The sequence below is a fragment of the Giraffa tippelskirchi genome, chromosome 6, assembly GCF_054371585.1.
Source record: "Giraffa tippelskirchi isolate mGirTip1 chromosome 6, T2T-mGirTip1v1.2.pri, whole genome shotgun sequence".
In the NCBI taxonomy this organism is placed as follows: Eukaryota; Metazoa; Chordata; class Mammalia; order Artiodactyla; family Giraffidae; genus Giraffa; species Giraffa tippelskirchi.
This window is the reverse complement of record NC_137280.1, coordinates 51,519,362-51,736,266: the sequence shown is the minus strand read 5'-3', so window position 1 is coordinate 51,736,266 and position 216,905 is coordinate 51,519,362. Positions and strand designations below refer to the sequence as shown.

General features: G+C 42.0%; 1 protein-coding gene, 3 long non-coding RNA genes and 1 pseudogene across 6 annotated transcripts; 3 read left to right on the top strand and 2 right to left on the bottom strand.

Annotated features, from left to right (window-relative positions):
- Window positions 1-47,507: 47,507 nt before the first annotated feature.
- On the bottom strand, window positions 47,508-101,624 carry LOC145511319 (uncharacterized). The gene is made up of 5 exons (XR_014057794.1): window positions 101,569-101,624; window positions 91,227-91,353; window positions 74,021-74,093; window positions 58,967-59,240; window positions 47,508-47,966 (listed from the first exon to the last, which is right to left on the bottom strand). It is a non-coding gene; the product is annotated as an uncharacterized LOC145511319 (long non-coding RNA).
- Window positions 95,614-98,326, top strand: LOC145509313 (elongation factor 2 pseudogene; annotated as a pseudogene). The gene has a single exon (XR_014055995.1). The product of XR_014055995.1 is annotated as an elongation factor 2 pseudogene (transcript).
- A 3,242-nt stretch (window positions 101,625-104,866) lies between the features above and the next one.
- RAB2A (RAB2A, member RAS oncogene family) lies at window positions 104,867-169,435 on the top strand. 2 transcript variants are annotated; one of them, XM_081504340.1, is made up of 8 exons: window positions 104,867-105,174; window positions 131,083-131,154; window positions 139,568-139,635; window positions 145,879-145,961; window positions 146,390-146,482; window positions 151,871-151,982; window positions 166,032-166,100; window positions 168,109-169,435. In XM_081504340.1, exons 1-8 carry the CDS (start codon window positions 105,129-105,131, stop codon window positions 168,202-168,204), a joined length of 639 nt encoding a protein of 212 aa, XP_081360466.1. In that variant the 5' UTR covers window positions 104,867-105,128; the 3' UTR covers window positions 168,205-169,435. The 2 variants fall into 2 exon arrangements, with proteins under 2 accessions (XP_081360466.1, XP_081360467.1); XM_081504341.1 differs by lacking the exon at window positions 166,032-166,100.
- On the bottom strand, window positions 112,858-120,231 carry LOC145511318 (uncharacterized). The gene is made up of 3 exons (XR_014057793.1): window positions 120,053-120,231; window positions 118,312-118,360; window positions 112,858-113,241 (listed from the first exon to the last, which is right to left on the bottom strand). It is a non-coding gene; the product is annotated as an uncharacterized LOC145511318 (long non-coding RNA).
- A 24,953-nt stretch (window positions 169,436-194,388) lies between the features above and the next one.
- LOC145511316 (uncharacterized) lies at window positions 194,389-216,633 on the top strand. The gene is made up of 3 exons (XR_014057791.1): window positions 194,389-194,504; window positions 213,583-215,630; window positions 216,310-216,633. It is a non-coding gene; the product is annotated as an uncharacterized LOC145511316 (long non-coding RNA).
- The last annotated feature ends 272 nt before the right edge of the window (window positions 216,634-216,905 follow it).

Here is a 216,905-nt window from a genome sequence, read left to right as displayed (position 1 = left end):
AACTAGGCACAATAAAAGTTTTCTGGGTGAGAAGGAGAATGCTGTTGCTCTCTACCATCTGATTTGTTCAGACCTCAAAAAGAAATTTTGATCTAACATATAAACCATGGGTAATGTTCTACTGGATCTAATTCAGTTCACATTCACATTATAGGAAGCAGTGATAATTTCTTTTCTTTTTTTTCTTTTTTTAGGGATAACATCTTCATTGCTAAATGTAAGATCCAGTGGTTGGGACTCCATGCTCCCAATACAGAGGGTATGGGTTCAATCGCTAGTCAGAGAACTAAGATCCCCCATGCTGCAGTGTGCAGCCAAAAATAAAATAAAATAAAAAATAAATAAATATATTAAATATAAGCAATACATATTCTGTCCTAAGAAATGATCATCAACTCCCCTAGGTAGAAAGACTGATGTAGTGGTGAGGGTGATGGTGGTTTCTCTAAACATAGTGGCCACCAGTTCGCCAATGACATTGGAGAAGGAAATGGCAACCCGTCCCAATATTCTTGCCTGGGAAATCCCATGGACAGAGAAACCTGGTGGGCTACAGTCCATGGGGTTGCAAAAGAGCCAGACATGACTGAGTGACTAAACCACCACACAATCATACACAGATGGCACAATGGCTGTCTTTCCAGCAGATGAAAATAGATTCACACAGCTGCAGATAGAGATCTTCTGTTGTAAGTGATTCTATTTCATCACTATGAAGAACTTATCCAAATGGAGCTATACTCTGCAGCAACTACACCTGCAAAAGTTACTTTATTTTCAAGTATTCCAAGCTCTAGACGAGTATATTTTGGGAATTTCTCCAGTGAAAGGAGAAGTGGCAGATTCCAAGTGTAAGGCATTGAAAAGTCGTGAGCACTCGCATTGTTGTGCAGCAGAAACCAACACAACATCAAAAAGCAATGATCCTCCAATTAAAAGTTGAAAAAAAAATGCCATGATCACATTACAGTGGTTATTAGAGACAGGGTCAAGTATACATCCTAAGTCAGGATGGTCTGGAACTTGCTATGGGGAAAAAATGACAGCTTTTTGACACTTATGACAGCTACCAAACAGAGACACTGGCACACACAATCTGGTTCTAGCTTACCCGTATCCTTCTGCTATCAATACTTGAAAGATTTAAGAGGTAATGATTTTTATTCCAAAACATTTGTCCTTGAAGTTTATCCCTGTCCACCATACCACTAATGTTTGCTAGCATGCAGGAAATCCAGCTAAGGGGTAAAATAGTTTTGGATGCTAATCAATATTTACACTGCCACTGGATAGAGTCTTTCAAAGGCCTCAAAAATGTGCATACTGTTGACCTACCAATTTCATTTCTAACAATTTTTCCAAAGAAAATAACTAGAGATTTGTGCAAGGACTGAGCTACAAGGATTCTCATTGTTGAATCGTTTTATACTATTAAAAAAAAATAAGCAAACCACCTGAATATACAGCTATATAAAATCTGAAAAATAACTTGTGGTGTAAAATATTTTGCTATCATTTAATAGTAATAACGATCTCTAAATGAATAGGAAAATATTTATAGAGTCATATTCATGGAAAAAGCTTGGAATGCAACATTTTGTACTGTGTAAACTGTGAGAAAAAACTGAAGGGACACACAACCCAACTCTAAGAGGAATTATATGTGAGTGATAGAATTAGCAACTGCCTTGTATGGTCTTCTCTCTGCTTTTCTGTATTTTCTAAATAATCTACAATAAATATGTATTAGTTTTACATTCAGAAAAAAGTAACTTCCAGAACAATAAATTTGGGAGCACAAGTGTCATTGTGGGAAGTTCTGAGCTCTTTGAGAGCAAAGGTTTGCAGATTAAGGTGTGTGTTAACTTGTATTAGGTTAAGCCGAAATGCTTGCTGTTGCAACTTTTGTGTTCACAAATGATAATGCTTCAACTGCCTTAAATGGTTGAAGACAGATACGTTTTTTCAGGAAGTTTTGGATGAGCATTTAATGTGGCTGAAGGGTTGAAGCAAACAGCCAAGGGATAAAATGCCAGCCAAGAAGTTGTGTGTAGACAATAACACTTTCCTGCAGGTGTTGTACTCAGAAATCCTGGGCATGAGAACATGCGTGCATGCTAAGTCACTTCAGTCATGTCCACCTCTTTGCGAACCTATGGACTGTAGCCTGCCAGGCTCCTCTGTCCATGGGATTTCCCAGGAAAGAATAGTGGAGTGGGTTGCCATTCCTCCTCCAGGGGATCTTCCTGACCCAGGGATGGAACCCATGTCTCTTGCATCTCCTGCATTGGCAGGCATATTTTTTACCACTGAGCCAGCTGGGAAGCCCCAAAACAGGACTACGTAGACCCTAAAAAAGGGCATTTATTTGGTGTGAGGCTGAGACTGTACTTTCAGGGATCATTTCTCCAGTTTGTTACAGTGTGAAGCTGAAACAAGAGGGCAGAGTGTGGCCTTGTTGTACCTTGCCTAGAAACAGGGGCATCAAGCAGCTCAAATTTTTCCCTGCTCTGCACAGGTGTGTGTCCACGAATGACCACAAAAGTTCGGCGAGCATCCCTATGGGGTTACAAGTTAAGCAAGTGAGTGAATTTGCAAAAATAGAAGCTTTAAATTATAAAGATCAGTGGTGGTAATAGTACCTATTTCTGCAAGTTGTTATAGAGATTCGTGAAATAATTCAAGTCAAGCATTTGATTCAGCAAGTGGCACATATATGGGCTCCCCAGGTGACGCTAGTGGTAAAGAACCTGCCTGCCAATGCAGGGGATGTAAGAGACAAGAGCTCGATCAATGGGTCGGGAAGATCCCCTGGAGTAGGGTATGGCAACCCACTCCAGTATTCTTGTCTGGGAAATCCCATGGACAGAGGAGAGTGGCAGGCTACAGTCCATAGTGTCACAAAGAGTCAGACATGACTGAAGAGACTTGGCATGCACGCCTGTGGCACATATATACCAAATATGTGTTGCGGAAAAGAACCTGCTTTTGTGAATATTTGAAGCCCCTGTTAAGTTTAGGTATATAACGATACTCATATACTCCAAATAAATACCCTAGAAAGAGGATTACAAAAACAACCTAATGTTAACACAACCTGATAAACTGGTACAGTTTTTCACCATGATTTTTTTTCAGATGAACTTAAACACTTCAAACCATCTGTATATTTTCTGTAGCAGGTTTGTTGAATTATTAGCAAGACCTTTGGGAGACCTGGGCAGGGGGGTACAAATAAAATGTTGTTATAAACACTACCAGGATAGAGGTAATTTACCCTTACTTAGAAGCAAATAGTGCTGTTTCCTCAATAAAATATTAATAAGACTCAGTAAAGAATGCTTCAGTGTACTTTTTTTAACGTTAAGAACTACCTTGTTTGGCATCTATTTTTGCTTAGTTGTGATAGTAAACACAAGGGATCCTCTTTATGGGGCACCAAAATCCCTGCCAGAAAGTAAATATTGAACGATTATGTAAGGAGCTGTAAACACAATTTCCCGAGAGATTTTCTAGGAAGACATTTACCCGCCTGAGCCAAATGGATTGAGATGATTAAAACCTAACCTTCCTTCCAAATGGGACAAGGTGAGCATTTTCTCCTAAATCATTCTTCATAACTCTCTGCAGCATTTGAAACCTCTCCTTCTCCTTAAAGTTTGGGGTCCAAAACTTTGCCAAACTGTTGTTATTGTAGTTATCAAAGATATATGTGAAGCTTTAGCTACCTTGTCTACAACATCTTTCCCAAGTGTCTCAACTCCCAAGCTCACCCTTCCTGTTATTGTTTGTTGTTGCTGTTCAGTCGCTCAGTCATGTCCAACTCTTTGCGACCCCATGGACTGCAGCACACCAGTATTCCCTGTCCTTCACTATCTCCCAGAGTTTGCTCAAATTCTTGTTCTTTGAGTTAATGATGCCATCCAATCATCTCATCCTTTGTCACTCCCTTCTCCTCCTGCCCTCAATCTTTCCCAGCAGCAGGGTCTTTTCCAATGAGTCAGCCCTTTGCATTAGGTGGCCAAAGTATTGGAGCTTCAGCTCCAGCATCAGTCCTTCCAATGAATATTCAGGGTTGGTTTCCTTTAGGATTGACTGGTTTGATCTCCATGCTGTCCAAGGGCCTCTCAAGAGTCTTGTCCAGCCCCACAATTTTAAAGCATCAGTTCTTTGGCACTCAGCCTTCTTGATGGTCCAACTCTCACATCCATACGTGTGACACATGACTACTGGAAAAACCATAGCTTTGACTATATGGACCTTTGTTAGCAAAGTGGTGTCTCTGCTTTTTAATACACTGTCTAGGTTTGTCATAGCTTTTCTTCTAAGGAACAAGCCATTTAATTTCATGGCTGCAGTCCGTCTGCAGTGATTTTGGAACCCAAGAAAATAAAATCTGTCATTGCTTCTACTTTCCCTCTTCTATTTGCCATGAAGTGATGGCACCAGATGCTGTGATCTTAGTTTTTTGAATGTAGAGTTTTAAGCCAGCTTTTTCACTCTCCTCTTTCACTTTCGTCAAGAGGCTTTTTAATTCCTCTTCGCTTTCTGCCATTAGAGTGGTATCATCTGCATATCTAATGTTTCAGGGACCCAGTAAATAATTCAGGGGAAATCTGCAGTTCCCTGGCTGATGTTGGACCTGTGGTTCACTGAGCAGTTATTCTTTGAGACAGACTTAATGCAGACGGCATTGGGAAGAAAATGATGGGGGAATAGAGACAAGTTTCTGTAATGTTGATAAAATCTGTGCACCAAAGGGCATGAAGGATAAGACAAAAGGAGGGTTGGAGGAAATTCCCTGGTGGTCCAGTGGTTAAGATGGCTTGATTTCATTGCCAAAGGTGCAGGTTTGATCCCTGGTTGCGGAACTAAGGTCCCTTAAGCCACATGACACAGTCAAGTAGTTTAAAAAAATAAAAAGGAAAACAAGCTTCAGTCAAGAAATGATTAAAGTATGGGGGTGGAGTAAATATCACACATGGCACTTCAGGCTCTGAGCTGCCAAATGACTCAATGGACAGCAGAGCCCATTGCTTAAACACCAAGTCCGAAACTGCCTACTGCTGTTCAATACTAAAGGTTCAACCTACTATCACAAAATCTGGACAGTTTATCTGAGGTTTCTTTTTGGCTAGAATTCTGAGAAGCCAAAAATAGTTTAAAATAAATAGCCCATCAGCCCAAAGTTGAGAGTTTTGATGTATATACTGGAATCATAATAGCCAGAAAAACTGGAAAGAAACTCAACGATTTCCCAATAAATCAAAATTGCATAGAGTATTAACAAAACCATTTCAACTGTTTTTGAAAACTGTGACCCAACGAGAAAAAATAACTTTCTCCAATGTCACATACAAAATGTTGTATGTTGCATATGCAAAGAGCCGACTCATGAGAAAAACTCTGATGCTGGGAAAGATTGAGGGCAGGAGAAGGGGGTGACAGAGGATGAGATGACTGGATGGCATCACTGACTCAATGCACATGAGTCTGAGCAAACTCTGAGAGATGGTGAAGGACAGGGAAGCCTGCCATGCTGCAGTCCATGGGGTCACAAATACTCGGATATGACTTAGCCACTGAAAAACAACAAATGCACATTTTAATTTTCCCAACAACCCAATGCGATAAATATTAATATCCCATTTTAGAGGCCCCAGAAGAGTTGAATAAACTTACCCAAGTTCACAGAACTGCTAAGTGTGGGAGTTTGAATTCAGATCTACAATTAGCCACCTCTAATGTTTGAATTAGTAACTACTATGCTATAATGTCTCCCAAATAATTAATTACAGAACAAGTATTTTAATCAGAGGAAAGATAAGTTTACAACAAAATTAGGATTTTGTGTATGGAAAAGGTGAAGCATTTAGGGAACATTTCTCTTTTCTACACAGTTACACAAAGGAGCTCTGTGGCCTTGATGGGCTAACGCTATGAGGTTTGCCAAGGTCAAGGCCCACCCAGGATATCCCAGACATGAGATGAATCAGAGAGATAAGGAAGGTGGAGGGGAAGAAATTCATTACTCAGTAGATTTCATCATTGCCTTCCTAAAACTAACACCCAAAGTTTAAAGCAGTAAAAGCTTTAAAAAGAGGACGCAGAAAGTTCAGGCCTCTAGTAACAAGACTCCACTGGCTTGTTACTAGAAATGACAGAGGCAAAGCAGCTTAGAGATAACAATATTGTCTGATATTGTGTGTTGTTATGGTGTCTGAGGTTGTGTCCGTTATTGTTATTGTTGTTTGGTTGTTTTTCTCATCATTTTTAAAACTCTACATGTGATGAGAAAAGTGATTAACTGTAGACAAAAGAGAACTCATCAATTTCTATTTTTAAAATATTGCTTCTATCCCAAATGAGGTTTTGGTACAATTCTTTGAAGAGTACTGTGAATGCCCTTGAGAAGCATAAATCAGAGGAAGCAGATGTTTTTGTCAACCCCTGAATGTCTGAATTCCAACAATGAAAAATTTGGATATGAATTCAAAGGGAGTCTATAATGTTGAGAGAAAATAATTCTTCAGTAATGCAGGAGAACCCTGAAAACCTATTTCCCAGAGGATTTATCTCCCTTTTGATGCAAGGTTAAATAAGAAGTTGATCAAATTCTATGACTCAGGACACTGAAAATGAAAAAATTCACACTGGACAGTTCTCCCCATTTCCTTCTAAACTAAATAAACTACTCTTTTGGGTACAATGATTTTTTTTTTTAGTTCTAGAATTTTTTAAAAACCATAGTTGTATATAGTAAAAGCAAAGACATTAGGCAATTCTCTCTTTTCCATGTTGGTTTGATGAGTTTTAAATCTTTTTATTTTCAGTCACTGTTCTGAATTTAGACATTTCATCCAACTTAACTAGATTGCAAATTCTCCAAGATGCAAGAGTAGAAAAATAGTAAATTTTGCCCCTGACTCAAAATCCTTTTTGAAAAGTGATCTTAAGAATACTGAATCATTTGCTAAGTAGAAATGAAATACGATAGCTTCCATTGGCTGCAAAATGTGGTATACTGCTGGAAAATGAAAGTATAATTGACTTGACTCTTGCATTCACTTGAAAATACTGCAGACAGCCTATTTCAATTCTCCATTACCCCATCTCAAGGCTAAATCAATATGATATCTTCATTTTAATGCTAAGTACAGAAAAGTTTGGTGAGGGAGGACCTATTTATTTGAGTGTTTGGACAAAGGAACAAAGAGAAATTGCCCTTCCCCTAATCTCCTTATGGGCTTCTATGGTGGCTCAGGCAATAAGAATCCACCTGCAATGCAGGATACCTGAGTCCGTTCAGTGGGTTGGGAAGACCGCCTGGAGAAAGGAATGGCTACCCACTCCAGTAATCTTGCCTGGAGAATTCCAGGAACAGAGGAGCCAGGTGGGCTACAGTCCATGGGGTCACAAAGAGTAAGACGCAGCTGAGTGACTAACCACACAATCTCCTCGATACTGGTCTTCAAATGGAAGTTTCATGACCTGAGTTTTCTTCCTTGGTACAAAAAGGACTGAAAGTATGTGAGAAGTTACAGTTATTTGTTCTCTCTTCTGGAGTTTGTACCTGACCAGGGAGGCATAGTTTCTTGGCTTGTGTTTTGGGGGAAGTTTTAGCACCTAACTGGATCTCAATATGCAAGAAAGAAGCCCCAGCTCCTGGCTGCTCTTATAAGTCTTTTCACAGTGTATGACCCCCCATCTCTGCCACACTCAAACCCTTGTCCATCAGAGAAAGACGAGATTTCTAGTCCGCTGGTCTTTGTCCCCTAAGGCAGAAAGCTTTCCAGTACATTTGGGAAGAAAAGATTTGGCAGTAGTGGAAATCAAAATATTTCTTTAGCCAGTACAGAAGTATCTGTAATCCATTATATCCTTCTAAGCCAAAGCACACTTGCTTAGCAAGCCCTGTGTTTCTCTTTCTCTTTGTGGAGGAGAAAATACAATATTTTACACCGGAAAAGTTCCATCCACAGTCTGACAATTGCTGTATCTTTTTCTTCCCAGCTCCAAGCTTATATAATTATTAAAGAATCTCTACATCTATTTGTCTCTAATATTTGCAAGCTACGTCACGATCCCCTAGTTATTTTATTAATCAATGTATAACTCAAGGTACAGCTTTAATGTGCCCAAGACTTTTGTATTTATAACACCATATAAAGTTTCTCTTAAGTCTACTAGCTTTTATTTGTCTCCAAGAGACAGCCATCATGTTTATTTCTTATTAATGCAAGCACACCAACGTAAGAAATGAGGTATATTAACCAGAATGCTTCTTATTATCCCCAAATGGAGAGGGAAGTGTGAAGGTTTTCAGTACCATAATAAGAAGGCATAGGGATTTCCCTGGCAGTCCAGAGTTAAGATTTCACTCTTCGAATGCAGGGGGCCTGGCTTCAATCCCTGGTCAGGGAACTAAGATCTCACATGTTGCACGGCATGGCCAATAAATAAATAAATAAGCTAGTGTAAACTTATGTAAAGATTGCCCCTTTAATCTACACTGAGTCTTGTGCCAAAGGCAAATAAACCATGCTCGGTTGAGACCACACTATCCACAATAGTTGATACGTGAAAGCAGGGAGAGTTGAAGTAGGGATAAATTTTAGAATAAAATGTGGGAACGGATGGGGAATATGTAAGCAATGCCATTTGTCACCAGTATGTTGTCAACCTTGCGGGAAAGTCAACAACGTGATACTTTCCAAGTCACACTTGGAATTTGGACATCTCTCCATTTGACTGAGAATGAATATGCCTTTTTGAACCATTGATTTCTTAAATGACATTGAACAGCCCATTCTTCTCTCTATGGCTGCTTGGGAAAACTTTTGCTAACTACTTCTTCCGTTCACAAACTGACAGTTCAACAATACGTGTTGAAAGCTCTGTGAGAAATCAAGACCACATTGTTCTTGGTCCCTTATTTCTGCCCCTGTCTTATCTCTTCCCTGGCTCATCACTTCTCTTTTTCTTTTGATTGCCCTGTTCTGGTCAATCATGCAGAGACTCTCTGTTTTATGCTTTAATCCATGTCCATACGTTAATCCTATTTCTGAAAATTAAATAAGTCAATGAAAGAAGAAAAATCACAACCTGAATAGTACAGAGATCCAAACGAGGAAAAGAAGTGACTAAAACATGGAGTCACTTTTAGGAATTTTCTTTTGCTAATCTAATTCTGAGAGGAAAATTAGTTCACCTTTATGTGTCTCATTTGTCCACTTGTAAAAAAAAAAAACCTCATTGTATTTATGTGTATCTCTGTTTTTAGAGTCATAGTAGACAGAATCCTGTACCTAGTGTACACCACTGACAGTGAAAATATCTTGGGGGAGGGGAGGGACAGGAGCCTTATTCTCCCATTTAAGAGATGAGCAGACTAAGGTGATACAGGTCATGATTCTGCCAGGGTCACTTCTTCTGATTATACATCCCAGGTTCTCCTCACTACACTACACAGCCCCTAAGGAGTGGTTATTCATCACCAATTTCCTTGTGTTACTAAAGAACCAGTATCTACTTTTAAACACAATTGGTTATGGAGAAATGCATGAAGATTGGCCTTGGCATCTGAAGTAAAGACAAGGGGTTGGTAGCTGACTTAGCTCAGGCTGCTGTAACAAAATACCATAGATCAGGTGACATAAACATTTAACAGACGTTTATTTTCTCACGGCTCTGGAGGATGGGTAGTCCAAGGTCAAGGTCTGGCAGTGTTCAGTTCCAGGTGGGAGCTCTCTTCCTAACTGTCACAGTTTGTCAAATTTCTCAGTAATTCCATCTGTCACAAAACATTTCTGTAGGCTCAGGATTAAATCCAAGATCATGAGTTGCATTTAGTTGTCAACTCTTTAGAGTCCTGCAAGTTACAACACTCTTATCTTTCTTTGCCCTCTTTGGACTTAGTGTTTTTTGGTGAGTGAAAAAGATAGTTATTTTGCCTAATATTGCTTAATTTTGATTAATATGATGAAGAATTTATTTTTAATTAACAACAGAAAGAAACTTTAAACTACTATAAATTAATTAGCACTCCATATCCTGTATCTCAAGGAGAAAGAAGAAGAAAGAACATTCTTATGAAAGAAGGAAGGTGAAAGAAAATGAAATGAATAAGACAAGTTTCAAAACAAGAGAAATTACATTCCTATAGCCACTTTATTTAAATCATAAAAATCTCATAAATATTGAATCCTAGGTAAAATTCAGTAGAAATAACCAGTTGTTGTTGAGTCACTAAGTCATGTCCAACTCTTTGCAACCCTGTGGACTATAGCCCACTGGGCTCCTCTGTCCATGGGATTCTCCGGGCAAGAATACTGGAGTGTGTAGCCATTTCCTTCTCCAGGGGATCTTACCAACCCAGGGATCGAATCTTGAATTGCAGGAAGATTTTTTACCACTGAGCCTTTGTAAACCAGTATCTACATATAAATAGGTCACTCTAGTAATAGTTTGATATATCCAAGTATCTAAGGTCTCTTTCAGGCTTGAAATTCTGGCTTCATCTTTGTACTTTGCATAGCCTGAGGCTTTTGTAAAACCAAACTATAGATGTCTGTCACCCCCTTTCCCCATAAAAAGGTTTTTATCCAATTAGAGCCCATCATTTTTCCTTCTTCATTATCTGCTTTCTAGCTGGTAGTCTTAGCAGTTTAACTATTGGACATCTCAGTTATTTCATGACTGTAGTGTCTTTCTGTTATCACTTCTTTTGCAAATTCTCAGTAAGTATAATTCAGTCAACAAGTAAACTCTTCCATGAAAACATTTGACATTCATATTCGTAAGCATTATTTGGGGGAGGAAATTTTCCATTTTATAATGATAGCATCATACTACAAATTTCTCAGAACTGTACACACAAAATCTAGGAATGTATTTGCAGTGGTAACCTCATCAAGGTTAATATTTTATTATTTCTAAAAATTATGCAGTGATTTGATCAACATGGCAACAATGCATTAGGCTTCTATTTCTTCCATGAATCCAGTAACTTGTGATGCATTACTCTCTAGTTCAGTTCACCAAGATTTTGCAAAAGTGTTTAAAGTACTAGCTCTGAATCAGATGGAGCTTTCATAAGTCAGAAAAATATGTTAATTAACCTAAAGGATATATAGGTTAATTCTTTTGGATTTCACTTGTAACTCGTGTATATTTTCTTTTTTCTATATAGATTTATCACGCAGCTCCATATGCCAAAGAGATGGAATAATATAGTAGGCGAGAATTTTTAACATAGTTTTATTCAACACTCTCATTTGGAAGGCAATTGACAAGGGTGCAAAGAAACTAAGCCTCCAGGATTCCTGACATCGGGTCTACCATTATGCACAAAGGGACTTGCAGTATTCATGAAAATGACGTCTTACGTGAAAGAAAAAAGAAAAAAAAACACTGGCACAGACTCTGTTCTGTATATCCTTGACACAACACAGGAACATCCTCTATTTGGGAAGGCGTTATGAATGTAGTTTGGGGAAAACTAAGACCACAGCCTATTATTAATACTCATCACAGTCAGACCAACCTTTTCACAGGTGTGATAATCTTCTATAGCCTCAGTGTTAACTATTTAACAAGTATTTCATGAATATTCATTTGAAGGAGGAGGAGGGGACGACAGAGGAGAGATGGTTGGGTGGCATCACTGATTCAATGGACATGAGTTTGAGCAAACTCCAGGAGAGAGTGAAAGACAGGGAAGCCTAGCATGCTGCAGCCCATGGGGTTGCAAAGAGTCAGACATGACTGAGCAACTCAACAACATTCAACATTCATTTGAAGGGACAGCAAGTGACTAGCCTGACCAGTAGGTCCCCATGTCTCCATCCAGCTCTGCAATATTTGAGACCACTTCATATACCAGGGAGCAAAAATAGAATTGTGATGTAACTTTACCCAGCCATTTAATAAATTCCCATCAAACCTTCTTCCATAGATTTGAGTCACATAAACAAGTGTAATGAATTTTTTTTTAATTTTCGGAGAATTTTAAAGGCATGGAAAAGGAGTGGGAAGCAAAACAGATTAGGGACATAAATATAACAGAACAACTGATGGGTTTTGTCTTTGCTGATCTGGTGTTAATAGACTACTTCTTTTTGTGTCCTATGGACATGATATATGAGGAAAGCAAAGTCATAATTTACATAAAGTAAGAGTGACATCAACATTGTGGTGGCATAAGATGCCCTTTATTTCTCCCCTCCCAACAATAACAGAAGTTCAGCGTTCATCCATGAATAAAGGTACCTTGGAGGGAGTTGTTGGATCCAGCACCATATACCAAAGGACCCAGGAGAAATCTCACCCAACTGTGCATCAGGTCATAGGTAAATAGACCTTGATCCTGACTGTAGATCCTGCAGTGACTCATCAGCCCTCTGGTCTGTGGTTCAGGATCAAAAAGATAAGAGTTTGGATACATTAGAGTGGGCAGTTAGTAAAGATTGGAGGATATGGCTGCTATTCCAAATGTGAAGACAGCCATGTAATATTCAAGGATGAAAAAATCAAGCTCACATGATATCATCAAAGGATCATAATAATCCTCCTGTCCACCTGCCAATGCAGGAGACATGGGTTCAGTCCCTGGGTTGGGAAGATCCCCTGGAGAAGGGAATGGCAACCCACTCCAGTATTCTTGGCTGGAAAATCCCATGGACAGAGGAGTCTGGCGGGCTACAGTCCATGGGGTCACAAAGAGTCGGACACGACTGAGTGACTAAACAACCACCACCGCTCCGTAGCTCCATGTAATATAGTTACAATAATTTGTTAATGTATATACAGTATTAAAAGAGATGAATTGTGACATCAAAAACACAAAAAGGTGGATATAGAAGGGTAGAGGTTTTGTGTGCAAAATTAAGTTGTTATCAGTGTAAAATATAATTATGTCTATAAGATATTTCAGATAAATCTCATGGTAAAAATAAATCAAAAAACCTATAGCAGATTCACAAAAGATAAAAAGAGGAGATCCAAGAATACCACTATGGAAAATCATCAATACACAAAGGAAAGCAGCAAGAGTAAAAGAAAAGAATTACAAAACAGTCAGAAAATAATAAGACAGCAATAGTTAGTCCTTCCCTATCAGTAATAGATTACTTCATATGAGCACTCAGCCAAGTCCTTTCACGTTTGTGATCTTATTTAATCCTCATAATTATTTAAAGAAATAAAATTTCTAGTCTAGAGGCAAATCATTGCACTAACTGGTGCAGAGTTTAGGATTTAGGGGTAAGAGAAGGATGAAAGATGAAAAACATGGGCCCTTATGTACCTTTGCACTGGTGATCTATTTATTGGTACATGAAGAGTTCACTTAAAACTCAGTGACTTAAGGAACTTCCCTAGTCCAGTCTCTAGGACTCCATGTGTTTCCAATGTATGAGGCCCAGATTGGATCCCTGGTCAAGGAACTAGATCCCACATGCCGAACTAAAAAGATCTCACGTGTAGCAATACAGACCCAGCGCAGCCAAATAAATAAATAAAAAGAGCACGTTTCATAAGTGCATATATTAAAAAGAACACAGTGACTTAATAATAATAATCATTTATCATCTTGCACATTGTCTGAGCATCCAGAAATCAGGCAAGACAGAGGGGAGGACAAGCTTATTTCTCCCCCCATGCCTGAGACCTAAGATGGAAGGCGTGAAGGCTAGGGACTGAAATCATCCGAAGATTACTTCATGCAGGTCTAGTACTGATGCTGGCCATTGGTCACAGATCAAGAAGCATCCTAGGCTTCCTTATGAACCTAGCTCTGGGTTCTGAGGTTAAGATCAGGGCTGGGGTGGAGGCAGTTGTCTCCTTTCTATGACCAAACCTCAGAAGTCACATGGGATCCCTTCAACCACACTCCATAGGGGCAGTTGGGACAGTTTGTGACAGTCCTAAATCTATCTTGACTCAAGAAGAGGGAATATAGCCTCCAGTAGTCCCATCTCTTGGTGGGAGAAACATCAATCATATTGTAAGAGGAACAGTGGAAAGGGATGGAATACACAATAGCAGTCCCCATTGGGAAATGCAGCTTTCCATAACCTTACATGCATGTTTGCTAAGTCACTTCAGTCTTGTCTGACTCTGTGTGACCCTATGGACTGTAGCCAGGAGCCCGCCAGGCTCCTCTGTCCAAGGAATTCTCGAGACAAGAATACTGGAGTGAGTTGCCATACCCTCCTCCAGAGGATCTTCCTGACCCAGGGATAGAATCCACATCTGTTACGTCTCCAGCATTGACAGATGGGTTCTTTACCACTAGCGCCTCCTGGGAAGCCCTCCCATAATCTTACACTCCAGCAAACATCTTAGCTTAAAACTCAGCATTCAAAAATCTAAGATCATGGCATCCAATCCCATCACTTCATGGCAAATAAATGGGGAAACAATGGAAACAGTGATAAACTTTATTTTCTTGGGCTCCAAAATCACTGCAGGTGGTGACTGTAGCCATGAAAATAAAAGACGCTTGCTCCTTGGAAAAAAAGCTATCACAAACCTAGACAGCATATTAAAAAGCAGAGACATAACTTCACTGACAAAGGTCCATATAGACAAAGTTGTGATTTTTCCAGGAGTCATGTATGGATGTGAGAGCTGGACCATAAAGAAAGCTGAGCACCAAAGAATTGATGCTTTGGAACTGTGGTATTGGAAAAGACTCTTGAGAGTCCCTTAGTCAGCAAGGAGATCAAACCAGTCAATTCTAAAGGAAATCACTCCTGAATATTCATTGGAAGGACTGATGCTGAAGCTGAAACTCCAATACTTTGACCACCTGATGCAAAGAGCCAACTCATTAGAAAGACCTGATGCTGGGAAAGATTGAAGGCAGGAGAAGGGGATGACAGAGGATGAGATGGTTGGATGGCATCACTGACTCGATGGACATGAGTTTGAATAAATTCCAGGAGATGATGAAGGACAGGGAAGCCTGTTGTGCTGCAGTCCATGGGGTCACAGAGTCAGACACGACTGAGTGACTGAACAACAACAAAACATCAAGTCCTTGATTTGGCTGACCCCAGGAAACATGTCTCCAGTCAGGATTCCATAGGTAAGCAGAGGAAGGAAGGATCTGAGATTGTTTCTGACTAGGGATCAAGACAGGCTTCAAAGAGGAAGCAGTATTTGAGTTTTATCTTGATTGGGCAGAATTTCAATTTATGTATTCCCCTTGCCTTCTTGGTATATGGAGGGTAGAATGCCAAGTGGAGGATGAAATGGACAATTCTACTTCCAAAGGCAGGTAACTCACCGTGATCTTTAGAGAGGAGATGAGGACTTCCTCAGTGGCACACTTCCACCAGCACTCTTTCTTCTTTCACTGTCCTGTTCCCTCTAATGTTGCTGGGAGCTTGCAGTGTTACAGAAGTCTAGAACCAACCATACTTTCCCAGCTTCCCTTCAGTCTCTAACAGCTAACAGGACCCTGGAACACACATCATTAGGGAATCTGGGGACCAAGCTAGAACCATTTTATATTACTAAGGAGAAAAAATTATGTAAAGCACATTGAATGTAATGAAACAGTCTATACATCATTGACTTGCTATTTTTTAACGTTTTAGTCTATATTGGAGTATAACTGATTAACAATGTTGTGATGGTTTCAGGTAGGCAGCAAAGGGACTCAGCCACTATATAGATGTGTATCCATTCTCACCCAAACTCTCCTCCCACCCAGGCTGCCGCATAACATTGATCAGAGTTCCCTGTGCTATACGTATGTCCTTGTTGGTTATCTATTTTAAATATAGCAGTGTGAACATGTCCATCCCAAACTCCCTAACTCTCCCTTCCTCCATCCCTTACCCCACCCCTTCCCTGTAACTATAAGTTTATTCCCTATTTCTCTAAGCCTGTAAGTTTGTTTCCGTTTTCTAAATAAGTTCATTTGCATCATTTCTTTTTAGATTTCACATATAAGGATACCTATGATATTTCTCTTTCTCTGTCTATGAGTTGTCATTTTTTAATTTCAAAGAAACCAGATTTCTTTGTGAATTCAAGTATTCAAAATATATAAAAGTAACTATTTGTATAATTTCTGTTTTATTTCATTCTTTCCCCTTCTTTATCTCTTCATCTCCATGTGATTCCAAAGGAAACAGAGATCAAAAGGTTTTACTTATTGATAAGGAAATGCATGAAAAATCTAAATGAGATTTACAGTAATTAATAATTGGACCAAAGAAACTAGGAATGTCAAAGTCATGATTATGATTTTTTAAATCCCATCAATTATTCTGTCTCCAAGCAAGTGAAACTTTCAACGCACTAGGGCATTGCTTTTTTTTTAGTCTCTCCAAGTCTTACATTTATTACAAAACAACCTAGTAAAGTAGGATATGCCCCAGATTTACACATCAGCTGTTCAGCAAGAAAATGTTCACTGTTTTTATGTGCATACACATACAAAATAACCGATTTTGGGGACAAATTGCAAATTCCAGGCCTCATCTCTGAGAATGAAAAATTGACCATAATTCAGCTGTGGTTTCTTTTAGCATATATATGATTAGCTAATAACCTTAGGGTTGCCTTAAAGTGGATCATCGAATACCTTTGCTGTCAAGGACTTTGTAAATTTAGTTCTAATTGAGGATCAAGTCTTAGTTATTTAAAAGCGTAGTGATTTCAGGAGGTTAAGAACTTCATAGGGTGAAGACATTAATTTTGCAGATTGGAAAATATTTTTTAACACAGAAATAAAGTGGCCCTAAACTCCCATTTCTCCCTTCTAAAGCTCTTTAGAACCGGGTCTGAGATAAAATTCAAATACAATGAAATTTAAATAAACCAGCTCATCAGGTTTAAGCAGATTCAGAGACCTCAGCACTGTGAGAAAAACCCTAGACAGTCTGCTCTGTTTTCTCCCTTCTGCTTAGAAGCAGTGTTCTGTGATTCATATCAAGATTTAAAAGCACAGACTTATTTCTAGGTGTGATCTAAGAAGTTGAAGAAAACCACATATTTATTCATATGGTGATATCTAGGCTTAAAAACCACACTATCAAAGGAAAATAAGAATTTTTAATAAAACTAGTAGATAAAAATTTCAGACTATGAGAAGTATGAGTTGAACCACCAACAGCAACAAGATCCACTTGATATCTAAACTCATTTGGAAAAATGAAAATGGGACATACGTGCCCTGAGAACAGGGAATTCAAATTCACCAAGAGCAACTCCCAAAGCATAGCAACAAAGCTGTCAGTGGATTCTGCAAATTCTCGTTCACAAGTGAGAGAAGTGCACATGGGACATTCTCCAGGACAGAACATATATTAAGCCATAAATAAGCATCAATACGCTTTGTTGTTGTTCAGTTGTTCGGTCATGTCCAATTCTTTGTGATCCCATGGACTGTAACCTGCCAGGTTCCTCTGTCCATAGGGTTCTCCAAGCAAGAATACTGGAGCAGGTTGTCATTTCCTTCTCCAGGGGGTTTTCCTGACCCAGGGATCAAACCCAAATCTCCTGCCTTGGCAGGTGGATTATTTACCACCGAGCCATCAGGGAAGTAATATGTTTTAAGGGATTGAGATTATATAATGTGTTTCCCCTGTTCACAATGGAGTGAAGTAAGAAATTAAAAGTGAAAAAAAATTGCAAATTTACAAATATTTGGAAAGTAAACAACATCCTACTAAATAATGAATAGATCAAAGGAAAAATCAAAAGAAAAATTAGAAAATACTTGGAGACAAATGAAAATGAAGATTACGTACTACAGCTTATGGAATGTAGCTAAATACTTAGAGGGAAATTCACAGCTGCATACACCTACCTTAAAAGAAAAAGAAAGATTTTTAAAACCACAAACTAGACTTTCACCTTAAGTCACTAAAGAGAGAAGAGAAAATCGGGCACAAAGCGGAAGATACAAAACAATAAGGATTAGGTGCTGAAATTAATAACATAAAAAGTAGAAAAACAATAAAGGAAAATCAGCAAATCCAAATGTTGGGTTTTTTTTTTTCCTTTTTTTTTTTTTTTATAAATTTATTTATTTTAGTTGGGGGCTAATTACTTTACAATATTGTAATAGTTTTTGCCATACATTGACATGAATCAGCCATGGGTTTACATGTGTTCCCCTTCCTGGACCCCCCACCCACCTCCCTCCCCATCCCATCCTTCTGGATCATCCCATTGCCCTGGCCCTGAGCCCTTGTCACATGCATCGAACATGGAATGGTGTTCTGTTTCACATATGATAATATACATGTTTCAATGCTATTCTCCCAGAACGTCCCACCCTCACCTTCTCCCTCAGAGTCCATAAAATTGTTCCATGCATCTGTGTCTCTTATTCTGTCTCGCATATAGGGTTATCGTTACCATCTTTCAAATTCCATATATATGCATTAGTATACTGTATTGTTGTTTTTCTTTCTGGCTTACTTCACTCTGTATAATGGGCTCCAGTTTCATCCATCTCAGTAGAACCGATTCAAATGTATTTTTTTTAATGGCTGAGTAATATTCCATTGTGTGTATGTACCACAGCTTCCTTATCCATTCGTCTGCTGATGGACATCTAGGTTGCTTCCACGTCCTGGCTATTGTAAACAGTGCTGCGATGAACATTGGGGTACACGCGTCTCTTTCAATTCTGGTTTCCTCGGTGTATATGCCCAGCAGTGGGATTGCTGGGTCATATGGCAGTTCTATTCCCAGTTTTTTAAGGAATCTCCACACTGTTCTCCATAGTGGCTGTACTAGTTTGTTTTTTTAAGATTGAAACATTACCAAAACTTCAGTTAGATTAATTGAGAAAGAAAACTCAAAGTATTCAGATCATAAAATGAAAGAAGGAAATTACTACCAATATTACATGAATAAAAAGAGTTAGAAAAGAATACTATGAACAATTGTACAACAAATTAGATAACTTAGATGAGATGGATGTATTCCAAGAAAAACAAAAACTATCAAAACTGACTCAAAAGGAACAGAAAATCTGAATAGACCTGTAAGAAGTAAAGAGATTGAATTAATCAAAAAGTAATCAAAAAAAAAAACCTTCCCACAATAAAAGCTCAAGACCAGAAGGCTTCACTGATGACTCTATCAAAGGTTTGAAGATGAATTAATACCAATTTTTCACAAAAACTTCCTAAACATAAAAGAGGGGAAAAGGAACCCTTCTCAACTCATTTTTGTCTATCATCCATCTGATAAGGAACTTTTTTGAGAAAACATAAAACTCTTAGTGTAACTGAAAGTGGGGTCCAGCTGTTCACCACTCAAAAGACAATGAAGAGGCCAGGTTGGTGGAAAGGAAAGTTTCCTTTACTTTGGATGCTGGCAACTGGGGAAGCATAGGGGGACTCCTATCCTGTCTAAAAGCCGACTCCCCCTGCCCTGACAATCAGTGGGCAAGAGCTTTTATAGACAGAGGGATGAGGCTACATGTAGAAACAGCACAGTCAGCTCTGACAATCATCTTGAAATTGATCACTTTTGGTCTGACCAGCATCATCTTGATTGTTTGAGGTACAGTTAATCTTCAGTTCCAGGGTTGATTTGTCCCATTTTCTTGAGGCCAGTTCTCCGAATTGTGTTTGCTAAAGTCATGGCTACAATCTGGTCATCAAGTAGTTAACTTCACCTGGTGAGGGTTTCAGTGTCTATAAGGCAGTTCATGGAATATAGCTCATAATATTATCTGTAGCCCTTGAGGAGGAACTAAAAGTCCTTGACTATGTTTCATGACTGAACTATTATTATTTAGTTTCATTGGACTGTTTTTCTTTGTTTTTGCATTTTCTCATTTTTCTGATTAAACATCAGTTCGGTTCAGTTCAGTCGCTCAGTTGTATCCGACTCTTTGTGACCCCATGGACGGCAGTACTCCAGGCTTCCCTGTCCATCGTCAACTCCTGGAGCTTGCTCACACTCATGTCCATCAAGTCAGTGATGCCATCCAACCATCTCATCCTCTGTTGTCCCCTTCTCCTGCCTTCAATCTTTCCCAGCATCAGGGTCTTTTCCAATGAGTCAGCTCCTCGCATCAGATGGCCAAAGTATTGGAGCTTCAGCTTCAGCATCAGTCCTTCCAATGAATATTCAGGACTGATTTCCTTTAGGATTGACTGGCTTGATCTCCCTGCTGTCCAAGGGACTCTCAAGAGTCTTCTCCAACACCACTGTTCAAAAGCATCAATTCTTTATGGTCAACTTTCTTTATGGTCCAACTCTCACATCCATACATGACTACTGGAAAAACTATAACTTTGACTATACGACCTTTCACTAATGTCTCTGCTTTTTAATATATTGTCTAGTTGGTCATAGCTTTTCTTCCAAGGAGCAAGAGTCTTTTAATTTCATGGCCACAGTCACCATCTGCAGTGATTTTGAACCCAAGAAAATTAAGTCTGTCACTGTTTCCGTTGTTTCCCTATCTATTTGCCGTGAAGTGATGAGACCAGATGCCATGATCTTAGTTTTCTGAATGTTGAGTTTTAAGACAGCTTTTTCACTCTCCTCTTTTACTTTCAAGAGACTCTTTAGTTTCTCTTCGCTTTCTGCCACAAGGGTGGTGTCATCTGTGTATCTGAGGTTATTGATATTTCTCCCTGCAATTTTGATTCCAGCTAGTGCTTCATCCAGTCAGGCATTTCACATGATATACTCTGCATATAAGTTAAATAAATATGCTGACAGTTTACAGCCTTGAGGTATTCCTTTCCTTATTTGGAACCAGTCTGTTGTTCAATGTCCAGTTCTAACTGTTGCTTCTTGACCTGCATACAGATTTCTCAGGAGGCAGGTGAGGTGGTCTGGTATTCCCATCTCTTTAAGAATTTTCTGCAGTTTGTTGTGATCCACACAGTCAAAGGCTTTGGTGTAGTCAATGAAGTACAAACATATTCTTTGCTTAAAGTTTTTCCACAGACAAAAGGCAGGTAGAGAGAGCGGATGGCAAAGACTAGACGGTTCTGCTCCATTTCAATGGAATTCTATAATAAAAAGGCCAATAACCTAATTTTTACAAAATATATTTATTTATTTATTCATTTGGCAGCCTTGGGTCTTAATTGCTCTGAGGCTTGTGGGATCTTAATTCCCCAACCAGGGATTGGACCTGAGATCCCTGAATTGCAAGGCAGATTCTTAACCACTGGACCACCAGGGAAGTCCCTAACCTAATTTTAAAATGGAAAAAGTTTCCGAAATAACATTTCTCAAAAGAAGATACACACACAGTCAATAAGCAGCTGAAAAGATGCTCAACATCACTAGTCATAAGAGAAATGCAAATCAAAAACTAAATTAGATACCACCTCACACCTATTGGGCTTCCCTGGTGGCTCAGACAGTAAAGAATCCTCCCACCAATGCAGGAGACCTGGGTTCAACCCCTGGATCAGGAAGATCCCCTGGAGAAGGGAATGGCAACCCACTCTAGTATCCTTGCCTGGAAAATTCCAGGGACAGAGGAGTCTGGAGAGCTATACAGTCCATGGGATCACAAAGAATTGGACACAACTGACTGACTTTCACTTCACTTCACACCTATAGGGATGGCTATGATGAAAAGGGTGACAAGTATTGACAAGGATGTAGAGAAACTGGAATCCTCAAACATTACTGGTGAGAATGTAAAATGGTTCAGGTGTTTGGGAAATATCAACCAGTTTAGGAGCTGCTCAAAATGCTAAACACAGAGTTACCATATGACCTGGCAATTCTACTCCTGGTATATACTCAAGAGAAATGAAAACCTATATCCACGTAAAAACTTATACACAAATATTCATAGCAGCATTATTCCTAATAGACAAAAAGTAGTCACAACTCCAAAATGTCCGTCACTTAACGAATGGAGAAGTGAAATGGAACATTTTTCTGATTGGTTGGTGGTGAAGTAATAGGGAGTCAGTTATCAACTTGCTGGATCCAACCAGTCTGAGGTCTCCGTGCTTGTGGGCAGCATACCGTTAAGGTCTTCCACCTGATGGGGTTTCAGTATCAGCAAAACAGCTCAAAAATAGTGTTGTGACCCCTTTGAGGGGGACCAGGACCTGCCGCAAGGCTGCTCTATTATTTCTTGGTTGTTCCTCCCTTGTCTCTGCATCCCCTCCTTTCCCTAATTAACAACTATTAAACCAGCTCCTTTGAACTCAGGGAAGGTCCTGGAAGCTGAATGAAGCCTATTTCCTGTAATCAAGAAATGGGAGATACAGAAACTTTAGTGCCCAGGAACCTCCCCCACCCACAGTCCTGCTGGGTATCAGTCAGAATTCATTAGCATAGGACTTCTAATCTCCTCAGTTCTTGTGTGTTTCTTAAAGCACAGTGACAAAGATTTCAGGTTCTATTCTTTCTCCCAGGGTTAGACCGCCTCCCCATCCCCTGGGTCTTCTGTCCCAAACCGTCACAATTCACACTTTCCTCTAGGACACACTTGCTTTCATATTCCCTCCCAGACATAAACAATCTGATAGGCTAGTCCCCATGTATTGGTAGAGACAGCTGAACCTCACTGTTTTGCCTTCAGACTTCTAGATCTTTAATGAAAGCCTCCTGAAAATGAAAAAGGAGTCTTAGGGACTCATTCTTAGAGATGTGTTGAAATCTTGGCAGTGCAATCTTTACAGCAGGAGTTTCCCCTCTAAATTCATCCTGAAGAATTGCTTACCTCATTTGTATGTCACTTTTGTCTCCTTAGACCAGCCCCACTTTCTGTTTACAATCAAGTTGTCCTAATAGTGCATCTTTGTGCATGCGTGGTTGTGTCTGACTCTTTGCGATCCCATAAATGGTAGCCCACCAGGCTCCTCTGTCCATGGCATTTTCCAGGGAAGAATACTGGAGTGGGTTGCCATTTCCTCCTTCAGGGGGTCTTCCTGACCCAGGGATTGGAACCTGCATTTCTTGCATCTCCTGCATTGGCAGGTGGATTCTTTTACCACTGAGCCACCTGGGAAGCCCAGAGTCATGACCTCCAAATTCCTGACTCATTCATCCATCTGTGATTCTAGCACTTCCGTTAGAAAGCCCTCGCCTCCAGTTATTTCTGGAAGGTGTTTGTTTTCGTTTTAACTGAGGACAGAGGATGGCTAGTATCCAGTCTGCTATCACCCTGAAACTGTCATCTTATTGTCCCTCAGCTCTCATCTCCTTTAGTGAGAACTCTGGTCTGCTGCCCACCCAGCTGCTGAAAGCCCTGCCCACTGCCACAAATCCTGAAGTTACTTCCTGCCTCTGGAATTGCATCCTGTGGACATTTTAATAGGTTCTAACCACCCGCTCCCAAAGTAATTAGTTCTGTGCTATTTCTTTATTTGTGCCATAACTAGTTCCAAAGGATTTAAAGTCCAAAAGTGCATACACTGAATTGAGAAAATAAGTAGGAACTGAATTTATAGAAACTTAATAGCAGAAAGATAAAAGCTTAATAGTAGAAAGATAAAAAATAAAGCTATAGATAAAATAGGGCTTGAAATTGTATGCACTTGCTTGAGGTGGCCCCAAAATTTGAGATTTCTAGCAGTCACTGTAAATAGGGAATCCTAAAGCAAAACTGATTTAACTTTCAGTATCTGAAATCTGAGCAAAATGTCTCCTGTGGTAGGTCTTTACAAAGAAGTTTCTCTTTGGGGCCTTCCCTGGTGGTCCAGTGGCTCAGACTCCATGCTCCCAATGCAAGAGGCCTGGATTGGATCCCTGGTCAGGGAGCTATAACCCACATTGTTGCAGAAGAGGGACCTCTTCCAGGGCCCAAAACTGCACTCTTATCTAACACTCGGAAATGAATTATCTGAGGAGACACATGTGCTGACAAAGCAAGAGATTTTATTGGGAAAGGGCGCCAGGGCAGAAAGCAGTAGGGTAAGGGAACCCAGGAGAACAGCTCTGCCATGTAGCTCACAGTCTTGGGTTTTATGGTGATGGGATTGGTTTCCCGGTTGTCTTTAGCCAATCATTCTGATTCAGAGTCCTTCCTTGTGGTACACACCTTGTTCAGCCAAGATGGATGCCAGAGAGAAGAATTCTAGGAGGTGGTCGGACATGTGGTGTCTCCTTTTGACCTTTCCTGAACTCTTCCGGTTGATGGTGGCTTATTAGTTCCGTATTCCTTACCAGGACCTCCTGTGGTAAAACAACTCATGCAAATAGTTACTATGGTGCCTGGCCAGGGTGGGCAGTTTCAGTCAGTGTGCTTCCCCTAGCAACACGATGCAACTAAGGGTTTGAATGCCACAAGTAAGATCGAAGAACTTGACTGCTGCTACAAAGACTCAACTCAGCCAAATAAATAAATTAAATAAATAATTTTTTAAAGAGGTTTTTCTTTAACTTAACAAAAGAATTGCAGTTTGATTAAACTCTGAGAGATAGTGAAGGACAGGGAAGCCTGGTGTGCTGCAGTCCATGGGGTCGCAAAGAGTCGGACACGACTGAGTGACTCAACAACAACAACTAATGCAAGAAAATACAAAAGGCATTTATAATATTCCTTCAAGGTGTATCTATGGCATGTCATATAAAGTGGATTCCACAAATTAATGTCAATGCATTAAACTACAAAAGCATTGTAGTTTAGGTTTGATACAGAAATAAAATCGAGAGTATCTAGAAAATGGGTTGTGCAATTTTCAGGCACATGTCTGCGTCAGAGTGCCCTGGGGTCAGAGGAAACCTTCTTGCCAGTTCTTAAAAGTGCAAGAGTTCCCTATTGCCATGTGGAAATCAACACGGTATTTCTATAGTCAGATGAGAGAGGGGTAAAGTTATAAAAGCTGAAAAACTTAAAAATAGTCTTATGCAGAGTAGAAAGCCACCTCTCCTTTAATGAGGGGACTGAGGGCATAGGGAATGACATGAACGAGATTTTCTACTCCAGTACACGGAAAAATGAGCAGCTGAGTCTAAAAGCTCTGTTATTTAGAACATGGAAACAATCATCTTTGTACGGAAAATTATTTACCAAAATCTCAGGGAAAAAAAAACCCTGGACTTCCATGGTGGTCCAGTGGTTAAAACTCCTCTCTTCCACTGCAGGGGCCAAAGTTTGCATCCCTGGTTACAGAACTAAGATCCTGCATGCCTCACAACCCAGCCAAAAAAAACACAGAAAACCCAGCAAAACAGAAACCTTCATTGAAGCCCCATTTGAGACCCAACTTTAAGTAGTATAACTATTCACTGAAACTCCCAAGATAAGGGACTGAATCGGCCCCAGCATGACTGACTGGATGGCCCTGCTTTATGGGGTTGTTCACTCTTGGTCAATTGTACATTGGGGGTTTCTATTATAACTTTCAAGTTTTCAGTTTCTGAAGTGCTTCTTTCTGGAAACACTTGCAAAGGAAGACTTTCCAGGTGTCAATTAAGGTCACTCTGTTCATTGAACTCAAACATGTGATCATTAACAAGAAAATGCTTCTATTTATTTTCAGGGACTCGAAATGTGAGTTGTATTGTCTCTTTCAATTTAGGGCTTCCCAGGTAGCTCAGAATTTGCCTGCAATGCAGGAGACCCAGGTTCCATCCTTGGGTCGCAAAGATCCCGTGGAGAAGGGAATGGCAACCCACTCCAGTATTCTTGCCTGCAGAATTCCGTAGACAGAGGAGCCAGGCGGGCTACAGTCCATGGGGGCACAAAGAATTGGACATGACTGAGAGACCAACATATGCAATTTAGGTATGTTCAACTAAAAGGTAACCATTGTACTTCTATCTAATCTTTTTTAAAAATGTAGACCCCTTCCAAATCCATTGAAAAATCAGTACTCTTTTTTAAAAGAAGCACATTAACAATTAAATGTAAAAATTTCACCTTAAAAGTACTCTCACATGATAAATCCCACTAGAAGGTATTGGTCAGATATTGTGCTTTGACTCTAAGTTTAGGAAAATGAAAGCACAGACTAGCTCCGAGGAGTAACAGTTTTGTTTATTCATTTATTTATACCAGTTTCAGCAGACAGGAATGTATTTCCTTAAAAACAATCAAGAACAAAACCACCAAAAAAAGATCCCAAAAGCATTGAAAGCACAGTGACAAAATAAAAAATAAAAAGGTGAATCAGAGAGCAAATTTAAAGGTTACTATTGTTGCTATAATGTGTGTTTACAAGATGAAGCAATGCTGAAAATGTGCATGAAGTCTGGACAAGTCGTCAACACTTCATATGTCGTAAAGTCATTTTAGATCAAGACATTCAGAACCATAACTTTCGATTCATAGACCGTAGTTAAGAATCCGTGATGGTAAGAGAGATACCAACATCAGCCATCACGGCCAGAATCCAAACTGATGTTTAAAACCCAAGACTCTCACACCTCTTGCTTTGATTCATCCCATGTTGGAGAAAAATAAATGTCGAGAGGGTAGAAGACCTTTCAACTAGATAGAATGCTGTGTTAAAATGAGAATTAAGGGAATTTGATTCTGACACAACCCCCATCAAATCCCAAACCTCGTATTGCTGATAGAGATCAGAGGGAAAAGCAAAAAAGGTTGAATCTACACTTGTGGGCCAGTAAAAATTCTATCACAAGTGTTATAGAGAGAACAGCCGACGTTTGGGATGTATGGGGAACGTGATTGAAATACCAAATGAAAGTCTGCAGTATTAAACTGGTATTTCCAGCAGGTCTGTAAGCAACCAAAAAGCAGGGTGAAAACTCACTGTTAGGGAAACTTTGCCCCTATCAGCAGCATATCCCAACCTGAAGGCTCACATTTATTAAATGGAAGTATATGATTAAACATACCTGGAGCAGGCAAGGTCCTGACAGCCAAGGCCCATTGTTTTCATGTAGACCTTAGTGACCATGAAAAGGATAATCATCAAACTGAGGTAGTTCAGTTCAGTTCAGTCGCTCGGTCGTGTCTGACTCTTTGTGACCCCATGAACCACAGCACACCAGGCCTCCCTGTCCATCACCAACTCCCGGAGTTTACCCAAACTCATGTCCATCGAGTCAGTGATGCCATCCAACCATCTCATCCTCTGTTGTCCCCTTCTCCGCCTGCCCTCAATCTTACACAGCATCAGGGTCTTTTCAAATGAGTCAGCTCTTCGCATCAGGTGGCCAAAGTATTGGAGTTTCAGCTTCAACATCAGTCCTTCCAATGAACACCCAGGACTGATCTCATTTAGGATGGACTGGTTGGATCTCCTTGCAGTCCAAGGGACTCTCAAGAGTCTTCTCCAACACCACAGTTCAAAAGCATCAATTCTTCGGCACTCAGCTTTCTTTATAGTCCAACTCTCACAATCATACATGACCACTGGGAAAACCATAGCCTTGACTAGACGGACCTTTGTTGGCAAAGTAATGTCTCTGCTTTTTAATATGCTATCCAGGTTGGTCATAACTTTTCTTCCAAGGAGTAAGCGTCTTTTAATTTCATGGCTGCAATCACCATCTGCAGTGATCCTGGAGCCCAAAAAATAAAGTCAGCCACAGTTTCCACTGTTTCCCCATCTATTTGCCATGAAGTGATGGGACCAGATGCTATGATCTTAGTTTTCTGAATGTCGAGCTTTAAGCCAACTTTTTCACTCTCCTCTTTCACTTTCATCAAGAGGCTCTTTAGTTCTTCTTCACTTTCTGCCATAAGGGTGGTGTCATCCGCATATCTGAGGTTATTGATATTTCTCCCAGCAGTCTTGATTCTGGCTTGTGCTTCATCCAGCACAGTGTTTCTCATGATATACTCTGCATATAAATGAAATAAGCAGGGTGACAATATACAGCCTTGATGTACTCCTTTTCCTATTTGGAACCAGTCTGTTGTTCCATGTCCAGTTCTAACTGTTGCTTCCTGACCTGCATGCAGGTTTCTCAAGAGGCAGGTCAGGTAGTCTGGTATTCCCATTTCTTTCAGAATTTTCCACAGTTTATTGTGATCCACACAGTCGAAGGCCTTGGCATAGTCAATAAAGCAGAAACTTAGGTAACATGAACTTAAAACAGATTGTGAACTTTATGAATCACTTTGCAAGCTCAATCACAGTCTTTTTTTTTTCTTTTAATTTATTTAGCTGCACTGGTCCTTAGTTTCAGCATTGTGGGATCCAGTTCCCTGACCAGGGATCAAACCCAGGCCCTCTGGATTAGGAGCACAGAGTCTTAACCACTGGACTACCAGGGAAGTCCCACTTAACCACACTCCTTGTTAATGGGTTCTTAGGTCTTGTTTTTAAAATGCTTCAAGAGGGTTTTAAAACCATTCCATTTTGTTAATACTGGTAACTTCCAAGCAATAGCAAGTTCACTTATATAGATTGCTTGGTGACCCTTTTGGGTACTAAAATCATGTCAAGGTTGAACAGATGTCCTGGAGAAAACTTTCAGGATTTCTCATAGTAGCATGATTCCAAATAACTCACCAAAAGAGAGAAATAGTGGCCAGGGTTCCTTGTGGAACTATTCACTTAACACTCAGCAGACATTACTGCACAGCTAAGCATGTGTTAAGCCCTGGAATTCTAACCTGCCCTCAATGACTCAAAAGCTAGTTCAGAGATAGAAACAGACCACATATAATGACAATTACAAAATAGCATTGCCTGCTTCTTGTAATCAACCCAAGCACTTCTCTTATGACCAAGTTTAGAGAACAAACGCAGTTAAATAGGGATGTCCTAGAAATGAAATACAGAAATAGACTTAACACAGTTTCTGTAAATAAAACTGAGGACATTAGGAGCAGCATACTGAATCTGGAGAATCCTAGGAAAAACATGAAAATCCATGCTTCCGCCCTTTGAACAACCCAACTGCCAAGCAGAACCATACAAGACTCAGAGATTGTGTTAAGGGCTCAGGCCTTTGCTGTCCAATGTCAATTGTGTTCAAAATGCACTTGAAATGCCGCCAATTGAGAAAATTGAGGTATAATTGAAATGTAAAATGTATACTGATTTCAAAGACAATATGGGAGAAAGAATGTGTATCATCTCATTAATAATTTCTTTATGCTGATTACATGATAAAATAACATTTTTGATATATCAATTAAACAAAATATATCATTCAAAATAATTTCACATGCTTCTTTTTATTTTTTTAACATGGCCACTAAAAAATGTGTTAGTTACATATATAGTTCACATTATATGTTTTTTCTGGAGAGCACTAGCTTAGACTCTTAAGTTTAAGGCATTATCCTTAATCTTCCTTAGTCATAAATTTAGGACACAACATACACTCTTGAGGGTTTCCCTGGTGGCTCAGACAGTAAAGAATCTACCTGCAATGCAGGAGATCTGGGTTCCATGCCTGGGTTGGGAAGATCCCCTGGCGAAGAGAAGAGCAACCCACTCCAGTATTCTTGCCTGCAGGATTCCATGGATAGAGGAGCCTGGCAGGCTACAGTCCATGGGGTCACAAAGAGTCGAATACAACTGAACAACTAACACTTTAGATTCTTGAACTAGAGAAAACTGAGTTCAGATCCACATATTAGCTAGGTGATCTTTGGCTAGTTACCTAACCTTCCTAATCACTTTCTATTTACCAGGTACTATTTTAATTAGTGGGCTTCCCTGGTGGCTCTGACGGTAAACAATTCACCTGCAGTGCAGGAGACCTGGGTTCAATCCCTGGGTCGGGAAGATTCCCTGGAGGAGGGCATGGCAATCCACGCCAGTATTCTTGCCTGGAGAATTCCCATGGATAGAGGAACCTGGCAGGTTACAGTCCATAGGGTCACAAAGAATCAGACATGACTGAGCAACTAAGTACAGTACAGCACATTTTAATTAGTACCTGCTTTTAGATACTAATTGCTTTTAGGACTTGCTTTTAGAATGAAGTTCACAGAAGTAACTTGTTCAACACAAGTCCTTGGTATATTTTAGTAAATAATTTTCAAAACCATCTCAGCTAGTCAATGATCCTTCTTTTTTTTTAAGGTGGAATGTAGGATCTTAGTTCCTCGACCAGGTATCCAACCTGTGCACTCTGCATTGGCAGCATAGAGTTTAATCCACTGGACCGAGAGGGAAGTCCCAATGATCCTGTCTTTTACTTCACTATTAGCCATCACTTCCAAGAATCTCATGATCTAAATCAACCTGGGATCTGTACATAAGAAGGGGCATTTTCCACTCCTATTTGGATTCTTGTTTCCATCCTTCTCTATCTGAGGGAGTCCTACTCAGCCTTCAAGACCTAGCTCAGGGGGCTTTCCTAGTGGTCTAGTGGTTAAGACTCTGCATATCTACTGCCTGGGGCACAGATTCCAACCATTGTTGGGGAGGTCCCACATGCCATGTGATGCGGCCAGAAAAAAGGCTCAAGGATGTATTGTACAACACAGCAAAGATAGCCACTATTTTGAAATAGCTGTAAATAGAAAGTAACTTTTAAAACTGTATGAAAAATAAACATTTTTAAAAAGAAAGAAAGAAGCTTTCCAGCTGGACACAGGGCATCTGGAACACCCCATCACCATCCACCCATGTGCTGGAATTCATGTGGGTTTATAAAAACTCTGAGTTTGTTACAGTCCATATCAGTGTCTTCCCTACGTTCTTTATCTTTCTGATCAAAAAAGATAGAGAATATATAACCTTGAATATTCACTGGAAGGACTGATGCTGAAACTGAAGCTCCAATATTTCAGCCACCTGATGGGAAGAACCAACTCATTGGGAAAAACACCTTGATGCTGGGAAAGATTGATGGCAAAAGAAGTGGGTGTTTGAGCATGAGATGGTTAGGTAGCATCACTGACTCAATGGACTTGAATTTGAGCAAACTCTGGGAGATAGTGGAGGACAGGGGAGCCTGGTGTGCTGCAGTCCATGGGGTCTCAAGGATTCAGACACAATTTAGCAACTGAAAGACAACAATTCAATATTTAAGGCTGATCTGCACTCTTTTTCCCAATATAATGATTAAACTATCCCAAGAAGAAGTCAAAGGAGAAGAAGAAGACAAAGTCATGGGAATCTCATAGGTTAAAAGGAGTTTCATAATGTACTTCATCCCCAAGTAGAAAGAAGTCTGCACTACTTAACCGTTGTATGGTTTGCAGAGTGAAAAAGTTTCCATTTTTACTGTTTCTCTTTGTATTGAATTCCAACCTAGTTTGTAATCTGCTGCAGTGGAATAATACGCCTTCTGTGTGTTTTCTTTCTATTCGTTGCAGCTATGTTTCTACTGTTATCTTATGCAAGTAGTTAACACGCTGATTTAGTTTGTCCTGACAGCCTGGGGCAATGGTAATAAGGGTACTAATTTTCAAGTCAAACAAATACATGGACCTTTTGAAAATGCATCACACTAGACTTCCTTCTTTTCAGATTCCCCCGAAGTCAGATAATAGGAATTCTGGAGACCTTACACTCCTGGCCAAAAAAAAAAAGATTTCATAGCCAACAGTGATCTACATAAATCCGCTAAGACCATTCACCTCAGTCAGCTAATTTTTCTCAGGACACTTCTAACAAGATGACTGTGTTCATGGCATATTTCTACTAGTAAGGCTAAAAAAAGTGACCCTGAAAAATACGTCGACCAGAGTTCTCTGCCACCTGATCACAAGGGGAGAGTGTTGTCACATTCATGAAATGCCTTTGATCTTAGCTGAGACTAAGCTGCTGAGCCAGCTAGACATCAGGATTCAGAAAATCCACAATGCACAACAAATCTTAAACTCACAACGGTCCTAATTAAGGACCAGTAAGTTAAATTGAGTATTTAGAGCCAATTTTTTTTTAATAAAGAACATTTGTTCGGAGCGATGCTGCCAACAGGAACTTACCCGCTGTGCGGTCTCCCTTTCACAACTGCCCAAGTAAACCCCGGCCAAAGTCTTGTCATCCATTCCAGAACCTCACTGGGGACACGGCATGAAACAAGCATCAGTCTGAATTACATGATCGTTTGTAAATAGCACTTCCTTAATTACCATCAAGAATTTACAAGAGGGACTTCCCTGGTGGTCCAGTGGCTAAGACTTGGAGCTCCCAATGCAGGTGGCCCAGGTTGGATCCCACATGCTGTAACTAAGAGTTCGAATGTCATAACTAAAGGTCCCATGTTCTGCAAACAAAGATAGAAGGTCTCAAATACAAAACTAAGATTTGGCACACTCAAATAAATAAATATTTTTTTTAAAGAATTTGCAAAAAAAATTAATAATAATGGCTAACCAGATGCGGCCGAGGAAAAAACATACCACTTTTCCTGCAAAAATTGGCACCTAGAATATTCAAAGGAACATTATGCAAGAGTCAGCTGACCTGAATTCTCATCAGTTTTGTTGTTAATTCTGTTGTTTGTTCTTGTACAAGTCAGCTGACCTTTGTGATCCCTCTATTCTCTCATCTTTTAAATAAAGAGCGTGTGCTAATGATCTCGTTTTACTTTCCAGCTCCAACATTCTAATTTTACCTCTAAATCATGTAAAGTAATACACTGTCTCTACATAAGCTAATCTTGTTAAACTGATTCCAATAGAATTTTAGTTGACTTGATTAAGTAGGTTAAACATCCCCAAATTAGGAGCTCAGAAACACGTTCTCCCTTTTAATTTTCTCATAAATAGCACAGAGGTAAGTTGCAACCCACTTTTGCCTGAAGTTTCATAAAATCTAAATGGGCCTCTCAGGTGGCTCAATGGGTAAAGAATCCACCTGTAATGCAGGAGACGCAGGAGACTCAGGTTTGATCCCTGGGTCCAGAAGATCCCATGCAGAAAGAAATGGCAACCCACTCCAGTATTCTTGCCTGGAAAATTCCATGGACAGAGGAACCTGGTGGGCTACAGTTCACGAGGTCACAAAGAGTCAGAAATGAGTTGAATTTAAATTGGTGAGATGCGAGTATGCGTTAGATGAAAACCTAATGTCAATTAATGGTGCCTGTTCTGTCCTGGGTCATTCTCTTTTTCTCTTCATGATCTGCCTGGGAAATTGTAAATCACCCACAGCTTCCACAGACACAACCCCTGAAAGTCTAACTTCGGACAATTTCTCCCCTGAGCTCCAAACTGATATGAGCTAATAACAATCATCACTCACTGAGCACCTCTTACAAGTCTGCTGAGGAGCTGTCATTTTAATAACCAGTCTCCACCTGGATGGACTTCCCAGGCAGCCCTAGTGGTACAGAATCCACCTGCCAATGCAGGAGACACAGGAGACACAGGTTCAATCCCTGGGTCAGGAAGATCCCCTGGAGGAGGGAATGGCAACCTGCTCCATAATATTGCCTGGAAAATCCCATGGACAAAGTAGCCTGGTGGGCTATAGTCCATGGGGTCTGAAAGAGTTGGACACAACTGAGCATGCACACACTCCACCTGGACAGCACCTCTGCAGGGTGTGGTCATCTCCATTGTACACATGAGGAAATGGAGTCTCAGAGAGGTCATGTGACTGATCAAAGTCACACAGTTATCACTTTCAAAGCCATAATTACAATCCTGGTCTTGCTGGCTTAGAAAGCTATGCCCTTTGACCTAGAGAATGTTATACTGAGTGAAGTAAGTCAGACAGAGAAGGAAAAATAGGGTATGGCATCCCTTATACAGGGAATCTAAAAAGAAATGATACAAATGAACTTATTTACAAAGCATGAAAAAGACTCACAGACTTAAAGCACAAACTTACGGTTGCCGGGGGAAAGGAGGTGGAGAAAGGGTACTTTGGGAGTTTGGGATGGACATGTACACACTGCTGTATTTTAAATGGATAACCAACAAGGATCTACTGTAAAGCACAGGGAACTCTGCTCAATATTACATAGTAGCCTGGATGGGAGGGGAGTTTGGGGGAGAATGGATACATGTATATGTATGGCTGAGTCCCTTTGCTGTCTACCTGAAACTATCACAGCATTGTTAATTGCCTATACCCAGTAAATATTTGCTCATGCTTAGTCACTCCGTCATGTCTGACTCTTTACGACCCCATGGACTGTCGCCCACCAGGCTCCTCTGTCCCTGGGATTCTCCAGGCCAGAATACTGGAGTGGGTGGCCATTTCCTCCTCCAGGTCGGGATCTTCCCGATCCAGGGATCTAACCCGCGTCTCCTGCGTTGGCAGGCAGGCTCTTTACCACTGCGCCCGCTGGGGAACGTTTATGAGATTGAATTAAATCTGTATCCTGCAACTTTTGCTCCAGCTGCCATTCCCTAGGCTGCTGGCCACAGCGGGGACAAGAGGATTAGAAAGGACTGTGGGAACAGTGTGCAGATTAGAGCATCCAGGTGCTAGGGGCTGTGCTCCCAGCTGCCTTTGTCTCCCTGCAATCTCCGGAGAGTTTCTTAAATTGGAACAGTCAGTGATGATGTACGCAAACCACTCAGCTAAGCCCTAGGAGACATTTGCCAGAATTCACAACAACACAAACAGCTCAATCAAAGGAGAAAGTTTCTGAATCCTCCTCCTTTTTATAAACTAGACCAAGCATCCTTTTGGGAGAAAAAGGACAGTCCTTTGAGAAGCACTTCCCAGGTTGCTGAGCAAGAATTTGCTGGCTGTGATTCCAGGCAGTGGCCTCATCTCTGTTTTCCTTTCAGACTTTTCTTCTTTCCAGTGGGTGGGGCTTTGTACCTGCTTTGCAGAGCGGATGAATTGGAGCCAGCTCAAGAAAGGAAGGGTGTGTTTGGTGTGGCCAGCATTCATTTAACCTATCTGAATACTCACATGGACAGGAACTGAAAAGGCTGGAAGACTCAGCCTTCCAGAAATTCTAACTGAATGGAATTAAATCATCGAACTTGCATTCTAAGGAATAACTGTTGGTTCTCAGAAGGTTCTCTCCCCTCTCTGTTTTCTAAAAGATGCTAATTCCTCGGAGTCTTGCAGTCACTACCTAAACAACAGACTGGGCCCTACAAAACGAAGGGAATGTCCAAAAATACTATTTGTAGCCTCAATCCTTGCCATCCTGGTTAACTAGCTTCTTTGGGGTGGGGGATGAACTGGGAGATGGAGACTGACATATATACACTAGTGATGCTATGTATAAAATCAATAACTAATGAAAATCTACTGTATAGCACAGGGAATTCTACTCAGTGCTCCATATGTATACAAATAGCTGATTCACTTTGCTGTACAGCAGAATCTAACACAACAATATTGTAAAACAACTATACCCCAATAAAACACATGTTAATTAGCTTCAAATTCATAAGAATAAATGATTGCTTAACCCAAATTATGTGCCTTTGACAGTTCAAATGTCCAGTTAATTGTGTTCATGTAGGTCATTCAGTCACAGGCCCAAGTTAAACATCTAGTGCCAAGCACCACGCTTTTTTCTCAAGTGCATCAAAGAAGGAGGCTCTTGTTTTTTACATTCTGTCATAAAGTTGATCAAACAAAAACTTACTAAGTACCTACCCTATTCCCAGCAAAATAGAAGTTTGGTGACTGGGACTGAAGAATTGCTCACAAATTTTTAATAGTTCATTTCAGCCCTACTCTAGGTTCCCTTAAATTCATATGGCAAACTATGGAGCACAGTGTGGAGATTCCTTAAAAAACTGGAAATAGAACTGCCATATGACCCAGCAATCCCACTGCTGGGCATACACACAGAGGAAACCAGAATTGAAAGAGACTCATGTACCCCAATGTTCATTGCAGCACTGTTTACAATAGCTAGGACATGGAAACAACCTAGATGTCCATTGGCAGGTGAATGGATAAGGAAGTTGTGGTACGTATACACAGTGGAATATTGCTCAGCTATAAAAAAAGAACACATTTGAGTCAGTTCTAATGAGATGGATGAAACTGGAGCCTATTATACAAAGTAAGTCAGAAAGAGAAACACCAATACAGTATATTAATGCATATATATGGAATTCAGAAAGATGGTAATGACAACTGTATATGCAAGACAGCAAATGAGACACAGATGTAAAGAACAGACTTTTGGACTCTGTGGGAGAAGGCGAGGGTGGGATGATTTGACAGAATAGCATTGAAACATGTATATTACCATATGTAAAAGAGATGACCAGTGCAAGTTCAATGCATGAAGCAGGGCACTCAAAGCAGTGCTCTGGGACAACCCAGAGGGATGAAGTGGGGAGGGAGGTGGGAGGGGGGTTCAGGATGGGGGGACACATGTATCCCCATGGCTGATTCATGCTGATGTATGGCAATAAAAACCCCACAATATTGTAAAGTAATTAGCCTCCAATTAAAATAAGTAAATGAATTTTTAAAAAATTCATATGGCAATATTTTGATCATTATTTGTACCTTGGCTTCATAACGCTTTAAGCTATCATCATATCATCATAATAATTATCACTATTGTTGTTGTTGTTGTTATTATTATTATTATTATTATTAAGGGCAGTGATGGGCCCTCATCTAATAAAGTTCTTCACATTTCAGTGGCCATATTCATCTTTCAGATCAAAGAAAACCAGGAATCCTGTCTCTGGAAACAAGTCATGTGCTTCAAACACTACTTTATGTAGACAGGTCCTCTACAGCTGGAGTCAGTAATCTTTCTCAATAAAGGCCAGATAATAAGTACTTTAATCTTTGTGCATCAAGAGGCAAAATGGGGGTATTATTTAGGAACTTATATTGCAAAAGACTGGAGATCTCTTCAAGAAAATGGGAGCTATTAAGGAAACATTTCATGCAAGGATGGACTATAAGGGATAAGAGATAGAAACAGTAAGGACTTAACAAAGCAGAAGATATTAAGAGGAGGAGGCAAGAATACACAAAAGAACTATACAAAAAGGTCTTAATGACCCAAATAACCATGGTGGTGTGGTCACTCACCTAGAGCCAGACATCCTGAAGTGTGAAGTCAAGTGGGCCTTAGGAAGCATTACAAAGCTAGTGGAGGTGATGGAATTCCAGCTGAACTATTTAAAATCCTAAAAGATGATGTTATTAAAGTGCTGCACTCAATATGTCAGCAAATTTGGAAAACTCAGCAATGGCCACAGAACTAGAAAAATGTCAATTCCAAAGAAAGACAACGCCAAAAAATGTTCAAACTACCGTACAGTTGTACTCATTTCACACTCCAGGAAGGTTATGTTCAAAATCCTTCAAACTAGGCTTCAGCAGTATATGAACTGAGAACTTCCAGATGTTTAAGCTGGGTCTCATAGAGGCAGAGGAACCAAAGATCAAAATGCAACACTTACTGGGTCATGGAGAAAGCAAGAGAATTTCAGAAAAACATCTACTTCTGCTTCACTGACTACGGTAAAGCCTTTGACTGTGTGGATTGAAAATTCTTAAAGAAATGGGAATGCCAGATAATCTTACCTGCCTCTTGAGAAATCTGTATGCAGGTCACGAAGCAACAGTTAATACTGGACATGAAACAACGGACTGGTTCAAAATTGGAAAAAGAGTATAACAAGGCTGTACATTGGCACCCTGCCAACTTATACGAAAAGTACAATATGTGAAATATCAGGCTGGATGAATCACAAGTTGAATAAACATTGCTGGGAGAAATATCTACAAGCTCAAATATGCGGATGATACCACTCTAATGGCAGAAAGTGAAGAGGAACTAAAGAGGCCTCTTGATGAGGGTGAAAAAGGAGAGTGAAAACACTGGCTTGAAATTCGACATTAAAAAACTAAAATCATGGCATCTGGTCCCATCACTTCATGGCAAATAGAAGGGGAAAAAGTGGAAGCAGTGACAGATTTAATTTTCCTGGCCTCCAAAATCACTGCAGACAATGACTACAGCTATGAAATTAAAAGATGCTTGCTTCTTCTAAGGAAAGCTATGACAAACCTAGACAACATACTTAAAAGCAGAGATATCATTTTGCCGACAAAGGTCTACATAGTCAAAGCTATGGTTTTTCCAGTAGTTATATACAAATGTGAGAGTGGGTCTATAAAAAGGTTGAGCACCGAAGAATTGATGTTTTCTAATTGTGGTGCTGGAGAAGAATCTTGGGAGTTTTTTGGACTGCAAGGTCAAACCAGTCAATCCTAAAGGAAATCAACCCTGAATATTCATTGGAAGGACTGGTGCTGAAGCTGAAGCTCCAATACTTTGGCCACCTGATGTGAAGAGCTGACTCACTGAAAAAAGACTGCTACTGGGAAAGATTGAAGGCAAATGTAGAAGAGGGAGGCAGAGAATCATATGGTTAGAGAGCATCCAGGACTCCATGGACGTGAGTTTGAGCAAACTCGGGGAGATAGTGGAGGACAGAGGAGTCTGGCATGCTGCAGTCCGTGGGGTTTTAGAGAGTGGGACACGACTTAGTGACTGAGCAACAGTTACAAAAGAAAACAGATTCCCACTGATTTTAACTTATAAAGTCCAAAATACCATAACTGAGTATGATTTTTTGTAATACAGGTCTATTAAAGAGAAGAATGGAGTTTGTAAGGAGGGAAGAAAAGGAAAATATTTCACTCCATTTGAGGAGGGAGATACGTGGACTCCAGGCTAGGCATTTACAACTGGCCTCCTGTTCACATTTCCTGGGGCAGAAAAACCGTGGGCTTCAGGCCAAATACTTAAAACCAGCCTCTTGTTTGCATTTCCTGAGACAGGAGCTAGGTGGGCTCCGGGTTAGACATTTACAGTCAGCCTTCTGTTTGCACTTCAAAATAGAAATAACAACAGAAACAAGGTAAATAGCCAGGCATTGTCTCTGGAGGACATTTTATTTAAGATGGAGAAGGTAGTTTTAAAAAAAAAAATTCATTTATTTATTTGGCTGGGCTGGGTCTTCATTGTGGCACTCAGGATCTTTTGATGCGGCATGCAAATTCTTAGTTGCATCATGTGGGATCTAGTTCTCTGACCAGAGATCAAACTCGGGTGCCCTGCATTGGGAGCCTGGAGTCTTAGCCACTGAACTACCAGGGAAGTCCCCTGAGGACACTTTTAAGATAACAGTCACGGCAAGAAGAGAGAGGGGCTAAACCTTGTCTGAGTAAAAGATCAAGAGGTCATATATTTCCCATCCTTGGGACAAAGGAGACACTGCATATACACAGAAAGTCTCCTTGGGGGTCAAAAAGGAGCAGCCACCACCCCAGAGTAGGTGATGCCAAAGCCCCCCATAGGCCTCTGGGCTGGAATCCATCTTGGAAAAAAAGTTGCACGTGTATGTTGGGAAGGGTCCTAGGGCAGGTCAGGTGTGGAAAAAGACACCAGATAATTGGCCAAGGGTAAACAAAGACCTGAAAGAACTGTCCTACATAAAGGACTTAACCAGCTCTGTACTCTGCTCCTCCTCATTACGAGGGAGGCCCACACCCTTTCTGTCCTGGTGTGTAGTACTGCCTTGCTCTGTCCTAACTACACAAATTGTGTGTCTGTGTGCTCTCCCACTTGTTACGTTGTGTCTTTAATGACAGGCTTTGTTTTTACAGTCTTTGCCACCTTGAAAAATGCAGTTTTCATGGAGGGCAAGGGCCAGGGGAACTTTGCTTCTAGCCTCTAGCTCCCGGTGGACTAGCGGCTAGCAGTCTTGGTTTTTCATCCAGGCTACCCAGGTTCAACTCCTGGGCAGGAAACTAAGATCTCGATTCAAGCCACCGCTCACTGCTGCCTCTCCAAGATCTCATTGAGGTTCAAAGTGAGTATTTCCTATCGTCTGATTGATTGAAAATGTCCTACTCTAAAGACTACTCTGAGTGCAAGGGCTGTGAAATCCAGACAGTGGGCTAGATTTGCTAATCTGTGCTTTAAGTTGCCCTCAGAGGAAGAGACTTTGGACTATATTAGGGAGGCCCTGTTGGGACAGCATTACTGCTGTCCAGGGCTCTTGACCCTGGTGGTAGGAGAGAAGCCCATGCAGAGGCCTCACCTGGGTGCAGCAAGGATTCCTGGGGAGGTGGTCCCAGGGCAGGGATGGTTGGCAGGTGAATCGGGAACACACCCCTACAGTTCAGAGCTACAACCAAGAATACACAGAATACTCAATTCTATTAACCTATGTTCTGTGACCTCAATAAAACTCTCTCAATAATCAGCAAGAATAACAATATATACAAAAAGAAATTCCTTTTCCCAGTAGTTGAAAATTGAAATGTACAAAGCACCTGAGTGGATAAGCTTGTTAATGAATAAAATTATATTTCCTAATCTGCAGTTATCTTTCAATCAATACTCACTTTCAGAGATGCAAAAAAAAAAAAAAAAAAAACCATCTTGAAAATCTAAAAGAACTTAGAATAAATCATAACAAACTAATCAAGAGTCAGCGTTCAACAAAAATGATTATGTGGAAATTTTAGCTTTTCCTCGCCCAGTGAATCTTTTTCTCCTAAAAACATTCCACAGTAACAGTCAATCACAAGAGAAATGTAATTCTATATAATGTTTTCAGGCCTATAATGTTTGAACAGCTTAGACCACTAAGAAGAGCCATAAATGTATCTCATTGTCTGTTGGAACCCATCATTTCATCTCAATAATGGTTAAATAAAGAAATAACTGCGTCCATAAATGGCAGCTCCCTTGACAGGCAAGCTGGGTGCCACAGTTTGGGTGGCAAACTTGATGCAACTGCGCCACCTAGTGGATATATCCAAAATGTTCAATAAACTAAAAGCTGCAAGCACCCGCGTCGGCTGCAGGGATGAAGAGATACAGACAGAAAGGAGAACCATCTTCTGTATCATGCTGGATGCTCATTTTCTCTGTATGTTCATTTTCTCTTTTTCTATTTTCCACTTTCTTCCGTGTCCCTCCCTGTCTTATCCCAAATTCCCCAGGGACGACTCAAAGACAGATGGTGCATGCTAAGTTGCTTCAGTCATGTCTGACTCTTTGCGACCCCATAACTGCAGCCCACCAGGCTCCTCTGTCCATGGGATTCTCCAGGCAAGAATACTGGAGTGGGTTGCCATGCTCTCCTCCAGGGAATCTTCCCAACCCAGGGATTGAACCTTCATCTCTTATGTCTCCTGCCTTTGGCAGTTCAGTTCAGTCACTTAGTCGTGTCCGACTCTTTGCAACCCTGTGGACTACAGCACATCATGCTTCCCTGTTCATCACCAACTCCTGGAGCTTACTCAAACTCATGTTAATCAAGTCGGTGATGCCATCCAACCATCGCATCCTCTATCTTCCCCTTCTCCTCCTGCCTTCAGTCTTTCCCAGCATCAGGGTCTTTTCAAATGAGTCAGTTCTTCAAATCAGGTGTCCAAAGTATTAGAGTTTCAACTTCAGCACACTCCTTCCAGTGAATATTCAGGCCTGGTTTCCTTTAGGATTGACTGGTTGAATCTCTTTCAGTCCAAGGGACTCTTAAAAGTCTTCTCCAACACCACAGTTCAAAAGCACCAGTTCTTTGGTGCTCAGCTTTCTTTGTGGTACAAATCTCACATCCATACATGACTACTGAAAAAAACCATAGCTTTGACTAGACAGACTTTTGTTGGCAAAGTAATGTCTCTGCTTTTTAATACGCTGTCTAGGTTGGTCATAGCTTTTCTTCCAAAAGCAAGCATCTTTTAATTTCATGGCTGCAGTCACCATCTGCAGTGATTTTGGAGCCCAAACAAATAAAGTCTGTCACTGTTTCCATTATTTCCCCGTCTATTTGCCATGAAGTGATGGGACTGGGTGCCATGATCTTAGTTTTCTGAATGTGGGGTTTCAAGTCAATTTTTTCACTCTCCTCTTTCACTTTCATCAAGAGGCTCTTTAGTTCCTCTTCACTTTCTGCCATAAGGGTCGTGTCATCTGCATATCTGAGATTATTGATGTTTCTCCTGGCAATCTTGATTCCAGCATGTGCTTCATCCAGCCTGGCATCTTGCATGATGTACTCTGCATAGAAGTTAAATAAGCAGGGTGACAATATACAGCCTTGACATACTCCTTTCCAGGTCTGGAACCAGTCTGTTTTCCCACGTCCAGTTCTAAGTGTTGCTTCTTGACCTGCATACAGATTTCTCAGGAGGTAGGTCAGGTGGTCTGGTATTCCCATCTCTTGAAAAATTTTTCACAGTTTGTTGTGATCCACACAGTCAAAGGCTTTGGCATAGTCAATAAAGCTGAGGTAGATGTATTTCTGAAACTTTCGTGCTTTTTCAATGATCCAGTGGATGTTGGCAATTTGATCTCTGGTTCCTCTGCCTTTTCTAAATCCAGCTTGAACATCTGGAAGTTCACAGTTCATGTACTGTTGAAGCCTGGCTTCGAGAATTTTGAGCATTACTTTGCTAGTGTGTGAGATTAGTGCAATTGTGCAGTAGTTTGAACTTTCTTTGGCATTGCCTTTCTTTGGGATTGGAATGAAAACTGACCTTCTCCAGTCCTGTGGCCACTGCTGAGTTTTCCAAATTTGCTGGCATATTGAGTGCAGCACTTTCACAGGACCATCTTTTAGGATTTGAAATAGCTCAACTGGAATTCCATCACCTCCACTAGCTTTGTTTGTAGTGATGCTTCCTAAGGCCCACTTGACTTCACATTCCAGGATGGCTGGCTCTAGGTGAGTGATCACACCATCATAGTTATCTGGGTCATGAAGATCTTTTTTGTATAGTTCTTCTGTGTATTCTTGCCATCTCTTCTTAATATCTTTTGCTTCAGTTAGGTCCATACCATTTCTGTCCTTTATTGGGGCCATCTTTGCATGCAATGTTCCCTTGGTATCTCTAATTTTCTTGAAGAGACCTCTGGTCTTTCCCATTCTATTGTTTTCCTCTATTTCTTTGCATTGGTCACTGAGGAAGGCTTTCTTATCTCTCCTTCTTTGGAACTTTGCATTCAAATGGGTATATCTCTCCTTTTCTCATTTGCCTTTAGCTTTTCTTCTTTTCTCGGCTATCTGTAAGGTTTCCTCAGACAACCATTTTTCCTTTTTGCATTTCTTTTTCTTGGGGATGGTCTTGATCACTGCCTCCTGTACAATGTCACAAACTTCCATTCACAGTTCTTCAGGCACTCCGTCTATTAGATCTAATCCCTTGAATCTCTTTGTCATTTCCACTGTATAATTATAAGGGATTTGATTTAGGTCATACCTGAATGGCCTAGTGTTTTTCCCTACTTTCTTCAATTTAAGTCTGAATTTTACAATAAGGAATTCATGATCTGAGCCACAGTCAATCTCCACTCTTTCTTTTGCTGACTGTGTAGAGCTTCTCCATCTTTGACTGCATAGAACAGAATCAATCTGATTTCAGAATTGACCACCTTGTGATGTCCATGTGTAGAGTCTTCTCTTGTGTTGTTGGAAGAAGATGTTTGCTATGACCAGTACATTCTCTTGGCAAAACTCTGTTAGCCTTTGACCTGCTTCATTTTGTACTCCAAGGCTAAATTTGCCTGTTACTCCAGGTGTTTCTTGACTTCCTACTTTTGCATTCCAGTCCCCTATAATGAAAAGGACATCTTCTTTGGGTGTTAGTTCTAGTAGGTCTTCATAGAGCCATTCAACTTCACCTTCTTCAGCACTGCTGGTCAGGGCATAGACTTGGATTACTGCAATATTGAATGGTTTGCCTCAGAAACGAACAAGATCATTCTGTCATTTTTGAGATTGCATCCAAGTACCTGCAGTTCGGACTCTTTTGTTGACTATGATGGCTACTCCATTTCTTCACAGTAGTAGATATAATGGCCATCTGTGTTAAATTCACCCATTCCAGTCCATTTTAGTTCACTGATTCCTAAAATGTTCACTCTTGCCATCTCCTGTTTGACCACTTCCAATTTGCCTTGATTCATAGACCTAACATTCCAAGTTTCCATGCAATATTGCTCTTTACAGCATCAGATTTTACTTCCATCACCACTCACCACAACTGGGTGTTGTTTTTGTTTGGCTCCATCTCTTCATTCTTTCTGTTATTTCTCCACTGATCTCCAGTAGCATGTTGGGCACCTACCGACCTGGGGAGTTTATCTTTCAGCATCCTATCTTTTTGCCTTTTTGTAATCCTCATGGGGTTCTCAAGGCAAGAACACTGAAGTGGTTTGCCATTCCCTTCTCCAGTGGGCCATGTTTTGTTAGAACTCTCCACCAATACCCATCCATCTTGGGTGGCCCTACACAGGCATGGCTCATAGTTTTATTGAGTTAGACAAGGCTGTGGTCCATGTGATCAGTTTGACTAGTTTTCTGTGATTGTGGTTTTCAGTCTGTCTGCCTTCTGATGGAGAAGGATAAGAGGCTTATGGAAGCTTCCTGATGGAAGAGACCGACTGAGGAGGAAACTGGGTCTTGTTCTGATGGGATGGGCGGGGTCATGCTCAGTAAATCTTTAATCCAATTTTCTTTTGATGGGTGGAGCTGTGTTCCCTCCCTGTTGTTTGACCTGAGACCAAACTATGGTGGAGGTAATGAAGATAATGTGACCTCCTTCTAAAGGTCCCATGTACATCCTGTTACACTCAGTGCCCCCAACCCTGCAGCAGGCCACTGCCAACCCATGCCTCTGCCGGAGACTCCTGGACACTCATGGGCAAGTCTGGGTCAGTCTCCTTTGGCAGGTGGGTTCTTTAGAACTAGCGCCACCTGGGAAGCCCCAAAGGCGGATATTTGCCTGCTGAGCGTTCCTTGGGGGGTGCTCTAGAGAAAGGAAGGGGAGTGAAGAGAGCAGCACTGGACAGAGGACAGGGTTGGGCTGTGATGCAAGCGCACTCCGTTCCTGCAAGGTCAGGTGGAAGGGAGGTGCCACATCAGGGCTCAGCATCAGTCTGGGTTGGACTCTTGCAGCCAGTAGTCTGGTGACCGGGAGCCCACCGATGACCCACGCATCACCTCCAATCCTGCCAGCCAGGCTGCTCCATCTGCAGGCCACGTGGCCAGCCCTGAGGAGGTTGGTGGGAGAGGAGGCTGGATGGCTCCAGTCTGTAGATCTCACCGGAGGAACAAAGCCCTTCCTTCTGGGTGCTCGACCATCTGCTTCTTCCCCAGATTTGCTCAGCTCTGAGGGTCCAGGCTTTCCCCTCGCAGCCTCCTGACAGCCCTCCAGGCCATCAGCCACTGCTTGGGAAGCCATGTGCCTCGGCCATTCTCCTTACACATTGAGTGGAGTGATGAGGTGCACCATCCAACTCTGGGCCGCTAGGATATCCCGTCCCCTCTGTCCTTCAGGGCCCGCCTGCGTGGGGCCAGAGGACAGCCACAGTCTATTCCTAGCTGGCAGCTCTTTCCAGGCTGAACTAAGCTTGGCCCTGATTCTCCCCCTCAGCTGGTCAAAGGCATTCCTGCCCTGCCATACAGCCATGGCTATGAGCTGGTGGAGGTGGGAGGACCAGGACACCTGTGATGGATGGAATGGGCTCTGAAATCCAATCTTTTGTACCCCAAACTGTCACCCCAATGGGAGGTGATGAAATGAGGAAGACAAAGCAAATGGGAAGGATACTACATTTCCTATTACGTTTCATATGTAATAAGAAATGATGTGCTTAGTCACTCTGTTGTGTCTGATTCTTTGCGACCCCATGGACTGTAGCCCACCAGGCTCCTCTGTCCATGGGCACTCTCCAGGCAAGAACATGGGAGTGGGTTGCCATGCCCTCATCCAGGGGATCTTCCCAACCCGGGGATCGAACCCAGGTCTCCCACATTGCAGGCGGATTCTTTACTGATTGAGCCACCAGGGAAGCCCAAGAAATGATGGTAGGGAAGAAATAAGCACACTGAAGGATGCATGTGGAAACCTGGAACCTTCTCCACTGGCCTTGCAGCCTCCTGCTGTCTGACCTCCCCCAACCCCTGCTCCCTCTCAGATGCCTTTGGTTCTCCGGTTCCTGAACCCCTCAGCATTGGAGTGACCCACCCAGTCCTGGACCACTTCTCTTTCCTTCCCACACTTGTGGGTTTCCCCCAGTCTCCTCTTTGTGCTCTGCATCCCAGATTTGAATCTTCTCACCTGTCCCGGACTGTGTGCCTCGTTGTGTAAGCACCGCCTGAATCCAGGTGAGAGGAAACCAGTTCAAGCCTGGCAACCCGAGCTCACAACTGAGCACCCAGGACTGGGCTTCTGACACCCCCGGTCTTCTAGTCAACTTTATTTTTTCCAGTAACTTGGGCCAAAAACGTGGAATCATCCTTGAGCCCTCCTCCTCTCACCCCTTCATCCAATCCAATCCACAAGCAAATCCTGTCGACAACATAGTTAAAACCCCTCCAGAACTCCACCACCTCTCACCAGGTCTGCAGGAATCATGGTGGTTCAGGCCACGGTCGGCTCCTGGCTCCCTGTGTGTCTGAACTGCTCTCCTGGTCTCTGCCTTTGCCCCGATGTCTGCTCTCTAGCATTTGCAGAGGAGTGACTTCTGACATGACAACGCCTTTATAGGTAAAAGTAGTCCAGGTAGAATGGATATGTGCATAGGTATGGCTAAGTCCCTTTGCTGTCCACCTAAAACTATCATAACATTGTTAATCGGCTCTACTCCAATATAAAATAAATAGTTTAAAAAACAAAAAAGCCCTTCCATGGAGACTGTTGCCAATGAAGAAGATGGGAAGGTGGCATGAATGAACCCTGGCTAAAATGGCTTGTAAGAAAGTAGAGCCTGATCTTTCTCGCAGGCTTGATTTTCTGAGCAGAGAACCGTTGTCAGTCCTTCTTCCCTGAATAGAAGGAAAACTCCCGTCACAGGTGATACTTTCTGAAGGGCACTTTGAAAACAACCTTCTCCCCATCCCTTGTAAACCACAGCTGTTAAAATCCAGAGGTACCCAGTTAGCCGTGAGAGATTTCTTTCCAACACAACTAATAAATGAGACGCTGCTAGGAAAACCTCGGCATGCATCGCTTATGCCTGGGCGCCGCGCTGTGACACTCAGCTGGGGCCTGGCGCCAGCCGAGAGGATCATTGACGCGTTGAAGGTTAGGCCAGCAATCACAACGCTGCCACCTGCCTTCTGGCTGCGAAGAGCGAGCCTGCCAGGAAAAGTCAGCTCCAGCCTTATGGGTCCTTCCCCTGAGCCAGGGGCTGGAGGACACAGTTAGATGTCAGCCCCACCTCCCACCTGCCACTGGACCTTGGCCATGAGTCAGCCTCCCTGGGCCCTCCATGTTTCACCAGCCAAGTGGTGACAATCGGGATCACCTGCCTTCCTCACCTGATCTTTAAGGCTTTGACGGGTCTCATTTTCAGAGAGTGTTTCCACACCCTTGGCAGGATATCGCTACCCCACGTCAGGAGAAAGCCATCATCATTGTTGACCTCAGAGCCAAGAGTGAGATGCTTTTTCAGGCTTAGCTGCCAATAAGGTGGTACTATAATATCTAACATTTATACAACGTTTTCCATCACACACATTCACACAAGCCTGCTGCATGCTCAGTCGTGTCCCACCCTGTGACCCCACGGTTTATCGCCCGCTAGGCTCCTCTGTCCATGGGGTTCTCCAGGCAAGAATACTGGAGTGGGTTGCCATTCCCTTCCCAGGCGATCTTCCTGACCCAGGGATTGAACCCACGTGTCTTGCATCTCCTGCATCGGCAGGCAGATTCTTTACCACTGTGCCACACACACACACACACACACACAAACACACAGACACAAGTATCTAAAAGTTCACAGTGTTGAAATACATTTATTGTGCATGACGTTGAAATATGAATTTATTGTGCACGACTTTGAAATATGAATTTATTGTTGCAGTTCCTTTCTTAGAAAGGACATGAGCTTCAGTGTGGCTGGTTACAGTGAAGAGTTTCTGCAGAGATGCTCAGTCCAGATGGCCAGAGCTGGCCTCCGATTCTCAGTTCATTAAACAGTCTGGCTCTCACCAACAGGCCTCTCATTGTAAGGCAGCCGGGGCCTCAGCTGATGTCAAAAGCCCCATTCTCCAGTGGGTGGACCGTTCTCATGAAGCGTGCCCGCCGGCGTCCTGCGCAGATAGTGACCGGGCTGGCCCGCCGATGTGGTTGCCACCAGCATCATTGCTTCTCCGCCATCGCACGCTCCTCAGCGCCTTTCCAGAGCCTGACACAAAGCTCGATTCAGAGTTTGCCTTTGACCGAGGTGCACTTGGCCTGCAGATGGACGGAGGGGAGGAAAAAGGAGCCCCAGTGTGTCTCCATGCCCGCCCGCCTGGGAAAGCTTGGGGACTCCTGGCTCCATTACCAGCCTGGACTCGGGATGAAACACAAATCAGAAAGTTGCCAATGGTTTCATTCAGGCTACGAAACCGGGTTAATGCAACTCTGTGAGTGAGACGTTCAATGCACAAAAGCCAGGAAATCCAAGACTGCTATTCCCACAGCCCGCGGAGTGGTCCACACACCGGGGACTGTGCCTCTGCCCGGAGCCCCAGCTGCATCCTTGCCAAGCGCAGAGCCCAGGCGCATCCTGGGAATACGCTGGCCGCAAGGGGTTTGATCAAGGGAAACAGGGGCTCTGCATTCATTACAGCATGATTCATTTAAGGAAATAATGCCATTTGCAGCAACATGGATGGACCTAGAGGTTATCATATTAATGAAGTAAGTCAGAAAAAGACAAATATGTGATATCCCTTACATGTGGAATCAAAAAAAAAATGATACAAATGAACTTATTTGCAAAACAGACTCACAGACATAAAACAAATTTATGATTGCCAAAGGGAAAGAGGCGGGGATAAAGTAGGAAATTGGGATTAACAGCTACACACTGTTCTATATAAAATAAACAACAAGGACCCTCTGTATAGCACAGGGAACTATATTTAGTGTCCTGTTAAACCTGCAATGGAAAAGAAACCTAAAAGCTGAATCAGTTTGCTGTACACCTGAAAGTAACACAACACTGTTAATCAACTATTCTTCCATCTTTTAAAAGATTTATTTACTTATTTATTTTTGGCTGTGCTGGGTCTCTGTTGCTGCTCAGGCCTTTCTTTAGTTGAGGGGAGCTGGGTGCGGGAGGGGGGGGGCTTCCTTCTCTTCACTGTGGTGTAAGCACTCCTCGTTTCGATGGCTTCTCTTGTTGCAGAGCACAGACCCTAGGCTTAGGGGCTTCAGTAGTTGCCGCACATGGACTCAGTAGTTGCAGCACACGGGCTTAGCTGCTCCGAGGCATGTGGGATCTTCAGGGATTGAACCAGTGTCCTTTGCATTGGCAGGCAAATTCTTAACCACTGGGCCACCAGGGAAGCCCTATTTCTTTAATTTAAAAAAAGAAACTGGAAAAAATACTATATTACATATTGACTGAAAAGTACACATATGGGGCTTCCCTGGTGGCTCAGTGGTGGAGAGTCTGCCTGCTAATGCAGGAGACATGGGTTCAGTCCCTAGTCTGGAAGATCCCACATGCCGCAGGGCACCACAGTTAGAGAGCAGCCCCAACTCGCTGAAACTAGAGAAAAGCCTAGCAACAAAGACCCAGCACAGCCATAAATAAATAAATAAAATATTTTACAGAAGTACACACACGCCAAGTGAGCAGTACGCTGAATTTTTGCAATGCAAAGGCCCCATGTAATCAGCATTCAGTCACCATGTGGGGTAAAAGCAGCACACAAGCCCTGGGTGTGCCACCTCCCAGCCTCGAGCTTGATGATAAAACCGGATGATAAAAATTAACAGAAAATATGATGCACATAGAATCTGAGACTCTAGAAGAAATTAGAAAATCTTATTTGGAAGCATCTCCCGAAATTGAGCCGCCCTTGGTGGGGAGGCTTGGTGACATTCCTGTCACTAGAGTTTACTCCCAGCCCAGCAGGATAAAGAATGTGGTTCATCCAGGAGAGTCCGCAGGTCCTGTCTGAGAAGGTGGAAGTATGGCACCCAATGTCCTTTCTTCCCGTGGGCAGGTACTTCATGTTGAGGAGATGCTTACAACAGACGGTCTCCACCAAGGACACACTTGAGAAGCTCTGTTGAGGGGGCCAGGCCTCTGAGTTGGACTTTCTTTTTCATTATTATTTTATATATGTATTTAGCTGCTCCATGTCCTAGTTGCTGCATGTGGGATCTAGTTCCCTGACCAGGAACCGAAACTGGGCTCCCTGCACTGGTAGCCCACAAAGTCTTAGCCACTGGACCATCAGGGATGTCCCTGAGTTGGAGCTTCCTGGCCACGAAAATCTCAAAAATTTCCCAAGGAGAACCTCAAGTGCGGTCTGGGTAAGAACAGCTCTCTTAAATTGTTATTCATTTTCCTCTTTCGTTAATCAAATCCTTCAGAGCTCTTTCCCCCCAACAGATCAAAGGAGGAAGATCCAGGCAAACACAGGAGGGTGCACAGAGGTGCTTCAGTGAGTGTCTCCCCTTCCTGATATTACCTGGGCTGATTCTGCCTAATCAGATGCTGCTTGGCTGAACATACCCACAGAGTCAGTCAAAACCAAGGGCTCTGCCTCCCCTAATCTCACAAAATCATTTCCCTTTTGTTTGTAACTTCAGGCCTTTTCATATACCTAAAGTGCAATCTTTCAGCTACATAGCAAACTCCTACACATATTGCAAGATCCTGACTAAATGTTCCCACTCCATATACATTTACTGACTTAGTCCTTCTTGTATGCCCCCACAACATCCCACCCATGGCCCCTTTACAGCTGCTGCATGCGTACTTGCCAAGTTGATTCAGTTGTATACGACTCTTTTGTGACCTCATGGACTGAGGCCCACCAGGCTCTTCTGTCCATGGGACTCTCCAGGCAAGAATAATGGAGTGAGTTGCCATGCCTTCCTCCAGGGGATCTTCCTGACTTACAGCTCCTACCACATTGTAATTACCCTTTTCAATGCCTTCCCCCGTGAATGGACTGAGGCTCTTCTCTTTCTACCTCTGCATCCTGGGAGCCTAGGATGGAAACCGGGACACGCTGGATAAATAGAAAAACGAATGGACAAGTGCTTGTTGCATGAGCAGCTTACAAGTGCTTCCTAATGTACAAATGGTTCTATTCCCGTTTGATCCTTTACCAACACACAGATGGCTCTCTGGGACTCACAAGTCCATTTTGCTGTAGACACCCATTCTTCTTCTTACCTTTTAAGTGAATAGCCAATTCTTTCAAATTTCAACAGCAACTAGAAACTCTACACCTTCACTGTGTCATTGTTAGCAAAATATCTTTCTTTTTAGCCATCATTATTCCCTGATGCACTTCCAAAGTCTAACATTCCAATGGGCCGTTTGTGTCTTTCTTTTACCCCAAATGGAGCAAATAGAGCCTTTGGAAATAACATCTAGAAAGTGTGCCTGAAATCCACCACCCAGGGAACAATGGCATTGCAACCACTCCCTGTCTACACTACTATTCAGCAGGTAGTTCTGTTCCTCATGTGTGTGTGTATGTGTGTGTGTGTGTGTGTGTGTTCAGTCATGTCTGACTTTGCAACCCCGTGGAGTGTAGCTCACCAGGTTCCTCTGTCCGTGGAATTTTCCAGGCAAGAATACTGGAGTGTGTTACCGTTCCTCCTCCAGGGGATTTTCCTGACACAGGGATCAAACCCGAATCTCTTGTGTCTCCTGCTTGGCAGGCAGATTCTTTACCACGGCGCCACCAGGGAGGCCCAGTTCTGTTCCTGCCAGGTGTGTACACGCAGCAAGTGATTTCCTGGGAAGAACAAGCCAGGGCAGGGGTGGTGAGCTGAGATCTCAGGGGTGGTGCTTTTCCATGGGAGCCAATTGTTTCCTCCATGGAAACATGTTTTGGAATCGCAGTCCTAGCATTTGAGGCATTTCTACCCTCCAAGAGCAGCCATGTGGCAGAAGCATAATCCAAATGAGGCATTTGAGTGCTTGAAGAAAATGGAATAAAAATTGTAAAGGTTAGAGGAAGAGAGAATTGAATGGGTTGGAGATAAGTGATATTAACCAGGATATTCCTTTCCCAGGGGAAATCAGTGAGGGAACACATAAAGAAAGTATGTAAATAGCACCATTAACAGTCACAAATCTCACAGTCTCAAAGTATTACAAGAATTCCAGAGCCAGAGGCAATACTAGAGACCATAGAAATCAAACCCGTAAATCACTGCAGATGGTGATTGCAGCCATGAAATTAAAAGACACTTACTCCTTGGAAGGAAAGTTATGACCAACCTAGACAGCATATTAAAAAGCAGAGACATTATCTTGTCAACAAAGGTCCATCTAGGCTATGGTTTTTCCAGTGGTCATGTATGAATGTGAGAGTTGGGCTATAAAGAAAGCTGAGCACCAAAGAATTGATGCTTTTGAACTGTGGTGTTGGAAAAGACTCTTGAGAGTCTGGACTTGGACTGCAAGGAGATCCAACCAGTCCATCCTAAAGGAGATCAGTCCTGGGTGTTCACTGCAAGGACTGACGTTGAAGCTGAAACTCCAGTACTTTGGCCACCTGATGCGAAGAGCTGACTCATTTGAAAAGACCCTGATGCTGGGAAAGATTGAGGGCAGGAGGAGAAGGGGGCGACAGTGGATGAGATGGTTGGATGGCATCACTGACTCAGTGGACATGAGTTTGAGTAAACTCCAGGAGTTGGTGATGGACAAGGAGGCTTAGTATACTGCGTGGTCCATGGAGTCGCAAAGAGTCAGACACGACTGAGCAACTGAACTGAAATGAACTGAACTGAATCTTAGGTATGAAGCAACTGACTTATTAAGACTAACGGTGAACAACTTTTGTACCAGTGTCAACCATGATATCCACCAATTATTTCAATTTAAGTGTTGTCAGAAGATCCACCTACCTCCACATATTCCCACCTGGTCTGTTGTGATGTCCATATATTCCCACTATTTTTTCATTCCTTTAGGTAAATTTGTGTTTCTAAGAAATGCACATTAAAAATAAATCTGTTTTCAAATTGAAGGGTCATCTTCAAAATAAAAACCCTGTGCTCTGAAAGTGTCAAAAGTTATGAAAAGCAAAAATTAAAAAAAAAAAAGTTTAAAGCTGAGGTTACTCAATTTTCCTATAAAGGAGATAAATGAAACAGTTTGCAATTATTTTTGGCCACACCCCACTCAGCATGTGGGATCCTAATTCTTCAACCAGGGATTAAACCCTTGCTTCCTGCAGTAGAAGCTTGAAGTCTTAACCACTGGACCACAAGGGAAGTCCCAGCAAATTTTGATTAAAGTTTATAGATTGACATTATCAGATCAATGTTAATTTCCTGATTTTGGCTATTTAGTTGTGGTTCTTTAAAAGAATGTCCTTATTTTTAGAAAATGCACACTGATTTAGTACTTAGGGTTAAAGGAGCATGTGTCACACATATTAAGAACACCCTCCTGTGTGTCCCAGCACGAGTAAGGTCAAGAATAAGGTCACAGTTACCCCTGATGGTTCAGTGGTAAAGGATCAGCCTGCCAAGCAGGAGACTCAGGCTCGATTCCTAGCTCAGGAGAAGGAGAAAGAAGTGGCAACCCACTGGAGAAGGAAATGGTAACCCACTCCAGTATTCTTGCATGGGAAATCCCATGGACAGAGGAGCCTGCCAGGGTATAGTCCATGGGGTTGCAAAAGAGTCAGATATGACTTATTGACTGAACAACAACAATATCTGCAAAGGACAGTGTCACCAAACTGGCGCAGTGTGGCAGCCTGGACGTCCTCCACACAATGGTATGCAAGGCGCTGAGCAAAGAGCTTCGCGTCTCCATTGTGCTTTGTTTCCTCATATGAGTATATTAAGAAGAATCTGAAGAAGAATCGATATATGTATATGGATAACTGAATCAATTAGCTGTATAACCTGAAACTAACACAACATTGTAAATCAACTATACTACAATAGAAAATAAAAACAAAAACACCTGCAACATACATTTACCAAAACCTTACTTGGTGCCAGGTACTATTTCAAGCACTTTCAACCACATCAACAACAACTTCTTGAAATGAGAAGACTGAGTCATGGAGAGTAAACTAGTTTGCTCAAGATGCCAAGGCTAAAGAGTAGCAGTGACCAAGAATGAACAGCTAGCTTATACCACATCTTTTTTACTAGTGTTTCTGTGAGACCTAAGTGACCTATTCCAAGCTCTTCATTTAGTGCCTTTGTCATGAGAAATGCTCAGTAAAAGTTAGCTCATCTGCTATGTCAACCTCAGGACTGTCACTGATGATACTCTGCAGAACACCTGCATTCCTTGGATTCCAAGCCTTGGGTTCTCAGGTTCCTTTTTTGTACTAAGTCTTTTGTAGAGTTTCATCAAATAATGTAACCGATGGACTTCTCTGGTGGTCCAGTGGTTAAGACTCTCCCTGCCAATGCAGGGAACACAGGTTCGATCCTGGCCCGGGAAGATCCCGTATGTCTCAAAGCAACTAAGCCGGTGCACCACCACTATTAAACCTGTGCTCTAGAGCCCAGCAGCCACAACTACTGAGCCCGTGCGCCTAGAGCCTGTGCTCCCTGACAAGAGAAAGCCCCAGCATGAAGCAACAAAGACCCTGTGTAGCCAAAAATAAATAACTGTTTTAAAAAATAATGTAACCTATACGCTAAACATCAGATATCTCAGAACAGCCTGTAGAAAAATTAAGGGTAATATAGGTGAATATTTTTTCTTGTAATAACTTTGTAGCTTGGTTCCATTAAACTTGGCTGTATGATTCACTTAGACTTGAAGTTATTTTTCATACTATTTGGATTCCTTCCATAGGACACCAGAAAGCTGGGGCGGGGGGGGGAGATTTATATTCAATCATTACCGTGGCATACATATTTGTGGCATGTATTTGGGCTTTTCTCCAGAAATCAGGCTAATATATCTTGTGTAGTAAAGACATACAGGATGCCATTCCAACCAGATGTTATTTCACAAGTCACTTTCCTGTTTTTCAAGATGTTTTAGTTCCTTACAGAGTGGCTTTGATGGTTTTCACTTGGTTAGTGTGGATGCTGAGTGGATGGGCCAGTCACTCCATGTTCCCTAAATTCAAATAGAGACGGTTTTAGTTGCTCAGACTGCCATCACAAAGCACCACAAACCGACTGGCTGAGACAACATTCATTCATTTCTGTATGGTTGCGGACACAGGATGTCTGAAATCAAAATGCCGCCGGGGTAGCTTTGCTCAGAAGTCTCTCTCCTGGGCTTGCTTGGCCATCTTGTCACTGTGTCCTCATGTGCTCCTCCCTCTGTGCTTGTCCCCGTCCTGATCTCCCTTCTTATAAGGACAGCAGTCCTTATGAGTCCATATTGGAGGAGGGCCCATGCTAATGACCTCGTTTTAACTTAATTACCTCTTCAAATGCCCTTTCTCCAAATAAAATCACATTCTCAGATACTGGGATTAGGATATCAACACAGGAACTTTGGAGGAACACAATTCAGTCCATAACAGAGACCCTGAGAGATGGGAAGAGAGAATCCCATAGAGAGGTGGCTTCGATTCCAGGAACAAACATTCCTTGGAGCCCACTGTTTGTAAAACACCATCTCAGCAAAGTTTCCGGGACCTTCTCTTGCATCTCTATAAACTCCTTCTTGAACCCTGCTGGTCACACCTTGAGCAGATTCCTCACCGTCACCTTCACTGTGATCCTCAGAGTCCCGGAATACGAGATTCTTGTGCATAACGTGTTTGCGTCACTGCCGAATTCAACACTCAGCCAATATGGCTAAGCAACCTGGAAATAATCCATTCTCTCAAGAGCTGGTATAATTTTAGTACTTATTTACCACAAACATTGAATTTTGCCTTCAGGCCTCATAGAGAACAGCCCTGACAACTTCCAGAAACATATTTGAAATGCCTAACATAGAGTACACAGTTGACTAGAAACGCTCCGAGTGTGAGTGACAGGAGTGAGCACAAGTGGAGGGGGTGGGGCCCTGAATCTGAGAGGAAAGCCCCTGGGTCTGCTGATGGCCCTGCCCCACATCTGACTTCTGACCGAGGACCCAGAGACCCACAGCCCTGACTCTGCAGAGATTTTAGGCCCCTGACTGTTTCCACGTTAGTGAAACAGGGATTAAAACTATATTGTTCTCTTACACACTGTTATATTTAAAATGGAAAACCAACAAGGACCGGCTATCCAGCACAAGGAACTCTGCTCAGTGTTATGTGCCTGCCTGGATGGGAGGGGGATTTGGAGGAGAATGGATACATGGATATGAATGGTTGGTCCCTTCGCTGAAACTCTCACAACACTGTTAATCAGCTATACTCCAATATAAAATAAAAAGTTTACAAATGCAAAATTAAAACAATCATCATGGTACAACTTTGTAAGGGCCTTGTTATAAGTTAGAATGAAGGAAAAGTGCTTTATCTTTTAAAAAAAAGCTATACTGTTCTCTCTTCTCAATGTTATCAGCAGCCTGGATGGGAGGGGAGTTTGGGCAAGAATGGATACATGTACATGTATGGCTGAGTCCTTTCAGTGTCCACCTAAAACTTATCACAACATTGTTAATTGGCTATACTCCTATTATAAAATGCTAAAAAAAAAAAATCTACATTATTCTCTTCGCCCCAAACTATTGTAAATCGTGAAAATGAGATGGAACTCGAAAACAAATTGGTAAAAGTCAAAATAGATGAAATAATATAATTTTAATTTTTAACCATCAAAAACAATTTAAATCCATTCAGTATATGATTTTTATTCTGGCCTTGTTGACTAGTTTATATGCATTACCAGGTAAAGACTAAATGGCTCCCACAGTAAAAGTTCTGTCTTCAGTCCTACCAGAAGATTAGATCTATGCTTCCACTGCCCTTAAGCTGTCTTGACTGACTCCTCACGGCTCTAGACTTCCACATTGTATGTAGGACAGAGATAATTGTAATTTTACAACGATTCTGGGAACCGACTGTAGCACAACACATGACCACCAGGGGGCAGCATAGACCTGATGCTGCTTTAGACTTGACCAGGTTTTTGCCCTCGCCTTTCACTAGTGTCAAAGTGCCCTCCCTTCCCCCAGGAAAGCCTTTCTGTGCTGGAGGATCAGGAAGTGCTCCAGACACCTCGGCCCACAGCCCATGGGAGCTGCCCTGGGCAGGGGTCCAGCCCCTCCTCCGGCCCTACACAGAGCAGAGGACTCAACCTCTGAACCAAGTGATGGCGAGAGGTGGAGAGGTGGTCCCGGAGAACAGGCGTGAGTAAGATGTCAGGCACACGGATCAATGCACAATATACACTAGGCATCAGAACCGACCAAACTGAGGTTGACGCTGAATCATCGTTTCCCAGGCCCTGGTTCCTTCTGAAGATCCGGTGAGCAGGAACCAGCTTTCGGAGGAAGAGGCAGCCTGGGGCACTTGCCTTGACAAGACCCCCGGCAGAGGATGTTAGTAAAGAGCAAACGAGGATGTCATACTTGACGTTATTTTGCATTTTCAAAGTGTTTTGACCTCGCTCTTATTCACTATAGAGAATAATTCTGACCCATCACCTTCATATTATAGATGAAAAATTGAAACCTGTGAAATCAGGGCGTTATGCAGAAGGCGACAAGGACAAATCAGAAGCCCAGTCTCCCAGGTGGGCTTCCCAGATGCACTAGTAGTAAAGAATCCCCTGCCAATGCAGGAGACAGAAGAGACGTGGGTTCAGTCCCTAGGTCTGGAAGATCCCCTGGAGGAGGGCATGGCAACCCACTGCAGTATTCGTGCCTGAAGAGTCCCATGGACAGAGGAGCCTGGTGGGCTACAGTCCATGGGGTCGCAAAGAGTTGGACACGACTGAGCACACACACACATCATGATACAGCCAAAACAGAAACTTCTCCTGCCTCTCTCCTATGGGGTATTCTGCACCTCTGAGGCTGTGTGGAAAGGAGCACAACCTGTCTGTCAAGCACAGATGTAGCCCGAGGGGAACTGAGGAAACATCTCAGCATCTCACGGAGACGGAGACGGTCGGAGGCGGAGGGACCACTGCGAGCTCTGCGCTGGGCTCCTCCCGTGGTTCCCACGCACCGATCTCCCATTCATCCTGTGATTGATGCTCCCGGACCCTGCCTGGAAATTCTGTCTGTGAGCTAATTATGGGGAATGGCCTGCGTCTGCGGGGCAGGAGTGAGTAAGAGGATCGGTAGGTGAGAGCTGGCCATTCACTGGATGGCAGCCTTTGATGCGAGCGGAGCAGAAAGTTTGGCCGAAACTCAACACCTCTTAGAAGCAGAGATTAGTCAAGAGGAAGAAAGGAGAGCGCATTGTGGAAGTTTTCAAGAAGGAGACAAAGATGCCTGTGTTTTGTATCGCTCAGCTGCCTCAAGAAAATGTCCATTTGTTTTCCTTACACTCCTTTTACATTTTAAGTGGAATCTGGTGAATGTGTCTTTTCAGCGTCCCCAGTTTCACCGTTTTCTCTACACCTCATGTTGCCATTTTAATGAAGCATCATTTTTCCAGAGGGTGTGGGAACAAAACTTATTTAATGACCTCTCAGAGCAAACACTGAAGTCTTCGAATATCTCCCTGAATTGAAACCCCCACCCCACACAATTCACTTCCTTTTTAAAATGCCAGTTTGCCCACCACTGCAAAGAGATAAACAGGGCTCTCCTTTTCTCTCAAGCCACAGGGTTCTTATCAGATCTCACAGCCTGGGGGATCCCTGAGAAACCCCGGACCCCTGGAGCTCAGCGGTGCACTTGGAGGGCTCAGTGGCAAAGCAGTGGTCCCCTTGGAAGGATGACACCAAGTGTCTTGCACTCCTCCAGCACATAAGTGTAGGGGACCTAGCATAGACCTAGAGATCTTGGAGATTATCCATCCAACTTTTCATTTTACAGATGAGGAAAAGAGGCAGGCGGGAGAGGCATACAGAGGCTACATGGGGTGTCACGGGTGTGGGGAGAGGCATGGAGGATAACCAGGGTTGGCCTCCTAAGGTTTCCATACTCCCTGGCTTCAGTATCTCTTAGGACAGGTGTGCAAAATGCTTGTTTCCAGGGCCCCTTCCCAAAGCTACTGAACTGGAACTTCTGGGGGTGGGGATTAGGAGTTTAGATTTCAACCACCCTACACCTCCACAGTGGTGATATACCCTAACTTTGGGGGAAGCACTTGAGGTGGTAGAAAAAAACAAGTTTGGAGTCAGACAGATCTGGTCTGAATTCCATCTCTGCTACTTACTAGCTTCACGCCTTTGCGGAGCTAATGTTTGTGAGCTCTGTGTCCTCATCTGTAACTGGGGAGATGCTGTGAGGGCTGTGATATGTACAGGCACACTCAGGTCCCAGGAACTGATGCTGGAATTCACTCAATCAGAGTCACTTGTCAGCTGGAGATGCTGTCTTCGAGCTCCAGAGCTCCTGTTTATCGATCATATGAGGCTGGGCACACCATTTGTCTCTTTCAAGCTTCAATTTCCTTAACCGTATATAGAGATGATCGTATTACCTCCTCCCTGGAATGTTGTAAAAGTAAGAGGTAATAATAATCATGTTGTAGCTGCATGAACTGGTCATGAAACAAAATAGCTGGGATTCAAGGAGGGGATTTGGTTCCACAGGAGATGGCAGAGCTAAAGAGCCAAATAGAATGAAGAGGTCATCCTGAGACTGGCTGCTGGCAGGTCAAAGGAAGGTGGGGATTGTACAGAGCCCAGGAGTCAGGGTTATTAGCAGCAGCTAGGACCGCAGTGGGACAGGAGAACTAACGCCACAGAGAAGAACTAGCTAGAGATGGAGACGGAGAGTCCACACAAGGAAGAGAGCAGAGAGAAAGCATCCTCCCCCCACCCCTCCCGCCGCCAGGAGGAAGGAGAAGTCAGAAGGCAGGGTGGCCTAGGAAGGGTGGTTTCTGGAGATAACAGAGCTGAGAACAAAGGTGACACTGGGTCTAAGAGCAAACAGACAATGCCTGGCACACACACATGAAAACATTGACACTGTCTCAGACAAACTGGAAGTGTTCTATTCATGCGTGTCATTGTAATTGTTGACCATGAAACATAACAGCCCAGTAAAAAGGCTCTTGGCAAGAAAAGTATATGTCTGTAAGAAGCCTGCCTTTCATTAGTCACATACAGGCATCGTTTCTCCAGGGCTGGTCACCATATGGAGGGAAAGCCCTAAAATTAGCATCCTAGATGGGAATCTAATAAAAATAAATTGAAGTTCGATTGCTCCATGTATGGAGATGTAACTAACACACTTATTTCGTAAGGTATCATAAGGATGTAACGAGATCATAGGTATGAAAGTACTTCATACATTCAAGTGAAAAGTGTGAAAATGTTAGTTGTTCAGTCATGTCTGTCTCCTTGGGACCCCATGAACTGTAGCCTGCCAGGCTCCTCTGTCCATGGGATTCTCCAGGCAAGAACACTGGAGTTGGTTCACATTCCCTTCTCCAGGGTTTTCCCAACCCAGGGATTGAACTTGAGTCTCCCACATTGCAGGCAGATTCTTTACCATCTGAGCCACGAGGAAAGCCCCTTATACACTCAAAGTCCTATACAAATACAGGGCTTCCCTGGTAGCTCAGACAGTAAAGTGTCTGCCTGCAATACGGGAGACCTGGGTTCGATCCCCGGGTCCTGCAGATCCTCTGGAGAAGGAAATGGCAACCCACTCCAGTACTCTTGCCTGGAAAATTTCATGGATGAAGGAGCCTGGTAGGCTACAGTCTGTGGGATTACAAAGAGTCGGACACGACTGAGCAACTTCACTGGCACCTATACAAATATAAGATTTGTTCATATTCTCCAAAAAAAAGGACATTTTCAAAAAAACAGATGTCATATTTACCATGACCTACATTCAATCTAATTATTTTTTTTCCAACTTATTTTGCAAGTTCATCGCTTACTTTTCAGAAATTCAGATAGAAACCTGATTGGAGCCAATACCATGAAGTATATAGATCAGTATCACTAGAGTGAGGTTCCAACCAAAAGCTTTCCTGAGAGTCACCAGCTAATGTGATGACACTTGTTCTATAAGAGAATTCTAGGACTTTCCTGGTGATCCAGTGGTTAAGACTCTGTGCTTCCAATGTAGGCGGAGTCGGTTCGATCCCTGGTGAAGTAACTAAGATCCCACATGCTGTGCAGTGAGAAAAAAAAAAAGGAGAGAGACAGAATTCTTATTCATCCTCACAAGCCTTGACCAACCATCCAGTTTTGCTGTCTCCACTGATTACGCTGATGGAACGGCAAATATGATGATGTAATAAATATATATGTAATAAAAGCTATTATTTGACTAATCTCTGTGTACTTCATGTGCATTATCATCATTTAATTTATTATATAGTAATAATTCTCATCATTTGTTATTATTATTTCGACATCTCAGCTGGAAAATCACTGATACTCAAGAGTGGTGAATTAACTTGCTCATGGTCCCTCAACTTGGCAGCAGCAAAACCAGGGTTTGATCTCAAGTTGGGCTGAGTTCTAAGCCAATTAATTGCTCACCTCTGCCTCCCCACACACTTGCCTTTGAGGTGCTGATCACTCAAGGAAGTGACTCTGTGTCATCAATTGTAACAGAAAGAGCCTTGAACTCAATACAAGAAGATCTGCATTCTAGATGACCTGGCTCTGGCCACTGCTGTGCTCTCACTAACAAAATAATAGAATCAGGAGATGGACTTTATAGCTGCAACATTTGATAAGTTTTATAAATTCCTGATTAATTCACAGAGTTCTGATAACAAAAATGCTATCATTTTGGCAGGATGTTTGTGTGTGTGTGTGTGTGTGTGTGTGTGTGTGTGTGTTCAGTCACTCAGTTGTGTCCCACTCTTTGGGACCCTATAGACTGTAGCCCATCAGGCCCCTCTGTCCATGGGATTCTCCAGGCAAGAATATTGGAATGGGTTGCCATTTCCTCCTCCAGGGGATCTTCCCAACCCAGGGATCAAACCTGCATCTCCTGTGTCTCTTGCATTGCAGGCGGGTTCTTTACCGATGAGCCAGAGGGGAAGCTCGGCATGGTGTTTGTGAAGTGTTAACTACAGTCCAACCAGTCCATCCTAAAGGAGATCAGTCCTGGGTGTTCATTGGAAGGACTGATGTTGAAGCTGAAACTCTAATACTTTGGCCACCTGATGCGAAGAGCTGACTCATTTGAAAAGACCCTGATGCTGGGAAAGATTGAGGGCAGGAGGAGAAGGGGATGACAGAGGATGAGATGGTTGGATGGCATCACAGACACAATGGACGTGGGTTTGAGTAGGCTCCGGGAGTTGGTGATGGACAGGGAGGCCTGGCATGCTGCGGTTCATGGGGTCGCAAAGAGTCAGACACGACTGAGCGACTGAACTGAACTGAACTGAACTACAGTTGATATGTCTTTACAGTGAAAAACAATTCACTCCTGTTCTTTTGTTTCTTTATTTATTAGCCCAGGGCACTGTGCTGGGCACTGTAAAATATTGTGAAATGTACTATTCTTAACAGACTTTTAAACATCTTGAACTTTTTTCCCCAAAGTAACTCATTGTCTACTCAGGCACATTTCATTTTGTTGGCTTTAGCAAAGACTGTCCTGGGATGGGACCAAACTGCCAGCGTGTCCTTGAGTATATCCATCAGAGAGCAGCTGGCAGACCTTTTCTGGGGTCGGGGAGCCAGGCATGAGGCCAGGATCCGACCCAGCAAGAGAGCAGGCAGGCAGGGTGGCCCGGGGGAGGGGAGCAGCAGAGGACAGGTGTGGGGACAGTCAGGAAACCCCGCTGAGATGGAGCCTCTAGAGGCCCAGGTAGCCCCGCAGGTCAGTGTGGGCCACTCATGTTAGCTCGGGAGGGCTCACCTGGAACTTTTTTTTTTGGCCATGCTGCACAGCATGGAGGATCTTAGTTCCCCAACCAGGGATCGAACTCATGCCTCCTGCGGTGGAAGCGCAGAGCCCTAACCCCTGGACCACCAGGGGATTCCCTCACGTGCGTTTTGAAGGAAGGAACCCAAGACCTAAATTTGCACCACCTGACATTTGCCAAGAAAGGTGAAGGCCAGCTGTCTGAAGGAGGAAAATTCCCAAGAGGGGCAGCAAGAAAATGCCAGGAATTGAAGGACAAAGGGACCAAAACCCTTCATTTTCCCTGGACCACAGTGAATAAAGCCAGGGGGGCAACATGGAGGGGCCCCCCTCCAAGAACATGGGAAAAAGTTTTCTCCAAAGTGCTCTCCTGGCAAGTCTATGTTTCATGTAAGAGGTTAGTCATCTGGTTAATCCAAGAGACTGTTGAAATGTGATCAGAAACACTCAAAACGCCAATCCAAGAGGACTCAAGAAGTATCACAGGAGGCCAACTTGGGGTGTAACTGTAATTAGACAATCAGGAAAATTAGTCAATTATATTGAACCCTATCTGGAGAAATAGTGAGCTTGAAAGCACAGCCAACTTCACACACAGAATAAGGAAACGTGAAGATGTACTGGGGGATGGTACTCACACAAACTCTCATGAATGGAGTGGATAGAGCAACCCACAGACCCCAGCACTACAACTGGATTTGAAACCCAATGTCACTCCTCTGTCCAAGGGATTTCGCAGGGAAGAATACTGGAGTGGGTTGCCATTTCCTTCTCCAGGGGATCGAACCTGCGTCTCCTGCGCCTCCTGCATTGGCAGGCGGATTCTTTACCACTGAGCCACCAGGGAAGCCCACTTTCTAAAGCTACCCAGAGTGGAAGGTCAAGTAAAGAGTTGGAAAGATAAATCCACAAACTTAGACAGAAGAGAATAGTTTTCTATTTACACAAAGAAAGAGGGGGTGTTTTCGTATGTATGTGTGTCTGTGTTTCAGACAATGTTTTAAGACAATAGTGATCCTGAATGGATACCTCAGGATAAAGGAAGAAGCCCCAGACAAGAAGGAAATCTGCCTGAGGATGGGACTCAGGAGGAAAGGGATGCAAACATACAACCCCAAGTGTGGACTGAGAGATAACAAACCAGGGCCAACAAGAATCGGAAGAGGTTTAGCAGAGGGGCCTGCCTTTATCTGCAACCACAGAGGAGGACAACTCAGACCAGGACAGGACGGAAGCCTTTGCCGGACACTGTCCTGGGCTGTGTGCTGAAGACAAACTTGCTCAAAGAAGAACTAGGGAACACAAGATTTCACAACAAAGTTCAGCTGTGTGAGCTTCCTTCTCCTACCAAGAAGTTGTCTGGATGCTCTTCACCATTCATTCTGCCTGTTAATAAGTACATGCGTGTCTGGAAGTCCCTAGCCTTTGCCTCTTTGTCTATAAGTAAAGGATAATGTTATTCACCATGGAGGACCATCTTGGGGATTTAATGTCATTGCAGATGTAAAGGACTTAACAGGGTATGTTTCTGACATGGGTCTTTAGGAAATACTTGTTCTTTCCCCAGATCTCCATATTTCTATTCTTTAATACAGATACACTATATTTTTTTCTACTTTTTATTTTCTATTGGAGTATAGCCAATTAAAAAAATTGGAGTGTAGCCAACAGATGTTGAAGCTGAAGCTCCAATACTTTGGCCCCCTGATGTGAAAAACTGACTCATTGGAAAAGACCCTGATGCTGGGAAAGACTGAAGGCAGGAGAAGAGGACGACAGAGGATAAGATGGTTGGATGGCATCACAGACACAATGGACGTGGGTTTGAGTAGACTCCGGGAGTTGGTGATAGACAGGGAAGCCTGGTGTCCTGCAGTCCATGGGGTCGCAAAGAGACACGAAAACTGAGCGACTGAACTGAACTGAACTTATATCCAATTAACAATGTTTTGATAGTTTCAGGTGAACAGTGAAGGGATTCAGCCAAGCATATACCTGCATCAATTCTCTTTCAAACTCCCCTCCCATCCATACTGCCACTTGACATTGAGCAGAGTTCCCTGTGTTATCCAGCAGGTCCTTGTTGGTTAGATACACTGTTTTTTTATGAAGAATTTTTGTGGTTAGGAAACTCTCCAGGTATCTAATCCACCAAAAGTGATGTGACAATAGGTTTTCTTTAACATATATATGTGTGTATATATATATATATATATATTTAATGGGATTTTTATTGAGCTGTAATTCACAGAAAATATTATATTAGTTTCAAGTGTACAACATAGTGATTAGATATTTGTATATATTGCTGAAGGATCACCACAGTAAGTCTAGTTAACATCTATCACCTCACATAGTTACAAATATTTTTTTCTTATAGTGAGAACTTTTAAGATCTTCTCTCTTAGCAACTTTTAAATATAAATACAGTATCATTTACTATTATCACCAAGTTGTACATTAATGTCCCGGACTTATTTTATAACAGGAACTTTGTACCTTTTGACCACCTTTTCCAGTTTCGCCCACTCCTTACCCACTGCTTCTATCAACTCCTTATTTCCCTAGACTCCATATTTTTAAACTAACAACAACAACAACAAAAAAATATGTCCCCATCTGACAGAAAAGGAACCTGATGCTGAAAAGTCACAAAGCTGGTAGATATTGGAGCCAAAATGCAAACATTAGTTTTCTGATTATAAATCTCGCCTTCTTCCCACTAAACCATTAAAATCTTGCATTTCAATTCCATACTTTTAGACACTTAAAAGCAGAGTGCTACGGGAGTGTGTGAAGCATTCTGAATCACAGTTCACAGATAACATTTTGGAAAAGTTTAATTGGAGTGATTTCTGAGTTATCCCTTTGGCGGTAGGAAGGGAAAGAAGTACTAATGCAGAAATGTGTGTATGTAGTTCCCAAATATAGTTGATTTTGATTATTTGACTGAGAAGCAAGGAATAAGTAAAATTAGCGATTCTTCGAGTTCACAGACGAACACTCAGGCCACATGTAATTAATCACAAGCTTTTTCTTATGCAAATACTTCAATATGAAATCATATCCATAAGTGCAACTGTGAAATTTTTTAGGAAATTGAAACAGAACACAGTTCAACTGTTGCAAGTGTGCCTTACTCTCTAGCTTTTTTTTTTTTTTGGCTGCACCAGCAGCCTGTGAGACCTTAGTTCCCCAACCAGGGATCGAACCCATGCTCCTTGCCTTGAAAGGGGGAGTCTTAACCACTGGAGAACCTGGAAAGTCCCTAGCTATATTCGTATATAATGCTAAACAATTTCTGAAAAGAGAGCTGACTTTTCAAATATATTTTCTGAGTGACTTTTATTACAGATTTGAAGATATTCTCCCATTTTTTTCAACTAATGCACATATTTTCAGTCACAGACTATGTCACAGTATGAATGACACTGTTAACCACTGTCCGGAAAAGCACACGCCTGACCTATTTTTTAATGAAAGCCAAGAAACACAGAACGTGGCTTTGTAACAGTGACTGTCCTACTATAAAGATTCCATGGATGGCTGCAAGAGTGGCTATCATCATCACTTGCTAGCTGAGGGACCTTAACTTTCTTAAGCTCTTTTTTTCTAACTTGGGTAAAATTGCTTTACAATGTTGTATTAGTTTCTGCTGTACAACAACGTGAGTCAGCTGTAAGTATACACATATTGCCTCCCTCTTGAGCCTCCCTCCCACCCCCTCAGCCCACGCCTCTAGGTCATCACAGAGCACTGAGCCGAGCTCCATGTGCTATAGAGCACCTTCTCACTAGCTATTTTACACATGGTAGTGTATATAGGTCAATGCTACTCTCTCAAGTTATCCCATTTTTAATTTTTTTTAATATTTATGTATTTGACTACATCTCGTCTTAGTTGAGGTGCACGTGCTTAGTTGCCCCATGGCATGTGGGGTCCTGGTTCCCTGATCAGGGATTGAACCCACATCCCCTGCATTGGAAGGAGGACTCTTAATCACTGGACCACCAGGGAAGTCCCCACTTAAACTCTTTAAGCCTTCATTTCCTTAACTGTAAAATGGGGATGGGCTTTCCTGGTGGCTCAGTTGGTAAAGAATCTGCCTGCGTTGCAGGAGACCTGGGTTCGATCCCTGGATCAGGAAGGTCCCTTGGAGAAGGGAATGGCAACCCACTCCAGTATTCTTGCCTGGAGAATCCCATGGACAGAGCAGCCTGGCGGGCTACAGTCCATAGGGTTGCAAAGAGTTGGACATGACTGAAGTGACTTAGCACAAATCTTTAGAAGAAGAAACAAGTTAAAGAGGGGAGGAAGGAGACAACAACCAAACCATGACACCCTTGTCTTTTTAAAAAATCAGACAACCTAGGCACTTGCCTAGGGGTTCAGTGGTTAAAAAATCTGCCTTCCAACACAGGGGATGTGGATTCAATACCTGGTCAGAGAACTAAGATTCTGTGTGCCCATGTGCTATAACAAACACCAAGCACAGTCAAAAATAAAAATAATAATAATAATTAAAAAAAAAAAAAAGGACAGCACAGTTACGTTGACCACCGTAGGGAGGACCCAACACCAAGTTCTGAGTACAGACTTGGCAAAAATGAAGACAAAGAAGTGTTTCCCCACTGTGTGTTTCCCTCCCCCCACCCCAAGCCTAGGGATGCTCAAAATCTCTTGGGTTATAGGGCTGGAGTGAAATCAGAGATCATGAGGAAAAGGGCCAAGACTGGAGCAACAGACAAACATGGAAACAATAGCGATGCCACCATTCACATGGCCAAGAAAGGAGCCCAGAGTTACAGGAAACAGAGGATGAATTCTGACCCCAGGGCTAAGAGTTCAGCCCAGAAGACCAGACAGTGAGTGTGAGCAGAATTTTGGGAGGAGGAAGAGAGAACATTATTTAAATGTTATTATTTTAAGCCTTTGTTGAATTTGTTACAATATTGCTTCTTTTGCTTATGTTCTGGTCTTTTTTTTTTTTTACCATGAAGCATGTGTGATCTCAGCTCCCAGATCAGGGATCGAAGCCCCACCCCTTGCATTGGAAGCCAAAGTCTTAGGCACTGGATCACCAAGGAAGTGTCTCTAAATCTTATTGTTGTTGTTGTTGTTATTGTTCAGTCAGCAAGTCATGTCCAGCTCTGTGTGACCCCATGGACTGTAGCACGCCAGGCTTCCCTGTCCCTCATCATCTTCTGGAGTTTGCTCAGACTCCTGTCCATTGAGTCAGTGATGTCATCCAACCACCTCATCCTCTGCCGCCTCTTCTCCTCCTGCCCTCAATCTTTTCCAGCATCAGGGTCTTTTCCAATAAATTGGCTCTTCACATCAGGTGGTAAAAGTATTGGAGCTGCAGCTTCAGGATCAGTCCTTCCAATGAATATTCAAGGTTGATTTCCTTTAGGATTGACTGGTTTGAACTTCTTGCTGTCCAAGAGACTCTCAAGAGTCTTCTCCAACACACAGTTCAAAAGCATCAATTCTTTGGCGTTCCACCTTCTTTATGGTTCAACTCTCACATCCATACATGACTGCTGGAAAAAACTATAGCTTTAACTAGGTAGACCTTCAATTCAGTTCAGTTGCTCAGTCGTGTCCGACTCTGTGACCCCATGAGCTGCAGCACGCCAGGACTTCTTGTCCAACACCAACTCCCATAGCCCACCCAAACTCATGTCCATTGAGTTGGTGATGCCATCCAACCATCTCATCCTCTGTCGTCCCCTTCTTCTCCTGCCCCCAATCTTACACAGCATCAGGGTCTTTTCAAATGAGTCAGCTCTTCACATCAGGTGGCCAAAGTATTGGAGTTTCAGTTTCAACATCAGTCCTTCCAATGACACCCAGGACTGATCTCCTTTAGGATGGACTGGTTGGATCTCCTTGCAGTCCAAGGGACTCTCAAGAGTCTTCTCCAACATCACAGTTCAAAAGCATCAATTCTTCAGCGCTCAGCTTTCTTTATAATCCAACTCTCACATCCATACATGACCACTGGAAAAACCATAGCCTTGATTAGACAGACTTTTGTTGGCAAAATAATGTCTCTGCTTTTTAGATATGCTATCTAGGTTGGTCATAACTTTCCTTCCAAGGAGTAAGTGTCTTTTAATTTCATGGCTACAATCACCATCAGCAGTGATTTTGGAGCTCAAAAAATAAAGTCTGACACTGTTTCCACTGTTTTCCCATCTATTTGCCATGAAGTGATGGGACCAGATGACATGATCTCAGTTTTATGAATGTTGAGCTTTAAGCCAACTTTTTCACTCTCCTCTTTCACTTTCATCAAGAGGCTCTTTAGTTCCTCTTCACTTTCTGCCATCAGGGTGGTGTCATCTGCATATCTGAGGTTACTGATGTTTCTCCCAGCAGTCCTGATTCCAGCCTGTGCTTCCACCAGCCCAGCGTTTCTCATGATATACTCTGCATATAAGTTAAACAAACAGGGTGACAATATACAGCCTTGACGTACTCCTTTTCCTGTTTGGAACCAGTCTGTTGTTCCATGTCCAGTTCTAACTGTTGCTTCCTGACCTGCCTACAGGTTTCTCAAGAGGCAGGTCAGGTGGTCTGGTATTCCCATCTCTTGAAGAATTTTCCACAGTTTATTGTGATCCACACAGTCAAAGGCTTTGGCATCGTCAATAAAGCAGAAATAGATGTTTTTCTGGAACTCTCTTGCTTTTTCGATGATCCAGCGGATATTGGCAATTTGATCTCTGGTTCCTCTGCCTTTTCTAAATCCAGCTTGAACATCTGGAAGTTCACGGTTCATGTATTGTTGAAGCCTGGCTTGGAGAATTTTGAGCATTATTTTCCTAGCATGTGAAGGTGGACCTTCAATCTTATTGAATTGTATTTAATGGTGGATATTGTTTTATTGTTTAAAATATGCAGCTGCTCCACCAGCACCGTATGCATGCTGCTTCGGAGAGGCGGCCCATGTGTGCTATGTGGCGAGTCTGTCCAGTTTCCAGGGCTGGGGAGTGGAGTGAATGAATAATCACTGCTCTTTGTTCAACCCTTCATTCCAGAGACCTGGACAGACTCTTCCGAAGACAGCCTTTGAGCAACAGAGGATTACACCCAAGTCTCCCCTGGCAGACACAGGTGATGGAGCTCACAGACAAGGCTGGGGCAACATTCCATGGCAGATTAAGATGGAAACTCATCACTCCAGGTGAAAGCCAGGGGCAAGGGAAAGCGTGCCCTGCCCCCATACTAGGAGACAGACACATAGGATTTCTTCCAGTGTTATTAGCAAATGGAGTCCCCAGTATTTAAAAGAATGATTGAAGGGAATTGCATTGGAAACAGGAAAGAAAAACAAAAACCAAGAATACTCAGTCCGAGGGAAGGACTGATGCTGAAGCTGAAGCTCCAAAACTTTGGCCACCTGATGGGCAGAGCCGACTCACAGGAAAAGACCCTGATGCTGGGAAAGTTTGAGGGCAGGAGAAGAGGATGACAGAGGATGAGATGGTTGGATGACATCAGCAATTCAATGGACATGAATTTGTGCAAACTCTGGGAGATGGTGGAAGACAGGGAAGCCTGGTATGCTGCAGTCCATGGGATCACAAAAAGTCTGACATGACTGTGCGACTGAACAAAAAAAAAGTGAAGGAGGCCCCACAATTTCTCAGTTTCTAAACCACTTCCAAGGCCCAAGTATTTGCACCAACGCAAAGTGGGCTGCTTTGAACACATACTTCATCCCATGTGCCTCCACGATAGGGTTGGAAAGGCACTGGACACGGACACCCAGCAGTCAGTACCTGCTCAGGACCTCCAGATCCACTGAGCAGAGAACTCACACCACCACCAGCAGTGAGATGGCACTGATGTTCCTGAGACTCTGGGATCCTGTTATTCATCAGAGCTAGAAGGCATAGGCTCTGGACTCTTCACCAGAGAAGGCTCTTCTTTTTCTGTGTTCTAAGTGGGAGGTTTTTTATTGAGGCTATTCCAATCTTGGGGCTTCCCTGGTGAAGTGGTAAAGAATTCACCAGCCAACGCAGGAGCTGTGGGTTCGATGCCTGGATCCAGAAGATCCCCTGGAGAAGGAAATGGCAACCCACTCCCGTATTCTTGTCTGGGAAATCCCATGAACAGAGGAGCCTGGCGGGCTATGGTCCATAGAGTCACAAAGAGTCAGATACAACTTAGCAATGAAACAACAAAGTCCAATCTTCCCTCCACCATTTTGTACCAGATATGTGCACGCTTCATCCAGGCTCTCTCCTGAATGGAGGAAACAAAACCAGACAATTTGACCATGGCTATGCCCACACTCCCAATATGGAGAATGAAAAGCAGCATAAACCAGTTGACAGAGAAAGGGATGAGCAAGAATGTGGAGACCAGCAAGGGCCAGCACTGACTGACCCTCAATGGACTCCAATCTCTAGTACTCATTCAAGTCCCAGGTTGCAGCCCTGCCCTTTGATTTCCCTCACCCTGAAAACAAAATCTCCCCTGTTGCTCAGTTCAGTTCAGTTCAGTCGCTCAGTTGTGTACGACTCTTTGGGACCCCATGAATTGCAGCACGCCAGGCCTCCCTGTCCATCACCAGCTCCCGGACTCTACCCAAACCCACGTCCATCGAGTCAGTGATGCCATCCAACCACCTCATCCTCTGTCATCCCCTTCTCTTCCTGTCCCCAATCCTTCCCAGCATTAGGGTCTTTTTCAATGAGTCGACTCTTCGCATGAGGTGGCCAAAGTATTGGAGTTTCAGCTTCAACGTCAGTCCTTCCAATGAACACCAAGGACTGATCTCCTTTAGGATGGACTGGATGGATCTCCTTGCAGTCCAAGGGACTCTCAAGAGTCTTCTCCAACACCACAGTTCAAAAGCATCAATTCTGCGGCGCTCAGCTTACTTCACCGTCCAATTCTCACATCCATACATGACCACTGGAAAAACCGTAGCCTTGACTAGACGGACTTTTGTTGGCAAAATAATGTCTCTGCTTTTAAATATGCTATCTAGGTTGGTCATAACCCTCCTTCCAAGGAGTAAGCGTATTTTTATTTCATGGCTACAATCACCATCAGCAGTGATTTTGGAGCTCAAAAAAATAAAGTCTGACACTGTTTCCACTGTTTCCCCATCTATTTCCCACGAAGTGATGGGACCAGATGCCATGATCTTAGTTTTCTGAATGTTGAGCTTTAAGCCAACTTTTTCACTCTCCTCTTTCACTTTCATCAAGAGGCTCTTTAGTTCCTCTTCACTTTCTGCCATCAGGGTGGTGTCATCTGCATATCTGAGGTTACTGATGTTTCTCCCCCGGCAATCTTGATTCCAGCTTGTGCTTCCACCAGCCCAGCGTTTCTCATGATATACTCTGCATATAAGTTAAACAAACAGGGTGACAATATACAGCCTTGACGTACTCCTTTTCCTGTTTGGAACCAGTCTGTTGTTCCATGTCCAGTTCTAACTGTTGCTTCCTGACCTGCCTACAGGTTTCTCAAGAGACAGGTCAGATGGTCTGGTATTCCCATCTCTTTCAGAATTTTCCACAGTTTATTGTGATCCACACAATCAAAGGCTTTGGCATAGTCAATAAAGCAGAAATAGATGTTTTTCTGGAACTCTCTTGCTTTTTCGATGATCCAGTGGATATTGGCAATTTGATCTCTGGTTCCTCTGCCTTTTCTGTTGCTCAGGCTATCTCAAATCAGTTTTTGTGATTTGCAAGCAGCAGAGTCCTAAGTAACAAAGAGCTTCATTCCAGAATTTGAAACATTCCTTTTTTTGTAGAAACAAGCTCAACATTTTGAGACTTTTAAGGCTACAGGAATGATTAGAAGGGCTTCCCTTGTAGCTCAGTGGCTAAAAAAATATCCATCTCCAGTGCAGGAGACTTGGGTTCGATTCCTGGAGAAAGAAATGGCAACCCACTCCAGTATTCTTGCCTGGAGAATTCCATGGACAGAGGAGCCTGGCGGGCTACAGTCCATGGGGTCACAAGGAGTCAGATACAACTGAAGCCACTCGGCATGATTAGAAGCACAGACTCACTAAACAGACAGGTGGAGCATGTTAGATCATTAATTAGATCATAATCTCACTCTGACCATCTTTATCCCAACTTGTTTCTGTCACGGAATTACAATTTCCTCACTCAGTCACACCTTAAAAGCAGGTCTCAGTCTATGGGGTTGCACAGAGTCGGACACGACTGAAGCGACTTAGCAGCAGCAGCAGTTTTCACCACTACTACCCTCCTCAGTGCTAACAGAAAGAAAGGGTGGGATTTGGGGTGGGGATGGGGGCTTGGTGACCAGGAATCGACAGTGTGGGTCCCACACAGTCATGAGCCTAGTTGAGCTCTTCGTTGATGTCCTGAGCAAGGCTATCTGCTTCAGAATTGGATTTGAAGAACTCCACGTCTCACAGGAAGAAGCAGTGAGGGAGAGTCATCCTTGAAAGCTGAAGATGTGATCTGTGAGGCAGCGTGGAACACAGGGACCCAGGGCAGTACCGAGACGAAGAGGGAAGAAGGAATTAGCAGATGCCCCCAAAGACACGCAAGGCAGACAGATGCTCTGATTGGAAGGTGTTTCATTTACCAGGCTCTGAAGCAAAGGGAGACTTTGAACAGGTACATTACAGCGAGTCAGGAGGAAGAAGGGTACAATTGCACAGGATTGAGGAGCAGCCCAACGCACCTCTCTACAGGAAGCATTCTCTCTGTGTATCCCAAGGAGCGTTCAGAGGCGAGTTCATTCATGTGTGTAAAGTGTCATTCTTTTTCCCATCCTTAGAACTCAGGGACCAATTCAAACGAGAAAAATGTAAGGAATTTCCCTGCCCTAGCTGATAAGGTCGGCATCTGTTTACTGCCTAACTTAGCAGAAAACCCTGCTTGATCTTTATCAAGTGATGAGATAAACATTTGTATAGAATGCATATGTTTCCTCTTTAAATAATTTAAATGTGGTACTTTAAGAACTAGTGAAGCTGAATTATTGACGTCCAGAGGGTCACTTCACCCCAATAATCTTGATTTGGTTATCACGTATTTGGGAAATTGATGGAGTATAAATGTTGAAGTGTCAAGTAATAAACTTTCCTTAGTTCAAAGTAAGACTGAATTAAATAAATAGGAGTCAGAATTCTTTGAGGGAATTAAAATTAGATCTGTTTTTAAACAGAATATTATAAAACTGATATTTAAATACAAGTGTACATGAACCTTCAAACTTATTACCACCTACCTACCTGATAAACACTGATTCAAGAAACTGCTGTGCTGAATCAAATCAATTCTCTTCAGGTCATCCAGTGACGGTTTAATTATCTTGGCATAGCTTTGGCTTTTAACTGCAAACACTCCACTCATTCTCCCCACACACAGTGTATTACCAGCATATGGTACAAAACGTGACTTACTAGAAAGCTACTTGCAAAGGAGGTCCGTAGAATGAAGATTTCTCAGATGTCTGTGACGACACTTTTGCCCCTGCTGTTAAAACATATTTTGTAGATTTAAAATGTACACATAGAACCAAAACTTCTGAGTTTTCATCTTTGATGACTGGATTTCTGAGGGTGCCAAGTCTTTTTTCAAGTTGCTCGTTTTAGTAAACCTCTTTGTCAGCCCTGCGTTCTCCAAGAAATGACACCTGCCCATATGTTCATCTGTCCTCTGTCGTCTTGGTAAGTCCCCTGCTATGTTGCCAAGGCAACATACCTGCTACATCACCACAAGGAATGGCTATCTCTTTGCTGGACTTCTGATATCAAATACAACACTTGACTTTCAAAACCACGGCTTTTCATCCTTAGGGTAAAGGTTTCTTCCGTGGGAGGTGAGGCAACAGGCATTCTCAGGGGTTACCTCAACTGTTCTCTTAATCAAGAGCTCCTTCCACAATCAGGAAGCCAAGACCCCTAAGCCCACAGCCTCCTGTCTTTCACCCTACCAGACTCCATCTCCCACTAAGGCATCTAGAAGTGCTGGGGATAGGAAATCTCTGGCAGGAAGACTGACAGAAGCAGTTTTCAATATTCAGCATGACTCAGAATAGACCCCGACTCTTTGGAAAAGATCCTGATGCTGGGAAAATTAGAGGCAGGAGGAGAAGGAGACGACAGAAGATGAGATGGCTGGATGGCATCAACTTGATAGACATGAGTTTAAGCAAGCTCCAGGAGTTGGTGATGGACAGGGAGGCCTGGCGTGCTACAGTCAGACACAACTGAGAGACTGAATAACAATAGAATAGACCACAGGTTGCACAGTAACAATACAGCATCTGGACTCAACCCTTCCTTGCTTCTGACTCAGTAGCTGTGAAGTGGAATCCAAGGCTCTTCTCAACCAGCTCCTGGGCAGATGTACAACAGAGTCTGAGGAAGAGTGACCTAGATTTCCTCATCCGAGGACCAAGTTAGACAATGTTTTTGTACACATGGGACCTGGGTTTCTTGCATCAGCTCTGCTGGAATACTGGATTGAAAATACAGATTCCTGGACCCCGCCTCCTAATTCAGAATCTGAGCACGGGATCCTGAGGTCTGAAGTTTAAGAAGCATGCTGAGGAGGTTATAATGACACTAGAGACCAAACAGACCTGGAACCAAATCTCAGCTCTGCCACCTAAGCAACCAAGTGTGCATGTTCAGTGGCTCAGTCATATCCAAATCTTTGCAACCCCGTGGACTACAGCCCGCCAGTCTCCTCTGTCCATGGGATATTCCAGGCAAGAATACTGGAGTGGGTTGCCATTTCATCCTCCAGGGGGTTGTCTGGATCCAGGGATGGGACCCGCATCTCCTCCACTGCAGACAAATTCTTTACCACTGAGCCACCTGGAAGGTTAGGCAATCGTAAAGACATTTAAAGACAATTTCTCTGTCATCTGTAAAAATGAGAGTGATGCTATCCACCTCTTGAAGGGATTGTGCACGTTACATCACAGAATCCACGCATTCGGGTCTGTTTCTGAGCAGCCCTGGTGCTCTCAGCTGGCAAGGAGAGCGTTATCTATGACATTAAGCAAAGTACACCATCTAGCCCGGTCGTCATTTCTGAGTAATGATAGATTCTTTAAAGGACAGATAAACAGGGATAACTTCTTCCAACCAAAAGTCCAACATGCTTTATTTTATTTTTTGATGTGTACCATTTTAAAACCTTTATTGAATTTGTTACAATATTGTTTTTGCTTCGTGTTTCCATTTTTAGACCTCAAGACATGAGGGATCTTAGTTCCCTGACCAGGGATTGAACCCACACCCCCTGCATTGGAAGGCAGGGTCTTAATCGCTGGACCACCAGGAAAGTCCCTCAACACACTTTTGAGAGACAGAGCAAGAAAGCTCCAGAAGTGAAGATATGATTGCAATCATTTCGAAAATCAATCGATCCATGAAATATTTCTGTATTTCATTAAAAATCTGGACACTAGGGAATGGCTTGTATATGTGTAATTCCAGAAGGGAGACAGATAATAGAACTGCTGCCTTGGAGAATGGTGCTTGGACACCTGGGTCATTCCCTGTGTGGGCTATTTCCTGAACTTTAGAGGGAGGACACTTCTCTCTACCAGACTCTTGTTTCCTAAGCTTGGTCAAGTTGAAACTCTTGCTGCAGCTGTCACTGACCTTCCAGGCTCCCAAAGCACTTCCACAGTGCTGTTCTAGTGATGCATATGTAATCAGCAGTGAAGTTACTCCTTGTAAATTTGCAATGACCATCTCATAGTTCGGGGTGTGCAGTCAAGGTGATGGGCTAGCATGTCTGAGTTAATGTAGAAGCAAAGCATAACCATCTGATTCCTCTGTTTCTAATTTCAGCATGGCAGTCAAAGGCTGCTGTTCATTTCCAAGTGGCCCTCTGAAAGTAAACAACTCACAGGAGAAAATAAAAGCTCCTCAGAAGTGGCAGGGGTGACCTTCAACACCTATAACCCTTCACATTGATCAGACCCTCTCCGCTTGAGGTGTGCGGAGAACACACGCCTGATGTTGAAAGTAGCACTAGGAAGACAATTGAATAATTGGAAAATAAAACCTTTGGGGAAGGGCTAAAGGAAATAAGATATTTAGCCTGGAGAAGAGAAGGCTGAGCAATGACCTAATTAGAGGCTTCAAGTACATGAAGAATTAATCTACAACAGATGGTGACCAGCTGTTTTCAATTCCCATTGAATACAGTACAACAGAAAATTGGCTTAGAGGGTAATATAAAGGATTTGGGATAGATAAAAGAAGGAATTTACTGGTTTTTGAGGGTCACAAAGGTTAAGAGGAGATAGGCTCTATTACTTAGGGAGATGACAGCCACTCTGTCCCTGAGGTTTCCTGGTTTGGATGGGTTTATTGAAGTGCATTGAGGGGGAAAGAGAGCTTTGTTCTGCTGTGAAGGCCAGCCCCGCTCTGCGGCTGTTCATCACACCTGTGCCCTTGATTCATATAGCTTCTCATGGCTATATTTTTGTTTTTCCTAAGTCATCACGATCACACCCAGTGATTTATCAAGTCCCAAGTGTGTGCTGGGCATGGTGAAAGAAAACTACATAGATTCTACCTTTTAACCTTCAAAGTTTTGCCATTTGACAGTTATAAGCATTGATTGGGTACCCCCAAGTGCCAGGCACTGTTTCAGGAATAGGGGGCTATTCATATACATAAGACACGATTGTTCTCAACAACAGCAGAGTATGTGTGTATGTATAAGTGTGTGTGTGTGTGTGTGAGTGTGTGCATGCACACCCGTGCCAGTGCTGGGGAAGTAGCAAGAGAAGTATGTCATAATCAGGAACTTTACACATATAACAAACAACAAGGTCCTACTGTGTAGCATAGGGAACTATATTTAATAGCTTGTGATCAACCATAATGGAAAAGAATATGAAAAAGAATGCATGTATTTGTATAACTGCATCACTTTGCTGTGAGCAGAATTAACACAACTTTGTAATCAACTGTATAAAATAAAACAAACACACATACCTACCCCGATCCCTCCAGAGACTGAAATGCCTTTCAGTTCAGTTTACTCCCTCAGTCATGTCCAATTCTTTGTGACCCCATGGACTGCAGCATGCCAGGCTTCCCTGTCCATCACCAACTCCCGGAGCTTGCCCAAACTCATGTCCATCGAGTCAGTGATACCATCCAACCATCTCATCCTCTGTCATCCCCTTCTCCTCCTGCCTTCAATCTTTCCCAGCATCAGGGTCTTTTCTAATGAGTTAGTTCTTCGCATCAGGTGGCCAAAGTATTGGAGTTTCAGCTTCAGCATCAGTCCTTCCAATGAATATTCAGATATGATTTCCTTTAGGATTGACTGGTTGGATCTCCTTGCAGTCCAAGGGACTCAATATTTTCCCAATATGATCCACCAAATCATAATCTTCACCTGCAGGTTGATAACTCCCATTTATTACTATAAAATATAATAAGAAACACATTATGAAACACTCACGCACACACCCAGGTGACTCAGTGGTAAAGAACCCACCTGCCAATGCAGGAGACCTAAGAGGCACGGGTTCGAACCCGAGTCTCCTGCCTTGCACATGGATTCTTTACCACTGAGCCACCAGGGAAGCCTAGGGCTCTGCCTGGAACCAATTTTTATGGTGGTGTCCCATGGGAGTTTAGGGTCTGTCATGGATGGTAGCAGTGTGGAACCTGGTTTCCTAATTTCAAGAGGATAAAGATGAGCCACAAATGTCTGAAGCCTGGAGGTGTTGATTCCCAAGGCTGGGGAGTAATAGCTAGTCTTGGGGGGTGACGGGTATAGCCAGTGCTTCTGGATGAATCATCTGCGTCTGAATAGAGGCAATGTTTAGACAGGGAATGATCTTTCTCTATAACTCACAGATCTTATGATTTCAACAACAATCAGGTGTTCTCAGAGCATGGGGGTAAGAAGGGTGAACCAGAAGGCAGTGTTGGAATAGCCACATTAAGGGGAAAATAAGAATATCTTTCCTGGGACTTCCCTCATGGTCCAGTGGCTAAGACTCAGCACTCCCAATGCAGGGGCCTTGGGTTCAATCCCTGGTCAGGAAATTAGATCCCACATGCCTCAACTAATTTTAGTTTGCATGCCACAGGAAAGATGCAGTGCAGTCACACAAATAAATAAGTAAATACAAATAAATATTTTGACTGTAGCCCACCAGGCTCCTCAGTCCATGGGATTCTCCAGGTGAGAATACTGGAATAGGTTGTCATTTCCTCCTCCAGGGGAGCTGCCTGACCCAGGGATTGAACCCGTGTCTCCTGTGTCTCCTGCATCACAGGTGGATTCTTTACCACTGAGCCAGAGGAGAAGCACACAAATAAAAAAAAATAAAAACAAAGAATGTCTTCACCATCTAGGTTTGTTGTTATCCATGAATCACAGCAGTCGGCAGTGAAAAATTATTAATCACAGGAACAATGTTTAAAAGAAGCACTCAGTGGAAGACAGGGCTCCAAAGAAATTAACTTGTATGAGTAGTGAGTGAACAACATTATCACTGGAAATATAACATATCTGAAGCAGTGATTGGTCAGATCCACAAGTGGGGAAAATAGCTAATGAGCAAGTAAGATGTACAATAAATAATTCTTAAGACTTTTAGAGTTCACACATTAATCTCTCACTGATAAAGTGTTTGAGCATGGAGTGTACTTTAGAGGGTAAAAATGATTCATCATATGACTCACAAGTCCATGAACCTGTGGCTTCACCAGTATTGAGAAAGTTTCTGTCATAAGAGATCTTTGTTGGTTGATTGGTTAGTTGGTTGTTTTGGGGATTTTTTGTTTGTTGGTTGGTTTTTGTTGGTGGTGGTTTGTTTGGGGTTTTTTGGCTGTACCTTGCGGCATGTGGAAACTTAGTTCCCCGACCAGGGATCAAACCCATGCTGCCTGCATTGGAAGGCAGAGTTTTAACCACTGAGTCGCTGGGGAGGTCCCACATGTGGGGGATTTTTCAATCAGAAAAACCAAGGACCCATACTTTCCAGTTGTCATGCATTTTCTTATATGCCATGTACAAGCCTATGCATATAACATCTCAGTCAATTCAAAGATGAAATTCAAAGAATATATTGATGGAATCCTCAATATAAATTTTTGAGCGTATGCTATGGAATTGGGATACTTTCAGAGAAGACTGTAGTTAGGAGGAATTTGGAGTCAGACAGATCTGGGTTGTTTCTCAGCTCCTGCCTCTTAACTTGCTGTGTGGCTTCAGGTAGATTCCTTAATCCATCTGAGCCTATTTATTCATCTGTAAAGGGAGGTAACAAGTGACCTTATCACATAGGATTATCACAGATATTAAGTGAGTAATGTGTGCCACGTGGTTAGTACCAAGCCTACTAAACAGTTTCTGTCCCCCAAACAGTAACTGCTACTATTGTTGTGTTGTGTTGTTGTTGTTATGTTAACGGCTAATTCTAAACCACCTTTCCCCGCCCCTCCCAAAGAAAGGGGGACATTCCTACTCATGCTTCAAGTAAAAGGCGTTTTTTAACTTTTCAGGGGGATTGTGCCTGAATCAAGGAAAAGAAATCAAAACAATGATTAGTTGAGAATCCCAGTTCTCCTTTTTATTTGCTTTTCTTCCAGTGGTTAAGCAAAAGGAAGCTTGAACACAGGGTTCTTTTCAAACAATAGATCCACCCTAAACCCGGCATAGAATCAGAAAACCCAACTGCCACCCGGGGTTTCTAATTCATGATCAGAGATAGGGCAGTTCATGGTCATGTGATCCACATGGGATACAAGGGGAAGCCCCTCCCCACAACTCTACCGGTTGCGCATTGTGTGATGCAGAGGCCCCCTCCATCCCTCTGTGGGCTGAACACCCCCACCTAACTTCTGATTACTCCCGTGTCTCTCCTTTCATACCCTCTGGATTGACTGGAAGGAGTTCTGCATTATTTCTGCACCATGAGTCACTCTTTGCCCCAATCCTATTAAGCACTAAAAACCTTATGACATCACAGAACATGGATTATTGGTACATAAACCAGTATCGATAATAATTTTTACAGGGGCTTATGACAGTCTCAGCAGGATCACATGCCAATTCTGTCAACGTTTTGCTGTTTTTACTACTTCCTTCCCAGCAAACCACAAAGCTACCTGGAGTGCATGAGAATTAATGATTTGTCCTAGACAGTAAGTTCATTAGTTTTGAGCCAGGAGTAGACTCACGTAACTGAACTTCTAGAACAATGTTCTTTCTTTTTTTGATTAGTCTCCAGTTTTATTCACAAATGAAATTGTAAGATATTTTAAACATACATTGAGATTTGATGTATTTACATTGTGAATGGATTTCTCCCACCTAATTAATTAACATATCCATCACCTCATATACATATTTATATATATTTTTCTTTTTCTGGAGGGGAGTGTGAACATTTAAGGTCTACTCTGTAGCAAAGTTCAGTTATACACTATAGTATTATCAACCATAGTCATGATGGTATATATTAGATCCTCAGACCTTACTTAGAACAACGTACTTTCCACTATACTTAATTCATATGTTTATTCAACAGGCACACACATAATCTGTACCTTATGTCTGACCCTGTACTAGGTGACCAGGATATAAAAGTGAACAATTAATTCCCAATCTGATAGGAAATTTTTTGCCATTTATTTCCTGCTACCCATGTAAATCCCACGGACAGAGGAGCCTGGCAGGCTATAGTCCATGGGGTCACAAAGAGTCGGACACAACTGAGCGACTAAACCACCACCACCACCACAAATGTGAACAAATATGAGCAAAAATGTATTTCAGATGCTATGATCAAAGTAAGACCGGAAACGTTTGATTTCACCTGAAAATGTAAGAAAAGGCTTGATGGCAAAGATGACTCGTGAGTCTTGTGAGATGAGTGAAATGTATTTTGCGTGAACAGAGAGCACATTCTAGATAGATGAATCAGGTTAACAGTATCACGAAAATGCCAGGAACAGCCTCGTGTGTTTTGGTAGCTGCAAACAGCTGGGCATGGCGCAAGCCTGAGAGGGAAGGGAGGCCTTACCCGACAGTGGAGCAGGGCTAAACAAAGCGGGCAGATTTTACATCATCCTGGGAATTGAGGCTTTATCCTGTGGGCTGTAGAAGCAATTAAAGGGTTTAACTGTGGTCAGGTTTGATTTTAGAAAATGGATCTGGCAAAATAGGGGAGATGGATTGGGAGGGTAAGGGATGAGTAGGGGGTAGAGTTATTTACAACTGCCCAGGCTCCAGAGGTTTGGGGGTTCAGACCATGGCAATGGCAATGGGGTGGAAAGATGGGGAAGATACAAAAGATACTAAGGAAGTGGAGAAGCCGGAGGAAGGGTTTCAGTAGGACTCCCAGGTTCTTCCTTTAAATGAACAGATACATGTTGGTGTCCTTCACTGAAATAATGTTACAGGGACTTCCCTGGTGGTCCAGTGGCTAAGACTCCATGCTCTCAATGCAGGGGGCCCGTGTTCGATCCTTGACCAGGTAACTAGATCTCACATCCCACAACAAAGATGGAAGATTGTATTTGCTGCAACTAAGACCCAGTGTGGACAAATACATAAATAAATAAAAATAAATATTAAAAATAAAGTGAAATTGTCCATTGAAAAAATAAAAAGATGTTATAGGGGAAATAGTGAGATTAGTTGCTTAAGGAACAAGTAGTTGAATGTGAAACATTATAGAAACGTTATAGAAACCTGGAATCAGGGGAGTTCTAGCCAAGAGATATAGATCTGAAAGTAATCATCTCATAGACAACATTAGAGACAGGAGAATTGATGAGATCCTCCAGAAAGAATATGTAGAGCAGTGTTTCTCAAATGTGACTCTCTCACCACATGCATGAGAATCAACCGAGGAGACTGTGAAAATGCAAATTTTCAGGCCCATCCCAGACTTACTGAAGCCAAACTGTGAGAAAGGGACACACTGCGTCTTTGATATTACAAGAAAGACACCTTCTATGAGTCTAACGCACCTGGAACTTGAGATCCCCTGCTGTTAGTTCAGGGTGTCCAGAGAAAGAGGAAATCCCCTGGAGAAGGAAATGGCAAGAGAAAACAGAACCAGTAGGATGTGTGTGTGTGTGCGTGCACGCGCGCGCTTGTGTGGGTAGACTGATAGATAATCTGCCACCTTCCCTGGTGGCTCAGACGGTAAAGAATCCACCTGCAATGCAGGAGACTTGGGTTCAATCCCTGGGTTGGGAGGATCCCCTGGAGAAGGGCATGGCAACCCACTCCAGCATTCTTGCTTGGAAAATTCCATGGACAAAGGAGCCTGGTGGGCTGCAGTCCATGGGGTCATAAAGGGGTGGACATGACTGAGAGACTAACCACACACACACAGATAATCTATAGATATATAGCTATAACTGAAGTAGGGGGTGGGAACCGCCTGGTAGTCCAGTGGTTAGAACTCCAGGCTTTCATTGCCGAGGGCTCTGGCTCAGCCTCTTGTGGGGCAAATAAAACCTCTACAAGCCACACTGTATGCATGCTAAAACACTTTAGTCATGTCCGACTCTTTGCAACCCCATGGACTGTAGCCTGCCAGGCTTCTCTGTCCTTGGGATTCTCCAGGCAGGAATACTGGAGTGGGTTGCCATGCCCTCCTCCAAGGGATTGTCCTGACCCAGGGATTGAACCCGCTTCTCTTACATCTTCTGTATTGGCAGGGGGGTTCTTTATCACTAGGGCCACCTGGGAAGCCCCAAGCCACCAGGTGAAGCCCCCCCCCAAAAAATGGACAAAAAGACGCAAGGGCTTCCGACACAGAGATTCTAGCCTGTTCTCATGAGCTTGGTTGTTTAGGAGATAGTTATTAGAAAGAGATTCAGTTCAAGGACAGGGCTGTTTTGGTTTATTTGTTTTGTTTTTTATTTTAAAAGGAGCCTTTGCTGTCAAGAAAGAATGAGAATAAGACGCCCATGCAGTCAAGGGCTGACATGAGGCTCCCCGGGAGACAGTTACCTAGCAGGACTGGGAGCAAGCCTCAGTTCTGTTCAAAAGCCTCGATGACTCAGCTCTCTCTGAACAATGCCTTCCACGATGCCGCCCCAGATTTCTGTTGTTTTCCTTGGTGCCCACCTGCATATGCTCTGTGCTCTAGCCAAGGGGTTCATCATCCCCAACTGCAGCCTGAACTCCTGTTCCATGCCTCACTTGTGTTCCTTCCACCTGGAATCCTGCCCCCATCCCTCTCACTTCTCAGGTGAGAAGCAGCAGTTAATTCCCTGCAGAGGACAGCAATCCTGTATCTCTGTGACACAGTCACCTGGCTCCCTGCTCGGTTGTCTGAACTCCTCCCTCCCTCATTCATCTTGACTTCCTAGGCTCCTCATATGCTGCACAGGATAGAACATAGTGCCTTACCGAAGTCTGCTAGATTTCACTGAAGATGACCTCAGACTGAGGGTGCCAAATTGTGGCACATAGCCACTGCATATCCAACGTTTACATTAAATAGAATTATTGGTTAAAAGAGATGGAACCAAGAGAGAGGCAAAACCTGTCTATTTTCCAGCTACTTGCAGCCAAAACCATCCTGACACAATGCAATGATGTGACATGTATGTGTAATGCAATCATACACATGCTTGTATGTGTTAATCAAGAATACTTGGAAGCTACGTAACAGAAAAGCACAAGGATATAGAAAATTTGCCTAGTCAAATAATATTTATATTTTGTCTTATCCATGTAATTTTATTAATTTATTTTTATTTTTATCTGTGCTGGATCTTCGTTGCTGTGCGGGCTTTTCTCTAGTTGTGGTGAGCCTCTCTCTAGTGGCGGTGCATGGGCTTCTCATTGAGGTGGCTTCTCTGGTTGCACAGCAGGGGCTCTAGGGTGCGGGCTTCAGTAGTTGGGGAGTATGGGCTTAGTGGTTGCAGTTCCCGGGCTCACTGGGTTTGGCGCACAGGCTTAGTTGCCCATCAGCATGTGGGATCTTCCCAGACCAGGGATCAAACTCATGTCTCCTGCACTGGCAGGCAGACTCTCTACCTCTGAGCCACCAGGGAAGCCCCCTTTATGTTTTGTCTTGAATGGTATTACTAGGATTTCATCAGGCAGAGAAGTCAGGGAAGCATAATGCAAATAATCTAGGCTGTGGAAAAACGCTAATTAGATGAAGAAGATGGACTGTTTGGGGATCAGTGAAAAGTTGAGTATCACTGAAACATTGTCCAGAAGCAGGAGCAGTCAGGGATGGGAGGCTGAGAATGGGGCAAGACTGATCAACAGTAGACGCTTGTAAATATAGTTTCAGAGCTGACTCTGATAGGTTTCATGGACCATGATAAGGAATTTAGACTCTCATATAGGTAATGTATAGGAGTCATAGATTATTTTACTGTTATAAAATATACATAACATGAAAGTTATCATTTTAACCAGCAGTCAGATTTTAAATCACATGCTCAAATCTGATAAAACAGTAAATGAATGTCAAGATAATTTTTGTTAAAACATAAATGCTAATAAGGTATAATTTTAAGCAAAAAATAAAAATGCCACAAATGAATAGCTCAGATGTGTGGTAGACGTGGAGATGTGCTGCCAAGAGCAGGAAGGATGAGCTGCCAGCTGTGGGGTGTGTGGATAGCAGATAACCCAACTTGTCAGCCACTTTGGGGCTGGTCTCAGCTGCAGAGAGAACCCTGCCTGAGGACAGATGCTTCCTGGGTGTATTAGAGTTCTCTAGAGAAACAGAGTCAATAGGATACAGAGATAGAAAAAGATTGTTGTTGTTACTCAGTCGCTAAGTTGTGTCTGACTCTTTTGGTACCTTCCTCTGTCCATGGGGATTCTCCAGGGAAGAATATTGGAGTGGGTTGCCATTTCCTTCTTCAGGAGATCTTCCTAGACCAGGGATCAAACCTCCGTCTCCTACACTGGCAGGCAGATTCTTTACCACTGAGCCACCAGGGAAGCCCAGAAAAAGATAGAAATTACACAGAGAGAGATTGACTTATTACAAGATATTGGCTCACATGATGAGAACCCCATGGTCTGCCATCTGCAAGCAGGAAAAACAGTGGTGTCAATTCCAGTCCAAATCACAAGGTCTGGGAACCAGAGGAGGTGATGATGTAAGTCCTAGTCCAAGTACCCAAGACTGACATCCCAGCTCCACCACCAGGCAGAGACCTCAAATCCACCCCTCCCCCACACCTTTGCTCTATTCGGGTCCTCAACTGATGGGACGATGCCCACCCACATGGGGAAGGCAATCTGCTTCACTTACTCTACCAGTTCAAACGCTAATGTCATCCAGAAACACCCCCACAGACATATCCAGAAATAACATTTAGCCAAGTATGCGAGTTCCCCATGTCCCCATCAAGTTGACAAAATTAACTATCACATGGGGGAAACGCACATCCTGTGCCTGCATGAGGCAGAGGTATCAGGTCCAGTCTTCCAGCCAGAAGGATGACACACAGTGGACCCTACGTGTCCCAGAGCTGCTGCATGGTTCCTGATGCCTGCACTGCAGCTTCTCCATCTGCCCAATACTGCTTCCACCCCCTTCTTTTTATAGGCACTGATCCTTATCAAATATACCCCAACTTGTTCTCCATGTCAGCCTCTGAAGACATGCGTCAGACCTCCCTGATGACCCAGTGGTGAAGAATCAGCCTGCCAATGCAAGGGACACAGGTTTGGTCCCTGGTCCGGGAAGATCCTGCATGCCTTGGGGCAACTAAGCCTGAAAGCCACAACGACTGAGCCCACACACATAAAGACCGTGCTCTGCAACAAGAGAAGCCATCACGATGAAAAGCCCACGCACCACAACTAGAGAGTAGCCCCTGCTCACCACAACTAGAGAAGACCCAGCGCACTGGGTCTTCATTGCTGTATATGGGCTGTCTTCTCCATGTCTGCCTGAACTGTGACAGTGAGGCGCTGGTGAAAGGACAGGAATTTTGAAGACAGACAGACCTAGGGTGGAAACACAGCTCTGGTATTTATCAGCCATATGATGGTGGCATGTAATTCAATCTCAATTTGCTTTCTCATCTGTAAAACATGAAGAAAATCTACATACCTTGCAGGGTTGTCCTACACATTAGAAAAAATATATGTGACATCCTGGAATGAGACGCACTTGATAAATGCAGCTAATGTCTTTTGGTAGAAAACATCACTGGGTGTCTGTCAAGAACATTTACAGATTCCTTTATTCAGAGGGGCTGCCTGGCAGGACAATCCTGAGCCAATCCCCTTGTAGGGTCTGATGCCCACAAACAACCCCGGTGCCTGCAAGCACTGGGATGCTCACAGGAATGGTGCATCAAAATTCAAAGATCACACGTTAAGTTCTCAAATAAATTTTGACATCCTTCTGCCTTGGCTTGAGATGAGAGGAAACACAGAATACCTACAATTATCCTTGAAATAGTGTGGCAGTAGGTGATCAACTAACAGTGGACAGGACCAATCTTTTTTGTAAGACCTGCACGGTGGCACCTCCTGTTAGTTTCTCAGTCACTTGGACTTCTGCAGGGCTTCCCTGGTGGCTCAGCATAAAGAATCTGCCTACAGTGCAGGAAACACAGCAGATATGAGTTCGATCCCTGGATCGGAAAGATCCCCTGGAGGAGCAAATGGCAACCCACTCCAGTGTTCTTGCCTGGAGAAGCCCATGGACAGAGGAGCCTGGTAGGCTAGGCCATAGAGTCAAAAAGAGTGGGACATGACTGAAGTGACTGAGCATCCATGCATGCATGGGCTTCAGCAAAACATTTCAATTGCATTTAAGGTTCTGTTCCACAATAATTAGCATATACATATATACATACATATATATATATCCTGCTTCATGAATTTTTGAACCTGTTGAGAGGGAAAAATAATTGCACATACAACTACATGATCGCAAACAATGATGAGTCCTACGAAGGAAAGGTTCACTGGATGTGGCAGACTTCGGCCCCCAGTGAACCAAGCCTTGTGCAGTCTTATTCCATGTTGACACTGGTTTGGCCACATAATTAACTGTGACTCTTGGGACACTATATACATGGAACCAGCAGGGGTTTGATGAGTACTTGCTCAATGGGACTGGGCCTCTTACAATGCTCTTTCTTAGAATCCAGTTGTCATTCTGGAAATGCATGGTCCCTACAGAGGATCACCAAGGGCCTTGATCAACAACAGCTCCAACTGAGCTCCCAGCTGGTGTCCAGTGTGATAGGCTGGCCTCGGGACCTTCCAGCTATCTCCGCACCTCAGTCAAAGCGTCATGAAGCAGAAGAACCACCGGATCAACCCAAAGAATCATGGGAAATAATAGCCTGTGAGTATTTAAACCGCTGAATGGAGTCGTTTGTAATGCATCAATAGATAACAAAAATGCGAGGCTATGAGAACAAAAACAGAAGCTCCTTCCTAGTCTGGAAAATCGGAAGGATTTTCCAGAGGAACTGATCATTCACATGGACTCTGAAAGAAAAATAATAGTTCTCTTCCAGACAGGGAGGGCAGGATGGAGGGTGCACAAAAGCCTCTGTTTGAAGGAAAGAAGATGCCTTCAAACCTGGCATGCTCAAGAGGGAGGGGATATATGTATACTTACAGCTAATTCATGTTGTTGTGCAGCAGAAACCAGCATAACATTGTAAAGCAATTATCCTCCAATTAAAAATAAAATGGAACCAAGGTCATTTTCCTCTGCATCTTCACCTGATTATGAAACATATAGAGGGAATTCCCTGGAGTTCCAGTAGTTATACTCAGCGCTCTCACTGTTGTGGCCTGGTTTCAACCCCTGCTTGGAGAACTAAGATTCTGCAAGCCACATAGCCCGGCCAAAAAATAACAGTAATATAATAAAATAATTAAAAATGAAGGATACAGAAAGTCAAACATACGTGTGCATACATATTTTATTTACTTTATACAATAGTAGTATATTTAAGAAGCGGTTGAAAGCCCAGAGATAAAACTGATATGTGTCTTCTTGCTTATTACTACTGACGTGCTGCTATGAGCCATCTGTGACACTGAACACATTGTGCTGGGACCATCTGTAATGTTCCTAATCTAATGGTTTAAATGACGGCTCGTGCTCTCATTAGAAGATCTTAGCACCTCAAAAACATTTGCTGGAAACAGCAAGGTACTGATCCCTTTGGATCCTATCAGGTAGCTATCCTGGAAATTCAGGCATATAAGAGCAGAAAAGAAAGGAAACGGACACGCTATGGCATCCCTTCCAGGGACCAGGACGTTTGACAGACTTGCATACATTCTCTAATCAATCCTCTCAGAAATCTCAAAGGTAGGTTTTATTATTCCATTTTTACTTTTTAAAGAAAATAAGGCTTTTAAGCATTCATTAACTTGCTCAAGATCACACAGCACTAAAGAAGCAGAACCAGGATTTAAACCCCAGGCTCTCTGCTTCTGAGATATATAACATCTGTAGCAGCTGTAGTCGGTTGTCTTCCCTGAACCCATTTCCCATTCTTTCCACACTTTTGCTCAGATATCCATACCCCCCCTCCCAAAGTGTTCTCCATCACCTTCAAGCAGTTCTACAAGGTGCAGTGGATAATCAACTGGATGTCCTACAAATTTAATTCAATTCTGATTCTATCTTGCCTGTCTCTATCTTCTCCATGGATGGAAAAGCCTGGCAGGCTACAGCCCAAGGGGTCGCAAAGAGTCAGAAAAGGCTAAGGGATAGCACTTATACTTTTGATTCTCTCTACTTGATGGACAGGGAAGCCTGGCATTCTGGAATCCATGGGGTTGAAAAGAATTGTATATGACTGAGCAACTGAACTGAACTGAACTTGGAGACACCATTACATCCCAAGGTTAACAGCTCAGTCCCACCAGATTCCCCACTTGAATTACCACCAATCTCAAGTCCAGGGGCCTCCTGCTGACCCACCAGTCATAAACAAGTTCCCAGAAAGCCAAGGGGTCCTTGGGTCTGATAATTTTTAGAATGACTCACAAAGCTCAGAGAAGCATTTACTTAACATTTACCTGGTATTTATAAAAGGATACTACTCAGGAACAGCCGGATGAAAGAGGGGCACTCTCTGGGTGAGCCCCCTCCCAGCACCTCCATGTGTTCACCAACCCAGAAGCGCATCCATGTCTCATTGTTCAAAAGATTGGGATTGACATATATATACTACTACTACTATGTATAAAAATCATTCCTTGTGGCTCAGCTGGTAAAGAATCTGCCTGCAATGCAGGAGACCTGGGTTTGATCCCTGGGTTGGGAAGATCCCCTGGAGAAGAGAAAGGCTACCCACTCCAGTATTCTGGCCTTGAGAATTCTATGGACTGTATAGTCCACGGGGTCGCAAAGAGTCAGACACAACTGAGCGACTTGCACTTCACTTCACTTCATGTATAAAATAGGTGACTAATGAGAGCCTGCTATATAGCACAGTGATCTCTACTCAGTGCTCAGTGGTCTAAAGGGGAAGGAAACCCAAAAAAGAGTGGATATATGTATGCTTCCCAGGTGGTGCATTGGTAAAGAATGCACCTGCCAATGTAGGAAATGCAAGAGATATGGGTTCAATCCCTGGGTTGGGAAGATCCCCTGGAGAAGGAAATGGCAACCCCCTCCAGTATTCTTCCCTGGGAAATCCCATGGGGGGGCTACTGTCCATGGAGTTGCAAAGACTGAGCAACTGAGCACATGCACACGTAAATGTATACATACAGCTGATTCGCTTTGCTGCTCAGCAGAAACGAATACAACTTTGTAAAGCAATTTCTATTCCAAAGAAAATTAACGACAACAACAAAAATTTATATAGAGCTTAATCTGCAGCACGCCCTCCCTTTCCTAGAGGTTTGTGAGTGGGCCTGAAAGTTCCAACCATTCTAATCACTCAGTCTTCCTGGTGACCAGCTGCATCCTGAGGCTGTGTAGGGACACATCTTTAAGTCAGTCATCATATTAGCTTAAACTCCTGGGTGATCAAAAAAGGAATTCCTTATGAAAAAAAATGGCTTCCCTGGTGGCTCTGATGGTAAAAAATCTGCCTGCAATGCGGGAGACATGGGTTCTATCCTTGGGTTGGGAAGATCCCCTGGAGGAGCGCATGGCCACCCACTCCGGTATTCTTGCCTGGAGAATTCCCGTGGACAAAGGAGCCTGGCAGGCTACAGTCCATGGGGCGGCAAAGAGTCACACACGACTGAGTGACTAAGCAAACGCATGCGCGCGCGCGCGCACACACACACACACACACACACACACACACACACACATAAATAACAAAGGACTCTCTGATCACTCAGGAAATTCCAAGGGTTTTAGGAGTTATGTGCCATGAATGGAGACAAACCAAATGTATTTCTTATTATACCACAGCTCTATAGGAAGCCATTGACATTCAAGGGTGGTGTCTACAGCAGTATTTCCTAGCAGCAGGCACAATGGTGTTTGAGGCTGGGCAACTCTTTGCAGAACTGTCCCATGCATCTTGGAATGTTCTGTACCCCTAACTTCCTCTTGCAGTTGTTCTAGCAACCTAAAATGCCCAACACACACCTGAATGCCAAAGCTCTGCTTGAGCAACTAGTCCAGAGGGAGAAGAGAATGACTGTTCAGGAACTCACCCAGTGGTTGGTAAGCCAATGGAATGGAATTTCTTTGCTACAGGGCATGGTCCAGGAGTAAGTATGCAGTTTGGGTCAATGAAGTGTAAACGGAGGTTTGCTAGGGAGCTCTCTGGAGAGAGTACATCTGGAAGAAATAGATTTTTTTACCCTGGATATTTTCATGTAAAACTTTTTGCTCCTCTCTAGAGTTCTTCTGTTGAGCGAGGGCAATAAATCGCCTGTATTCCTTAAGTCAATAATAAATCTCAAAATGTTGGATTTTCTGTTGTTTACCAGGGCAAGTAAACTACCTGATATAATATCTTTCTTAGGCTCTCAGGTCCTGCTGTCTCTCTGTAAAGAACATGCCCCTTGGATGAGGGGATCTTTATTTGTATTAACTGTAGTTGAAATTCAACATTTTATTCAGTTATGATTGTTGCCAACACCATGGTATATTAGCAGTATCTATGGCTTTGTCACTAACAGGAATATGGATGTTGTCATCTAACAATACAATTGATACAAATATCTTGTATCATTTACACACATCCCAACTGCTAAGTTATGGTCATTATTAGATCTCTTCCTAGATCTTGGTTTTTAATATACTCATAAAGAAGTGCACATATTACTCTAACAGAAATTTATTTGGGGAATATTTTAATACAGTTCTAATATAATTTTTTTCTGTAATCCTTATTTTTTGGTACCTTTTAAAGCATTATTCTGAGCAGTTATCCATGAACTTTACTTGAATACTAATGGGATCTACTGTTAAAAAGAAAAATAAAAATACCAAAACACCATGTTTCCTAATTTTTTAAATCTTTCTGATTACTGCTTTTCAGTTCAGCTTTGAAGCTCATGTTACAGAGCCCACGGTGCCATTTTTTTTCTTAGCATCAGAACCACATATGACTGACATTACAGTCATTGGGTTTTATAGCAAGCATTCACCTAAGAACTTAGGTATAAGTTTGTGCCCTGAGAATTAATGCTGACAATTCAACATGTTAACAATGATGACAACCATGTGGTGAAAATAACAGATAACACACAGAGAGCTTCTCATGCCCAAGGTGCTGCACGGTTATCCTATGATTCTGGTACTATTTTTCCCATTCTACAGATTAAGGAACTCAAGTGCAGATGGAATCAATGTCTTTGATGGGCCAGATGGCAGATAATTAATGAGTTGGGAGCTTAATATACTGCAAAATGAAGTTACAGGAGAGACTTAAAGGTACAGGTTGAATCCTGGGGACAGAACTTGATGGTAATTTGATTGAATCAGCTAAGTCCATCAGAAGGAGGCTTAGTCAGTCTTAGAGGCTCAAAACATGAAAATCTTGGGGATAATCGATATTTTCTACTAAAATATTAAATTGACTTAAATTGAAGAAAGTAGGGGAAACCACTAGACCATTCATGTATGACCTAAATCAAATCCCTTATGACTATACAGTGGAAGTGACAAATAGATTTAAGGGACTACATCTGATAGACAGAGTGCCTGATGAACTATGGACAGAGGTTCGTGACATTGTACAGGAGACAGGGATCAAGACCATCCCCATGGAAAAGAAATGCAAAAAAGCAAAATGGCTGTCTGAGGAGGCCTTACAAATAGCTGGGAAAAGGAGAGAAGCGAAAAGCAAAGGAGAAAAGGAAAGATATTCCCATCTGAATGCAGAGTTCCAAAGAATAGCAAGGAGAGATAAGAAAGCCTTCCTCAGTGATCAATGCAAATAGAGGAAAACAACAGAATGGGAAAGGCTAGAGATCTCTTCAAGAAAATTAGAGATACCAAGGGAACATTTCATACAAAGATGGGCTCGATAAAGGACAGAAATGGTATGGATCAAACAGAAGCAGAAGATATTAAGAAGAGGTGGCAAGAATACACAGAAGAACTGTACAAAAAAGATCTTCATGACCCAGATAACCACGATGGTGTGATCACTCACCTAGAGCCAGACATCCTGGAATGTGAAGTCAAGTGGGCCTTAGAAAGCATCACTACAAACAAAGCTAGTGGAGGTTATGGCATTCCAGTTGAGCTATTTCAAATCCTCAAAGATGATGCTGTGAAAGTGCTGCACTCGATATGCCAGCAAATCTGGAAAACTCAGCAGTGGCCACAGGACTGGAAAAGGTAAGTTTTCATTCCAATCCCAAAGAAAGGCAATAACAAATCTATGACCAACCTAGATAGCATATTAAAAAGCAGAGACTTTACTTTGCCAACAAAGGTCCGTCTAGTCAAGGCTATGGCTTTTCCAGTAGTCATGTATGGATGTGAGAGTTGGACGGTGAAGAAAGCTGAGCGCCACAGAATTGATGCTTTTGAACTGTGGTGCTGGAGAAGACTCTTGAGAGTCCCTTGGACTGCAAGGAGATCCAACCAGTCCATCTTAAAGGAGATCAGTCCTGGGTGTTCATTAGAAGGATTGATGTTGAAACTGAAACTCCAATACTTTGGCCACCTCATGTGAAGAGTTGACTCATTGGAAAAGACCCTAATGCTGGGAAGGACTAGGGGCAGGAGGAGAAGGGGACGACAGAGGATGAGATAATTGCATGGCATCACTAACTCGATGGACATGGGTTTGGGTAAACTCTGAGAGTTGGTGATGGACAGGGAGGCCTGGCGTGCTGCGATTCATGGGGTCGCAAAGAGTCGGACACGACTGAGCGACTGAACTGACTGACTGACTGACTAAAATATTATAGCTTCCCTGGTGGCTCAGAAGGTAAAGAATCTGCCTTCAGTGCAGGAGTCCCGGGTTCGATCCCTCGGTTGGGAAGATCCCCTGGAGAAGGGAATGGCAACCCACTCCAGTATTCTTGCCTAGAGAATTCCATGGACAGAGCAGCCTGGTGGGCTACAGTCCATGGGTTGGCAAAGAGTCAGACACGACTGAGCGACTACACTTTCACTTTCATTGAAACATTACTTAGGGGAGTTTTGACTCATCAAAGTGTTTGGTACTTGAGTAAGGCCATCAGGGTCGAAAAGAGTTGGACACAACTGAAGGACGGAGCACACAGGCATAAGCCATCGGGCCAGGTTTACAAATGCTTTTGGAGGCCAAACAGATACACCTTGCAGATCAGAATGAGACATCAGGGTGTAGTCGGGCTGATGAAATGAGTGAGAGAATGAAAGGCACTAGGAGTCACAGATTCTTCTCCCCAGAAAGGCCATCCCAAACATAAGATGAATGTTTCATGTTCTCTCTGCTTAAAGTCATCAAATATTTCCACACATTTCACTCTTTGTCTAGGATAAGAAAAAATTAGTGGCATTAATTTTATGTATTCCCATCTCTGGGAGAGTGATTTCTCGTTGCAATTGACATTCTACTTTTAAAAATCAGATTCATAAACTAGGTTAACGTGAGCCATTTCTCTGCACATCACTCTTGATGTGCAGAGAAATCAGGTTTCTAAGCCTGATTTACTATATATACCATCCTGTGAGTTCTCTTGGGACAGTGAATATAACCCTTTTTCATGGACATAAAGCTTTCATCAATTCCTTGTGGAGGACAAATATGTTTTTCTTATGTGTTATATGCTAATGACTTCTAAATTTGTATGCGGAGGTCAGAACTCTCATTAGACCCACACAATCAGCTTCCAGCACTGTCCCTTACTAGCTATCATAATATGAGAAATTATTTAATCTCTTTAAGCCTCAGTCTCTTTTTCTATCAAAAAAAAATTTTTCTCTGTATATTTATTTTGTATTTTTTTAGCTATATTATCAGAATTTGGAAATTTAGGTTAAAGAATGTGTATATATTTCAAAGCATTATGATACTCATTTCACTATCTTTTTAAAAATTGATTCAATTTGCCCTTTCAAGTTTTACAAAAGAATTCCCTCTCACATTTTTTTTTAATTTCTGATCATTATTGTTTTTCTTTAAATAAATATTTTAAATTAAAAAATACTATCAGTGGGATTAACATATATATACTACTATATGTAAAATAGATAACCAACAAGGAATTACCATATAGAACAGGGAACTAAATTAATATTTTGTAATAACTTGTAAGGAAAAAGAATCTGAAAAAGAACATATATATGTATAACTGAACCACTTTGCTGCACACCTGGAACTAACACAACTTTGAAAGTCAATTATACTCCAACTTAAAATAAAACTCTCAGGGTAAAATGCAAAAAATAAAAATATATAAATTAATTTAAAAACTATTAGATTTGTTAACATTAGATGATTTGGGTGGTTTGTTACACATTTTAATTGTATTAAATGTATGTGAAGTTTAACAGTAACTGTCAGATAGTTAATAGATACACAGGTAGAACATACATATAGATAATATGTAATAGAAGATCCAGATCTCTTCCAGTATCATCGTTGCCATCCTCATCATGAACTAGCTCACTTGGATCTGCCTGGGAGAATCCACCACCATCTGCCACCATGGTGAACTTCACAGTATACCAGATCCGGGCCATCATGGACAAGAAGGCCAACATCAGGAACATATCAGTCATCGCCTACATGGACCATGGCGAGTCCACTCTGATGGACTCCCTGGTGTGCAAGGCAGGTATCATCGCCTCTGTCCTGGCTGGGGAGACCTGCTTCACTGACACCCAGAAGGATGAGCAGGAGCATTGCATCAGCATCGAGTCAATGGCCATCTCCCTTTTCTACAAGCCTTCAGAGAATGACTTGAATTTCATCAAGCAGAGCAAGGATGGCTCTGGCTTCCTCATCAACCTCATCGATTCCCCTGGGCACGTGGACTTCTCCTCAGAGGTGACAGCTGTGCTCTGTGTCACCGATGGCACCTTGGTGGTAGTGGACTGCATGTCAGGCGTGTGTGTGCAGACAGACGGTGCTGCACCAGGCCGTTGCCGAGGGCATCAAGCCGGTGCTGATGATGAGCAAGATGGACTGGGTCCTACTTGAGCTGCAGCAGGAGCCCAAGGAGCTCTATCAGACCTTCCAGCACATTGTGGAGAACATCAACATCATCATTTCCACCTATGGCGAGGGGGAGAGCGGCCGCATGGGCAACATCATGACCGACCCCGTCCTCGGTACTGTTGGCTTTGGGTCTGGTCTCCACGATTGGGCCTTTACCCTGAAGCAGTTTGCAGAGGTATAGGTGGCCAAGTTTGTTGCCAAGGGCGAAGGCCAGCTGGGGCCTGCTGAGAGGGCCAAGAAGGTGGAGGACATGATGAAAAAGCTATGGGGAGACCGGTACTTTGATCCAGCCATTGGCAAGTTCAGCAAGTCGGCCAACAGCCCCAATGGCAAGAGGCTGCTGTGGACGTTCTGCCAGCTCATCCTGGACCCCATCTTCAAGGTGTTTGATGCAATCATGAACTTCAAGAAAGAGGAGATGGCCAAACTAATTGAAAAATTGGATATCAAGTTGGACAGTGAAGATAAGGATAAGGAGGGCAAATCACTTCTGAAGGCTGTGATGTGCCGCTGGTTGCCTGCTGGGCAGATAATCACCATCCACCTGTCCTTCCCTATGACAGCCCAGAAGTACCGCTGTGAGCTCCTGTACAAGGGGCCCCCGGACGACGAGGCAGCCATGGGCATTAAAAGCTGTGATTCCAAAGGCCCTCTCATGATGTACACTTCCAAAATGGTGCTAACCTCTGACAAAGGTCGGTTCTATGCCTTCGGCCAGGTCTTCTCAGGGCTGGTGTCCACTGGCCTGAAGGTCTGCATCATGGGGCCCAACTATACTTCCAGGGAGAAGGAGGACCTGTACCTGAAGCTGATCCAGAGGACAATCCTGATGATGGGCCATTATGTGGAGCCCATCGAGGATGTGCCTTGTGGCAACATCATGGGCCTGGTGGGTGTGGACCAGTTCCTGGTGAAGACCGACACCATCACCACCTTCGAGCATGCCCACAACATGCAGGTGATGAAGTTCAGTGTGAGTCCTGTTGTCAGGGTCTCTGTGGAGGCCAAGAAGCTGGCCGACCTGCCCAAGCTGGTGGAGGGCCTGAAGCGGCTGGCCAAGTCGGACCCCATGGTGCAGTGCATCATCGAGGAGTCCAGGGAGCATATCATCATGAGGGGCTGGGGAGCTGCACTTGGAGATCTGCCTCAAGGACGTGGAGGAGGACCATGCCTGCATCCCCATCAAGAGAAATCTGACCCAGCTGTCTCGTACCAGGAGACGGTCAGAAAGGAGTCAAACGTGCTCTGCCTGTCCAAGTCCCCCAACAAGCACAACAGGCTTTACATGAAGGCGCGGCCCTTCCCCGACGGCCTGGCCAAGGACATTAACAAGGGCAAGGTGTCTGCTCGCCAGGAGCTCAAGCAGTGGGCCCGCTACCTGGCCGAGAAGTATGAGTGGGATGTGGCTGGGGCCTGCAAGATCTGGTGCTTTGGCCCTGATGGCATGGGCCCCAGCAAACCTCACAAACATCACCAAGGGCGTGCAGTACTTCAGTGAAATCAAGGACAGTGTGGTGGCTGGCTTCCAGTGGGCCACCAAGGAGGGGGCACTGTGTGAGAAGAACATGTGGGGCATGTGCTTTGATGTTCACGATGTGACGCTGCACGCTGATGCCATCCACTGTGGGGGTGGCCAGATCATCCCCATGGCCCGGTGCTGCCTGTACGCCAATGTGCTGACCTCCCAGCCCCAGCTCATGGAGCCCATCTACCTTGTGGAGATCCAGCGTCTGGAACAAGTGGTTGGTGGCTTGTATGGTGTCCTGAACAGGAAGCAGAGCCACGTCTTCCAGGAGACCCAGCTGGCTGGCACCCCCATGTTTGTCATGAAGGCCTACTTGTCTGTCCTCTGGCTTCACCACTGACCTGAGGTCCAATACGGGCGGCCAGGCTTTCCCTCAGTGTGTGTTCGACCACTGGCAGATCTGGCCTGGTGACCCCTTCAACAACACCAGCCGCCCCAGTCAAGTGGTGGTGGAGACATGCAAGCGCAAAGGCCTGAAGGAAGGCATCTCAGCCCTGGACAACTTCCTGGATAGGTTGCAGGCGGCCTCCGTGCAGCCCGCCTCCAGGTGGGACTTGGCGCAGCCCCCGTGCCCAGGGACAGGTGACCACAGCAACAAGCCCCCACATTCTCCATGACACCCCGAGGTTGTCCAGACCCAGTAACGCTCTGCCTGACAGGTGTCTGGGGCCCACTTCATGCCATCACTCAACATGAAGACTTGATGCCATTTCTTTCGATATTTATTTCCAGATTTCAGGGGCAACAGAAGTGTCCTTGCAGCAGGGACTGATCTGGCCGGGGGTGGCGGGGGTTGGAGGGGATGGGACAACCAATACTTTTTTGTTGAGAGGGAAACTTAGTGTCCCTCCAAAAAGCTAAAACTAAACGCATTAAGAGGTTTAAAAAAAAAAATAGAAGAACCACAACTGACTATAAGACACTTGAAAAAACATTTGGCCCCAATAGCCATACCAGCTATATGGTATTTCTGCCTGGAGCTCAGACCACTCCCCCAAGCTCCAGACCCAAATGTCCAGCTGTTCATTTGAGCAACTAGGACACAGCAGGAGTGATTTCCAAGGATAGGTCATAACAGAAACTGAGGTTTTGGCCTCCTGCTCACTCTCTCACCTCTCTCCCACTGGGAAAAATCAGCTTCCATGTCACGAAGATACTAAGCAGTTCTCTGGGAGGTCCACATTGCAAAGAACTAAGGCCTCAGTCATGTGCATGAGCCACCTTGGAAATAAACCATCCAGCCCCAGTCAAGCCTTCAGGTATCTACAGGCTACAGCTCTGGCTGAGAGATTAACGGCAACCCCATGAGACACCTCCAAGCTGGGGCCACCGAGTTAAGCTGCTCCTAGATTTCTGATGCACAAGCCTGTTGAGAATAAATGTTTATTGCTGTTTTAAGGTTATACTGTAGTTTTTAATAATTTATTTATTTGAAGAAATTGTTGAGAATTGATCCCCAGATTCCTTAAATTGAGAAATTTAAAAGAGTAGAAGTGCAGCAATGATTCTTAGGCAAATCTAAATTAACCTTGCAGATTTTTAAATGTGAGTCTTTAGAGGTAATCTCAATTTTGGAAGAAAAGATTTATTCTTTTAATAACTTTGTTAAATCAAAAAGCTGGAAAAAATAGACTTCTATTTTCTCCATTTTAGAAGTGAAAATGTGATTCTTTGATAGTCTTTTTCCTCTCTCACTCCATGTGTTGAAAATTCTGATAATGAGATCGATAGATGCAGAGATAAAGAGTATACAGGAGGATGGTGTTAGTCACTCAGTCATGTCCAACTCTTTGAGACCCCAAGGACTGCAGCATGTCAGGCTCCTCAGTCCATGGAATTCTCCAGGCAAAATACTGGAGTGGGTTGTCATTCCTTTCTCCAGGGGATCTTCCTGATACAGGAGGAAGGGGAGTTGGAAGAATTTTGAAATGTCATCTCATAGTTCCTGGCACCCATGTCTAACAAAAGATATCAGTGACAGAAGGTTTTCTGTGTCCACACCTCCCACTGGGACATAGCTAGCTTATCATGTCCTCAAAAATGGAGAGAAATGGTTTGCCCTTTATCAAAATTTAAAGACCTTTATGGGTAATGATTAAAATAAATTGAAGTACTCATGGGAGTGGTAATTGGTTTTCTCTTCGCACAACATGAGGTATACACTTCATGGTTCCTCATTCTTATAATGATCTTGACTTTTCCAAAATAAGGGCCCCTACCAATAAACACAGGAGATAGAACACAGCAAGGATAAGTGGAGGGAAGTGTTTGAAGTAACTGCATGGTCTAGTCTCTGCTGACAAAACCCAGCAATGCAGAGTAAAATATTGCTGACGTTAATGTGGTTCTGTAAGGGTCAGTCTTCTAATGTACTTAGATACATTTGCAGAAAATCATTCAACTGAGATTCGGTATACAGACTTTCTACCAGGAATAACGTACTTTTCAGAGTCCCCTCACATTTACCTCCCAGCAACTCTATTAGTAACTGGAATTATTATTTCTATTGAGTATATGACAAAAATTCTCAGGGTCAGCTTGTTGGTGGCAAGAAAGACTATAATTTAGACCTCCTGGAATCCAATATAGGGCCTTTCCCCAGGCCACTGTTAAGGATTTAGAAAAGTGGGTAATTTAACAACACAATTTTGGTTTTTAATTCGCTTTTAAATTTTGTATTAATTCAAAATAGTTTATGTATTATTTTTAATCCATGATTTTATAAAATGAGCTTATTATTTATTATTCTAATATTCACCATTTCTCTCATTCACGCACTTACATAGATCCCGTTCTATCACTAATGTTAAGTCTACTGATTAAAAAAACTAAGCTACATACAAAGTTTGAGCAAGCTCCGGGAGATGGTGAAGGACAGGGAAGCCGGGTGTGCTGCAGTCCACGGGGTTGCAAAGAGTCAGATATGACTGAGCAACTGAACAACTGCAACATATAAAATAAAGTTTCTTCACTCATCTGCACACTCTTTGATTAAGGAAATGAATTTACAATCATTCCATTTTGACTCTTCAAGTAAACCTTTGAAGGAGGAGCAGAATGGAATGGAAGAGAGAAAACAGTCATCTCTGTCTTTGACAAGTGGTCAGAAATAGGTCACAAGTAGAAAAGTAAGGTAGGGAGTACTAAGTGTGTTACCCAGCAAGAATATAAATGGCTGATGAGATGGGTAGCGTGAATGAAGTACAGTGGAGAGGGCTGTTGAAGCATTTAGAATGATGAGGTTTAAAGCAGTAACCATGAAAGATAATGTCCTTTGAGGCCCAGTTTAGATGGCTCTCCTGTAAAATCTACCCTTATTTCCCAGAACGAAATTCTGTCCTCTAAGATAACACTGTACCTCTCCCGTTAGCCTTCATCAAACCAAAATTACCCATGACTTAGCACAAAGAGACTCTAATCTTCTTCCAGGCAGTGACTTTGTTGGGCTTATTTAACTCCTACAGTTCTTGGCGACCAGCTGGAGGTGGAGGACAGGCAGAGGATGAAGGGAAGGTGGAAATGACTTCAGTGTTGACTTAGTGTCTCCTTCAATTTGACACTTTGCTAGACACTGCACTTGTGTCATTTCATGGGGAATCTAAGGCTTAGAGAGTTTAGTAATGTATCCAAGATCACTCAACTGATAGGAGGTAAATTCAGGATTTGAACCTAATTCTTTCTTCCTCCAAAACTGGTACTGAGCTTATCAGTATTTGCAGGAAAATTATTTCTGGCATGGTGTTTAGAAATGGCTGAAAGCATTTCACCGTGGTTCTTAATTATTTCGGGGTCATGGACTCATGCAGGGATCTCTCCCATAAAATTACATATATGCAAATACATACAACATTGTGCATACCATTTCACAGGGATCACAGGGCTCCCAGAGCGCATCAAGGGCTAGCCGAGGAAACCATGGAAACCAAAGTAAGAACCTATGATGACGGTATTCCAAACCACTCTTCTATCCTACTCCCCCCTACCTCTCTTGCCACAGTCTGAGAGCCACTGAAACCAGAGAAAGTTTAAACACATGAAAAGTTTGATTGGGAAGAGCAAATTCAAAATTCTAATATAAAGCTCTACTTAAAAATGTCGTGGAAAATTTGAACAACGAGGCCTTGGAGAATGTAAACTATCTTTAAATTTCACAGTCATGATCTTCAGACCACACGTGATGTAAGACTGAGAGATGAGGTTATCAGAATTCATCCTCAGGAGATGAGGTTATCAGAATTCATCCTCAGGGAAGTGAAATAGCTGAAAACAAACTGAATGGAAAATCCTAGGAAGTATCCTACAATTTAAGGGAAGAAAGGTTTATTTCTATCATTTTTGCCTATGAAATTTTTCTTGAAAAATGTCTTTGGATTTTGGGGGCTAAATAAAACATTTGAGATGAAGTTTGTGTGGTTTTTATTTATACTCTATTATTTCAAAGAGAATTTAAGATAGCGTACAGGCTTAGAGAAAATAAAATAAAATATGAATTATACATAGAAAAAATAAACGTAGAGACATAAACTAGAGACAGGAGTGGAGCTGATTTTATAACATGAATTTGTATACTGATAAGGCCTCTACTTCCTCAAGGTAATTTTTAAAAATTATGCAGCTCTAAGGGTTTCTCATATTAAGTATATATTTTTCAGAATTCACAAAATACCTTCACATACATTATCTCATTTGATCCTAAATTGAAAAGGCAATAATTGTGAGGCAATTATTCTCTACATTTTCCAGAAAAGAAAACCGAGGCGCAGGGAGGGACTTGGAAAATCTAGTCCTTGTTCTTTTCAACTCCACTGATTGTTACAATTCCCGTGAACCAATAACTGATGCCTCTCAGTTCTGTGGAAGAACAACAAACACTTGATTCCTGTGGCCACGACATGTTCATGAGAGGATTACTACCTCTTTACAGGTGCTCTAGATCTGGAGAAGGACAGACATAAAATTGAAGGACTTCAGACTTGGAATAGACCTTTCAGGTAAATTGATCGCTTTATTGATGAGTATATCAAAACTCTCCAGGAAGCCAAAAGATTTGTCAGAATCATTCTATCCATTTGTGGTAGGGCCAGGGTCAAAGGCAGGTTTCCTGAATCCTTCTCTTTACACTTCATTGCCTCTATAGCTCCATACATACCCTTTCTATGATTTTTTTTTACAGACGCAATTCTGAACTTTCTTTCCCCAGTTTTCCTTGTGTTCACTGAGTAAACTGCTGCATGCCAACTACTCGGCTACCAACCCCTGGCAGCCCCCGCATGACCTGGCGCCAGTGACTTTTCCCACTGTTCACTTCCTGTAACTGCACGGGAATGCTTTTGATTGTAAGGAGGCTAGTCCTTTGGGTAACATCCTCACAGAGTGGTTTTGTGCAGGCTACGGAAAAAGAACATACTTTTGTCAACAGCAGGGAACTGAGTCTCTTCTGGAAGGAGGGAACTTTCTAGGTGGCTTATCATCAGGAAAGATTTGAGTGAAGGCACTCAGATGGGAGGGACAAAATGACCTTTGAAATTCTGGAGGACTTGGGCAGGGACCGTCTCTCCCACCTCCCAAACCAAAGATAAGTGAACCAGGTTATGAAATGCCTGGTAATTTTTCACGTCAAATTTTTGTGTGCTATCTCTGAAAATCACTTCCAAACACTGAAGAAAAACCCCTCTGAGCTGACGTTTGGAAAGGCCATTCAACCACATACCAGCCAACCACTGCCAGCCCCGCATGAAGGTGGCAGTAGAATGACAGATCTTAAAAGGGAGAGGAAAGTATTAGGCAACAAGAACCAGAGCCACTGTCTCCCAGTCACTTCTGCCCTAACAACCACTCTCCTTCCACTGCCAAGGTCAGAGGTTAGCAAATGTGCTCCCTTAGGCAACTTTGAATTCCCTGAACAGATTCAGGACCTCTGCACATTGTTTCTTGCACCTAAATTTCAGTTCCCTTCCCGACCTTTTGTCCTTTTGACAAACTCTTACTCATCCTTCGTATGTCTAGTTCAGAGATTATCTACTTTAGATAACCCATTCTGACACTATCCTGTCCTCCATCTCCTCTTCCAAAATCTGTGCTCGTTTAGAACACTTTTAGAACTCTTTTAGAACAGACTCTGCTTTTAGTTCCAATGCCCAGCAGTGCAGGAAATGTAGTATGTACTTGGTGTTAGCTGAATCAACGAAGAAGTCACTGTGTTCTTTTGAGTGCATTTTTCAATAGGTAATTCATGAGCACTGATAAAATCCAAACTGCACTCGAAACATTCAGTGAAAAGTAGATCTTTCCCCAACTATATCCCCTCCGACCCTTGGTCCCAGTTGTTTCCTTTCAGACTATATACATAAGGGTATTTAAGTGTATTCCTGTCATTTTTCTACACAATAGTAAAAAAAAAAAAAAGTATTTTTATTTGCATAACAATACAGCTTATATACAAATATATATTATATATCATTTTTACATATAATAGCTGTATCTATAAATATATATAGCATAAGTATATATTTATAGACTGAGTCCTGTGCCTTCTTTTTACTTGGCAAAAGTCAAGCTTTCTTTTTTTTTCCTTTTAATTAAGACCACGCAGTATTCCACCGCAGGGGTACACCAAGGTTTCCCTCACATTCCCTGATTTAGGGTTTCAGATTTACGCTTCCATTATTTTCATTGTCAAAGCCCCGTCCTCCAGCGCAGAAACACCCTCGCCCTGCAACCCCTCCCCGCGCCCGCCGTCCCAGCGGCTCCATCATTTTCAAAGCCTTGGTCATAAGCCCAGGGCAGGCCCAGCGCCGAACGCGACCTCCGCCTTCCACCACGTACCCCGCGTCCCCGCCGCAGACCGGAAGGACGCGGCCCCGCGCGTGTCGCGGCGACGGAGCCACACGGCCCTTCCTCTCCCCTAGCGTCTCCCGGCCGCCGGCGTCGCCTGCTCAGAGGGGCCGGAACGACCGGCGCCCGGCCTCGCCCGGCACTGGGTGGACGGCCAGGACGAGCGCGGCCGGCTAGGCGCGGCGCTGGGCAGAGCTCCGGCGGGGGCGGGGCGGGGCTCTGGCTGGGCGGTGCTCCGGCAGGCGGGGCGGGGCGCGGCCGGCGTGCAGGGCTCCTCCCCTTTCCTCCGGCGGCGCCGGCGGCCGCAGCACTTCCGGGTCGGCGCGGAGGCGGGGCGGAGGATCCGCGGCGGCTGTTATTGTTCGAGTGTGCTCGGCCGGGCGCTGTCTCCCTCGGCTCGGTCGGTGTCAGTTTGTCCAGCTTCCTCTCGGCCCCTCACTCCCTGCTGCTGACGGCGGCGGCGGCGGCTGCGGCGGGCGGGGCCTGGCTTTTCGAGGCCGAGTGGCGCCGGGGTGAGGGGCGCGCAGGAGGAGGAGCAGCAGCAGGAGGAGGAGCCGTGTGCCCTGGCACGGAGCGGCCGCGGCCATGGCGTACGCCTATCTCTTCAAGTACATCATCATCGGCGACACAGGTGAGGCCCGGGGCGCGGCGGCCGACCGGGCGGGAGGCGGCGGCCCGGGAGCCGGGGCCGAAGGGCAAACGGCGTCGGGCCGCGGCGCGGGCTCGGTCGCCGCCAGGCGCCTCCCCGCTGCTCCATTTCCGCAGTGCTGGAGCTGGTGACGTGGGCACTGCGAGCGGCCGCGGCCTGGCCCGCCGCTCCCGCCCCGGCCCCGGCCGGGCCTGCAGCCGGGGGCCGCGGCAGCCGTTTCACCACTCGGTCTGGGGAGTAGATGACTGGGGACCCGGCCTGGCTCTGAGGGTTGCACGCCCTGCCCGGAGCCTTTCACCTTGGCCTTCGCCGCCGCCCCCAAGAAAGGAAAAGGGGGGCCCGAGGAGAGCAGAAGGGGATGGAAGGAGAGTCTTGGCTTCCCTGATACATCTCACGTTCTCCGACCCGTTCACGTCTGCCACGGCCTGGGCAAAGCGCTCCCCGGCGTGGGACAGCTAGCTGAGAAGGAGACATTAAAAACAAAAAAGATATATATGTGTGTGTATATATATGTATTTTTATCACTCTCAACTGCCAAGTCAGAATAAGTAACATCCCATTACTTGACGCCTGGGGAATGCTTTTCGAGGTCATTAAAGCACGGAAGAGTTCTGTCTCTGTCGACTTTTGCCACGTGTAAACTGGCGTTATTTGATAGTAATGCAAGGCCGTTCAGTGCTCTCGGGTGCGTGTGCGTGTTGGGGACACTGGCTTTTCTTCCGATACATGAAATCCAGGCCCACAACTGCCAATTAATCAGGTGACCTGATGTCCATTTGAAGCAGAAAGACATACAGCTATTTTTCACTTAAAAAGACATCCCAGTGTATTTAGCAGATAAAGTAGTCAAACTCATTGAAAATACATATTTTTTTATTATTTATGGATTTTTTGGCATTACTGTGAATCTAATAATAAAACTAAGACGTGTTCAGGTGTTAAAACTATTAATATACCAGAGTCTGATTTCAGTGATGACTCTTGCACAACTTTGGACCCTTTGCACAACTTTGGAAATGTAAGCGACAGCTTGTGGTTGTACTAGCAATATGTCAGGTTGAATAAGTAACACAAGAGGCCTGTTGATTGCTGCCTAAAAGAAAGATTTTCTGCTGTAAATACAGTGTTTCAGCAATGTTTTTTGTCGTGTGCGTCAAAACTTGATGATTCTCTGTGCAAAATCCTGGATAAAGCAATGTTTTGCACACGTTCAGTAGCAAATTTATACACTTTTTAAAATGCTGAAGTAAGTGGGGTTTCGAAGTGTACTGGTACATTTTAATTGAGGTTGTAATAGTGAGATTGGAAGAGGAAATTCACAGTAACTATAATACGAATGGGTTTGGGAAGTAGAAGGGACATCAGCGGTAGTGACAGTTGAAATTAGCCTTTGCAGGTTTCTCTCTTTCAGCTTACCTACCAAACATCTCCTGTGGGTGAAGAGTTGTGCTGGGAGTAGTGGGGCTACAAATATTAGCAAGTTGGTGCTGGGTTCTTTTGAAATTTGCCCGCATGCCAAAACAATGTTCAGGCAGTTCAGAGGGAAGACATTCATTCTGGCCATTGCTACTGTTAACACCTGGTTCAGGTACACTTGACAGTAGACTGTCCACAGCATCACTTTCTCCCCACTCCAGTAACTGTTGGATTAATCTTCCGCAGACAGGGCTCTTAGGAGGCCATTCCTCCATTTACATTCGTTTGTTTGACCTTCAGGGACCCCCACATCTAAGCATTGTTTCCCACTTTAGCCTTATTTCCCAGTGTTCACTGGTCCCCGCCTTCCTCCTGCCGGTGAGACCCTGTGCTTTTACCTGGTCACTGCTGCTCCCTCTGTTTGGAGTGCCTCTCTGTCCAAATTTGTCTGTCCTCAAAGTTTGACTAGAGTCTTCCATAATGGTTTCACAGTCAACGTTTATTAAGTTCTTTTGATGTGTTAGGCATTCTTGGTATCCCAACTGGAAGTGACTACACCTCCTTATCTGGATGTATCCCCCTTTGTATTAATTCCTAACTGTTTTGTAGATACTTCGGTGGGCATTTGTGTTTGGCTACATACCTCTTGAGAGCAGAAAAGGTGTTTTGGCATGGTTTTATATGCCAGGAAGAGCTTAGTAGAAGGTAGGCCCCAGATACTTAATTACATTAATGAAAGAATAGCCAAACAGGCCATAATGTTCCTGTTAGTGTACATTAATAACTTGACAGAAGAATTTTTTAGCCCAGTTCTGCCACTTTCTATTTATATCAACTTTGGCCAGACCCCTTTACCATGTTTTCTTAATTCAAAGTAGACCCACTTAATGTGGCCCCCACACACAAGATTAATAGTAAATCAACAGTGGGAGATCCATCCTAATTTTTTTTTTACCTCATAGTGTGAAAAACGTGCATTTTTAAAATGAAGAAAATCACTTCTTTTATTGATTTTCAGTTTTCCTACCTATTGAAACAATCATTAATAGTGTGCCCCCCCCATAGTGAGATAAAGTAAGGACAGATATGAAAACACTGCACGTGATCATGATGCTGCTGAAATGTTCCTTTTCTTACTATATGGCCAAGTGCAGTTAAAATATAGCTTTAAAATTTTTCATGGGTAGTGTCTTATTCCTGAAAAATCATTTAGGAAAATGTGTCATTTAAACCTAGATATAAAGTGGAAATTGGTTTTTAACAAGCCTGGACTAATATCATAAGCAGATAATTATCAAATGCAGAAGGAGAGAAAAATTGTAATAAACTTGTAATTGTTGCTTCTAAAATTCTGGCATCTGCCTCCCATATAATCTCATCACTGCCTTCCTTCTCGTTTCCTGCCTCTCATCTCAGCACACAGAAGCACAAACCTAGTTGTGTTCTATCTGAAATACCCTTTCTTCTGGGCTCCACTCCCCAAAACCCCACTCCAGCCAAAGTGAAAGTCAGGTCAGAGTTTTTTATTGCCTTAGCGGCTCCTGTTCATTCATTCATTCTTTCAGGATGATAACAAACCTCGCCCTTCCCTAGCTCCTTGTACTAGTTCCTTCCTCTCTTCTTTCTTTGTTTAACCACCCCCACAGTTTGGTTTGCCTGTTTTTTGCTTAAAAACTTTTAAGGACAAGTGTTGTATAAGAAGGAATTCCCTCGTAACTTAGTCATTAAAGAATCTTCCTGCAGTGCAGCAGACTTGGGTTCAGTTCAGTTCCTGAGTCTGAAAGATCCCTTGGAGATGGGAATGACAACCCACTCCAGTATTCTTGCATGGAGAATTCCTTGGACAGAGGAGCCTGGTGGGTACAGTCAGTGCAGTCAAAATAAACAAGCCAAGCCTGAACACACGTTATCCTAACATCTGAATGTATTTTTTTATTTGGGATATGATTAACGTATAACACTGTTTTAGTTTCAGGCATACAGGGTAATGATTTGGTAAGTAAATATGTTGCAAAATGATTACCACAATAAGTTTCGTTAACATCTATCACCACACATAGCTAGAAAGTTGTTTCTTTTTTTCCCTTGTGATGAGACCTTTTAAGATATACTTTCCTAACTTTCAGCTGTTCCATACAGTGTTGATGACTATATTCATCATGCTGTACATTACATCCCCAGGACTTATAGCTAGAAGTTTGTACTTCTTGACCACCTTTACTACAGCATCTTAAATAATCTTTTTGTTTGTTTGGAATATTTTTGACTTTGTTTTAAAAGTGAGGGTAGGCATTCAGTATCAGACATGTTTAATAGATAAGCTGATGGGCTCTTGGGGGAGGTGCTGCAAGGCTCTACCTGGAAGATAATACTTGATTTGCCAGGTGGACAAAGGGGAAATATCTAGTAGATAATTGCAAGTACATGTTTGTAGCTCAGTCACTGATGTTTTTAAAACATAGTGATATTCGTTGTTGTCTGACTCTTTGTGACTCCATTGACTGCAGCACGCCAGACCTCCCTGTGATACTGGGAAGTTGAAAACAGAGTTGTACTATGGGCCATTTTATTGAAGATTGTGCATGTGAAAGAGAAGGAAAGAGTGAGAAGTTTAGAGTTGATTGCAAGATTAAGTTGGCTAGTGTGTACGTGTGTATTAGGATAGGGGAGACTTGAGGTTGAAAGTTTGAAATTACTAGAGAAAGGGCAGGGGCTAAATCCCAGAGGATTCCGGTAAAGAACAGCATTTGATTCTAAAGAACAGCATTTGATTCTCTGGAGGTTTGGAACTGTAACAGCAGGAAGACTGCTTCCTGTGGAACACTCTAATTTGAGTTTCTTTAGATTCTTCATGAGTCACCTGGTGTATTGGTTTTTTGGTGTTTTTTTTCTTTCTTTCTTTCTTTTAAGGATTCAGTGGCCTAACCCTCAGTGATTTTGAGTCAGTTGATCTGAAGTTAACACAGTTTAAAGAATAGAATTGAATCAAACACCCATGCGAGAGAAACAGAGCCTCATCAGTCTCCACCAGGCTTCCTCTCACCTGAATTCTGTATTAGTCCTTCCCTAGCTTTTCTTCATAGACATCTCACTTACACATCCCTAAACTATAGTGTCTAGTTCTGCCCGTTTTTGGATGTGTTCAGTTGTTTTATTACATGAGAGAGCTATGTTCCTGAAACATATCTTTTAACGTCAACCAGAATTTACTTGAAGTTTTTGCTTTCAGCATGTTATTTATTGTCCTTCAGGATTTTTGACCTCCCTTTCCCTTTCCATCCCAGTCAGTGTATTTGCTGCCTGCTTCCCATAATACTTATTCTGCTCCTGAGACTTCCTTTTGCGCCACAGAGGCCACAGCCCTGGGGTTCTCGTTCCTTTCCCCCTTTCTTCTCTCCTGGTGAACCTGCCTCCTCATCTCCAGTCATGCCCCACTCTTCTGGCTAGTGCTGGTGTCTCTTCTGTCCCCACTCCATTGCTGCTTCCGCTCCAACGTGAAATTAATTTCCTCCTTTATCTCTCCCCCTCCCCCATGTTATCTCGACAGCTCTCCTCCTCTTAGCTTGTCGTTTTGCTGTTTGACTTGAGCAGCTCCTCATTTTGCCAGCTCAGCTGATTTTTCCCTCTCCCTCTGGCCCAGCTGTGCTTGCTCCATTTTGTTATTCTGTGCTCGTCCTCAGTCTGGGAGGCTGTGTCCTTTGCCACAAAAGATACAGCCACGTACTGTCTGCCCCCGTCCCTCTCTCTGACATTTCGTTTTCTGTGACACTTCCCCATTTGTTTTCATCAGCCTCGTTCATTTGCAGGTTTTAAAATACTCCACATTCTAGCTGTTATTCCTCACTTGTAAGTAAAGGACACCCAGCAAAGAGATGCAAAGTTCCCTCTGCTGTCATACACTCATAGTCGCCCTTTTTAATGCCTGCGGTGTTCCTCGACTCAGACGACTTGGGTCTCACCCTTGAAGATACTGTTTTAGTGGATCTGCAGCAAGTCCTGGACTTTTGTATTTTTTAAAAAACATTCTTTGTAGTGGTACTGTGACATTCCTCTCCTTGTCAGTTATGAGCCTTTTTGCCTGACTTTGTCTAAAATTAATTCTTTTCTACTGTCAGGTTTTTCTGCTCTCTGGGATTTTAAGTAATTGCTAAGGCATATCCAGGTTCAATCCCTGGGTTGGGAAGATCCCCTCGAGAAGGGAATGCAACCCACTGTGGTATTCTTAACTGGAGCATGGACAGAGGAGCCTGGTGGGCTACAGTCTGTGGGGTCACAGAGAGTCAGACATGACTCAGCAACTAACACTACTACTACTACTACTACTACTACTACTACTACTACTACTACTACTACTACTACTACTACTACTACTAAGGCATATCCTGGGTGAATTTATACAGAATTCTCCATTACATTAGTTTTTGGCATTCTGTCTACTTAGTGGATTCTTAGGAGGAATTCTGCACACTTATTGTAGTTCATGCACAGTATCAAAAGCTTTTAATCCTTTAACTGGTTTGTGTGAGGTAACCATTTCATAGGTGAAGAAACTGAGCTGTGTCCTTTGGGGCAAACTGTTTCTTCTCTCCCACAAGCTCTTCTACTTTTCATAGCTATGATGTAGCTCTAAGTTTCTCCAGTTCTTTCTCGAAAATGTTGCCATTTTCAGGGGTAGCTGACTGTTACTGTGTTTCTGGTCCAATCCGAGGGAAAAAAGAAGAAAATGAATGTTGATGGCTGATGAGTGAAGTTCTTGAAGGCACAGAGTCTGTGCCTCAGAACATGATGAATGTGTGCTAGGTAGCCTCTGCTGGTTAGGCTGCACGCATCCACCAGTTGATTTCTCCTTTCAAAAAGGATTTAAGGGCACTTACATACAAATTTTCTACAGTCTTAAATGCAAGTAAGAGAGTATATTAGTTTATGTTGCTAACATAACAAACCACCATATTCTTAACAGCTCCAACAATGCAAATCAATTATCTTAGAGTTCTGAAGTTCTGCACAAGTTCATGTACATGGCAGTACATGTCAGAAGTCCAGTGTGTGTCTCACTGCACTATCATCAAGTTCTTGGCAGGTTGGGTTCCCTTCTGGAGGGTCCATGCTCATTCAGGTTGTTGGCGGAATAGTTCCATGCTGAGGTCTCCATTTTCTTGCTGTTGTCATCAGTTCCTGGCTTCCCGAGTTTACCCACCAAGTCATGTGATTGGGCCCAGGGCCCCCTTCCTTCATCTTCAAAGCAACAGTGTGTCACGTGTTCCTGACTCTTCTTGAGTCATCCAATCTCACATTGAAGCCAGGAAAGGTTTTCTGCTTTTAAAGACTTACATAATTAGATTGGGTATACCTGGATAATCGAGGATAATCTCATCTCGAGGTCTGTAATCTTAATCACATCTGTATGGGCCCCCTTGCCTTGTAGGGTAGCACACCCATAGGTTCTAGGGATTGATTAGAGTGTGTTGTATCTTGAAGGTGGGGGTGGGGATGGGGGTTTATCCTCCCTACTATAGCAGGCTGAGAAGACGCAGTAGGTAGAAACAATAAATTAAAGTCAGAAATAACATTAATATCCATGCTGTGTACACTTGTTTGAAGTGGTCACTGTATTTAGCACCACTGCAGAAAGAGAAGAGGATGTCAGAGGATGAGATGGTTGGACAGCATCACCGATGCAATAGACATGAACTTGGGCAGACTACGGGAGATGGTGAGGGACAGGGAGGCCTGGCGTGCTGCAGTCCATAGGGTCACAGAATTGGACACAACTGGGTGGCTAAACTGAACTGCACTGCAGAGAACCCTCCTCTCATCTACTTATTTATAGTAATCATCAATTTTTAAAAGTATGTGTACTCATATACTTATTCCTTAATTGAGTCTTGAAAGACATTTTCTTCTGGTTCCCTTAAAAAAAATACAGTGTAGTGAAAAATGTGAATATACAAGTAGTATATTTGAACATGGGCTTCCCAGGTGGCGCTAGGGTTAAAGAACTGCCTCCCAGTGCAAGAGACATAAGATGCTGATTGGATCCTTGGGTTGGGCAGATCCCCTGGAGGAGGGCATGGAACCCACTCCAGTCTTCTTGGCTGGAGAATCCCCATGAACACAGGAGCCTGGCAGGCTACTGTCCATAGTATGTCACAGAGTCACATGACTCAAGTGACTTAGCATGCACACACGCATATTTGAACATATGGGGCCTTTTCTAGGGGTATAACTCATTGAATCTGAACAATTGTATCCATGAGGAAGGTTTACTTTACAGTGAAGACAGGTGGACTGGTTGTCACATCACACAGCTAGTAACTGACCAAGCTGGAATTTGAGCCCAGATCTTTCTGACTCCAGAGTCCATGCTCTCTCTCCCGTGTCATACACATTTCTTAATTCCCACATATTCCATATCATATCTCTTGTGTTGGCTTATCAGCTGCTTGGTCTGTTGAGTTGATGTGGAAGTACACAGTCCCTCAGTTCGCTTTTATACTAAAACAGAAACTACCTCCACTCTGCAAAACCGAGCAGAAATATTCTATCAATAAAACAAGGATAAAGTCTGTTCACTGCTCAGCAGCTCTGTGAGCTTGGGTAGCCTCTTCAGTCTCCAAATCTCATTGTCTTCATCTACAAAAATGGAATAAATAAATGAGATTTTATGTGTGACCCTAAATAAATGGTTAATAGGTCATCTTTGTTTTTTATCTTTTTTTTATCATTTTTATACTTGTTTGAACGTTTTCAAGAATTTCCCCGTATGCATTTGAAAAACTAAACCAAACTTGACCAATGCTATATAGTGTTAGAATAATGCTGTTCATAGCAAAAATCATTTCTTTCACCCTCCATGTGAACTAATATGTTCACATAATAGTTAATATGTTGATTTTGTTTCCCTACTTCCTTTCATAGCTTGCTCATTTATGGCCAGCTGATAACTTGAAAGAGTCTGCCATCTTTGACTTTCATTGTTGCTTTCCTAGCCTGTGCAGGAGACCTGGGTTTGATCCCTGGGTTGGGAGGATCCCCTGCAGAAGGGAAAGCCTACCCATTCCAGTATTCTGGCCTGGAGAATTCCATGGACTGTATAGTCCATGGGGTCGCAAAGAGTTGGACATGATGGAGCGAGTTTCACTTCACTAGCTTATGTTGGTGTTTTTTTGTACTTACCATATTTGTCTGCAGGTTGATGTTTTATGGAAGGTTCCTTACTTTATCAACATTGTTTTAACAAGATTCAGAATTGTTCAGCAGGATTCGTTTTATTCCAGGTATCTGTTTTTATCAGCTTTGCCTAATGTAGTCTGTATGACCATCCAAGTCCATTAATGGTGTAGAAAGACTGACTTTGTTCTAGGAAAGAACCTATTTGATTAAGAAGAACAGAAGGCTACTCCAACTGGCTGAAGAAGAGAGGTTTTGATGAGAATTTAGAGTGTTCAGGAATCCAAGAAAAACTGTAAACAAGTCTGGGGGAACTGGACACTGTGAAATCTTTCTTTTGTTCTTATGGCTGCTCTTTTGACTCTTTAAGAGAATTAGAAATACTTTATTTCACTTAATATATATAGACTCTGTGTATTGGTTTTTCAGTATTTGAGACTAATTTTCAAGCCAAGTACTTGGTCACTGTTTTTATATGTTGCATGTGTGCTTGTAAAAGTGTATTCTTGTGTGTGGTGGAGTCAGGGTTCCATACACATCAGTTAGATCAGTCTTTCTGTTTGTATAAGTCATGTCTTCTATATTCTTCAGTCTTTTGAGTTTGGGAGTGAGATGTAAATATCCTGTATTATGATAATTGGATGGGTTTAGGGAATTTTTTGTTTGTTTTGTAGTTTTATCAAGTTGATTTCCCTTCCCCCCAGTAAACTTGAAGGCTAATTGGTAAGGTGTGTATGGCCTTTACATCTTGCTGCAGAGTTCATTCTTCCTTTGTTACTTAAGTTCCCCTGCACTTTTTATGTGTTATGTATTTAGTAGTGCAGTTCTTGGTATTTGAGTATTTGATATTAATATTAAATATTAACTTTTTGTTCATATTTGCAAAGTATATACATTTCATTTTCCTTTGGAATCAGATTTGTCGTTTTGTTTAGGAAATAAACATTACAGATACAGTTGAAGCCCAGTGCACACTCTTCACCTCTGTCCCTAGAGATAACCAGTCTCCTGAATTTGGTGTTTAATCTTCCTATGCAAGTTTCCAAATGATTACTAATACATATGTATTTATCTGTAAATGATACACAGTATTTTATGTATTTTTTCAACTTCATATTAATGGAATTTTACTGTACTTGCTCTGAAACTGTGTTGTTCATTATTTTGAGGGATTTATCTGTATTAATATATTTTGTTCTATTTTGTTGATATTTATTGCTTGATCAGTCTAATTTTCATCATTCTGCTGCAGTGTAAAAGACAGCTCCACATGGGTCATTCTCACTCCTTGAGCGCAGATGCCAGAGCTCTGAAGATACACCTCGAGGTGGAACTGTGGGTGGAGGGGTGCCCCCTTCAGCTCCACCAGCTAATCTGAGTCACTGTCCAGAGTGGTTATCTGGCAACTCTCATCTTTATTTCAGCCCTACTATGTCACTTTTTTTAAAGCCTATTTTTTGTATAGCCCAGTGCTCTTATTTTTTAAAAAAATTCAATCTGAGAGGCTGTCTTTTACCAAGAGAATGTAATCATTAGTGAATTTGAATTTTTTCCTGCCATCCGGCACTAGCCTGGTTCAGTCACAAGCAGGGGTCAAAGCGTAGTTCCCAGGTTGCCCCTTTGCCGTGGACTTCCTGGGGAGGCGCACTTGTCCCACACAGGAAGCACTATGGTAGACAGATCTCCCAGGCTTGTATAGTGTTCTTGTAGGACAGTATGGAAAGAGGAATACCTGCCTGTAACTTATTTGTGCAAATGAACAATTCATTTCAATTCCTGAGTTTGCTCTTTGTAAAATGTGTGTAGTACTAATGGCTTAGTGCACTCTATAGGGTTGTCCACTGGGGTTCTAAGTTTTTGGTTTTTTACCTCTAACTTTGTAGCTGTCTTTGAAACTCAAGTGTCAGTAGTTTGTTTCCCTTCATTTATTTACAGTTGATAAACCAGTGTAAGTGGTGCATTTATGCCTGCTCTGCAGCCTCTGGCATTATTAACATTGATGGATAGCTCCCCCTTAACATTTGTTCACCTTTAGCAGTAACTACTATGCCTCTAGGAGGCAAATAATACATTATTCTAAGTCCTCTTGGATATTTTAGCTTAGACTGAACTCTTGAAAATTTCTTAAGAGCCTGCTGTTTGTGGTTAGAAAAATATCTGGATTGGCATGGTGGCTCCTGCTTACTCATTGCTTTGGTAAAGTTCAGACATCTTTAGCTTCAGTTTTCTCATCTAGAAAATGTCAGTAGTACTGTCTAACTTACAGGATTTTTGTTAGCTTGAAATAAACATTGTACACAGATGCTTTTAAGCTGCAGGGTGATTTACTAATGGTAGTATTTTAGAGATAATTTTTCTTATATGTTGAGTATCCTAAAATTAAGTTGTGTGTTTGGGGCAGGTGTCTTGGCCTATGGAAAAAGGTATTCACTATGCTGACTTTAAACTATAATTACTTGAGTTGAAAGAAGCAAAACAACATGTTAACCTGCAAAATGGCAGTTCTTTGATCTTGAAATTCTCTTGGGACTCTATAAAAGAAAAAGTATTTTCCAAACTCAGATGAGAAGAATATTGGGTAGGTGCTCTTTTTCGCTGGTCTCCCCAGAAGAGGTTGTAAGACAGAGAGTTGTTTCCTATACTCACTCATGGTGTCTTGAGGTTCCTTGCCAAGGTTTCTCTTAATTTTGAACCCCTTTGGAAAGAGGCGGTTCTGTAGCTCTGCAGGAGTCTTCAGTATAAATGAATCTGTTGGTCAAAGATTATCTCTATTTGGCCCAAGTATTGTTGGTTCAGTTTTAACCATTTCACAGGGCAAAGTAAAAGTACATTTGTCCACCACCACTTATGCTCAAAGCTTTACTTGATACAAATATTAATAAATAGGGAAATTAGTTATTAGGTTATAAACTAAAGCAGTAGTAGTTGTTTGCCTGGTGAGATGATTGACCAATTCTTTTTTTTTATTTTTATTTTTTTTAATAAATTTATTTATTTTAGTTGGGGGCTAATTACTTTACAATATTGTAATAGTTTTTGCCATACATTGACATGAATCAGCCATGGGTTTACATGTGTTCCCCTTCCTGGACCCCCCACCCACCTCCCTCCCCATCCCATCCCTCTGGGCCATCCCATTGCCCCGGCCCTGAGCCTTTGTCTCATGCATCGAACATGGAATGGTGTTCTGTTTCACATATGATAATATACATGTTTCAATGCTATTCTCCCAGAACGTCCCACCCTCACCTTCTCCCTCAGAGTCCATAAAATTGTTCTATGCATCTGTGTCTCTTATTCTGTCTCGCATATAGGGTTATCGTTACCATCTTTCAAATTCCATATATATGCATTAGTATACTGTATTGGTGTTTTTCTTTCTGGCTTACTTCACTCTGTATAATGGGCTCCAGTTTCATCCATCTCAGTAGAACCGATTCAAATGTATTTTTTTTAATGGCTGAGTAATATTCCATTGTGTATATGTACCACAGCTTCCTTATCCATTCGTCTGCTGATGGACATCTAGGTTGCTTCCATGTCCTGGCTATTGTAAACAGTGCTGCGATGAACATTGGGGTACACGCGTCTCTTTCAATTCTGGTTTCCTCTGTGTGTATGCCCAGCAGTGGGATTGCTGGATCATATGGCAGTTCTATTCCCAGTTTTTTAAGGAATCTCCGCACTGTTCTCCATAGTGGCTGTACTAGTTTGCATTCCCACCAACAGTGTAAGAGGGTTCCCTTTTCTCCACACCCTCTCCAGCATTTATTGCTTGTAGACTTTTGACCAATTCTTTAAGAAAGATATTTGTTACACTTTTCCAGGATGACCTTTGGTATGGGGTGAAGAATTTCTTCTGGTTTTGCAGCTAAGTGGATTTTTAACTGGTTGAATAACTATCCTTAAGTACTGTCCATGTAGGCCACCTGGAGAGAGCATGCTGCTATATTCAGTCCTAGATTTTTACATTTTATATTGGCAGCAACTTGTATAAACTCCACTTTGGTTGAAAGAGCTAATGTGTGGATTACACCAGACAGAATCCAGAATGACTAACTAAATTTAGCAAAGTGGAATTAAATAAAAACGAAGTGGAAGCCCTATATTTACTTTTTTCTTAAAAAAAAAAAAAAATATATATATATATAAGATGGAGGTAGCTGGTTAAATAGCAACACATGTCTAAAAACTTAGAAATTTTACATAACTAAGTCCAGTAGGAGTCCACAAAGGAAGAAACGTGACCTTCAATAAAAGTGTAATGTGCAAACAAAGCAGGTAGTAGTTGTGCTCAATCAGGACTCAACTGCAGTTCAGTTATGGAAACTTGTTTCAGAGGGAAATCTGCTTGTTGAAATCTGTGCTCAGAGACCAGTCAGGGTGGTACAAAGGTGTGTCAACCATATTTCCCAGCATATTTAGGAAAGGAAGAATAACTGAAACATTTATCAAAAAAAGACTTAAAGGAGACTATAACAATGACCTCAAATACTTAGGTGACTGTCATATTAAAAAGGGGCTTCAACTTACCCTTTGTAGCTTTTTGCAGACAGAATCAGGACTACAAGTAGACGACTTGCTGTGAAATGGAAAGAGTGTTAAGTGGTGAGTAGGTCGGTTACTGGGGCTGTTCAGCCAGAGGTTTGATTAACACATTCGGGCATGGAAGATGAAATTTATGCAAACAGTAGGGGATTAGATTCGAATATTTTTTTTCTTTTTAAAGAAAGTTAAGGTATTATGTGGGCATTCCCGGTGCTGGAGTTAAGAAAAATGAGCAGGACTGCCCTACCCTAAGGGGGAGACCAGTTTGCCTCAATGACAAGATGGTGTAATAGAGACTTGCCTATGCAGAGTACTGAAGGAGCATGGAGAAGACTCATTCATTCTACCTGGAGTGAACAGCTCATGACATTCAGGTTGTCAGTAAACATTTATTGAGGACCCACTGTATGCTGAGGACTGTGCTACAGCTTTCATACATTTCTTGAAGTAATCCTAGATAGCTCTTGACCCTATTTTACAAGTGATAGATCAGATGTGACACGATCAGATGCTTTGAGAACTTCCCTACCTGATAATCCTGTAGAATCAGTTTGTGCTTTTGCCTCCGTTTGTGTATTTGTTGTTTATGGAGAACAGAGAATGGAACTGAACTCCTCAGTCTTATTTTGCCAAGAAGGTGGGATGACTTTATACCAGGAATGTTCTGCAGAGTGTGGTCCTGTGGAGTTTTTTGTTGGGATTTGTGGAGGCTCAGGAATACAGGAATCTTGGGACCACACTATGAAGAGCATTGTGCAGTATAAAGAGTTGGTTTTATATGCTCTGGGTACAGCTTCATAAAAGAAGCTTTATTCCCCATCTCTGAATGGGATAACTAACTCTTCACTCAGACTTCTGACAGGAGTTATTGAGGGCTTTCCACCATTTAACCTTTTTCTCTTTCTTGATCTCCCCCACCCCACCCCCCGTCCATTTTGGCTTACAGTTTCCTTTCTTGGAGAATTTACCCAAGAAATGGAAAAATCATGTTGGATTTGAATGTGAATCTGTGAATGTTGAGCCTTAGCCATAAAGTAAGTTTTGTTAAAAGTACTACTGATTAGTTACTCTTTAGTGGCTTTTAGGAGTTAAAAAAGGAAATCAAAATCTTCAGTTTCACAACGCATTATTTTACTTTCAAGCTTCTAATTTTCTTAGCAGACCAGTATTTAATGTGACTATTTATGGTCACACTGGAAGTTTTGCTAGTTATTTAAATGCCGCATCACACTGGAGGTTGTTGGATGGGGCCAGTGAAAGTATTGCTAATATAGTATTTGATGTTAAAATAGATCCTTTGAAAAACTCAGATCTTTTTTTATTATAATATAAACGATGAATGTTTATGGTGAAAAATGAAAATTTAAACACTATAAAACATAGTATAGTAATGATTTGTGTATCCTTCTAGAAATTTTCTGTGCATCTTTAAACATGTCTGTGTGTGTGTGTGCGCACGCGTGTGCGCGCGCGACCGTATCTATCTCATTCTTTTTTAAAAACCTGCATAGCTGAATCATTATTACTTCAGTCAGTCCTCAGTTTTCTTAGTCCTGGTCTGTGCTAGCAGACAGCAGAAACCTGCTGTGGTTAACTTAAGCAGAGCAGCATTTTATTGGAAAGATAGGATGCTCCATAGAATTGATAGGAAGGCAGTATAATCAAGCTTGAAAATGGCAAAATCACGGAAGGCAAGACGGAGCCAGGCTCCTGCTGTCAATACAACCTGCTGAAGCAGATGCTGGTGCATGCCAGTCATCCGGCACCTCCTCTGTAGACACTGTGGATTCTCTCTTTCTGGTTCCTGATATTGATGCATTCCTTCAAGATTCCAAATTCTGAACAGGAGCATCTGATTGGCTCAGCCTAGGTCAATTGTGACCACAATGGAAGGTCATAAGTCATCTTCCATTAAGAATAGGAATTTAGAAAGAATATTAGTATTTAATTGTGAATTTAAGTATTCATGTATTAATACTTAAATTCAACAGGCTAGTCTCAACGTTGTTTGTGTCGACTGATATACCAAGTCTGCAGGGATTTAAGGAGCTTGATTTAGTTACTGTTATCATGTACTTCTTATTAACATAGCACTGCATGAAATGGATCGTTCTGCTTACAGTCTTTGATTTTGATACTCATTTACATCATAACATACTACTTAGACATCATGTGCAGTACACTTACTGTATGGTAATTATATTGTATGTTTACATCCAGACACCTTCCTTTCATAGCATCACGAGAAAGTATCCTCTTCAAGCTCTTTCATTGAAATTTATTTGTGAGATGCTAAGTTCTTATTTGGAATCTTTATGAAACGATTAGGAAAATGGTCACGTTAAAGTATGTTGACACACCTGATCTATTATTTTTTTAAAACCTTCCTTCGTTAAAGATCCGCTCTGTCCGAGTCTTTTAGCTTACAGAGTATTTCCTTTCTTTATCTTACTGTTGCTGCTAATACATGGTAAGTGAGATAGCTTCTTTTTAGTTAGGAGAGGTATTGTTTGCAAGTAGTAATATGTATCTGAGAAGAACAAACTCAGGAGGTTGGGTGGTACAGTGGAAAAATATGACATATTGTAAATTTAAAAACCTTATTTTGAGTTTCAATTCTGCTTCTTACTGTGTTTTAACTTGAGGCATGTCATTTAAGCCCCAGTTCCTTCAACTTGAAAATAAGGTTATCGGGAATTCCCTGGCAGTCCATGATTAGGACTCCGCACTTTCACTGCTGTGGCCTGGGTTCAATCCCTTGTTGGGGAACTAAGATCCAACAAGCTGTGTGGTGTGGCAAAAAAAAAAAAAAGTGATTATCATCCCTGCTTTACTGATGTCATAGGCTTACTGTTATGGTCAAATAAGATTGTGTGTGAAGAAGGGAGCTTGTTTTCACCTTCAAAATGTCAAAAGTCATGCATATATTTTACATAAGACAAGAGTGTGTTAGCTTGAACTCAATTATAGAAGTCCATAGCTGCAATAAAAATTATTTGTTCATATTGAAGTGGGTCCTTTGGATATTAGGCAGGTATCAGGTAGTCTCACTACTCTAAGCTGAGTAATTGCCAGAGATTCTAAGTGGAAACCAGGATAACCCTGTTTTGAACTTAACCTGTACCAAAGTGCAGTGTATCTTCACTATTTTCTGTTACTTACCTGTTATACCAAGCAGGTAATGGTGTGATATTAATTGTAGCTGGAAAACTAAAGAGGATTGGACACTGAGACCAGCATTTTAGTCGGCTATAGCTAGGCCAGTGATTCTTGGACTTCAAGGCACATCAGAATCACCTGAAGAGCTTGGTGAAACACTGATTTAAGGATTCCACCTCAGAGTTTCTGACTCATTAAGTTTGGGGTGGGGCTGATAATTTGCATTCTAAAAGTTTCCAGATACTGCTGATGTTGCTGTTCTGGAGAGCACACTTTAGAGAATCAGCGCTTGAGTGAAGGCATGTAATTCATTATCCAGGCTGATCCCTAATTCATCAGGACACCAGGGGTAACTAAGCCTGTCCCTGGCAAACCAGGATACAGAGTCATCCTCATTTTACCTATTTGAAAAATCTTTTTACAAAGACGGTTATGCAATAGAATTGTCACCTAGTAGATGACTCATGGTACTCAAGGTAGGTTGGTTGGTTGGCTGGCTGGTTGGTTCGTTGGTTGATTGGTTTATGTTAGATTCCCAACTGTGATGATTCAGTCTTGTTTTTTCCTTGATCCCTGTCCTTGTAAATATTCATTAGAAGAGAACAGAAGTGTTCTAGATTCTTTAGCTGATTTGTTTGCCGTGAATCCTAGCATAAATGTTGTGGATGGGTTCTTTCACTGGGTGTGTGATTGGATGAGATGCTGGAGAATAATTTCCAAATTTGTGTCTTATCATCACAATAACAGATACATCTTATATTGCAGCCCAGGGTTTAAATATGTGTGTAAGTGCATATGTGTGTGTGTGTGTATGGCAATAGCTTGCATATAGCACTTGTCCTATCTTTATTGAGTACCTGGAGTCTAGTATTTGCTATTTTGTTCTAGTTCATTTTTTTAATGCTAGTTGTAATCCAGTAAATTGATTTCACTGGTTACAGCCTACTGTTTAGAGAACATTGCACAGATGACCCCTTTGCTTCTGACATACGGTGACTTTCTAAGATTCTGAGAGGTGTACTTTAGTTTCCTTCATTCTGATTCTTCTCACTCTAAGCCGTTTTCCACCATTAAAACAAACTAGTTCGAGAAAATCCCAAGACTGGGAGGAGAAAAAGGAAAGGGATGCTATTTTTAACCACATTTCTGCTATGTTACTTGCTATTAAATTTAATATTGTGTCATGTATTCTCTATGTAAATTAGCTAGTGCTCCATTTTATTTTTTAATTTTTAAAAAGTTATAAATTGCACCTAGCTTTGTTTTTGTGAAAATATTGCACAAGCTAGGTCTTTCCTAAGAATATCTAAACTCGGCTTATATTAAAAAATCCTCAGCTTCACCAAATTAAATTTTTCTTCTGATGAAGGATGTATTAATCATACTAGTTCTAAGAGTCCCAAGTAGGAGATGGATATTACACAGGAGTTTGAACAGGGAAAGTCTGGTGTAAAGAACCACTGACTCTAATGTGGGGGTAGAGTAATGGGGAAGTGGACTAAGAGAATTCTAAAGAATACATAACAGCAGGTGGAGCGCCAGCCACTGCCACTAAGACAGAGACAGAGCATGGAAGGAAGGAACACTCCCTGGCGACCTCACATTTTCAGAGGGAAATTACACTTAAATCAGGGGCGGATACTGTCAAGAGACGCAGTTCTTAATGTCACGTGGTCATGATTTCATTCTCCAACATCATTTTTCTACCTGAAAAAGATACTGTTGGGAATAAAAATTTTTTTGAGAAATTGACTTTTTAAAATGTAGACTTAAGTTTGTCATTATATAGAAAATGCGAGTATGTCACTGATCTTCAGCAAGCATTCAATACACAAATTCTGCATTCACTGAGCATCTATTAATTCTAAGCCAGGCCACAGAGCAGAGTGGTTTTCTAAATGCAAAATGTTATCACTCCTAAGGGACGCAGGTAGATGTGTGAACTGATAGAAGTACGATACAAGAGGTGCTTAATGAAGTATGTAGAGAGCACTATGGCCGCAGCATGCAATGAAGTGTTAGTCTGACTTTGTGCCAGGAATGGGAAGGAAGCATAAATGTGTTTGTTACATTTTATTCTCTACGTGCCATTTCTTTTATTCTTTGCAGTAGCCTTCTGAGTAAAGTGAATGTATGATTACCGTGATACGATAAGCAAACAAGACCTTGAGACCTGGAACATCTTTTTCTACCATTGTCACACATGGGATCCAAATATAGCCCAGTGTTTCTTAAATTGGTGGTGTACATTGGAATACAGGAGGCTGCAATGGTAAAAGTTTACCAGATGTAAAGCATAGTTCTGAGAAGAATTTCAAAAGAATTAGATGTGTTCCTGTCCTTAGGGGTTGCTGGTCTGGCAGTGCTGGTAGAATCCATCAGTGCTCTGGAGATGGAGAAAGCTTGGCCATTTCATAGAAGGGTCCAGAGTGCCTTCCTCCCTGCCCTCTTAGCCTTCACTGAGAGGTTTCTCAAATAAATGCTCTGTCTTCCCTGTTTCCTCTTCCCTTATTTTAATATTTCTGGGGTTTGAGTCTCTTTATTTTTTACTGATTACAGTAGGAATTATTAGAGACAGAGTCAACAAGATTGAGAGACCAGTGAGTCCAAGAAAAGGGAGGAAGGAAAAATTGCTCTTCACAAGTGCATTTTTGTAGGTTTTCTTGGGCTGCTTAACAATTTTAAGAAACTTGTCTCAGGGCTCAGAACAACAAAAACCTATTCTCTCACAGTTCTGGAGGCCAGCAGTCCGAAATCCAGGGATAGGCAGGGCTGTGCTCCCTCTGAAGGCTCCAGGGGAAATCGTTGCTGCTCTTCCAGCTTCTGGTGGCTCCGGGGGCTCCTGGGTTTGTGGCAGCACAAGTCCAGTCTCCTCCTTTGTCTTTAGACAACCTTCTCCCCTGAGTATCCATTTATCACTGGAATTAGGCCCAACCTGAATCCAGGCTGATCACATCTCAGAATCCTTAATTATACCTGCAAAGATGTTCTTCCAAGTTAGGTCACATTCAGAAGTTCCAGGAGTTGGGACTTAGACATGTCTCTTTAACCCAGTCCAGTCAGCACCAGATCAGTATCTAATCAAAGTAAATGAGAGGATTGCTGTCTCAGATGCAAGGGGGATGATGTGTGGGAAACCAGCAGCATGAAAACAACTCTGAAGTCATTTTATTTAAAAGACAGTTATAGATTGTGAATATTTTCCTCAGTTGTAGAAACTAGATATTTAAAAATATGAACTCAAGGTCAGATCAGTTTGGTTGGAGATTTTGCTCCTCAACTGTATTCATCTTGAAGAATCCTCTAACGTTTTCATTAAAAATTTTGAATATATAAAACTCAAAATTTTTTAATTTGAACCTTATGATATTCCTTTGAAGTAGAAATGCCATGTTTTTCTTTTTCCCGTTTTACAGATGTGGAAATGGAGCTTAGTTTCTATAACTAATTTTGTCTGCGATTACAAGTTATGAAATAATACAGGTGAACACTGGTGTCACAACTATAAAGCTTGTATTCTTTTTAATGTATCTCGCTGAGTTTATCAGTTTTCTATTTAAAAGAGCAGACCCCATTGTTTTGTCATGTTTCATGGGTTTCTTGGTTTGGAATGTGAGAATGAAGAATAAAATTTTCTGTTTGCAAAATAAGCCACAAATATTTACACCAAATTGCCACCTCTCTGCATAATCTGTGTTTGAGGTCTGTCAGTTCTTTGGTATGGCTTTAAAACATAGAGTTCTTCAATGCATTACTTTCAGTCATGAAGACACTTGTAGAACATCTGGTTCATTCTGCTTTTGAGGACGTAACATCGTAGATGACAGTGTGTAGCTATGATTTCAGGATGAAAGTTGGATGTAACTTTGGATCTTTGCTTTCCCCACATATTTTAAACTGTCTTAAGATTTTTAAAATGGAGCAATCATCAGTTTTTTGAAATTATCTTGAAATTAGTGGAAGTTGGTTTAAAACTAGAAAAATAAACTTCAGTAGAATACCTAGCACTTATACCAGTACTCCTTGTGGAGAAGGCTCCATTGCCTAAAAACATCACTGGAGGTTTATTAGTTAGATTCTTTAGCCTAACCAAAGACTGAATCAGAATCTCTGGGGCGAGTTTTAGGAATCTACATTTTTAATGAGTGTTACTTGTAATTGTTTGGCATTGATGTTGTAATCAGGTTAGTTAGTTCTCACCACAACACTTAGGCCTACTGAGGACAGTGTATTGGACCCTGAGTAAAAGAAGAAGGTAAGGTGACTTCACAGTAGAAACTCTAACAGCCGTTAAGTGCAGCAGTTTCTACTAAAGAGTGGTTGAGTAGCTAAAGCAATCTTTAGAAAGAAGAACAAATTTGGAGGCACCATGCTCCCTGAGTTCAAGCTATATTAGAAAGCTATTGTACTCAAAACAGTATAGTATTAGTATTGGCATAGACATAGATCACTGGAACAGAATAAAGAAACCAGAGGTAAACCCATACATATGTGGTCAATTAATTTATGACAGAGGAGCCAAGAATATACAGTGGGGAAAGGACAGTCTTCATTAAATGATGCTGGGAAGACTGGACAGCCACATACAAAAGAATGAAACTTATGAAACTGAGTGGACTTATATCTACCAGATGCCTTCACAGCAGCACCCAGTAATTGGAAAGGGCCTAATCAAGTTGATTCATCAGAAAGACCATTACGGTGTTTTCATTTTTATTGAAGTATATTGTGCTTATAGAAAAAGGCACATGCCTAAATATATAGCTCAGAGAAGGTTTATAAACTGGACACAGGTAACTCTCACTGTACAGGGGCCCTTTTACATATATTTCATCTGATTCTTGCAACAGTGCACCAAAGAAAGTATAGGAATTTCCCCCATTTTGTAGATAGAATTTTGAAGCTCAGAAAGGTCAATTTCCTTGCCCCATGTTACAGCTAGTAAGTGACAGAGCCAGGAGTCTAACTGGGGTTTTGAGGCATAAAGGAAATACTGTGGAAACCCAAGGAACTAATCCCCATATTAGTTCTGCATGGGGATTGATAGCATCTTTGGAACAGGAATGCTTTAGTGAAGAAAGCATTGGAATCTTTAAGCATGAGTGTAGAATTGCCAAGGAGTGACAAGTTCTTTAGTAAGAGATGCCCAGTCATTTCAGAGGACAGAAGGTGATGTGTTGTGCTTAACCACAGGCTCTCTAGATAACAATTTCTCAAAGAACCTTGTTTACTATTTTGGAGGGCTTAAATTTTATATATGTGCATTTTAGCAAAAATTTTCAGAGGTTTATACAAATAGATTTGAGGCAAAGGTTAAAGGCAGGAAGACCATGTCTTACTGAGAGCCAGAACTGGAGCACTGAGGATTAAGAGGGGAAAGCATGGAATTCAAGGTATTTCTGAGAGAACTGATGGGATTGGTGAGCCATTAGCTGTAGGAAGAAAAGGAATTAAGTGATTTTCTTGTTGATGTGATCCATTGGGAACCAACTCCAGAGATAAAGAAATACTGAAGGTGACTCTTGAGTTGTTGGAAGAATGGTAGGCAGGAACATGAAACAGAATGGATTAGGTTTTACAAGTTTGCATTCCCAACCTGAAAGAATTAAAGTGAACATGTTCAGAAGGCAGTTGGATATAATGAGAATGAAATTAATTAAGATGGTAGCTAGAGAGATGGGTTTGGTAATCACTAATTTATAGATGTATATTGGGGCTATAGGACTGGGTTACTTCTGTCAGCTGAAGAGAAAAGATAACCAAAGATGAAATGGTGGTGAAACCTCCAGTATTTAAGAAGGGGAGCAGTTGTCACAGAATTAAGGGACTAAGGAGATGATTACAGCCTGAAAAAGCCAGAAGTGGTCATTTTCAAGAAGGTTGTAGGTAGATAAATTATATAGAAATATTTTATGGCACAAATAGATCATGTTTCTGGGTCAAATAGAGGACAGAGAGAAAGCCTAGCTAATTCAGTTTGGCAGTTTGGAAAAGTGTTTGTGATTGTGAGCCAGAAATCCGAAGTATTTTATCCAGAATTAAAATAGTAAAAGTCAACATACATTGAATAAGATAAGCTATCTGTGAACTTAACTGATCCTGACAAACGATCAAAGATGAGTGACTAAGGACACCTGAGAAACAGCATAGTGGCACTTGGATATATCCTCTGCTTTGAAAGATACTTTGATTATCTGAAGAAAGAATATGGTGTTTTGAAAGTGAAGTCAGTACTTGGTCAGAGTAAGGGGTATTGCTATTACCAGAGCAATCCATACTCTGTTGTGAGATAAGAAGAGGGTTTCAAGTTCTTGTATTACTGAAGTAATTACCAGACTGTGAGATGATTCTTGAGGTCCCTCAGTAATAAAATCTGTGATTTCTAATTATAACTTTTTTCTTTACCATATGGGGAAATTTTGAATGCTAAAAATAGAAATGAAGAAAAAAGAGGAATCTTAAGTGCATGTTGCTAAGTGAAAGAAGCCAATCTGGAAAAGCTACATACCATATGATTCCAGCCACACGACAGAGAGAGGCAGGACTGCGGAGCAGGAAACAGATGAGTGGTGAGGGGCAAGACTGATGGAGCACTGGGGATTTTTAGGGCAGTGAGAGTATTCTGTGTGACACTGTAACCGTGGATGCATGATACATTTGTCAAAACCTGTAGGATGAAGAACACCGAGAATGAACCCAGATATAACTGTGGACTTTGAGGGATGGTGTGTCACGGCAAGTTCATCAGTTGTAACAAGTGTTACAGCTCTGGTGCAGGAGGCCGGTAGTGAAGGGGGCTCTGCTCCCCTGGGGAGGGAGGCTATGAGAACTTGCTGTACTTCCTGCTCAGTTTCACTGTGAACCTAAAACTGCTCTTAAAAATAAAGTCTCTTTTTAAAAGCAGAACAGAAGATTCATATCTCAGTTGCTCACCTGTTTTGTACTTTAACACTTAATAAATAATAATTTTCCTTTCTCTCCTAGACCTGCAAGGCTGTCGAAGGGGTGTTAGAAATCTAATGGGTTTGTGCCTTTTGTAATATAAAAGAGAAATTGTGAATACAAGAGAAGAAAAGTCAAATGTTTTGAAATTCCAGCGTATTTTCAGTTAACTAGAATCTTAAAACATTCAAAAAACTTTGAACAAATAAAATACTTCATAAAACACAACCGTATGGGGAACTTCTCTGGTGGTCCAGCTGTTAAGAATCCGTGCTTCCTGTTTACAATAGCCAGGACATGGAAGCAACCTAGATGTCCATCAGCAGACGAATGGATAAGGAAGCTGTGGTACATATACACAATGGACTATTACTCAGCCATTAAAAAAAATACATTTGAATCGGTTCTACTGAGATGGATGAAACTGGAGCCCATTATACAGAGTGAAGTAAGCCGGAAAGAAAAACACCAATACAGTATACTAATGCATATATATGGAATTTGAAAGATGGTAACGATAACCCTATATGCGAGACAGAATAAGAGACACAGATGCATAGAACAGTCTTATGGACTCTGAGGGAGAAGGTGAGGGTGGGACGTTCTGGGAGAATAGCATTGAAACATGCATATTATCATATGTGAAACAGAACACCATTCCATGTTCGATGCATGAGACAGATGCTCAGGGCTGGGGCAATGGGATGACCCAGAGGGATGGGATGGGGAGGGAGGTGGGAAGGGGGTTCAGGATGGGGAACACATGTAAACCCATGGCTGATTCATGTCAATGTATGGCAAAAACCACCACAATATTGTAAAGTAATTAGCCCCCAAGTAAAATAAATAAATTTATTAAAAAAAAAAAAAAGAATCCGTGCTTCCACTGCAAAGGAAACTGAGATCTCATACACTGCCCTGTAAGGCCCAAACATTTTAAAAAAAAAAACAAAAGTGAAAAAAAAAAGCGCTCTCTCTACACACACACACACACACACACACACACACACACACACACACACACACACACACAACCTATATAACTTACACATACAGAATTTATCTTTGGTTACTGTTCATTTTGACACTTGACACTAGGGCCAGTCATTCAGCAAAATTATTGAGTGACTTCTCTCTGCCTTAAGACAGGTAGCAAGTGACAAGGTATTCATTGTCCTTCTCTCATTGAGTGAATAACCTAGAAGACATTGAACCGTTCAGTTTGTGTCACTTAAGAAAGACCTTCTTCAGCCCTTCAGTCTAAATGAAGTCTGTTCTGTTACTCTTCTTCATAGTACTTTATTTTCTTCTTTCAGATGGCAGTTATAATTATTTTAAGTTGCGGTTCATACAGATTATTTGGGCATTTGTTCTGCTTAATTTCTCTCCCTGTGCTAGACTATAAGGAAGCAAGCATATCAGTTTTCCATGTGCATAGTTAGCATTCACTAGAGACTTTTTGAATAAGTGAATGGATGAATGAATGATGACTGCCTTTGTGTCTCATAAGTACACGATGCTACCAAGTAAGCAGATTTGGTCTCCTGTAAGGTTATGGGCCTGAAAATGAGTAGGAAGTGGTGTGATATTCAATATTCAGTTCTCAGAGGGCAAGTAGGATGTATATAGAAATTTTGCCTTTAATTTGAAAATTGGGAAGTTATTCAAGACTTCAGTGATAAGAGTGAAGGAATACCATTCAGATTAAAGTCGATCCCAAAGTGAATCAAGGAGAAGGCAATGGCACCCCACTCCAGTACTCTTGCCTGGTACATCCCGTGGACGGAGGAGCCTGGTAGGCTACAGTCCATGGGGTCGCTAAGAGTCAGACACGACTGAGCGACTTCACTTTCACTTTTCCCTTTCATGCACTGGAGAAGGAAATGGCAACCCACTCCAATATTCTTGCCTGGAGAATCCTAGGGACGGCGGAGCCTGGTGGGCTGCCGTCTATAGGGTCGCACAAAGTCGGACACGACTGAAGCGACTTAGCAGCAGCAGCAAAGTGAATCAGGGCTTCCCTTGTGGCTCAGCTGGTAAAGAATCTATCCACCTATAATGCAGGAGACCTGGGTTGGGAAGATCCCCTGGAGAAGGGAAGGGCCACTCACTCCAGTATTCTGGCCTGGAAAATTCCATGGACTGTATAGTCCATGGGGGTCACAAAGAGTTGGACACGACTGAGTGATTTTCACTTTGATAGTGAATCAGCCAGAAGATAGAACAAGCAGCTTTTCCCACTAAAGTAGATCCCAGACACTTGTTTCTTTATTTGTTTTTCGAGACCAAGGTAAAATAAACTATAAAAAGAGGAAAGTGCGGTGTTTTTTAAATGTTTTCACTACTACAGAAAAAGCAAGAGTGCAGGATTCACTGCATGAATTCTGTGGTAAAGGCTGCTTGGTTGGTCTTCTGGGAGTTCCTGCCACTCCCATCTTTCAGGTTGCAATGCTGAATGAACATGAAAGATGAAAAGGAATGTTTTGGATTGGTCACCACCTTTCACTAAGATCAGTGGTAGAGCACCGAGAAAGCATGGCACGTTGCTCTCAGAGCACCGGGAACCCTGAATGTCTCTCTTCCAAGTGCTTTTATGAAGTATTTCTTAATTTATATGAATTTTTCTCCTAATTTTTTTTTTCTTTTAACTTTCAGGTGTTGGTAAATCATGCTTATTGCTACAGTTTACAGACAAGAGGTTTCAGCCAGTGCATGACCTTACTATTGGTAAGTGTTAATAAAGAGATGAGAAGCATTCACAAGTTTGGGGTAGTGGACATGGAATATGCTAGAGGGCTCATTGGATTAGTGAGGAGTCAGAAATCAGTGAAACTAGATCTGTTGCTGTGCTGGAGTTTAGTCTCCATCTCTGGGTTTAAAATATCTGTCTACAGTAAAAATAATATTACACAACTCTGTAAGCGTGGTTGGAATGCAGCAGACAATCATACTTGATCTTGATTGTATTTAACGATGAAACAGAAGATTGAGAGACAGTGTATCTCAGTGTATCTCAAGACAGGAAGGAGTAAGAGCAGAGACTGTGGACCAGTTTGTCGGAGTTTGGATCAGGGCTCTGCCACTAGCTGGACACACCCCTTCCCCACTCCATGCCTCAGTTTCTTTGTCTGTAAAATGAGAAAAGTAGTAGGACCATCTCACAAAATCGTTATGAATGGTAAGTGAGTTAATAAATGTGGTGTATTGAAATAGTGCCTAGCAGTGTGGTAAGTGCTCCAGGCCTGCCTGTAATTATTAATCCAGGGAAACTACCATCAAGCATTTTGTAGTTCCTCAATTGTGGAGAATAAAGGAGAGTCCCTGGTAAGAAATGGTCAACAAATTTTAGCTGTTATTACTGTTAGTTCTACTGGTTGTTTTTAGTGATATTATTCATTAATATGCAAAAGTATAAAATGAGTGAAAAACTAAAAACTTTCAGTAAGTGTGCTATTCCAGTGTTCTTAATCTGTTTTAAAAAATTACACCCCGAAAGCTAAAGAATCTAGATTTCCTCTTCTATGGCTGCAGTAGAGTCAACCATGTAGAAATAAGGTAATTGGAAATCTAGTTAAACTTTACAACTGATAGCTTAATGTGTATTTTCAGCCAGTGACTGTTTGTTTTCTATAGGTATCATTAACTCACTATTCGTAACAAGTTGATTCTCATGTCCGGTGTATATTTTAAAGTACCGAATCGAAGATACAGTTGATAAATCAGATTATTAGATCAGTTGATGGTATTCAACCAAGCCTAATGTACTTTGTGGATATATTAAACATCTTTCCTTACTGACTACTTATAGTAAGAACATGCAGATTCCATTTTCATCTTGGTAGTTTTAATTATATCCACTAATGATGGGTAAGACAGGTGCTGCTCTTTCATGCTGGTTCTCATGATGCATTTTAACTTGGGTGAGCTCCTTTTTTGTAGAATCTGCTCTTTAATAGGTCTGCACCTTGAGGCCACCTCTTAGACATGACTCGGTCCCAAGACAGCTAGCCAGTTGTTTTTTTATAGGGTACGGTCAAAAATGTCTTCCTTTTCGTTGAAGCACACCTGGTAGGGAGGATAGGCCTGAGCCTCGCTGCTGTCAGAGCATAGGCTCTGCTGCAGAGAGAGATGGGGAAGTAGATCAGAGGGAGTTCTCAGCAAACCATAACTCATGTAACTGCACCGGCCGGCTTGCCTCTGGGCTTGCTGATGGGAGTCCCTGGGAGTTCGGAGGAGAAAAGCAAAAAGAAGCCGAGGGTCTTCTCCCCTCTCTACCAGGGTTTACTGTGCGTCCTCCATGGCTTCAGTACAGCCCCTGCCTGTCAGAGTCACTGGTGGTCTGGTTCCTGGGCTCTGGAAATCCTGGTTTCTCTCTCTGCCCCCCAGCTTGGGGACAGCAGCAGCTTCCGGCTGTTCTTGATCTCTGGGTTGCGTTATGTTCTACTCCTTGGGTTTCCCAGCCCTGCTTTCAACGTAACCAGTTCCCTACTTTAAATCCCCTCTGTTTTAATTACTTAAGTATGGTTTCTATTTTTCTGGTTGGACGCCGACTACTATACTCATGACCCCCATCACAAGAATTTATTTTTCTGACATAGAGATAATTTAGAAGGTCCTTAGAACATACTTTTTCTAGGAGTGTAGAATGATTGCCAAAGTAGGCATGAGACAGTGTCTTGATTCTGCTGCATACTTGCCTTTTGCTTGATGAATAGAGAAAGGTGACAAGGTTAAGGTTGGGTCATGATGCAGAATTATTAACTGATAGCAAAGAGGAAATAAAAGGCAAGGGAAGACTGTATAAAATGTTCCTTACCCTCTGACTGCTATCTCAGTGAGAATTGTTATGCCAGGAATCAAAGAGCTTTCTATAAATAGCTTCCTGGGCACAATTTCACTGAGGATCCAGACTCCAGCCTTGCTATCCAGAGGATGGCTCAGAGGCTGTTCCTCTGGAAGAGCAGCATCAGCATCGTCTGGGAGTTGTTACAGGATCTACTGGCTCCCATTCTGCATCTCAACAGGGTCTCCGGGTGATTCACTTGAACATTAAAGGCTGAGAATCACTGAATCAGTGGCTTTTGTGAATATGTGTGTGGATTCCCCAGGTGGAAATAGGCTTCATATTGTTGACCCTGTGCACACGCCCACACACATCCTGGCCTCTTGCTTCCTTTACTTGCGTTTCTTCTGTGATCCTGCTTCCACTGAGCTCCTCGCCTGCAGTCTTGACCAAGACCTTTCTGTCACCAGAGTCTGGAACTACTCCAGAGTCGTGGATTCATGCACCTGGCTATCTGACCACCCCTGCCGTCCTTTCAGCTCACACACCCTCTGGTTCCTGACACTAAAAGTTTATTTACCCCATCAGACGTAAAATCCATTGATTCTGCCATCTTTGTACTCTCGCCCCTCTTGCTTTCTTACTTCTCCCCTTACCCAGCTTTAATTCTAAGCCTTATAATTATGTCATTATAATTACTCCTGTGTACACCCTCAGCTGCCTTGTCCCCCCTCTTAGTTATAGCCCACTCATTCCCACTATGTTTATTTTACTACCTACTAGTGGACAGTTTGACAAATACTGATCCAGAAGCTAGGCCATTTACATGTTCATTAAACCTTGCTTCCTCTCTCCCCAACTTTAAACCATCAGCCTCTAAGAAGTGACTACTGAAAATGAAAGTATACTCTTGGGGAAAAGGTGGTATCATTTCCCATATCAGGTGCTCCACAGGAGATCAATTAAAAGTATGCCTCATTTATTTGGGGTTCAATTTTCTGATAAAGTTATTTAGAATGTCATTGCCAAGAACTAGGAAGATAGCTTAAAAGACCTTGTGAACATCTGGTTCAGATCTCACAAAGACCATTTTCCTGATCTTAGAACATAAAGATATTTTCCTGACAGGTTGTGATTGTTATGAAAACACTGCAAAAATGCAAAGAAAGTTAAATTTCCCATGTAAACTTGCCTTTGGCCCTCCAGCAATCACTGTGAAGAGTTTGGTATGTGTATCACCTTCTAGAGTTTTTAAATATATCATAAACACACATACAAAGCTGTTCTCATTTGCTCTTCTCCACGAATGTTCTAAAGTACCTGTTCTTATCTTTTTCTTGACTGAAGCTTATGAATGGCTTTAATATTTGTGCATTGGAGGGAGAAAAGTGGCTATTTGACTTTTCAACTCTTTAGTTTTTAGTGCGGCTGAACTTCTTAAAATACGTTTGAGAAACACTTCTGTGTCTTTTCTTTGAATTGTGTTTTTATCTTTGCCCTCTCTGCTACTAGTTTTCTTTAGTCAAATCCATTGATGCTTTTCGTTATGACTTTCAAGCCTTACTAAGGAAGGGATCCCCTTTCAAGTGTATGAATTGTATACCTATTCTTTAGAATATTCTTCTCATACTATAAATTTATACTTCATCTGGTATATGGTCATGTAGGTTATTTTCTTTAATCCCTAGATAACTTGTGGCCCCACAATATTAATTAAATAAGCCATTCTTTCTTTCCTATTTGATTTAGCCTTTGTTATCTGCTAAATCTCTGTATGTATGTCAGCCTGTTTGGGGTCTCTCTTTTTTTTTCTGTTTCATGAGGCAGTATCATACTGGCATTTACAGTCACTTTCTAGTTACTTAATGTGTGATTGACGTTTTTCTTTTTCTAAAAATATTCTAAATTTCTAAAAAATTTTCTGAATTTTCTTAATTATTTTTGTATATTTGTTCTCCAGTTGAACTTTAGTCTGTTTGCCAAATTGCAAAATTTTTAGTGAGGCTTTTAAAATTTGGTAGGAAATATATTAAATTGATGGACTAGTTTGGAGACAGTTTATGTTTTTACTATATTAAGATTAGCTATTTATACACATAAGATGTTTTCTTTTATTCCAGCTTTTAAAATGCTCTTCAGTAAAGTTTTACATAAGGTCTTGTGCTTTTACGTTATTTTTGTATTTTATGGATTTTGTTGCTATTGTAAACAAGTTTTTCCCACCATTATTTAATTATTTTGCATGTTCTAGGTAGACATTTTGGCCTTATCTGTAAGTCATATTTTCTTAGCTAATATCTGTACCTTTTGTTTTTGCTAATATCTATAGTTTTGTTTTTGTAATTTATAACCAAAATTTCTAGAATAATTTATAAGTTGAGGGCAGTGTATTCTTTTTGTCAGTGTGATTTTAAATCCTCTAATGTTTTATCTTTAAGCATGGTGTTTCCTGTCTATTTTTCATAGAAAATAAAGGAATTACTTTTTTATGTAAGGTTTTCCTTTTGTTTCTAGGAGTATCAGGCCTTCTTCCCCACCAGTCTCTGTTTTGAACCTCTGCAGTTTCTAAGTTCCAGGAGTAGATTCTTTTTTTTCTCAAGACAGTCTGAGAAAGGCTCCTTATGGCTGTTTGCTTGATAGCAGCCCTGCTGTCTGCTTTGGCAGCACCGTTTCGGGAGAGGAGCCTCACTCTGCCTCTGCACCTCCACGGTTCCCTGGTTCTGGCAGGGGGCCCTTTCTCATTGCGGCTGTCATCAGTAGTCCCCTCATGAGTGACGTGTCATCATTAGTTAGAAATCTTGGTGTATAGTATGAAATAATAATGATAATGGATCCATACAAAATACTACTGTGTGCCAGGCAGTAAGTATATGGTAACTAAGGCATGTGGTAACTTTATTTTAAATTGAAGTATAATTAACTTACAATGTTATGTTAGTTTCAGTGTACAGCAAAGTGATTCAGTTATACATATATACGTGTATATGTTCTTTTTCAGATTCTTGTCCATTATAGGTTATTACGATCTTGAGTATAGTTCTCTGTGCTATACAGTAGGTCTTTGTTGTTTACCTATTTTATACATAGTAGTGTGTCTGTGTTTATCCCAGACTCCTAATTTATGTCTCCCCCCGCCATCCCCTTTGATAACCATAAGTTTGTTTTCTGTGTCTGTATTTCCATTTTTATAAATAAGTTCATTTGTATCATTTCTTAGATTCCACATACATAATAACTCTTAATCTTGAAGAAATTTTATGAGATAGATATCATTAATACCATTTACAAATAAGAAAAACTAAAACAGAAGAGATATAGTAACTTGCTCAGGGTCACACAATTAGTAGGTATCGATTGTTGAGTACTAAATAAATGTTTACTATGCAAGGATGCAAGCACTTACTCTACAAGGATGATCACGATCCAGAGGTAATTTAGAAAGTGTGTATTTACGCTCAGAGTGTTTTGTCCTGGAAGGCTGGAAGTGAGTAACATCTGAAAAACTAAGCATCACTCCCTGACAGTGTCAGGTAAATGAGGCCTGGCCTTTGGCTCCACAGATAATTTCTCTGGCAGCCAGAATTGGCTGTTAATTGAAAATGTATCTGGAAAGAGAGGCTAAAGGGCGTAGGGGATGATGGTTTATCTCATAAAAAAAAAAGAAAACTTTCTAAATAAGCTTCTTAAGCATACACACACATACACACACACACACAAATATATACTTAACTAAAATGATTTAAAATTTTTACAGTCCAGAAAAGATGTGTAAGATTTTGGGTTTTTGTTTGTTTCTAAAACTTCTAGGACACTTCAGCTTTCAGCATTTTCTTTTACCACATAGAATACAAAGGTAAAGCCTGCGCTGAATGAACCCAGTTATGAGAAGGTGAATTGGAAAGAGTTATGTTTTCATGAAGCTAAAATTGAATTGTTTCTGTTTCACTTGATAGGAAAACAGAAATCATAGTTTTTCAGTAATCAACTGTGCTTATTGGTTTTTTCTTATCTCATTCCTGGATAATATAGTAGTAGCCTTTTAAAACTAGTTTCTTGGCCTCTTGTTTTTGTTCTCTGTCCTGACCCTATCAATAAGTGAAGTTAAAATGGCAATCTTTCTGTATTTTCCTGCTTTAGAAACAGTCTTGATTTTCATATAACATGGTTTTAAAATTAAGTGTGTTTTTTAGAGGCAAAATCTTTGAAGACTTCTTAAGCATCAGTAGTCTCTGTGTGTATACTTTGAATAAAGGGCTAAATATGCCAAAACTCAACTATGGGTTAAGTTAAGCAAAGGGATGTATTAGAGTGTCTGGAGTTTTATGTAGAATTCACAAGAGGGTGGGGACGTGGACTTGGAAATGGGCAGGAGTGAAGCATCCTAAGAGGCTGGAAAGCAGAAACCATAACAGCCATCCTCCTGTCAAAGGACGGAATGGTTGCCAGTCAGTTTGAGTACCTTCATCCCTCTGCTCAGGGCGCTGGTCCTTGCTTGCCTTGCCTACCCATCCATGGTGTCAGTCAAGGGTCTGTTTCTAATTTGCCATTGTTTTTCGTCAAATTTGACATTATGAATTGGATTTAAGAAATCTTGAATCCCACTGAGCAATGCAGATGTTTTTGGGTTGTGGTGAAAAGTCTTTCCATGACAATGGGAGGAAAAACAGGATTTCTCTCTGTGGCTACAATTGATTCATGAAAAGGCTTCCATTTTGTCAACTATCTTGCTGATCTGTAGAATTTTGTACTTTAGGACATTCCTTTTAAATAGTGGGCATTTCAAAGAGCATTGTACCGTCCGTAGCCGCTAGTTTCTTTCCTCAGCCACTCATTTTCATGTCACTGAGTAAGCTGGTGGATTGTTGTTGTGGGTATTCCCCCACCCTGTGGCATAGATGGTATATGAATATATGCATATTGATAGGTAGATGTGTAAACATTGTAGTGGTTTTATATGAGGTTAATTGTACAGTTTTGCATTTTTCTTTCTAGTACATCCTGACTCTTAGGTCTTTTCTCTGTGCTTTTCCTGTATTTCTGAATCTGAGAAACATACCATTAATTTCTTTGTATTGACTTTGCCCCTAGTATGGAATAAATAATAAAATACAGAATAAAAACTCAATCAAGTTACATATCCTGGAAGGGTAAATCACCTTTCTATCTCACCTTCCTGATCACAGTTGGGGGAATTATAGGAGATGCTGAAATGAAATTCTGGCACTGGGCAGTGTGCCCTTCCCTGGGCAACTAAAGGCTGCTTTTCTGCCAGGATGACATCTGGTTTCTGGGGACCATGTGTGTCTCCCCATCACCCTGACTCTGATCTAAATACTGAAAGAACACACTCCAAGCAGTAATGATTTGGTGTAATGTAAGTGATAGACTTCTTGCAGAGTCTCCTTCACAGCTGTTTGCTCTTCTGAAATTATCCCCTTTTTCTCCTCCTCCTATTTTGATGATTGAATGAGTATTTTCAAAAGATGGTAAATGCAAGGAAAAAAGCCAAAGTAGTAAGCTGGTAAGTGTAAAGTTTGTATTCCCTTAACCTGCAATCCTGTCTCCTGTAATTTGCCAAAAATCATAATCATAAGTTGAAAAATACATGCAGAAAATACATTTCAGCATTAACTACTTGGTGAAGATTTGAAAACAACCAGAATTTGTAGCAGTAGAGTACCAACTTAATAAAATGCATATATACCTAAAGATACATAACATACAGGACTATTATGTGGCCATCAAAAATAATGGTATAATTTTTTTATTGTAAAAGTACTTTGTGGTATGGAATAATGTTTATGACATAGTGACTGAAAAGCAGATTGCAGAACAGCATTTATGTGTTCCCATTTATATAAAACTGTATGCTTCTATGTGTATTTATTCATGGTGCGATGTCTGAAAATATGTTTAAACAGTGGTCATCTCTAGTGAATGAATTTGGAGATTTCTTTCCTAGTTGATAACCCATGATGGAACTAAGACTATGATGTCAAAATTCATCTGTCCATTTTAGTGATTGTTAAACCACATTAATAGTTTTTAAGAAATTGGTTCTTGGATCTCATTTCTAATTATTTTTAATATTACCGAGCCTGCAAAACATGAAGGCCACAGTTGGTGTTTCGACTACACGAGACTCAGATACCTTAGTGTTTAATTATATTCTTAGCCTATGTCTTCTGAATACCTCTGCCTTAACCTATACATTTTCTAAGGATGGGAGCTATATTTGTTAATCTGTGTATCATTTGGCATAGCATGTCCTAGAAATACCCTTTTTTTAAAAAAATCCTTAAATGTGAAATGTATTCCCACTAATTTGCCTAACAAAACACTTTCTGTTCTATTCAGGTGTTGAGTTTGGTGCTCGAATGATAACTATTGATGGAAAACAGATAAAACTTCAGATATGGGATACGGTAAGTATAGCGAAAATACCTTGTATGACCTCAGTAAAGTCATTTTATAAAAGTACATTGTTGGGTGTTTGTTCAGTTTTAGTTATTTTAGACACTGACGCTCCTGCAACCATGAGATAAAATGTGGTAACAGAAAAGATTCATTTTTATCATACAGTATTTTCAACAGAGGTACCCTAGGTGTAAGGTGTAGGGGAATATATTTGAGCAAATGCTCAGGCTATGGAATCTAAGTAGAAATGCTCCAGAAACTATGTTTTTAAGAAAAACAAACAGTATTTCTAAAGTATACATGTGAATTAAAATATATGAATGTCAGTACCATAGAGTCACTTGATCTGATAGTTTATTAATTTATCCTAAAAGTACGATTTAGTCCTGAGCACTTGCTGCTACCTTGCTCCCAGTCCCGTCGTTTACATTCAGTGAATGCCAGTTCAGTATCCTGTCACTTAGTTTTTAATGGCGGTTTCTCATCTGAACCACAGTAAGTTATTTGCATGACTATTTTCTTTATTTTCCCATCTTCTGCGTAAAAGAGAAGTACTTTATTGTATACAATTGATATGTAGAGACCTCAAAGAACCTTTGCTTATGTGGCTTATAGCTACCACTATCACTATCACTATAGATTAAAGCTGAGAAACTTATTAAACAGTTCATTATTAATTGATTGTAGAATAACCCTGATAAACTCATTTATATTAGGGTGAACAATGCAGTTTTTCTGGAAGTTGACCATTTTCCCAAGACAAAAAGCTATTTTCCAGTGTGAAGAGTGTCATTTTGTTACATTTTGAAAATTGTCTTTACACTCTGCTTAGTAGAAGACAGCTGGATTCTTGTGTCGCCCTCTGCATCAAGTCTTTTGTGTGTTGTTTTGTTGAAGTCTATGAAGGGAATGGCCCCACCCATCAGAACAAGACCCAGTTTCCTCCTCAGTCAGTCTCTCCCATCAGGAAGCTTCCATAAGCCTCTTATCCTTCTCCATCAGAGGGCAGACAGACTGAAAACCACCATCACAGAAAACTAACCAATCTAATCACATGGACCACAGCTTTGTCTAACTCAGTGAAACTATGAGCCATGCCGTGTAGGGCCACCCAAGACAGATGGGTATTGGTGGAGAGTTCTAACAAAATGTGGTCCACTGGAGAAGGAAATGGAAACCACTTCAGTATTCTTGCCTTGAGAACCTCATGAACAGTATGAAAAGGCAAGAAGATAGGACCCCAGGTTGGTAGGTACCCAATATGCTACTGGACGGCATCACAGACTCAATGGACATGAGTTTGAGTAAACTCCAGGAGTTGGTGACAGACAGGGAGGCCTGGCGTGCTGCAGTCCATGGGGTCGCAAAGAGTCGGACACAACTGAGCAACTGAACTGAACTGATGAAGAGAATACAACCTCACACAAATAGGTAGTTGGGGAATGGAGGACCTCATGGGCCCTTCAGGAGTGTCAAGGACTCCCAGGGGTCCAGGTATCCCACTGTGAGCTCCACTACCTTAGGGCAGTTAGGACTTAATTCTTCACTGAACCTCAGTTGAGAAAATCCAAAAGGTTTAAGATGACAAAGAGCATATCTCTAAACTAGTAAATGAAATGGAAAATACAGGGAATTTTACTGCCACGTGCCCCTGGTCTTTTTTTTTTAATTCCTAATCTTGCAGTCTTAGTGTCTCACCTGTCACCTTTAATAGCCATTACTGAAGGAAGGTACCTTGAAGAATATTCAGTCTCACAGACTGGATTCTCAGGAATGCCAAGCAAATTTCTGAAGGCTGTTGTGAGACCTAGGTTTCCTCATCTTTCCTATGTGCCACACAGTCATCCCAAAATGGGAAACCCTGAATCTCTGTCTTGCTCTGTTCCAGAATCATATATGGGACTGTGTGTTTTTATGCTTTCTTGTTTCCTCTTTCTGCAGTGCAAATTGATGCATTCACCATTTCTTAGTGTCCCCCCCCACCCCCAACCTGTAGCATCTTATAACTTTCTGGATTTATGTTCTCTCAAGCAACGTGACTTCAGAACTGCATATAAAAGAGAAAAGTAAAATGCAAACTCCCTTCTTTCCTAGAGATTTTAATTAATGATCTCTAACCAGAAGGAAATATTTTCTACTTGTGTATTAATAGTTTCTCTTCTTTTCCAGAAGTGATTGTTTTACAGAAACCAGTTTGCTTCCTTAGCTAATAAAACATTCTTGTGCAACCCAAATCCTTCACTGTAGTGTGAACTAAACTACTTACTGTTCTTTAATATGTTTTTCATACATTGTGTCTTGCATAGATACTTTGCTTGAAGTCACTCTACATTAATGTCTACCTCCCACCTATGGTCTCCCGTTTCTTTTACATGACAATGTTAAAAGAATCTGAGGTCAGCAGTTACATCCTCTTAAGTCTTTTTTCAAAATAAATATTCTTAAATTTGTCAAAGCATTCAACATCTCTTCTTGCCTAGATCTTTGCAACCTTTATTTCTCTTCTCAGAATCTTCTTCAGTTTCTACGTGAAATTCCCTTTAAAAACCTAGAATTAAATAGTCCTGGTTAACTTTTTCTCCATCCTTGCTGTTGACACTAAGACAGCCTAAAAATTACTGTGATTCTTGTTAATCTTGCCGTCATCGGAACCAGAAGTCTTAGGCTTGCATGTAAACTTCAGAATCTTTTTCCGTGATAACAGCAGTCCTTGATGACAGGTCTAGATTTTTAAGTTGAATAAAGTACCTAACAGTCCATGTATGGGCCCTGGACAGCTTAGTTGGCTGCTTAGAAATCTTTTTTTCTTTTTGGCTCTCAGCTGTGTTCCATGTAACTGGAGTTGTTAGATAAATGACTAACAATGAAACTAAAAGATATTACTGTAGTATTGATTCTCACAAATTTTAATTTTCTAACTTCATTGGCTGTTTGGGATCATTCATGATGACATATTTGAGTGTCTGCTATAAATAAACTTCAGTATTCTGAATTGGGCTATCCCTCAAGGAGATCTAAGGAGGAAAAAAGATAAGTGTGTGAGTAGTGTGTTCCTTTTATCTAATCAATAGTATTAGACCCAAATGATCACATGAAGTTGCTTTTGGATTTGTGAGGGGGAAAGGCTAAGTATAGGTTGTGGTGGACAAGCTTCCTAGCTTTGTGAGAGGATTAGGGAGCTTGAACTGGTCCTCAGAGGGAATAGATATTGGGGAAGTAGAAAGAGGAGAAAAATTTTCAGACAGACAGTTAAAACAGAGGCACAGAAGCAGGAATGTTCAGAATATGGATAGAATACCAGTAGGAAAAAAAATGACTGTATGAATAAGACTTTTACTGAATAATAATATAAAATTCTAGAGAAACAAATAGAAATCAGATTCCCAAGAGGTTTGGATTTACATTCAGGATAAAGATTTTTGAACACTAGCTTGATGCATGTAGAGTTGTATATTAATGGAGGTAACAGAGGAGGAGGAGTTAAATTACCAAACTAGTTACTACAAAAATTGTTATCAACGGAAAGGCACATAGAGAAGCCAATTTGGGGGAATCTTTATATCCTTAGCTACTATTAGGAGTCCCTTTCTACAAATAATTCTGTATCTTGTTCAGTTTCAAACTTCTAAAATCTCTTTAAGCCACCATCTTATAGTGAAGAGATTGAAAAACATCTATATATCCTAAATTGATTTTCTTTTCACCTAAAACTGTATCAGTTGATCACAGTTTGGACAGGTTTATATTAAAGTGTTTTTTAAAGACTAGATTACTTTGCTTTATTATGATTAAGATAATTAACCATTGGGCTAGCTTTCTGCAGTTAGTTGTTTAGTAGGCCAGAGTATGGGATGTTCCTACAAGTCAGGTCTCAAGAAACTTCTGAATACTGATCTTTGCTTATTACAAAGTAATCATAGATTTTAAGATGCATAGCTGCGTTCATAACCCTCACCTGGAATGTTGTCATTTTTTGCTTGAATTTTTGTTTGATTTTGTAATTATGGCAAGATCCAGATTCAGTGGATTTAGTAGAAAGTGATGCATAATATACGTTATTTCCGTATTGCAACATGTTTGTTCTTTGTAAAACAATTCAGGAGGAATGGGAATGATATACAGATATGTGCTTTTCCTAAGTTTGTTTCCGTTTTACTATTTCTTATTTGGACTATAAACCCTGAAGTTTTAGATCTCAGAATAGTTCTTCTGTACAATCTGTAGCAGTGTACAGTTAACCCTTGAACAGTGTGGGGTTAGGGTTGCCAACCCTCCACGGTCAAAACTCTGGATGTATAGTTGGCCCTTCTTCTCCATGGTTCTTCCTATCCCTGGTTCTTCCATGTCCATGGATTCAACCAGCCTCAGACTATTTTCCATTGAAAAAGCTCCACATATAAGTGGACCCACAGAGTTCAAAACCATGTTGTTCAAGGGTCAACTATATTCATTTTAATTCATCCCACAAAAGAGCCTACCAAGATCGATTTAAAGAACTTTCACATTTGCTCTTTGTGTAGACTTGGGAGATAGAAGAGCTCTAAACTTGATTTTCATCTTGAACACATAAAATACTTAGCTTTTTTGTATTGTTTACCACATAATCCTTCCTTGGTATGTATCATTAACAGTGAAGTAAATCTCTTAAAAATCTATTCCTTAGTTTTCCCATGCTAAGCAGTTAAAGAGGAAATTCCCATAAGGCTTGCCTTTTGAACTTGGATTTGAGAGAATTTTTTTTGAAAGCTGTGTCTCAATAAATTACATAAAAATAATTGTGAGTAGTTTCATACTTCCAGCTAGTATCTAGTGTTTTAACCTCAAACTCTGTGAAATGAGTTGGCTGTTTTTACAGCCCTTTTATGTGATGGCTTTCTCAGTATCTCATTTATCACAAGACATAGTGCCAGAATTACTTTTAAGTTACCAAAAGAAGGTCTCATTCTTTAGTTTCCACTGGGAGAAGTTCTTTTTTACTGAATCTTAGTATGTCAGGACCTACTGATGTCCACTCATTTAGGTGGACATCACTATGGATGTGACATCAGGATGGAGTGATAATCGTTTTGTGCGTTTGCCTGAGACATTAGAATTCATTCTTTCACTCAGCAGGCTTTCTCTGCATGTCTGGTGTGTGCCAGACCCAGTGCTAGGCCCTGGGAAGATAGGAAGAACCACAGTGACAGCACTTGAGTATTACTACTAGAACGGAGCAGAACCCTAGCTGTCCGTGTGCATTCTGAGGGTGGGAAGGACTGAATATTTACGCTGGAAGATCAGAACTCAGAATGCAAAGAATTAGTAGATTTTTAATTAAAAAATGGTGAAAACAGGCTTTATTACGTTCTTAATTTACATGCCATTTTTTTCTCAAAGGTTGAAATGATTAAAAATGAGAAGTTATTTTCAATAAGACTTGTCTCAATTTTAAACTCAGAGTCAAAAGGCATATCGCTCATCAGCCTTTCTTAAGAAGCAGAACACTAGTGCCACTAGTAGAAGAGAGAAATTAACTAGTATCTCTGAAGTCTGTTTTCACAAGTGGGTATTAAGATGACTTTTATGTCCTCTTGCCTTTTGACAAGCATTATATATCAAATACAGAGAAAATTGATTAAGTGTAGAGAAAAGAATTACATAAATTCAGAACCATTTTCTGTTTTTCATAATAAAATGATTGCTCAAAGAATTCCATCTGATCACTGTTGAAAGCTCACTGCAGTTTATGATATAACTGATAAAATCTGCATCCTTGGCCTTCCAACAACCTTTACACCAGCAGATGGTGGGCGTAAAGATGTCATTCATCATTTATTTACAATGGACTTTACTTATTCTAGTGTCAACAGCTGCCCCAGGGAGTGGGTTATTGAATTCAAATGTGAGGCTCTGGGTTATTTGCTTCCTTTCAAATTTGTCTTCAGAGCTTAGTTGCTAGGAGTCCATTCTGTGTTCTAATAATGATTCATGTATTGTGAAGCCATTCAGTAAATTGGGTTGTCAGGGATTGCCAAAAAAGGTTTCGAGGTCTTGTTTTGGGGGCTGGGGGGTGTGGGTTGCATGTGTGTCTGGTTGACTTGAGCAGTAGTGGTATTATGTGACTTTTTCCTAAGACTGGTGAAGTTAGGATTTCTTCTTTTCCTTTATGTACTCATTCTCTCCCTGTCCATATATTCCACATATGAATAATAAGAAAACATAGAGGACTGCTTATTAAAGGGAACTCGCAACCTTTTCTTCTCTCCTCACAGGCAGGGCAAGAGTCCTTCCGTTCCATCACACGGTCATATTACAGAGGAGCAGCAGGCGCTTTGCTAGTGTATGATATTACAAGGTGAGAACTTGCAGGTTGTTTGGCTCAGTGGTCAATGCAGAGAATTTTTCTAAGTATCAGTAGTAAAAGTATAGCTTTGCCTTTATGTCCTGACTACTTGCCTTTAAAACTTGTGGCTATCTTGAACTAAATTTAAATTTCCTACAGAAATCTGTAACTGAGTTGCTCTCTTATATAAATAAGCATCCCAATTAATCAGTTTGGTAATGATATTTATACATTGTAATTGCCTGAAGTGAGGTTACATTTAATTCCTAAATTGAAGTATAGTCATTGAGCTGTGACTTCAGATACTGTACTTAAAATCTGTTTCTTGTTTCATCATTTCATATGGCTAAAAATAATCTTTAATGGAGTGTATACTGTTCATTGTATAGCACTAGGGAAAATACTTTGAAAATAGTTATCAGATTATCATTTATGTTTAGGAGAGACACATTCAACCACTTGACAACCTGGTTAGAAGATGCGCGCCAGCATTCCAATTCCAACATGGTCATTATGCTTATTGGAAATAAAAGGTAAAAAGACTATATCTATAAATCTTTTTTGGGTAATGGTGAAGACTGGATAGCTGTTTATGTGGTAACTGTTAAAGTGCCTGTCTTGTACATTGTCCCAAATATAAGTTATTGATTTCTTAAATTATGAAATTTTTAGAATATTAAGAGGTTTCTTTTGTTTTTTAAAATACAGATCATAAGCTTTATTGAAATTTATTATTATTTGAAGTAGTTTTTGTTGGAAGCTGTATTTTAAAGAATATTTTTATGGCATTTTATCTGATTAGTAATTTAAAATAAAACCCACTGATTTGTTTGGTGGCTAGGTCACTGTTCAGTATTATCCAAAATACTTGGCAGTAGAAATAAGGATCTGTGTAGAACTCAGAAAAACATTTTTTCCCTTTTTCAATGATTTAATATGTATTATATGAGTTAATGCAATACATGAATTAATCAGGTGTATTTCTGCTTGAAGGCCAAAGCACTTTTATTAATAATATTGTGTAATAGATACCATATTTAGTACTTTTAAGCTTACCTCTAGGACTTACATAATAGTGTCATCTTAATATTGTTTTTACAATCTTATTTTACCTTATATCTCTTGGTATTGTTAATTGCAGTGAATGTCCTTGTGTTTATGTTTTAAATGATAGTATAATACATAGGAAAACAGTTTCTTGACCATAGTTTCTATAAACTTTCAAGAATGTAGGAAAGTTTTCACTAATTTAGTAGAAAATTACAGTGGTAACAATTAAAATTAGCATTTTTAAATTGCTAGATACAGAATTCATTCATTCTTCAGGTTTATAAAATAGTATTAAAAGATAATATTTTTAGAAAAGTAGAAGCCTGACTCTTATATGGTAATGAATACAACAGAGCTTTTATTTATTTCATCCATTAATGAGGGACCAGTAAGATATTACAGTCGGTTCAAAAGAGAACTCAAAATACCACATGTTTATAATCAAATAAGGAATGCTGAAATGAATTTACAGATGGATACAAAACTGAACAAAATTCACAGACTGATAGATGTATTCCACGAGGGCTCAGCTTGCATTTCCATGGACAAGAATTACCTGCATTAGTATCTGTTTTTCATAAGTTAGTTTCTCTTTAATATATCTACAAACCTTGAAAACTTGTGGGGTGCAGTTAAAGCGGTGCTTAGAGGGAGATTATAACACAAAACACTTTTATTAGGGAAGAGTTTCAAATCAGTAACCTAAACTTTCACCTTAAGATTAAAACTAGAAAGGTAAGAACAATTTAAAGCTAAGGTAAACAAAAATAAATATGGAGGTTAATAAAAAGAAAACCAGGAAAACTAAAAGCTAGCTCTTGAGAAGACTAAGAAAAGAAGACACACATTATCAATATTGGGAATAAAAGAGTAACATCACCACAGATCCTTTAGCTATTAATGAGAGAGTAGTGTAAACAAATGGATTGGGGAGATGTTGGTCAAAAGAGTGCAGACTTGTAGTTAGAAGATGAGTAAATTCTCGGTACCTCATGTATAGCACTGTGATTATAGTTAACAGTACTGCACTGTGTACCAGGTGCTGTGAAACAAGATCTTAAACATTCTTACCATAAAATAAAATGATACATGATGTGATGGAAGTGTTAGCTGATGCTACAGTGATAGTCATATTGTGTTATACAAATGCTTCAAGTCAACACATTGTAGCCCTTAAACTTACAATGTTATATGTCAGCTGTGTCTCAAAAAATAAATAATCCTTAAACAATTTTAAAAATATATTTTTTTCACAGCTGTTTGATTTCCCAGTTCTAAACTGTAGTTACCATAGTCTTTGTAAACTTCTTCTATTAGATGACTGCTTTCTTATCTGTAGAATCTTTTAGTCCAAAAAAGAAATCTAAATAAATGGAGAGATACACCATGTTCATGGATTGGAAAATAAATATTTTTAAGATGTCGGCTTTTCCGAAATTGATCTGCAGATTCATTGTAATCCCAATCAAAATGCTTCAGTCTTTTTTAAGCAGGTAGAAATTGACAAGCTGATTTTAAAATTTATTTGAAATCATGAAGGTCATAGAATAACTAATATTGAAGAATTTGCTGGTTTCAGTAAAGTGACTTCAAGATTTATTATAAAGCTACTGTAATAAGTCTGATATTGGCATAGATAGACATAGATCAGTGAAACAGAGTGAGAAATCAGAAGTCAATCTATATGTATATAGTTTGTTTTTTGATAAAGATGCCATGGTTCATTAGGGGAAGGGGTAATCTTTTCTTCAAATGGTGCTGAAACAATTGAATAGCCCTGTGCAAAAAGTTAACCTTGATCCTTACCTCACACCATATACAAAATTAACTGAAAATGGATTATAGACCTCAGTGTAAGAGCTAAAGGTATTAAAAAAAAAAACTCTAGAAGAAAGCATATAAAATTTTAGGGATTCTAATTTTGTCAAACATTACTTACATAGAGAATGATCAACTTAATAAGTATTGGCAAGGATTTAGAGGAAGTTGAAACTCTCATACTGCTGGTGGGAATATAAAACGATACAATGATTTTGCAAAACAATGTAGGAGTTTCTTTAGAAAATAAACACACATTTGCTATTCCACCTAGCCATTTCATTCCTAAGTATTTACCTGAGAAAAAAGATGAAAAAGGAGAAATGCTATGTTTTCCATTTATATAAAACCCTAGCAAATGCAGACTATTCTTTAGTAGCAGAAAGCAGATCATTAGTTGCCTAGGGCACAGGGGAAGGAAAAGGTGAATTACAGTGGGAGATGAGACTGGTAGCTTCACCGGATATACACATGTCAAACTCATCAAGTTTTCTATTAAATGTGTCTTTTTTTATGTTAATTATATTGCTATAAAGCTGTTTAAAAAAAGATAACAAGTAAATATTATACTGTGTAGATTAAATTTTTTTAGTGTTATTTTAATTGAGGTTTGCTGTTAAGAGAACATACAATCCTCCATATCCATGGGGGATTGATTCTGTCATTCCCCTCAAATATCAAAATTCTTTTAAGATTAAGGCTATTGGAGGGAAGCTTTGGTCTCTGTATTTAGTAATATGGAATTATTCATACTACCATTCAGTGGTGATGTGTGAAATAGTAAGAGGAGAATATTTGAGGAATAAAGAAAATTTTCACACTTTTACCTTACCAGTGTTTTCCTTGTGTCTAAAACGAGACGGGGGCAGCTTGTTGTTTAGTCACTAAGTCATGTCTGACTCTTTGCGACCCCATGGACTGTAGCCCACCAGGCTCCTCTGTCCATGGGATTTTCCAGGCAAGAATACTGGAGTGGGTTGCCGTTTCCTTCTCCAGGGGATCTTCCCAACCCAGGGAGCGAACCCTGCATTGTCAGGCTGGCTTTTTACCATTGAGCCACCGGGGAAGCCACTCACTGGTGGCTTAAACTTGGTTGCTGCCTGTAGTTCAGTTGTGAAAAGAAAGAGCAAAATATAGTGTATACCAAACATGTTTCTAATGATTGTAGAAGGGTAGTTCTTTAGGATACACTAGTTGTGGAAAGACTAGGGAAGAAACTAAGGAAAAAAAAATGTATCACATTCAAAGAGTTAATGGCAATGAACAGAGATAAATGGGACTATTATCAGATAGGGGGAATTGGGGTAAACCTGGAGACAGAGAGTAAGCCATTTTTGAGTAAGGTGAATTAAGCTGTAGGGAGCCAGTGGAACCATTTGAGAAAGATAATGACCTAGTCAGAATGACAGATGACATAGATTTTTCTTAACTGTAGCATTTGGAATTGATTATACAAGAAATTAGAAAGCAGAGTGTACAAAGATGAAAGTTTTTAATAGTTAAAGGATTAGAATACCCTAAATAAGAAAGCATAAGTTAAGAGGATGGTTTAGGAAAGAAAGATACTTAAGTAGTAAAAGTAATTTAAGTGGTATTAATGGGGTGAAAAGTCAAAGACAACAGTATGATTTTATGCCTGGAAAACCGAAGAAATGAGTGCTAAAACAGAAGAACTGAACACTGAAGTGCCACTTTCGTTTTTTCAAACAACCCCTTATATGTACACGTCCTTAACCCTCTGCTAATACAACATTTGCAAATGTAGACATCGTCAGAGATACTGGTAGGGGAAAACTTGTAACTTGAAATATCCCCAAATAAGGGATTATTTAAATAAAACATGGCATACACATAAAATGGGATGAAGGGCGGTTAAGGGAAAGTATTTTCTTGAAGATTTTGTGTAACTTAAGGCTAATTTCAGATAACAAAAGTCTTGAGAATGATTGTCAGATAAGGGAGCTTAATTTCAGTAGCACAGTGCCGTATCACTGTTGAGGGTGTCCCCCAACCCTTATTTTTTATTCCTGCTAGAATATAAGCTCCATGAGGTGGCGGGTGGTGGGGGGCGTCGGGGGCGAGGTGTTTTGTGTCTGATTTGATGAGTGGTCTGTCCCCAGATCCTGGAAATGACTTGGCACACAGGAGGGCCCCAGATTTCAGTTGGATAGATTATCTTCATCCAGTTATGCAGACTGAGTTTAATTTTTTTTTTTTTTACAATAAAACACACTTGAAGTAGAGACAGATACTTTTTACCCCTGCCTTAACTAATACAATTCCAGTATGATAAAAATGAATACCATACTTTTGTCCAAAATTTCTAAATTAGACTTCTATTTTTCTCTCTTCTTTCATTAACAGTTTTACTGGGAATTAAACCAACTAGACTTCCCTGGTGGCTCAGATGGTAAAGCATCTGCCTACAGTGCAGGAGACCCAGGTTCAACCCCTGGGTCGGGAAGATCTCCTGGAGAAGGAAATGGCAACCCACTCCAGTATTCTTGCCTGGAAAATCCCATGGACGGAGGAGCCTGTCAGCTACAGTCCATGGGGTCATAAAGAGTCGGACACGACTAAGCAACTTCACTTTCACAAACCAACTAGGATGAATAATTAATGTTTCAGTAGTACTTTGGATTTTATCAATCAACTTTTGTAGTTTCTGAGGATTGTGTGCCTTATTTTTAATCATATTCAGACTCTGAGTCTGGCTGAAGGATGAGGAGTTTAGTGTAATTTTGCTCTCATTAGGTTGAGTAAGATAGTTCCCTTCTTTCAAAACCCACTGTACTCAGAGGTGGGATTTGAGGCTTGATGTTCCCTTTGAGTTTCTCTGGTTTTAGCATTCGAGTACTCTAGCTTAGAATCTTTCTTTGCTTGGATTGTTAGTTCTTTGAAATTAAGCAGTGTGCACTTTGACTCGCATAATACACAGGATAATGCAGTTGATTATTATGTGTGAAAAATTAATTGGAAGAACGGTCAGCACAACTTTGAATCTAATTGTACTGTGTTGGTTGATAACTGAGCCCTTTCTTTCCTGTGTTCAGTGATTTAGAATCTAGAAGAGAAGTAAAAAAAGAAGAAGGTGAAGCTTTTGCACGAGAACACGGACTTATCTTCATGGAAACTTCTGCTAAGACTGCTTCTAATGTAGAAGAGGTAAATAAATGGCCTTTTAAAAATGTTTATCTTTCTACATAATAGCAATCATTTGTTAATCATTTGTTGGTTATACCCCATAAGCTTTTTAGACACATAGTTGTTGAAAGTAGAAAATTTCTTTCCTTTGAAATACCTTGTAACATTCATGTTATATCAGATTCTTAAATTATATTCTGAACCTTCTCTTGAAGTCAGAAAGATTTAACAGATCTTTGTATATACTTTCCCTAAAATCTTTTTTAATATGGCTGAAGAGGGGAAAAAAAGAACACTAATGAAATTTGGAAGTGTTTCAAGACACTCAACATTTGTAGATGTTTGCATCCACTTCTGCTTAAATAGAGGAAGTATTATTGCTATGTAACATTATACACAACATGGGAATGCTGCCATATTTAATAAATAAGATTTGTGCTATCTCAGTTATTTCTTTTGTCAACCTGAACTGTGGAAGTTTTCTGAACACACCATATTTTTCTGTTCTTTGTGTATGTGGCATATGGTATTTATTTACTACATATGCAGGAGTAAGGAGTTCATCCTCTCTAAGGTAAATGTATGACTACATTTCTAGTTCATGAAAAGGAGAAATGAGACTTAAGAAAAAATGTAGTTGGCACAGAGTAATGCTGCAGTTTCCACCTTCTGAGTAAGAATTTTAAAAGCAGCTGCAAGGGAGTCTAGAAAACAAATGATTGGAGAATCACTTGCTTTAAGGATAGGGGTCCTAGGCCACAGCTAGCACTGTGCCTTCCACATAGTAAACAGTGAGTACATATTTATTAGGAATAATACTCCTCTAATTACCTGTTGAACCCAGAAGTTGACTACAGTAGTTCAGCAGCATTGGTATTTTCACTGAAGACTTCTTAGGTAAGATATCCTGCCTATCTCCACTTAGTGAGGTGCTCTGTGATTGTCCTTAATATGTTTCTTACAGGCTCCAACTAATGCTTTACCTGTGCTGCCAATTAATTACAACTTGATGACATATGAAAATGTTTTACTTTGCACAGCAAAGCCAGAGAGAAATCCATTCTGTCCTCTTGTTTAACTTAAAATAGACAGAAACCTGCCTGTTTCAGTGACGCGTCCCTTTCCTAGAGGTATTGGATTTGAAACGAGAGGGGTTAGTGTGTTGTGGTGGTTTCAGGACATATGAAACATATCCTTATTGATTATTAACAGTGGATTTTCTTGTCAATTTTGAGAACCTTAAAACCAGAACTATCTGTATTTTATGAAAGAGCTGTCTTATGAAGTCAGATGATAAGACAGCCACTACCGGAAAGTAATTCTGAATTTCTAGTTTTATATCTGAAGCCTTTGTGTTCATTTTCTTATTTTTAACAAGTCACAGTCGTTATTTATTTACAAGTAGAAAATTACTATTGTCATTTGACTGAACATTTAAATGAAGTATATTTCATTAGTGTTTCGGCAGCATTTATTACAAAAATTCTGTATCTGTGGTTAATAATGAAAATAATTGTTTAAATTTGATCAGGGCAGGAATTTTCCATACTCTTGAGAGAACAGCACTTTTCTTAATCATGTAAATTAATTTACCTCTCAGAAGCCAAGGATATTAAGAGATAATCTTTTTAAATTCCATTTTTAAAGGATTTATAGATAGGCATTACATAATATAGCATGTGAGATTTTACCTAACAGCTAAAAATGTTTTATGATAAAATATTTTAAGAAGATGGAAGTCCATTCTGTGATCCAAAGGGGTGGCGAAATCAAACTTGAATCTGTATACAACTTAGAAACTGATTGAACATGAAAATAATAACCAAAGGACTCCTGCATCTAGGAAGATGAAGTAGACTGACTTTCCACCTACTTTTCCTGCTGAGTACAACTAAAACTCTGAGCATTATATGTAAAACAATTATAAGAAGACCGAAAGGTGGCAAGAAGAAGGCCAACCAGCTAGAGACCCTGGGATCTGAGGAGTGATGCAGCCAGGGGTTCCCTTGGTTTATTTTTGCCTCATATACCTCAGATTTGGTTTGAGAGTAAGTGGCAATCCAGAAAGTTGTGTTGTTCTTCTGTTTTGTTCCTCCCAGAAGATAGAAGTACATGGCATAAAGGCATGAAATAAAGGCATACACCTCAAAAAGGAAGGAGTAAATTGTTTGTATTTGTGGATGACATGATTATCTCTGTAGGAATCCCACGAATTTGTTCTGTTCAGTCTCTCAGTCGTGTCCGATTCTTTGTGACCCCATGGACTGCAGCACACCACGCTCCCTTGTCTTTCACTGTCTCCCCGAATTTGCTCAAACTCATGTCCGTTGATTCATTGATGCCATCCAACTATCTCATCCTCATCCCCTTCTCCTGACTTCAGTCTTTCCCAGCATCAGGGTCTTTTCTATTGAGTCGACTTTTCGCATCAAGTGGCCAAAGTATTGGAGCCTCAGCTTCAGCATCAGTCCTTCCAATGAATATTCGAGGTTGATTTCCTTTAGGATTGACTGGTTTGATCTCTTTGCTGTCCAAGGGACTCTCAACAGTCTCCTCCAGCACCACAGTTCAAAATCATCAATTCTTCAGCACTCAGCATTCTTATGGTCCAATTCTTCCATGGTGCATGACTAATGGGAAAACCATAGCTTTGACTATACAAACCTTTGTTGGCAGTGTTGTCTCTGCTTTTTAATATGCTGTCTGGGTTTATCATAGCTTTTCTGCCAAGAAGCAAGCGTCTTTTAATTTTATGGCTGCAGTCCCTGTCCACAGTGATTTTGGAGCCCAAGAAAATAAAGTCCGTCATTGTTTCCCCATATATTTGCCATGAAGTGATGGGACCAGATGCCATGATCTTCGTTTTTTGAATGTTGCGTTTTAAGCCAGCTTTTTCACTTTCCTCTTTCACCTTCATCAAGAGGCTCTTTAGTTCCTCTTTGCTTTCTGTCATTAGGATGGTATCATCTGTGTGTCTGAGGTTGTTGATATTTCTCCTGGCAGTCTTGATTCTAACTTGTGATTCATCCAGCCCGGCATTTTGCATGATGTACTCTGCATAAAAGTTAAATAAGCAGAGTGACAGTATACAGCCTTGATATATTCCTTTCCCAATTTTAAACCTGTCTAGTGTTCCATGTCTGGTTCTAACTGTTGTTTCTTGACCTGCATACAGGTTTCTCAGGAAGCAGGTAAAGTGGTCTGGTATTCCTATCTCTTTAGGAGTTTTCCACAGTCAAAGGCTTTAGTGTAGTCAATGAAGCAGAAGTACATGTTTTTCTGTAATTCCCTTGCTTTCTCTGATCCAACAGATGTTGGCAGTTTGATCTCTGGTATCTCTGGTTCCTCTGCCTTTTCTAAATCCAGCTTGTATATCTGGAAGTTCTCGGTTCATGTACTGTTGAAGTCTAGCTTGAAGGATTTTTAGCATTACCTTGCTAGCATGTGAAATGAGTACACTTGTGAGGTAGTTTGAACATTCTTTGACATTGCCCTTCTTTGGGATTGGAATGAAAACTAACCTTTTCCAGTCCTCTGGCCAAGGGATTTACAAAATAAACTAGAGCTAATAAGTTAGTTCAGCAAGTTCATAGGATACAAGTCATGTTTTTAAAATCGACTGTATTTCTCTCTACCTACAATGAACACCAAAATTTAAAATACAGTATCATCTATAATCACACTAAAAGGGGACTTCTCTAGAGGTACAGTGGATAAGAATCCACCTGCCAATGCAGGGGACACGGGTTTAATCCCTGGTCTGGGAAGATTGCACGTGCAATGGAGCAGTTAAGTCTGTGTACCCCAACTACTGAGCCTGTGTTCTGGAGCCCAAGAGCTGCAACTAGCGAAGCCCATGGGCCTAGACCCTGTGCTCTGCTACATGAGAAGCCACTGCAGTGAGAAGCTTGTGCACCACACTCTGTTTCCTCATTCTTTTTCAGAGCTGGGTTCACAGTCTGACTTCGGCCATCACAGCCGGGGTCTTGCTGGACCTCCTAGTTGCCTCACCTAACAAATCTTTTCTCTTTTTACCTTTAACATTCCCTGGGGAGTATGTGATACTTCCCACCACTCACTCTTCTATAAGCTTTCTTTTTTCTTAGCTCCATGATACCATAATCTTTTTATTTGTGCCTCCCAGACTCCTTTACTGTCTTTTATTCCCATGTTGAAATTATCACCTGAATCCAGGAATACCCTTCTTAGGCTGGGTGTCCAGCTCCACTTTGACCGCTGCTGCCCCTTGTCTCCTCTAGTCTGCGGAGTCCCCTTTCCTGTAACCCAGAGCACCCCCCTTCCCTGCCTCTTCACACTCAGTTACTGTGTGTTGCTCTCCACATGTGAATTACTGTTTCTGCCTATTAAGTATCTCTCCACACTGTCCTCTTCTATGATCACTTCCAAACTGGACTCCCCATCTTCATTTTTCAGTCCTCCACACTCTTGGCCTGTAACACCTTTCTAAAAAAAAGGAAAATTGAATGTCACTCTCCAGCTTTATTAAAAACCCTCCAGTGGTTCCCCACCACTTCAGAATCAAACTCTTTAGCTTGGAAGACAGGCCTTTCATTTGCCAGTCCTCCCCTCCTCACTCTTCATGCTAAACTGGGAGTGCATCCACAGAAAGTGAGTGTTCTCGGCACTTGACATGCCCCCTTTCCAACCTGAGCTTTCAAGGATGTTGTCGAGTCTCCATCCTCCTCGTGGAATGCTGTGACACGGGACACACACACACACCCCGCCCCTCCTCCACCACCCGCCATCCACACAGTCCCCCTTATGTGCTTGTTTCTCTGTGCTTATTCATTCCTGTGTCATTCTGGTCATGGCTTTATCTTCACACTCTCACGACTCTGTCATGACTCTTGTTTTTCACGTTGGCTCAACGTAAGGAGAGAATCCCTTGAAAACCTAGACCATCTTTTTTATCTTGGCATCTCCAAACATCTAGCACAGTTTTTGCCCCACACAGTAGATAACTGTTGGGATGGTTAAGTATTTACTTAATTTCTTTAACCCTTCTCCTCTCCCTGCAGTCTTTAATCAGCTTCTGCTTTGGTCCCACTTGTTAATCTATAGGTGGAATTCTGTCCAAAACTTTCTTTGCCCTAAGTGTTCTAAAACCTGTGAGATTCTTGAAAACACTGATGAATAGACTGGCTTCTCCTTTGATTGGGAGCTCCCTCTGGTAGCTGCCTGGAGTCTTTGTGGTTTGAAAGGGGTTTTTAGACCCAAGAATAACTACCTCAAAGATTACAGCAGGCGAGAGAAAGTACCCCTCCCCAGAAGCAGCAGGCCAACTTTCTAAAGATGTCCAAATACTCTAGAAGTGATATATTTGCTTCTATAATTCCTACCTTGTTTTTCTCTTGGTATTTCCTCTCTACATTAAAATTTCTTTTTCTCGGATTTGTAATTACCAAAACTTGACATTATTGCATTCCCTCTAGGACCCAAAGGTGATTGTGGTGTCAATGAAATATTATTTATCAAACTGTTTTCACTGTGTCAGATATTCTTCCCAGTTTCTTAGCCATTTGATGGGTGATTTTTCTCTGTATTCATCAGTTTTACTTAAAGTTAAGATTAGAAATTTGTGGGGAACCAGGTAAAATACATAAACGTGAAAAAAAAATTGAGGCAAAAGTTTAGTAATTAAAAATATCTTAAACTATTGAAAAATCAGGGCTGGAAATTCCTGACTTAGCTGCTAAAGTATTAAAGATAACAGCCAAGATGATAACTGAAAATACAGCGTGCTAACCCAGAGACAGATTGTAGTAATCTGCCAGGCCATCTAACCTGAAGGATCAATGGAATTCTGTGTCTTGGGGGGAAGCACGTGATGATAAGACTTCAGTAACCCAGAAGACCAGTTTCAAGGCCCCCTGTTAATACTGGTGTCCTCTCCTGGTACTTGGAGACCTACAGACTGAATTCCAAATGAGATGACACCTTCCTTGCCTTGGGCTGTGTTGTAAGTGGTAGAACAGATGTTTCGTAGAGCTGGAATGTGGGTGTAAACTGAGGGGTTTGCTGTCCCCTTAGCCCTGTATCAGTGTCGTGAGTTCCACGGGGCAGTTCAATTCTCAGTTGCTCAGTCGTGTCCGACTCTTTTCGACCCCATGGACTGCAGCATGCCAGGCTTCCCTGTCCGTCACCAACTCCCAGAGCTTACTCAAACTCAGGTGCATTGAGTCGGTGATGCCATCCAGCAATCTCTGCTCTATTGCCCCCTTCTCCTCCTGCCTTCAATCTTTCCCAGCATCAGGGTCTTTTCCAGTGAGTCAGTTCTTCACATCAGGTGGCCAAAGTATTGGAGTTTCAGCTTCAGCATCAGTCCTTCCAATGAATATTCAGGACTGATTTCCTTTAGGATGGACTGGTTTGATCTCCTTGCAGTCCAAGGGACTCTCAAGAGTCTTCTCCAACACCACAGTTCAAAAGCATCAATTCTTTGGTGCTCAGCTTTCTTTATGGTCCAACTCTCATATCCATACGTGACTACTGGAAAAACCATAGCTTTGACTAGACAGACCTTTGTCAGCAAAGTAATGTCTTTGCTTTTTAGTATGTTGTCTAGGTTGGTCATAGCTTTTCTTCCAAGGAGCAAGCGTCTTTTAATTTCATGGCTACAGTCACCATCTGCAGTGATTTTGGAGCCCCCAAAAATAAAGTCTGTCACTGTTTCCATTGTTTCCCCATCTATTTGCCATGAAGTGATGGGACCTGATGCCATGATCTTAGTTTTCTGAATGTTGAGCTTTAAGCCAACTTTTTCACTCTCCTCTTTCACTTTCATCAAGAGGCTCTTTAGTTCTTCTTTGCTTTCTGCCATAAAGGTGGTGTCATCAGCATATCCAAGGTTATTGATAGTTTTCCTGGCAGTCTTGATTCCAGCTTGTGCTTCATCCAGCCCAGCATTTCTCATGATGTGCTCTCCACAGGGCTTTTCACTGTAAATCTGACCTGACCTTAGCAAGCTTCCAGCATCCCTCGAGGAGGGGGTTAGTGTAATCAGTGTTTACTGCTCCCTTCCAAAGATTAGAAGGTTTCTCCTCTCTCCCCCTCCCCCACCCCCACCCCCATTTGACCATCATCCTGGGGAACTTCAGGAATGATCAGAACCAGACTAACTTTTCAAAGTTACATCCAGTTTCTCTACTTCTAAACCAGGGAAGCTAGACATTTCTGAAGACAGTCATGCTGCTATGTGTATGTCACACACTTAAACACTCACACAGCTCTACAGATCACCAGCTCCCAAGGCTTTTCCATCAGCAGTAGAGTTTCATGTGTCTAAAATAAACTTCACATTCCCTCCTTAAAACCTGATTCACGACATACCCTTCCATCTCAGTCACTTAAGCCAAAAGTAGAGTCATCCTTAAACATCTTACCATCCTTTCCCTGTTCTTTATCAAGTCCTGTTAATTTCTCCAAAGGAGATACTAAGTTTGATCTTTGCTTTCTATTCTGGTTGCCGCTGTTATAATCTGTCAGGCCTTCACCTCTTACCTTGATATTGTCCTAAACTCCTTACTGGCCTTCCTGTCACCAGCCTTGCCTCCTCTTAACTCCTCCTCTAAGCCACCCTCTGATTTTGTCCCCAGACTTCTTCCCTTTTCAGAGTTCCCTGGGCACCTCTTTATCCTCTTCTCCCATGGCTCACTGTCCCCAGCTTCCACGTTAACTAAGCTTAAAATCTGCCCCTCTGTCCAGGGTGGTCTTTCCTCCCCTGATTTTTCTAATGTGGGAGCTTACTTATCCTTCAGGGCTTCATTCATAGGGCTTTCTCTCTGGACAGTTTTTTAACCAGTAGAAGCAGTCATGCCACATTACCCTTCCAAACAACTGTTGTGGAAGTTTCTGTGCTGTGTTCCAATCTTGGGTTTACATCTGTCCTGTGTTACCACATCCTTGAGATCAAAACATTCATGTACCTGAGTATGTAACTGCATGCTCAGTGCCTGGTATAAATCAGGTATCCAGTACTCTTGTTGAATGGAAGAACTAAATTAACTACAGAATTAAATATATCTCTGTGTTGCAAGTAACACAAAAACAAACCTAGCCATCCAAAACAACTTCTGGCTAGCTAGAAGTTTTTTTAAAGGATATGAGAAGTGTGTGCTTTTTATGTTCAGTTTTAATAGCCATGTAAGCAAAATAAATGAAAATTCCTTTGAGTTGTATTGAAGATAACAGATCCTAATAAAAAGAGGATAAATGTGGGCAGGATCTTCATCCCGCTTCTGTCCAGTGTTGCCTGTCTGTTCTTGGGCAAGTCGTTTCTCCTTTTGCAGCTCAGTCTGTGCTGTCTGTACGGTGAGAATTATTACAGGTCAGTAGATTCAGCAGCTGCTCTCTCTTCTAATAGAACACTGGAAACTAGATGAAAGAAAGAAGAGCAGAACGGCTCCACTGTGGAATAGGGGCTGTGCCCCGGTTCTCCTGCCACTGGCCGCCATCCCTCATCCCCCCAGGGGTGGCCCCTGCAGGGTGTCTGGAAACACAGTTTGAAGTCATTGTGTGTGGGAGGCCTCTCCCCTTGAAGCTAAAGCAGATAGAATCAGTCACAGAATTTGAAGAAGCTTCATGTGTAAACTGCCCCATCTTGAATTCTAGTCTGATGTCCTTTTCACAAGACTGTCCTGTCTCTGCATAATATCAAAGTCTTACCTCAGTGCACTTTCTTCTTGAGGGCTCACTGTGTACACATTATGTGCTGCTAGTTTTACCTTTTGATACTTAGTTTTATTTAATCAGAATGTTTTAATTCCCAGGGGGTTCTGCTCCTGTGTACCTGCTTCTCCTATGGTTCCCATAGCTATCCCTTGCCCTCATATCCTTGTGGTGGTGGGAGCTGCGCCAAGGTCTACCTACAAGCCAAGCGCTGGTCTCAGTGCTTAACCTTCTTCCTCCAACAAGTCTGTGGCGTGGGCGTCGTTGTGGCCCCCATTTTACAGAGAAGTTGCATGTGGTAAGAGGTGACACTGGCCTTTGACCACCCCCCCCCCAAGCCTGGTTCAGAGCCCCACCTTCTGTTCTGCTAACAAGCTTACAGGTACAGCTTCAACCCACAAAATTAACTTCGTCATTTTTACACATATTTTGAACTTCTTTCAGAAATAATGAGAATCTATGTAAATCACTTAGCATAGTGACTGACCCATACAGTAAATACTTGGTAAATATGGGTTAATATAAGCTTTGGCGAGTGAACACCAGTATTGTCCATGGCATTGATTAAGCAGTGGAGAAGAGAATTCAGCAACACTCGAGTTCTTTTTCCCAGTTCTCAGGGAGAACTGAAGAGTCACTTATTTTACAGGGCACTTTGCTCTTTAACATCTGTTCTAGATGTCTAAGTAAAACTGAGATACTTCTATTTATTTTGAATTCTTACCTAACAGATGCTGTAACTTTTATCTACCACCAGGTGGCAGCATGTTAGACAAAGAAGTAATTTAAATATTACTCTGTTGTAGACAATTTATTTTCAATATTTTGCCTTAAAAACTGTAAAACCCCTAATAAAAACAAACCATGATTCTGTGTTCCCCTTTGTCTGTGCTCGCTCTTGCTGGCTGAGAAGGCACTCTGGGCGCACTGTCCACAGCCGGCCCTGCCCCCATCCTGCCCTGCACACACCCTCCCCCTGTCAGGGCAGAGGGTTTACGTTTCCTGCATCTGCAGCTGAAATGTCAGCACTCGTGCTGAGATCCTTCTGACTAAACTGGTTCAGTGCAGCAGTAAGATCTATCCACATCGTCCTTATCCCCGAACCTTGCATCCATACCCTGAGAAGTACCAGCTCTGGCAACAATGGAGTAGGTGCCCTTGGATAACGGCCAGGTGGTGGGTGGGATATACACTTTATTTCTTTGCGGTTATGTGTATTTTAATTTGTGCTATAGAAGTCCCTGAAAACTTAACCTCAGTAAAGCAAGGTATTATCAAGCATCACTCAGGTAACTACTGCCAGGGGTTGAAAGATTAGTGTCTGAAGTGGAAGGCAGTTAATGGCTAATAAAGGTAAGGGACTGGACACAGCAATTAATCAGAGGAGAGCAGAGCGGGGAGCTAATGGGAAACGGAGAGAATTGGGCTTCAGGTGCTGGTGTGGGCGCTGCATGGGAGGCCAGGCCTCACCAGGGTAGGTTGGCTGCAAGGAAATCTGTTTATACTTCTTAACCATGGATGTGCCTGGATTGTGTCACAGGCCTAATGAAATCCTTTCACATCAGTTTCTCAGCAGGTTTTTTTTTTCTTGTCCTGTAACCTATTTATTCAGATTTGACTATTTGAAACACGGAATAGAGATGAATGTAACATTTGTGATTCCGACTTAATGTGTTGCAGAAAGCTACAGTGATCTTTAGGATGTCATGTTTTCAAAGTATTATGTTAATTAACCAGTGCTGAAAATTTTCTGGAGTTCTTCCATCATCTTGCTTCATTTTTCTGAGACTAAGGAAATAACTATTCCAGATAAGTTAATTGTTACACAGTCTTTCCCTGGTAAACATTGAAATCTGTAAGAATGATGAAGACATTTCAAAAATGTGTTTTGTTTTACGTTAAACAGCAAATCCTGAGCCTCTTTCTCCTTGAGGACTTGGGCCATCTTGGTCAACACGAGCCCTCTTCCATCAGGAGCTGTGAGTCCCGTCTGCACAGGCCCACGGCTCTGCAGCCAATCCGGAGCGTGGCTTTGTCCCCGGTGCTGCGCATGCGCATCCCCACTGGCCACTCAAGACACACCCTTCTCACTTGCTGGCTTTCCCAGTCTTCTTTCCCCTCCTTTTCATAATTTGCTTCGGTAGCCTGGGGAATAGAAAAAGTAAAACTAGTTAAAATAATGTCTAAAATTGGAAGAAATTACAATTTAAGACTATCCTATTAAAGCATAAGCTTTAGGGAATTCTCTGGTGGACCAGTGGTTAGGACTTGGCGCGCTTACTGCTGGGGCCCCAGGTTTAATCCCTGGTCAGGAAACTAAGATCATGCATGCTATGATAAATGAAAAAAATAAATGATGCTATGATAAATGAAAAAAATAAAAGGCAAAACATGAGCCGGGTGTAAAGGCTTTGTAATATTATTAACTTAATGTTAATTACGTTGATTTTTTTTTCTGTGTTCTAGAGGTATTTCAGACTATTAACATCTGTTCCTTAAAAAACATGTATGAAGGGGTGGGATGGGGGAATGGAGGGAGGTTCAAGAGGGAGAAGATATGTGTATACATACAGCTGATTCACGCTGCTGTACAAGCAGAAACGGTGTAAAGCGATTATCCTTCAGTAAAAAAAGGAGAATATATATGGAGATTTTTAGTGACTGGAGTGAAATGAGCAATGAAAGAAAATTCTAGTCAGTTATTATAGCAGATATGTATCTCTTGTCTTTCTGAATTTTGAAATGTTTTTCAGCCTTAGTGGACAGTTATTATCTGTGACAGGCAAGGCTCTTCTCTTAGAATTTTTATTTTATCTCTACTAAACCTTAACAGTATTTGGTTAATATGTCATTATATTTGGGAACTCAATTTCAGTGCATAAAAGAGGTATACTACTGCCTACATCTGTTACAATGATTTTGAACTCTTAAGGTATCATTAATCACTTAGTAATATATATTAACTATTAATCATTGCTATGATATAAATGACACAATCCATTTATATAGTATCCTCTCTATAATGTGCTGAAAGAAGTGGAAAATATTTTTATATCAGTGTCTTTAATATGTAATCAGAATTGGATGACAAGTAAATGTAATATTGTCCAAATGGTATTTCATTGAGATGATGGGAATTATAAAAGATAACTGTTATATTTAATTATAATTGAGTTAACTACATATCTTTCGGATATAAAATACAGCCTACATCCATTGGGTACAACTGTCCTTGAAGGTGCTTGCTTAACAAAGCTTTAAGTACTGTTTAAGTGATAAAATTAGTGGTGATTTAGAAAATATCACATAAATAAAAATTTAGCTTTCTTAAGCTGGTTTTTAAAGTAATTCATCAACAGATTGGCAAAAACGTCAATTTATTTACATCCATTGGCACATGTAATGATCTTCATAATAAAAATGCTTGTTTATATGAAGTTATAGCTCATTTATGCGACCTTGTAGTTCTGTCTGATGTTCTAGTGAAACGTACACAGTGTGGGTGCCCCTGAAAAGGATTCCAACCCTGTGAATTTATGAATCTGTTGACTTCAATGTTTAGTTAGCCTGGCCATCACTGTAATTGACATGTTATTGGAAATAGAGTTAGGTTTTCCCTTACTTATAAGGATAACCTCCATTTTGAGGAATGTGAATCAATTCATAGTTGGCTGAAAGCCAATTTCTCCTTCACTTTAACTCCAGCGCGCACAGATGAAGAGCACATTGGCTTCCTGAGTGCCTTGTGAATCTGCAGTGATTAATTCTTCTCATTATTTTGCTGCAAGTTCTCATGACCCTCTCTGATGATTCGATCAGCCACTTAGAGCTGATGCATATTCATACCTCCGTGCCCCCGCCACTGTCACGCACGTCCCGGCACTGACTGGTGTGTTCTTGGTGCAGTAATTGAGCTGCAGGAGATTGATTACTCTGGGGAGCTGTAAGGCCTTTAAAGGTGAAAACATATCAGTCCTGTTAATTAGGAAACAAAAGCTCTGGTGGCAAGTTCAGCAGTCAGTTGTTTCCAGTGTAGAAAAGACGGAAGGTATGATGTGTTCTGCTCCACAGACCTGTTTACTTTTTAAATTTTGAATTGTCTGTATCAGTAGTAGTGGAGAACAACCTTCTTTTATGAATTTTCATAGAATGCTAATTGAATTAACACTAATCTCTCAAATCTGGTGGTTTAAAAGCTGAGTTTGTATATATCTTCTGTAACGTTGGCAATAATGTATAAGATATCTTATTATCTTAACATAAATATAGGCTGTTTCTGGATTAATTTTGATATTTAGAGACTTCATTTGGTTACAATGTTCTATCACTAATTTTTTATCAGTTAGTAGTATGCTATGTGGGAAAAGGGTGAAACTTGATTCAACATGACATAGAAGTTGAACTGCCTTTATCTCTTTATAATAAGCACCCTTTAATCCTTTCCCCCCTGAACTGTATGTTAAATAACACGTCTGGCAAACAGGATCCTGTGTGGAACAGTGACCTCCAAGAACAAGCTAGTTACATCATGGGTGTCTGTGCAGCTTACCTAGTTGATGTGTTTTTCATATGTGTGCTGTTCTTATATTTTGGTCTCCCCTTTCCCCGGCCATGATTTTTTTTTCTTTTGAAATATAATTCACATATCATAAAATTCACCCTTTTTTAAAGGGTACAATTCTGTGGGTTTTAGTATGTTCAGAGTCATGCGACCATCTCCACTGTCTTCCAGAATATTTTCATCACTCCATTCCTCCCTTCCCATAATCCCTGGCAGCCAATAATTATTTTCCTTTTGTGGATTGACCTCTTCTGCACATTTCATGTAAATAGAATCGTACTATGTGACCTTTCATATCTGGCTAACTTTACTTCACAAAGTTCATCCACCTTGTCTCATGAATCAGTACTTTATATTTTTAGGGCTGAATATTATTCCATTGTATGGTTGCACCATATTTTGGTTTTCATTCACCAGCTGGTGAACAGGTGTGTTGTTTCTACTTTATGACTGATTGTGTTAGTTCCCACACACCCTCGTCTTGTTCTGAATCTTAGGCGAGGCTTTCACACTTCACCACTGGGTCGGATATTGGCTCTGGGTTTTCTTAGATGTGGCTTATCGGGTTGAGGATGTCCCCTTCAATATCTAGTTTGTTGAATGCTTTTATTGTGAAAAGATGTTGGATTCTGTCAAATGCTTTTTCTGCATCTATTAAAACAACCGTATGATTTTTGTCCTTTATTCCATTAATATGATGTGTTACATTGGTTGATTTTCTTATGTTGAACGTTGTGATATTTTATAGACCTTTTTATATAATGTTCTTTTACTATGTGGTTTTAAATAATTTAAATTAACTTCTCTATCTTATATTTCAGGCATTTATTAATACAGCAAAAGAAATTTATGAAAAAATCCAAGAAGGAGTCTTTGACATTAATAATGAGGTATAAACATATAACTATAATTGGCTAATAATTAATCTAGAATTGAATTTTAATTACTTGGAGTCAAGAATTTATATTTTTAAAAATTCCTAAAATGGATCTATGCTGTCAGTTAAACATTAGTTTATAATCATGTAATTAAAAGTTTGTTATATGTTGTTTATTAGCTATATCTTTATGTTTTGTAAAGCATCAGTTTATCTATGAAAACGGATTAAAGTTGGTGACCCTCTCCATTTATTGCAAGCAGTTGCAAAATAATAGAAATTCTCCAAAGAGAAGAAAATCCACTTTCATCCACACGTCCATATGGTGTCTTCTGCTTTGGGGAATAATTTCCTAGTGTGTAAATGTGCATGTGCAATGTTCCTAGTGCAGGATGCTCTCTCTGTTGTCTGGTGCGGAAGAGGGAAATGCCCAATTTGGAAATTACTCCTAGTTCAGCATAGCGTGTTTTCAGGAGACCAAGTTAATACATGTAATTGGCAGTTGGCACTGGTTGTTTGGTTTTTGTGGGTAGCTTTTCTTTTCTCTCTTTGTAAAATTATTCTGAGCCAGATTTGATCAACGTGATTAGGATAAAATATAAAAATTTGAAGCAGATAATTCAGAGTGTTTAGCAAAGGCCATCATTTTGACCTAAATCCCCACTGTGCATTTATCCTTGTTTATTTTAGAATTTTTATGTGAACAGGGTATATTATTTACTTGTACATAAATGTTTTTGCCAGTCCACGTTAGGATTTCTTGCTTCAGAGAGAAAACCTCTTCTACCTCCCCCAGGTGCAGTGAGGAAAGCCCTGTGTTGGGAGGACATTATGTGTGTGTGTGTCTCTCTTGGCCAGGACACAAGAGGCTCTTTTTATTTGCCTCGGTATTCTTTGTTAAAACAAGCAACAGTTCACCCAAGGTTTCCAAAAAGTACTTGATTTTTCGAATTCTTTTAATCTGTAGTGATAAAGTTTCTATGGCAGTAGATCTTGAGTTAATTTTGAGGCGACACCATTCAGAGACTAATGCCGTATAAATTGAACAGTAATTGGGCCTCTATGAAAAAGGGCACGTTCATTGTGTCTGTCTGGTTTCATATAGTAGCTGACTGCTTTACTGGGCCTGGTGCGGCTTTGATTGTAACGTGCTGTCAGGAGCCAACAGGCCGTGCGATTTATTTGGCCTACTGCCAAGTCTGACTCCTTGATTCCTCAAGAAGTTCCTACCAGCCCAGAGGGGGCAAAACCAATGAGCCATAGGGCATGCTTTTTATTAAAGAGGAGTCAAAAGAGCGAAAAGAAACCACATCAGCTGCTGTCAATGCTGAGCCAGTGCCAGAAACCCCAAGGCTACTACTGTTGCAGAACAACTGCCAAGCACTATAAATCTGAGATTTACTGTGACGTCAAGTTTCCTTAAGAGCTTAATTTCTGAAGCTACTGTATTACTTTTCTCCGTGCGTTGTATTTTTAGGTAAAATCCACTTGAGGGAGTGAGGGTTAAGACATAAGTGTGAGTTTGATGAATGAAAGAACCACTCTGTGTGTGGGTTCCTGGCAAGCTGCCATGTCTTTGGGGATCATAGAAATTATTGATGACACAGAACACTCATATGCCCTTAGCCTGTACAGCTGATTCAACATGGAGCAGAAACACTGTCTAGAGGAAAGGTTGTCCGTTGTGTGAGAGCGGCATAAGATTTGCACATTTTCCTCCTTTAATGCTTTCGTTTTAAACAGTCTCTCCATTGTGAGAATTCCCTTAAAGGCAGCACTCCGGTTTCTGTTAACCTAGTACCTGGCCATGATAAAGAATTGTCTTCAGGAATATTTCCACAGTATTACTTTAAAAAGAAAGGAACATTCCCTGAGAGATACTGTCTTAATTGTTGCCAAAAATTTGCTTAATACATGTGTTTTAAAAATATATTTTAGTTGTTTGGTAATATCGTACCATTAAGAAACCAAAGGATTTCTTAAACTTGACCTTTATATTGTCCTTTTCTCTTTTATTGCAGGCAAATGGCATTAAAATTGGCCCTCAGCATGCTGCTACCAATGCCACACATGCAGGCAGTCAGGGAGGACAGCAGGCTGGGGGAGGCTGCTGTTGAGTCTGTTTGTACGGTCCCGCTGCCCGAAAGGGGCTGCTCACCTGTCCTTTCACCCTCTCCTCCCGCTCAGCTGAGACATGAAACTATTTGAAATGGCTTTATGTCACAGAAGACTTTAATCCTTCAAATTCTTGTATAACTTTGAATAAATGGTTAATGTTCACTTAAAAAGACAGATTTTGGAGATTGTATTCATATCTATTTGCATTTGATTTCTAGGTCAATTGATGTGATTATTTTTGTTAAATGTTGTCTCGTGCCCCTACCTACGAACTGAATTGTATGAAACACTACAGAGTCATCCTGAGTATTTTAAATCAGTTTGTGGAGTTAGGTTTCCCCACATGCGTGGTTACCTAATGTTTAATATTATAGAACTGTCCTCAAAAGTTTGTCAATTTTCAAGGCTCTAAGGAAAACAGAAGGACTCTCTTCATTCTGTATTTATCATTTACTTTCTGTATATATAGTTTAATAACCTGCTTGGGTGTAATTTGCCAAGCTTGAATTCTTTAATGCATTTGCATAAATTCTATACTGTTTAGAGCTTAAAGCTACAGAAGCATCGTTAGGAATTGCTTGGACACTGAATTTTAAAACTTTTTGACATTGTTAACAAGCATGTTCATTTTTCCTTGTCACTAGTCCAAGAGAAATATGCTTAAATGTACATTATTACTAAAGGCTGTGTATTTGTTAACCTGTTTTAATGCCAAAAGTTTGCTATTTGTCCACAGTTTCTTTAAGACCTCTTCAGAGAAGGATTTGTTTGCCTTAATGTATCCCATTGGGTAAAAACACAGTATGATGAGTGAACTGGGCAGAAGCAAGGACTCCCTCCACCTGAGCGACTCCAGGAGGAACGAGTGTCCACGTGTAGATGGCACGTTGCGAGGACTTTAATCTTTCTTTCAACAATAATGTTTTCTTTTCCTTTTATTCACATGATTTCTAAGTATATTTTTCATGCAGGACAGTTTTTCAACCTTGATGTACAGTGACTGTGTAAAATTTTTCTTTCAGTGGCAACCTATAATCTTTAAAATATGGTAAGCATCTTGTCTGTTTTTAAGGGGATATGACAATAAATCTACCAGATGGAAAATCCTGTTAAAAGTAGAAAAGCTTTAGTAATTTACTCAGTGTGGTGGTTTTACCCTTTTTCTTTTATCTCCCTTGGTCTATAATGAAATTGTTACAGCAGTGCAAAATAAAATCCTATGTATAAAAATGTTCTTTTTTTTTATTATGACCACATCTTTTTTAAGAAGTTAATTTTTTAGTCTATCCACAGCTTTGACGTGTATTTAAGCATATTTTTTAAAAAGGGTCAGAATGTTTTAACACTACCCTTTTTAAAAATTTTGCTAGAATGTGATAAAAATCTTTTCAACAGTATTAAAATTCTTTGTTATTGATGACATACATAAGCAAGTATTTTTAAGAATGTAACCAACTACTTTCAGCCTACTCACTGACTTCAGCTTTCTGCCTGTCTTTCCCAGAGATTCAGCAATGCTCTGTCAAAGATTTGACATTGCTCTTGGGAGAAGTCACCTGATGCTATCTTAGTTAACAAGCTCCTCGAGGGCAGAGGGAAAGGTGAGGGGAAATCGAGGTTCCTGAGTATTTTTACTGTACTTGTTTTTCCCTGGAAGTGGTCTTACCAAATTCCCAATCTTCCCATTCACTCATCGGTGTGGTGGGCAGGACAAGTTGAGACAATGAGGACTTGTTCCACTCAACCAGGAAGAGGATGATTCTTCAACTGCCATTAATTTTTCCAGAAGCTTAATATATTCCTTTTCCACGCTGTCTCCTCTAATTCTTCTGTAAATCAAGTATAAAAACAGAAAGTTTTTATAAATAAACGACCCAATCAAAAAATGGGCCAAAGAACTAAACAGACATTTCTCCAAAGAAGACATACAGATGGCTAACAAACACATGAAAAGATGCTCAACATCACTCATTATTAGAGAAATGCAAATCAAAACCACAATGAGGTATCATTTCACACCAGTCAGAATGGCTGCTATCCAAAAGTCTACAAGCAATAAATGCTGGAGAGGGTATGGAGAAAAGGGAACCCTCTTACACTGTTGGTGGGAATGCAAACTAGTACAGCCACTATGGAGAACAGTGTGGAGATTCCTTAAAAAACTGGGAATAGAACTGCCATATGACCCAGCAATCCCACTGCTGGGCATATACACCGAGGAAACCAGAATTGAAAGAGACGCGTGTACCCCAATGTTCATCGCAGCACTGTTTACAATAGCCAGGACATGGAAGCAACCTAGATGTCCATCAGCAGACGAATGGATAAGGAAGCTGTGGTACATATACACAATGGAATATTACTCAGCCATTAAAAAAGAATACATTTGAATCGGTTCTACTGAGATGGATGAAACTGGAGCCCATTATACAGAGTGAAGTAAGCCAGAAAGAAAAACAACAATACAGTATACTAATGCATATATATGGAATTTGAAAGATGGTAACGATAACCCTATATGCGAGACAGAATAAGAGACACAGATGCATAGAACAATTTTATGGACTCTGAGGGAGAAGGTGAGGGTGGGACGTTCTGGGAGAATAGCACTGAAACATGTATATTATCATATGTGAAACAGAACACCATTCCATGTTCGATGCATGAGACAAGGGCTCAGGGCCGGGGCAATGGGATGACCCAGAGGGATGGGATGGGGAGGGAGGTGGGTGGGGGGTCCAGGAAGGGGAACACATATAAACCCATGGCTGATTCATGTCAATGTATGGCAAACACTATTACAATATTGTAAAGTAATTAGCCCCCAACTAAAATAAATAAATTTATAAAAAAAAACAACAACAAAGTAATGGTAAAAAAAACAACAAAGCACATGTATCTTAATAACCTAAGAAGAGCGTGCACGTGTGCTTAGTCACATCCGACTTGCGACCCTGTGGTCTAGCCCCCCAGACTCCTCTGTTCATGTGATCTTCCAGGCAAGAATACTGGAGTGGATTGCCATTCCCTTCTCCAGGGGATCTTGCTGACCCAGGGATCGAACCCGAGTCTGCTGCATTACACGCGAGTTCTTTACCATCTGAGCCACCAGGAAAGCCCTAAGAAGAGCTGGAGCCCTCAAATGCCTTCCCTGCCTTGGTACTTGGGCAGGAGGGGCATGTAGGGGCTTCTCCGTAGTTAACACCGCTTTGTCTGCACACCTCACCTGCCAATAAGAAATGTGTGGTGAATCCTTTACTTCAGTCAACAAAGCAGCATTACTGTTGGCTTCTGCTCTCCTGTTTCACATAAATGTAATGGTGATGCCTGGAACCAGGTGTTTTAAAACTTGTGAGTCTTTGATCTTTGATCAATTTTTGTAGCATCCACGGACATGTTTTAAGAGCTAGAAAATCAATCACTAAAAAATTAATACAACTTTTAATGTCTCAACATGTAACATCACAAAGTGATAATCTTCATCAAGACAGCATTATAATTTGCCTTTTGGATTTAACTGAATTAAGACCAAATTTTTGAAAGAGTATCGTATAATTAGATACACAATTCAAACAATACGTGAAAGCAAAACTGTATCTGCATATACTTAACTAATTTTTTATTGACGTGTAGTTGATTTAGAATATTGTTTGTTTCAGGTGTGCAGCAAAATGATTTGGTTATACATACAAAAGTAGCCTATTCACAGGAAAATAGTCCATAATTTTCTTCTAATAGAGTAGGAATGTATATGATACTAAAATGTCTAGTCACTCCAAAAATTCTGTTTGGCTTTGGAAAACATTAAACATTTATTCTCTCATAGCTAGTGAAGCCTCATCTAAGCACAGTACTACGGTTGGCAGCCCGGGGTTTGACTGAGCTAAAAAATAATACAAAAAGGAAACCATAATAATGGAAAAGATGACCCTCTTCCATGATACCCTGTGTTTCCTAGAAAGAGTTCACGTGTGCTTTGGTGTTCAAATGAGAATAGAGCCTAACTCCAGAAGTAGAGTTTCTTGTGTCATGGTGGTATATACTAGACAGCAGGGCTCACTTGGTTGGAGTCAGGATAGGAAACTTCAAGGTGCCAGTGTATATACTTAGTGCTCGTTAGCTTTGGAAAATCATCAGGTCAGCTCTTAAAAACTGAAAGACAAGAGGCAAAAACCTGCTAGGAAAAAGTTCACCAAAAAAGATAAACAGAAGTGTCCCTAAAATATGTTTCAGAATTCGAACAGAAGTTATGACTTCCTTGGTGATCGGTGGTTACTGCTCCCAGCACAGGGGGCCCGGGTTTGATCCCTGGTCAGGGAACTACATCCCATATGCCTCAGTGAAGACCCATTGTGTCGAAGCTTCGTAGCCAAATTTCAAAAAAGACCATGCTTCCACTGCAGGGGACACAGGCTTGACCTCTGGCCAGGGAACTAAGGTCTCACATGCTGCACGGTGCTACCAAAAAATAAACTTCAAACAATTAGGGAAATGCAAGTTAAAGCAAACCATTTCTCTCCTGTGAGATTGGGAGAAGTTTAATATACAAGTATGACAACACATTATGTTGGTGAAATGTCTCCTGTTCCTGGTGAAGGTGCAGACTTAACATTACCTTTCTGGAGGGGAACTCGCAATCCCTATGGAACCAGGAGACGCTTAGCTGTTGATGGGGCCTTCCCACTTCTAGGAAGATACCCGATGATACAAGCCCATGTGCACAAGGCTGCTCACTGTAGCATTGGCTGTAATAGCAAGATAACTGAAAATGACCTAGATGTCTACACATAGGAGAGTGATTTAGTGAACTAGAACATCACACGATACAGTCCTCCACAGCTGTATGAAGTGTGTGGAAGAGCTCTATGTGCTGATGTCGTCATTCCCAGGATATATTGTTCAGTGAGAAAAGCAACATGCAAGCACGTCTACAGTTTGCCATTCTTCATTTAATAAGAAAGGCACTAGAAGGAAATACGTATGTACCTGCTCATCTGTGCAGAAGAAACACAAGAAGGATAAACTAGAAACTAAAGAGACTGGTTACCTCCAGAGAATGGCTGAGTTCAGAGTAGAAAGTAAGGAGGAACGGGAATGGGGTATTTGAGACAAGTAGCACCTTTCAATATACATTTTTGTTTGACTCAAAACTATAGTAATATTTTACATACTCTGAAAATAACCAAAATCAAGCATAATGTACCAGGAACTCAAAATAAAAACTAATGATTGAATCTCCCTATAGTATGGAAAAGTGACATGACCACACGGCACAATGCTGTGGAATTCTTGCCCAAAATGTATAATCTCAACCTAGCCATGGGGAAACCTCAGACAAACCCAATTGAGGAAAACCTTACAAAGTAAGTGGCCAGTACGCTTCAAAACTATCAAGGCTGTGGACTTCCCTTGTGGTCCGATGATTTATAAGACTCCATACTTCTACTGCAGGGGTGCAGGTTCAATCCCTGGTCTGGGAAGATCCCACATGCCATATGGCGTAGCCAAAGAAAAAATGTAAGGCTGTGAAAGATGAGGAACAGTTACAGATTGGAGGAGACAAACAGGACAACTAGATGCAATGTGGGGTGCTGGATGGGTCCTAGACGGGATGTTGATGGAGGGGTATGTGGGGCATCTGGTGTAGCAGTGTTCTGTTTCTTGGCCTGAAAGGGGATTACAGGCCCCCTTTATAAAAGGGGCTTTATAATTCTTTGTGCCTGTGTGCAGTATAGGCTAACCTGGTAGCTCAGTGGTAAAGAATCCACCTGCAATGCAGCAGACGCAGTTTCGATCCCTGGGTCAGAAAGACCCCCTGGAGAAGGAAATGGCAACCCTCTCCAGTATTCTTGCCTGGAGAATCCCATGGACAGAGGAGCCTGGCAGGCTACAGTCCATGGGGTCGCAAGGAGTCAGACATGATTTAGCGACTAAATAACAGTGTGCAGTATGCACTTTCTTGCAAATAAGAATTTGTCTCCATCAAACAAAGATGCTGCCTTATGAGTTGCCCTCAGAAGTTACATATGTGAAGTTTACCCTATCCCCTTTCAGTGGGTTGAATTGTGCTCCCTATCCCTGCCCCCATAATATATATATGCTGAAGTTCTAGCCCCTAGTCCCTCAGAATTTGTCTTTTTTCTGGAAATAGGATGGCTGCAGATCTGATGAGTTAACATGAAGTCGTACTAAAAGCAAGACTGTGGCCATGTAAAGACACAGGGAGAAGGCTGTGTGACGAGACAGCCTCAAACCCACGAGCCTGAGAGATGGCCACCAAGCCACTGGCAGCCCAGATGAGTCCCCTGTGGCTTCAGAGGGTTGAGCCTCTGAACTACTGTCGAACTACTGACTTCAGGGGTTGAGCCTCCACAACTATGAAGGAATAAGTTCCTGCTATTTCAAGTCACTCAGCAGCACTCTGTTATGGCTGCCCTAGGAAATTAATACATCCCTTATATCCAATGGATGAAGACGTTTTTTGACAGGTTGTCTGTGTCCCTTCAGTGAAAGGTCATGTTGAAGCTTTGGATTCATGGAAGTGTACCACCTGCTTCACTGTGTGGTACACGTAGAAGTCATCCTGAGAGAAGCAAAGTTAATCTGTAGGAATATTATTTTTACATTTTCCTGCTTTGGAATAATTTACGCATCCAGCTGCTATTCAAAATATGAAACATTTGTACAGAGATTGCATGAAAAATCATATACAATGCAGGACTTCCTTGATATGATGTTAAAGATACAGTTTTTAATGTTACTTAAGCCCAGAATTCAGTTTAAAATTGAAGTAGGTGTCAAATATGTATGAGGGATCTTACAATTGTGATGCTGACAGTGGAAGTGGAGATAAAACAAATTCAGCAATGACATCCTTCCCATTGTGAAAATAAGCAAGGGAGAACAAACTAAAAGAGGGGTGCAAGCCGATCAAGAGGGGTTGTTTGAGATCCTGAAATCATTTTTGATCATTTGAATATTGCCAACAAGGTACAGAGCATCAAGAACAAGAGTGAAGACAACTAGCTGGAGGGTGAGATGGTCACTAGGGAGAAGACCGCTGCAGTCTTATATTTGACAATCGATTTTGCATTCAAATTGCCACATTCCAGTCCCCAGGAGCTGCTATACCGAATTCACATAAGAACGTGGAAACTGGCCGCAGAGTGAGCCCTTGGCTGTGTCTTTTCATGCACCTGTCTGTGTGTTGGGAGTGGCCAATACAAATATCCATACCTCGTGTCATACCTGGCTTTCAAGTTGGTGCTGATTTATGTTAAAGCACTGAAATTCAGCATCCTCTTTGCAATCAGAATTATGAAAGCCTTTGCTAAGGACTGCAGTCAGAGACGGTCTTTCAGGAACTTTGGCCACAAAGCTACCTGTTCATGGGACCTGTCCACTGGAAACTTATTGTCTCAGGGCACCACGAGTTTATTCCATGCAACCAGCCATTACATGGTAGGTGACGTGTTTATGCAACTAATGTGACTTTCAAGGTAAAAAGGATTATTATACAATGTTTTATTAGTTTGCTAGGGCTGCCATAAAAAAGTATTGTAAACTAGGGGGCTTAAATGACAGAAATTTATTATCTCACAGTTCTGAAGGCTTAAAAATCCAAGGTCAAGGTGTCAGCAGGGCTACTCCCCTTTGATGATTGTGAGGGAAGGTTGTTCTGGGCCTTTCTCCTCAGCTTGTAGATGACCTTGACATCCCTGTATCTCTTCACATCATCATTGCTTTGTCTTTGAATCCAAACTTCCTCCTTGCAGAAAGACGCCAGTCTTATGGATTGAGGCCCACCCTATTGGAAGGACTGATGTTGAAGCTGAAACTTCAATACTTTGGCCACCTCATGTGAAGAGTTGACTCATTGGAAAAGACCCTAATGCTGGGTAGGATTGGGGGCAGGAGGAGAAGGAGACGACAGAGGATGAGATGGTTGGATGGCATCACTGACTCGATGGACATGGGTTTGGGTAAACTCCGGAGTTGGTGCTAGACAGGGAGGCCTGGCGTGCTGCAATTGATGGGGTTGCAAAGAGGCGGACACGATTGAGCGACTGAACTGAACTGAACTAATGACCTCATTGTAGCTGGATGGCTTCTGTAAAGATTGTATCTCCAAATGAGGTCACACTCAATCTTAAAACATTGGGGTTTAAGATTTCAACATGAATTTGGGAGGGGAGCTACACAATTCAGTCCATAACCAATGTGGTTTTGGATATTGGATTTTAGACGTAAGAAAGGGAGCCAGTCGGCCCTTTAATCAGCCTAGTCTGTGTTTATGATGATGCTAGGCTTTCGATCACATGGGGCGTGAACAGGCCAGTTCGATCCCCAAAGGATACCCTATACCTCTTCATCCATTATTCTCCCTTACCTCTCCACCCATCCCCTGGTGACCGTTTAATCTGTGTCCTATGGCCGTGGATCTACCTATTCTGGACATTTCATATAAATGGAATCATATGATATGTGGCCATCTGTGTCCGGTTTTTTCATTAAGCATGTTTTTGAGGTTCACACATATTGTAATATGCATCAGTACTTCATTCCTGATTGTGATTGAATACTGTTCCATCGAGTGGATCAACCACAGTTTGCTTGTCCATTCAGTCACTGGTGGGCATTTGGCCGGTTTCCACCTAGTGGCTATTGTGACAATGTCTACGGTGGACAAATGTGTGTGTGAATCAGTCTGATGATCTGATAGTACTTGGTGCCAACCTGGTTCTGATTTTCCTGCATTTAAATAACAAAAGCATGTCTTCAACATTTTATTAAGTATTAAAATGATGCTTGCACATAGGTTTTTTAAAAGATGAATAGTCAAACTTCCCTGGTGGCGCAGTGGATAAGAATCCGCCTGCCGATTCAAGGGACACAGATCTGATCCCTGGTCCAGGAAGATTCCATATGCTGCAGAGCAACTAAGCCCATGAACCACAGCTACTGAGTCTGTGCTCTAGAACCAGCAAGCCACAACTACTGAGCACATGTGCCGCAGCTGCGAAGCCCACATACCTAGGACTTGTGCTCTGCAAAAAGAGAAGCCACTGCAATGAGAAGCCTGAGCACTGCAGCTAGAGTAGCCCCCACTTCCTGCAACTAGAGAAAAGCCCGTGCAGCAATGAAGACCCAGCACAGCCAAAAATAAATTAATTAATTAAAAAGAAAGATGAATAGTATTAGAAGACATAAGGTAAAAACAACCATCCTTCATCCCACCCATCCTCTTCTGATAATCCCCTCCCTGGAGCTCTCAGCCCTGCTCTTCGCCTGCTCCGTGGTGCCTGGCATCCCTGTCAATCTGCAGTCCCTGTGCTCAGAGGGATGCAGATGAGGACCCTGGTTCAGCATCAGTGGGAGATGATGGGAGCCAGCCTTGTGCCTCCAGCTGCCCTTCCCCATGACTGGCTCCCTGCTCACAGACCTTCCCTCTACTCAGTCAGAGTACTGTGGACATGTCTCGTACACGGCCAATTTCCTCTCCTTTCCTCTTTGCCCTGTGTGCTTGTCCATTTATCTTTAATGCCATTTGCTGAGACCTTGGGGAGGAGGTAAATGCATGTATTCAATCTATCTTATTTGACTAGAAGTCCAGTGAATTCCTTTTGTTTTAAGATTTTTTTTTTTTTATGTGGACCAAGTCTTTATTGAAAGTGTTACAACATTTGTTCTTGTTGTGTTTTGGCTTTTTGACCTCAAGGTATGTGAGATCTCAGTTTCCCAACTAAGGATCGAACCCACACCCCCTGCATTGGAAGGTGAAGTCCTTAACCCCTGGACCACCAGGGAAGTCCCCAGTGAATTCCTTTTTTTTCAAAAAATTTTGCCTTCCTTTATAACTTGTGCAATCTATTTGCTGCAGAGAATGTAAACAAAAGAAGAAAATTGTGAAACTATTCTCCAAGTTTGGATACCCCACAAAGAAGAGGTTTGGGTACAAGTGAGTTTTAAGGAAGAGGATGTCAGGGGTACAGTGAAGATCTGCAGAATCGAAGGGGAGAGGACACCATGCCTGCGATGGGCAGCGATATCAGAGGTGTTGCTGCTGCAGGTGCCCCAGGCTCGTTGCCCACCGGGGACCCTCTGAGAAACAGAAGGACACACGCCAGCCAAGGGCCCCTCCTTCACGGTGAGCACTGCTCCCAGGACCTCAGCCCCCAGGCCTGCCCTGGACAAGGCGCACTCGCCCTTAGGCAGAAATTCTTGTTCAGTTGCTCAGTCATATCCAACTATTTGTGACCCCATGGACTGCAGCACACCAGGCTTCCTTGTCCTTCACTGTCTCTGGGAGTTTGCTCAAACTCATGCCCATTGACTCGATGATAGTATAGATTTTGTTAAAGCTTTTATATAAATAATTTCCCTCCGGAAATGTACCAATTTGTATTCCCACCAGGCCATGAGAGCACTCTCCTTCCTGTACTCAGTTATCGACAGCGGGAATTTTCATTTAAAAAATACACTTTTGGCAACTTGAAAATCTCTAGTTTCAGTGTCATTTATTAAGCAGTTCTTCTTTCTCTCATTCCATTTAACTGCTTTGACTTCAGACAAAAATTTTTATGTGCGTATTTGACTTGTTTCTGACTTTTTATCGTGTCACAGATGACTACATTTCTGTGTTAGCACCAACTCTCAACACCTCCAAAATTCTACGGGGGATTTTTAATTTTTTTTAAATTGTTTTAAATGTACAGTTTAACTTGGGGAGAAATCCATATTGTTATGATATTAAATGCTGCCATCCAGGAAGAAGGTACGTCTATCTGTGCAGCAAGGACTTTTATGATAATGATATTCATTCCAGAAACAGAAGTTTAAGGAGCTCAGTTTGTTTTCAAAAATCTAAATTAATCTGACTTCTCCTTTTTTAAATTCAGTGCATTTTAGGGAGGAAATTTCTGCTCTTTTTGCTTTTTATTTAACCAAATCTTAGGCATTTTATGATTTCCACTTATTTTAATCATTTCTCATTTATGTTTATTTTTCAACTATTTGTTTTCTCTTCTCTACTTCTTTTGTTCATGATCCTAAAAAAACAGCCTTTCATTTTTTCAGCTATGAAATGTCATCCAGGAATAAACATCAGATATTCACTCAGTGTACACCTGAGTCAATTCAATGTAAATGAACATGCAGCAAATACTGGGTATTTGCCAAGTAAATAGAGTAAATCATATGAATGTGCTACCAGATAATATAACGAGATATTCTTTTGTATTTAGCATCCAAATCATTGAAAAATAATGACTATGGGAGTCCTTGCTTACGGCCTAATTGAGTTTTCCACGTGGTGTCCTGCCCAGCAGGTGGACTCTTTTAGTTCTGTCACCAAGACAAATTGCACTGATTGGCCCCATGGCCCATTCTTCTACCTTAGAAACAATGTAAAGATGAGTTCTGTCGGAACTTCCCTGGCAGTCCAGTGGTTAAGACTCCATGCTCCCACTGCAGGGGGCATAGGTTCCATCCCTGGTCAGGGAACTAAGATCCTGAATGATGCACGGTGTGGTAGAAATTAAAATAAATACAAATGCTTACTAACATCTAGGATTAAAGATTTACTTGTTCATAAAATGTTGATGAAGGGGGAAATTTTATTTCTAGCTTTGTGTCGTGATATCAAATCAAGGAAGAGATTGCATGCAACATAATGTTTTAAGATAAAAATGTGATTGCTGCTTTTTTTGGCATTTGAAATTTTATATAAAGGAAAGACTTTCTTGAAAGAAAAATATAACAGTGAAACATAACCTGATCATATGATCCTCCAATAACTCTCCTTAGTATTTACCCATGTAAGTTGAAAACTTCAGTTCAGTTCAGTCGCTCAGTCGCGTCTGACTCTTTGCGACCCCATGAATCGCAGCACGCCAGGCCTCTCTGTTCATCACCAACTCCCGGAGTCCACCCAAACCCATGTCCATTGAGTCAGTTATGCCATCCAACCATCTCATCCTCTGTCGTCCCCTTCTCCTCCTGCCCCCAATCCTACCCAGCATTAGGGTCTTTTCCAATGAGTCAACTCTTCGCATGAGGTGGCCAAAGTATTGGAGTTTCAGCTTCAACATCAGACCTTCCAATGAACACTCAGGATTGATCTCTTTTAGGATGGATTGATTGGATCTCCTTGCAGTCCAAGGGACTCTCAAGAGTCTTCTCCAACACCACAGTTCAAAAGCATCAATTCTTCGGCACTCAGCTTTCTTCACCGTCCAACTCTCACATCCATACATGACCACTGGAAAAACCATAGCCTTGACTAGATGGACTTTTGTTGGCAAAGTAATGTCTCTGCTTTTAAATATGCTATCTAGGTTGGCCATAACCTTCCTTCCAAGGAGTAAGCGTCTTTTAATGTCATGGCTGCAATCACCATCAGCAGTGATTTTGGAGCCCCAAAAAATAAAGTCTGACACTGTTTCCACTGTTTCCCCATCTATTTCCCATGAAGTGATGGAACCAGATGCCATGATCTTAGTTTTCTGAACGTTGAACTTTAAGCCAACTTTTTCACTCTCCTCTTTCACCTTCATCAAGAGGCTCTTTAGTTCTTCTTCACTTTCTGCCATAAGGGTGGTGTCATCCGCATATCTGAGGTTATTGATATTTCTCCCGGCAATCTTGATTCCAGCTTGTGTTTCTTCCAGCCCAGCGTTTCTCATGATGTACTCTGCATAGAAGTTAAATAAGCAGGGTGACAATATACAGCCTTGACGTACTCCTTTTCCTATTTGGAACCAGTGTGTTGTTCCATGTCCAGTTCTAACTGTTGCTTCCTGACCTGCATACAGGTTTCTCAAGAGACAGATGAGATGGTCTGGTATTCCCATCTCTTTCAGAATTTTCCACAGTTTATTGTGATCCACACAGTCAAAGGCTTTGGCATAGTCAATAAATCAGAAATAGATGTCTTTCTGGAACTCTCTTGCTTTTTCGATGGTTGGCAATTTGATCTCTGGTTCCTCTGCCTTTACTAAAACCAGCTTGAACATCTGGAAGTTCATGGTTCACGTATTGCTGAAACCTGGCTTGGAGAATTTTGAGCATTACTTTACTAGCATGTGAGATGAGTGCAATTGTGCAGTAGTTTGAGCATTCTTTGGCATTGCCTTTCTTTGGGATTGGAACGAAGACTGACCTCTTCCAGTCCTGTGGCCACTGCTGAGTTTTCCAAATTTGCTGGCATATCGAGTGCAGCACTTTCACAGCATCATCTTTGAGGATTTGAAATAGCTCAACTGGAATTCCATCACCTCCACTAGCTTTGTTCGTAGTGATGCTTTCTAAGGCCCACCTGACTTCACATTCCAGGATGTCTGGCTCTAGGTGAGTGATCACACCATCGTGATTATCTGGGTCGTGAAGATCTTTTTTGTACAGTTCTTCTGTGTATTCTTGCCACCTCTTCTTAATATCTTCTGCTTCTGTTAGGTCCATACCATTTCTGTCCTTTATCGAGCCTATCTTTGCATGAAATGTTCCTTTGGTATCTCTAATTTTCTTGAAGAGATCTCTAGTCTTTCCCAATCTGTTGTTTTCCTCTATTTCTTTGCACTGATCGCTGAGGAAGGCTTTCTTATCTCTTCTTGCTCTTCTTTGGCAACTTACACTCATACAAATACCCTACAACAAATATTCACAACAGCTTTATTCATAAATGCATGAACTTAGAAGCAACCAGGCTTCCCTCGTGGCTCAGAGAGTAAAGAATCTACCTGCAAAGCAGGAAACCTGGGTTCAATCCCTGGGTTGGGAAGATCCCCTGGAGAAGGAAATAGCAACCCACTCCAGTATTCTTGCCTGGGAAATCCCCTGGACAGAGGAGCCTGGTGAACCACAGTCCATGGGGTTGCAAAGAGTCAGACACAGCTGAGTGACCTACACACACACACACACACACACACACACACACACACACACACACACAGAAGCAACCCACATGTCCTTTAATAGATTAATGGAAACGCAAACTGTGGGACATCCAGACAATGGAAGGGTATTCAATGCTTAAAAGAAATGAGCTATTAAGCATGGAAAAACATTGGAAGAATTTCCAATGCGTATTGCTAAGTGAAAGAAGACAATCTGAAAAGCCTCCTATCTGGATGGTCCTAACTATAAGACATTATGGAAAAAGCAAAAACTACAGAGCCAGTGAAAAGATCATTGATTGCCAGGGGTTTGGGGAGGGAAGAATGAATAGGTGGAGCACAGGGGATTTTTAGGGCAGGGAAATTATTCTGTATGACACTACCATGTTGGATACATGTTGTTACACATTCATCAGAACCCATAGAATGTACAATACAAAGAGTGAACCCTGATGTAATCCATTGAGTTTGAAGTAGCAGTAGTCGCTCAGTCAGGTCCAATTCTTTTCAACCCCATGGACTGTAGCCTGCCAGACTCCTCTGTCCATGGAATTCTCCAGGCAAAAATACTGAAGTGGGTTGCCATCCCCTCTCCAGGGTATCTTCCCAACCCAGGGATTGAAGCTGTGTCTCCCGCATTTCAGGCAGACTCTTTACTATCTGAGCCACCAGGGAAGCCCCCAATACACTGACTTTAGTTAATGATAAATATATCAGTATGCGTTCATCAGTTATAACAACTTATCACACTAAAGCAAGATGCTAATAGGGGATAGGGGGATGGCTGAGGAAGTACATGGAAACTTCTCTATAAACCTAAAATTGCTATTTAAGAAAAAAAGTCTATTTCCTTAAAAAACTGGAAATAGAACTGCCATTCGACCCAGCAATCCCACTGCTGGGTATACACACCAAGGAAACCAGAATTGAAAGAGACACGTGTACCCCAATGTTCATCCATCACAGTATTGTTTACAACAGCCAGGACATGGAAGCAACCTAGACGTCCATCGGCAGATGAATGGATAAGAAAGCTGTGGTACATATACACAATGGAATATTACTCAGCTATTAAAAAGAATGCATTTGAATCAGTTCTAATGAAGTGGATGAAACTGGAGCCTATTATACAGAGCGAAGTAAGTCAGAAAGAAAAACACCAATACAGTATATTAATGCATATATATGGAATTTAGAAAGATGGTAATGATGACCCTATAAGCGAGACAGCAAAAGAGACACAGATGTAAAGAACAGACTTTTGGATTCTGTGGGAGAAGGCGAGGGTGGGATGATTTGAGAGAATAGCATTGAAACATGTATATTATCATATGTGCAACAGATCGCCAGTCCAGGTTCGATGCATGAGACAGGGTGCTCAGGGCTGGTGCTCTGGGATGACCCTGAGGGATGGGATGGGGAAGGAGGTGGGAGGGGGGTTCAGGATGGGGAACATATGTACACCCCTGGCTGATTCATGTCAATGTATGGCAAAAACCACCATAATATTGTAAAGTAATTAGCCTCCAATTAAAATAAATAAATTAATTATTTTTAAGTCTATTAATTTTTTTAAAATGTGGAGAATGAGGTGCATGCTTCTCACCAGATCTCCTGGTGGGAGAACCACAGGCAGAGCCTAGTAATCATCACAGTTCAACTGTTCCCTAGGTTAGAGCCCTGCCCAGATGCTTGAAGAAGGAAGAAGAAAGCATGCAAATGGCAGACAGATTTAGCTGGTTTCTTTGCATGAGCAGAAACCCCATCAAAACATTAAACATCACTCTCTTCTCGGCCCCATGATATCACTCCAACCCCCACCTCGACACCCTTCTCCTGCATCTTCACTCACACCTGAACCAATTCTATTGTCAGACACTGTTTCTCGAGTCTGTTCAGCACCACACATGAAGCCTCTCAGCTGGCCCGCCTGGCCTGGCTCTGACTGGTCCTGGGCAAGGCAGGTGGGCTACTTCTAAACTCACATCGTCCTCATGTCATGTGCGCCCGCAGGACACCAGGTGGCTCTCGGCCACAGAGACATGCTCTTCCTATAGCCTCATCTACCTGGACTCCTGTGTCTCAATTTCAGATTCAGTTTTCACCAAAACATAAAGTCCAAGAGGGCAGGGAATGCTATTTTAACTGTTTTGATCTCTGATGTATCTCCTGCATCTAAAACAATGCCTCATTCATAAGAGGAGTGTAAAAAATATTTGTAAAAAAGAAGTGGATGAAGAAAAAAGGAAAAAATATATATGTATATATATATATGTATACATATATATATACATATTGTAAAAACATGTATTTAAATATATATATTTTATACATATACAAATATATTGTAAAAATAATTCACAAATATATTGTAAAAATATATATATATTGAAAATATATATTTTTTCCAACTGTTTCTTTTTTTGAAAAATCTCTTTTTCTCTAAGATTATTTTCTTCCTACCTCTTTGCTGTTGAAATGGCTTTTTTCAAGAAATAGTGTTTACCCCTGTGGGAGGTACGTTTATTTTTCATGATCATCCTTAGTACTTTTTCCTATCACCTGTTCAAAGAAATGCAAATGTTAAATAAAAATAAAGTAATTGAAGTCCTTGCTTTTATGATGGCAATTTTTAAATATAATTGGCAAATTAAAAAAAAATTATTTGCAACCTTGGATGAATTTCCCAAATTCATTTAATTTGATATTTGTTTTTAATAGCAAAACCCTCAAATCCTGCAGCGCTGAATACACGGCTTTGCACGAACTCGGCATCAAATATTTGATGAGTGTGGGAATTCCCTGGCGGTCCGTGGTTAAAACTGTGCGATCCCAACGCAGGGTCACGAGTTCCATCTCTGGTCGGGGAAATACATCCCACATGTGACATGGCGAGGCCAAGAAAAAAAAGTATTTGATGAGTGAGTGAACAGCCTCTAGCTTAAAACTCCTGAAGTTGGTGTAGGGACCTCAGAACAATAAAAGTGTGCGTCGTGATGCGGTTAAGAGACCTTGTCACTGTCACTGTACTTTAATGATTCCCCACGAGGCGGTGCCCCTGCACCTTTGGGGCCTCCCCAGCTGAGGGGCAGTGCGGGCTGGCAAAGTGGGCCCCCAGACAGGATCCTGGAGCGCATGGAGCTGGGTGGCAAGTGAGGCTGTGTCTGCGTCAGGGTCGCTTGAGGCTTGTTCCAGGGCCACGGAATTGAAATGGGGGTTGGGGGGTGTCATAGAGTCCGGCTAGAAAGACATCCTGCGAGACTTTCAGGCTGCTCTGCCCTCTCCCCAACATCCCTCTCCCCTGTATTCTCACCTCCGCATCCTCGAGGCTGGCAGAGCGTGACCTTATCTAGAAATGACATCTTTTCACGTGAGGTCACACTAGGGTTGGGGGATCGGGAGGGGTGCTTAATCCAACACGACTGTTTTTTCCAGAGGAAGAAAACACCCTGTGAAGAAGCACATCCCCAGGAGAGGCCACGTGCCTCCCAAGACAGAGTGGTGCGCGCTGGGGCAGCGAGCCAAGGACCACAGGTACCACTGGGCTGGACGCGCCTTGGCTTCAGGAAAGAAGCTGGGCTTGCAGGGTCACCCAGTTCTTTGTTAAAACAGCAACCCTAAGAAATGGGTGCAGGTTTGAATTGTAAGATTTCTCCACTGGCTGACAAGCACGCCCGCCAATTCTTTGTTTTGTCTTGTTTTTGACCTTGTGAGTGATGATATAATTTGAACTCCATGTATTGATGGGGCGCTGTGAGGTAAGTACCCCTTTATTTTCCCCCCTCAAACCTCCCACTCTTGGGACATGGCTGCTCACATGACACCCACAGGATCCAAGGCGGGGGGCGGGGAGGGGGTGGTTCCCAATTCACCAGCTCTGGACACTCTTGCTTTGTCTTCAACCGGGCGGTGGGGGGTACCCCGCGGACCAGGTTCAGATGCAGGCTCGGATTCCTCAGGTCGGGGTTCACCTGAGCCTCTGCGTTTCCAGTGAGGTCATTGGTCACCCCGATGCTGCACTGTTGGTCACTCCCAACAGGCTTGGAGTACCAGAGGGCTTTTAGTTCACTGCCCACTGGGGTCAGGTAGAAAACTCTGGGTTCCTTGAGAGAACAGCCAGGCTGGATGGGGGAATGTATGAACAGGCTTCCCTGACATCCATTGGGTCAGGGGGTACAGAACCCTGCCAGCTCTGGGATGCTCCCTGCTGCAGTGACAGGGGACAACATCCCTTCTCCAGGGTTATTTATGTTTATTGTGAAAGTCTTATCTTTTAGATTCTAGTTTACTGATGAAGACAGGCTTAGAATGCCTTGCACGAGATGGAGGAGATTTTGTTATCAGTGCCACAGTTTCCAGCTTGTCAGTACCTCTGATTCCTCTCTGGGATTTCAAAGCCCTTCCTAAATCCAGCTCCTTGGAGCACTTAAAGATGCTTTAATAATAATACAACTTGTAATATTTCAATCAAGTCATAATTGAAAAAGAAATCTACATTGTTTTCACCTGTCCAATGTCTATTTGTTGTAGGGACGTTTTAACCCCCTTCTTAGGAGTGATGGTGGGTGGGATCAAATATAAGACAGCGTTGCTTTTTTATGTTAACATTTGACAGTGTGAGAAATGGACTTTGTCAAATTAAGGACTGCCTTACCAATGTACCAGAAGCATGCATCTCAAATAAGTTTTAGTTCCTTCTGATGACACAGCATTAAATTGAACCGTAACCCCACTTCATCATTACGAAGAAGGGCGGAACAGTGAGAGGCCCTTCTGTCCCAGACAGCCTCTGTGCAGACAGCCCTCGGATGGCATTTCTTTCGGGACTATCGTTACAGTGAAGGAAGACTTTTTACTTCTGTCACATGATTTGACACTGAAAATTATTGAAAAGAACAAAACCAAAGCCATGATGAAAGAAAAAAACAACCCAATGTGTTGTGTATGTGTATCATTTGTATGGCTGGGACCAGTTTTATTGTTTTTGGAACTATTACAAGACTTCTGTTAAACATGTTAAATGTTAAGAGGAAACAGACTCTTGGCAAATGTGGAAAACCAATTACAGAAAACGTCTCTGCTGGAGATGGAGAAGCACAGGGAGGGACAGAACATGAGCCCCCGCCCTTCTCCAACTGCTGAACACACACAGATGATGCGCTGTCTTGAGAGAAAATACAACTGTTACGTCATTGCCTTTACTTTTACATTTACAGGCAAAAGACTGTAAAATGACACTTCTCAGTTCAATCTACTTGTAGTGTTGTAGAGTACAACATACAGTTACTTTTCTTAAGGTAAATCTGATGTAAGAGAAGTAGTATTTCCAAAATAAATAACCTAGAGTATGACCATTTGCTCTACAAAAGAAAAGTAAAAAGCCTCACCACTAATAAAGAAATCAAATTATCTTAAATTTTAAGTGTTTGAATTAGGAATATTAATTTACTCAAGTTTTGAGAGCATGTCTGCTGTATACAGTGTGAGCTTGTATGCTCACACTATCATGGGAGCATGCTCTCACGTGAACATTAATTGTAAGATGTAATTGGGCTTCCCAGGTGGCGCTAGTGGTAAAGAACCCACCTGCTAATGTAGGAGACAAAAGAGATGCGGGATCAATCCCTGGGTGGGGAAGATCCCCTGGAGGAAGGCATGGCAACCCACTCCAGTATTCTTGCCTGGAGAATCTCATGGACAGAGGAATCTGGCGGGCTACAGCCCATGGGGTCACACAGAGTCAGACACAACTGAAGCGACTTAGTACAAGTGCACATATACTTATACTTGAAATAAATGACTCTTCAATTTTGAACTGATTAAAATTTAAAGAGCTAGAAAGCTGATCTCCCAAATGGATCAATCGAGGAGACAAAACCTTTTCAGCTGGGGTCTAGCAGCAGTTTCTTGATGTTCTTCATGAATTCCACATTGTGCTAAGCTCCAAGGTACACAGGTGAATAAAACGTGGTCTCTTGACTTCAGGGAACCTCCATCTTGGAATAGTAGGACATCAATTCAAACGTGATGTGGTCAGTGAACAGGAGAGACAGCCCATGTGGAAGGTGCCTAGGATGTGTTCATAGTGTCTTTGGGACAGAAAGAGCAGTGGACTCGAGGGTCCAAGTATGTGGGGAAGAGGAGGAGGAGGAGTTTGCTGTGGGAGAGAGAAAGGATACAGAAAGGGCCAGGTACAGGCTACACTGGAGGAGTGGGTCGGGGCCAGGTCCTGATGGAGGTGGGAGGTGGGAGAGAATGGAGGAAAGAAGAGGCACACTCATTTGGGCTTTTCGGAAGGACTTTTAAGAAGTGTGGGTAGGGGCCTTCCCTGGTGGCCCAACGGTTAAGAAGCCAGCTTGTAATGCAAGGGACACGGGTTCGATCCCTGGTCCGGGAAGACCCTTCATGCCATGGAGCAACTAAGCCTGTGCACCACAACTGTTGCGCCCACACCGTCTAGACCCCACACTCTGCAACAGGAGGAGTCATTGCAATGAGAAGCCCGTGCACTGCAGCTAGAGTAGCCTCCTCTCACTCCAACTAGAGAAAGCCTGCATGCAGGAATGAAGACACAGTGCAGCCAAAAATAAATAAATAAACAAATAAATAAAAAGAAGTGTGGGTAGACTGAAAGGAATCGTCGACAAGGAAAGGCACTTGGGGACCAGCATCCCCGTGTAGGCTGCGGGTCCCAGAGAGAAGATGGCATTTGCAGAATCTGGCTGTGCGCTGGAGCCCAGGAAGAGACAGTGGCCATATGTGGAATCCTAAGAAGTACTAGAACAGGGAGAAATGACAGAGTAGGTAGGGCTTCCCTGGTAGCTCAGCTGGTAAAGAATCCTGCTGCAATGAAGGATAGCCCGGTTCGATTCCTGGGTCAGGAAGTTCCCCTGTAGGGAAATTCCTTCTATCCCTGTAGAAGGGATAGGCTACCTACTCTAGTATTCTTGGGCTTCCTTGGCAGCTCAGACGGTAAAGAATCTGCCTGCAATGCGGGAGACCTGGGTTGGAACCCTGGGTTGGGAAGATCCCCTGGAGGAGGGCATGGCAACCCACTCCAGTATTCTTGCCTGGAGAATCCCCACGGACAGAGGAGCCTGGCAGTCTGCTGTCAATGGAGTTGCAAAGAGTTGGACATGACTAAGCACAGCACAGGGACTTGTTAGTCATCTAACAACGATTGTAATGTGTAAAATATTTTTCTTAATACTTGGATTTGAGAAATATCAGACAGTAATAGCTTAATTATGGACGTTTGTAAAAAAAAAAATACGTAAATAAAAGGACAACCACTGGCTAATAAGAAGCCAGATGATTCTGCAGAGGGTGTCCCCTGCCTGTCTGGGCATCTGAGCTACTGAGACACGGATGGTGGCCGTGCCTGTCACCCACTGGTGGCAGTGGGACTCAGCAGGTTGGGCTTGCTGGGCACTGTGCCACCCTGCATGCTGCTCACTTGGGGGGCTTCCCTGCCAGCGTTTCACTGGAGATGGAGGAGGCCTGGTGACCAAGGATGAAGAGTGGGGAGTGCTGCCACGGGTGCTGGGGGGAGTGGAGGACAGCTGAACGCAATCTCTCAGCCCCCGGTACATCAAATCCTAACACTGATCCTTCATCACAAAAGTTAAACAGACTTAGCCAACTCAATTTCCTGTGATAATGAGCATCAGAAATCACATGGATTAATGAACCACAAATGATCCCCTTCAGAATAATTTTATTTCTAATTTCTTAACCCTCCTGATACAAGCCCTTGGAATGAGCGACGGCCAGGATTGAGGCAGGCTGCCCACTCTCCCCATCCTGGGCAGAGCTACAGCTGAAGACAGCAATGGCCACTAACCATGGGACCAGCGCCTCCAAAGAGCAAGGTAAATGTGAGGACATTTGATTGTCTTCTGCATCCTTGATTGTCATTAAGGATGTGCCACTTCTCAGCTAAAGGTTCAGACTGAAGAAAAAGGGCAGGAAAAAAAGTCTTTAAGGTACAGCCCTTTGCCTCAGCTTTATGCTGCTGAATCTCCCACATTCCTGTCTTGCATTCTTTTTATTTATTTAAAATATGTTTCTACTTCTTATTTTTGGCTGCATCAAGTCTAAGTTGCAGCACTCAGGCTCTTCATCACAGCACAGGGGCTTAGTTGTCTCGTGGCATGTGGCTCTCAGTTCCCCAACCAGGAATCGAAACTGCATCCGCTGCATTGGAAGGTGGACTCTTTGCCACTGGACCACCAGGGAAGTCCCTGTGTTGCATTCTTGATTCCTTCCCCCTTCTCTATCTTCTGAAGGACTGGGTGATTTGTAAGCATTCAGACACTAACTGAATGACTGAACACCCTAGATCTATTCTGAGACTGACACCAATTAGATGTAGCTAACACAGCCAATAGGTATTAAGGGGGTCCTCAAAGAACTTGCCTGCCAATGCAGGAGACGCAGGAGATGCCAGTTCGATCCCTGGGTTGGGAAGATCCCCTGGAGGAGAAAATGGCAACCCACTCCAGTATTCTTGCCTGGAGAATCCCACAGACAGAGGAGCCTGGTGGGCTACAGTCCATGGGGTTGCAGAGTCAGACATGACTGAAGCCATTTAGCACACAGCATGAGAAGCAGTATGTCTGAAAGAACAAAAAGAGAGAAGAAAAAGACAAAAGACAGAAAAGCAGAGGGTGAGGGGGCTTGCTCATGTGCTATTGTCCATGTCCATGTCTGTCTGTAAGAGAAGAGGAGACGCAAATCTGAGAGGGGGTTTCTCTTTAAAAATGACAGGGATGCTTGACTTTCGGTAGCAAAGTAAATACAGGTGGCAATGCTGTATCTACATGGTCACCCAAAAGATAAATAAATGAAAGGGCTAATGCAGAAATATTTAAATGTATAACTGTCAAAAAGAACTGATAAAAATGAATACTCATATTCATAGAAATAATTAAGTCTATCTAGTGAGTGACTGAAAACACAGAACCAATAGCTTTGAGCAGACTCAGGATTTTAGGCCTAAGTCCCAGCTCTACACCCACCAACTACTTGACCTTGGACAAGCTACCCCACCTCTAGAGCTTTATTTTCCAAATCTTTAGAATGGAGGTAATTATATCTGCTCCCAAGATTTCTGTGAAGATGAAAGAAGATACTTAGGACAGGTTTTGGCATAGACCAAGTGTTCCATAAATATTACCGCTCTATACAGACTAGCCTATAGTTTCACATCAAATACCAAAGCAAAACTTTGAAGGAAGAAACTTGTTGGAAGAGTCTCAGACTTCTTTGGTAAGACATTTCATGCCTTATTTAGATTGTATCATATTATTTGCTGCTTGTATTGATTGTAAACAACCTATTGCACTCAGTTTAACCTTTAAATTTTAATAACTTTTTAAAATTAATTATTATTGGAGTATAGTTGCTTTATAATGTGTCAGTTTCTGCAGTGCAGCAAAATAAATCAGCTATGCATATATATATATATATATATATATATATCTCCCCTCTTTCTTAGATTTCCTTCCCATTTAATTCACCACAGAGCAGAGGTCCCTGTGCTATACAATATGTTCTCATTGGTTATCTGTTTTATACCTAGTATCAATAGTGTATGTCAATCCCCCAGTTCTTCCAGCTGCCTCTTCCCCCTTGGTATCCATACATTTGTTCTCCATGCCTGTGTCTCTGTGTCTGCTTTGCAAAAAACATCATCTAAACCATTTTTCTAGATTCCACATATATGCATTAATATATATTTGTTTTCCTCTTTTCTAACTTACTACAATCTGTATGACAATCTCTGGTAAAATTTAGTAACTTTTAAGTAAAATTCACTTAATTAGAAAAATCAACAATTTAAATGCTAGAAGTTTAAATTATCAAACAAAAATTTGCTTCACTGACAGACATTCACACAGTTATTCATGTTTCACTTCTGGAGACAGCTACAGTCTTTATGCTGATGATTTTTGCTTTTTCATTTCTTTATTACGATGGGTGAGTGTGAGGAGCCTGCAATAATTGTCATTTGAGGAAGCTGCAACAATATTTAAATATCTTGCTTGTATTTCTTCCTTTCTCAATATTTCTTCCCTTTTCCATACCAAAATGGGGGGCAATATCAAATTAATATAATTTTGAGGAAAGTCTGTAAAAAAAATTTATTTAACATCAAATCTGGTTTAGTGGAAATCCCTCTATTAAGGAATGAGGTCATGTCTCTTGCAATGAATCATGTCCATTAAATTTATCTTCTTTTCTGGATACTTTCCTTCCTTCATTTTGTCATTTCCAAGTCTCTAATTCTTGTTGATTGCTCAGTTAAATGGAAGCACTGATTTTTTTTTTTTTAGCTTTGAAAAGAGCATGAAACTCAAGCTACAAAATATTATTTGTATCAATGTATCTGCTTTTAACTCTGCAATAATTTTTCCTATCCCGTATTTTTAAAAAAGCAAATACTGATTTAATTTTATTCAAAACTCTCCAAACGTTTTCTCTTCTGCATGGATATTTTCATGTGTGTCTTCTCTCTTTTGCCATCTTCTGACTGCTTTGATACTGAAAACAAAATAGGAAAGATGGTTGTTCCCTACTATAATATTCTATTACCCAGAAAAGTTACGGAGAACGAAAGTAAACCCTGCTCTTCACGTTGGCTAATAACTGATTCATCTCCATACATTTCTCTACTGTTCATTTTCCTTGATGCCAAAATTACACACTAAAAGATTACAGCTCCACTTAAATAACCCCCACTTATTTTCATAGACAGTCCGAGGAGAACTATAATCTTCTCAAGGATTCTTTAAAAGGTCTCATCTATTCCCAGGCCTTGAGATATGATCCAGTACATAGGATGTATCAGGATTTTACGCCTGGAATCAGTTATTTTAACAATGGAAGCAAACTTGGAAATCTACCAGCCCTGTACCCTCTTTTTACGTGTATGGAAACTAAGACTCAGAGAAGTTGTACTGTATAGAAAAGAATTATTTCACAAATATATGTGTATATATTATCTATAGTGCTTAAATTTTTATAGACTATCACATGAATCATCATAGATACTAATTAAGGGGATCTTGAAGACAAAACTAAGCTGTTTTTTATAACACTTGGCCCTTTTCAATTAATATTTTTAATCTTAAAGGAAATCTTTATGGCAACACAAATGATTTTATTTCCTAGCGGAGATGATTTTGTGTTTTGAAACAACGCCTTTATTCCAGGCTCAGATGCTGTGACCTCCTGTAAGTTCGGTTTCCCACCCGGGGCGGGGACTGCGGGCCGCCCAGGCCCCGCTCGCACCCATCTTGCCCAGTGCCCGGGCGGCGGCGGGGACAGCGACGGCCGCGACCAGACAATGTCCTGCATTCACGGCGGCCTCGGCCAATCACAGGCCGGCGCCTCCCGGCCCCGCACGGCGCCACCGGCCACGCTCGGGCCGGAGGAAAACCTGGCCTCCGGGCGGCCATCTGCGGCCATCCTGAGGCCGGGCGCCGTGCCCCGCCTGCACCCCTGCCCGGAGCAGCGGGCCCGGGGCGGCGGAGCCCGGGGCAGGGGTCGCGCTCGGAGCGCAGGACGCATCGCCCCCTCCGGCTCGTACGCGGCGCTGTCCCTTTAAGACGAGCCTCCTCCCGGGCCGAAAAGCGCGTCGGCGGCCCCGCCGCGGGGGGCAGCGACATCCGGGCTACCGGGCTGGCGACGACGACGGCCCCTCGGGCAGCTCCCAGCCTCTGCGGGACGCCCGGCTTGCCGCGGCTGAGGGGGGCGCTGCCAGGGAGGCAGGGGCGGGCTTCAGCGCCACGTAAGCCCCCGGCCCCGGTGCGCCTCGCCGCCGCCTGCCCCCACCTCGCGGTCGCCGGGGCTTGGAAGCCGAGCCCCGGCACGCGGGTCACGGACGCTTCGCCCTCGGGGCCGCGCCGCGCGCGCCCACGTCGGGTCCGCCCCACCTCCTGCGCGTGCACGGGGGGGCGGGGCGCCGAGAAGCCAGCCAATCAGCGGCGGCCGACCCGGGACCGCCCCTGGAGTCCTCGCGGGGGGCGGCGCGGGAGGCTGAACTTCGTGGGGGGCGCGGCGCGGGGCGGCTGGCGGGCTACCGACCGGGGAGTGCGGACCGGCGGGGGAGCAGGACACCGAGCCTACCGGCTCCGACTCGGCAGCTCCGCGGAAGTGAAAGGGAGGGAGCGGCGGGGAGGGGCTCAGGCCGCGCGTGAGAACCGGCGCGGGCGGGAGGAGGGGGGCGGCGCCGGGAGCAGGTGGTGCAGCCGGAGGCGGGGGAGGAGGGGACGGGGGCGAGCAGGCACGTCCCGGAGATAGAGACCTGGGGATGGACGTGCCGAGTTAATGAGCGTGAAGCCAGAATCTGTCAGGGCTTATTTATGCAGCACGGAGAACTTGAAGAAGTTGTGCACTCACTGGTGAGATGCGTTCTAAGATTTTTCTCTGTCCGCGTTTTCCTAAAGTGGGTACAGATTTTTGATATCTGGTAAAGTTTATTAAAATTGAAAGTTGATCACAATATTTTATCATGGGAGTTGGGGGCGGGGAAAAGGAACAAAGGGCATTTAAAAACTAATTTCTGCAAACTCTTCTACCGAAAATTTGAGAAAGAATGTATGTTTTCTGCAGTAGAGACACACTGAGTTAGTTTTTAGGGTAGAATGGGGGTGTATGCGGACATGAACAAACCTGCACCTCGAAGTCTCATTTTCCTCACCTGCAAAATGAAAGCCATGACCTCTACGTAATCTCTTAGATGTTTTGTGGTTCGATGCGATCGAGGCAAGGTGGAATATAAGCTTTGTCAGGTCGCACTGGAGGGACCTCCCTGGGCAGCTGTCCTAGGCCACCTTCTCCCCCCCAGATGGTCTCGTCCCCTCGCAGAGCGTCGTCCTGCTCCAGCCCACCTCGTCCTGAGGTCCAGGTGTGGGTAACCTGGGAGGCTCAGAAACCTCGTCATCTGGGTGTCCTACACAGAGCTCGGCACCTCCCCTCCAAACCTGCTGCGTCTACCATCTCCGCAGCTGCATCGCTGCAGCTCGGTCGTCAGCCCCTCACCCCATCGTCGAATCATTAAACCCCTGGGCCCGCTTTACTTCCGTACTTCTTGACGCCTGTTTGTCGCTGCTGCCCTGCTCTGGCTTCCTCCGCGCAGGCCACCGGCGTCTCCCACCTGGGTTACCGTAGTTACCTGCTCATTCATCTTCCTGTCCGGGGGTTTTGCTCCACCCTCATCTCGATATTGCGGCCACCTAGATACTTTATTGTAAAGTGTCGCGTGTAATCTCTTAGGGGATGTTTGTCACCCTCAGGATAAAGTCCTATCCGCTTTACTTCTCTTTATAAGGCCCACCTAATCCTGTCTCCTGCTAGATCTCTCACCACCGGCCACTCTTCCCACCCGTCCCCGGTTCCAGCCTATCTGAACTGCTTTCAGATTCTCTAAATGTGCCCAGTCCGCTCTGGCTTCTGCAGCCCTCCCTAGTCTCCTTCTTTCCTGAGAGCTGGCTTCCTGCCTTTCCCTCGCCTCCTTCCCCAAAGTGTGAAAGAATTAGGGGCGCCCACCGCACCCCTACCTCTGCAACAAACGATAGCCCTTCCCTGTGGTGGCTTGCCGTCCCGCCCTTCAGAGCAGGGGCTGTGTGCTGCTCAACATTGTTCCCAGTTCCTAGGAAGATCCCGGCAGTAGTGGTCGGAGCCGGGTGACCCTTTTAGAATACACAGTGAGGGGCACAGGAAACCGGTCGCTTTAGGTGTCTACTGACTGATTCATTTTATATTGCTGAATTTTTCAGTTTTGAATTCCTCTTCTCTTAGTTACAGGTTTCTTTATAAGAGTAACATTTTAAAAAAAAACAATAGGTTTTACTTAAACCAACTGTGATGTTTTTTGTCACAACTATAAATCTCTTTCTGCAGAAATAGTGTGTGTGGTTTATGAACTGAAATTCATGACCAGTGGCTGCTGTTCAATGCAAATGGACAGAAATGGGTTAAATGGACTCATTTTACACTCAGACTCTGAATCTCAGCTGAAAGTAATGCCCCAGTAATGATTGAGGGAAGGCATGGAAAGAAAGAGTATTAAGCTGAGAGTTTTGGTTTCTTATTTATTATTATTATTAATTTTTGGAATACCATTAGCCATATGTTAAGAAATTACTGATACTGACTTTAAAAAAACAACTCCCGATACACCTAATATTTTTCTTTTGCTTACAAGAAATGTTAGTGTAACAAACTGAAATTCTCATTTCCTTGTGTTTGAAGCTCACAATACTAACATATGTACATTTAGATATGTAGTATTTCTGAACACCGCCCTGCTACACACTTTCCAATAAAGTTCAACAGGAATTCTTTGTTGAGAGATGTAATATTTGGAGGGGAGGATAGGGGAATAAATCTTGACTACTGCAAATTGTTTCCCTGCAGCCCTGCTCTGAAGGAGATCCTTGTTGGTTTTCTCATTACTGTACAACTAGTCTGTTGATTCTGTTACACCTTGGTGGAAGGGAGAGGAATTTAGTAAGAAATAAACATTTTTAAAAAGAAGGGAGGGTAAGCTTATTTCTTTAGTAAAATAAACAACAACAACAAAAATCAACAAAATTATATAAGAGTAAAAGCAAGTAATGTATTTAAAGTATTTAAAGGAGAAAAAACATGCATTATAATTATTTACTATTTCTACACAAAAGTATTCTCTCAGCATGTATCATATCTGTTTATGGGACTCACCAAATGATTATTATAAACAAATGATAAGGGTTTAAAAAATGTGAGAGAAATGGCTTCTTTTGCATATGTCAGCTTGGGTAATTTTGAGTTTAGAAAACAGTTTATGTACTGCGATTTAGTAAAAATCCTATATTTTACTTACATTTTAGCTAGTTCTGTTTTTCAGTTTTTAAACCTTAAAAAAAAAATCTTGTTTACAAACTATAGAGTGGTAAAAGATTATTAAAAAAACTGTTTATAGTGAAACATTTTTTACAAATAGCTACTTTTTTTTTTTTAATATTTATTTATTTGACTTTTCTGGGCCTTAGTTTCAACATGTGGGACCTAGTTCCCAAACCAGGGATCGAACCCGGGCCCTTTGGATTGGGAACATGGAGTCTTAACCACTGGACCACCAGGAAATCCCCAACAAAATAGCTACTTTTAAGAGGTGATTCCCTGCGGTGGTCCAGTGGTTAAAGGTTCTGCATTTTCACTGCTGAGGGTGAGGGTTCAATCCCTGGTTGGGGAACCAAGATCCTAACAAAAAGCATGACCTAACAAAAGTAAATAAATAAATAAAAAGAGCATATCTACAATGATATACATTTCAGCCTTATTTAAAAATGTCAAACCTGATTAGGTGACACCTTGAGAGAATCACACATTGAGGCTGAGATCTAAGATTGCCATTTGCTGCATTTGTTGGTTTTAGCAGAGATTTCAAGCTGATTGGGCAGTCAGCTCAGCAGAGATATGCAGACAGTGATGACCAACAGGTAGCAAAGCGGAGAGAGGGTGGGATTTGGAATTAAAAGACTCAGGTCTAAATCAGATAGCTTTGTACCTTGGCAAGTTACGTCTGAGACCAAGGGTCCACATTTATAAATTAAGCGACTATTTGTCATCTTGACCACTGTGTCTGTGAGGATCATGTGAGGATAATATATCCTGCCAGCCTTGAAATACTAGATAACTTGTAGTTCCTGCTACTGTCCTACACATTCTGCTTTGTCATTGGAGACATTTGATTTTCATGGAAATCATAAAATTATATATGAATTATATATGTGTGTATGAAAGTGAAAATGTTAGTCCATGGAATGACCTCATGGACTGTAGCCCACCAGGCCCCTCTGTCCATTGGATTCTCCAGGCAAGAATGCTAGAGTGGGTTGCCATTTCCTCCTCCAGGGGATCTTTCCAACCCAGGGACTGAACCTGGGTCTCCCACATTGCAGGCAGAGTTTTTACCATCTGAGCCACCAAGGAAGCCTATATATATATATATGTTGCATGTTAAGTCACTCCAGTCGTGTCTGACTCTTTGTGACCCAGTGGACAGTAGCCCACCAGGCTCCTCTATCCATGGGATTCTCCAGGCAAGAATACTGGAGTGGATTGCCATGCCCTTCTCCAGGGGATCTTCCTGACCCAGGGATCGAACCCATATCTCTTATGGCTCTTGCATTGGCAGACAGGTTCTTTACTGCTAGCACTACCTGGGAAGCCCCAATATATATATATGTGTGTGTGTGTGTGTGTGCGTGTGCGTGCGCATGTATATACATATATACATGTATATGTATGTATATATATAAAGGAAATAAGTTACTTTTTCATAAACTATGACTCCTCAAGGAGGATTTATATATGCTTGCGTTTATTTGTGGATAATAACTGATATTAGAGATAATTGGGGCACCCTGTATAAAAAATAATCCTTGTAGTAAGGGTACAGAGAATGCTGCTATGTCTAGAACTTGTGGTGCTCTATGCGGAATGCAGGAGCAAGGGGATCTGTGTATGTGTGAAACTAATAAAAATGGATAAAGGAAAATAAGGCAGATAGTTAATGAAGTTCAGTTCAATTCCTCAGTCGTGTCCGACTCTCTGTGACCCCATGGACTGTAGCATGCCAGGCTTCCCTGTCCTTCACTAACTCCCAGAGCTTGCTCCAACTCATGTTCATCGAGTTAGTGACGCCATCCAACCACCTCATTCTCTGTTGTCCCCTTCTCCTCCTGCCTTCAGTCTTTCCCAGAATCAGGTCTTTTCTAATGAATCAGTTCTTCACATCAGGTGGCCAAAGTATTGGAGCTTCAGCTTCAGCTTCAGCATCAGTCCTTCTAATGAATATTCATGACTGATATCATATGTCTTTTTTTTTTTTAATTATTTATTTGGCTTCACTGAGTCTTAGTTGTCTCATATGAGTCCTAGTTTCCTGGCCAGGGATTGAATCCAGGGTCACTGCACTGGAAGCATGAAGTCTTAGCCACTGGACAACCAGGGAAGCCCCAGTAAAGTGTATCTTGTCCTTTGTTCACTGTCGAAGGCTAAAGAAGGAAGATATTTTTCAATGACAGTATTTATTTATTGTTATTTACCCATGATAAACCTGGAGAATAAAGTAGCAAAATGGCAACCAAAACACTTCTATATCCTTGACTCCTTCACCCAAGTTTGAAATATTTGGCCAGTGGTTAATTATCCTAGGTTTGACTGAAAACTTACGTGCAGAAAGCTATAATGCATGTGATGTGGATGGTTAAATAAATACAAGATGTATTTTCTCTCAAGGAAGAATTCTGAGAAAGAAAAGAAACAGAGCCCTAAGATGTTTGTGAATGAGCCTGCACTCTGCCTGGGAAGGAGGCTGGGTGGGCAACTTCCCACTGCTTCTAATGGGCCTCACCCAAGCAGAGGAGGCATCTCCTACATGAATACCCTACACTCACCCTGTACTGTTCCACCCTCAGAGTCTCATTCTCTTGGGTCCTAACACTATCCATTTTCTGAAGTTGCCTGTTAAAATATAAATCTCCCTGAGAGGAGTGTCACTGAAACTGGAGCTGACACCTACATAATCTTGTACCTGCTCAGCAGAGATGGTTCTTATCCTGCTGAGAGCAAGGAAGGGAACAAGATGGACCCATAAGAGCAAGTGAACAGCCAAGGTGGAGAGGAAGGTCCCACAGAGAGGAGACCCAGGCACGCTGACAGTTTTGCTGGGACAGTCCCTCCAGCTCTGTCTCTGTGCAGGTGTGACATCCTGCTGTGGGGTTCTGACCTTTGCCCTCAAGCTTTCAGATCTCCGCATCTGGCAGGACCCATAGCTCTTGACTGTCATGAGGTTCAGCTGGATTCAGACTAGCTTTGTGGTAAAAATGGCACTAGAAGAAAAAGCAGTCTGAAGGTCAGAAGACCCCAGTTCTTTGGGACTTTGAGCTATTCAGACTTCAGTTGCCACATTTGTAAAAAAGAAGGAATGATTCTGTTCCTATTGTACTCTGGGTTTTATCCTCTCCCTGCAAAGTTCTCTCCCAACTCTTTTGACTGTAATTAAGCCTCCACCACAGGTAGTAATAAACAAAACAAAATGTGGTAGCTCCTAAAAGGTGGAAACAACCTGAATATCCATGGATGTGTGGATGAACAAATGTGGTCTATACATACAGTGGAATATTACTCAGCCTTAAAGAGGAAGGAAATTCTGACCTGAGCTACCGCATAGATGAAACTTGAAGACATTATGCTGAGTAAAAGAAGCCAGACATAAAATAACAAATATTTCATGATCTCCCTTTCGTGAAATAACCTAGATTAGTCAAATCTCTAGAGGCAGAAATTAGAACAGAGATTATCAGGGGTGGAGGGGCAGAGGGTTTGGGGGAGTTACTGCTTAATGAGTACAGGGTTTTAGTTTGAGAAGATGAAAAAGTTCTGGACTAGATATAGAGTAGTGATCATTCCACAGCAAAGTGAATATAATTAATGTGACCTATAGACTTAAAAATGGCTAATAGTACTTCCCTGGCAGTCCAGCGGTTAACACTCTATGTTTCCATTGCAGGGGGGTGGGGGCGGTTCAATCCCTTGTTGGGAACTAAGATCCCTTATGCCCTGTGGTGCAGCAAAGAAAAAAATAATGGTTAAAATGGTACATGTCACCTTGTGTATATTTTACCACAGAAATATTTTAAACAAGCAAATATGGATGTACGCAGTGGGAACTGTCTGAGGATCTGCTTGTGTGGCCTGCCTGGTGCGCCTGACTTCCCTGTGTGGCTGTTTGACTTTTGACCCAATCTGAGTCTCTGTCCATGTGCCAGGACCCCCTCCGTAGCCCTCTCTGGGGAAAGCTGCTCATTCTTTCTCAACTACAGGTCTCTCCTGGACCTGACATGCTATCGGCACTGCCCTAGCTCTTCCCAAGTGGAACTCTGAGCTGTGACCTCCATCACCCACCTAGAGCCATCACTCCAGCCTTGAGTCTGACTTCCCCATGTCCACTGAGGACTAGAACTGCCTGCTTCCCAAGTGCATCCATGTGCAGTCTGTATCCCCAGCCTCCATCCTTTCCTGTGACTTTGATTTTATTACACCTGCTCTTCCACCTCGTGGAGATCCCTCCCTTCTGCCTCTCTTTCCCCCAGCACCCGCTGCACCTTTCAGGGAGAGTCACACACTCGTGTGCACTGCATCCCCTACACTTGACTGATGGTCTGCAGCCCCAGCTGAGCCCAGAGTGAAGTCCAGCGGGACTTTTCCTGCCAGTCTGTTGGTGGCCTCTCTTCATGTCTTATTTATATTAAAAAAAAAATAAAACAAATAAAAAAATCTGTTTATTTGGCCATGCTGAGTCTTAACTGCCACCCTCAGAATCTTCAGCAGCAGCATGAGAACTCTTAGTTGTGGCATGTGGAACCTTTAGTTGCGGCATGTAGGGCATGTGGGATCTAGTTCCCCAACCAGGGATCGAACCCAGGTCCCCTGCATTGGGAGCTCGGAGTCTTAGCTGTTGGGCCACCAGGGAAGTCCCCAAACTACCCTCTCTTTAAGTCTCATTCCATTTCACTGGAGGCCTCTGCTAATGCATGTTTTGGGGCTCTGTTTTGTCACGTCTCAGCCTTGTTCTGCATGAACAAACTTCATTTTTAACTGCTCTTTTTGCAGACCTCCAAAAGTGCTATACTCCTTCGGGTCCAATGGTTTGCACAAGGAGATCCTGCTGCCTGGCACCCACTTCTTCCCTCTTCTTTGTCTAACAGATCCTATGTGTTCCTAAGGGCTCAGCTCTGAGAAAGCCGGTACTGGCCCCTCCCTCAGGCTATAGGAGGAGCCTGTGTGCCCACGGCACCCCCTGCTTATTCCTCCCATCATACGTGTATTACGACTTTCCCACGAAAGGGCAGGGGTTTTGGCATCTTTATAATAGCATGCTCCCAATCTGATGCAGGCCTGACACAATAAACCTGTTCAATAAGTCACTGAATATACTTTTAAAAAATGCTTCAGTTCAGTTGCTCAGTCATGTCCGACTCTTTGCGACCCCATGGATTGCAGCACACCAGGCTTCCCTGTCCATCACCAACTCCCAGAGCTTACTCATGTTCATCAAGTCAGTGATGCCATCGAACCATCTTATCCTTATTTTTTATTTATTCCTTTATTTGGCTGCGCCAGATCTTTGTTTCAGCACGCAGGGTCCTTAGTTGCGGCATATGGGTCCTAGTTCCCTGATCAGGGATCGAACCTGGGCCCCCTGCATTGAGAGAGTGGAGCCTTAGCCACTGGAACAGAAGGGAAGTCTCCCCCTGAATATTCTTAAGAACACATTGTTTTTTAAAAAAAGGTACACATTGTTATAGGTTGGTCTAATTGATGATAATTTGCCTTACAATTTTATTTCTGTAATTTTGTTATCTTCTTATAAATATCATGTTTTTATCTTTTATGTTATCTTTTTTTACCTACTAATTAATTTTAATACTTGGCATGTCAATAGAATCAGGTTTGGATGCACATAACAGAAAATTCTCAGATAACATTAGTGTAAACAAAATAGAAGCTTGATCCCAATTCTGCAGAAGTTCAAGTACAGACAGTGTTGGGCTGATACCCATTTCACTCCCAAATCTTCAGGGATTAATTCTCTTTCAGCTTCACTTGGCCATCCTGAAGCTAGCTCTGTGCTCCAAGACGGAGGCCAGGCTGGAATTCCAGGAAGGAATCAAGAAAGGGTGTAGTGTGTACAGCAGCTGTCTTTCTGGAAGCTCCTCAGACGCTCACATACAGCATTCTTGTTCACATACTGCTGGGCAGCTTAATCACACGTAGCTGCAAGGGAGGCTGAGATACAGTCTGTATTCTGAGTAGCCATGTCCCCAGCTAAAATCTCCCTGGTGTGGAAGAGAAGCAATGAATATTGGGAGACAAAAAGAAGGAGAGGCCAGACCTGAGCATAAAAAAGATACAAACATGTCAATACCATAATCCAGTTGAATCTAGATTTCAGATGTATTCTTCCCAGCTCCTAATCTCCTTTGTCGAAAGGTCATGACATTTAGACTCAGGAGTTTTCACACTAAGCAAAGCCCTAAATTTCCAGATTTTCTCCTTTTACCAGGTAATCAAAGAAGTAAGTGCTGTCCCCTTGTCCTTCGTATGGGGCTCAGAGATGGGGCAGAGCCGGGTGGAGCTGAGGACTGTCAGTGGAGAAAGGGCTCAGTAGTAACAAAGGCAGGATGTCACGTTTCAATATGTCTGGTCTGGCCTCTGTGTCTCCTGGGCCCGCTTGGTTTTGTCCTGTTTTTCCCTGGCTCTGCTCTCCGGGCGGGAGTGTTCCCAGCAATTCCCGACCTCCAGCACCTGCAGTTCCGCCCCGGGAAGCTGGAGGTCTCTGCTCCTCCACGGGCCACTGTGGATGCTCCAGTCACCCTAGAGGAGGTGTCATCAGAGGCCAGAGTCTCTGCCCAGGCCCGGTGCAGATGTTGCCTGCAGGGGACCCCAGTCTGCACCACAAACCTGCCCTCACTTGTCACTAGCCTCATAGCCTCAGCCACCAGCCCTGATGGCATGCCCTCACTCCCTGTTCTCACTGTCACTCTCCAAGTGTCTCCTGATCTTTTCCCTTCCATTATTTTTCCTCCCTCCCAGTGCCTTCTGGGGTCCTCAGAAACCCTGATTGCTCTCATGGCTTTGTCTGGCTTTCATTCTGCACCTAACTCACTGTCAATCTCCTCCTCTGAATCTCTAACCTCCGTCTTTCCTCTGTAGCTGAGGACTCTGCTCCAGGCTCAGCATCCTCCTCTCTCCTTCTCTGCGGGCTTCTTCCTCTCCCCTAGAGCCCCCTTTACTGTGTGGAAAGCCCCCCCACCTTTTTTTGCTGCTCCATCCATTTTCTTTCTTTCATTGCCAAATAAGGAAGAACACTTTGCTTATCCATTGCTCGCAGTGATTCATCACCACTCCTAACCCAGTTCCTTGTCATCAGGTGGCACATGCCACCTCTCTGTGGTCCTCGGTGAGCTCCAAATTACATCATCCAATGAAAGCAACAGATTCCTTGATTGTAACATGACACTAACATCACTGCCCTTTCATTACAATTTTCTCTTGCCTTCCATCACACTACATGCTCTGGTTGTTTTCTCACGTTTCATGACCACTCTGATCAGTGATCAGTGGTAAAACATCACTGCTTCCTTGGTGGCTCGGACAGTAAACAATCTGCATGGTAAAGAATCTGTGGGAGGCCTGGGTTTGATCCCTGGGTCAGGATGATCCCCTGGAGGAGAGCATGACAACCCATTCCAGTTTTCTTGCCTGGAGAATCCCCATGGACAGAGGAGCCTGGTGGGCTACAGTCCATGGGGTGGCAAAGAGTCGGACATGACTAAGTAACACTTTCACTTTTCTGACCACACTGATCAGTGATAAAACATCAGGGCTAACATCTAATGTTTAATGAGCACTTATTTTGTGTCAGGCAGGTCAGATGGTTTACATACATCATTTCCTTTAACTCTTGTATTGACTCTGTGGAGGAGATGCAGTTATTACCCCCACTTTACAGATAAGGAAACTGAGGCTCATAGGCCTACAAAGGTCAACAATGTGCTCACAATGACAAAACTAGTAAGAGTTAGAGCTAAACTCAGACCCTAGTTTGCTGAATTCCAAACCAGGAGGATGCACTGGTTCTGTTCCACCTGTTGTCCCTCATTTCCTGATTTCACCTTAAATATGAGACTTTCCCAGGCTTTTCTGTTCTGGGCTACCTGTTCCGCTGGGTATAGACACTTACTTTTAAAAGGAAGTGTGCTTTCACAGAGTGAGCACTCCATTTGTTTTTACTCTATTATTATGGAATATTTAAACACAGAGACAGAATTGTGTAATGATCCCTTACCCTGTCTCCAGGTAACACCACCCAAGTCCAACAGTCATCCACTGATGGCCACTCTTGTTTTGTCTGTACACCACCATTCCCCATGCTCCCCACCAGATTATTTTGCAGCAAATCTCAGAAATCATATCAGTTCATCTGTAAATATTCCACTATATTTTTAAAATGTTGTTGTTTAGTCTCTAAGTCATGTTCGACTCTTTTGTGACCCCATGGACTGTAGCCCACCGTGCTCCTTCTGTCTGTGAGATTTTCCAGACAAGAATACTGGAGTGGGTTGCCATTCCCTTCCCCAGGGAATCTTCCTACCCCAGGGATTGAATCCACGTCTCCTACACTGGCAGGCAGGTTCTTTACCACTGAGCCACCAGAGAAGCCCTTTTAAAATGTAAGGACCCTTTAAAAAGCCTTAACCATGAAAACATTAGTATGTCTAAAAATGAAAAAGAATCCCATAATATCAGCAAATATCCAATCAGGTCACATTTCCTCAGTTGTCTCATAAAGTTTTTAAAGAGTTGGTTTGCTCTTTGTTCAGATCAGGATCCAAATAAGGTCCACACACGTCACTCTTTAAATCCCCCTTAATCATTTGATTCCCCTTTCCTTTTTTCCTACACCCCCAGCCCCCACAATTTATTTGTAGAAAACACTCCATTCCTTGGTGCCCAAAATCCACCCTGTGAATTTTGCTGATAACATCCCCCTAGGGTTGTTTAACACATTGGTCCCTCCACACATCCAAATTTCCAGTAAACTATAGTCAGATGGAGAGGTGTGAGCTGATTCAAGTTCATTTTTCAACAAGATGATTCTGTAGGTGAAATGATGTACTTCCATCAGGAATCTTGTTTATTTAGGTGGCTTCCAAGTCTGTATCTAGCTTCATTCCTTTATCTTAGGCTAACTGATATTGGCCATAATCTCAAAATCAGCAAGTCTAAAAACAAATTTATCTTCTCCCACACAAGCTTTCCCTCTTGACAACTTCTCTGTCTCTACCATTTCTGCTGTCCTTTGAAATGTCTTGGGCTCCTAGTCTCAGGGCCAAACTTCACTCTCCCTTGGCTCCCATATTTAGTCACAAAGACCTGCCAGTTCTCTCTCTATAGGGTGTCAGAACCCTTTCCCCTTGCATCTCATACCCATTGCCCTTGTACAGGCTTTAAAAGTATTACAATACCTGCCCCCCGCCCCACTGGTCTCTCTTTCCTCACTTCCATTCCATAAACTGCCATTGGACCAAGGTCACACCTGACATCTTCCTTCAGTGCTGAATATTGGAGCATCAGATAAACAATTACTCAAGCTCTGGAATAGGCAAAGCTTCTCTATGAGGATAATCCTGGATTTGTCTCAAGGGACACCCGTGGCACCACACTAGGAGGAAGGCAGAGTTGCCTGTCATCCTGGTGAAACTCTGCTTGCTAGCAGCTTTCTTTGCTTTCCTGGTAGGATGTTCACACTTCTGTGTTTGTTGTTGTTGTTGTCCAGTTGCTAAGTCATGTCTGACTCTTTGCAACCCCATGGACTGCAGCACTCCAGACTTCCCTGTCCATTATCTCCCGGAGTTTGCTCAAACTTATGTCCACTGAGTCGGTGATGCCATCCAACCGTCTCATCCTCTGTCACCCTCTTCTCCTCCTGACTTCAATCTTTCTGAACATCAGGGTCTTTTCCAATGAGTCTGCTCTTCGCATCAGGTGGCCAAAGTATTGCAGATTCAACATCAGTCCTTCCAATGAATATTCAGGGTTGATTTCCTTTAGGATTGACTGGTTTGATCTCCTTGCTGTCCAGGGACTCTCAAGAGTTTCAAACACTTGTGTTTGTCTGGTCCTAAAACATGTGCCTGGCTGTCGACCAGTAATACAGATTGCCAGCCACCTCGGCCTTGCTCTCACGTCACCCGCTGGCTGGCTCTAATTACAAGCCAAGCACACAAACACCCAACAACACAAAGAACTCCCAGCCCAGAGAGGGACGTTCAGAGAAAATTCCCTCGGAGACATGCTATCTGTCCACTCTTCCAAGAACTTCACTGAGTTAACCAGTGACCCTCTGCATCCTGGATGCCCTTCAAACAAGAGACTCTTGAACATTATCTGGCTAATACTGCTCCTGCCCACAACTCACCGTCTGTGAGAATTCCCATGTGACACTTTCTTATAAAATTCGACAGAAAGAACTGGTATTCACAGAGCTGGTATGCCATCCTTTCCATAGAAAAAGCTATGGGTTTATAGTTTCCCTTTTTATGCTGGTTATCAAGAGGCTGAGATAAAATTGCAAGGTCCAGTAATGGCTTAATCCTTTTCATTAGAAATTTTATATTTTCTCCGAGGTCCTGATTTCTGTTTGTATTTCTCCTTTAATAATTTTGTGTTGTTAATTATCTCATAAGCATCTTAAAATGCATTTTGGAATGATCCCGTGTGTGTGCTAAGTGAATAAAATGCTATTGCATTCCTCCACCCAGGCAAAAGTTCATTGATTTACCTCATCTGACTTCAAGTTTGCTTGTTCTGTACCTTCTGATGGGGATACTGCCCTGTTCTATGGTCCCACCAGCACCCCAAAGCCCACCCACCCCAGATACCTCGGTTCAAATGTCCTCATCTCCCCACGAACCATCCTGACTCCCCAGCCTGGAACAAGCTTGCCCTCCTCTGAGGGCCTTTCATGTTGTTTGTATGCTATTCATCCACCACTTCCCATGCATTGTCTTTTATTGTTAGTTTTATAAGCTATTTTTTAAATTAAAAGTAATTTGTACATACAGTAGAAAATTGAAACTGTACGAGACAGGTTGCACAGGAAAAAGTATCTGCCATCCACAATCGCCTTAGAGGCAACCACTATTGCTAGTCCTTTTTGTATAATTCCAGACACATCTATGCATTTACAAACATATGGATATAGGTGTATGCATACATATATGTATATATGTGTGTATATGTTTTCTTACAAATTCTTCTGTCCTTTTTCCCATAGCTATGAACATAACACATACATTCTTCTGCATCTCAACTTTTTTTTTTGCTGCACTGTGCAATTTGTGGGATTTTAGTTCCCCTTCCAGAGATGGAACCTGCACCCCTTGAGTGGAAGCACAGAGTCCCAACTGCTGGACCACCAAGGAGGTCCCTAGACATTTTTTTTTCAGTACAACATTATGACTTGGAGATGACAGCACATCAGTATGCAAATATCTACCTCATTCTCTATGATACCTGTGCAGCTTCTGTTGTAAAGATAAACCTTAATTTATTTGATTAGTTATACATCATGGTTGGTATCTCTCTGGCTTAATGTACTCTTTCTGAGGGCAATGTAGCGAATATAACCACAATTAGTATTGTCCTCCACAAATCCCGGGTATGGTATCTTCCACATAGGAAAAGCTTAATAAATAACTGATGGTCGACTTTTATCAGTAAATAGTCAAACAGAAAGTAATTCACCTTTATACAATGTTTTAGGAGTAACTTGAGAAAGTCTTACAGCATCAGCCTTTCATCTATGGCCATCTTTCAGTGACATTTTCTGCAGTCTGGGCTTGACCTTGAGGTGTACTGTATCTTAGTTCATGAAGAGAGCGCTGAGGGGGCCTGAGCCTGGGGCAGGGCCCCCAGAGGACGCACTGGGTCCAGCCAAGGTCCTGCCTTCAGCGTCAGGAGCAGGGATTCTGCAGGACTGAGAGAAGCAGCTGGAGCTTTCCTGGTGGCTCAGTGGTAAAGAGTCCTCCCACCAATGAAGGAGACACAGGTTCCATCCCTGATCCGGGAAGATCTCTCACGCCTTGGAGCAGCTAAGCCTGTGTGCCACAGCTACTGAGCTTGTGCTCTAAAGCCCAGGAGCTGCAACCACTGAAGCCCAAGTGCCCTAGAACCTGTGCTCCACAACAAGAGAAGCCACCACAATGAGAAGCCCAAACACCGCAACTAGAGAGTAGCCCCTTCTGTCTGCAACTAGAGAAAAGCCCATGCAGCAATGAAGACCCAGCAGAGCCAAAAATAAATAAATCAAGGTTTGAGGCAAGGGAAATGCATGTGATTATAGAACGTGGTATCATTTCCCCAAATTCATTCTCATTCCACTGCCTTGATCTGTACCCTCTCTGAGCCCACATGTACTATTTGACTCTTGATGGGAGACGCGTGCTAATATTACATTTTCTCTTCTTGAGAGAGGTAATCAAGAAACAGGTTTTGGGGGAATTATGTGTAGCTGTGCTTCTGCAACTTTCAACCTAGGTAACTTAGACGTGACCTGGGGGCAGTGGCCCCACTGCAGCTCTGGGAGGATGGGATGGGGACCCAGTGGGTGGGACAGAGAGAGCCCCGGGTCCACTTAGCTCCCGCCACTGTGATCCCAGGAAGCTGTGCCTGCCCAGGAACCAGAGTCAGCCTGCAGAATGACATCTAGGGAAACTGCCCAGAGGAAGGCTTAGGAGACAGGTTAATATGGAGTCTTGCTAGCTTTCTAAATGAAAAGCCCCAGCATAGTAGCTCCACCACATTAGAAACACATTAGAAACATATTAACAAATAATTACTTTGGAGAAAGTCAACTCTGTTAAATTACAAATTAAGATAAAATTAGGAATATTTCTCCTTTCAGATTCAAGTGCACAGGATATATACAGTTTTTAAATGATTTCTTGCTGTATCTAGCCATCCTCATGCCTTAAATGCAATGCTCATTCCATAAACATTTGTCACGTGCCTCCTCTCTGTCAGGCACCCTACTATGTGCTGGTCTTGAACTAACCTCTCACAAATCTGAGTGCGGTACCGGATGGGCACATTCCCAAGATCATATTTCAGCGTGGAACAGTGAGCAGAGAGGAGTTTGTGTCTCCACCCAGGAGAAGGGATGATTCGTCGCATCATTCTCAAGTCCGTCTTACCCAGAGATGCAGCCTGAAGAAGATCCTGTGAAAATCAGGGTGCGGACTCATCTGTCAAGTGTCTTTTTCCCCTTTAGAGCAGAGGTGAGTGTACACAACTGGATGTAAAGGAGTTCAGTTCACAGCAGATCATGAGGAAGGCACGGCGTCTTTCCACCGTTACTGGATTTCTGTTTGGCGTTGAGAAGACCTGGGTTTGGATCCCGCTTTTTCATTCACAGCAGGGCAGTCTCTCATAATGCAGATGCCTCATCTGTTGTATAAGCATGATCTGCAAAGGCAAAATCTAATATTTTTTTCTACTGGGAATATTTTGACCGAGGAGGAGGAGGACTGCAGCACCATGTGCTAGCAAGAGTTATTGGCAAATAACTAAACAGAGTTAAATGTAGGAGCATCATGAGGTCTGACACACGCGGTATGGAATTAGGCAACCTTAAATTATGACCTGTTCTCATTTTACGTATCAGAGTACAACTTTGAGTTTGACACAGTTCAGCCTAGAACTGTCCAAGAACTTGCAATGATAATATTATGTCCTTTTATGTCCCCTGTATGATACTGACACTGCTGAGATCACCGGAACAAAAACAGCACCCATGGCCTTGACCTGGTTATCACTGGAATCCAACCAGATGAGCCAACCAGCCACCCTGAAACTTAAGAGAATAGAAGGAAGAGGAGATGTACTTAGTTATTTCTCTGTTGTTAACATCTTTCTCTCCCCAAAGAGGATTTGAGATGGCCAGTAACCTCTGCATAATATAATCCCACACAGTCACGAGTTGTGTGTGATGATATGTGTGTGATTCAAAGAAAGCACACGTGACTGTGGCTACTTCATGAACCATACAAGGTGATCTTGCCTGGTCCCTGGGAACCTGCTCTGGTGATCTGACCAACTATCCTCTTTGGTCCCTGCAGATGGCAATGACTCCCCCGTGTGAACCTGGCAGTTCTCCAGTCTGACTCCTTTTCCCCAGGGTTGAACATCACTGAAGCTTCCTTCAGTGCCTCTGCACTCTGATGCCTCTGCATTCCCAGCTCAGGACTCAGGGAATCCTAGGACTCCAGGAGGGTCCTTTCACTTCGTTTTCACAGCTTCTTTCTTCCCCATAGAGACTGTTCCAAGACTTGAATCCTTGTCTCAAATCTCCTGACCCTCCGTGAACATTTGAATCTCAGGAGATGATTAACCACTGAACTGGGGGGGAGGGAGAAGCTTTTATAAATGCATTTGCTCAACTTTCTGACATCTCTCTCCACTCCAGCCTGTAAACTTATTGCCATTGTTGCCGGCCTTCCTTTGGTTTCAAAAAGCCTGGTGTTGCTCTTCCCATTAACCCTCTGCTGGATGCTTCTTCCTCCCAATAGGCCTGACTCTCCTATGTCATTTCCCCTCTGCCTCCTGGCTCCTGTCTCTTATTCTAAAGTAACGCTGTCTTTTTTTTTTAAAAAAAAAAAAACAACTATTACTCTCCCTTTAATGGGAGTTCTCCTGTAGATGCTACTCCATCTCTTCATTTCATAACCGACCTTCTAAGAAAAGAAGTCTGCAGTCTACACCATCTGCCTACACTTCCTCAACACCCATGCACTTTCTCTCCCCTCTGTGATTAAGTTTAACAAAGACCAAGTCCATGAACACTTGTTATTCCTTCCATTCTTGTTCTCTCTGTGACACTTGGCACTGTTGCCCCTTCCCTTCTAGAAACTCTGCTTCCTTGATGTCTTACTGTTTCTTTCAGACAATGATTCATGCATCTTTCTCCAGTGGCTTCTCTTTTTCTGCCTATCTCTTAACATCTGTTTTACACGGATAAGTAATGTTCCCAATGAATCACTCCTCCCTCTGGGCTCGCCTGGTGTTGAATCCCGGACCATGCGACTTGCTTTGGCCAATGAAACATCAGTGAACGTGAAGTCAGCAGAGTCTTGACAAGGGCTTGTGTCTTGGCACTTGCCTTCTTGAAACACTCCTCAGAAACTTCTGTGTCCTCTGGATGACTAAGATGAAAGACCAAGAAGAGAGAAAGGAGAGAGGGAATGTCAAAAATACCAGATTTTTCCAACTGAGTCCAAAGCCAGCTCACCCACCAGATGAATCATACCTTGTTTTGGTTCAAGCCACTAAGGTCTGGGATGGCTTGATATACAGTAATAAACAACTGAGAAAACCTGGTATTTTAAACATTCTTATTGTTGTCCTGCATTCCTCTAATGTTGCATATTTTTCTGGAAATCCATTCCAATGGTACCATTCATATGTCATAATTCTTACACTTACGTTTCTAGACCAGATCAGTCTTCTAAACTCCTATCTCTTACTTACTGGACATCCCCACTTGAATATTCCACAGACCACTTTGAATTCCCACACCAAAGCACCAGGTTCTTCCACAAACTTCTTCCTGCTTATTACTTATCTTGGTTAGTGATACATCTACTTACCAGTCACTCAAGGAGAGAACTTAGAAGTGAATCTTCAACCCCTCCCTTTCATTCACTTATCAACAATCAGTTGTTCACCAAATCTTATCAAGTATGTCACCTAACTCTCTCTCACATTTATCCCTTTATCTCTAACACCTCGAATACGCCCCTGGTCAAGGACCTCAACATGTTGTACTTGATCAAAAACCTCTACTGTCTCCCTGCTCTGAGGTTTGGTCCACACAGCCGGCATGTCCATACTTGTTCTGATCATTTTCCAGCTGACAATCCTTTTGCGGCTCCTCACCTATGGAATAAGGTAAATATTTATTAATATGCTACTAAACCCTTTCTGACCTGGCCTTGCTCATATTTCCATTGTCATTTTCTGCTCTTTCCCTGTGTATACTGTGCTCTGAGCCAAATTACTCGCAGTGCCGACACTAGCCATCTGCCCCATGGATGTCTCAGACAGTTTTCCTGCCTGTTACCTCCCCTCCCCTGCCATCTGCAGAGTCCTTGAAGACTCAGATTAAATGTCACATCCTCTGTGAAGCCTCCCCTGCCTCTCTGGGCAGAAACAAAATGAGGCATCTCTTCTGAGCAAACATGTACCCAGTAGTACCACGAATGTACACATTTTTTAAATTGTGGTGATGTACTTGAATATCTGTCACCCCTGATAGAGTCAGAGAGCTCCTCCGGGGCAGGGGTGGCTTTATTTTTGTTTTCACAGCACCCAGCACAGTGTCTGATACATGGCGAGCGTTCAATAATTACTGAATAAATAAGACACTGTATTTTCCCACTTGTAACGTTTTGTTACAGTGCCTTATAATTGGCTAAGTTAGCACCTTGGATTTCCATTTATTAGTCTCGAAATAGAGACGGGAGACTTTAAGTGTTGTTGAACGTGACTTAGGGTAAGTCTGGTGATAAGGCATGGAAGTTGGGAGAAGAGGCAAGTGCCTTGTTCCAGGTGGGTGGCCAGGCTGTGTTGGAACCACTGCCTCCATGCCCCCAGCAGTGCTCCTTTCAGACTGAGACCACCTTCTTCCATCACAGAGGGAGTGGTCCAACATGCTGCTCTGTTTTCCTGTGGGATGACGGCCCACGTGACAAGCATTTAGGAACACCTTGAGTCTGAACAATAACACCAGAAGTGTGGAATTGCTTTTATTTCTTCCCTTTTCTTGCCTTATGAGGGTTTCTTCTCTTTTTCTCCCTGCTTCAGGTCCCGTTTCCCACCGTCTGCACCCCATCATTGAGGTCTCTCAAAGGAAAGATCTGACTTGTGACTCTCTGAAGTCTTCAGTGCCCCCCCCACCCCCAATGCTTTTGGGATTCAATCAAGGGCTCTCCTTGGTCCTGCCTACTTCTCCAGTCTAATCTGCCACCCCCTGACTCTACCATTTCTGTAAGTAGGTAAGCATTCACTGGGTACCTTTGTGCGAAGGCTCTGTGCCACTTGGGGATGCCAAAGGACAAAGCGTAGCCGTTGTCCCCAAATAGCTCACAACCCAGTGAGAAGATAAGACAAGAATGAATTGTAATTTAATGTAAACCAGTATAATGGGGACAAGTATTGAAAGGATGAGAGGACAGCCAGCCATCTTGGGGACTCACAGAAGACCAAGCAGGACCCGCCCTCCATGTGCCACTTAGTATGGAACCACTTGCAGTGACCTGTGCTCACCAGGCTTTGAAACCTCTGGACTTCGTGGTCATCCATCCTGCTCTCTTTGTTCCAAGGAAATCCTCGAGCCCCCTTTCTTCAAGGAAGCCTGTTCTGCTGTCCCAGCAGCCAGAACCACTCCCTTCTTTCTGCTGCCACCAAGCGTGAACTCCATGTCAACAGGGAGCTCGCTGTGCCCTCCAGTACTGCCACATAGTAGGCATTGGATCAGCGTTTGCTAAAACAACTAATGATTCTCTTAGGGAGCCAACAGTGGCCTGATCACAGCCCTAGTGGCTTCTTTTCACCTGGTCTCTTCACCATTCCGATCCTGACAGTTGCTAGCAAAGGCAGTAGCAGCCAGGCCCATGACCAGTGGAATATGGAGGCTGAACTTGCATATCCAATCAGATTCTTTCCCCCATAAAAAGCATCAGCTAGGAACGTTACACTGTCCTTCCAGTGCTGTAGGAAATGCTTTTCAGACTTCTCTTTTTGGTGCTTTCTTCAGCATTTATAGCCCTCTAGATACCTAGATACCTTTATTTTTCTCTATCTTTTCTTTCCAAAAAATTTTATGGATTAAACATACTCAGTCAGAATTTATTACAGTTAAGTTTAAAAAACTTTGTGAATAGCTATCATATATACTATTTAAATTCTATATATTTTCAATGACAGTAAATCATTATTTAATGATAAAATATCCTTCTGGAGCTTGCCAAAATCATTTGGAACCAATTTTGATCAATGATAAAGTAGAATAATATAGCTTTTAGTGGAAAAAAGAAATTGGGCACTAAAAAGTTATTTTCTATGACTTACAAATTGGCTCTGAACACAGTTTCAAAAGATGAGTTCCAAAAATGCATCAAAGTCCTCAACACTGGAATTGGTGTAATTGATTTTAACAATTCGGAAGAACAGATAAGGAAAAGCAGACAGCTTTCAATTGAGTGTGTTCTAAATAAAGTTTGGGTATTAGAGGTTGTTACATTATGATTATATTCCCAGAGACAACTATTTATTTGTCTAAGCAGTAAGGCAGACAAACTGTAGGTCAGGTAGCATTAGTTTGAGTTCTTAGAAGAGACTGTTTTCATTCATTTCATGGGGCCTATAAAACCTTTTTGTAACAGGTCAATTTGTCCCTGGAATTTTTCTCAACAGTTTTCTGGGGGCACCCACTCCATCCCACCTCTAGGCCCACCTCCAGGCCTCTTGCACTTTTCCTCTGCCCTTAGCACTAAATCAAAACCACCAGCCCATTAGATCCTACACTCCATTCTTACTGTATCTCCAGCGCCTAGCACAAGGCCTGGAACTTCTTAGACACTCAATATTGAATGAATGAAGAAATCTCTAAATTTGTTAGTCCTGCTAGGTGTTGGGAGAACAACCCATTGAACTAATTTGCACTCATCTGTGAATGACCTGGAGTCCCTTATCTGTCCCTAAGGTATTTGCATACTTAAAGGGAAAGCTTGTGAATTCAAATTATTCTCAATGGGAAAACTTCAATAGTGAAGCAAATGGAGAGAAAACATTGGAGGGTAAAGGGTAGGGCTGGGGAGGGGGTGGAGAGGTTGTGACTCCTAGCTAGGGCAGCCTAGGAGTCTGACCCTGAGGCCTTTCACTTTCCAAGGCCCCACAGCTCTGCACTGTTAACCACTTCGGAGAGCTTAGAGACTCCTCTCCTGTGGGAACCAGGAGGGAGATTAACCAGGGAGGGGCTGTAGGGCTGCTGGTCTCCACCTTGAGCTTTGGTTATACTATATTACAGTCTCTTATATATTTCAAAGGGAAGTGTCCTCACTTTCTAGTTAAATATACAAGGGCACAGGGGCGGGGACCTCCTCATAGTCAAACATATTTGTTAATTAAAGGTTAACTAATATATTTTTGGGCTTCCCAAGTGGCGCTAGTGGTAAAGAACCCACCTGCCAATGCTGGAGACACAGGAGACACAGGTTCAGTCCCTGGGTCTGGAAGACCCGCTGGAGTACAAAATGGCAACCTTCTCCTATTTTCTTGCCTGGAGAATTCCATGGACAGAGGAGCCTTGTAGGCTACAATCCATGGAGCTGCAAAGAGTCGGACAGGACTGAGCACAGCACAGTATACTTTTAGTTTATGTAGCTATCATTTTTTTTTAAGGTGGTATATTGACTTGAAGTATACCCACATCTGACAGAGAGCTGGGTATACTGTGAAGGATAGAGATAAACACTTTTATGCCACTTTTGAGTCCTCTAACATGATCTGTTACTAGTGATTTCTCTGCAGACATGTGTCCTGTCTTTAACCCCACCCCCACCCCTGCCCACCCACCACACCCCCAAGCATCCCCCATATGCTTTCACTGAGAGATGCAAACATAATGGAAATGTAAACCTGACCTCAGAATTCTGATTCTTGGTTTATGAAGTGAACTATAAAAAAAGACAGAAGTTGACTTTAGTGTTTCCTAATTTTTAACATAAGAATTTTCTGTAAGATCAGCCTTCTTTCTGCTGTTTATTTGTACATTTCTTGCATGAAACATTTACCTCTTTCAAAAGACCATTTAAATGTGTGATAGAAAAAAGCCCAAACCAGTTCATTTCAATAAATGACAGTATAACACATATTTAGAAAATCATTACTAATGTTAGGAAATGTTTGAGTGATTAAATCTAGGATAATCAAACTTTATTGAAGAGTTGTAGTAGTAATGTAACAAAAGAGTTTTGATTAATCTTTGCTTCAAAGAAATATATTGTGATAGCCTTAGCACTACAGGAGCTAAATGAAGAGAAATTCTATTTTGAGTTTGTTTTGGAGTCCATTAATAGCAATTGGCTTTCCTCTGTATCTGTTATAGGTCCCTATTTGGTTGATAT

What these genes read in the sequence shown, in the direction of transcription:
- RAB2A (XM_081504340.1), top strand. Translation starts at nt 105,129, where the DNA reads ATGGCGTACGCCTATCTCTTCAAGTACATCATCATCGGCGACACAG. An exon ending in CTAGTGTATGATATTACAAG is followed by an intron (nt 145,962 to 146,389) that starts GTGAGAACTTGC and finishes ATTTATGTTTAG; the next exon opens with GAGAGACACATTCAACCACT. An exon ending in ATGCTTATTGGAAATAAAAG is followed by an intron (nt 146,483 to 151,870) that starts GTAAAAAGACTA and finishes TCCTGTGTTCAG; the next exon opens with TGATTTAGAATCTAGAAGAG.